The 249,561-nt window shown below is 45.5% G+C and overlaps 1 protein-coding gene across 6 annotated transcripts; it reads right to left on the minus strand.

The window, feature by feature from the left end:
• Window positions 1-50,217: 50,217 nt before the first annotated feature.
• Window positions 50,218-237,657, minus strand: Kank1 (KN motif and ankyrin repeat domains 1). 6 transcript variants are annotated; one of them, XM_052187924.1, is made up of 14 exons: window positions 237,349-237,657; window positions 206,363-206,449; window positions 166,023-166,150; window positions 106,700-106,819; window positions 74,061-76,739; window positions 62,542-62,739; window positions 61,831-61,939; window positions 60,496-60,744; window positions 59,019-59,106; window positions 56,823-57,042; window positions 54,677-54,819; window positions 53,999-54,199; window positions 51,675-51,773; window positions 50,218-51,187 (listed from the first exon to the last, which is right to left on the minus strand). In XM_052187924.1, the coding sequence occupies exons 4-14, from the start codon at window positions 106,734-106,736 to the stop codon at window positions 51,125-51,127; spliced, it is 4,086 nt and encodes a 1,361-aa protein (XP_052043884.1). In that variant the 5' UTR covers window positions 106,737-106,819; window positions 166,023-166,150; window positions 206,363-206,449; window positions 237,349-237,657; the 3' UTR covers window positions 50,218-51,124. The 6 variants fall into 6 exon arrangements, with proteins under 6 accessions (XP_052043884.1, XP_052043916.1, XP_052043876.1 ...); XM_052187956.1 differs by lacking the exons at window positions 106,700-106,819; window positions 166,023-166,150; window positions 206,363-206,449; window positions 237,349-237,657 and adding an exon at window positions 101,370-101,471; XM_052187916.1 differs by lacking the exons at window positions 106,700-106,819; window positions 166,023-166,150; window positions 206,363-206,449; window positions 237,349-237,657 and adding an exon at window positions 78,736-79,056.
• Window positions 237,658-249,561: the final 11,904 nt, after the last annotated feature.

Consider the following 249,561-nt stretch of genomic DNA (forward strand, 5'->3'; position numbering starts at 1 on the left):
AAGTGAGTTCCAGGACAGTCAGGGCTACACAGCGAAACCCTTGTGCATGAGAGGTGCTGGTTATTCTTTTTTTTTTTCCCAAGACAGGGTTTCTCTGTGTAGCCCTGGATGTCCTGGAACTCACTCTGTAGACCAGGCTGGCCTCGAATTCAGAAATCTGCCTGCCTCTGCCTCCCAAGTGCTGGGATTAAAGGTGCATGCCACCACTGCCCAGCAGACAAGCACCTCTCATGCACAAGGGACTTATTAAAATTTGCTGAATCTACAAATGGGTTTGAAATATATATGCATTTTTGGAGACTGCAGAGAAGCCTCAACAGTCAAGAGCACTTGCTGCTCTTGCATAAGACCAGAGTTCTGTTCTATTCCCAGCATCCACATGGGGGTTCACAGCCATCTATAACTCCATTCCAGGGTGTGATAGTTTGTATTTGCTTGGCCCAGGGAGTGGCACTATTTGGAAGTGTGGCCTTGTTGAAGTGGGTGTGTCACTGCGGCTATGGGCTTTAATACCCTAGTCCTAGCTGCCTGGAAGCCAGTATTCAACTAGCAGCCTTTAAATGAAGATGTAGAACTCTCAGCCCTGCCTGCACCATGCCTGCCCAGATACTGCTATGTTCCCGCCTTGATGATGATGGACTGAACCTTTGAATCTGTAATCCAGACTTAATTAAATGTTGTCCTTTATAAGACTTGCCTTGGTCATGGTGTCTGTTCACAGTAATAAATCCCTAACCAAAACACAGGGTATGGTGGTCTAAATAAGAAAGGGCCTGCCGGGCGGTGGTGGTGCATGCCTGTAATCCCAGCACTCTGGGAGGCAGAGGCAGACGGATTTCTGAGTTCGAGGCCAGCCTGGTCTACAGAGTGAGTTCCAGGACAACCAGCACTATACAGAGAAACCCTGTCTCGAAAAAACCAAATCCAAAAAACCCCCCCCCAAAAAAAAAGAAAGAAAGAAAGAAAGAAAAAGAAAAGAAAAGAAAGGGCCTTACAGGACCATAGATAAGAATGCTTAATCATTAGGGAATAGTACCATTTTAGAAAGATTAGTGGGTGTGGCCTTGTCAGAGTGGGTGTGGCCTTGTCGGAATGGGTGTGGCCTTGTTGGAGGAAGTGTTTCACAAGGGGTGAGCTTTGTGGTTTCAAAAGCCCATGCTAGGTACAGTTCTCTCTCTCCCTGCCACCTGTGGATCAGAATATAAAGCTCTCAGCTACTTACTTCTCCAGCACTGTGTCTGCCTGTGTGTACCTACATGTTCATGATAATAGACTAAACCCCTGAAATTGCAAGCAATCCCCCAATTCAATACTTTCTTTTATAATAAGAGTTGCCATGGTCTTGGTGTCTCTTCACAGTCAAAGACCATTGACTAAGACACAAAAGAGCCAATGCCCCCTTCTGACCTCTGCAAGCACCATGCTCTTAGGAGTGCATGCACATACATGCAGGCAAAACACACATAAAATGATCAAATCTAATATAGATACCATATATATCAAATTTCATATACATGTGTGTGTGTTTGTATATACACACACATGTGTATATATATATATATATATATATATATATATATATATATATATATATATATATATATATATATATAAAACCAGGTACTATGTTTACACGGTTCAAAAATTAACATGATACAAAATGCTAGAATGAAATTCTTATCACATCTTGGTCAGCAAGTTCCTCTCTTAAGAGACAAATGGGTTTTATGGTTTTTTTTGAAGTTTTTTTGTTTGTTTGTTTTGTTCTGTTTTCAGAGTATGAGCATGTAGAAGCAAATAATACACGATGTGTGTCAACTCTTTGGGGGAGGGGGTGTTTAGAGACAGGGTTTCTCTGTGTAGCCCTGGCTGTCCTGGAATTTACTCAGTAGACCAGGCTGACCTTGAACTCTGAGATCTGCCTGCCTTTGCTGGGATTAAAGGTGAGCAACACCACCACCCACCACCACCACCATCACTGTCACCATGCCCCATGTGTCAACTCTTAACTCTTCCCATTCCAATACATTTTAACGTAAGTTATAGCATAGTGTGTATATAGTGTTCATTGCATACTGGGAGAGATTCTTTGCTACCCTTTCTATGGATCTTCCTATGTCTAATCAGTTTGCTGTTGTTTGCATTTGGGGCACCCCACAGAGGCTCCTATACTGAAGGCTTGCTCCCCTATTAAAGCAGTAGTTCTCTGGGGGAATGATGGCGTTATGAGAGCTCCAGTCTCACAAGCAGATTAATCCATTGATGGGTGCACAGTTGAATGAGCTATTGTTATTGGGAGGGGAAAGAAAGAGTGGAGAGTGGAACCTAATCGAGGAAGTGGATCACTTCCAGACAGACACCCCAGAAGGGTATGTCTGATTTCTCCCATCTTGGTCGCCTTCCTCTACATCCAAGCACTATAAAGTTCTGCCTTAACTCAAGAGAAAATGGGATCAATGGAGCCAGTTGACCTTGGACCGAAACATCAGAAACAATGAACCAAACCACTTCTTTTAAAAATATTTATTATTTTATCTAAGTACACTGTAGCTGTCTTCAGATGCACCAGAAGAGGGCACCAGATTTCATTATGGATGGTTGTGAGCCACCATGTGGTTGCTGGGACTTGAACTCAGGACCTTCAGAAGACCAGTTAGTGCTCTTAACCGCTGAGCCATCTCTCCAGCCCAAACCACTTCTTTTTAAAGAATTGTTTCTCTCAGGTGTGGTGTCTCTCCGAGACCCTAAGCTGGCATCACGCAGCTGTATCACCACCTTTCAGTCATGGCCCTGTGGGTGTGTTCTTTACTTGGTACCAGAAATTACTACTACCAGAGATTACTACTGTGACATACAGGAGTAGGGTGTGGAAGTGATGGATGAGGAAAGCAAAAGATCAGAAAATCACAGTGAAAAAAAAAAAAAGAAAAGAAAATCACAGTGACGTGATTTTGCTTCTTTCTGTTAGCAAGAAGTCCCCATCGCACATGCCCTGAAACAGTCATTGATGGAGGAGGTGACGCAGTCTAATGAGGGACACTGGGCTTTGGGGTCAGCAAACTTACATTGTTCCTTACAACCTGCTGCTGGGAGTGGCTGTCTTTTGACCCAGGCAACCTCTACCTTGGGGAGTTCAGCTCCGCCCCAAGGATCACCCCAGCTGGGCAGGTGGATTGTTTACAAGCTCTCCAGGAGGAGTGGGGAGAGTCACAAGACTTGAGTATCCAGCCACTCCCCGCCACCTATGGTGCACAGTTCTGCTTTTAATTAAAAGTTCCCTGGGGGCTGGGGCGAGGAACTGGAGTGTCCAGGCCGGTTGAAACTACTGGGGTTCCATCTAGGCGACCCATATTCTTGCTGGTTAAAGGTTTTTCAGGCCCAGCCTCTTGGGGTAAGGGAGCACTCATACCCCAGTAAATAAGCCCGGGGTAGCTCTGAAAGAAAGCCCAGTTCACTCATCGGTTCCCCCCCAGAGGGTACTCTAGCAGAATCCTGCCTCAGTTAGTACCTTAGAAGGGGTAGATGTTTATGGTTTCTGTGGGAAAGAATTTTAGCAATATCTGCATTCCCTTGGACAGCTAAATGCTTCCTCTTGGGCATTTCACTTCTGGGCTAGTCCAGTAGTGATCCGGGACTGTGAAGATTATAATGGGATAATGAATTCTCACACAGACCCAGAAGTGTGCTGGAGAACTCAGGGTAGAGGGCAGGGTATGCCAGGCATTCAGGTGACCACTGAGGGTCACTGGGGAAACCCAGAGGACGGGGCTCCTTTGATATGTTAAATAGACACCTCAGCTGTTTTTCCCAGGTTTGAAACTTAACATCTGCAAAAGCCAGAAGAGGCTGTCATACCCTCCGGAGCTGGAGTTCCAGAGGGTTGGGAGCTGCCGAGTGGGTGCTGGGGGCTCACCAAGAATGATCCTCTGCAACAGCAGAGCCATTAACTGCTGAGCCATCTCTCCAGCCTCCAATCAATTTTTAAAAGTTAAAAAAAAAAAAAAAAGAAAGAGATTTAAAATGGACGCGGTGGCGGCTCAATACGCCGACGCTAACTGAACTGTAGACACTGAACGCGTGAAGTCGACGGTGTGAATTAAACCTCAGGAAAAGCCCCGTACATCAAATGCTGTGATGACAAGGTAAGAAGAGGGGGGCAGGAAGGAGGCCCAGAAAAACCCAGGAGCAGCAGGGGCAAGATCGTGCCGGAAGGGTAGGCGTGGTCCAGCTCCGCTCATCCAAGAGCTTCTTGTCTTAGTCCCGGCTCCAGCCTTCAGCTGACCGAGACCTTGGAAAAGCTCCTTCACATCTGTGTGCTTTCTTTGCTTTGCGATATAAAAGAAAGGAAGGAAGGAAGAGAGATGAAGTGAGAACAGGAATGTACCTCCTGATGACTTGAGTCTACAGTTTGCCTCTGGACTCGACTGGAGGAGGAGCAGAGGAAAGCGAGAGATAGGCAGAGCGCAGATATTTCCCGGGGCCTTTCCCTCCCCTCCCGTTGTCCAGCTCCGCATCCTGCCCTCCCCTTGACCTCTAGGTCTTTGTTCAGCTTCCATCAACCTGGAAGTCCATGCCTGTAGGACAGCCAGTGAGGCTCGGATAAGGTCAAGGTCACCAGGCGGCCCCCGGACAGGAGCCACGTTTTCTGATGTTACTCCATTTCTAGTTAGTTGGTAGACCTTGGGAAAGAAAGCAGCTTGAGAAAAACGAGGAGAAACCCACTGCAACCTCTCCAGGCAGAGAGGGCTTTTTCTGTTACGTTCTAGTATCTACTTATAAAGAGAATATTCCCTCATTAGCGTTCAGTAGCATCTGTAAGCTTCTCTCCGGTAGTAAGCTTCACTCGATTAACTACATACACTTTAATTTTTTTATTGTAGTGAAGCACACTTTTTTTTTCCCCACCGTTGCCATTTTAAGTGAACCATGTTGTGGCCTTAATGGTTGTGCAGCTGTCACTGCCATCCACAGCTATACAATAGAGAACACACAACAAGTGCAGAATCCCAAATGTTCCTGTCCACAGCCCCTTACATCTGCATGTACCGTGGAACTGCTGCTGGCCCCTACTCATCAGTTTTATGTTAGCAGTTTGCTCTTGCTAAATGCAAGCCTTTGCTGGAGGAGATAAGCTAAGAGAACAGAGCATGGTTCATTTGCAGGAGACTTAGGTGATTTTGCAGCTCGCAGGGTCAGTATCTCCATGTTTCATCCCTGCAGGCTTAAATCCCCACAGACTTGGACATGGAAGACACAGTACAGGGACAGGAACACAGTGCTTCCCAGATTTGCTGTCTTCCAGCTCAACAGAATTCCCTTGTCCCACATCCCAGGGCCACATCACAGATCGAAACGTTATCATTAGAGAGTTCTCAAAATTCTCAGCACAGACGGACAGCCAAGGATTCTTCCCAACACAACACCAGGTGACACTCGCTACTCCCTGTCCAGTGATATGTTGAGCAAGACGTCCACATCGGGGCCCTGACAGTGAGGCCAGAGGTCTGCTTGCTTTATATATAGGGCAATTCGAAATGACGTGGGTCCTTTTCTCATTCTGTAGAAGATGAAAACGTGGAATCTGAAAATGTTTAGAATTGCTTTATGTTTTATTTTGTTTTGTTTTTCCTGACATCTAAAGGATGCTTGGAGGTAAAGAGAAAGTACAGGAGTAGAGTACAGTTTATCAAACAAGAGAGACCAGTGAGGGGCAGGAAACGGGGCTCCTGCCACATATTCAAAAAGGCCAAACCCCAGAGAATAGCTTTAGTCCCGCAGACAGGGAGAAATTACATGATTTCCCCCTGAAAGCCAGAAGAGGGCAAAACCAAATAAAATGCAAAACCTTTCCACCCCAAGTATTCTCCCTCCCTCCCTTCCTCCCTCTCTTTCTCCTCCCTCCCTTCCTCCTGTCCCCCCTCCCTCCCTCTCTCCCTCCCTCCCAACTCCAACTTCACTACCTACAAATGTGTTTCTAATGTCCACATGAAGTCCTTGGGCATCATCTCTTGTGTTTCATTCACTCTAGAGCATGCAAGAAATAGTCAAGAACAGAGACACAAGAAGGAACCGGGTACAAAGGCCCAGATTATAACACAGGAAAGTGGTTATGGCAGAAGAGGAGGAGGGGGGGAATCTCTAAAGAGACAGTCACCTCCTTCAGAGAGAAATGTATTCCTTCTGAAGATTTACACTGTAGGTTCCTAAGGAAGGAAGGAAGGAAGGAAGGAAGGAAGGAAGGAAGGAAGGAAGGAAGGAAGGAAGGAAGGAATTAATTCCAGGGAAGATGTAATAAAATTTGGTGGTGATGATGTCACGAGAAACAGTTTCTCTCCCTTTGTAGCCCAGGCTAGCCTGTAACTCACTGTATAGCGTGGGTTGGCCGGCACTTGCTGCAGTCTGTCTGATGCAGCTTCCTGGGTGCTGGGATTATAGGTATAGAAGAAAACAACAAGACAAAATACATTTTTAATGGTAAGAGAAACAAGCCTGAGGAAAAAATTAAAGGGCAAGCAAGAACTGTGCTGAGATTTTAAATTCTGAGCTAGACGTCACTGGGCGATGGATGGCTTGCCTAGCCTGTGAGAGTCAGCATCTATCCAGACATCAGCTTGTCCTCTCCTTGCAGAAACTAGGAGTACATACAACCATACGTACATGTGCTGACATGTTTAGTCAGATCAAACCAAAAGTTAATGCTGTGGACATTCTAACAGCAGAACAAGATTCACAGAATGTTATTCCACCCCTCAAATCTGATATTTAAAATTTATTAATTTTTAATGTGACTTCATCTATGCTCATATTGGAAGCATATTTTATAGCTGTTCAAATGTCTGTGATCTCTGGAAGGGTTAAACTTTTACTTTTACTGTAATTTTGACTTTCCAGCTCTTTTTATTTTCAAATATTCCACATCTTTGCTATATGCGTACTTGATCTGTTGGTTTCTGAGAGATATGTTCCCAGGGATGGAGATTTGTAAGCTTCATTTCTTATGGTAATGAGATTTGCCCCAATTATTCTGAAAGCTTGCTATGGGAGCATGAGGACCGATAGATATTTTATTTTCTCAGTGGATTGTGACTTTTATGACTAGTGAAGTGTGTCTCCTTGACATTTTTGAGTTAAAATATCTTGGACTTTAACATTGTTTTATTTTATGTGTATGAAGATTTGCCTGCATGTATGTATGTGCAGCAAGCACACAGTGCTGAAGGGGGCCAGTAGAGGGCCTCAGATCCCCTGGAACCAGAGTTAGCAGTGAGCTTCTATGTTGGTGCTAGGAATTGAACCAGGGTCCTCTGAAAGAACAGTACTCTTGACCACTGAGCCATCTCTCCAGACCCTCCCTGATATTTTAAATGATTTTTTTCTTATATATTACTTTGTGGAAGGTCAATTTTTTTATTCTTTTATTTCATGTATGAGCACACTGTTGCTGTTTTCAGACACACCAGAAGAGGCCATTGGATCCCATTACAGATGGTCGAGAGCCACCATGTGGGTGTTAGGAATTGAACTCAGTACTCTGGAAGAGCAGTCAGTGCTCTTAACCACGGAGCCATCTCTCCAGCCCCATTTTTTTTTTGTTTATTCTTGATCTTGTTCTCCTTTGTTCTTCACCCAATTTGTTCATCATCATTTTTTTTAAATTGTATTCATTTTTATTTTACATGCGTGAGTATTTGCCTGCATGAGCACCATGTATACCTGGTGCATGAAGAGAACAGGAAGAGGCTGGACCTTAGGTTACAGACAGTTGGACATAACCCTGTATGTGTTGGGAACTGAACCCAGGTTCTCTTCAACAGCTTCCAACGCTCTTAATGACTGAGCCATCTTGACAGCCCCCTTCATTACTACTTTACAATGCATATTGAACCAACAGTAAGAAAAAAACCCTGTAATTAAAAAAATTTTAAAACCTAAACAAAAGTCTCCTAGATCAACAGAACAGACTCTAGTTACAAAAGCAAACAACAACAAAACTTCACAGATGTATAACTTACAAATTATAAAATTCACTTTTCAAGTGTAAAGTTGACTCTGTCTCTATGGTCCATTTGAAAGCATCTTTATTCCTTGCTAAAATAGTAATGGATTCTGCTTCAGGCCTGAGTGTATACGGTCTTTCCCAGCTATAAACCCACAGATGCCTAAGAATCTGAGAAAGGAAAGAAAGGGGGAGAAAAACCAATTATGAGGAGCGCGTGTTATATGCACAGTGGAGAACCTTCCTGCCATGAAGAGAAGATTGAATGAGGCAGGCAGAGCTCTGTGCGCTTGAGGCAAGCCTGGGCTACATGGCAGGTCCAGACAAGCAAAGTGTGCAGCGAGGACCTGCCTCAAAGAAGAAAAACCAGGGCGCTGCATACAACTGAAATAATCATTTCAAAGTGAACCAAGCCAGTCTCAGAAAGATACATGTCATGTTTTCTTTATTACAGTGTCTAGATTTTATATGAACACTTTAAAAATCTTTGTAAATTAGATCAGTATAGATATGGCTGGAAGATAGAAGTGAAGCTGTCATTCATTCATTTATTTATTTATCTATCTATTTATTTATAATTTTCCAACTTGACATACCCTTGAGTCCTATGGGAAGAGGACATTTCAACTAAGGAATTACCCAGATTGCACTGTCCAGCAGCAGCCAGCTCTGTAAGAGATTGACTTGGCAGATGATTGACATAGGATAGCCAGGTCCACTGTGGGCAGCATCTTCCTTAGGCAAATGTGCCTGGTCTAAGAAATCTAGATAACCATGAGCCTGTGAATGAGCCAGAGCTAGCCAGTAATCAGCAGCTACCTCCACGGTTCTTGCTTTAATTCCTGCTTGATCTTGTCCTGACTTCCCTCAAGGATAATTTTACCCCTGGCTGGGTAATCTGAAATACACACACACACACACACACACACACACACACCTCTTCAAATCTTCATTTCTGAAAAGCCATCTGTGGCTTATAGTCCCTAACCATTCCTAACTCAAGGTGGCTGCTTATCTTTCTGGTTTTTTTTTAAGATTTATTTATTATATGTAAGTACACTGTAGCTGTCTTCAGACACATCAGAAGAGGGCGTCAGATCTCTTGTTGTGAGCCACCATGTGGTTGCTGGGATTTGAACTCAGGACCTTTAGAAGAGCAGTCGGTGCTCTTAACCACTGAGCCATCTCTCCAGTCACGCTATCTTTCTGTCTTACAGATTCACCTCTCTTGGACACTTCATGAGATGGAATTACACAGCACCGATGGCTTTTAAACCTTCCTTCTCTTCCTTAATATGCTAGTTTGTAATCCATTCTTGTTGTATAATGCCCTCTCTGTGTGGAATCTGATATTGTAGTTACTGGTGAGCATGTGTGTTCTGCTTCGAGTATTATAAATGATGAGGCAAGACCTCATAAACGAGTCTTTGGTAAAGGCATGTTTTCTTTTCTTGGATAGATCCCTAGAAGTGGAACTGCTAGCTTCTTTGTTAATTCTGCCTCAGTTTCAAGAAACTGCCAAAGTATTTCCCAGAGTTTGCAAGGTAGGGGCCATTTTTACTTTCTGGAGGATGAAGTTATTGACCAGTTATTGACCAGTCTGTGCCTGTGGGCGGTGCCAAACAGGTGGTGTTGTGTTCATGCCCACTAAAGTGCAGAGTCATCCTGGGTCTGCGTTTCTGCTCAGAATGGATTCCAGTACTGTTTGTAGAGCAAGGCACGGACTGCAACCCACACATGTGGAGTCACCTAGAGCATCTCGGCTGCTGGGGCAAAGTCACAGAAACGACTCCATATAGCTATCCCTCCGTGTCCAGGGCCATGGGTTCCAGGACGTTGTTTCCAACCGTAAACATCAAATCCACAGGTGCTCAAGTCTCTTGTTTGAAATGACAAGTATCTCCTATGACTTATGTCTATCCCCATGCCACAGCCCACTATTTATTATAAGTTATCTCTATGGGCTGGAGAGATGGCTCAGTGATTAAGAGTGCCGACTCTTCTTCCGAAGGTCGTGAGTTCAAATCTTAGCAACCACATGATGACTCACTGAAAACAGCTACAGTGAGCTAGCGGGGCTGGAGCCAGAAGAAAAAGTGTCTGAAGACAGCTACAGTGTTCTTACATATAATAAATAAATCCTTTTAAAAAGATTTTTAAAAAGTTATCTCTAAAAGCTTAATTCAATATAAGTGCCACAAAAATAGTTGTGATACTGTATTGTTTCTGGAATAAACTAACTAACTAAGGAAGAAAAGTCTGTCCTTTTTACAGATACTTTATTCCTCTACGTAGAGATCAGATCCAGAGCCTTTCACGGACTAGGCAAGTACTCTACCACTGATCTACTCTTGCTGTCCTGAGATGCATGTTTTAAAAAGGATTTATTTATTTTATTTTATATATATGGGTGTTTGCCTGCATCAATTTACTTATACCATAGGCATGCTTGGTACCTGGGAGGCCAGAAGAGGGCATCAGATCTCCAGAAACTAGACTTTTCTGGTGATTGCGAGGCACCATGTAGCTGCTGAGAACTGAACCTGGGTCCTCTGGAAGAGTAGCCAGCATTCTTAACCACAGAGGCACCGTCTCAGTTCCCCAGATACAACTATTTTGGTGGAATATTTTTATTTTAATCTGTGGTTGTTTCATCTACGGATATAGAACCGAAAGACACAGAAGAACATCTGCATATGGGCGGGGTCAGGAGTGAATGCCCCCAAGAGGCTGTGGCAAAGGAATGGAGGATCAGCTGATGGGGGCGGGATCAGGAAGGACTGAAGGATCTCTCTGAGGAATTAGCCTGTGTAGAGGCCTGAGGGATGAGTCCTGGGTACTCGGGCCTAGACCGCGTAGAAGAAAGCTGAAGAGAGAGACATAAGGGCTGCATGTCCTTGTCAGTCACAAACTTATCCCTAGAAGATCCCGGAGCTGGGTTCCGTTGCTTGTGCACCTGCAGTCAGTGATGATTGGGGCTTTACCTGTGTCTTCTCTGAGTTGGGTAGGCCATCCCCACTCTGAAAATGAAGAGCCACGTCAAAGTTTGCAAAGTGATGAAGGAGGGCTGTCAGGGCGGTTCAGTGGGGCTTACCATATAACCCTAATGCCTTAGTCTCTGTGCTATTGCTCTGAAGAGAAACCATGGCCAAGGCAACTGTTACATGAGAAAGCATTTCACTGGAGGCCTACTGACAGTTTCAGCATTTTACTTCAATATCTCTATGGCAGGAAGAAGGGAGGAGGGAGGCGTATAGGCAGACGCTGCATGCTGCATGAGGAACTGAGAGCTACATCCTGATCTGCAGGCAGAGAGAGAGAGAGAGAGAGAGAGAGAGAGAGAGAGAGAGAGAGCTACCCTCAATGAGGCACTTCCTCCAGCAAGGCCACAAGTCTCTCTAATCCTTTTAAACTGGTCCATTCTCTGGTAACTAAGCATTTAAATAAAATAGCCAATGGGGGCCATTCTTATTCAAACCACCACCTTCCACTTCGGTCCCTTAGACTGGTAGCCACATCATAAAAAGCAAAATGCATCCAGTTCAACTTCAAAAGATCCCATAGTCTATCAAGACCTCAACAGGGTTTGAAAGTCCAAAGTTCAGTCTTTTCTGAGATTCAAGGCACTCTTTTAACTGTAACCCTCTGTAAAATCAAACTAAAGAAGCAGATCACATACTCCCAACATACAATGGCACAGGATGGACATCACCATCCAAAAGGGAGGGGAGGGAGCCTAGGGAGGGAACATTGGACCAAAGCAAGCCGGAAAACCAGCAGGGCAAACTCCAGATTCTGCAACTCCATGACAGATGTTAAAGGCACTCCCTCGAGACCCACATTCTTCAGAATATCTCAAGAATGGTCTCTAGGCCACATACTAACATTCTTCCCCTGCAGCCTCTTGAGTTGGGGAATTATGATCCATTTCACCCTTAGCTCCACTGTCCTCCATGATCCTACTAGGATGGCCCAGTTAGTCGACTTGCTCCATCCACGCCATCTACTTTTCTAGTCCAAAGTCCCAAAGTCTCCAATAAATAACATGGCCAAGCCTGTCGCGTCGATACCCTGCTCCTTGTACTAACTTCTGTGAAGGGACAACATGACAAAGGCAAATATTACAAGAGAAAGTGTTTGATTGGGGGCTTGCTTCAGGTTCAGAGGTTAGACCATTCTCAGCACTGCAGCACGGAGGCTTGCAAGCAGATGCTGGAGTGGGAGCTGAGAGTTACATTTCAATCTAATCTGGCCCAGAGAGAGAGAGAGACAGAGACAGAGACAGACAGATACTCTGGGCTTGGCACGGGCTTTTGAAGCCTCAAAGCCCACCCTCAGTGACAGACTTTCTCCAAAAGGCAGCATTCCCCTAATCCTTTAAACCCTTTCAAATAGTGCCACTTTCCAGTGAGGAGGCGTTCAAATTCATGAGTGTGTGTGTGGGGGGGGAGGCATTCTCATTCAAACCACCACACCTGACAACAAGAAGTCGACTCCACATAAAAGTGGAAACAGACAACTGATTACACAAAGTTGTCCTCTGACCTTCACGTTCACAGGCATTCAAGTGTATGCACACATACACACACATACACATTATTCACACCACACACACACATCACACACATACACATACACACACGTACACACACACACCACACACACATATACACACATACACACCACACATACATATAAATGCATATACACACATACTACACATACACATACATACACACCACACACATATACACCACACACATATATACCACACACATACATCACACACATACACATGTACACACATATACACCACACACACATATACACACATACATACCACACATACATATAAACGCACATACACACATACCACACATACACATACATACATACCACACACATATATATACACACATACACACCACAGACATACATACACACACATACACATACATACCACACACACACATATACACATACACATACCCCACACACACACACCACACATATACACATACACATACCCCACACATACACACCACACATATACCACACATACACACATGCATACCACACATACATACACACACCACACATACATACGCACCATATATACATATACACACACACATACACACACACCACACAAATATCACACATACACACATGCATACCACATACACATACACACACCACACATACACACCACACAAACGTATACATACCATACACACATATACATACACACATACACAAACACCACACATACACCACACATACACACCTGCATACCACACACACATACACACACCACACATACATACCACACACACATACACACCATACACACACATACACACACCACACATACATACCACACACACATACACACCATACACACATATATACACACACCACACATACACATACGTACACACATACCACACATGCATACACACATCACACACACACACACACACACACACACACACACACACACACACACACACGGCACAGAGTTGTTTAAGTCACTCATGTACACAAGGGAACACCAAAATGTCCCAGGCACTAATGCTCTTATTTCAAGCAGCAGTCCGGAGCTCATCGGAGGACCAGGCAAAGAACTGGCTGTTCCAAAATCAATGGCATTTTGAATGGGACAGAGGCTCGCGGAGGAAGCGGTCTTAGCTGGAGACTTAACTGTAAGTCATCATCATAAATAAAACTTGTTTCATTGGAACTGTAATAAGGTTCTTGAGGGTGCAGTGAGCTGAGGTGCTCAGTGCAGTGTGTGGGTTTTGCTGTCAGAATTTGACTAATGCGGAGTTAGTACCATAGCTATTGACAGCAGAACAAATTTCTATGGAAATTACTTTTAATATTGAATTACTACAACTTAATAGCCACATTTTTAAAAAGATTGGTGAAGTCAAAGAACGCTAGCAATTCTCATCTTTCATGAAATTAAAGATAGAACAGCAAACAGGGTGGGCAAACCAACCTATCCATGAAAAACAGTTAATTCATTTTCTCTTGTTGCTAGAAATAGTATAACAAGGCTCCAGGTAACGTTTCTTCTCTGCCTTCATTTATCTCTCTCTGTCTATTCAGATTTTGTAGCAAACCATTCTGAAATGAGTGTTTGGAACAACAGATACATAGCAGCATCCTGGAAGGGGGCGGTCCTAGTCAGGGTGTGGGCATGGCCATGTCTGCCCAGAGCTTGCTCTGGGGCTGCTGGTGCCTGCCTTCCTTCTGTTTGTCACCTGGAACAAGGACAGGAGGAATCTCTAGGATGTCTTTTACCAGGGAACTGATGTCACTAAGAGGGTAAGACTGGGTTTAGTTTCTAGCACCCATGCCTGCATCTCCAGCTCCAAAGGATCCAGATCTTCAGGTACTCGAAACCTGTTTTGTCAGGTAAGGTTTCATTTTTGAGGTCTGCACACAAAAACATCTAAGATTTTGTCTCTTAAGAACAATTTGTTTTTTTTTTATAGCTGGGAAGATGGCTCAGCTGTTAAGAGCACAGAGTGTGTGTACTTGCAGAGGAGTTTGGTTCCCACAAGCCTAGTACCGGCATTAGACAGCCCTACAACTGTCTCTTGGTTCAGATCTATATGATGTGATGCCCTCTTCTGGCCTCCACAGGTACTGCACTAATGCACAAACCACTGTCAGACATACTCATCCATATATATACATAATTAAAAAAAATTTAGCCAGGCGGTGGTGGTGCACTCCTTTAATCCCAGCACTTGGGAGGCAGAGGCATGATGATTTCTGAGTTCGAGGCCAGCCTGGTCTACAAAGTGAGTTCCAGGACAGTCAGGGCTACACAGAGAAACGCTGTCTCGAGAAAACCTTAAAAAAAAAAAATTAAGGTGGGTCCCATACCCAGTAGTAGATGGCTAACACAAAGCAAATTCAAAGGATTTTTGAAGATATTTTTTCTCTCATATTACTTTGTTGGGGCTTCTCCTCCTCTTCCTCTCTTCTTCTTCCTCTTTTTGGCCTTACTGATCTTTGATTTTTGTATATTATGGTTCCTGAATCTGAGGTTCAATGTGTGTGTGTGTGTGTGTATCTTGAGTTTGTGTGGTGTGTGTTTCTCATGCTTTTTCTTAGTGTTTTATTTTTCCTTGTTTGTTTTTTTTTCTTAGTCCCTATTTGTTTGGGTTTTTTTCTTTTTTGCTTGCTTTCTTAGGAGAGAAAGAAGAAGCAGAGTTGGACAGATGGGGAGGAACTGGGTGGAGATGAGAGAGGGGACACTGATCAGAATACATTATATAAAAATAACTTTATTTCTAATAAAAATAAAGTAAAAGAATTTATAAGCTGGAGGAAAAACAAAGAAAACACACCCATGTGTGCACACAAGCACATACACATGCATGATACATGGGCAAACATACACACACACACACATAATGTATGCGTGCACAGGCCACACATATACTGTGAATCGACAACATTTCTGAGTCCTGAGTTGACCGAGTAGATTGCCTTACTCATTTATTATGCTAGATTGCCTTACTCATTTATTATGCTAGATCGCCTTACTCATTTATTATGCTAGGCCATGGCGCTCGGTTGTTTTTTGCTTTTGACCTGGCCTTATGTTATCCCAGCTGGTTTTAAGCTCCAGAGATCAAGCGTCACCCTCAGCCCCTGGCTAGCTACAAGCCATGTGATGTCACGCTGTCCTGCCCGGTTGTTTGATTAAAACACTAGTCAAGTTGTTTCCACAAAATATTTTGAAGATATAATTTACATGATATTGCTAATTTAAGTGGATTTATCATTGATCACGTGCGTGAGGCCTTGCAGTCAGCTGAAGGGAATGCTCTAAAAGCTAAATCAGGCTTTTAGAAGAATGAAAGTCTGCCATGATCCAGGTGTGGTGACCCATGCTGGCAGTCCTCACACGGGAGGCGGAGCAGTGAGGACGGCTCGACCCGAGCCAGCTTGAGCGACATACCAAGACCTGGCATCCAGGAAAGAAAAATCCAGCCAGGCATTATCGCACAGACATTAATCCTAGAGCGCTCGAGAGGCAGAGACAAGCAGATCTCTGTGAGTTCTAGGTCAGCCTGGTCTACGTAAGTTCCAAGATAGCCAGGGTTACATAGAGAGACACTGTCTCCAATGGCTGAACTCCAAAACAAAGAAGAAGAAAGAGAAGGAGGAGGAGGAAGAGGAGGAAGAGAAGGAGGAGGAGGAGATGACAATGACTAGGGTTTAGAACAGCAGAAGGTGATTAAAATACTGAATGGAGGGAAAATTCTTTTGCTTGCAGCTCCTAAAATATTTATAGATTTTTAAATTATTTATTTATTGGTGTATGTGTGTGTGTTTGTGTGTGTGTGTTGGCCTCATGGATGTATGTGTTAAACACATGCCCAGTGCATGAGGTCAGAAGAGGGTGTGGGATTCCTCCAGAATTGGAATTATGGGTAGATAGTTATAAGCTCTCATAAGAGTGCTGGAAATTAAGCCCAGGTCTTCTACAAAAACAAGTGCTCTTAATCACTGAGCCAGTTCTCCAGCCCCTTGCTTCAGCTTCTAAATAACAGAATGGCGACACCAACTCCTCTCTGTCCCCAAGGTTTAGCCTATTGTATCCGCCGCAGAGGATAGTTTATTCTGATAATACCCTTAGTGTCTAACCAAAGCATGTCTTTGGGAATCATCCCCTCCCCCATTCTTTCCAGTCCCTGACCCATTTCTTTCTTTCTTTCTTTCTTTCTTTCTTTCTTTCTTTCTTTCTTTCTTTCTTTCTTTCTTTCTTTCTTTCTTTCTTTCTTTCTTTCTCTTTTCTTCGTATTCAATTTATTTATTTATTTTTGCTTTTTATGTCATATCACCAGTGTGCAGATTCATGGTGTTCACATCTTACAACATTGTCATTGTGCATATTATATAGAAAATTACTAACTCAATAGTTTCCAGCTGGACGGTGGTGGCACATTCCTTTAATCCCAGCACTCGGGAGGCAGAAGCAGGCGGATTTCTGAGTTCGAGGCCAGCCTGGTCTACAGAGTGAGTTCCAGGACAGCCAGAGCTATTCAGAGAAACCCTATCTCCAAAACAAAACAAAACAAAACCAAAAAAAAAAATAGTTTCCAAAATATCTTCAAGGAACTATAAGATATTTCAGGATAAAAGGATATGTGGACATTTTAAATCAGAAAGTATTTCAATATATACATTTGGCAATGCAAACAGTTATAGATCTATTGATCTACAAAAAAAATAAACAGGCTGCTCATGATTTATGATGGCTCGAGAATCCTTTGCAAGTTTTATGATGGGAGAATGTAACTAACATTCAATTGAAACCATTCCAAGCATTTCACATTTTAACTTACTCTGGGGTAGCCATGCCTGGGGTGTCACTGTCTTGGTGTTGGAAGCCAGAGCTGTGAAGCACACAGTGAAGTCTCTGGTTCACCCTGAGGTTACGATCTGGTATTCGGTTTCCATGTGTATGTGGGCTTTCTGTCGTTTTTGTTGTTATTGAAGGCCAGCCTTAGTCCGTGATGATCTGATAGGATGCATGGGATTATTTCAGTCTTCTTGTAATTGTTGAGGGCCTGTTTTGTGACCGATTATATGGTCAGTTCTGGAGAAGGTACCATGAGGTGCTGGGAAGAGGGTATATTCTTTTAGGATGAAATGGTCCGTAGATATCTGTTAAATCCATTTGGTTCATAACTTCTGTTAGTTTCACTGTGTCTCTGTTTAGTTTCTGTTTGCATGATTTCTCCATTGATGAGAGTGGGGTGTTGAGCTCTCCCACTATTATTGTGTGAGGTGAAATGTGTGCTTTGAACTTTAGTAGAGTTTCTCTTAAGAATGTGGATGTCTTTGCATTTGGAGCATAGATGTTCAGAACTGAGAGTTCATCTTGGTAGATTTTTTTCCTTTGATGAGTATGAAGTGTCCTTCCTTATCTTTTTTGATAACTTTTGGTTGAAAGTCAATTTTACTTGATATTAGAATGGCTTCCTACCTTGGCAGCTTTGGCTAGTAAAGTATTGTCTTAGTTTCTGGTCTATTGCCATGAAGAAATGTCATGGCTAAGGTGTCATTTTATTAATACTTTATAAAAGAAGGTATTTGACTGGGGTCTTGCTTACAGTTTTAGAGCGTGAGTCCATGAACATCATGGGAGAGGCTGCATGGCCAGCAGGCAGACAGGCAGGTAGGCAGGCAGCAGCAGGCAGGCAAGCAGGCAGGCAGCAGGCAGGCAGGCAGGCAGGCAGCAGGCAGGCAGGCAGCAGGCAGTAGCAGGCAGGCAAGCAGGCAGGCAGCAGGCAGCAGGCAGCAGGCAGGCAGGCAGACAGACAGACAGGCAGGCAGGCATCATGCTGAAACAGTAGCTAAGAGCTTATATCCACAAGCAGCATGCAGAGAAAGAGTGAGACAGGGTTGGGCAGAGATAGCAAGAGTGAGCCCAGCAGAGGCTTTTGAAACCTCAAAGCCCACCCTCAGTGACACACAAGGCCATGTCTCCTAATCCTTCCTAAAATGGTGGCACCAACTAGGGACCAGGCACTCAAAGACGTGAGCCTATGGGATCCATTCTCACTCAGGCATCTCTTCTGTGCCTTATAGAGAAGCGTCCTTATCTTTTCAATGGGGATGGGAGATCAGTTCATAGCATGGTTTTGAGACAGACAAGAGTGCAGCAGCCACGTGAGTAACAGTGACTGAATCCCCACTAGCCTTATGACCCTCCAGGCACACAGCAGCAGGGACTTGCCATGTGTCCCCAGGTATACACACACTTGGGGAAAGACAGACCCTAGCCATCTCATCACAAACTGGGGTGAGCTATCCACTGAGAAGGGTCCCAGTAGGGAGGCTTACCCTATACCCAGGTGGGAGGAGTGAGGGGTTTCCAAGAGCCTTGAGCAGGGCCTTGCAGAGGCTGATCTACAAAATTATCTTCCATTAATAAAACCAAGATGGTCTCAGTAAACAGTTCCAGACTTTCAGCCACTTGGGAATGAAAAGAACTGAAGGGTTTGTGGGTTATTGGAAGACAAGAGCTGGCCCTTGAAGTCAGGGCCTATGTCATCTGTGCAATAAAGGTCCTGTGGGTGGTATAAATAGACTGTCATTTGGAGGAGACCTTCTGTCCTTTTTTGCCTTTTGATTGATTATTCTTTGTTTTCTTCTTTTCCTTTTCAACTCCTTCTTCTATCCTTTACTTAAGCTGGAAAGTCTTTATAGATTGACTCGCTGAATGGGGTCAGCAAGACAGCTTTGTGCAGCGGTTCTCAACCTGTGGGGTTGTGACCCCTTTTGGGGGGGGTCACATGACCCTTTCACAGGGGTCACCTAAGGCAATCAGAAAACACAGCTGTTTACATTATGATTCATAACAGTAGCAAAATTACAGTTATGAAGTAGCAATGAAAATGATTTTATGGTTGGGGGGTCCCTACAACAACATGAAGAACTGTATAAACCCCCCCATCCCAGCATTAGGAGGGTGGAGAATCACTGGCTTGGTGGGTAAAGACACATGCCATCAAACCGGGCAACCTGAGTTCAAGTCCGTGGACCAACATGTTGGAAAGAGAGCTCTCAAGTTGTTCTCTGACTTCCAGGTGTGCACACTCATAAACATAATAAATACAGTTTAGAAACCCAATTTGCCATTAAATACTATTATTTTCTTATTCCTGAATAGTTTCTAGTGAGAATTCATGGAGTCTACACATTGCCAGAGCTACCTTACTGTCTGCTTTAGCATGTTACCAGGACACCAATTAACAATCTTACTTGGTGTTTTTGTTGGCTGATGCGGCAAATGAGTTTTGCCATAAAGAAGCATCTTCCCTGGAAGAAACATCAGTTCTTAGGTACAAACTCACACATCTCAGTCCATTTGTTTACTGCAAAGTAACTTAGAAACAGCAGCAGTGTCTCAGAGGTCTGGAGCCTCAGAAGCCCAAGACCATTCCAGTGGTCACTTGTATGTCTCCTGTCTTGCTGTGTCCTCTCATGATACGGCAGCAGAAGATATGAACCCCCTTCCCACACCCCTTCCAAAGGACTGAAATCCCATCCTGAGGCTGCTGTCACCTTAGTGACACATAAGTTGGAGGGACATTCAAACCAGAGCTCCGCAGCACTTACAAAGGGTTCACTTCATGTTGAAGTGAACCACGGAAACCCAACCTTTACCATTTCCTTTACCTAAAGATGGGCTGATCCAACAGCTTAAAATGATCAAGTTCTCTTTGAGTTCAATCCAAGATTTCAAACAGTAGACCCAAGAATGTGTTTGGGCAGTTATGGGGCTAATTTCCTATGGGAGCTAATCATCAATTTATTGTAGTTTTGAGCATGTGACAGGACTGTTTCCTCTGCTCTTGCATTCATATGAATGTTTTTTAATGTGTTGCTAGAATTTCTTCCCAGGAGGAGATATAAACAATAAGTATCCCCATCCCAGGGTCCCAATGACAACAGAGGGATTGTACCAACATTTCCCGGGGGAAATCAGTGACTTTATTGAGCTTTCTTACAGAGCATAGGGGCAGGGTCTGGGTGCTCCTCCTTCAAAAGTCCACATCAGAAAGTATTTACTCAGCAGGAATGAGGGATTTCCCATAGCCACATGGACTGTGGCTCAGTCCATTCTTCTCCTACCTAATACCTTGAGTCCTTCCCTGAGACTCTGAGGTCATGTGCAATCAGGCAGAGTTGCATGCAACTGGTTAGGAGGGGTTAGATGGCCGGATACTCAGGTGAGGGTCCCATGGCACTCCCCTGAGGGAACACAGACAGACAAGAAGCCCAGCTGTGATCGATGATCATGGTGATTAGGCCCTGCTGGACTCCTGAAGATACAGTGGCTTGTCTCAGAGGACTGTCCTGAACAACAGAAGGTCAGCAATTTGTTTTGTTTCTTCTTCATTATAAAAGAGAACAATTGTGTGGAGAGCATAAAAACAGAGCGGGGAATCCAGCTTAGCTGCAGAGGGCGGCCTTAGCTTGCAAGAAGTCCTGTGCTTATTGTCAGCAGCACTGAAATCAAGCATGGTAGAATTCCCCTGTAATCCCAGCACTTGAGAGGTGGAGGCAGGACAATCAGTGGTTCAAGGCTTGCCTGCGTAGCAAGGTTGAGGCTGGCCTGGAATATGAGAAACCCTGCTTCAAAACAATAAAAAAAAAAAAAAAACACCAAAAACCACAGCATAACTATATAAAAGGAAGGATAGAAATCTTAGCTCCAATATCTTTCTAGAAAATGCTAGCAGTTTAGTTTATTGCCTGCTCTTTTCTGTTTCCTTGCCACTCACCCCCCCCCCCCCCATTAAATAATTTGTCCTGGCCTTTTAAAAATATTTATTTATTTATTTATTATAAGTACACTGTAGCTGTCTTCAGACACACCAGAAGAGGGCATCAGATCTCATTACAGATGGTTGTAAGCCACCATGTGGTTGCTGGGATTTGAACTCAGGACCTTTGGAAGGGCAGTCAGTGCTCTTAACCACTGAGCCATCTCTCCAGCCCATGTCCCGGACTTAGACTAACTGTTTAGCCTAGTTTTCAAGTTCAAAATCTTCTCTTCTGCCTTGTTCTTGCAAGTAGCCAGGGCTACCCCCCTCTACCCGTGGGACCAGCTGGCTCCTGGGATCTGTCACCGGCTCTTTTTTATGTTTCTCCTGCATGCATGTGATTCCAGTTTTTAAAACAATATTAGATTTATTCATGTTTATGCAAGTATTCTATCTGCATGCGTGTGCGTGTATTGTGTGCACGCTTCATGCCCGGGGAAGTCAGAAGAGGCTATCAGATCCTCTGGAACTGAAGTTACAGATAGTCTTGAGATACTAAGTATATGTTAAATATAAGTTGCAGTATCTGTAGATGCTAAGAACAGAATCCAGGTATTCTGCAAGAGCAACAAGTGCTTTTAACTGCTGAGCCATCTCTCCTGCCCTCCTGGTTAGTCTTATTTAAAAACTAGGACCAGAACTGCTGTTATCGCACGCACGGGCAGGAAGAAAGGAAGAATAACTTCCCAAGAATCAACTTTGATTAGCACTGGGTGTTAACAACTAAGGACAGTGAGCTGCGCTTCATTGCAGCTAGGAGAGAAACGAAGGGCAGTGCTGGGCCCAGGGAGACGGCTGTGGGTGGGGCCCTCATTCCATCCCTCAGGACTGATTTGAATTTTCACAACCTACCTTAAGTTGGATGCAGTATTATTCATCTGCTGTCCCAGCATTCCTATGGGGAGGTAGGCTGTAATGACAGGAGAATCCCTTGAGGCTTGTTGAGCCAGTTAGCCTGGCACGGACACTGGGAAAAGCAAGAAACTGTGTGTCAAATAAAGCAAAGGCAAGGAGGTTATCCACTGACTTCCATACATGTGCCATGGCACATGTGTACCTATATTCTCACATACTAACAGGCATGTGTGTGTGCACATACACACAAAAATATCTAATATGCAAACAACCCCCTGTGAAAGAATTCTTTGACCCCTTCGGTGGTTTGAATACGCTTGTCCCAGGGAGGGGCACTATTAGTAAGTGTGGCCTTGTTAAAGTAGGTGTGGCCTTGTTGTGGGAAGCTTGTTACTGTGGGGGTGGGCTTTGAGACCCCTGCCCCACTCCTAGCTGATTGGAAGTCAGTCTCTCCTGGTTGCTTTTTTGAATCAAGATGCAAAATTCCCAGCTCCTTCTCTAGCATCATGTCTGCCTGCAGGCTGCCATGCTTCCTGCCTTGACGCTACTGGACTGAACCTCTGAAACTGTAAGTCAGCCCCAATTAAATGTCTGCCTTTGTAAGAGTTGTGGTGGTCATGGTGTCTCTTCCTAGCCATGGAAACCTAACAAGGACTGCCAAAGGGATCTCGACCTACAAGTTGAGAACCACTGCATCAGGTGATCACACTAATGCCGCTAGAAGTGCTGGGTTTTGCAGTCCTGTGATTAGGATTGCTCTCCAGAGCAATTTTGATGGGGAACTTAGTTTGTGAGCTATACAAAAGAACACGGTTACATATGTGCATAGATATGGCACCTTGCACGAAAGCTGGTCTCCTGTCTTCAGAATCACCTTGGCACTTGCAGCCAGCTTTGACTTAGTAATTTCTAGCCATGGTCCTTTAACAATATAGCATCTACAAAAGCCATGCCAAAGAACATGGGGGCGGGGAGGACTGTGTCTTCAGGAATCAGAATTTCTTGGGTATTTAAGATTACCCTGAAGAAACATGGAGGATGCAGGAGCAAATTCGTATGTCTCCGTATCTGCCAGTGTCTATTTAAATGTGTGTGTGTGTGTGTGAGATGTGTGTCCCATGTGCCTATGCCATTCTTGTGTGTTGAATGTGCAGTCACAGGCCAGCCATAGCATGTAGAGGTCAGAGGTCAAGTACCAGTCCTTACCTTGTTTGAGATCAGGGTCTCTCTCTCTCTGTTGTATCTGGCAAGCTAGCTGGCCTGTAAGCATCCACGAAGTCTCTACTTCCCATCTCACAAGAGGAGTGCTCACATTGTAGATGCATGGTGTTGTGCCCAGCTGTTACATGGGTTCTGGGGATTTGAACTCAGATCCTGAAGCTTGCATGGCAAGCACTTTATCCACAAAGCCATAGCCACAGCCCTAGAAGCTTGTGTTTTACGGTTTTATATATGCTCTTATTACCTGACTCTAAGCTCATGATAACTTTCGTTTTCATTTTCTTTTTAGTATAAACTACCCTCTGCTCTTTGAGCTTAGATTTTCTTGGCTCTGTTTTGTTCTGTTTTACAAGGCAGGGTTTTTCTTGCCCAGGCTCTTGGACTGTCTTGGAACTTGTTCTAAAGACCAGGTTGATGTCAAACTCTAAAGATCTGCATGCCTTTGTCTCCTGAATGCTGGGATTGAAGGTGTGTGCCACCACAATACCCAGTTCTAGATCCTTCTATATCTATATGGTCTATATCTATAGATACATAAAATAGAATATATCAAATGTTTACTATAGCAAATCAGAAAAACATTTAAAAATAACTTTGGCACACAGCCATGAAGCAGAGAGAGTGTTAACTGGGAATGCCTTGGCCTTTGAAAGCCTCAGAGTGACACATCTTGTCCAACAAGGCCACACCTAGTCTGAAACTGTTCTACCCTCTGGGACCAAGTATTCAAATGTGAGCCTAGGGCGCCATTCTTATTCAAACCATCGCGATTCCTTTTTAGACAGGAATCTGTTGGGCCATTCTTATTCAAACCAGAATAGCAGTTCCTTCAAGAGCAATCATTCTACTTCAGTAACAACACCCGAAGTTGGCTTCTCCAGAGGGCCATAGCCTATGCTATTCTGGAGTCTGAGCCCAGATATGTTGAACAGTGATCACTGGCGTTGTGTGGCACTGTGGCATATTCAGTGCAAAGTGCCGTCTGTGCCCAGAACCAAGGCTGAAGCGAAATGCGTAAAACAACAGGGCCAAGAACCTCCTGAAATGCCTCGGATTTGTTGTATACTTGACTTTGAGTTACTTTGAGGTTGTTTTGCGTTTAGAAACCTGTTGTCAAATTTCTCATGACCCCCACCATTCAGCCATCGAGTACACTGTCTAATAAGCTGTGACCTCATTAGTAGATTAGGACTAATCATGTCTGGTGCTTTTGGAACCTCTGGGAGAATTCCTCACGCATCCCACAGATACACAACAGGTAGAGCAAACCAGTGTTTGCTGTGGACCTGAGTGCCACAGACTGTCAGCGTGCAGATTACAGAGTTATCCTGTAAGACCCCCCAAAATTGAGGGTGCCCCAGCACCCCACGCCTCGGAAGGCAACACCCAAATCACTCGCGAGAAACCGTCTCGATGCAATAACATGAGGATTTCTTTATTCCAGAATTCTGGGTTCCACAGCCATACACTGCGCAGAGTTAGAGGACTGTGGATCCTGAGTGCCAAATTGCGACAGCTTTTATAAGTTTACAACAAACCAATCATTTCTTAGCATGGAGAGCCCGTGAAGTGCAAGCCAATCGATTTGTACCACTCCATAGTTTTTAGGCCACTCAGTTTAAATTATTGGAGCCCACACTCAGTGGACCAATTAGTTTCCTATTTTCTTGGGTGTCTATAGCTGCGTGAACTCCTGGAGGGGTAATGGCGTGAGCAGTTTATAGAAGCAAGATAAGCTTAGCTCATTTCCAGTTACCTTATGGGGCCAGGACCACCTATTCAAGGCCTTTCTGCCTAGCTCTTAAAGGGCAGGCTCTGGGCTGTGACCTTTTACCTAGTTTCTAACAAAGAGCACAAAGAGAGGGCTCTGGAATGTGAAGTGTTTGGGGCTCCTTAGAAGGCCGGCATTAGGCTGTATTTTCTTTTCTTTCAGTCCTAGTTAGAATCACTGTCGGCTGTGAAGAAGCACCCTGACCAATGGCAACCTGCAGAGGAAAGCTTTGTTTGACACATTCAGAGTCCTACAGTCCATTGAGGGAAACTGAGGCCCTCAAACAGGGCCGGAACCTGGAGGCGGGAACTGGAGCAGAGGCCGTGGAGGGGTGCTGTTTTCTGCCTTGCTCCTTATGTCTTGCTCAGCCTGCTTTCTTGTACTGCCAGCACCAGGGGTGGCCCCACCCACCATGGGCTTGCTCCTCCCCCATCAATCACTAATTAAGAAAATGCCCAGCGGGCTTGCCAGCAGCCTGAGCATATGGAGGAATTTTCCCAACTGAAGCTCCCTCCTCTATGCCGCAGGCTGATTAAAGCTTCTGGGTGCGTTCCATGTGTACAACTAGAGCATGTTGAGAGAAACCTTGCTGTGACATGGAATGTCCCTAAGGATCCCACCTCTGTCTGTGTTTGTAGAAGCTATAGCTTTTCCTTTATCAAGCTTCTGTGCTGTATAGTGTATTGCCGTCATTTTGAATTTTGTCTCTTTTCTTCGGTGCCATGCCTTTGAATCTGGGGGAAGGTCACATTCCCAATTTGAGCTGCAAATTGCCCTCTCCAAAGTTGTAGCTTCCTTTTGCTGACCCCACACCCAGCTGCACAGAGACTATGGAGGGAGGTCCGAGGTGGTTGGGACATTCCTGTTTCCTTTGGCTTGCTCACCTGAAGAGAGAGGACAGCGCAGCTTCGAAAGGGAAATAGGGTTGATTTTTGTTAAGTGGGCATAACCAGCCTTTTCTCCCAACAGTACGACAAGGAGGTGACCCTTTGGGGTGACTGACTCTTAGTTTCCCTCAGTGGGGAGAGAACACAATCTCAGCCCGAAATCAAGGCCAGGCTAACCTTTCGGAGCCTTCGTGCTATTAAAGACTATTTACCTGAGGTGGCAGGTGAAATTATGGCCCCGGACCGAAAACACGGAGGGCGGGCAAATGAAAGAATTAGTGCCCTGTTCAAATTAGATTTGCCGTTCAAGCAGAGAAACCTTTGCCTGTTGGGGCTGCTGAGGGCACCTTCAGGGGTCTGTGGCCAAGGACAAGGTTGAGAAGCAGCAAATTCTTACCGTGTTCCAGCAAGGGCTCTTACCTACACCTGTTTCCAAATCTGCCTAAGCCGGAAGCAGCCAGGAAAGCCCAGACTCAGTGGGGCCACTACATTGCAAATGTCTTCTTGTGTGTGTGTGTGTGTGTGTGTGTGTCTGTCTGTGTGTGTGTGTATCTATCTGGTAACTATCTGGTTTGCCAGAAGAAGACCTGCAGTTTTTTGCTTCTGGGATGCTTTTGCTTTTTATTTTATTTAATTTTATCTTATTACTTTATATGTATTTTGGCCTGCATGTATTTCAGGGCACCACATACATGTCTACTGCCTTGGAAGCCAAAAAGAAGGGTCTCTGCTTCCTTAAATAGCAAGGAAATGGGCAAGAATTACCAGATGGGGGGAAAAAAAGGTAAAGCATCTAAAAAACAGCTGTCACTGCTTCCAGTGGCCTTTCAAGGGGGAATAATGGAATCGGTGACTGAGTGCTAAGCCACTCTGCATGACTCATTAAACTGCCATTTCCAGCGCTTTGCCTTGCACTGTACAAATGATAGCATCCTATTACAATCTGTGCTAAGTCTGGGCGCTTTTCTATCGGGAAAGCCTTGTGGTCCCAGTACTCACTGTGTCATGACCATAGATGTCGTCGTCTGAAACATGGGCGGTCATAATGGAGCTAAACTTGACAAGCCACTTGGTATGAGCCAGAGGCCAGGCCCCTTACGTGGGGATGTACCGTTAATTGCTGCTCTTTTATTTATTATCTTTTCTCCCTCATTGGATACAGCTGACTTGCTACTTCCTGTGATGAGACCCGGGGCACAGGGCGGGAATGAATAATTTTTAAATTATGAAGCAATTTCTTTGTTACAGACCTGGGCTCAGATGTAAATGCTAATCATTGCCTTTCCCCAGGACAGTGAGTGCCCTTTGAACTCAAAAAGACATTTATTTTTCTCTCCCTCAGCCAGGGTGAGCAGGTCAGACATGTCTAATCCTTGGCGGTCTCCGGTAGTTTTTCCCCTTCCTAAAGAAGCAGCTTACCCGACCAGGCATGTCTCATGACCCAACATTTTCTTAAAACCTTCCTGATATTAGGAAATCCCACAGCCTGCTCCACTCTGCCAGCTGACATGCTCCTCCGTGCGCCCTTCACCTGGGTCTCATCCAAAGAGTTAAGCACTGTCTGTGGGTTTAAGAGGAGCTGGGCTGAATGAATCAACAGGTTTGGACTTCAGAGCCACCAGGAAGTCATTTCTAATTCATCCTTATTCAACGGGCTCCCTCCATTGTGCAGGTGTTGGGGGAAAAAGTCACTCTTGGGAATTCTGTCTTTTGTCCTGGTGAGGCACATTAAGTTTGTGACCAGCGAAACACTGTCAACTTCTGCAGGAGGTCCTGAGTGACTTCATGGGATCCTGTCCTGAGAAGAGGCTGGGTGAACAGAGGGGGAGGGTTCAGGCTGGAATGACCAGATCAGAGATACTGCTGATGCTGCCTCCACTGGAGAAAGGACTGGGCCAGCGTTTGAACATGCATGCGTCTGAAGATGCCTCTTGATTAAAAAGCAAGCTTCCTAACTATGAAAGCAATTGAACTTCTTGTGGGAAACCTCTTGGAATATGTAAAAATGGGAAGCAAGTTCTAATCCTATGGTTCAGAAATAGCTAATACTTTTCTCTTAGAGGTTGCTCGTGGTTTACATATCAGATCCCTTATCTAACCAGATCTAACCAGTATCCTGGTTTGTTGATGGGGAATGGCATGGTGCCAACTTGAAGACCCAGCTACTTAAGAAGCTGAGGCAGGAGGATCATAAATTCAAGGTACACCTGGGCTATATAATGACATCAAGGCCAATGTAGACAACTTAGGGAGACCCTGTTGTAAAATAAGAATAAAGTGGTAATAAAGGCAGGGAGATAGAGTTGTGTGGTAGAAGTTTCACTTAGCATTTGCAATGCCCTAGGTTTAGCTCCTAGTACAGAAAAAGAAGGAAGGAAGGAGGTAGAAAGGTAGGAAAGAAGAACGGAAAAGAAAAAAGAAGAGAGAAATAACACTAGCTGACAGTTACACAGCCTTCCAGGTCTCCTAAGTACTTGCCAGTTAACTCCTTGGGTCCTGATGGCACCCAAGCCTATAATAGGCAGATGAACTATTCTCATTTTAGTGGTTGGAACTAAGTAGGAACTTAGCCAAAGCCACAGCCAGTTAAGACTGGACGCAGAGTCTTGAGTTCTTCATACTTCTGATAATTTCTCGCACTGTATTGCCTACGATAGCATCTCTGGGGCCAGGGTACCATAGCTTACAAAAGGCAATGAACTCAGGTGTTCCTTGCTTTTTTTTTTTTTAAGATTTATTTATTTTATTTATATGAGGACATTGTAGCTGTCTTCACACACACCAGAAGAAGGCATCGGATCCTATTACAGATGGTTGTGAGCCACCATGTGGTTGCTGGGAAATTGAACTCAGGACCTCTGGAAGAGCAGTCAGTGTTCTTAAAGCACCTGTCTGGGCTGGAACATTTTTGTCTCCCATTTCTGAGCTAGCAGCCAAACAATCCAGCAGGGCAACAGGCTAGTCCACACTGGAGACTGAAATCCTTGACTTACTATGGTGACTTTTAAGAGACCATTTGGATCAGAGGCATTCTGGTCATCTGTGGCGCCACAGGCTCTGTCTTCACAGCATTAGATGGAAGAGGCTCCTGGGAGTGGCAAAGGAACCAGACTGTGGCCTGAGCTAGGAATCCTGTAGATTATTGATTATTTGTGTTGGTGTACATGTGCCACGGCAAGTGTGTGGAGGAAAACTTGAGGGTGTTGGTTTTCTCTTTCCACCATGTTTGTTGGTCCCAGAGATCGAACAGTTGGTGGTCAGTGCCTTTACCCGCTGAGCAACCTATGTGACCCTGCTTGTTTGCTGTTGGTAGGAAAGCTTTTCATTGTCTTCCTAGGAGATTGGTTAACGGAGGCATGGCTATCCCTTCAATGCAACCCTGTAAACAAGGGAGGTTGGCAAATTCGGACCCGGAATGTTCTCTTAAGCAAAAAATATTTCAGAGCTGAGCCATTGTATGACCTGTTCTAGAAGGTATGTAGACATGATTTCCTCTAAAGAATGTGTTGGTGAGGGGTTAGAGCTTTTCACTTTTTGCTCTGTGCATATTTTACCACTTGAAACCATCCACAAACATCTATTCCTGAAAAAAAAAAAATGAACAGAAAACTGCTAGCATTTGACTGCGGTGTTTCCTTTGCCAAAACTCAGGTTGAAGTTTGGTTATCAATGTAAAGATTTTGAATGGCAGTGGGGCTTTTAAGAGGTAACTAGGTCTTTGGGGCCTTCACCCTCAGAAATGCTTTTCAAGGCCACCTGGTACCTCTCACGCTCAACTCTGTCCCACTCATGGCCTTCGGGTGATACTTCTCAGACTACCAGTCATCAAGGCGACACAAGGCTCTTGACTACTGCAGCCACCCAATCTGGAACTTTTCGGCCTTTCAAACCGTAAGCCAAGGATTTATTTTCTTCCTAGTTAAGCACATTTGGATACTGCTTTAGCAACTCAACTCAGACTGTGGTGGTTTAAATGAGATACCCCTAGTAAGTCTTGGGCATTCTAATACTCGTTGGTGACTGTTCAGGAAGGCTTAAAGGAAGTGACCTTGTTAAGGTAGGTGTGTCATTGAGGCCAGCTTAAGGTTTTAAAAACTCCCCACCATCCCCAGAGTGCTCTTTCTACTCCTTGCAGAATTGGTTGAGTGACACCAGCTGCTCCAGCACCATGCCAGAAAGCTAGAATATTCAAGAGTAAAAAAGTCTTAAAATATGTAAAGTGAAACTCTTGTTTACATATGGGGGGAAAGAGAGAAAAACAAATAGAACCTCAAAAGCCAACAGACAGAACCTCAGAGAGTATAGAACACCAGTGACTGATCTGGTATTGGGAGAAGGGAAACCTATTCCCCCTGTATTTTCCGGGTGTTTGGCATTATAACTGTATAACTACTCTACACGATTGCCATATGTACATGTAGATGGACACTACATGGACACTACACTAATATGGCAAAGAGAGCTTGAAGTCATAGTAAAAGAAAGCAGATTTATCCCTCTGTGCTCTTGACCATGGACCCAATATGACCAGCTCCTGCTGGCCCCGCCCCCTCCTGTTGCCCTTCCTAACACACTTTGATGGTCAGCACCCTCAAAGCTCAACAAACCATGGTCTCTGAGCTCAGCTCTAGGAAAGGCCCAACAGGAGAGCAAGAGAGGCAAACTCTCAGGATACAGAATCGGCAACTGTGAGAGCAGGATAGGAGCCATCTCTTATTTAATGTCTGTATTATATGTCTTTAAAGTTTTAATCGGGCCCCCTGTTTCTTATAATATAAAACCCTTTAATACACCTACCTTATAAAAGTTATAACTAATTTAATAATCAGTTTTAAGAGACTATAGTTTTGGGTCATTTCCATTCATTTTTATCTTGCAAGTTTAGACCTTGTAAACAAGTCCAAGAAAGGAGTCCATGGTTACTGGACTGCAGATCTGTGACAGAAAAGACTTTTGTCTTAAAAATATTTGTATAGGCCAGGCAGTGGTGTCGCATGCCTTTAATCCCAGCATTTGGGAGGCAGAGGCAGATGGATTTCTGAGTTCTGGGGCCAGCCTGGTCTACAGAGTGAGTTCTAGGACAACCAGAGCTATACAGAGAAACCCTGTCTCGAATAAAAAGTATATTTGTATAATTTAGTTGCCATAGACTGAAAACTTAAGGTGCTAGAAAGAAGGGAACTCATAAACTGTACCACATCTCCATCTAATGAGACCAACAGAGAAGGCTCAGGTTTATTTTTCTCTGGGCTAAAGATAATTTCCTCCTTGCTGGGAAAGCCTTGAGTAGAGTCATTTGTCTAGACTTCCTCTTCGGTTCCTCTTTGATTGCATTCTTTGAAGGCTTAAAAGCAAAATTGCTGCCCGTCCTCTCCTATAGATTCTCCTATAGATGCAGCGGTGCAGCATCACAGGTGTTAGACATGGTAGGCGCAGGACTCCAGAGTAAACCGTGAGTGAACGCTATGATTGCGTGTGCCATTCAGATGACACCCGTGAGTGTCTAGTGAATCGTCACATCTTCCACCACGCCACAGCCCACCCCACCTCCCCTCCTTTGTTGTTGGGACCTTCCTTGGGTTTGTTCGGCCTTGAAGGAGCTTTGACACAATAGATACTGAAGTGACCGCCCCAAGACCAAGTTCTCTGCACTGAGGAACCGAGGGCAGGGAGCCAGAGACAGAATCAGGAGATAGAAGATGAGAGAGAAGGGGGAGGGGACAAGGGCGAGGGGACAACAGTGTTTGCTCAGAGGGTGGGACAAAGCACAGGCTCTGGATAGAGAGGAAACAGACTTAGCCCATAGACAAATGTCGGTTTATAAAAGGAAAAGGGGGAAACCCCATGTTAGGATGAGGTGTTTAGTTTTAATTGGGTGTTAATTAGGTGAGTCAAAGGGGGCTTTTAATTGCTGGACTTCAGTACTTTGGTAGCAGGGCCTTGGTAGTCAGGCCTACAGGGGGTGGGGGGAGGGGGACAAATAAGGGAGCAGACCTTGGTGGCAGGCTTTTAGCAAGGCTGAAGGAATGGAGGAGAAGGGGAAGGCCTGTCGGAGCCATGTTTGCCATCCTTGGGCTAACTAGAGTCCCTTTGTGCATCACTTAGCTTGGGAAATAAGTAGGCTGGTCCCCGGTTGAAATAATTAGTCATTCTAAGTCCATGGTCTTGAAATAATGGTCTGGACTTTTAGGAAAAGAAAGTTTTGCAAAATGTTCAGGGAAAGGGAAATAGATCGTATTTATATTGTATTTAGCCCCGGGGAAATGTGAGGAAAATTCCTAGGAGAGAGAGGGGGAGAGAGAGGGGGGGAGGGAGGGGGAGAGAGAGAGAAGAACCAGGTGTCATGAAGTACTCCTTTATTCTCATTCAGGAGGCAGAGGCAGGCAAATCTCTATCTTTAAGGCCAGCCTGGTATATATTGTAAATTCTAGGCCAGCCAGGACTACATAGTAAAGCCCTGTCTCAACATTCATTGTCCATGGAAGGAAGGAAGGAAGGAAGGAAGGAAGGAAGGAAGGAAGGAAGGAAGGAAGGAAGGAAAGGAGAGAAGGAAGAAGGGAGGAAGGGAGAAAGGCATCTCCACCCACCCACAGAAGGAATCAATCAATCAATCAATCAGCCATTTCATCTTTAAAGAACGGTCTTGATACCTGGAATTGGAACTCCAGCATCCCGCCCCCCTCCGCCCCCCCAGGCTTTAACTGTGTGAATTGATTTCTCTGTTCATTCAGGGCGGTTCCATCCCAGACCACGTGTGAGGATCACAGGATGAGCTTGTACGTATCACCAATGAGCCAGCCCCACAGATGGAGGGTGGGGGCGGGGCCTGGAACTGTTTCCTCAGAGATTGACTTGTTGGCAGGAGGTTGAAAAGACTGGGCTTGCCTCTCAGACTAAGAGGGGGTGGGAGTGTCCCCTCTTAGTAAGGAGGGAACCCCGCTCTTGGCCCCAGGCCAGCAGCAGTGGTATTATCAAATATGGAAATCGGTCGTTTTTCAAACAGTTCGTAGAGAAGGCAAGCTTTTAGGACGGCTGGACCAAGCCCCCTGCCCCCTGGTTTTGAAAAGTGGTTGTTCTTTGCTTATAATAGGCACTTTCCTTAGGGATTTCCCTGGCATTTGGGTGTAAAGAGTATGCATTTTTAAAGCTGTCCAAATACCTATTTGTGCGACAGACCATACCTCCTCTCCATAGGCCGCCATGCTTTATCAAGTAAATGATACACATCTAAAACCTATCTGGAGAGACGCTTGCCTGAGGGACTGTTGTTGTTGGTGTGTGTGTGTGTGTGTGTGTGTGTGTGTGTGTGTGTGTGTGCTTGTGTGTGTGTGTGTGAATGTGCATGTATGTGCCCTATGGTCCGTCCCATGGCTCAATGGCTGAATAAACTCTTCTAACCATTTTAAATAGACACGTCTGGCAAGATGTCGTCTTGCTAATCTGATACACTGTGAAGTGCCACAGCATAAGACGGGCTCGTTTAGCTGTTTCTATGAAGGTCACGGTTCATTTTATTTGTTTATTTCATTATGAATTTCACGTGCTTTACCCAAAGGAAAAAAACATTTAGGGGCCAGCGAGATAACTCAGTGAGTGGGGGTGCCAAGGCTGCTAACCTGAGTTCCAGCCCCGAAATCCTTAAGGGGCGGGAGCGGTGGCTCTGCAGTTAAGAGCACTGGCTGCTGTTCCAGAGGTCCTGAGTTCAAATCCTAGCAACCACATGATGGCTCACAACCATCTGTAATGGGATCTGATACCTTCCTCTGGTGTGCATGAAGACAGTGTACTCATATATACTCAGGTACATAAAACAAGTAAATAGATAAATCTTTAAAAAAAAAAACTTAAAGAATTGAGACTTGCATCAGTTGATTCTTTGGGTTTTCCTTTGGGTTTTGTTGCTGTTGTTTTGTTTTTAAGACAGAGTTTCTCTGTGTTGTCTTGGGTATCCTCAAACTCTATTATAGACCAGGCTGGCCTCAAACTCAGGGATCCACCTGCCTCTGGCTCCCGTGCACTGGGATTAGAGGTGTGTGTCTCCATACCTGGCTGCACCACGTGACTCTTCAGAGCCAGATGGACAAGAGAATCATCCGAGCTTTCCAGAACTTCAAAGCCCATAGTCCCACAGTCTTCTGAGACCTCACTTTGGATTTCAGGTGGATTCTCCTACCCATCCAAGTTACCATGGCACACTAGTTCAGGGCTATCTGTGGCATAGCGAATGCCCCTAGAACATCAATCACATTCCGAGGACCAAGTCCTCTCAGATACCAGCCCAGGTGTGGCCTGGATCCGGTTGGGCCCATTTCTCATTTTTGTGAATTTGGAGCTGGGTGGCTCCCACTGGGGCAGGCACCTCCTGCGTCTCACCTTCCTGAGCATAGCAGAGGAACAGACCTTGGGAGTGGGAAGCGAGCTAACCTGACTGTCCCCTGCTTCCACATCTGCTCTGCCGGCCGTCTCTCTCTTCCACTGTCCTAAGCACTCACTGGCTTATGATTTGCAAGTATTTTATGATATTTAATATTTACAATGCAGCCATTGGCTGTAGAGAGGATATCTTGTGTATTGTGTGGATGCATCACCTGTCAATTAAAATGCCTATGGCCTATGGCTTAGGCAGCAAATAGAGAAGGGACATCCAGGAGAGAGAAGGGATTCTGGGATAGAGCCAAGGTGGGAAGATTTGCTAGGAAGATGTGAAGAGACAAATGGACACATGGTACCTAAGCACAGGTAACCAGCCATGTGGCCGTATGTACATTAAAATAATTGGGTTATTTTAGTTATGATCTAGTCAAGGAGCCTAGCTATATGGCCAAGGTATTTGTAAATATATTTTGAGTCTGAGTGTTATTTCTGGGAGCATGGGGCTGGGAGGCGGAACCTGGGCTAACTTTTACAATCAGCTTTCCTTCTGGGTATGTGTGTATGTATGCATGTTTATGTATGTTCATGTGCACATGTGTGCCTATGTGTGCAGAATCCAGAGGACAACCTAGGTCATTCTTCAGGCTTTATCCACTTGTTTTGTGAGGTAAGGTTGGACATTGTCCTGGAACTCACTGGTTAAGATAGGCTGACTGGGGCTGGAGAGATGACTCAGTGGTTAAGAGCACTGACTGCTCTTCTGGAGGTCCTGAGTTCAAATCCCAGAAACCACATGGTGGCTCACAACCATCTGTAATGAGATCAGATGCTCTCTTCTGGTGTGTCTGAAGACAGCTACAGTGTACTTACATATAATAAAGGAATAAATCTTTTAAAAAAGGATAGGCTGACTGGCCAGGAGACTCCAATGACTTTCTTGTCTTCTTCCCCACAGTGTGGGGACTACACGTGTGTCCCACTATACCTAGCATTTAAAATGTGAGTTCTGGGATCAAACTTGGATCCCCATGCTTGCCGTGCAGTTATGTAGCTCTCTCCCCACTTGACACAATGGTCACAGTCCTTATTCAACAGGTACAGAAGCTAAAGCTTAACAGTCGTGCCCTTGCTCCAAGTCTCAGGTGGAGAGCGTGGCAAACGTGGTCATTCTGTCCCGTCCAAGAGGCCACGCTTTTCCCCAGTACCATGGTGGCATTTGTTCTTCACGACATTCCTAGGTTCTCTGAAGGATGAGGTGGTAGCCATGAAAGAGAGGATTCCATCCTTGGAAAAGTGTAATATGGAAGAGGCTGCAGTATCCTATGTGGACACTAGGTGGCAGAGGACCACTGGGCTCCACAGGTCCAGCTCTGCCAGTTAGCTGGCCTGTGGGTCCCTTTTCCTGCGAGCTGTATGTTAGACAAAGGTTGTTAGGTCCGGCTGTAAATCATTAACACTAATGAGAAGAAAAGGTGTAGCTATTAACTAGTTACCCTAGTTTTAAAGGTTTCTCACTTGTGTCAGTTTTACAGAGTTGTCACCAAATACATGACAGAAACTACTTAGGAACAAAGATTCATTTTGGCTCAGGGTTTGAGGGCATAGTTCACAATAGCAGGGAAATGTGTGGCAATGTTTATGGTGTTGGTGGTGTCAGGAGCTGGCGCCTGGGACTCCTTACATCTTGGTGGACAGGGAAACAGAGTGACCAAGGTAAATCATAAGGTTGCCCTCTAGTGGCCAGCTTTTCCCCCAAGGCTTCACCCACTACGGGGTTACAACTTCCCAGAACAGCGCCACCCTGGGAACCAAGTGCCCAAACCAGCCCGTGGGAGACTTTCATCCTCCAACCATAACGTTACTCAGGCCACAAAAGAGGAATTAAAAGCTGAAAAACCAGCATGAAAGGAGAAAAGACCCGTGATACGTTGTCAGTACAGCAAAAGGCAAAAATTCCATTTAAATCCCTCTTTTTAAAAAAAAAAGCTTAAAATTAAATCCTTGTGATAGTTCACTTATAAACATTTAATGATAAATGTCATTTATTTCTGACCTCCCACCGCCCCCTCCTTTTTTATTTTAAAGAAATAAGAGCTGTTTAAGTTCTCTTTCTTTGTTTTCCTGGAGGGAAAATGCTTTTCTTCTGATTGTAGAAAGGGAGGCATGTAATCCCATTTCATAGGTGAGAAGCGGAGTTCTGTGGTGTTTGGTGTGACAGTATCTGAGGCATGTTGGCACTAAGACATTACAAACCATGTTGCGTGGTGACAATTATTGGCAGAAGTGGGCTCATCTTGTGAGTTTGCCTGCGGAATGAATGAATGAAGTGAAGGTAGGAGCTGGGTCTGCTTTGTTCCAGAAAGCCCTCTTGTAACCATTATTTCGAGACAAATTAGGGACACGCAGTGGCCTAGAAGGGACTCTGCCTTTTTCAGAGTGGTCTGGAAAACCCCTTAAAAGGCAGTGGGTCCGTACCTTTAATTGCATGAAGTCTAAAGCATCCTTCTTTGACACAATGGATGGCCATTTAGCTTCCTGCTGCAAGGAAATACTCGATGAATTATCCAGTGTTAGCATTTTGGTCTATGAGAAGTGAGAGTGAGTGCCACGACCACAGGACCAGGAAGAAAGACCTCTGGACCAAGTCATGCCTTCCTACCTATGGCTTGGGACCCTGCAGGGACAGCATTCTGATTATTTGGTCCCTGATTAAATTGGATTCAACTTCCAAATGGATGCATATACTAAACTCAATCCTGATCAGTCGTGGCAGTCTACCTGCACTGTGACTAACACATCCAATTGTTGGGACCAGTCCCTTGTTAAAGGTTGTGAGGTAGTTCTTTGCAAAGGAGACTGGTACTCCCATGTTCAAAATGAGAGAACTCAGGGCCCTCCGGTCTCTACTGAACCCTCTGGAAAGGAGTCTGAGCAGTAAATGCCGTAACGCAAGAGGCCTAGGAGAGACCAATATGGACACCTTCCAGGCAACCTGGGAGAGACACTGCAGTGTCCTGAACTGAGGAAGCTGTGGTGGGAGAAAGAAGGAGAAACTGGTGGGTGTCAAGACACCCTCCCTGGCTGAGGCGGTGTGGTGAGGTTAACATGAGACACTTGCGGCCTGTTGGGAGGTACTGTCTGGGTGGCAGGTTAAAAGAACTGTTTCAGAGATGGGGAGGACAAAATACACAGGAATGAGTCCTGGAGGTTCCAGATTGCACCAGAGAGTGGTGAGACAGCAGAGTCGGGGACTGAGGACAGCACAGGTCTGGTGAGGCCCAGCCTGTGCTGCCTACCAGAGCTCTCAGTCCTAGGAGGACAGCTTTCCTCTCTGGACTCCAAGATAGCCTAGAACAGTGTTTCCCTACCTGCAGGGGTTGAATGGCCTTTGCACAGGGGTCACTAAGACCATTGGAAAACTCAGGTCTTTATAATTCATAATAGTAGCAAGATTACAGTTATGAAGTAGCAACAAAATAATTTTATGGTTTACCACAACATGAGGGACTACATTAAAGGGTCGCAGCATCAGGAAGGTTGAGAACAACTGGCCTGTGGTCCTTCAGAAGGGCTTAGTTGCTGGCCAGCAGGTTGTGTTCATTTGCTTGTCCCATCCCACTATAGTAACTTGCTGAGTTCAGTCAACATCACATTAAATGACCCCCTGTGTGTGGTGGCCCAGCCATTATCCCTGTTCATAGGGTACCCAAGAATGATGCTTGCAGGCTGGAGAGATGGCTCAGCAGTTAAGAGCACTGACTGCTCTTCCAGAAGTCCTGAGTTCAAATCTCAGCAACCACATGGTGGCTCACAACCATCGGTAATGAGATCTGATGCTCTCTTCTGCTGTGTCTGGAGATAGCTACAGAGTACTTACATATCATAAATAAATAAATCTTAAAAAAATAAAAAAAGGATGATGCTTGCTTTTATTTGAGCACCTCTGTACTTGTAGAGGGATGGTAGTGAGGAGAGAAAAGCATCCCAAACCAAAGAGAAAAATGACATTCCCCTAAGCAAAACTGCCACCCTTTCCATGGTATTTGTGCAGGTTACAGAGAGCCTCCATCATCACAGACTCCCATGACGTCCCAGCTGTGACAGCCTCAGAGAAAGCAGCTGCAGACTCTCTTTGTCTTTCCATCTAGAAGTTTCTTCCTGGTCAATAAGTAGCCTGCAAGTACTGCTGTCTTCCTATGTGAATGGATTCCTTCTGGTCCTAACTTGCACAAGGTAGAGTGTCAGGCTTCAGGGTCTCAGGATTCTCAACTATGAAGAACTCTGGTCAAGATGAATGTGGGAGTTAGCTTAGTGCATCTGCTTGGGTAAGAATGCCCATCTAGCTGATAAAATATCTCTGGGCATGTCTATGAGGGAGTTTCTGTAAGAGACCAAGAGAAAAAGACAAATGTCACCCAATCTATAGTCTGGCTCCAGAAGAACAAAGACTTGGAAGGCAAGTCAGCTGCCTCCGCCAGGGTCTCTGTCCTCTGCTATGATCTAACACGGGGTCCCTCGGCCACAGGCTTTGGGTTTGGACTAGAACCACACCACTAGCTTTTCTGGACCTCCAACCTAAGTAAAGATGGCGGTTGTAGGGTTTGTTGGCTTTGCGAACCTCACAGGTCAATCCCTCAGCCATCATTTTCTCTGAATCTGTGTGTTCTATTGGTCTGTTTCTCAGGTGATCTATGACTGAATCGTAAGGGTCTCATGGGGCTGTGTGTACAACTGAGTGTGGGAGGAGCTTCGCTGAGAACCAGAGAATAGGCCAGGAACAGTAGGTGCCAGTCTGTGGAAGGAAAAACAGCATTCTGGCCCTGTCTGCTGCCCATTACCACCATCCTTTCCTCCTTCCTTCCTCCCTCCCTTCCCCTCCCTCCCTTCTTCCTTCCCCCTCCCTCTTTCCTTCCTTCCTTCCTTCCTTCCTTCCTTCCTTCCTTCCTTCCTTCCTTCCTTTCTCTCCCTCGTTCTCTTTCTCTCCCTCTCTCTCTCTCTTTCTTTCTTTCTTTCTTTCTTTCTTTCTTTCTCCCTCCCTCCCTCCCTCCCTCCCTCCCTCCCTCCCTCCCTCCCTCCCTCCCTCCCTCCCTTCCTTCCTTCCTTCCTTTCTTTCTTTTTCTTTCTTTCATGTGTGTATGTGTGTGTGCGTGTGTTTGTATGTGTGTTTTCTATGTAGCCTGGCCGATCTGGAACTTACCATGTAGAGCAGGCTATCCTCCAGCTTCTGGTGATTTTCCTGCCCCTACCTCCCATGTGCAGGGATTTGAGACACATGACATCACTGCCAGCTGACCTTGATTTCTGTGACACCATACTTCTGAGGCAGAAGACCTTGGCTAACCCCGGCAGGCAAGAAAGGTTAAAGAGAAAATGTTAGGGCAAGTATGCACGTGAGTTGGCCAGGCATTTGAACCCTGCCTGGAGACAGAACAGCAGGCAAGCTGGGAGCTTGGGAAGGGCACCTTGAGGGACTTATCAGAGCTGCAGCCTGAGGTACAGAGGCAGGTAAACAAGTTCTGTTTACCTGATCAACTGATGTCCTTAGATTTGGTCCCTAAAATTATGACCCAGAAAACTCGACAGCCACACAGCAAGAACACAGAGTCCTCAGGAACACAAACTTTCTAATAATATCTTTGTCCCTAGAGCCGGGAAATTAACTGCCTTGTTTGTCTCCTTTGTCCCTCCGTGGCCAGGGACTGACCATCCTTCTGCTTCCCCACCCACAAATCGTGACCAGAAGAAGTCCAGATGAGCACTTTTAGACGATTCCATTCTTTGTCCGTGAGCAGCTGTGAACGGTTGTGTTTTCTGTATGGCTTTGCAAACATCTTACACTTTTATTCTGTTCACCATGACAACTGCACTTGACTTCATTACCCACAACACACATGCAGCTAAATCTTTAAGTGACACTGTTACTCTATGACGTAAAACCTGAGACTGCAAATACGTTCTGTTTTTATAAAGTCGACGCTCTGTTTGAGAAACTCCTTAGAATGGCCAGCATGTTGGGTGTGTTCATAACGGCCACTAGGGGGAGCCAATGGGCCAGCACTCATTGAGGAACAAATTGGTCTGCTTCAGAAGTATGGTTGTCTCTGAAACTGACTGGAACCTGAGGACACTCAGTTTCTCAGGTCCCCTGACAAGTCCCTTTATGGAGGGACCATGAGTGTCCACTCGGTTTCTCTATTGAACAAAGTCTACTTAGTTGATTTAACTGGGTAAACATTTTCTTGGCTTAATGTCTCCTGGAGGTTGTTTTAATTTAACCTCTTGTTTTATGGTAGTTGTTGACTGAAAAATTGCCTCTCCTTTACTCAGGTAAGGTTGAAATTTGTTCCCCCTCCTCTCGGCTTCTTTATTTCCTACAAAGCCATCCTTCAGAAGTGCGGCCCGCTACCCTGACACTTTCCTTGGGCCTCGTGCAGACTCCCCTTGATGGGCAGGTTCCACACACTATGCTCTGATCCAGGCACCTTCCTATTAACCCACCAAAGAAGGCTGCCTCTGCTTGCTGTTTTGATTCTTCTGTGGGGAGAAGTGTTACTTATTTTTTAAATTATTAAAAATTTTTTTAGCTTATAATGGTTGTTATTTCTCCTTCTCTTTCAACTCCACTGAACTCTCTCATCAGATATGCCCCCTATGCTCTTTCAAACTCATAGCCTCTTTTTCTTTCATTATTGTAGATGGTGTGTGTGTGTATGTGTGTTCCTAAATACAAATACAGCCTGTTTCATCTGTATAATATTATTTGTATATATGTATTTCTGGGGCTGAGCATTTGGTGTTGGACACCAATTGATGTGCTTTTCCCTCGAGGAAGAAGAACACTCTTCCGTTGCTCATAGTTCTTTGTCTAGGGTTAGGCCTCAGTGGCTTTCCCTCTTCCATGCTAGCATCTCTTAGTATCTCTTGTGGTGCATCCCTGTTCAGATCATGTTTAGGCCGCCATGTTGTGAGATATCACGTACATAGCTTTTTTTGACATTTCCAGCAGACATGATCTCACAGCAAACGTCCTGATCCTCTAGTACTTACAATCTTTCTGCCCCCTCTTCTGTAAGGATCCCTGAGCCTCAGATACAGGAATCATGTTGCAGATGTATCAGCTGGGAATGGGCTTCACTACTCTGCATTTCCATAGTTGTGGTTTTCTGAAATAGTCTTTGTCACAAAGAGAAGTTTCCTTGATGAGGGATAAGGACTACACTTTTCTGTGGGTACAGTGACAAATTTTAAAATGTAGTTAGAGACTGTGCTGGTTTAGTAAAGTGGTGGTTGTAGCTTCTCTTCCAAAATCCATGATTTTGTAGCACGCAGTAGCACTGCTTACAACTCCCCTGCCTCCCACCCCAATAGTTGTCTAGGTTTCCAGTACCAGGACTGATTTCCTTCTTGTTGAATGGGCCTGACACCTAATTAGAGAGCCATTGGTTAATGGTAAGTGTGCCACTACTGCACTGTGAGGGTTTTTGAGCCACCCTGTTTATAGGCATCATAGTTGGGTAGGACTACCGATTACTTCCTTCCTTTGAAATCTTGAAAGTTGCTTCTGGCCATGAAAATTTGTCCCTAGCAAGGAGGCTTTCAGATCAGATCTAGTGTGAATCCTATGGGTCCTGTATCCAAAGTGCCTGCTGTCTTCAGCAGTAGGGACTTACTGTCCACCTTTGGAGGGGAACCAAAAGCAACAGAAATAATGCTTTGGGAGTCTCTTGGATAACCCTGATCAACAAACTCCAAAGAAGTCTTCTTATGCCTTCTTTTGGTGTTGGGATTTTTCTTAGGTAAGATATGGCACATGGGGGGAGTATTGTCAGCCCTAGATGGGTGCATTTCACTTGAATTGCATATGGATATTGATATATAGACTCACATGTATCACAGGTATTCTTAGGTAGACAGCCATTTTGAATTTTGAGAAAAGGATGCCCCTAGAAGAGACCCTCTCATAGCCTGGCACAGGGGATGAGGAACCCATTTGGATGTAGACAAAAGAACCTCATGATCAACCTTGCCATCTACACTGAGGACAACTACCCCAGGTGCCTACAGAGCTGCCTGCTCTTCACTTGCTCCCGGAAGCAGCTAGGAGTTATCTCTGCTGGCCCAGGACCACCTCAGAGTCTGTCTTCGGAGACAGACCATAGGCCATGAGCTTTTTCCAGCCTTTGTGTATGAGCACAAAGGGGTCAGATCATGGATTAATTAACTACATCACCTTTAGTACTTCAGAAGTTGAGAGCAATAGAATTCTTATTCTGTTATCTCTACCTATGTCTCTAAGGCTGTTTCTCAAGCTTGACAAATGCCAGTGTGTGTGTGCTGGGACAAGAAGAAGACATCTAAGCATTTTTGAAGACGTTCAGTCGATAGTGTTTCCCTGAGCAAGCCAGACAGTTAAATGAACCTTAAGCAAAAGGAATTCTTTTAACTTTGCTAGTAAGTGGCGAATTCCTTTAACTTTGTAATTAAATCTTCCATGCCAGCTTCTTTCTCTACCTCTACCTCAACAGTCAGGCATGCTAGCATGGCTCCAAACCTTGCAAGACAGGTTAGGCCACTGTTGGCTATCACGGGATAAGGGGGATGCCTGTCTGTCTCCTTCTAGAGACCGAGCCAGCCTTGCTAATTAAGAGCACCTCAAGGAAGTTTCATGGGCAAGAATGCAAGAACCTATTTTGGATCCTTTCCCTATTGCCCCCAGGGAGTAGCAATGGTTTACAATAAGAATGATCCTTAGCCAAGAGCTGAGGGGACTCTGTGGGGACTCGTGCCTCTATGATTCTGTAGTAGAGGCTGTGGTGATATCACTACCCTAAGCTCAAGGTCATCGACTCCTGAATGAGAGCATGATAGAAAAGTCTAGTTTTACCCTCCGTGTTCTCCACCTCAAGGCACCATCTGAACTGGATCCTAATGCTTCTCTCAGTTTGCATTACTACAACAGTGTCTAAGTGGCTGCCTTTCCAATCGTCCATTCACACTCAGGCACAGCTCACCTCTGGCTGGGTTTCCCTGATGGCGAGCGGTAAGCAGTGTGAACTTTATGTCGGACCTCCATGGCCAAAGCTCGCACAGTTTCTTGGTTGATCAGATGTGCTGACTCCACCTTTCCCCACTGGTAGTGGGTTAAGAGAAGTCTCTCTGTCTCTGTCTGTGTTTGTCTCTGTCTCTGTCTCTCTCTAAGACAGGGTTTCTCTGTATAGCCCTAGCTGTCCTGGAATGCACTCTATAGACAAGGCTGGCCTTGGACTCAGAGATCTGCCTGTGTCTGCCTCCGTGTGCTGGGACTGAAGACATGCACCCACCACTGCTTGGCCAGAAGTGTGTCTCTTGAGCTACCTTGTTTCCTGCAGAAGTCACAGTGGAGGATGATCTTGTTAATAGATTTGTTTCATGTATAATTTGTTTTATGTCTAATTAATCCTTTAGAAGATCCTTATTTCTGGCTGTAAACACTGACATATGACCTACAGTTCCTCTCATTAAAGGTTTTGTTCTCCAAGGCTCTATGCTGGTCCTCTGACTCCCTTGGGCTGATACAATGTCACGGAAATGATGGGGTGCCAGATCAAACCTAAGTCTCCAGAATCCTGTCCCTTGATTTCTTGTGTGTTTGGATGGCCATGAAAATATGCATAGGCTAGACACCAGAATCATGAGGACCAAATCAAGTCTTCTCTGATGCCCGACCTGAGTGGCCTGCTGCAGTAAAAAAGATATGGGACTGGCTAAGGCCAGGAGAGCCCCATCACTGACCCTGTGTGAGCAGAGAATGCTTCTGTGATACGACACCCAGGCTTGGGGACTGCTGGTTGGTTATGAAGCACTAACACGGGCAAGGGTACTGGGCCAGCTTGCCAAAGAGTCATCAGGACCAACTTTCTGCTAAGGCAGGCTCCCGTGCACTGCTCATCTCTCGTAGGGCTCTGAGTTGAGTATCTCCCATGGGTTTTTAACTCTATAGAGATGCCTGTTATCACTTGTGACTTGTTGCATTTCCAAAGATCCGGATAACGCTCCTGCTATGCAGATAGGGCAGCTCACTGCTTGGGCCAACATTCATCATGGACAAGAGTTCTTCTCCATTGAGTGGTTGGTGGGTGCACAGAGAGTTGACAGGGTTGCTAACGAGAAGAGGCAGTGTTTTGCTTTCCTAATATTAACATGGGTTAGAAACAAAGATAAAACTGTGACAGAACACATCCCAGAGTCCTAGACCCTGGGCTCTGGCAAATGTAGGACTATTGTTCTCTTTAGTTGAAGTCTCTAAACTCAGCCACATAAAGATAAAGCTAATCTCTACCTTTTAAAACATTTTGCAGACTGGACTCAGTCACACACACCTGTACTCCTAGCATCTGGCAGACTGAAGCAGGCATTATCCAGACTAGCATGAGTTTGAAGCTAGCCTGTAATACATGGTGAATTCTAAGTGGTCATCCCCAGACTATTACACAACTAGTCTATTTCTGAACAAAACCCGCAACCAACCAACCAACCCAAACCAAAACCCAAACCTCAATAGACAAAGCCAGCATGACTGAAACAAACAAAACCCATAAGGACCAGGGTCAAGAGTCTGTGAGACAGACCCTGAGGGTCTGGGTATTTGATTATGTGTCTGGCTTATATCCTGACAGTGATTGAATGACACATGCTTTATTGATGTTCCTTTGGTCATCAAGGCCGTCCATCAGTCTCGGTGATTGTACTTCCTAGAGTTGAGTCTTAGAGATGAATTTATAGACAGGAAGGGTATAACCACATTGGCTCCAGTTTCCCAGGGAAACACTGATTTCTTCTGCCTCTTTCTCGTCTTAACTCTGTCTTTGACTCTAGAGTTCTGACATGCCCTGTGTGCCTTCAGAATAATGGATACCTTCTGTTGGCTCCCAGTCCCAAAGGCTCCTGTGACTTTGCCTCACAGATGTGTCTGTCTCAGCTGCTGGCATGCGCGTCCAGAGAGTGGCCTCTGTCTTGGCTATAGAAGGACCATTGTGTACTTCTGGCTAGCGACAGAATGAGAACAGGAGAGGTTTCAGAGCAGCTGCTGAGAGAGCAGCTGTGTGGTGCACTGGGTCTTCCTCACTGGGACTCCCAGGCTCCAAAGAGGCGTTCATCGAGAGAGAGCCAGAGCACAGGCAGACTGTGGGATGAGCAGCTGGGAGGTGGGGCTGAGTGTCTCAGTGAATATCGTCATTTTCCTTCATTTTACAAGACTGCTATGATTTAAGTCCTGAGTACTGGCAAGGTCTGAAAGCCAATTCTCAAGGAATGCAGGGCTTATAAACACGGGATATGTTGACTGAGCCACAGAAAAAGAAGCTTCTCATAGATAAAGGTGCCTTTTCAGAATTATCTTTCAATTGGGAAACGCAGATTCTACAAGGAACATTGTACTAAGACTACGAAGACTTAGTTTCTGAGACATCCCCAGGGGTCAAATATGGACCCTGAGGAGATCTCTCAGCCCTGCTCCTCCCAGATAGACCCTTGCAGCTGAGGTAAGGGAAGGGTGACTTACAATGAGATTTATACTCACTGTGTGGACTCTGGATCAGCACAGCAGTTGGGAACTTTGTGGAAATGCTGATTCCTGGGCCTTTGCTAGACCTTGTAAATGAAAACCTCAGGGACTGGTTCATGAAGGGTCCATGGAATTCTCTGGGCACGAGAGCTATAAAAGATACAATCTGCCTTCCAGGTTATACAGAAGTGGCCCAGGAATACACTGTACACAGTAGGGATCTTCTCTCCATTCAGCTTGGATGTTCTGGTGTGTGTCATTCTTGGCATTTAGAAAACAGTTACTTAAACTTCTGGTGTTCTGCCTGTCGGGGAGTCCCCCCGCCCCGCCCCCCACTGGTAGTTTCTTTGTTGCCATAACAACTAAGTCTCTTGGTCACAGCAGCATCTCATTCCAGGAACCAGCTTCAAGATGACTCTGGAAATTTTAAATCATGCTATAGGTTCACTCTAGACTCTCAAAGCTTCCGTCTGGAGTTGACACATTACTGGACCAATGTTACATTGGCAGAGCAAATTGCACGGCCAAGGCACTCTGTAGGGCGGTTGTGAACTTGAAGCTCTTCACCCCTACAGAGTGCCTGTAGTATTAGTGCACAGCTCTGCTCACCAGGAGCGCAGAGGGCCACACACCACCCAGGATTCCAGCCAGCAGGGCTGCTCTCCCATGGTCCAGTGCTTTCAGGAGATGGAACAGAGTAAGACGTACTTACTATTCGATTCTGAGGTTAGCCTTGGCCGTGCAATTTGCTCTTTGTGTCGCCTGACCTTTGGATCTAAGCCATCCATTCCCAGATCATCTTTGACCAATCTTTTAACTAAGAACACCCTGATACTAATATCCACGCAGAGTATACACGGCAGGCATCACACGGGTGGGAAGCAGCTATCTGCTCGTAGGAAACCCTGTAGCTCCCTCGTAGTCCCCTAGCCCCATCTCCCAGGCAACTCTCTCCAGACTTTCCACAGCCTTAAATTATTCTTGCACACTCATTCAGTTGGTATTCACCAGCCAGGCACTGGAACACCTCAGTCCTGGTGGATGGTATTAGAAATCCAAACCCAGAAGCGGGTCCTACTGGGCATACTATCTGATGGGATTTCCCCTTTAAGTTATCGAAGCTCTCAAGGATTCAACTTGGTAGATGCTGTCTTTATTGCCTGCTTATTTACACACAGTCGGTATTTCCTAATAAGCCAGAAGTTTTTGCTGCTTGACCCAGGAGGGACAAGAGGCCCTCCCAGAAGGGACTTGGTCTCCTGTGGTGTTAAACGCCACCTGGAGTAGCTGACAATAGAGTAGGCGCCTGTCCACCACCTCAGGCCTTTCCTTTTTGGTTATCCCCCAGCCTCACCCTTCTAGGCAGCTCAAGGACCCACAAACTGGTTCCTTCTGGAAGTGCAGTGAGAAGCACCTGCTGCTTGTTTTAACTTAGACCTTGGCTGGCAGAGCCTCTTTTGCAGGTTCCATGATTTGAAAATGAGGGGCAGACTTCCCTTCCTCTTGCCTGTCAAGTCACCAAAGGACTTACAGTAGAGGCAGAGGGATGACTAAATCTCCCCAAACGCCCTCTGCACCAGTCATTCTATACAAGTGTTCGAAGCCGGTACTTGGCCTTCTACTTTCTATGCCGCATTCTTGCCAGATTCAGAGTGGGTAGATCAGGATACCATCTGGCACCATCACTAACTCTCAGCTCCAAGAGTACCGCTAGGGACCAACCACAGTGACAGTGAGGGGGGGGGGGGTCCTGGGTAGGTCTGGAGCACTGTGGCCAAGGGCTCACCACATCCTTTTGTGGTAACATCTCCAACAAAATGCACTTTGGGTTACATTTTTATAACCTGCTGGCTTCTAAATTACAGCTATGCTGAATAAAGAGTACAGTAAACATGTGATTAGTTATTTCCTTCTGCTGAGTGTAAAATGAACTTGGTTCCCTGGGCCAAGGCTTTGAAACATTGTGCTTCTAGTTAAAAAAAAAAAAAAAAAAAGGAAAAGTATTGTCATTCAAAGCCAAAGCAAAGGTTCATAGCCTTCCTGAATAACCATAATCTAGTGCCATGAGGAAGCGGGAAAGGAAAGATTAAATTGAGAAAACATACCAAGAGCAGCTTGCTTGCCTGCCCAGCCTGTCACATGCTTCGGGTGGACGAAGAATGGAAAAACAGTATGGCGGCAGTCACGGTTCCTGGCTGTGATAGTAAATGACTATTCCAGGAGGATCCGAAATGCCCTGTACATGGACAAGCAACATGGAAACGGCATAGATGGGCTGGCACAGCCCAGGTACATAGAGTTCCTGGTCACGACATAGCTCCACCCAACCTTGCAAAAACATCTGTGTAGAGTAATTGGTGAGGAATTCTCAGGGTAGACCTAACTTGCACTGACAAAATACCTGGGATGCTTGTAGATCTAAGGCACCAGATTCCAAGGGGGAGCGCCAGAATGTACGCTTCCTACTGGCACCCTGAGGAAACCCTTACCTGCTCTGTGAATGGAAAGCTTACACACAAAGATCACTCTACATGTAGCAAGCAGATCTCCTAGGAAAGAGCCACCAGGATTTAAAAAAGGGCTGTGGGGAAAAACAGCAGTTTTCTCTCCATCTCCCATGCCCGCATAGTAGTTTCAGTATTACAAAGCCAGGGATAAGACCTCTCAGAGCACTGACATCTGACAGGAAAGGGCTCAATGCATTTTTGTATTTGGGAACTTGTGTCAGCCATGTGTTCCAGATAGATTTCTCCAGAAGCAAACTACCTCACCATGGTGAGAGGTTTACCACGTGTCCTGACAGTGGTTGGGCACGTTGTCACTGTCACTTTCTTGATATCAGGGTCTCAAAGTTCCCACTGTGCTTGACCTGTTGTCTTAGGGTAAATTCCAGCCTTCGGCCGCTCCATTTCCAGGGTAAAGGTTTCTAGGAAATTGGCATCGCCTAAAGGTTTGGTTTCCTCCTACCGGATCAGAAGCAGTTGTCTGCTTCCTTGGGCTGTCCTTGCCTAGGGACGTGACACACGCTTCCTTTCGGAGTTCCTTCGCAAAGTTGTGCCTCCGTAAACCACACACAGCTTTACCAATGGGAGTACTCGGGCTTATGTATACAGTGTGTGGAGATCCCAAGATAAAAAGCATTCAAGGTGCCCAATATTATGAGAACAAACATAGCCTGGGCCAGCACACTACTCAGAGGTTAGGTACACAGTGTGTAAGACTTTACTCAAAGATAAAATGAGCACTTGTTTTTATCAGAGCACAAGGGCTCGTTTCATTTTTCTCGTTCATTTACAATATTTTTTTAAGCTTTTTTTTTTTTTGGTTAGTGCTGGGGATTGAACTCAGGGCCCTGTGTGTGTTAGGTAAACACTACCAGAAGACTCCATCTGGGTCCACATTTACAGTATTAATGCCTTTTCCTTTTCAGAAAAACAAAATTCCCAGGATCATAAACCTCCTGAGGAATAGCTCTTTGCTCAAAAGGCATTTGGAGCCATTAGGGAGAAACAAAGTCCAGAACCACTTCCCTTCACAGACACCCCGCCCCCAGCCCCAATTAATTTATTTTACCCGTTTCTGGTCCCTGGGATTTTGGCTTTAATAATTTCCTGAGCCAAAATTTATCCTGAAACCCAGAGCTCGCCGATCTGATCTGTCTGGGGAGGGAGAGAGCAGTTTGGGAGTTCCAGTCTCTGTAACCTCATTTTATCAACCTCACAGATGAGGGCAGATTTCTGTCTCAGAAGTTCCAGGCCTCCTGCAGAGAGTGTTCAGGTGGCCCAGGCCAACCTGAATTTATCCCCACAACTTCTCTCATGACTCCTCCAACAGTTTCTCTAGAAGACACAAAACTTTCAAAAAGTCTGTCTGTCTTGCTTTCCTCTTTCAGTCCGACATAGGTAGTCGCATCCCCAAACGAGTTCAGAACCAGCTAACATTCAACTCTGGGGGCGTCCTCAAGGTTACCTGCCTAGTCATGGTGTATAAGGTTTTAAGTTTCAGTATTGTGACATGCAGCCTGGGGTGTGGAACCTGTGTCACAGACTCAAGCACCCTCAGAAGACTATCCCTCTTGGAACCTGAAACCAATAGACCATGCTCTGGTTCTCAGAGCCCAAACCATCCATCAGAGTTTGTGGTCCCTGCCTTCAGTCATCTGAGCTGGGCAGACAGCTGTCAGTCATGAAGCAGGGGCGAGCGACAGAGCTTAATGAAATTTTATTTTGAAAATATGGCAAGAGTCTAAGGCACTTCAAACATTTAAATACATATACAGGGCCAAAAGTAAACGTGGCATATGAGAGAAATACACAGAGAACTATACTCTGCCCCCACAGACGCAAATCTGGAACCCAGTCCTCTAACCTAATTTAAATCTTTATCGCCAGATAGAGACACAGTTGGGCAGTTGCTTAAAATGTAACATTACATGTAGCTCTTTATGACTGTTCTGTGTAATATAAAAGTTGAAAATACTGTTGTCAATTTCATATAGAAGTCTTTTATATAAAAAGCCATAATAATACATCCACCTCGATAAACCAACTGGAAATATTTCTTGTTGTAGGTTTATACATATGGTTTGAGAGTCCCATCTTCTATTTTTAAGCGGGGGAAATCATCAGCCTGGGGGGGGGGCAAGTTGCTGAAGATCAAAGTCCTCTCCCTCAAGGTTCCTTCTTTTAAAAGACAAAAGAGAAGCGAACAGAAGCACCCTGGAACGGAATACTGGAAGGGCTTCCCAAAGGCTCCACATTTAGTAAATTAAAAGTACTTGTGGAAAAGTTCAAAACTACAATGTCATAGAGAATTGTGACATTTGATACATGGTAGAAACGCCTGCCATTTCCTACCACTGCAAATAACGGAGCCAGTTCAGCAACTGCGGAGCTGGGCCTGAGCCCCACCAGAGCAGAGGGCTAGAGGGGCGGCCTGCACCTAGCTTGGCCATTTCCGAACAGCCTGGATGTCCCTGCAGAAGCATCAGCCTTCAGCCGCCCCTCCTTCACTCTTCCATTTGCTGGTCTGCTTGTCATGGTCCATATACATTCAGTATCTGTCACCCCAACAGGAGTAACTAGCAGCTTCGTGGTGGCCACGTTTACATGATCAGTCAAAAGAACCTCGGTGAGTGGGACCAGGAGATGTCTTTCTTCCAAGCCTCGGGGTGCTCTAGAGACCAGGAAAGGGGGCGGGGGGGGGGGGGAATAGAGAGGTTAATGAGTGACTTCAGGCAGATGTGTTTCCCCAGACATTGGTTCATCACAGCTGACAACCATCTGTGTGTCGGAGCCAGGAGATCTCTTCCTGAGAATGTGGGACAGATGTCCACCCTCTGCAGGCATGGCTCTAAAGCCAGCCAGGCTAAGCAGGGATTGTCCAGCTGTCCTAGGACATCAGCCTCCCACTCAGAGTGGATTCTGAGATGATCATCAGCCTGCTGACAGCGTTAGGGACAGTGTCAGGAACACAGTGACATGTAGCTGTGAGCTCAACCTGTGCTGTCCCCCAAGGATGACTGAGACCCAGCCTTTCCTGGCACAGGGTAGAAATGATAAAGACAAGCTTGGGGCTAAAAAATCCCATATTCAGAATCAACCTAAGACCCATGTGGAAGGGGTGGATTCCATCCTGTCAATGCCAAGTGCCTGCTACTGACCGGAGACTGGGCTTTCGAGAAGTTGAGGTGGGCGTACAGAAGAACAGCAATGTCCTTGTGTCCAGCTTCCAGGGCGATGGAGAGAGCGGTGCTGCCGTCCTAAAGAAGAAATGAAAACAACAGGCCAGGCTGAGTCTCTGAGTCTCCATCAGCCGGAAGGGAGCAAGTTGATGAAGTTCCCCAGTCTAGCCGTGTTCAGGCAGCGTTTCTAGATCGTACCTGCTGGCTCCTGAGTGTGGAGGTGAGCGAGGCTAGTTTCTGCTCTTAAGAAGCCAAGGAGAACCAGTCATTCTTGCTTTTGCCTATCAGCACTGGCACGGGGATGGTTACACCAGGGTCCTTAAAGCTGAAGGCTGCCCACAGAGAGCCCCTATCCAACTGCCCCACACGCCAGAGGTAGTAAGAATGGGAGAGGCAGAAACCGTAGTCTCTTTTCTTATAATCACAAATGGGCCAGGTAAGAAATAAGGTGTGCAAGGACTGCTCTAGTCAGTTGCAAACACTTCAGCCTTCCTCTGAACGAGGAAGCTGTGGTCTGTAGCACCTCTGCTGAACACTGGAGGTCATATCCACATGTAAGCACTCCACCCTGGAGGTCTGCCTGCAAACGTGCACCTTCTGGAAATACCAGGCAGAGGCATTGCATATGGGAAACTTTTGGGGGGAGGGTAAGTGTTTGATTTGTATTAAATTGCGGAGTCTGAAATGGATATGAAGCAATTAAGACAAAGGCCAGCACTGCTTATTTCCTGTCTGGTTTTGGAGTTAAGGACTCTCCTTTGGTCACGGCGACAGGAAATGATTCCCATGTGGGTTGAATATTAGCATCCTGCCCTCCCACACTGCAGATCCAGAGAGCAGTTTCTCCTCTGGAGGTCAGGTGAATGTCCTACTTGTGTATGAATAAGGAAATGGGCAATAAGCTGGGTAGCCAGGATTTCTGTTAAGTCCCTGTCACACTACAAGCGCATCGTACAAAGTGACAAATTTTCAGAGAGAAAACAATTGAGCAAAACCTGTTGAGAGTCTTATTGAGGTGCCATGCCACCTGGCAGGAACTTGACATCGACCAAAGTGAAGTTCCTCTCCCAGCCTTTGAGCGGGAACTCCTGTGTCAGCCATAACCCCCTCCACCTAGGGTGGTGGAGTGCTCAGACAAAGGTGAAGCCCATTGTTCTTCAAGGACCTGCAGTTTCCTGAGAAACACTAGCTACCTGTGGAACAACAGAACTGGTTCTGCTGAGAAGCTTCCAGCCTTTGGGGAAGGATTTTCCTCTGCCTCTATATTGGGAGTTCTTCATTAAACTTTGAGACCTTGAACAGCAATGTTGTCTTGGTCTCCGTCTGTTTTGCTGCCTTCCCATACACCCCAAGCTTTCCTTCCAGGTAACTTGTTTGATGTAACTGCGGGCAGTTACAAAAACCTTAAAACACATGCAACAGAGACTGTAGTGGGGTGGGGTAAGCTGTGAACCCATGCTCTCTGAAGAAGTGAATGGAATTGCGTTGTCCCTGGAGGCGGGAGGGGGTTGCCCTTCTACCCAGTGTCACCTCCCCTGCCTTGCTTGTTGGCGTGAGCCCAGGGGGGATCTGAAATGTATGGCAAAGGAGGCTATTTCCCCTCTAACTTTATAGTGTTTTGAAAGGAAGGTTGCTCTAGCTTGAACCAGTGTTTGGCAGAGATAAACTTTCAAGATGAGAACCGGCCTGGTCCGACCTCCATGGCCCGGCATTGTTTCCACAGCTCAAGTGCCAGTCCTGTGTTTTCAGCCCACAAGCCATGCCTTGGAATGTTCTCCTGCAAGGTTTATCTTGGAGTGGGACAGACTGGGAGGGAGTTCAGTGAGGTCAGTTTGGTGACGATGGGGACAGAGCAAGCAGAAGTGGAAGAATGTACTCAGAATGGCCAAAGAACTCGTGGGCTTCCTGGCTTGTGTGTCACAGACTAGTCACACGGATGGACCATTCATTGTTGATCACCATGACATCTAAGTATTCTAATGATTAAGTGTTCCACCCAAGGGAGAAAACCCAAGCTTCTCCTGAGGGACTGCTCATATACTGCCTCCATGAGTTTGATTTTGTAGGGCCAATCTGCTCACCCCCATTAGGAGCGCTGGGCCTCACCTTCTTCCTTTCACGAACTTGAGGGTGTGGTCAGGTCTATTTACTTTTGCTTTTGGCTAACCCAGTATGAGACTATACATGGGAAGCTCTACTGAGCTGGGCTATAAAGGGAAGAGGCCTGGATGCCAACACCAGTCCACAAGGAGCAGGCAAGAGGGGCCACACCGGCTTGTGGCTGGAGGCCCAGTGGCACTCACATTGTCCTCCAGGTGGCCATTGCAGCCTGGCTGGGCCAGCAGCAGCTTCACGATTTCCACATGCCCGTGTTCACTGGCGCACATCAGGGCAGTGGAGCCCTCGTCGTCCTGGATATTCACGTCAGCCCCGCAGGCCAGCAGGCCCTTCACCATGTCTATCCGCCCATGACTGACGGCCAGCATGAGGGCTGTCTGTCCTGCCTATGAGAGGGATGATGGTTAGAGTCAGAAGTGCAGGAGAAGGCTGGGGGTGGGGTAGAGTAGATGTCACACGAAGGCACTAGAGCTATGAGCTGAGGAAGGGCACACAGGAAGGAGGTAGCTTTTCACCAGAACTCTGAGGACATCTCAGTAAAGCAAGGTAGATAGTTCCAAAGAGGTTTAAGGTAAAATTGTGAACAAATTTAGGCTTAGAGCTCTGGCATGAAGCCAAGACAGCAGGACAGCTGGAGTCAGTAGGCAGGGAGTATATGGTGAGGACCCTGTACGGGTAGGGATCCTTGTATGCAACCATGTTTAGTTTCCCTGCAAGCTTCGCAAGAGGCCAGGCAAAGTAGGGAGAGATTTGCAACATGGGACTGTGCCCATGTGTCACCAGTGTGCCACCAGCAAAATGCCCCATCAACATGAGACACTGGCCAGGGTACTGATGGTCAGTGCGGTAAACAAGGCACTAACCTGACTGGCCTTGGCATTCACGTCTCCACAGCTGAAGAGTTCTTCTACAACCTGCATGTCCTTCTCCGCCTCCACGGCGGCGAGGGCTGCCAGCATGATCGGCGTGTACCCTGCCTTGTTCTGGTGGTCTACATTACACACGTCTACAAGAAAGAAATCTCTTTAGGGAGAACCGTCCAGAACCACTTTAGTGTTCACCTGAGGTGTGATGTTTACAAGAGCCCCATGAGAAAAGTGCTCTGAAAACGACCAGAAAGGAAACGAATGTTTTAAAGCCCTATCTCAACCGGCTGGCAGCAGCAGACATGACAGTGAGTTACCACAGGGCTCCGTGCTTGTGATTGGGTGATTATGGTGTGATACCCTGGCGGTGTGGGAGGAGGTTCTTTTCCGTGTACTTGTTCTGAAGAATAAGTGCTAATGAGGGATCTAGACAGGCACATGTTCAGAGGCTCAATCACACGGCTTCCAACCCTACGGCTTGATCAATATTAATGCTACAAGTCCTCTAAGAAACTGCCAAGGACCACCAGACCGCATGGGCTAGATCTCTTCTGTTCCTTAATTCTCAAGAAGTTTCCAGGGCTTTAATATCATGCAGGATGAAGAATAATGGAAAGTAGCTTCTAGCCGAGTAAACACCAGGTTAAACCCTTCAGATGAGACAAGACAAAGACTTGGCTGGGATCCCCCTCTATTACATAATGGGATGTACAGAAGGACTTATGTATAAGAAGCCAAGGCCGTGTGGTGGCAAAGTGGGTACACACATATCAAGGTCCTCAGGATCTGAGCTCCTCAGTCCTTCAATGCTGAAGCACCCAGAGTTACATTTGAATAGAGCCAAAAGTTTACTCAAAATAGTAAGCAATAAAACAAAGTAAATGAAAGGATTCACTAAGACTTTCTAACAGTGGAATCAAGTCAGCTTGTCAAGAGATGCAGTCTAGGGTTCTTAGGACAGAGAAGACACCATCACAAGAACAATTCTGAAGTCTTATTCTGAGTGTCCTTGGGTATACATGTCCCTCGTTTAACAGTATCCCTAGCTGTTTATAGTCTGGAGGGAAGGAGGCCTGTAACTGCTTCCCGTCATCAGATGGAAGTAGTCATTTCCTAACATGGGCACTGAAAGACTACGCTGGCCCGGGAGGCAGCTGGGTGGCAGAGTGCTTGTCCAGCACGCAAAAGGCTCTAGCTCCAACACCCACACCCTCAAGAAAAGGGAATTCAGCAACTGAGAATAGTAACAAGTGATATGTATGCTTGGATTATTTTTTTTTCTGTGCCAACAACTCCAACATGGAGTGATGCATATCAGGCCACTGGGTCAAGAGACAGTAAAGGAAACTAGACAGTTTCATCATATAAATCAGGTGTTGACCTTATGTTCTCACTAGAGTGAATTCCTGTGAATTCTGTGCTAGCTGCATGTCAAAAACACTGTTTTGATGATGAAAGTGATTTGGGGGCTACTCCACCTGAGCATACTGCTGAAGGCTCCCTTCCTCAAGGGGCCCCTTCTGACCTGCTCTCTCGCCTCATGGATGACGTGAGCCACCATTGTATTCTGGGATGGCATGTTCCCACTACTGTCATTAACAAAGTTCAGCAGTAACGGGAGACACTGCCTCTCATTTCTGTGATTCTTCAGGAGACGTGTAGTTTGGGCAGGGATGGCGATGACTCTACTGTGGTTTTACTAGCCTCTGTCCTAACTCCTCACTTCTGTACAGCCACATAGTGGCATACAGTGGCTGCAGAGACAAAAGCTGTGACTCTGGGCCTGTGAGCAATGCTCTGCCTCCCAAACAACCCAGCCAAGCCTGTGTGATTCATCAAGGAACAAGTGTGAGTCACGGCTATTAGCAGGGGTACACACCTCATTTGAAGACAGCTGACCTGCAGGGAGAATATCTTCACAAAGTCCCTTCAAAATAGATCTGGATTCTGTTTCTTTATTGCCCAGGCTTGGTGAACCTCAAGCCTCCCAACATTGACTCAAGAACAACATTCTTGCCATGTCATGTGGAAAAGCAAGGAAAAGACTTGAGGATGGCCAAAGAACTAAGGTATGGGTCACCTAGCTTTATGAAGACAAGTCACCACCTGAGTGCTCTTAGGGGGACAACAGGGCCCTCTGTACCTGCATCCAGAAGCAGCTTGACGATCTGGAAGTTGGAGTGGGACACACTGTAGTGGAGGGCGGTGTTCCCATTGCCGTCCGCCATGTTGATGATGTACCGGAGCACGTCCGTGGAGACAGCCTCAAACGCGGCGATGTAGTCGCCCACCATGGCCGGCACAGCGGACTTCTGACTGGACACGCGGAACCACTCATGCTGGAGGGTGTTCAGACAGATCCTCTGCCAAAACACCAACTTGCTGTTAGTTCTATTAATAGCTCTCTCTTGAGTGCAACTGAAAGCCCGAGAAACCAGGCCTTTTATAGTCAAAGTGTGTACTCTCAGCATCTGCTCTTAAAAGTGGGTGCAACCCAGGCCTCAAGAGCAGCTTTAAACAACAAACTTGAACTCCTCTCCTGGTTTGAAATCCTATCTCTATTGTCACCACTAAGAAAGAGGTCACAACAACATGTAAGTGGTTTTAGAGCCAGATCCCAGAGATTAAATTCCAGACTTTACTACTTATGAAGGCATGACCCTGAGGCTCTTCCTTATTCTGCATCAAGGTCTTAAAACAAAACCAAACCAACCCAAACCACCACCACCACCAAAACCCCTCATTTTTATAGTATCTATAATGAAGGTAACACTTAGGGCTATCTCTACTTTTGAGCCGTCTGTGTCTACTGAACTAACAGGTCTCTCCAGTGATTGTTCATTGGAATTAGAGAGAAATCAGCACACCAGCAACTGTGTTGCTTCCTGACCCAGACTGATTCACTCAAGCTCTTCTACCCCACCAGGCTGAGAGATGAGGCTGGCCTAGGCTACTGCACAGTAAGTTTCCAGGCCAACGTGACCTACAGTGTGAGGTGCTGTCTCACAGAGCAAACTGGCACCACGTAAGTCTAGCACTAGTAGTTTGACATGGTGGCTGCTTAGTAGAAACTTAGAATATTTTCATATATTTATTATTTGTTTATTGGGTGTGGGCAAGGGCATGCAGGTTACAAGCACATGTGGGGATCAGAGGACAACTTGAAGGTGTTGGTTGTTTCCTGCCACAAAATGGGTCCTGGGGGGGAGGGGGTCAAACTCAGGTTGTCAGGTTGACAGCAGACATCTTTACCCACTTCACTGAGCCATCTTGTAGGCCCTGGAGACACATCTCTCAAGGCCTCAGATACTAGGGCTGGGTTTGGCTTGTGAGGTTTCACAGCACATGTCCCTGTATACTCGTTTGTGTTCAAGCCTGTGACAGCCACAGCCAGCTTTTAACAGCCCGGGCCAGGCCGGCCCATGGTATTCCAGCTATATTTCTGGGATTAGATAACTCCTGAGGTCTTATTTGGTTTTTAGAGCTCCCTGGTCTCAAGAGCCTTGTAAGCCACCCGAGCAGCAGCCACGGACTCAGATGATTCAGTCTCAAATGAGCTAAACCTGCTGACACACAAAGACTCAGATCCAGGTTATTATCAAATCACTGCGAGAAGCCATGTTTTCACAATGCCCAGAAGATGGATGGAGCGACCAATCACAGGCCTGGCCAGGTCAGGCAGCTGCAGATCCAACTGTCAGCACAGGAGTGAATCAGCCAGCAGCACACAGGATTAGTCGCCGCCCCAACAGTACCTGCATGCCCTGTGCCATGCTATTCCTGACCAGTTAGACAACCACAACCGCCACACTACCTGCTACTGAATTTACCCAGCTGTGAAATGACAGTGCAGTTATTTTTCTGTTTAAAAATAGTGGCCGTCAGCATTCCACCCCAGAACCCCATATATACTTTCCTAACCAGAAAGGAATGCTGACCTCAGCCTAGATAAGTTTCTTCTAAAAACTACGCCTAACTTTTTAAGAAGTTCAGGGATGACCTCTTGGGGTCAGGAGGTTCTGTAGATAGAAGCAGAACATGGAGAGAGAGGGAGATTGCCTGCAATTAGCCTTCTCTTTCTTTCTGCCAAGTATGTGCCTCCCAGATGGCTCCACCACAAGAAAAGTACAGGGTGGGTAAAGGAGTGGACGCCCGGCCTCAGGGAGACGGCATGTTCCCCGAGCTGGGTGCTTTGAGCTCACGCAGTCGGCTATGCTGGACATGAGCGGCTCAGGCAGAAGCACGCACACCAGCTCAGGGCAGGCTACCATGGTCCTGACCATGCTGCACCGGGTTGATGCTGCAAAGCCTGGCCACTGTTCCGATCACGCAGACTTACCATATCTTTGCTGGCCAACGCTTTGGGGTCATTTATGTTATATTTCAATAAGCTGCAGGCAGACAGCATCTTTTCACTTAATTCATACCTAAAGGGGAAGGAAAAAAAGAATCCCACAAAACTCAGGATATGCCATAAAATAAAAGGGATTTTTTTTTTTTTTTAATCTCAGAGCCCACAACCATTTAATAGGCCAGGGCCATGAGCCAGCCTAGGCAGGTCACAGTGACTGGAGCTGTCTCCAGGCATTGGTGGCTGACATCACCACATAAAGCCAGTACCTCTCTGCAAGGAAGGTCTTTGCATAAGCGTGACTTCCAGATACACCAGTTTGGCCTTTAGGACATTACAAAATAACATTTATTCCTTTTATTCTAAGTGCTTAAAAATATTGTTGTGGCCAGGTGTGATGACGTACATCTTTGATCTGAGTACTTGGGAGGCAGGTGGATCTTTGTGAGTTTGAGGCCAGCGTGGTCTACACAGTGAGTTTCAGTGTAGCCAAGGCTACACAGTAAGACCTTATTTCCAACATAAGTATATGTGTGTGTATACAGACATATGTGCATATATACATATAATACTCTTAAGGAGCTAAAGAGGTCTAAATTACTATATTTCTTTATGGTGAACTCACATCTTGTGACTCAAATGTTTGTCCAACACATATGAAAAGCCAAAAGTCAAATGACATTATAACTACCTCAATGCAGCTGTTTGAAGCTCAGAAGATATCTCAAACCCTGTGGGAACACTTACCTTGTGTTGACAGTGAGCTTCCATTTGACAAATGTAATGGAACAAGTGCTTGCTGAAATGTTCCAATTTATACTTCACAGAATGAAAAACCACGCTGACGTTTCCATATTTCCTCGTTTCATAAGCGATTAGTCCACACTTACTACTCCGTATCTAAGGTGCGTGTTTCAGCCAACCAGAGCATGTAAGATACGGTCCCACGTCTACTGTTGTGTTCCCTATCACTCAAGGAGCACCAAAGCTGAGAGTGTACCTGACACACGTCACCTTTCCAGTTAATCACTTTTGGTTGAGGCTAATCTCCTTTTCCTCCCTGCACAATGGCCCTGCGATAACAATTCTGACATTTGCGTCAAGATTAAAATCTGAAATCTCAAACGGAGTGCTGGTCATTGGAAAGGTCAACTATGTCTTTGTATACACAGGGATGTGTTCGAACAATGGATGCTGTAGTGGACAGCAGTTCCACAAACTAGACAGCAAAGAGTTACCAGCGTCTAGTGAACAGACTAGCCTGAGCTGTTCTCATCAATGTGCTAAGAGATCTGAAAGGCACCATACCCTGCACTTACAATCACCAGTGCTGGGACCAGATGTGTATGCTTCAGAGACACAGATAAATATAAACACACACACATACTTGCAAACTACCTGAACCAGTTAGTTCTATTGCTGAAGCATGGGGGGAATCAGGGAGGGGAGGGGAAATGTACCACACCTCTCTCTGATTTCCTCCTTCTCAGGTTCACATTCTGGGACCTGCACCTCATCTTCCACCCTGGCAGACTTGAAACCTTCAATATTAACTGCGTGGTGCCCTTCCGCCATTCCCCGAGTGTCGTGGTCCTCCTCTTCCTCCTCCTCCTCCTCTTCCTCGGGAGGATACCCAATGGTGTCACACTCGTCATCTGACTCGGAAGAAGAGCTTCCATCCGAGCTGGAATCATCACTTGAAGTTGTCTCATACCTAGGTGGCAATTGGGATTTCAGGAGATGCAGAGTGTCCCCATAAAGACCCGGCGACAAGATGATCCTGGGAAGGGAACGCTGTGGCCTGACCCCAGACCTCTGGCCAGCAGTATAGAGCCTGCACTTAGAAACTCAAAGCAAGGTCTATTTGAAGGCCTGGTGAGTTTACAATGGGCTTTGACTTCAAAGGGATAATTCCCAGCTGAAGACTGGTATCATATCCAATTTGTTTAAAGAAAACAAGAGCCCTGATACCACTGGGTCTGATTGAGAGGAAAGTGACTTTACAGAAACCAGATCTGCAGTTGCTCTGCCTTCTTCTACTTGTTCCACCCATCCTCCCACTGTCAAAGTGGACAGATCACATGAGTAACCAATAGTCCCTTTGACATCGTCTGGACCACATCGGTCAATAAAACTGAAGATTTGTAAAACATGCACCATCATGTTAAATCCCTCTCGGTAGCCTCTCTGCTGTAAATACCCAACGCTGCACTGTTGCTTTCTCATTGAGTAATCAACTAATTGCTTTGCTCTGACTGGAGGAGGACAAACAGGCTCAACCACCTGGGCCAATAACTCCTAGGCATTCTATATAGAAAGCAAGGAACCGGAGCTACAGCCAGGTTACTCTTCAATTGAAACATCTCACAGTTTTGCTCCCGAACACAGAGTGCTAAGTCAAAAGCAATCCATTCCAGAGAAGTGGATGGCCATCACTAGGCCCCGGACCAATGTTGCTAGCCTCTTCCTGCCCTCTCCTGTATTCTAACAGGTATAAGCACAACTATCCAAATGAGAGCGGCAACCCTGATGGCTTTTTGCTGAAGATGTGGGTTTTTTTTTTTTTTCCAGGTCAGAGGTAAGGTGTCACTTTCCCAGCTTCCGTGGGTGTCCTTGAGAAGGACATCCCCTTAAGGACAGCGAAAGGAGAGAAGAAGCCCAGATGCACCTTTCTGAGGAGGGAATCTTCTATCATCAAGATGTGGCAGCATCCCAGAGCAGGCGCCCCGACAGCGACTTTAGAAGGTAGGGGACAAAGGAGACAGGTGCCTTTTGCATCCCAACACCACGCTTGCCTTACCCGCCGTTAATGCCAATGAACTGAAGATTCTTTTTGGCTCCATTCGAATCTTTATTCCCATCGCTTTTCTTCATGATGGACTTCAGTGTATTTTCATTATTTGGACATACTGTAAAAAGAAAAAAAAAGCAAATTGAAGTGATAAGGTGATTCATGTAATTCATGAGTTAAATGAGTGGGCTGGCCAGTCCTCTTTCCTCACATTTGTGAGTGTAGATCTTAGCGTGGTTGTGTGAGAACCTTTCATGAACCCCACTGGGAGAGTATGTGCAAAGAGAGAAAATAATTCATCATTCTATTAATAACGTTCCTTTAAACGGGGTGGGGGGTGGGGGGAATCCATCAGTGTGCCCAGACATTACAAACCTAGAGATAAGGAGCACTGGTACCAGGCTCTAATGTTTATAAAGTGACATCATGTCTCATTTTACCCTTCCTTAGGCACTGAGGTGGGATCCTGGTATTTTTCCTTCAGCTACAATAACCTAGGGGGGCAGAATATGCTTGCTAAGATGTGAAGGAGAGGAAGGCTGCTTATACAGTGCATAATCTGTAGCCAAGGCATCACGGCTTGCTCTCTGTTAAGGCTACTTTAGGCCTAGCTGTCAAAAACCAAAGTATATAACCTTTCTTCCAGGTCAACATGTAAATCATGGGCTGGAATGCTGGCAGTGTTGCCTAGAATCCCACACAAGCTGCAAGGGGACTTACCATAGAGGCCGGTGGCTATCTGGTCATCTGTCAGGTTCACCAGGGGCAGGGCATTTCCCTGCGTGGGGAACTGCTCATGGCCCGGGCTGTGCTGGCCTTCTGCTGTCTCCGCATCCACCTCAGGCTGGGATGTTTGCACATTTGACAGTCCTCCTGACCGAAGGCCTCCACATTTGCAGGTACATTCCAAGTGATTTCCTGTTCAAAAGGAAAAGTGTAGGCATGCAGGGTTAGGTCTGCATAGCATAGACTTAAAAGAGTCAGCCTGTTAAAAACAGTTGCCGGGGTTGGAGAGATGGCTTGGCTTAAGAGCACTGGCTGTTCCTCCAGGACCCGAGTTCAATTCTCAGCACCTACATGGCAGCTCACAACTGTCTGTAACTTCAGTGTCAGGGGAACTGTCACCCTCTCACAGATATCCATGCAGCCAAAACACCAATGCACATAAAAAAGCAAATTATTTCAAATTATTAAAAAAAAAACAAAACAATTCTCTCAACCCATCCTCTTCTCTCCTTTTGTGTTTCTTTTTAATAAATCACACTGCTCATTTACAGAGACTCGAACCCCCCAAGGCCTTCGATGATTGTCAAGCATGGTCCTCGCTGGCACAATGTTGGCCAAGGCTTGTCATCTGAGGAGCGTGGCATCTCCCTTCAGGTGCCCCGGTGCAGAGCCATGTTCCTACCCATCTCCAATACCATCAAGACTTTAGCTGAAACAAATCCTGCTACAATCTATAGAGCAGCACCTCCACCAGGGAAGCTTGGGAAACGGGGTCCCCACAGCCTAGAGAACACGCAGAGACGCCACGGCAAGCACCAGCTTGTTTTCAACCTCATTCTCCCTTACTCCAGGGGTCTTTGTGGGGGAAGAAACTTCAGTTCCACCGTCATGAGGCCGGAATCTCTCCTTTCCTGACAGCTCTTCCATCCTTCTCCGCGTGGCCACACCCCTCTTCCCCTTCCCTCCTCAACCGAAAGCTTCCTCACTGCAGCTGTCACACTTTTGGGGTCTCTGACACAAGGACAGGATTGGTTTTAGAAATACTTTCCTGTCAACTGTCTTCTTGTCATGTTTACTAAATTACTTCTCCATGTGTAAAATGTTCTGTATCTGTTTACTAGCCAAAGCAGACAAATTCGCTCAGAATATATTTGTAATTCAATGTATCACAGAACTCTCAATCTGACTGACACTGAAATGATGTTGACTAAAAAAGCAAATTAATTGCAATACATGCATGTGTATCTATTGGAGATAGGGTCTATATAGCCCCCATGGCCTGGAACTTGCTACCTAGGTCAAGTTGTCCTAGAACTCAGAGATCCTGCCTGCCTTTGCAAGCCATTGTGCCCAACGAAATATAACAATGCATACATAAACATAACTTTATAGAAGATTAACCTTTAAAATTCCACTAAAATGAATGAGTTAGGGTGATTAAAAATTCTCCCATGTTTACTACTTTTCTATACCAAGTATGGATTAACCATATTCAAAATCACTTTGACTTAGTACTTGGATTTCCAAAAATGTTATTCTAAGGATGCCTATGTCATTTTGCCCATTTTTAAGACAGAAAGAAGAAGCTGGCCCCACAGTCTGCCGTAAGAGACTAGTGGGTGAGCTGAGCGACTGTGTACTCATTCAAGAGAATGCTCTGCGGGCCTCTATGGGTTCCATGTGGTGCTGTGACCAGAGTCTCCACTCGGTAGGCTGTTTTCACAGTTAGTTCTATCCACACTCTTTCCCAGACGTAGACTAAACCCAATTTCTTTTAATTCTGTTTTTCTAGGATGTTGTTCCAGGAAGCCCTCTTTTTTCTGTTATTACACTGTAGCACTACTCCTCCCAGCTCCTGTGCGTTTCCTCCCCGGGGACAGCAGGCTCCTTGTAGCCCTTCTTGTTGTGTCTCCATCTGGGATCCTCTGCAGGGCTTAGAATGGCGCCGGGCGCCAGATTTCTTTTGGCAAGGGTTTGTGCAATTCCCCTGGAAATCAGAGTTGCTGTCTGAGGTCAACAGGTAAGGCAAGGTCACCAGGCATTAAACTAGTTCTTGTTAGTCATGTCAGGGAGAACTGCTACTTGTATGGCTGGAAAATCTGTCCTAGGTGGTGTACAAACTGGCTGGGCTTGAATGGCCTGGGGATGATTCCCTGAGCTTAACAAGGCCCTTTCTGTAGGCACGGGCGTCTCATGCACAGGAACGACGATACGTGTCCCAGCAGGAAGCTCTGAAAAGGAATGGCATGCACAAGGAGAATGGAGAGGTGGAGCTGGACATTTAAAACCAGAGTGGCCAGGAAGGTCCAATGAGATAATCTTAACCCCGGCCATGCTTGGAAATCATGTAGATGGAGAGGTGGGGACTTTTAAAAATACAGGTAAGAACTCCTGTGTGCTGGTGGGTCCAGGAATAGTAACAGTAGTAGCAGTAGCATTGTTATTGTTATTATTATTATTATTATTGTTAGTAGTAGTAACAACAACAACAACAACAACAATAAATCACCACCACCACAAACACCATCATCATCATCATCATCATCATCATCATCATTTTGAGATGGGGTCTCAGTACGTAGTCCTTGCTGACCTGGAACTTGCTATGAAGACCCAGCTGGGCCTCAGAAATCAGCCTGCCTCGGCACTTAAGTGCTTGTTTTAAAGTCCTGTGCCACCATACCCCGTGTATCTTTTAACCTTTGCCCATGATTTTGCTCTGCAGCCAGAATTGAGACCTATTAAACTAAGATTAAACAAAAACTCCAACTGGACTGCTGAGAAGTAAGACTTCACACATCCTCAGTCTCGACTTATCAACACGAATGTGTGTGGATTCTTAGAAACAATGGGCAGTTTAACAGGCCTGGACCACCAACGGTAGAAGTCCACAGCGAACATTACATTACCCAGATAATCAAACATGACAGTGGTGTTTATGAACCCTGCCCCCACTGAATTCTGGCCCTGTAGCCTAGATGCTCCACATACCCAGTGGTCATTAACTCATTTAAAATGGTCATCGATACCAACAAAATGTGAGCCTCACTTTAGGACTTGGCCAGGTTAGTGACAACTAAAGGACAGCAAGTGACAGAAATCCTAGTGTTCTGGAAAATAAAACACATTCATTCAATGCATTAATTCTAATTAAGTGTGCTCCACCCAGGGGTTTAATATGTAGACAATCTTAATATCTAAGGCAAACTATATTGAAAGTTAAGTAACGCAAAATGAAAACTTTATTTTATAGTATTTATAGTATTTATAGTATTCTCAACTTTAGGAACATCAGAAACAAAGTATTAAATTAAAAAGGAATGCACCTAGGGCCAGGACTATTTTACAGAGAGCTCCTTTCCTCTAACACCTCTGGGATAGTTCTTCCTGGCTTTTGAAATTTTACTAAAATGATATTTGAAAGTTCTATTCACAGATATCTATACTATTCTGGCAAGCAAATTCTTTTTTTTGGGGGGGGGGCGGTATTCAAGGCAGGGTTTCTGGCTGTTTTAAAACTCACTTTGTAGACCAGGCTGACCTCAAATTCACATAGGTCCACCTGCCTCTGTCTCTGCCTCTGCTTCCTCATTGCTGGGACTAAACGTGTATAGCACTATGCTTGGCTGCAAATTCATATTTTATTATATTTTACAGCTGATTTTAGAAAACACATTTCTAAACAGTACCGCAGGCTAACCAGCTGGCCTGCAATGCCTACAGTTTAGCATTCTGACTGGATTATAAAGACCATTTAGTGTCTCTGTCAAGAAGGAGTAGAGTCATAATTCCTGATTCACAGTGGAGGTCATCCAAGCTTTTAAGGGTATCCCCAAAGTAGAACTCTTTACCTCCTGGCGAACTGACGGGCACAAGCAGAGACCTGCCATTTTGGGTACATACTGGTTTGAGGGAGAGACAGTGGAGATTCTATTTTTGGCAGATGTCCTTTTTGGGAGAAAGTGTGTGGCTTAGATTGAGGAACAGGACCTATCTTCTTGGAATCCTGCCCCCAATAGAGGCATGTAGTCAGAAACATGCAGTCACTTCTAACCAAGAAACCCTGGAACCCTGTGAGACAGGTCTGAGCAACAGTTCGATTGTTGCTAGCACTGTAGTGATACTTCTCTGAGAACAGTTTTAAAAGACTGCTAAGAATGTATCTAAAGTGGACATTCACTCAGAAATGACAATCCCAAAAGAGTGGATTAAGAATCAAACTCTCTTTCACCACAAACCCCACCCACATTTAATTATATACCCTCCCATGACTTGACCCAGAATTCCCAGGCTGGCAGGCTGCATTAACTACAGCTGGGTTAAAGTGTGCCCTGCACATGCTCCTCCCAGAGAAGTTAAGGCCCTAGTACCCTCCCCAGACCTTGGGAGCCTTGACTACAGCTGAACCCTGACCACCTTCTGTTTGCCTAACACGATCTCATGGCTGATCATTCACATTTCTGCCAGGCATATCTTGGCTTCCCAAACAGAGGGAAAGTTCTTCACGGTCCATCTCTATAGCTGTTTGTTGCAGAGCTGCACTTTGTATACAGTTGGCATTTAATGTCCAGCTAGCTATTCATCAACATGCATGCATGGGGGAAGTAGGAACTATAAACATTTTTACAGAAGCATGAATGCCTCTCCTGCTCAGGAAGACACAGTGATAGCTTTCCACATTGTCTCAGCTGCATTTGCCATTCCTGTGGACATCATGATGTCAAGTCATTTGTGTCTCTTGAAAATTGCCAACCGCCAGCCCTTAGCCTGACACTTTTTGCAATTCACTAATAACCATTTGGGAAGATCAGTTCAAGAGAACAGAATGTTCAAGTACGAGTCAACTAAAGGGCTGCTAAAGGAGAAGGCAGAGTTAAATCTTTAAAGATCTTTCCTTTGTAGCTGAAGGTCTTTTCATTAACAAATCATTAACAAATGATCATTAACAAATGATCAAACGACCTCAGGCTACAATTTCAACCTTGAGAGGGGCAGTTATCACTTAAAACAAAATAAAACAGAAAACAAAGGCATATTTTTATTTCATGTGCGTGAGTTTTGCTTACATGTATGCATGTGCACCATGCACCTGCCAGGTACAGAGGGCAGAAGAGGATGTTGGATCCCCGAGAATTGGAGTCACAGATGGTTATGAGCCATCATGTGGGTGCTAGGAACTGAACTCAGGTCCTCTGCAAGAACAGAGGACCACTGAACCATCTCTCTCTCTAGTCCTGTTTTGGTTGTGAGATGTAGTCTTGAATTGTAGAAACATCTCTCCAGCTTAATCAGCTTAAAAAAAAAAGTTTCACTTTTTACTTCTGGTCAGCCTGGAATTCATTATATAAACCAGGGTATCTCAAACTCAGAGACCACTTGTTTCAGCTCCCTGAGTGCTGGGATTAAAGATGTGGACCCAGTAGAACAATATGCCCAGCAGAAATATTTTTCTTTCTTTCTTTTCCAAGACAGAGTCTTATATACACTAGGCTAGTCCATTACTCGTTACATAGCCAAACTTCTGATCCTCTTGGACATCTGCCCAAAGTTGAGCCTCTACTCCCGGGAGAATTGAAATTATAGGCACAAAGGGATCATCATACCTGATTGAGCTATGAATTTTGAGAGTAAGATAAAAATATTGCACTGTTTTCACAAAAAAAACCAATGCATAAAAAAATTCACAAAGTTATGGGTGGACTGCAGATTAAGCTCTGATCGCAGGATTGGAGATGCAGCTCTGTGGCAGAAAGCACCCCTAGCAAGGACTTGGCTTTATCTTAAGCATAGCTACAAACAACACTCCGCTTTAAGTCCATTTATCCCAGTGAGCCCATCTGGAGTGTTTATTTGGTGATGGGGGCATGTAATGGGTGGAGGAAGATAATACATGTTTAAATATATCCAGAGGATGGGCCTCAGCTGCAAAGCCTTTTACATGCAGCTAGTTCCATAGAAAAATTCTGCTGGGAGGGAACCTGGGAGAAGAAGTTTTCTCATTGACACAGACACAGGACTCAGCAGAGACAAAACCAAATTTCTAGGACAGCCAGAGTCAGTCAATTCTCCCAACTCCCAGGCTAGCAGAGCTTCCCTCCCACCCCATCCCCACCCCCCCCAGGCCACTTAACCACTGCAGGGTTCCAGGAACATTCCTTTTGCCTTATTTTGATGCTATTGTAGCATTTTAAAAAGCAATATAAAAAAAGCAAAACAGATACTAAGTGGTTTAGTACAAGGAACAAAGGGACAGCTAACTAGGAACACAATTCTCTAATAGTTTCACTTCCCATTCTTGTTTTGGCTAGATTTCTTCCTGCAAACTTTCACAGATGAGAGAAGGTCTTCAAGTTCATAAACTTTTAAAACAAACCCAAGAGAACCAAGATCGCAACAAGCACAGAGGCTCCTCTGAGAGTAAAGATTTTCTAAGAACCATGTGGCAGGCAGTTAAGTTCTGTTTGTATTTGTGCAGTGATAGCTGGATATTTTTAGGGTATTTATAACTCTGAGTCATTTGTCTAGAATTTTCTTCCCCTTTCCAGAAGGAAAAAAGGAAAGACGGGAAGGACGGAAGGAAGGAAGGAAGAAAGAGAGAGACTGTGAGAGAAAGGAAGGAAGGAAGGAAGGAAGGAAGGAAGGAAGGAAGGAAGAAAGAAAGAAAGAAAGAAAGAAAGAAAGAAAGAAAGAAAGAAAGAAAGAAAGAAAGAAAGGAGAAGATCCACTCTTTTAATCAATATAACCCCACTGCTATAAAGGAAAACAAAACTTACTTTTTACAGTTTTATTGCTAACAACAGGGACTTCCTTCCTCTTAGCCAGGCCCAGTGGACACCTGGACTTGGGAAGGCCGTGCCAGGCGGATCGTTGAAAGGCTGGCCTGATCCACACAGTGAGGGTTTGTCAGAGGAGCAGGGAGTGAACTTATGTCCTTTGGCCATTTTAAGTGTATCGGGGAAGCAATTCTTCTAGTCAGTACCAACTTCTGCTATGTCAAAAGCCACAACACACTGTCCCTCAAATCCTGGGAGAGTACTTATGACCACTTAGGTGAGAAAATACAGAGGGCAATAGCACGATTCAGGATTCACATTTTGTTAGAAAAGAAAGCATGTTTCTAAAGCACACACCAATACTGCACTCTTGTGCATAGCCAGCACGCGCAGGGGCACTATAGGAGAACGTAGTTTCATTTTTCTAAAGGGCTAACTTACAATTACACACTCCCAATGCCATTTTAAGCAAAATGAGAGTATTCTGTGTGATGAAGTGGTTAAAAATAAGTTTGTAGCCAGGCAGTGGTGGCACACACCTTTATTGGAAGTACTTGGGAGGCAGAGGCAGGCAGATCTCTGTGAGTTCTAGCCAGCCTGGTCCACAGAGCTAGTTCCACGACAGCTAGGGTTGGGGAGGGAAGCAGCAATAGTTTGCAAGCAGACCCCTTAACTCTAGAAAGAATGAACTTTCAGACAGGGTACAAGACATTTTATACTGACTCTTATTACTCATTTTTATTTATTTATTTTTAATTTTTGGTTTTTTTGGATTTATTTTTTTCGAGGCAGGGTTTCTCTGTATAGCCCTGGCTGTCCTGGAACTCACTCTGTAAACCAGGCTGCCCTTGAACTCAGAAATCCACCTGCCTCTGCCTCCCAGAGTGCTAGGGTTACAGGTGTGCGCCACCACCGCCCAGCTCTTTACTCATTGTTAACAACCATGTCCTGACAGTTTATCAAACCTCCCCATTTACCTGTAATATTTCTTTATCTTGATAAAAATGTTAGTTGGATAGGCATAATAATTTTTGTGCATGTGAGTGTATGAACACAAGGTAGAATTATGAAGATAAAAATCTGAGATTAACCAGGGTAGTGGTGGTACATGTCTTTAATCCCAGCACTCTGGAGGCAGAGGCAGGCAGGCCTCTGAGCTCTAGGACAAACAGGATTAAACAGAAATCCTGACTCAAAAACAAACAGAGAAAGAGAGAGAGAGAGAGAGAGAGAGAGAGAGAGAGAGAGAGAGAGAGAGAGAGAGAGACAGAGACAGAGACAGAAGGAGAGAAAGGGGGGAGGGAGAGAGAGAGAGAAGGAGAGACAGAGATAGAAAGACAGGGATAGAGAGACAAAGAGAGAGATTGAGATTAAAAGAGTAAGGGCTGATAAAATGGCTTAGTGCATGTTTCCAGCGACACAGGGTTTCTCTATATAGCCCTGGCTGTCCTGGAAATCATTTTGTAGACCAGGCGGCACTCAAACTCAGAGGTCTGCCTGTCTCTGCCTCTGAGTGCCTGGGTTAAAGGCATGCACCACCACCACCACCACCACCACCACCACCACCACCACGATGCTAAAGGACACTTTTGCTCCTGAAGACCTCAGTTGATTCCTAGCGCATGAACATTTATAAGTCTAGGTCCAGGGGGATCTGATGCTCTCTTCTGATCTTTGCAGGAACCAGTCATTCTTGAATGGCATACACCAGCAAAACACACGTACAAAACTTAAACAACAACAACAACACACCCACAAAGGTTACTCGAACTTTCTTGAACAAGTCCATTTCTGGAAGAATGAGGACGGTGGCAGCGGCGGCTTTCATTTAGCACGTGTGCACCACACAGCAGAATTCACCATGTGTCCCTATTATATCCCCTGACTCTTCATTACAACCACACAAAGGCGCAAAGATGACTGTGTGCAGACAAAATCTGACTCAGCCTCCCCAGTGATTACTGATACTCACACTCTGACGGTGCTGCCTTTTTTTTCCGTTTTAAGGATAAGGTTGTATGAATGAATGCCTTTTAGCAATGATATGTATTCTGCACTGTGTTAGCAATTCTCCGGATTTCGAGGTAGATATGGTAAGCCGCACTGTCCTGTGATACTTCCGTGTACACAGCTTACAGATATTAAGACTGCTACTACTTTCCTGTATCAGGCTGGCCTAAATTTCCAGTCCATATGTGCCAACATCCAATGTGGAGTAAATTCTTGACCTAATTCCTGTCTTACACAATACCTATGTGGCACGAGTTATATAAATGGCCTTTAAGGTTGCTCTAGTGTGCTCTGACGGGCATCAAACTAACTGCCTGCTACTGAGAGGATTTTCTCCTTTCATTCCAAGCTGACAGACCTCGTGTATATTAGCTGATTAATTAGGTTCATTGAGGGTCCTGAGGGTCAATACACTCGAGCTGATGTATGGAATGTCAGTGTGACTAGACACAGCCCTAAAACACACTGTGGCATCAAATAAAACTCTCTGGTCTCCATGCTCAGCAGGCCACAGAAATGACTCCAGGATACAGCTGAGCATTCTTGACAAGAATGTAGAATAGTGATGGCATCTGTCTGAGGCACTGAAGATTACTGTGACATTAACATCTGACATCATGATTTTTTTTAAAGGTTGAAGAGGCAGACATGTAAGCCCACATCAGTCTAATCCTGTTTATTCTAAAACGACTCCTCTGTATATTTTCGTATCTAAATTCTAAAAGGCAAAAATCACACAAACATTGGTTGTCATGTGAATTTTTTTTCTCTCTCACAATAAACTCTGTTCTAGCTGGGAGGTGGTGGCGCACACCTATAATCCCAGCACTCTGGGAGGCAGAGGCAGGTGGATTTCTGAGTTCGAGGCCAGCCTGGTCTACAGAGTGAGTTCCAGGACAGCCAGGGCTATACAGAGAAATCCTATCTCGAAAAAACCAAGTAAAAAAAAAAAAAAAACCCAAAAAACCAAAAAAAAAAAAAACAAAAACAAAAACAAAAACAAAAAAAACCCTCTGTCCTATAGCACAATTACCAAAAACTAATGATCATCCAAGTTTGAAAGAATAAACCCAGGAAGACCCAGAAAGGGTTTATGTTAGTTTACTACCGTGGCTGTTCCCTTCCGTAATAAAGGGGCACACTGAGACTTCTGTGGGTGTCCTACTAATATCTATATCCTGCCCCAAAATTAACTTGATGAGCACCCTTCTCCCTAGGTAATATTGGCTCAGGGAGCGAAAGCCCGGGACTGTGCCCAGGCCTAGTCAGGCACTGTGTACTGTCAGAGACTTAGAGCACCAGGTTCCTAGAAGAGGCATTTTGGGGAGCCTCTTGGGGAGATGCTACATCCCCAAACGTTCCAGGGTGATGGCTCGCCCACTAGCTTCAACTTAAAGAGAAACAAGTGGGCAGGATTCTCCGTGAAGATGAAAAGACAAGGGGGTGTGCCTATCAGCAGGAGCAAAGGAGAAACCCCTGCGTCAGTTTTTGCTTATGGGTCGCTTTTCTCACAAGCATGCCTTCCATTTGCCTAAGAATTTCATGAATTCATTGTTTGTTGGTTGGAACTGGAAAATATCCTAAGTGAGGCAACCCAATCACAAAAGAATACACATGGAATGCAATCACTGATAAGTGGATATTAATTAGCCCAGAAGCTCTGAATTCTCAAGACACAGTTAGCATATCAAATGATACCCAAGAAGAGGGAAAGAGGGTCCTGGCTCTGAAAAGAGTTGATCCACCATTGTAGGGGAGTACCAGGACAGGGAAATGGGCAGGAGGTGATTAGGAAATAAGTGAAGGGAAGAGGGCTTATGAGACCGATGGGGAGGGGGAAACCGGAAAGGGGAGAACATTCGGAATGTAAACAAAGAATATAGGAAAAAAAAGCATGGCTTCCACTGCAACGCTCTCTTGCTGTCCCTGTAGCAACCTCTCCATAGCATGCGCTACTTACTGAGCTAACACAGCTCTCTTGTCTACTGCCTGTGGCCTTGCAGCCACAGCACAGAGGCGTTCTATCTGGTTGAACTCCCTAAACTATCCTTAGAGCCTGCGCGGAAACCAAGTGGTAAGTCAAAGGTTATTTGCCACATCAATAAGTCGATGAAGTGCCTACTACCCTCTCATAAAGTGTTAACCAAGAACACTTTCCTCTGGACGTTTTAATTGGTCATATACTGATAATTGTGTGTATAAACAATACAGGAGTTCTAAAAGCAGTTCTGTGTAACATGAGCAAATACATAACTAGAAGACAGACATGAAGCATCACACAATGTCTCAGAGGACATCTCCAGAGGACTTGCTTCCCTAAGGCCAAAGGAGCTAGGAAGATAGCGGGGACCAGAAAGGCTGCTTATATATCTTGGTCTTGGTTTGCAATCACTTCATCATCATCCCAAAGCTTTTGCCATGACTCCAAAAAACCCAAAGCCTTTCTTCCTAAAAAGACATTCTCCCTACCTTTCCTCTTAGGGTTTGAATGTGTTCCCAACAATTCATGGTGGAAAATGTATCCCTCTGCCCTCATGAATAGACCGATGTCACTATCCTGGGAATGGGTACATTCTTGCTCCATCTCACCATATTCTTTGCTATGACAGAGAAAAAGAGACCTTGCTGGAAGTTGCCGCCATGCTTTGGGTTTCCAGCTCTGAGCTACACAAACCCCTATTCCCATGTCTTCATTCTCAGGTCCCTTGCGGGGGTGGAGGTACCACCTACCTGTAATTTTACCCAGACTGGATTTCTGGAAGTCAGGGTTCCTGAGCTCTTCAGTGCTTGCAGACTTCATGACGGAATTGATGGACGACAGGGTGCTGATGAGCTGTGAGTTGAGGGAGCCGATCTGTGAATGCGGCTCCCCAAAAGCCTCCGCCAGCTCACTGTAGTTCTCAGCCAGCAACGTCTGCTGCTCTGCCAGCAGCTTCTGCACGCGCTCAATGTAGTGATCCAAGCCAGTCATCATTCCAGGCGCAACCTGAGGCTGAGGAGGCTCCTCCAGGAGATCCCCTACAGGCTCGTTCCCAACGCCCACGCTCCTCCTGCTGCCCATCAGTCCTGCAGTCAACTGTGGAGGCCCGCACGCTATGGTCCTCATTTTGAGACCAACTAGATAGTTGTCGTGAATATTTATCTGTCCTACACCCGACTCTTTGGTCTTCACAGCACACGGCTTGTCAAACTCAGAACCGCCAGACAGCACTGTCCCGACGCCAACAGACCGAGTCTTAGTGGAGGGGTTGATGTCTCTGACACGGCCTTCTCCGATGGCCACCGTTCGCATCTCCACAGTCTGGGTGCTGGTCTGCTTGTCCAGAGTGCTGAGGAGAGTGTTGGTGCTGGACTCCACGAGGGTGGCGGCCTCTGTGTTCGTGCACTGGTCCACCCGCTCCAGATTGGTGCTGGTGTGCTGGTCTGTAGTGTGGGGCGCCGCCATGACAGCGGCTTCCTCCTGGCCTACAGCCTCCGTGTTTGTGCTTCGGGAGGTGCACTCCTTGGGAAAGCAGACAATCACATCAATGGAACAATCTCCACAGCCAATGGACCGCACGTCTTTGAGGTTCAAGTTTGTCTTAAGGAGTGTCAGGTCGCTCCCAGAAGCCTCTGTGTTGCTGCCTGTTTCACAGACACTCACTTCCACACCCACGCTCCGGTCACAAGTCTCAACAGACCTCCCTACACAGCGGTCATGCATCGCCACCCTCTCCTTCACGACCCACCAATTCATAGGCAGCTCGGGCCCTGCGACTTGGTTCTTGCGGTCGGGATGGCAGGAGGTGCCTACGCTACTGGTTTGCACAGAGGTCCCGACACATGAGTCCCTTGTGTCCACATGACTGCCAACCATTTGATCTCTGGTTGGCACCAGCGCTTCCACCAACTTGCTGAAGACAAGCGGCTGGGCCATTGTGGCCTTGTCAACCTTCTTCCTGGATCCAGCAGCCTGTAGTTCTTGTTTGAGTTTAGTCATCTCCCGGTCATGGGTGGTTTCTTTCAGCTGTACTTCCAGGCGGTAAATCTTCTCTTTTAAGGCCTCGATGGTCTGCTGCTGCAGCTCGATCTCTTTGTCAGCCTCAGTAATAACCCCAAGCATGGCTTCTGTCACACTGATGCCAAAGTTCCTCGTCTCGGTGACCGTCCCCACAGCTGTATCCTTGCAGGGCCTGAAGTCTCTGTGGTATACAACGACGTCGTTCATGTTCTCGTCACTACCCACCGCCACAGACTTGCACTCCCGAGACGGGCACTGCCCATTCTCCCTGAGCTCAGATACTGCCTCGCAGCTGCTATCCTGAATCTTCTGCTCCAGCGCCTGCATGTCGGCTGTGAGCTGCCGGAACTCCTGGATCCTCTGTGTGCTCTGTTGCACACTCTCTATCTCTTCCTCCTCATAGTCGATGTATAATTCCCCGCCTCCCCGTCGGGCTCGGGAAAGCAGTTCCAGCTGGGAGGCATTGCCTGCACTGTAGGATCGCTTCCTCACACCGCACGTTTCGTTCTGGGACGCAGCCCTCTGGCTTTTCAGCTGCGAGGCCAATTGCCTTTTCTCTTCTTGCAAGACAGAGATCTTAACCTGGAGCACGGGGATGGTCCTCACCTGCTCCTCCAGCTCCTTCAGGCGTTTTAAGGCAATGGCCATCTGCTCTCGGATGTGCTGCAGGTGCATGGGGCTCACGTTGGTTACTGGGGTGGAGATCCCTGAACTCAAGGGGCTGTGCCGGACGGAGCTTCCCATGGAAGAAGTCGTAGGAGCGCCTGGGACGTAGCTGTTATAATCTCCATTGCCTTGGTAGCCATTCTGAAGCTGGTGCATTGCAGAACTGTGGTTCCCAGACCCCATGAAGGACGGGAGGGAGCTCGTGGAACCCATGCCTCCAAAACTGGCCAGCCTGGGCCTTCTGAACTCACCCGGTGCCATCTGCATGGTGACTCTCTCCTGTTCGAGTCGTCTCCGGGTCTCCATCAATGTCTTGGTGACATGGAGGTTGTGCCTGGGGAGTTGTGGTGAGGGAGGGGGCAGCAGCTGTCGGTTTTCTGAGAGAGCAAAAGTGAGTGAGGTCTCGAGCGGGGCAGGTGGCCGTGGGATTGGGGTTGACGTAACGTGGCTTCTGGCTAGGAGGAAGCTGGGACACTGCTTGCTGTCATCACTGTTGGAGGATGACAGGGACTCAGTGGAAGTCCACACACCTTGATGGCCGGCTGCGGCCCTGACTTCTGGACATGGCGCAGACGGCTTTCGTCTCTTCTGGATGTTCAATTTCTTGATAGTATTTCCCTTCTGTATGTCATCCACGTATTTGACGAAATCTAAATCGAGTTGAAAACCATAAGGGGTTTCCACAAAATATGGGTCTTTCTTCTCCTTCTTATGGTCTCCATTCAGAACCCCATCTGCTTTTTCTAAGAGAGAGAAGAAAACATGACAACACACGTATTGCAGATTTTAGTAAGAACACTTATTTGTGAGTGTAGCATAAGCCAGTCTGACTTAAGCGTTGTCAGTCCTAGTTTCTGAACCTCACCCCTCTGAATGAAAATGAAGACACTGCCTGTCACAATGACACAACGTCTGTCATCATAGCTACTGCGAAGATCGAGGCCAATCTGGATAATTGAGAGAAATTTTATTTCAACATATAGTAAACATGGCTGGATGAAGCTCAGTAGTAGAGCAATCTACAGTACTAACCACCCCTCTATAAGTAAAAGGACAATTTAAGTATTCATTCCCTAACATTATGAAACAGTGGTCTTGAGAGCCAAACACAAATTATATTGGTATTAAAAGCCTGACAATATGGCCTCGTAGATTCACTTGTCCTCTACGGTTCTTTGAAGGAAAAGAGAGGAGTTATATCCTATCTAACGAAGTGTCTACTAAGTCACAAGATGCACTAAGTCAGCAGACTAAGAGAGTGGGTCACAGCAGCAGCACAGAGGCAGGGATGTCGGTGTGTGCGCGTGTGTTCATTGTTCTGCAGGCTTGGTGGTCTGTCTTGCCAGTGGCCAAGAGCCACCCAGTGTCTAACTAGCTCCACAAGATTCCATCTTGCTCTGACTCCTTCTTGCTTCCATGCTGGGGGTGGGAGTGGGAGTGGGGGTAGGGGTGGAGGGAGGAGGAGACACAGGACAGGAAGTAGATTTTCTAGTACCCTATGTGTAAGAACATAGTCGCAGGACAGACTTTCACCTACTGCTTAGTTTCTCTCCCTACTTAAAACCCTCCCCCAACTGGAGGAAAGTTTGCTCCACTCTGCCCCGGTTTGCTTTTTGATACAACATTTACTAACTCACAGATACCTGGTTTTGAAATCATTAGCGACCCAGACACGACTAATTGGAAGGAAGGGCAAACCAAATTCCAACTTCAGGATCCTGTGGTATTTAGTAAACGCTACTTCTGGCTAAACCAAACATTTCTAAAAAGGAAATGCAGGAACCTTTCAAAGCCCTGAACTTGCTGCTGATCCGAGCCAAGCATTTCAAATTTAAAAGCAAGGTCGTTTTGTTTGTTTAAACGGCAGGATTAGGTCATATGTTTTCCTACAGCCACACTGAGGAGGCTTGCATTTTGGTCCTATGGAAAGGACCAAAAGCTACAAGTGAAAATGAGAGCCATTTGTCCCCTGCCCCAGTCCTGGTTATCCCTCCCTGCCTATATGACTGCCCAGCCCAAGGGTGTGAAGCACACTTAGGCTGCTGCCTGCCTTCCGAGCACCCAACACTGCTCCTGCATACAGCTGGTGCCAAATGCCTGGAATGATCCGCTTTTGCCCCCACATTTTTCTCTTTTACAAACTCTGGAAAGTTTAAAAAGACAATCCAATAGGAATAAAAATGGGCACACATTCAATGTGTCTCAATTTCAAACAATATTGAGATAAGAGTACTTGGCTAGCCTGTGGTGTGAGTCTCAGGATTCAACCATGCCAAACCCAAATAACCCCCAAACCCAAACCACCACAGCCACCACAAAGCAGTATTAAAACCTCTTGGAGTAAAGGTTAAAGAATTCTCTTTTGAAATAAGTGCCCGAGTATGAGCTGATCCAGAGTTCCAGTGACTGGAAATTTGAGCTCATGCTAACAGAATGTATCTTCCCCTCTCTCTCCAACTCCGCAGGACAGTGAACTAGCTCAAAATATGCAGCCGGACCTGTTTCCAGAACTGTCTGAAATTCCAGAGGAAGCAAGGAGAAAAGGACGGAGCCCACCATCTCAGGGTGGAGGGCGGGGGCTGAAGACTCACAGTATGGAGATGGGGGTGGGGGGAAAGCCTCAGGGTCCAGCGTGGAGGGAGCTGAAGCCATCTGCAGGTCGCCTTAGCCCCCTAATCACTCAGTCCAGTTCCCTCAGCTTCCCCAACCCGAAGGCCAGCCCCTCCCCAGCTCACCTACCGCAGGCCCACAACAGGCCAGCCTCCGGCCGCCACACGGCACCCGGCCCGGATTCCGCTCCTCTCCACTTAAGGGAACGCCTGTCAACTGGCGCGCACACCTCCCAGGCCCGCAGGGACACCATAGGCCCAGCCTGCACCAATGAGGGCTCCCCGCGTCCCGCCGCCGTCACCCCGCGGAGCACACTCAGCGGTCCGGCATCCCCCCAACTGGAGTCTTAATGAAAACAGGAAGCCGCCTTCTTCGGAAAACCTGTGCTCTTCGGGGCGACTTTGCCAGAAGCCCAAATAAAGCAGGCAATGTGAGCCTCTCCGCCCAGGGCTCAGGCTGCCCCCGGGGCCAGACACTTCATCAAAGAGTCTGTGTTCTGGAGGCAGGCCCAGCAAACTCAGCCCGGGTCACCTGAGGAAGGGCAGGGCCACAATTGGCCACTGTTCCCGAGGCTGAAGGGCACTTCTCAGCCTAGCTCCCGACAGGTGACCCAGGTGACCGGTAACCAATAGTTTCCCTCCGATGGCTGAGCCCTGGTCATGGATCTTAAAGAAAATGAACGAAGCTGGCCCTTTATCCAATGCAAAGGAAGCAGAGCCGGCTTGCAAGAGGATCACAGAGACTTTACAAAGAAAAAGGCAATTGTGTCTGAGCCGGTGGCAGCTGGTAGGACGCCTCCGTTTTTCCCAACAATATTCCCACTGCATCGTTTTCAGTAGTAAAGGTGGGTGGATTTGGTGGGGTGTCAGTGCCATCCTGCCCCCCCAGCATACTTTTCGGAAAAACCTAACTGTCCTATATTTAGCTGTTTCCCAGGCTCAGCGTGTAGATAACCAAAGGTCCGGGTCATTCTGAATTATCCCCAAGTGACACTTTGGACTTCTCCCCTGGAAATCAGGGACAGTTAGAATTTAACCATGGCAGGCTTCTTTTCGAAGCACCGCTGAATTCTGAGGTTAGAAAGGGACCCTGGAGTCCCTTTTTCTTTCTCTAGCAACAAAAGGGAAAAAAAAAAACCCACAAACCAGATACACAAATACCAGTCCCCACCCCCAAGGAACAAGACTTTGAGACTATTCACAAAGTGTCACCTGTACAATTATCCTGGATACCAAGTATTCTGTTACACTGAAATATTTTTTATTTAATTTTATTAAATAAATTTAATAAATAATTAAAATTAGATAATTAATTGAATTTAATGAATACATTTAATTTTTTATTATTTTTGTATAGTTTTATTTAATATTTTTATTTTAATCTCATGTAAATATTTTTTATTTAATTTAATTACTTCCCCTCCCCCCTCCCCACTTCTATTTAAAGACAGTCTCATTAGATAGTCCTGGCTGCTTTGGAACTAGCTCTGTAGCCCAGGCTAGCCTCCACTTCAGAGATCCCCAGATTCTGCTTCCGGAATGTTTGGAAAAGAGGGGTGGCCACCACATCCGGGACACAATCTCACTTTTTTTTTTAAAAATCTCCTGATCTCCAGTGTATCCTTACACAAGCACCTGTCAACACACCCATGGTTTTTATGGGGCCCATATTTACTTTCAATTTTTTTTGTACAAGTACATCTTACCTGTTTTTAATACTATGAACATCCTCAGAGCAATAGATTAAGATTTCAGAAAATGTCTTCACTGACTCACAGACCAGTTAACAAGATGTTATAAAGAAAGTAGATGTTTTAAAACTCCTTTAACAGTTATTTTTAGGGTGTGGAACTAAAGGGTGATATATATTTTGTGCTGTACAATTTTTTATGCCACATGGATATATATATATTTAAATTACCACAGAAGCCATTGTCCCTATAGGAATGTACTGCAGTAAAAATCTAAGCACACTCAAGCAGGCAGGCACGAAGGTGGCCAGGAAAGACAGTTAATATTCCTCTTCTACTATAGAACCCGCTTATTTTTACATGAGTAACCCAAAAAGCCAGTATTTTCCCCCAATCTCCTTGTACTTTTAGCGTGGCCATAGCAGACAGTTCATGAAACTGCCCCTACTCCCGCTTCGACCCCAACCTGAACCTCTCTCCAGAGACCTAGAAATAATCTTTTGAGTTCTTTTTTTCCTCCTATGCAGATGTGATGCTAGGGGTCGATAGCTGTCAACTTGGGCTTGAATTTACATGAGGGGGCAGAGGAACCTTGTGCTAGAAGGTATCTGGATCTCGAGCCGCTCTGTGGATGAGAGCGAGTATTAAAACACTTACAGAGCCTACATCTCTGTACTTACTTTATAAGAAAAGTCACCTTGAGTTCTGAGAGATGCAGAAATGTCTATCCTGGGCTATTTTCTAACTCCTACCCCCACATTGGGGGCTGTACCATAAAAGGAAGAAAATGCTAAGTAACCAAACTCAGGCTTTTATTAAAATGATAAATTTAAGAGTAATGAAGTATAAAAACAATGGATTTTTAAGGAAAAAAAAAGCATATCTGAGTTATAAGAAGACTTTTGAGCTGTTTCAAAGCCCTTTTAGAATGAAAGAAATATGTCCAATCTCACACAGCCCAAACTCCACTGGCTGTGTGGAATTCAGAAAGTAACAGCTTCCAACCGGTCTGCAACTGGAGAGCTGCCCAGGTGTTTACGAGAACTTTCTGAATGCTTGGGTAGGCAGAGCTGGAGTCTGACTACCCCTAGCAGCCCTCTGTCTTCATTATATAACTTTTAATGAAAAAATTTATTGGGTACAGAAAAAGGATCCTATTCTGTTGAAAGAGCAGGAGGAAAAAATTCATAAGAAGTCAAATGAGGTGGGGAAAAATGAAATGTCCAACACGGCACGGGTTGAAGTTAGTTACAGAGGTATGCACTCAACGGGCCAGAGGATAGTCTGTGGACAAGTGGCCAAAATAGAATGGGGTGCTCAAAAAGACCAGGGAAGTAGTGACAGGGGAAGCAGGGCAGGACTGTGCCGGCAGAGGCAGGGGATGTGGAAGGTGGGGGAGGGCTGTGTCTGTGGGGGCAGGGCAGGTGAGCTGGGATGCTACACAAGAGGCCCTAGTCTTGGGACCAAGAGCTGGGCAATCTACCCCTTGTAGTATTTAGCCACCAACTAGGGGATATTGGCTAACTAAGGCTATAGCAATTACATCCAAAAGGACTGGACTGAGCTTGGCAAAGAGAGACTGAATTCAGAGCACCAATTAAAATGGTTTGGGGGCTTTCTTTTCTTTTCCTTACTTTCTTTTTTTTTTTAAGATTTTTATTTATTTATTTTACGCATATGATGAGTACACCGTAGCTGTCTTCAGACATACCAGAAGAGGGCGTCAGATCCCATTACAGATGGTTATGAACCACCATGTGGTTGCTAGGTGAATTGAACTCAGGACCTTTGGAAGAGCAGTCAGTGCTCTTAACCGCTGAGCCATCTCTCTCCAGCCCCTTTCTTTCTTTTTAAAAATAGTCTTAATGTGTATCTCTCTGGCTGACCTGGAATTGATGGCGCAAGCCAGGCTACCCTTGAACGCAGACAGATCTTTCTTCCTCCCAAGTGCTGGGTTTAAAGGTGTGTGTGTGCTATCATGTGGGACAGCAATGGACAAGTCTTACTAGCCACTGGGAAGTGTAGAACAAAGATGATAGATATTCGTGTGTTCACCTTAGAATCGATATTGAGAATCATTAAAATCTACCCTCCATTTGTCTTTACTGGTTAGCTCTCTCTGTTGTAGGAGTTGGGGGATACAATATAAAGGAAAGAAACAAGATCTCCACTCTCACTTGGCCTAGTGTAGATGGTGCACACAGGAAAAAGAAACAGACCTGGTGCACAGCAGGAGTGAAGGCCTCAACAGCCTTGACAGTTGCTGAATGTGGGCTGCAACAGTGTCTTAGGCCAGCATCTTCCAGAGCTGGCCTCACACCTAGAAATCAAAGGTCACAGAGTCCCTTTTCCTCCTCTCTGTACCCCATCAGTCTGGTCTGAAATTAGGGCTAACCACAAAATTGCGTGACAGCCTCAATTAGAGAAGGCTCCCCAAATCCAGGACAGACTCCCATGAGTTCAGAGGGAAACAGGAATTATCACTCCGATAAGGCTAGCCTTTATGTGTAAATTTACCTCCTGTAAAACTCCAAGCCCCGTGAAGAAGGCCCAACTGCAGCCTCAAAAGCAGTGTAGCATGTCCTGTGGCTCGTCTCCATTCACCAGCGAGATACAGATACACCAGAAATCATTTCATCCAGGCTCGATGTGTTCTTTACTCAGTTTTAACTTTATAAATTAGCAAGTGCCACTTTCTATCAAAATGTTACTCGATTTGGGAAGACCTAAAACTGACTCTGCTGACCAAGTGGTAGCTCAGACAGCAGCGGTTCTCAGTTCAGTTTTGTTCTCCACGACGACATCTGGCAACATCACAAGGCAGTGGAAAGTGTTCCAACAGGTGAGTGGCTTAAGTGGTGGCCCGAGGTGGCACTGCGTGTCTGGCCTGCCCCCTCTCCCAAGACAGCCTTTAGGCCCCAAATGCCAGTAGTGCCAAAGGCAAGAAATCCTTGCTGACGATGCCCAGCAGAGCAAAACATCTGTATACAGCAACATCTGGGCAGTTACCTTTTACCCCTCCATTTCTCAGTAGGCCGGGGACAACGCTGTGCCAGGGACAGGGGGACTTTTTTTTTTTTTTTTTAAGACAGAGTCTGCTTTGTAGGCCTAGGGCATGCAGCTTGCTCTGTAGACCTCAGACTTAGTGATCCTCCTGCCTCCGCCCTGTGAGTGGTGGTGCTACAGACCTGCACCAGCGTGCCTGGCTGTCCATCTTTTCAACCAGTGTATATTCATGGTCTAAAACAATGGGCTTTGTGGTGACATTCTCACACCCGGGCACCATGAACTTCTGTCACACTCCCACACCCCACTCCCTGACTCACTCCTCCTGTCTCCTACTCCCTCCCTTGTGCTCCCTTTTCTAAAGAGTTCCTGTTTTTACTTGATTCAGTACATGACAGAAAGCACACAGTATTTATCTTTCTGAGAAAATGCCACCTTCGAGTAAGAAACACTCATTATTTTCCTAGACTTCCACCATAATGAGCTATTCTTTATTGCGAGCCAGAAAGCATGAGACATTTCCAAACTAATGTGCCTTGGACTTTTAAATGCACAAGGCTCTGATATTATAACTCTATTAGTCAGGGCACAATGGCTTCATTGTTCTGATGCACGCTCTAAGCCCAATTACTGAGCGAGCCACGAAGAATAATTACCTCTGTATGCCACAACCTCACACACGATTAACATGTTTATACCCAACAGACACTGACTGCCGGAGCTAAAGAGTTAATTCCCACTAACACACTCTCCCGGCTCACAGGAAGCACGGGACCTGGCTTAAGAGCTGAATCAGTCCCAAAGATGTGTGGCATTGCCAGATTCCCACAATGACAAGTGGCTGAGTATGGTGTGCCACTGTTGAAGGCATCATGGAAGGCCCACAGCTATGGCTGGGAAGCAGGAAAGAAGGCTGTGAGGAGAAACTGGAGTGTGACGCTCTCGAAGTGAACACTTCGGCATTTGGAGGCATCAGAGTTAGCAAGACAGCTCCTCCAGGAAAGGACAGTGGTACAGAGAAAGCAGGAACTGGAACTGGACCGTGCCCTTCAGAACAGGTCTAGCAGGAAGCGCTCTTGCCGACAGCTGAGCAGTAAACTTTCATATTTAAGCACGTTCCCCCTCCCCAAATACCAATCTACACCATTCATTATATGGAAAACCACCGGAGAGATGCCAGTAGCATTAGTATTCTGTATTCTGCTATAAAAGAGTGTGTGGTGGCAGGTAAGGTACAGTGTCTTGTATTTATCAGTTTCTTTGCTTTACTGACTTACTTATTTTGCTTCTCGAGACAGACTTGATGTGTTGTATTCCAGGTTGGCCTCAAACTCCAGATGTGCCTCAGCTGCCCAAGTTCTAGACAGCGTTAGCTGCTTTCAAACCTGCTCTTTTTTCTGCCCAGCTAAAACCCATTCATTTATTCGGCCACGCAAAAGAGTGCTAGGCTCTGTTTGAAGCAAACTGGCCTTCTATGCCCAGGGAGTATATGCATACTACCCGTCTTCATCTTGCCCCTGCCTCCCTACAGCTATTCCAAATACTGCATGCAAATAAGGAAAGTGAAAGGGTATTTTAAAAGCCTTTAAGTACCAGACTCCCCGACACCATCTATATAGCCTAACAGCAGCCTCACAGTTTGCTTTGTCTGTGTGGTGGCCAGACAGCATGGTGTGCTTCTTTCTTTAAATCTTTGGATTTCATCGCCATGTTAGGAAGCCCTGTCACGGTTGTTAACCTGCACACGATCCTTACACAAGCCTTCCTTCCTATATTAGCTCCACAATGCACTCTATGGGGATTGGGGGTGGGAGGGGCGTTCCTTACTTTAAGAGGAAGGCAGATTTAGCTTTTCACTTAGTAACTATTTATGAAGAAGCCAACATGTGCCAAGTCGCTTGGAACAGTCACAGAGTAAGCCTGCGCAGCTGGAACTTATAATCTACAGGAGACAGACAAGTGCTTGTACAGGTTAGTGACTGCCTCAGTCTAACTAACCTGTGGAGGTGGCCTCACATGGGCAGGGTAGGGAGTGATCTTTGGGATCTGCACTTGAGAGGAAGGCCCACTGGGCAGCCTGTAGGGTGTGTGGGGGAGGGGACTAGAAACAGTGTAGCAGAAGTCAGGTAAAGGGCAAGACCAGTTCTGTATCCTGAAATGCATCTTGAAGCTATTGGGTGTTTTAAAGAAGGGAGTGAAATGGCCCATTCACATTTTAATAAGCTTTCTCTGGCTAGTCGAAGAATTACGTATTAAAATTCCCTTCTATAACTTCTGGTAGGCTTCCAAGGATTGCTATAACAAATTTTCTCTTTGGACTCACAAGTGAGTATTGTCTGCTTACCAAGAGACATGGCAAGTGGCAGGGCATTAAATCACCCAAACGTACACGTTCTGTCTTTGGGCAGTCTCACTGGCTTGCGCCTTGGTGCCCATCTCTCCGCCTCTCCACCCTGTATTTAGGAAGAAACTGGGAAGTCCTGACAAATATCTGCCTCTGAGAGCTGAGCTGGAGACCAGACCTGGGGACCAAGGCCGTGGCAAGCTCTATCTGCTGCCCCATTCTGCCGCTAAAAAGGAAAATATTTTTCTTTAAGCTAGTGACTCACTGTGGAGAAAAATGGTGGGGGAAGGGCTTCCTCTTCTGGAGGTCATTAAACAACAGTCAATCTAATCTGTGAAGGACAGAGGTGGCATGAGTAATGGCAGGAAGCAGGCAGAGGACATTTAGGGAATCCGAGCTCTGATTTAGCACACGGAAAGGAGGAATTCGGACTTGCTCCACACTCGGAGATTCCGGGAGAGAAACGTCAAGGATTTAAAGCGTCAACCACAAGGCTGATCTGGCAGCCAGCCCCAGTTTCTGTACTTTTAACTCTTTCTTAACTTTAATTTCCTACCCACTAGCTGCCTCATGGGGATTGGGGTGGGGAACTTAACAACCTTAAGAGGGTGTAGGTGGACTTAAGCAACCCCCCTCCAAAAAAAAAAAATCCATTTACCCACCAGATGGTCTTGCCTTTTGTCATGAATGCTTCTGTCTGCCTAGCTCTCCCTTTGCATGATGACACTGTATGGGGGAAGCATCTAGAACCCATGGCTAACCCCACTGCCTGTCAATCATCGTTCTCAACTTCCAACACATTAGCTATTTCAATCCAGTGTCAGTGGTCTACTTGGCTCAGAAACTCTTCTGGAATCCTACTGTACTGGACACTTTGAGCTCAAAATAATATAATTAGTGATAATAACCAACTGATAAGTATCTCCGAATCCATAATGCTAGAGTAGAATGCCAGCTAATGACGGCGGTAAGGATTATGGGAACAGAAAATTACCACAGAGCCACCATCACAGCAGCAGTTGAGGGAGTCAGGATTGGATGCGAAGGCTGGTGGATGGAATATTTCCCACTAAAGATGAGGCTAGGGCTGTGTTCTCAGAAAAACATGACAGAACAGACTGTCAGTCATGAAGGGGAAAGGGAGAAGCCAACGGGGATCAAAGCTGGCGTCACGTCCCTGTGAGATGCACTAAGATGGGTGAAGAATCATATTTGCCAAGTGAGGTGTGGCTGGAGTCTACAAGCATCTGTGGATCCTACCTGAAGGTCACACTGCAGTGCAAAGGGACTTTCTTTAAGAATTCTCAAAAGGCACAAAGAAAGGAAGCATACCTGTTTCAAGACTGACAGAGACTGAGTTACTTAAATTTCAAATTTCTTCCCCTTTTTCTTCCGTTCCATTTCTAAGGCACACGAATGCAGCCAGTCAGCCAGTCATCACAGGGCCAGGCCAAGCCCCTGATGATGCTTGCTTTGAAAATTTAGCAGTCAAGTCTGTTCTATGGTGCTTATTTGAGGACTTTCCCCTTTCTTTGAGATCTTTTTTGACAACATATAGCATCTCCCTCAATTCTGCAGATTGACATGTCTGGTGGCCCATTTCAGAAATATCACCTGAAGTTCCTTTCTGTGGCGTTGTCTCCCACAGTGTAGCCTCGAGCTAGCACTTCCCAGTTTCTACCTGCTCACCTTAGCATAGCAAACACCATTCACATCTGTCTGTGTCCTTTTTCTCTGTCTAGCGACACTTCTTCAGTTTCTACCAACGGTTGACATCGGTTGTGCTGCCCTATGCCAAATGTCTGAATTTCCTCAAAGCCCCACTTACAGCCTTCGCCATTCTGTTCTGGGTACCGTAGGTTGCCTTGTTCCTACCATGCCCCTAAAGCCCACGTTGTGGGCTCAATGACCCACGTTGTGGTTAGAAGGCACACGGTTCACCCCTACCCTCAACTGAAAATGTCTTAGGGAGATGGGAACTGATCAGATTAAAGAAGAAAAAAAAATCCTTCAGTGCCTAGCTAGCCTAGCGCTTACCGTACAATGTGCTTAGTATATGTTGGCATCAAAATCTTACGTCTGTGCATCTACTGATGAATAAGGGTGGCAGGGAGCGACATCAAATATTAAAAGCAGGTAAGCCGGGACAGACTGCCCATGCTACTTGCAGGTTATTGGCAAGTTAGATTATCCTCCAACTGTATAATTAGGAAAATGGGTGCCTCTATCACTGCTGTGAGAATCAGCAGGGATGCTGCTGGGGGTCTGTGCTGCTACCACTAGATCAGTAACAGCCCCGATAACCCAAAAGTTACGCAAAGTTCTGCCTCTAAATCTGTTGGGACCCCATGACGTTGGGGTCTGAGGAATATGTGATGCTTGATTAAAATCAAGGGGATCTGGGGACTGGAGAGATGGTTCAGCGGTTAAGAGCACTGTCTGCTCTTCCTAAGGTTCTGAGTTCAATTCCCAGCAGCCACATGGTGGCTCACAACCATCTGTAATGGGATCTGATGCCCTCTTCTGGGATGTCTGAAGACAGCGACAGTGTACATTAAATCATATACATTAAATAAATAAATAATCATCATCATCACCATCAAGGGAATCTTCTAGCCTTTATCTTGCGTCCTGTGTCGGTGAGCCCTGAAGCATGTACATGTATATATTGGAGTGGGGGCTGGGTAGGTAGAGGGGTAATTGTATCCAATTATGCCCAGGAAGACAGTAAAACAAAAATGAACAGACACCTTCACTTTTAAAAACATACTAGGCCAAGGTAAAATATATTCTTCCCCTAGGGATGTGCAGTCATTGAAATGGCGCTCACTCTGCTGTCTCTGGGGACGTCCTCAGAGCAGAGGGCACCTGAACACTGCACAAAGGGTGCCCGAGAACCAGCCAGTACATTTCCATGGTGGTCATTCTAGTAGGGCCTTCCTGAGCTGGGGAGAGGAACAGTTTTCGTTTTGTTGAACAAGAACACGGGCTGTATAGATTCATTCTTCATTCATAGTCAAGCGGCGGACAACAAGAACCCAGACATCAAAAACTGCAGTCATATTTTATGCGTAAAACAGGTCTACTATTATTCTACGATTTCTACGGCCACTGCTTGACTGAATAGCTTGACCGAATTTTTGATACAGAAATTCCCTATCAGGGCATGATGCCAGTGTTTGAATGAAAGTAGGAATTAATTGCTGTGGCTTTCAGAGCAGGGGGAGCTCCAGCAGGGCCTGTGGCTTGCTCTGCAGGGCCTGTTCACCAGCACCGCTCCAGTTGCCTCCAGGCCAGCAAGACTGACCACCCTGCAAACACAGCAACCTATTGCCAGTGTCCTCGGCTGTACCCCGGAGGCCAAGCAATAGCAGTGAGGAGGAAGACATGGAAAGGACCAGCCACTGCTCCTGGGAACAAAATAGCCTATGTCTTATTAGGGGGTATGCTGGACCAGCGAGGTGGGTGCATGGAGGAGGTGGGTACCATGTGGCTGGCACAACCGTCCTTTCATCCAATGTTCAGAGCCAACAACAGATGCTACAACTCTTTATCAAGACTCTACAGAGTTCGCACCAGCCATCCCAAGCTGTTTGCTCTCTAATAGTCACTGTCTGGTTAGCGAGCTGGTGCTGAGTGCAGCCCAGCCTCACCCCTCCCCGTCCCCCCACCCCGGGAGGACAGCTGCTTCCCAACCCTTTTCCGCAGGAATTCCATGCCAGGGCTAGAGAAAGGGCTCACTAGGTAAGAGTACTGGCTGTTTTTGTAGAGGATCCAGGTTCGATTCCCAGAACCCATGTTGTAGCTCGCAGCCACCTGTAACTTCAGTTCTAGGAAATCCTATGCTTTCTTCTGACATCATGAGGCAGCAGATATACACATGGTACAAAGATATACATGCGTGCAAAATACCAATACTCATACAATAAAAAAGAAAAAAGAAAGAGAAACAACACAAAACAACAACAACAACAACAACAACAACAAACCCAAACAAACCACAAGGAAACATTGAAACTGGAGTGATGGGGCACACCTTTAATCCCAGGACTCAGAGGCAAGGGCAGATAGATTTCTCAGTTTGAAGCCATTCCGGTCTAGATATTAAATTCCAGGTCAGCAAGGGCTACATGGTGAAACCCTGCCCTGCCCCCCAAAACACAAAAAGAATTCTGAGCAACTCTAAGCATAAATGGAAAACAGGCCAGGTGACAAGGACAATTCTGTGGAAAGTAGACAAGAGTCTAAGCTCCAACTGATAGAGAGGGCACCAACTACACTTTTGAGAATGTATGGGAGAACTTTTGTGGGAACCCCAGCCCCTACAGAGCTGATACAGGAAACCAGAACTAGGTTTAATATACCTCGGGCAAACAGAAGAAGGGGAGCTAAAGAGGCAGCTCATTGATTTAGAGCACAGTTGTCTTGCAGAGGCCCTGGGTTCAGTTCTCAGCCGGGACAGGGTAGCTCACTGTAACTCTAGTTCCAGGAGATCTGATGCCCTCTTTTGGCCTCTGTGGGCACCGGGCATGCACCTGGTACACAGAGACACACAGTTAAAACACTCATGCACATAAAATAAACAAATCTTTAAAAAAGAAAAGAAAAACACACGGGAACAAATGTCTAAGGAGAGATTGATTAACAACAACATAAGGAAAATCCTGGAATTTAAGTAAACCACGAACTCACAGAGTCACGCTTTAACATCTATATGAATTAGTCAGTCACCAGAGCTACAATGACATCTTTGTGTGAACGCCATGGGCTGAAGGGAAAGTTTTCACTGAACCCAGAGACAAGTGCCGAGTTATTCTTTCCAGCCTGTAATAAAGGCAAATATTTTTCATAACACACAGAGGTCCACTTTATTCCGCAGGGACCCCCACCTACAGGTCACGTTCCCCTGTCTTTTTTTGGGCATTCCTACTTACCCACCCAGGGACACAAAAGCTGTCATTTTCAGTGAGGCAGGAAGCTAAGTCTCAGGAAACTTCCCTCAGCATTAAAGGGACGCCACACACTCCCAGGCACAGGGCCCGGGAGCTGCTGCAGGGCATTTATTTATTTATACCCATTTGGAATTTCCTGACCGATGAACAGCCAGCGGCGTCTGATTCCATGACACCGAGCACTGTGAGACAGCAAAATCACCCATGAATGAAGCCTCGCGCGCACCTCGGATCTTAACTGAAAAACAGGCCGGGGTGGGCCTTTCCCCCTCTCCCTCCCGACTCCTCACATCACCCCCTCCCTGCAACACTGCCCCAGAAATAGAGCTTGTCAGCACTAGGAAGAGAAAAAGGCGGCCAAGGTTCCTCTACTCTCACCTGGTCCCCAACTCCCTAGCCAGAGGGAGAAGGGTTCCTGAGTATAATCTGTGCTGTCACTCAGATTATAACAGCCAGCAGTAGGTGGCTTGGAAGGAAGGGATTTGGTCGGATGTTGCCCCAGCCTGGGCTGGAGACTCCCTGAGGGTATTCTTATTCAATGCAACCTGGACTAAAAACACGTGTAAACCATGGCCCACCTCCCACCTTGTCTGTCCGGAACACACAACTTAGATGGCATGACTTTCAAAGGCTGAGGATGAATTCCAGGACATGTAGGTTTTGTTTGGTGCAGGGGCATCACTGGGCACACTTTTGCTTCTGTTTTTAGAAATGAGTAAACTTGTGTCTCTTTAATGATGAAGCTCATCACTTTGAGGAAGGAGGAGGAAGAAAAAGAAAGGGGGGGAGAGAAGGGGGGAAGGAAGGAAGGAAGGAAGGAAGGAAGGAAGGAAGGAAGGAAGGAAGGAAGGAAGGAAGGAAGGAACAGTTTTAAAAGGTCCTAAGTGCCTTAGTTTCTGCTTTCTGTAGAGAAACTGGCTTCTAGTTTTGGAATAAAATTCTGTACTATAGAATTAAACTAAGGGACTGAGGAGGTGGGTCAGTGGTTAAAAGCACTGACTGTATTCCTCAGGGTTGATTCCCTGCACAATACTGGGGCTCACGACTGTTTGGAGCTTCAGTTCCCAGGAGATCCGACACCCTCTCTGGTCATTTTGGGTATTTCATACACATGGGTGAATGTACATGTAGGCAAACTACCTATAGATACAAAATAAAATAACTAAGGAAAATACCGCAATGAAGTATTTCCTGACCCTGTAAAAGCATTCTGCAACATTTTTACAAACATTATGTTCCTGTAAGAATGTGACTTAGTACATAAAGCAGTGGCTGCTAATTATTTGGCTTTTGTGTCCTGAACCTGATGCTTTACAGAGTCATCTGTGTGCATCTATAAAAGCGAGTTCTGGCAGATCAACAGTTATTGTATGCAAATAAATGTCTAGTCTTTTGTCAGAGGAGGCCAGAAGTTAGGGGGTGAAACGCCTGAAAAGATAACTTCTACTCTCCTGGAAACCATCAGTCACAAAGGCTCCCGCCCAGGCGGGATGAAAGGCCCATTTTCTTCATTCTCTTCAGACAGAGGAGGCAAGAAGGCAGAGAGCTGGGGGAGATGAGGATTCTCTGAGGGGCTGCTTTGACAGGCGGGGAGTGGCCAGAAAAAAATGACTTTCAAGAAGGAGGCTCTGCAGTCTCCAGGCTGCTGTGGTGATCTCACCACAGCAGCAGCATTACACCAGGCCAGGGGCCTCGGAGCTCTGGGACTACAGGCAAACACCTGTGGCCCTAGGCACTGCCATTTGATGGTGTTAGAGCAAGACTGTCCCCTGCAGTCTACCCTTTGCCAAGAGAGACTTGAAAAGCCGAGTGCTTAAGTGTTTCAGAGCCCTCCCAGCCTTCACACACACTAGATGGCCTTCTCACACCAGCCTGCCCGCATGCTTCCCACCTTCCCTGCCCCAGCCCCCACCCCACCCCCGCCTACTGTTCTGCCACTGTCCACCTATAGGATAGCACCAGCACCTTTCCAAGCAAGCACTTTCACCACGAATGATCTCATTTGTCTTCACAGCAACCCTGCAGAGCAGGTGTGACCACCTCTGCATTTCACAGATGCGCTTACATCATGCGCTCACACAACTTCCTTCTACTGCTGCCCTGACAGGCACCCTGCATTGCACAGTCAGACGGGCTCCATCCCACAGCTTCTGCGGAGGCAGCGAGGGTCTGGGGAAGGCAGAGAGGGTCTGGGGAAGGCAGCTGGCATTTCTGAAGCATGGGGAAGGTTGAACACAGGCAGATTTTGGTAAAGAATTTTTCTTCTGACTTCAGGAGAAAAAACTAATCTAATAGTCACATTATTATAGTAAAACTAAATATTAATCCCCCCCCCCAATCTTTGTTCCTAAGAGTTAAATTGAGGGAAAGCATCTAAATGTTGTGTGTTGATTCTGCAAAAACATTCTGCTAAATTTTACTTGTCAATATTGTGTTTTGGTGATGATATTATTGTAGGGTTTTGCATTTATTATTCCTTCCAAGAGTGAGGTTCATAGCTTATTTTTTTCTCTGGAAAAACTCATCTCATTCCCAAGGGCCACCCAAACACCAGCTCTGGGATCTGGAAGTGTAGCCCAGGGATAGTGGTCTTGCCAAAATGCCCAGAGCTCTAGGTTCAATCCCTGGCAATGAAAATAAACCCATCTCCCCCACAACCCCCATGTCACGGCTCGTTTTCACGTCCACTTGACCTAAGCAAGAGTCATCTGAGCGGAGGCAACCTCATCCATTGTGGGTGGGGCCACCCCTGGGATGGGGGTCCTGGGTTCTATAGGAAAGCAGGCTGAGAAAGCCACGGGGAGCAAGCCAGTAAGCAGCACCCCTCCATGGCCTCTGTTATCAGGTCCTATCTTTGGGTTCCTGTCCTTCTTGAGTTCTTGTCCTAAATTCCCTCAGCAATGGAGTATTATCTGGAAGTGGAGGTAAAATGAACCCTTTCTCTCCAAGTTGCTTTTGGTCATGGTGTTTTGTTACAGCAACAGAAACCTAAACAAGACCCCCTCTCTCTGTCTCCCAGTGCTGTCCAAGGCCGCTCCTCACCCTCTTACCTAGCTGCCTGCTAGCTGCCACCATTGTCCTTGGAGCACATTGTACCTGCTCACATCTGAGCACACCCCTTATATCCTCTCTATAAAATCTGAGAGCTCCGTCCACTCCGTCTTGGGCAGGGCCGTCCAGGTCTGAGGCCTCGGGTAAACAGGACAAGTTCAATTCCAGCCCAGCTCAGGGAGCAGGCCTCTTGTATTTGTCTCTTTTCAAGGTACTTGTGAACATGCCAGGGACTCAGCCCGTGCCCTCATTTCACAGCCAGGCAGGACTCTGGGCACAGAGAAGTGCCAGTAACTGACTTTAGCTGTCAGTCAAGGAGAAGCACGAATCTCAGAACCTCCCACAAGTTCTCAGTCCCTGGACACTGGCTCTTGTGAGAAGCTGATCTCCATACCCACCATGAATCAGACCTGGGGCCTGGCCCAACTTGGGCATTGTCAAAAGCTCCTGAAATGATTCTGTCCTGCAGCTGGGAGTGAGAACCATGCAAAGTTCTTTCTGGCTTCTGAATTGGAGCCGAGTTAAGACACCCACAATTAGTTCAAGTATCTTCAGGGTCAAGTACCTGAACTGAAGGGAGAAAAGTGTGAAGAAAACTGGGGGACTCAGGGAACCCCTGTTTCTTTCTCTGGTGACTGTGTCCACTGAGACATCCGTGTTCAATGTTGCCTATTTCCTGATTTATTATTATTGTTGTTGTTGTACTTAAAGAAGCTAAAACAAACAAAAAAAACTAAAGCAATTGTTATCTATATACAAAATGAAACAATTTAAAATATCCTGGCAATGAACTCAAAACATTGCGTTGGAGAAACAGAACATCATCCCTCCCACCCCCGTATGTCCCAGGCAACGACACCTGATACCCCACTGTTCCAATGTCCTCCCCATTTCGATCATTTTCCTTTTCTTGTCCCCTCAGGTTTTACAAGTTCAGGCTGTCCTTGAACTATGTAGCTAAAGGTGACCTTGACCCTCTGACCTCATTCTTGGGCACAGCACCCTGCCTGGCACTGCTGGGCTATACACCCTAGGCAGGCACTCTGCCATCTCACCTACAACCCAAGGCCTCCATTTTCTTTTACGGTGGCTTTCATCTTGCAAACCCTTTGAAGGGAAAAAAAATACATATAACTCAAAATTTAAAAAGATTTAATCTGTTGCATATTAATTGGGTCACCCTTCACTTTTAAATTTAGCTATTTAGCTAAAGAGGGCAGGAAGATGGCTCAGGAGGCAGAGGCAGGGGGATCTCTGAGTTCGAGGCCACCCTGGTCTACAGGGCAAGTTCCAGGAGCCAGGGCTACACAGAGAAACCCTGTCTAGAAAAACCAACACAGTAACAACAAAACCAACGAAATAAACAAAAACCAGAACAACAAGGATAGCAGCCAAAACAATACCCAGCACCCTCCCCACCTGCAGAACCTTTCTACTGACCAATGTGCACCCTTAAAAAGACAGGCCAAGAGAGCTCTCCTAGGGCCGAGGCTGTTTCTAGTGTACTGGAGATTTCCTCCTAATCCTTAAACATCCAAATCCCTTCAGGCTGCTGATGGGGTGTGAGTGTGGATCTCTGGGTGTCTCTGGAGAACCATGGGTACAGTTCCTTCCCATAGCACTAATGCTCCTTTCCCCACTTCTATCACCAACCAAGGGGACCACAGGACGTGCAGAGGCTGTGAGGGCAAGTAACCCAAGCTCTGCATCCCTGGTCCTTCTGTCGTGGCTCCACCCTGGGTGTTGGAAGAGGGCTCTTTGACACGCCTGGATTAGCAAGACCTGTTCATGAGACTTAATAGAAGGGCAAGCTGTCCCAGGAGAGGCCCCCAGCATGCAATGGGAGAAGGGAGTGTCCTAGCATTACAGGGGTGTGGTTCTTCTCAGGAGGGTGTCAGAGGAGGGGACACTATCTCACTGTCCTATCTTAAAAGAATGAGAAGCCTGTTTTTGTTACCGCCTGGAGCTGGAGTCGCTGGCTTTCCTCCCTCCACCATCATTCTCACCAGATTAAAGGAAGAGATTTGGGTACGTCTGGCCAAGATTTAAAACCAACTTTAGTTGTAGCTTTTCTTTTTACTTTGGCAGCACTGGGGATTGAACCTAGGACCTTATAAGCAAACACTCCACCCCAGAGCCTCTTCTCCGGCCATCTGTTTACATTTTGGCCATCTGTTTACATTTTACTTTGACACTGGGTCTCCTAAATTGTCCAGGATGGCCTTAAACTCCATTGGCAGTCTAGACAGGTCTTCAATGTGCAATCCTCTAGCCCTGGTCTCCTTAGTGTCTGGAAGTACAGCCTGTGCCATTAGGTCTGGCTGAAACCAACATTTAAAAAAAAAAATCAAATGGGAAAAATCACCTACAGGGCACAGAAATAAATAAGGGAATTAAAACCTAAAATGATCACAAGGACTATCTTAAAAGCTGTGGTGAACAGAGCGAAGGACGATTTATTTCCTCACATCTTAAAAAAGATGTACAGAGGTTATGCCAAGAAAGCAAAACCTTCTGGGCAGAAATAGGGCGGACCACACTCCCAGAATCCCCAGCTCAGGCTCCACCCACAGGTGGAGTCCAAGGAGTCCACCAAAGCAGACAGACTACGCTTGAACGGAAAGAGTGTGTTGGTTTCTTAACAAGCAGCAAAAAGGGAAAAGGAGGTCACCCAGAGGAGGTGTAAGGAACTTCCAAGTACCCCTAAGTACGCCTCCAAGGGTAGCTACGCTCATTACCCTCTCTCGCTCACTACTCTGCACCGTCTCTGCATCCAGCATCTCACTGATGATGTCACTGAAGTCTGCCTCTGAGCAAAGGATGGAGAGAAAGCAGATCCTGCCCCCTGCACCAGAAGTGGAACAGGAGTTAGCGCATGTGACACGGTCAAACCACCTGCTTGTTTTACCCAAATGAACAGATCAAGTGTGAACTAGCAGAGCAAGCGACTCAGGAGAACAGGCTGGCCGAGAACATGCTAGGGCCGGACCGATGGATGGCAGACTGGCAAGCGGCAGGGCGCACTTCAGTCCCACCATTCTGCCTTCTGCTGTGAAGCATGGGTCCAGTGTTAGAGCAGGCGCACTGCAGGCGCTCTGAAGATGTGATTGAACAGGAAATCTGCTGGTCCACAAAGCAAGGGAGACCAGGTCTACAGAGGCTAGCTGTGTAGCCTCCTGTCTCAGGTGGGTGAGGCACAGGACCCTAACTCCTCATCGAAAGGAGGTGATGCAATCATTTGATAGAGAGGCCAAACACTCTTGGGATTGAGAAGAGGAAAGAGGGAAAGGGCTGGAGATGGCTCAGTGGTCAAGAGCTTTTGCTGCTCTTCCAGAGAACTGGAGTTTTTGTAACTAGCATTCCTATCAGGCATTTTACAACCGCTTGTGACTCCAGCTTCAGGGTATCCAACACCCTCTCCTGGATTTTGGACTCTACCTGTCTGCTGTCACATCTACTTACCTATAGGCATACATAATCAAAACAAACAAACAAACAAACAAACAACAAACAAAGCAAACCAAGAAAAGGGATGATGAGAAATGATTTTAAAAAGGAAAGAGAGAATGGAGCTGGAGAGATGGCTCATCTGTTAAGAGCACTGACTGCTCTTCCGATGGTCCTGAGTTCAAATCCCAGCAACCACATGGTGGCTCCAACCATCTGCGATGAGATCTATCACTCTCTTCTGGGGGTCTGAAGACAGCTACAGTGTACTTACATATAATAATAAATCTTTGGGCTGGAGCTTAAATTCTCAGCAACCACATGAAGGCTCACAACCATCTGCACGGCTACAGTGTACTCATATACATAAAATAAATGAATAAATCTTTAAAAAAAAAAAGGAAAGAGAAATTCCATCGGATCCATTGATGAACATGGATGCAGAGCAAAGAGTCACAGGATGAAGAGCCTGTATTCATAGACACAGGAAACGCTTTCAGGCCCAGAGGACTGTGCCTCAGACAAAGCCTCAGGCCAGGGAAAGGCACTGGGATGGAGCAGGCGCACCTCCCTCTTGCACAGTGGTCTGGCCTTTCACTCCTTCAAGTCCTGGGAAAACCCATGTGGTTTCCTCAGGCGTCAGGTCCAATGGTAACAGAAACAGATGATGGTCTATGTCATATTTGGCCCCAAAGAAAGGTTCAGAGTTTAAAAAAAAAATAGTACTAAAGTTCATGGGGAAAAAGTATTTAAAGAGGCAGAAGAGCAAAAAAATCTTGCTAACCATCCCTCACAGGACAAAACCATAACCTAAGTGAGAAAAGGGAAGACAGGGAGATGTTTTTCCGGGGCCCCGGGCTGGTTCATCACACGAAGCAGGGAAGCAGCAGTGCCCCTGCCAACCGCGATTCTGAGCGGGCATTTTAAAGAGAGCCGCTGAAAGAATGGACCTTCTGAATTCAAGCATTTCTGCAGTTTTCCATCACTCTGCCTACAAGTCCCTAAATGACACCCCAACTTAAACTCACCACCACTGGCAAAGTTTTCTTTCTCAGTGTCACAGTGTCCAGGGAATACCAAAGAATAATTCCACAGAGGAAAGGCCCTGGGTGGGGCCTGAAATCCCTCTTAAGAGAAGGTGGCTATTTTGGGATTCTTTATTTCTCATCGTTACTCTGAGGTGCAGTGGGTTCCAGCTGCTATTTCCTGGTGTCCAGATAAAGTCCTAGTAGTGTCTACACAGGACAAATACCTATGGCTGCTGATGTGGCTGCTGAGGGTGTGGGGGAAGAAACATGGGCTCCCTGTGGCTCCCTTGGGGACTAACAGAGATGTCCAGCTCCTAAAGCTTATGACATACTAGGGACAGCCCTCTCACACTGTCCCTGGGGCAGATCTGGAAGCTACCCAGAGCCTGGTGCTAGTGGAAAAATCTGGGTGGCACGGGGCTTCGTGTTTTGCAACTTTTCCCTGTAAGCTACATTGTTGGAATCGTTTCACAGGCAAAGCATCCCTCCTCCCCCACTGCCTAGACTTCCAGGTCTCCACCCTGCAGTGTTGTAAACACGAGTGTATCATCAGGCTGGTCCAGCCCTGGCAGGCAGAGTACCAGAGAGGGTAAATGCTAAGCAAAGCCAACAGGTGCTCTGGTATCCTCTGTCAGGGCATGGGATGACAAACCAACCTTTATCAGCACAGTTGTCAGGGAGCAGGCAAACAGGCCACGCCCCCAAAGTTTTCCTCAGTTGGAACACAGCCCCCCCAGCCCATCAAAATACTGAAGGGCAGAGAGAGTCAGCTGTACCTTGGTAGGCCGCTGGACTTAGAGGAAGAGGTTGACTGATAATAGAAGGAGAAAATTTAAGAGCTGACAAACATCAGTAGCGTTACAAAGACAGGAAGCACTAGGTTTGTGAGCCACTGGAAATGCCCAGTTTCTCTCCCTCCCCCCATTTCTAGCTTGAAGTGTTTGTCCCTTTCCTTGTAGGAGACGCTAACACACATCGGTGGCAGAGAGACAACATGCCTCGCATTGACGGGCAGTGGATGTGAGAAAGGACTCGGAAGAGAGCAGGGGTGGGAAAAATGAAGGGGATGTGCTTTAGTCAGTGTTTTCACAAAAGTATTTGCAACGCTGATAGGGTTTATCGACTCAACCAAACGTTATGTGAATAAATCTAGAAGCCACGGGATTCACCTTTGGTTCTAAATAACAAGAACAAATAACAAGAACAAATAACAAGAACAAATAACAAGAACATTGGAATTTTTAAAATCCCTTTTTTTTTCTTTTTCTTTTTTTTGGTGTATGTGTGCATGTGAGTGAGTGTGTGTGTGTGTATGTGTGTGTATGTATGTATGTATGTATGTGTGTGTGTGTGTATGTGTGTATATGTATAGGTCAAACAGGTATATTCCTCTCTCATTCTCTCCTCTGTCTCTGTCTCTGTCTCTCTGTATTCACTATGTAGCCGTGGATATTCCGGAACTCACTATGTAGACCAGGCTGGCCTTGAACTCATACATGTCCTCCTGCCTCTCCTCCCAAGTGGCAGAATTAAAGGTTGTACCTCCCTGTCTGGCTCTATTATATCTTTTGACAGGGTCTCTCCCTGAACTCACTGATTGGCTACATGGGCTGGCCAGCACTCTTTGGAATCCACCTGCCTCTGCTCAACCGATGCTAAAGTTAAGGATATCTGCATCCACACCCGGCTTTTACCTGGGTGCTGGGAATCAGAACTTAGGTCTCTACAGCGGGGCGAGAAATGCACTGAGACATTTCTCCAGCCTCAAAAAGCACACTCGAAATGCAAAATGATTACTTGCAGCGAGAAACCTTCTCCAATGATATGAAGCCCCAGAATGCAAGTAAACGCAGCGCTTGTGACTTTTAATAGCAAATCACTTCTCTGAATGCTTAGTTCCAGCCTGGCTCCTTAAATAAAAGGTTGGCATGGTGAAGTAATGAAGTCTACAGCCTCTGATCTGGGAGAAGGAGCTGCCAAGGACCATTCAAGTCTGGCTTCCCACACGAAACAGAGCTGGGGCTTCAGAAGTTTAAATTTCCAGCTAAGCTAAATCTTGCAATGGTCACCCCTAGTTCCTTGGAAAAGCTTTCCTGTCTATAGTCTACTTTCTGTCTCCTGATGAGAGAGGACTGGAGAATACTGCTTGGTTTGAATCCCAGCTGTCACCGGTCCTCAGAATGGCTGGGATGAGGAATCTGGTCACCGTATTTTTAAAAATCCTCAAAATAGAAACATAATTTTTAAGTGGGGCGACCGCTTGTCTAGAAAACTTCCTGCCAGGATCACTCGTGCTTAGACACAAATGGGCAACATATATTTTTAAGATTTCCAGTTTTAGTCTTTCTAATGAACTATAGAGCCTCAAAGCTGAACCCAATCTTGTCTTCTAAATACGAGCATATTTTGCATAAAGAATATGAAAATGAATGGGATAATGAACAGTTCACTCAGAATACAGTTCACAGAGATGCCAAGGGGGGAAGGGAGGGAGGAAGGGAGGGAAGGAGAGAGAGAGGGAGGGAGAGAGAGAGAGAGAGAGAGAGAGAGAGAGAGAGAGAGAGAGAGAAGAAAAAGGAGGAGGAGGAGGAAGAAGAAGAAAAAGGAGGAAGAGGAAGAAAAAGAAGGAGGAGGAGGAAGAGAAGGCAGAAAGAAAGAAAGAAAGAAAGAAAGAAGGAAGGAAAGAAAGAAAGAAAGAAAGAAGGAAAGAAAGAAAGAAAGAAAGAAAGAAAGAAAGAAAGAAAGAAAGAAAGAAAGAAAGAAAGAAAGAAAGAAAGAAAGAAAGAAAGAAAGAAAAGAAGGAAGGAAGGGAATCTTACATTGTTTGGCCTGAGAATGTCTACAGCAGTTTGAATTGATCCTGTAATATCTTATTTTCAGATCCTCAGTCAAGTTTTTATTAGCAAAGTCTACTCAAGGCAATTTTAATAAAAGTTTCCAGAAGAGAAGAATTTCTTGCTTCCATGAATCTAAGACCTATGTTAATATTCTTCATGTCAGATCAACTTAAACAGCTGTTGACAGGCAAGAAGTCCAAAGCAGAGACCCGGAGCTTTGGTCAGCCCTTTCCTTCCCAGCCCATAGAAACCTCTCAGAGACTGCACAAAGGAGATGAACCAAATTCTCTAGAACATAGGAAGAAGGCAAACTCTGGAAAAGGTGAGCTGTCCATGGATGGATGCCTCTAGCCCACTGGAGCCAGTTAAGAGCAGAAGTGCAAACGGTAAATGAATGGCACTACTCACCATGGGAAGTCCCAGAGCACGGAATTTCTGAACCCTGGTGGCAAGGGTTGTGCTGGCTTTGTGCCGGCAATAGAATTGCCGCAGCAGAAATCTGCAGCCCAGGGTTTCTTTGCCTTGCCCCGGAACAGGAGCCCTTCTACTCTCCTTCCTACGCCCAAAGAGGCTGGTACTCACTGGAAAGAATCATCAGTCCCAGCTTAGTTCAGCCCTAATCGCCTGCTTGAAATCTGATGCTTAACCCATTATGACTGGGCAAGCCTTGGAGAAAGAATGCTTGGAAGGTGATGCTGGCTACAGGTTAAGACCAAGCCTTGAGAGTTATTGCAGCAGACAAGCCCTGAGCAGGGAGGCTCTTCCCCAGCCTCTCCAGGGGTGGGGACCCAACTCTGGGGTTTTGCTTAACTACCCTGGCAAGACTCCACAACCCAGGGTCTTCTATTTGTAACTGGTGTTGGCATTTTAACAGTTATAAAACCCAAAACTACACACCTTACAAAACCAAAACAGACAAACAAACAACAGCGCTGTCAAAGACCATTGCTATAAGAAAAATTATTATATTTATGACCTTCGGTGTGGAATGAGCCTTCAATAAAAATTAACATCTAAGTTTTATTAAAAGGTGAATGCACAATCTAGTTAAATCCAATACATGAACACAGCTAATGCTAGGAAGGAAGTGCATGGGACCATAAAAAAATAAAAGGAATTAAAGAGGTTAATTTAACCCAATGAAACAATGCATAGTAATGTGCATTAAAAAAACATAATACAACCTTCATTATGCCCATTAAAAAATTTAACACACGATAAAGAAAAAAACTATTATCATAATTCCTCTCTTAAAGGACATTTTGTTTTTAACTATTTAGCTTTTCAGGCATTAGTAAATTTGCTGAAATAAGTAAATAAATAAATAATATATTTATTACTTATATATAAAATAATAAATACATAATATGTTATATGTACGTATGTGTGTGAGTGTATGTGTGTATGTATGTGTGAGTGCATGTGTGTGCACATGTGTGTTTGTGTGTGTGTGTGTGTGTGTGTGTGCGTGTGTGTGTCACCACATATCGCTTGGTCTGTTTTGTCACGCCATCTTATCAGATAATACATACGCTGTCAGTGTCAACACAAGGCAGTCTTGCCTTAGCCAATGTGAGCTTCACGGTTGTATTTTGCCATCTGAGAGGAGGGATGAGAGGCCAGCAACTGAAATAAAAGGGACCCCCTCCAGCTCCTACCTGTATTTCATGTTAAGAAATTCGGTTTTCCCTCTGCTTTTTCTGACAGCCTGATGACAGTTCTTATGGGGAAATACAAAGCTCAGTAAGAACACGCAGCTAACACCCTATTACAAACAATCAAGAGACCCTGGGAAGTCGCGGAGTGTCAGAGCTCTGCTGAGGGGTCCAGGGTAACCAGTGGCAGGGCTGGGGCTCACCATCATGAACACACTGCAACTCGGCTGTGTCCTTTCTAAAGATGGTCTCGGAAAGCGTCACAGCGATTCCAGGCAGGCTAGTCAACGTGGAGTAGCAATTAAACTTGAAATTCCAGCTGCTAGGCTTGCAATGGGCTCAGAGTCCTGTTTGAGAAATGCGCCTGCCCAGAAAAAATATTTACACAGCCCAGAGTGGGCCATGGGTGCTGTAGCTAACTGTGCCTGCTCTGCGGGAGTCTCGGGCTCTGCCTGCTGGACCTGGTCCTTATCAAGGTACAACCTCATGAGATCAGCATAGAGACAAAATCCACTGCCAAATCACTCAAGCCCTCTGACAGTTACTGAAGCTATTACAAAAGCTGTACACTTTAGCTCCCATTTCTGTGAAATTACTCTCAGGGAACCAAGAAGAGGAGAAAAAAAAATGGCAAAGGAAGTTCTGTGCATCACTATCTGCCACGAGGGAAGGTGTGGCTACTTTCATTGTAAACAAACAACAAAAAAAGGAAGAGTAACCAAGCTGTTAGAAATATGGCAAGTGGGGGGGGGGGATCGGGAAGGTGCCATAAAGATAAATTTGAAAGCTATTTCCCATGAAGGCTGGGCAGAATGCAGAAAGCATTAAAGCTTTCTGGTATACCAAAAATGCATGAAAACTTACTGACACCCTAGGCTTGTCTGATAAGGAAGGGAAAATGCAAAAATAAGACCCACTGTGTATAGGGGTGGGGTGGGGGGCAGTAGCCAGAAGATGGTGGTACATGCCTTTAATCCCAGCACTCAGGTGACAGCTCACAACTGGCTCTAACGCCAGTGCCAGGGGATCTGACTGATGCCCTCTTCAAGCCTTCATGGGCATTGGGCACACAAGTGGTGCATGGGTATTTGTGCCAGCAAACACGTCTACACGTAAAATAACTGTAGCTTTTAATTCCACTTTTAAAAACTAATTTGATAATATTCATAAATTTGGTGAGAAAATAGAAGTGGGGGTACTCACAGGTTTTTGGTGTTTAGGGGTTTTTTGGTTATTGTTTGTTTGGGTATTTATTTATTTATTTATTTATTTATTTATTTATTGGTTTCTTTGTTTTTCAAGACTAGGATTTTCTGCATCCCTGGCTGTCCTGGAACTTGCTTTGTAGACCAGGCTGGCCTCAAACTCCAGATCTGCCCATCTCTGCCTCCCAGGTCCTCTGCAGGAGCAGCAAATCCTCTTCACCCTCTGATTATCTCTCCAGCCACAACCATTTCTAGTTTTTAATGCAGTCAGTCAGTGAGTGAGCAGACATCATAAGTAAGCAGACATCTGAAGAAAGATACACTCATCTTCAAGTGAGAGTAGCCAGAAAGGAGGGGGGGAAACTACTAGCCAACAAGAAGATGGTAGCTGACCAGAAAAGCCACTTAACCGTCCTTATCCATCCGCTCCATTTAACTGTTAGGAGGGCAAGCTCGCTCTAATGTCTCAGTACCTGGCAGGGTTCCTTCCACAGGGCACCAAAGCAGGGGCTCATGACAGGGACAACAACTGGCCTGTCCTCTGATGTCTGATTTGCACTGTGTCTTAATAAACGGTCTTCTTAACCACATGTTTAAGGGCACATGCCTATAATCCCAGCATTCAGGAAGAGGAAACAGGACCGAGGTCAAGGCCAGCCTGAGAGGGAGACCCTGTCTCAAAAGAACCAGGAAACAACACAGGACAAAGTTCCCAGCTCGGCTTATTGTCCTGACACCTGTCTTGTGAAGAGGAGAGGACACGTGTTATTATCCTCCATCTGACAAATCGGCCACTTGTTAGTGACTTCTGAAGGAGTCCTAAGCTCTAATTAAAGTTTCACAATATTAATTAGTGTTTAGAGAGGTATCAATCAGTGTAGCTAGTTTGCAACACGACTTGGGAATTTGGGCGAAGAGCAGGCGGTCCCCGAACTGAGACCCTGAAGACATCCAGTTACTGTTGTCACTGTGATCCTTGCTTACTGCCTGGCTAGTTACAGAAGAGTCAAGAGCAATCAATCTGGGATGAAGCAAGCTCCCGAGAGCAGATTCCAGGCACTGGGCACATTCTGAATGAATGCATGCAAACTGGGCCAGCGGACCAAGCGGTAGAGCTGAAACTCTGCTAAGAAGAGACAGTCATGGCGAGGACTGATGGCAAGAAGGGCGCTGCAGGTGCAAGGGGTATGGGTGGGCCAGGCTTGCCCAGTTCAGCGAGCAGAAGATCACCAATTCAATGTGAACCTCAGACACCAAATACTTGTGTGGTGTAAACATATGCTCTATTATAGCATTCCCTGACCACACAGCAGACCCAGTCTTCCACTGTATACAATCCCAGAGAGCAGAGATTCATGCCTGTCTTGTTCACGGCTATATCTCCAGTATAAAAAAACCATGCCCAGCACGTAGTAGGTACTCAGTAATTGCTGTGTTCTAGTACAAACCAGTGCCCGGCACATAGTAGGTACTCAGTAATTGCTGCATTCTGGCACAGTTTATTTCTTAAGCCGGGTAGTGTAGATAAATTTGCACACTCCTTACATAAGCTTTACCCCTGTGCCAGAACTGTATCCTGAGAATTTACAAATCACAGCATCAACACGCTCATTTTAGAGTCAGCACCCTCTGTCCATTCTATCTCAAGAACTCCATGGAGAAGATGGAGTACGGAAGGACTCAGGACCACCCCTCTCCCAGCTAGAACCCTTAGTAGTATTAGCGTGTAGTCAACCTTTGTGATGGCGAATGACTGTTGTTTGGTCTTGTAATCCTTTTTATTGGCTGTTTCTCCTTGACTCATAAAAACATGAGAGGTGTTTGTTGCCTATTTGTGTTCTATGAAGCCCAAACAGTTATTTTTAGGGAAAGGGTTGGATGAGCACATTTAAGGGAAGGTCTCTTTCTATACAACCATCCTGTAGCCTATGTATCTCTGTGGTATGTGTAATGTGTGTACTGAGTTAATATCTAAGATGGGAGTAAAAGAACCTTAGCCTGCTTACTGCCACCCCACCTGGTAAAGACAAGATCGCTCAGTGATGGGGCTGGAGAGATGGCTCAACAGTTCAGCGCACTGGCTGCTCTTGCAAAGGACCTGTGCTCAATTCCCAGCACCCAGATGGCAGCTCACAACTGTCTGTAACTTCAGATCTGACACCCTCACAAAGACAAACATGCAGGCAATTATATAGTGGTGCATATAAAATAAAAATTATAAGATCACTCAGTGAATTAAGTTACTCAGAAAAAAAAACACTAACCTTGGAGAAATAAAATGTGCCTGGACTCTGTTCGCTGCACCACCTCCCCCCCCTTCCGTGGCCCCATCAATCGAACCTCCTAGGAATTGGCTTTCAGCATCTAGCCTGGTTGCTGTCCATCACTCAGAGAGAGGTCTATGTACGTTGAGTGAATATGCCTTCTGCTTATGTCAGCATTTAAGAGCTTTATATTTCTGTCTCAAAACATCAGTGGACTTTGAGGTTAAGAATTGTCATTATTAAAGAGAAAGGCAAAGGCGGTCAACCAGATGGCTCGGCTCAGTGGGGCAAAGGCACTTACTGCCAAGCTGGCCTTCGGAGCTCAGTCCCTGGAACTGCATGATGGTTGGTGGACACTGACAAAGACGCCCTCTGACAGCCCCTGCCACTAAATGTGTGTGTGTGTGTGTGTGTGTGTGTGTGTGTGTGTGTATTTTAGGGCGAATTTCCTAACAGATTAAAAAAGAAACAACTTCAACCACATAGAAAACTGCCGTGAAATTCTACTTCTCTAGGCTACTTATTATGATCTCTCCATTATTAAGAGACAAATAAGAAAGCAGTGTGAACTCAGACATGTCCTGCCTCCTCTTCCTCCCCCTGAGCACACTCACCTGCAGTGCAGCCGTTAACTTTTGTGGTATAAGCCATGCTGGCTCAAATCGAAGGCTGGACACAGCAGACAGAAACGACTTGTGTGAATGTCATGCAGCACTTTCCCAAAGACTCTCTACCTGAAACAGCAAAGAGAGCCCCGTCAGACGGCGTGAGCAAACCTTGGTGTCTGCGGGTGGGGGTGCCCGCTAATGGAGAAAACAGATTAGAAAGGAGAGAGACAGACTGTGTGACTGATGATGCCTGGTCTTAAAGCATCCAGAGAAGCGATGGGCCCACGGGCCCACCAGTGCCCAGGCCTTGAGAACTCTTCAGCACTTTTATGTTTTTAAATTATATGTAATAGATACATTATACATACGTACATGAATGCACACACACACACACACACACTTTGAAGCTCATCTGCTTTCTTAAAAGCTGGTCCAATAATTTCATGTACCCAACTAAAATTTCAAAGCAGTTCTTGCACCAGATGCCCTATCCCTTAAAGGTAAACATTGTACAAATTCTTAAATGTCAAATCTTTTCCTCAGTCCCACTTTTTCCCTATGCAGTCACTTTGCTAAAATACTAATACCGGTGCAATCAATTCTTTCTTAAAACAAATGACCCAAACCTTCAGCATCTCTCACTGTTCTGTTAGGCAAACTTCAAATGACAGCGTGACAGTATTCGGAGACACTGGACACAATATGGCACAGCACATTTCTGATTTTACAAGTTACCTCGGGTTACTGCACAGAGACATACAAGTTACAAACTCTGAAACAAACATGAAATAAGCTAGGTCCAGAAAAGAAATATTGTTCTAACCATTGCTTTTGCAAAATGCTTCTAAAAAACACAAATAAATACACCCAGAAACACTCACTGCCTTCCCATCGTTAACACCAGACCTATAAAGCCAGAAGAAACACACCTTACAGGGAGCCGGGTGTCAGCCAAGAAATCAAATGACTTCCCAGAAACAGGCAGGACAGCAGAAACACGTGTCACCCCGGCGCGGCCACTGCAGTCGCGTAGATTTGTTGAGAATATGGTAAAATACTCAGCGTAAGTTGGTTTTTAAGAACCAAGACAGGGCGAGTGAGATGATTCAGAAAGTAAAAAAACGTTCGCTGCTAGCAAGCCCAAGGACCCGAGTTCAGTCCCAGGAGCCCACAGCAAAAGCCGGATGTGGTGGCTCAAGTTATAACAGACCCAGTAACCCCTTCTGTGAGGTAGGAGGCGGAGACAGGAGAATGGGTAGAAGTTCGTGGACCAGGTAGCCTGGAGCACACAGGCTAGCAGCAGTCACGAAAGAGGGAGGCCCTGTCTCTATAGTGTGGAAGGAGAGAAGTGACCCCCGAGATGGGTCTTCTGACCCCCACACGTGTGCTCACACAACACGAATAAATGAAACCTTAAAATTAACAGTAAGTGTTCTGTGTCTGTGTACACAGCCACCCACACAAATCAACGTGATATTAACACGTACAATGCAGAGAACAGCCAACATCCATTAACCTCCAATGCTGATAAAATCTAAATAAGTCGCAAGCTTCGGCACAGCATGACTTTAAGATTAAAAAAGATGCTACCAATTACATCCTAAACCTGAATTTGTTTTTTCTTTTTTTCTTTTTTTTAAAGTGCATTTGTGCAGATCTGGAGAGATGGCTCAGCAGTTAAGAGCACTGACTGCTCTTCCAAAGTTCCTGAGTTCAAATCCCAGCCACCACATGGTGGCTCACAACCATCCGTAATGAGATCTGACGCCCTTTTCTGGAGTGTCTGGAGACAGCTACAGTGTACTTATGTATAATAATAAATAAATCTTTAGAACAGAGAGAGCAGGGATGACTGGAGCGAGCAGAGGTCCTGAATTCAAATTCCCAACAACCACATGAAGGCTCACAACCAACAGTACAGCTACAGTGTACTCATAGATACATAAAATAAATAAATATGTTTTTTAAAAAAAGTTCATTTGTGCATTTAATTATTAAACAGAATAAACCAGGATGTCCACAGAATAAACCAGGATGTCCACAACCACCAGTGATCATCCCAGGCTGGTGATGTGCTGCTGCAGCTGGCCTTTGTTTATTCCTTCTTCATCATCATCAACAACATCATCATCATCATCATCAGGTTATTTCTGCTGGTGAAATGAGCCAATTCAAGCCAGATTAGACTATATTAAAGGCAGGTTTATTGGGATACTGCTCTCAGGCCAGCAAGTTCTCTGGAAGGAGGCCAGGGAAGTCATCAGCATGGGAGAAGGGGGTGGGGGAGAGAGAAAGGGTGCTCGCACAGAGACAAGGGAAGGAGGAGAGGGCAGGAGACCCGAAATGTCTAAATTATACAGGGAGGAGCCTTTGGGGGAAGGGCAGCTCAGACCCTGGGCTGGCAAGTTCAGGGGTGGGGGCAGGGTATGCCAGGTAAGGACTGAGGGATGCTGGGAGAACTGGGAGGCCAGGTCTGCCTTTTTTTTTTTTTAAAGTAGAGAACAGAGTTTATTCAGGGAGGAGAGAGAGAGAGAGAGAGAGAGAGAGAGAGAGAGAGAGAGAGAGTAAGTAGAGGCCAGCCATGAGCACTGGAGGAGGGGTGGACGGAGAGGGGGATGGGGAGAGAGGAGGAACAGGAGGGAGAGGCCAGAGCTAGAGAAGGAAATGAAGAAAGCGCCCAGGTCTGTTTTGCTATGTAAAGTATACAACTCAGTCCCTTGTCGGGGCCTGAAACCAAACAATCACCCTTCTCCTTCTCCTCTTCCTCCTCCTCGTTATCATCCTCATCAATAATAAACCAGTGTCTGGAATCACCTTGTCCTTTGGGCTTTATTTGCTTTGAAAGTGGAGATGCAAGAATACCTCAGGCTACCTTCTGAAGACCCAGGATGTCCCTCATTCTTGTAAGAATGAAGATCAGACAGCGATCACGCAGGGCGAAAACCTTTCTCCTTAGCGAGTGACATTTCTTCACTGTTCACAGCTCTAACTCATAAGGCATTGTGTTGTGGAAGGCTGTTTCTGTGGGGCCCGCAGCCCTTCTTCCCATTACAGCAGAGTGCTGTGCTCAGAGAGCCCTGATCCTGAGCCTTCCCTCCCGCCCTCCCTCCCTGAAGGCTCCAATCTCTCAGATGAAGCAATCATCTGCTGCTTCCTGGGAAACGGGAGCACTGCGCTTGCGAGGCGGTGAACTGTGCACAGTGAGCGCTGGCTGGGCGAGATGGCAGGCTTCAGGGAACATTAGCCTTCCAGAACAGAAGTGACGATGGACGCCTGCCAGGTCCGGCTTTATGAAAAAGAATGTAGGGGCCTGGGAAGACCTGGAGGGAGGAGAGGGGAGGGAGGAGTCAGGAGGAAGCCAGGCTTCTGGACTCAGGGTCAGCATGGCACACTTTTAAAAGGCCACTGCACAAAAACCAACCAAAGAAACACAGCTCAGCCCCAAGCCTGTTTTCTGGCCACTCAGTGGCTTCCAAGGTTTGGACTCTTGTGTCAATTCAGAGTGGCTCGTAAACACCGCCATTTAACCTGTTGAGGGCAAACAGGAGACAAGAAGAGACAAGCTGCGGGTGTTAGGAGTGAATGAAGTATGTGTCAAGGTATTTGGATGGAGAGGAGCCCAGAATCTTCCTAGCCAAGCTTCATAATCTTTGGCCCAACACTCATATCCTCTCTCTCTCTCTCTCTCTCTCTCTCTCTCTCTCTTTCTCTCTCTCACCTGGAAGATCTTTATCTCAGATCCAAATTGGTCTCTCCCACCCTCTCCTAAAACAAAACAATACAATAAAAAGAAGGAAGCCTAAAATTAGGCCCTACAAGCACGTCCCAGATTAAATAACAAGGCCCCCAGCACGGGAGCCGGGCAGGGCCTGCGCTGGGAGAAGCTGTAAACTGTGGTGTTACCCCATCTGACAGGCGGCCCTCCCATTGTAAGGACTTGCTCTTCCTAATGAAATGCTGAGTCTTAGGTCAGCCCACTGAAGAAAGCAGAGAACATGGCTATGACCCACTCATTTGTTACATACAGATCAATAAAACATTTCTTTTCTCTCTAGAGGAAAGTGCCAACCACTAACTCTTAGGAGGTGCAACTGTGGCTCAATTCTGCTTCCTACAAAAAAAGCAGTTCTTTTGGTTGGGGGAAATGCTTCAATAGAGAAAATAAAGACTGCACCTTCTCTCCTTGTTTCCAGAGACTCGAGTGGCCCAAGTGTAGTTTAGTAAAGAAGATAAACACTGCCTGGTTGATCTCACAAATATTTTACATCAGCTCAAGTGAAACAGATTATGAAAGCCAACATAGCAGAGTCCTGCAAAAAGCACACCAACAAAAACGGCAGGAAGAGAAGTTGAAGCACACACACACACACACCATATATACCACATATACTACATACACACACACCACTTACACACTCACACATACCACATTCACATATACCAAACACACTACATACTCACATACCACATACACACATACCACATACACACCACACACATACCCACACAACATATATACACTAACATATGCATACCACATACACACACTACTCATACACACCAAACACATACATACTACATATACACACACCCCACTCACACATATCAAACACATACACAGCAATTACACACCCGCCAATAAACAAAACACACACACATACACGAGCGCACGCGCCCCCCCCCCCCCCCCCCCCCGGCAAGATTAGCTCCGTAAACGATCAATGTCACCATGTTGCTTGGTACTATGATGGATGGATGCAGCTAACCTGGTTTTACCTCTTGCTAGGACTTCTTGAGGTTGAAATCAGAGATGTCACCTACTGTAAGACATGCTATTAAATTGCTGATCTGAAACCATATTTACTAATTAATTGATGATAAAATGATAAACAGGGCTGGAGAGATGACTCAGAGGTTAAGATTACTGGATATTCTTCCAGAGGGCACAGGTTTGATTCCCAGTACCAACACAATGGCTCCCAATCATCCGTAATTCTAGTCCTAGGGGATCTAACGCCCTCTTCTGGCCTCTGTGGGCACTGCATGCATGTGGTGCACAGACATCCATGCAGGCGAAACATCCACACATAAAAATAAACAAAAAGTTAAAAGATAAAATGCTTACTACAGGGGCTTGTGATGGTAACACTTGTGGTACAGCAGTGTTTAGCAAGCTAAGGGCCTGCGCTTGATGCTCAGCACCATAAGAAAAAGAAGAGGAGGAGGGAGAGGCAGAGGGAGGAGAGGAAAAGGGGGAGGAGGAAGAGAGAGTGCAGGAGGGAAAGGAGGAGGGAAAGGAGGAAGGAGAGGAGGAAGAGGGAGGGCAGGAGGGAAAGGAGGAGGGAGAGGAGGAGGGAGGAAGAGGGAGAGGAGGAGGAGGGAAAGGAGGAAGGAGAGGAGGAAGAGGGAGGGCAGGAAGGAAAGGAGGAGGGAGAGGAGGAGGGAGGGGAAAAAGGGAGAGGAGGAGGGAGGGGAGGTGGATGGCAAATCACATTTACTCTAAGACATATCCTTGTTTTGAGTGTTAAAATTTGAAAGAAACTGATGACATCATGCTCCGTTCTGGGAAGTTTTATTTAAAATACACTTCTCTCTTTGTTTACCCCTCCTAAGAACCTGCAAAACACTAAGAATCTTTACAAGTAGCAAAGGCTTGGAATGTACCCAGGTCACATAGTTACAGGACTGATCAGGTACAGCTGAGCTTGCCTCTCCCTTATGTGATTAGCAGAAAGAGCATAGGCTTTCCCACAAGGGCCCGTGCATGCAACAACACGTGACGTTCTTTTCAAACCCTGCACACGGACGCATGGGCTCAGTGCATGGATGCCCTGACTCATTCTGCTTTTAGACAGAAAGGAGTGTAAATGAAGTAGGATAGCGAGCCAGCCTAAGGAGACTCAGTGAGGAAGTGGACTCAAGGACGCACAAAGGCCTCTGCTCTAATGCTAAAAAGTGCACAGCTCAATTATTCCTTCAAGTAGGTTTTCAACCAAGCCTGAAAACCTAAGGTACGACCTACATTATACTACTGCCTGCAGATACCTGCAGAGTGTGCAAAGGCCGCCAACAATCTTAATAGCAGTGATTAAGAGTATGTCAGAGTGTGTAACTGTTCAGGATCAGACTCTTTCCCAGTGATTTCCTGTCCTTACTGGCTGCCCTGCATCTGGGAGGAGGCGTATGTACCAGTCCTTCCTGTTTCCAGTACTGTCCAACCTCATGTGGCCCCTTCAACTAGAGCAGACAATTTTCTTTGTGTGGTACAGGGAGGGAGGGAGGGAAAGAAGGTGTGTGTGTGTGGGGGGGGAGAGACCTTTACTATGGATCAAGATATAAATCTAGAATTTTACCTAGATTTCATTTCTAAAGTAGAAAGAAGGCTGGGGTTTGATTTTTGGGGTATTTTATGCTATGTTTGTCGACACAGCTATGTTTTTATCACAGAAACCAATTAAAATACAGATACTAAGGAGGAAACAAAATAAGCACCAGTGAACAAGTTTATCCATCCATTCACCCATCCATCTATACATCCACCCAGCCATTTGCCCACCATCCACCCGCCCACCCACCCATCCATCTACTCGTTCCATGTTTGAGCATCATAAGCCACTTTGATTTTGAACCTTGAAGTACAGAACTGAGCGAAGAAGACACACACCCATCTTCTCTGAGGTAAGCTAACTGGAGATCTGTGCTTTGGGAACAGAGCTTCCTAGTGTACTTAGTGATGCACCGCACCAAAAGCTCACCTTTCTTTCTGCCTTACTTGGAAAGTTCCCACGATAACATTCGCTTCCTTGTGTACTTACTTTGTCCCAAAGTGGCTGTGGGTGTGCCGAGCCCGCTCACAGAACCCCATTGCCACCCAACATCACAAAAGGACACCAGTATCTTTCTCAGTGTGTGTAGGAGCAGCGGGCAGGTCAACACCACCTGGAACCCTCCAGATGTTTTCAGAACCCCGCCCTGGCTGCACTCCAGCTGGGTTGCTGGGCAGACATGGCTTCCCAGTACCCATAATAAGAAGAGCTAATGCTTGTGAAGTTTCTTTCCAGGAAACTTTCTGGTGAAAGTTCACCAGATAGGGATGACCAACTACTCTCCTGTCTCCATAAGTAAAGCTATGGAAACCAGCCAGGCGGGAGTCAGGAGCGCGAAGCTCCATGAGCCTTCATTAACACCTCTCTACTTCCTGTTGACTTTGGAGGAAACCCTCCTCAAAACTCAGGTAAAGCCCAGTGACATGGCATGTTCTGACCTGCTTTGGTCCCTCTGCAGTTGTCTTGGAGGAAACAATTCTAACGGAAACTAAACTTTGATTTCACAAGTATGGCCAGATTACTGGTGCCTCGCTCCTGCTGAGAAAGAATCCAGTCTGACAGTAGTTCATGAGTTAAAGTATTAGTACTGTTTCCTCTTCAGATGGTAAGATCAAGACTACCAGCACAGATGTAAGAGAACCCAGTCTCTCTCTCTCTCTCTCTCTCTCTCTCCTGTTTAAATTATGTAAAATGCTCTTATTTACTGCTCTGAGAGAAAAGTTCCTCTTTATTTCCTTTGGTATTTCCTTTCATTATTTTTTTCTTTGGGGGGAAAAAAAAGACAAGTTCTAATGTAGAGCGGGCTAGCTTCTAACTCACTATGTAGCTGTGGGTGTCCAATTTCTCATCCTCCTGCCTCCACCTCCTGCTGGGATCATAGGTACACCACCAGGCTTGGTTTACAGAGTGCTGGGACTGAACTCAGGGTTCCATGCACACCAGGTAAGACCACTGGTGTACTCCCTCAGCCCTGCACGCATATTTTTCTATATAGCAGGATGATCTATAATCAAAGATAAATGAGATAAAGAAGTTACTGTATTACATGATGATCTACAATCAAAGATAAAAGAGATAAAGAAATTAATGCAGCTAACATCATAAAAGGAGAACGACACCCAAGCAAGTAGCCTTGTACCTTCAGTCGGTGGTACAACATAATCTGGACCAAGCAGAGCCTTTACTCTTCTAGTGATTTATTGGACTGTGAGAGCATCTCTATGAAAATCACTCCCCGTATTACCTACTGGGTTGACCATGGATGGGAGCTGATGCTTCTCGTCTCGACTATGGGTCCCCGAGGGACAGGAGAAGAACGGAGTTGCTCAGTTCTCAGTGTTTATGGCTCTGAGGGAATTAGGAGGAAACTCTTAGCTTCAGCACGCCATGCTTCAGACACGGACGACACAACTGTCTCCGGACTGTTCCCCTCAAGGCCTCTCGGGAGGCAAGCTACACTATGCTGTAGCTTCATTTAGAAAGAATTAAAGCTGTATTTTCAAAATGAAAATGGGCGGACACTAACCAAAAGAACTGGTTTTCTACAGTTTTCACCAGTTTGAGACCTGAATGGTGCCAAAGATAAGAACGGTAGTAGCCTGTCTGCGTTTCGTGGAAAAGCGGAGAAAGAACCCAAAGAGGTCTAATGTGACAGTAGTTTTTAACTTAAATTTCTGTTTCTTATTGACTCCTCATCTTGTTACCTCACATGGAGAAGCCTATGAATGCCAGGAAACTCCCTAAGACACCGTTATACAATGAGAGCACCATTACCCAGAGCTTAGCCTGACCGTCACAATGTTTGGAAGACTAATGTAAACACATAGTCAGATTAAGTGTCTAAGTCATCGTCCCGTTGCTGTGAAGAGACACCAAGATGCAATGCTTATAAAATAAAGCATTTACTTGAGGCCTTGCTTTTAGTTTCTTAGGGTTAGTCCAGGATCATAATGGCAAGAAGCAAGATGGCAACCAGGCAGACATGGGGGTTGAGAGCTCTGCAATCTGATTGGTCAGCTCCAGGCAGAAAGGCAGATACTCAGGCTGCCATAGGCCTTTGAAACCTCAAAGCCCACCCCCAATGAGACCTCACCTCTAACAAGGCCACACCTCCCAATCCTTCTCAAACAGTTCCACTCTCACTGGGGACCAAGCATTTAAATATACGAGCCTCTGGGGGCTATTCTCATTCAATCTTCCACAAGATAAAATACTCGTCCATTTAGTTTATAAGAAAGACTTACACCCACTGCAGAAGTAGAGAAGGCTCTGTTAACAAGGCTATCTTCGCTCTCCCCACCCACCACCTATATCAGATCACATGCTGGGGATGCCACTGGAACATGGCAACCAAAGGCAAATCTCAATAGCAAACGTGATGCTGAAATGGAAGTGTTGGGGAAAAGAGTCTCCAGGTCCTCGTCACTATTATAGCACAAAAGGATAGTTATTACTGGGATGACGACCCTCACTCAATAAGGAAGGTCAACTGTGTTTAATAACAGCCTGCTTAAGAAAGTCTACAAGTACAAAATGAAATTTCAAAAGCTTTCAAAAGAAAATTATAGTGAGATGAAAAATGGATAAGAACGAGAAGTTAGAGAGGCAGCACATGTGCTGTGTGGAAGGCTGGGATCACTGAGAATAACTTATTCTAGCGCAGAAATCGAAACAGCGATGCTCTACAATAATTTCTTCTTAAATAATTTCTTTTGTTAGATCTGCTTGTGGTGTTTGGTGATACCTATATTTCCCAAGAGTCTGAATGATTCTCAATCCTCTCACTATTTTTTTTTTTAGGATTTATTTCTATGTTTTATTTATGTGTATCTGTGTATGTGTAGGCGTCTGGTGCTGGAACTGAACTTTGTTCCTCTGTAAGAACAGGATGCACCCTTAACTGCCTAGCCATCTCTCCAGTCTCTCAAGCCAGTATCTTAAACTTACAAAACATCAGGAAAGTAAAGCTAGGGGTGATGAGGTCAAGTCCTTTGCAGGCTGAGCTCTGTGGGTCAGCTGGTGTTCCTTCGGTCTCCCGTTACTCCAGAATATAGCCGGACTACAGCTTAAGACACAATAAGCATTCAACAAACCTTTGTTGAAACAGGTCTTTGAGTTTCATAGCTAAACCACACCTAAGTTAATAATGTTTTACTTTATTTTTTTTTGTACAGAGTAAGCATATATATTAATTTTCCTCATTTAAGTTTTTTTTTTTTATGTGTATGGGTTCTTCGCTTTCATTACGTGCCCACCGAGGCCAGAAAAGGGTGTTGGATCCCCTGGAACTGAAGGTGCAGTTGTGAGCTGCCACATGGGTACTTGGAACCCGAGCTCTTAACCACTGAGCCATCTCTCCAGCTCTGATGTTCATTTTAAACACTGGAGGTTTCATTTTGTATAATATGACTGCTGTCTGGTTATCTTAAAGATATGTTTGGGTTTTTTATTTTTATGTATATGAGTGTTTACTTGCATGTATAGCTGTGTTTCATGTTTATGCCTCGTTCCCTGCAGAGGACAGAAAAGAGCATCAGATCTTAGAACTGGAGTTACAGATGGTTGTGAACTGCCGTGTGGGTGCTGAGAATCAAACCCTTGTCCTCTGCAAGAGCCCGATTTCCTTTTCAAACTGCTAATTATTTTAAACATTTATTAAGCACCAAGTGTATGCTATATTAAAAAAAAACAATATGACCCTATTTCTGAGCTTATAATCTAAAATGAAATATGAGAATTCTATATGCCAACCTGAAATGTTTCTCAACTTAGGAAAGGCTGTTATTTCAGGTACAAGGCTTGGAATGTGAGCCAAGAATCTTACTTGTCCATTTCTGCTATTAGATTAGGCTTGGGGGAGAAAGAGACAGGGAGAGGGAGAGGGAGAGGGAGAGGGAGAGGGAGAGGGAGAGGGAGAGGGAGAGGGGAAGAGGGAGAGGGAGAGGGAGAGGGAGAGGGAGAGGGAGAGGGAGAGGGAGAGGAAGAGAGAGAGAGAGAGAGAGAGAGAGAGAGAGAGAGAGAGAGAGAGAGAGAGAGGAGAGAGGGAGAGAGGGAGAGAGAGAGAGAGAGAGAGAGTAAGTTAAGTACTTAGGGATTTGGTAAAAACAATGAGTAGCTGCCCTGCAGAGCTATAAACAGAGATGCCCATGGGCAGGGCAGCAGGGATGTCTAAGACTACACCAGGATTGTCTTCTCCTCCACTTAAGTGCAACCTTGTCCTCCTTTTCCACCATGGCTCTGACCACCCCCATCAAGGAATAAAGTTGTGTGCCTACATAAATGACCCATGGAGTGTGAAACCTAATAAGAGCAACTTCTGGGAAAAATTAACTCATATTTTAAGAGAGAACTGTGCAAAGTCAGCTTCAGGAGACACATCGCCATGTAAGATACACCAAGATGGTGCAGCTCGGGATTCTTCCAAAGTGATTAAGCTCTTATCTAATGCCTGCTCTTCTGTTATCAGTGTCTGCCGTAAGAATGCAGAAGAGCTTTAGCATCAAGGTGCTACAGTGCCCAGCGTCCTATTTCAGACAGGGCTTTCTTTGTTGATGTTACTTTATTTTGTGTTGGTTTGGTTTCTGATTTGAGACTATAAGACCACAGCTGACCTTGAACTCACTGTTTGGCTAGACAGGCCCTGAATTTGTGATCCTCTGGTGTCAGTCTCTCAAGTGCAAGGAATGCAGGTGTGTGCCACTCTACCTAGCTTAAGGGCTTAGTTTTGAAATTCTTAAATGTTTCAGAAAAGGCCCAAATTCTTTTTACCCAGGATAATAGGAATTGATTCTTCTGACAAAAGGCCTGGAACTTTATCACAAACCATAGTACCATCATGGTGACTGAACCAGAGTGGCCACACTGGTTCCAAAACTAGTGCTTGGCATAACCACTTCCCCAGGAAACGACATAGGTTATCTTCAGGCCCACGAGGCCAGAGTCCCCTCTACTCCACTTCCCTGTTGTTGAGGCTGAGGGCTATTACCACAGACTGACCATGGGGAATAAGCAGGGAGCTGGTGAAAGGACATATGTGCTACACAGTGCTAAACACATCCCACACCAGCAGCTACCTGGTCTCACAGGCAAAGCCAATCAAAGCTAAGCTAGTGCATCAATGGACGAAGATTCTTTGTGGGCTGGATAGATGGCTGAGAAGCTGAGTACTGGATGCTCTTCCTGAAGACTTGAGATGGAGTCCTAGCATCTGCATGGTGGCTCACAATTGTCTGTATCTCCTTCTGACCTCTTAAGGCACCAGAAACTCATGCAGCACACAAACATATACACAGATAAAACACACATGCACACACACAAAATAAAAGTAATAACGATTTTTCAAAATCATTTGCTTTCACTCAAATTCTAAAGGAAGAGTCTTAAAGTTTGAACCAATATTTTAGGAGGACAATCAAACAAACAAGACCATACAAATTAAAAACAAAACAGAGTAGCAAAATCCAATCTTTTTTACAGAAGCAGCATTGAGTTAATTAACCCAGAAAGTCATAATATAGCAAAGGATAGATGACAAGTCATTAAAATGGTATTAGAAGGCAGTATCAGAAAGGGTATATTATAACCTTATCAGAAAATACACACACACACACACACACACACACACACACACACCAGAAACATCTGAATGAGATTTCAATGAGAGATGGAAGAGACAGAAGTACCACCCATATCCAACTCCTTACCACATTCTTGGATCAAAACTTTCATCTTGAAATATATAAACTATCATTGTCAATACCTAATTCATTTCTAATTTTTCCCCTTGTCAAACCATAAGATCTTTACAAATCATAACCTAACCCAGCACTTGGAAATTACCTTCCTTGTGTTATCTATACGTTTGCAAAAAAAAAAAAAAGTTACTTTGCTACAAAAACATGTTGATATATTTAACACATAAAACTACAAAATAGGAGGGGAAAAGATAGAGTCAAGTCATAAACAGGCATTAACAAAACACTTCCAAGTTTCCAAAGATACTCACCCTCCCGTCACCTCGGCAAGAGCTTTGCAGACAGGAGAGCCTGTCGGGAGGCATAAAAATAAAACTCCCAAAATACCAAAAGGAGGCACCAACTTTTTTCCATCTATAGAAGCTCAGAGATGGGGCAAGCAAGGGGATGGGCACCTGTTTCCTGTGGAGGCCGCGGAAGGAGGGATCTCGATGCTAGGAATTCAAATATCTCAAGAATTACCTGCTACAATCCTCACGTAGCTGGTGCCGTTGGAACTCAATGATGGAGAATTTGGTCAGTAATTTAGAGAAATGCCAACCACCCCTCAGTGCTGGTGGCTGAGTTCAACCAGGGGTTTTGGGTCCATCCACGAGGATTAGCAGAATCAACAACTGGCTTAAAACCGGACCTGACCTGTGGTAAAATTCCACTCTTTTGCTTCCAAGTAGGGGACTATTGCATAGATGATGCCTCTTTCTAAGGTGGGGGAGAGAAAAGGAAAGGGTTCTCTGCATGGGAACGTTCAGAATGCTGTCTCCCCTCCCCCCACTGACTTAGTAAAATAGACAGTGACTTAACCTATCAGGCTGCAGAAGCCAAGAGTCAGGAGACACTTAGGGTTGGTTGAGAAGTTGAAACCCAGGGGCTGATTTATCAGAGCACACTGGTTATACTTGCTGAGAAATCCAAGCTAGCAGCTAGCAGAGTTCCACCTCCCAGTCTATGGAAATCAAATCCCCAAAAGCAAAGCAAATCAGACTCAGATAGAAAGCAGATTCATGTTTCCTAGATCTGGCATGTGGTGGCAAGATCGGAAGGAAATGGCTCACGACTGCCAATCAGTTTTCTTTTTGGAATGATAGAAACATTCAAATATTGCTTATGATGATGGTGGCTGTGTGATTAGGAATCATGTACTTGCACACATTAATAATTGGATGGACTTCCTATGTGGTAAATTATACTTCAATTAAACGTCAATAAAATTATCAAAATGAAAATGCAGGGAAGGCGTGGGAGATAGCTCCCTGGAGGAAAGCACTTGCCAAGCAAGTGTGAGGACTTGCGTTCAAATGCTCAAAACCCACATAAAGCCAGGAGCACTCACACTCTTGTGAAGACGGGGTGGGGGTGGGGGGGGTCTCATGTTCCTAGAGTGAGATGGGACTGGGAGACAGGAGAATCTGGGCAGCAGCTGGCCTGGGATGTATGAATGAAATGTACTTAGCAGTGAGCAACAATGAAAACAACAGGGGTGGGGGTGGGGCAACACCCGAGGCTCTCCTCTGCCCGCCACCAGAGTGCCATGGTAGCGAATGTGCCCATATTCACGATCAGAGACTTTAAAAAACAATGGATCAAATGACAGAACCTAAAATATCTAACAGGTGGGAAAAGTTATGAATCCTTGTGAGGGTCCAAGAAGAACAATGCAAGGCAAGAAGCTGTAAGAGGAGTTGAGAAAGTACCAGCAGCGGCTGCTGTGGGTGGCCCTGGCGCTGTTTGTGTCCTGATGCTAATTCTGCTTCCTCAGGAGGGGCTGCCCTGTGAGGAATGGATCCTGTACAGGGAGAAGGTTTCATGAGAACCTTCTCCCCATTTTAACTGGTCAAATAAAGGCTAGAACCTGTGATTGGGCAGTGGAAAGGTGGGGCTGGGGGTTTTAGAGAATGGGGAAAGAGAGGGAGGAGGAGGAGGAGGATGGAGCAGAACCACAAGTAGCGAGGGATCTCATGGCTGGGGAATAGAGTAGTGCAGTGGTAAATCTGACCAATTTAGGGGTTATAAATCTTGTAACTGAGTTGTGTGCTTTTCACACGGGCTTATTAGGTGTGGAGAGTTATTGCAAGAGGCTGTCCTCATAGAATCATCTCTCCAAGCAATGGCAGGCTCAGCCTCCCCGAGGTTAGGAGATAGCTCTGATGCAAGGTCCTTAACTGTAGAGGTCATGCCTAGAAAGTCTTTGGACTCCCAATGCTTTGCTTTTGCAGGCTGCTCCATCTATGTGCTGTCCACAGTGGCGGAAAGGGCCTCATTAACCATCACACAGAGGCTTCAGACAGCCCTCCGAGACAGGGCAAGATGTTCCCCTTGCTTCTAAGGCTACATCTGATAAGGATTACCACACAGGAAACAATTACAAAAAAGACTTTCATTTGTTTATCTGATAAAACTCGAGAGTGCATGCACACCACACACACACACACACACACACAGATGGCTCTTAAATATGTTGTATGCAGCTGTGCACATCTCCTTGCATTAATTAGCACTTCCACAGGGATTCTGCTTTTCCTTGGCTGACATTTTCACCATCGCTGAGGCTAATTTTTCAGGCTGCAAGAATCACTCCTTGGTGGTGAAAGAAAACTGGTTTGGGCTCTTGCCAACAACTGCTAGAAACTGACATCAAAAGTCGGCACTCCTTTTTACTAATTCGTTCACACTCAGATGGATAGATGGAGTTTCTTTTCAGATGGACAGACAGACAGGATGAGAGTGAGAGCTGAGAATCCTCAACTTTATAAAAGCACAGGGTCTAGGAGGAAGGCTTTTGGGTACCTCGATCAGAGGTGGGGTTTATTCTAAAAGGGAACCATGAGTACTGATATTGGGAGGCTGCTGGGCTCTGAACACCTCCGCCTACCCCCATCCCAAAGTCAAGTGATGAAACTTAACTTCCAAGACTGAGAGCTCAGGCTGGGAGACAGGAGACAGCTCAGTGAGGAGGAGCACTTGCTTGCACACGGGTGAGGATTGGGGTTCAGATCTCCACTATGCATATAAAAAGCCAGGCATGCCCAGTGCACTTTTAACTGGGAAGGGGCAAATCAGTGGGGCTTACAGGCCCACCAGCCTAACTGAAAACCAGCAAGCTGCCATGCTCACCGAGAGACCCCTGCCTCAAGTGACTGAAGCTCCAGCAGGGGCGTGGTGGCGCACACCTTTAACCCCAGCATTTGCGAGGCAAAGACAGGTGGATCTCTGTGAGTTCAAGGCCAGCTTGGTCTACAAATTGAGCTCCGGGACAGCCAGCGACTTGTTACATGGAAAAACCCTGTCCCGGAAAAACCCACACAAATGAGAGAGGGCGGAGATAGAGCGGGCAGGGGAAAGGAATAGGGAGGAAAGAAGGGAAAGAGAGAGGGAGGAAGAGAGGGAGAGAGGAAAGAATAAATCTCTGAGAGTGATAGAACACGGGCCTCTGCATAGGAATGCTTGCACAAGTGCTCCTGGGAGATTAATTTATGAGGGCTATGTGTTAATGACTAGGACCAGTGCCCTTTAAAAAAGGCTTGAGGGTTTAAGTGGGCACATTTGGTTTTCCAATCTGTGAGGACACAGATAGCCCCAAGAGGAACAGGTCTTTACCATCACTATACACTGAACTTCTGACATCCTGATCTTCGATACCCATGCCTCCAAACATGAGCTTAGGGTTCATTAAAGACCCCACCCATAGCATCCTGTAACCACTTCCCTGGCTAAGATAGGTACACCTCATGTGGAACTGAAGCACCTACAGGAGGCGAGGCACACGGCGGCTGCTGCACTGTTCAGGGAGACATCCAATCCAACATCAAATCTACAAAAGGAAGGAAGTGGGCTCTTGACAATGATTACTGCCAGTCATATGGAAGAGAACTTCAAGGGATATTTAAGTGAAGCAGGGCAGCATACAACCCCAGCCAGAGTATTTAAAAAAAAAAAAGAAGCAGCTTTGAACAAAAGCTTAGCAAAGCAAAATGTTCAGCATCCAATTTGAGGGGAGGGTATGCTTTAGGAGTGTTTTTAGGGGTGTGCTGCAGGGATGAAAGACGTACATGGTATCTGTTCCCCCCATGTACTCCATGTATTACACACACCCATTCCAAGCCATTAATGTTTTAAAAGGCAAATGTCTTAAAATGCATTTAAGATAAATATGCGAAAATCAACGTTTGCTCAGGTTGCAGTTAAAAAGTGTGAACTGCTTCCAAGTGGGGAGGTACTGTTGGGTATCCTTTCTGGGAGAGTCAAAAGAGGCAGTTTCAATACTCACAATGATTTGCGGATCAGAGGAATAGACAGAAGAAAATTAGGAAGACGAGAGTGCTTCTTCAACAGAAGTCAAATTTAACAAGATTATGAAAGAAAGCATTAAGCTACTTCAAAGGGAAGGTAAGCTGGCCTCGGCCCAGGACCAGGGCATAAAGGACCAACACAGTCCTCGCCAAGTCCCCAGCCTCTGACAGACAGGACACACCAGGATGCCTCGCACACATGGTGCCAAAATGTAATTTTAGCCTCCATGCCCAGGAGGCAACCTTCACCAGAAGTCTTCTCCACATGCTTCCATTGAAGAAAACCGGATTTCCCCTGATCCAGATATCTTCTTCAAGGGCAAGATGGTGAGCACGCAAGCAAAGGGGAGGGAGAAAAGGTGGAAGGGGCTGGTTCAGAGGAGCCTTCAGCTGAGCAGGCTGACACCCTGGCTAAGGCAGGAAGACAGTGTGACATCAGTCTGCGGGAAGCGCACTGTCCTTGTGAAAAACCTGTTTGCAAAGTCTCTGGTCCAGGAGGTGGGTCTATCCGTAATTTTATACTGCCATGCTGGATTGGCCACAGAATTCCAAATGAGGATGGTATCATTTTGTTGTTGTTGTTGTTGTTGTTTGTTTGTTTTTTGTTTTACTAGGTCAACAACAAAGTCCTTGGATCTCGAAGATCCTACAGAGTGATGTACCCTGAATGTATGAAGATTGGTAAGAAATGGATGCAAAACTTCTGTTATTAAGGAGTAGGTTGAGAAAGAACCACACAGTACATTAAGTGAGCCAAGTCTTCGTTCTTCCACACCAGCCAACCTGCCTCTCTCTGGCTGCTCTGCTTACATCTTGATGATCACCATTGCTAAAAATCTACATTTCGATTTCAGTATCTCCAATAGCTCCCGATAGCGTTTAAAGGATAGGACGCTGGATGGGGTGCACCTGAACACGACAGGAACTCTTCTACAACTGAGCTATCATCAAGGAGAACCCGGCTGAGGATCCAGGAGCCTGAGGAGCCGTGGAGATTGCTAAGGGAAGGTAACAATGTCAGCCCAAGCCTCTCACATCAACAGTGAACAAAAAGTATTCACTTTCTTAATACTTAAGACAACTTCCTCTATGTCTCAACTTAAGAATTCCTTTTTAAATCTATGAGACACTGGCTATCCTGCATGACTATCTACTGTTAGGGCAGATATCTTGAAAGGTACCTGACTAAAATGTTCCAAATATATTTGTGTGTGTGTGTGTGTGTGTGTGTGTGTGTATGTGTATGTGTTTTAGAACTGGGACTTCTTGCAAGTTAAGGAGGCATCTTAATCTCCACTATGAGTTATATACCATCCTTAATTAAAAATGTTTGTTTTAAGACAGGATCTCTATGTTGCTAGGGCTGGCCTTGAACCCCAGTTCTGACCCTTGCCTTAACCCTATCCCTAACCCTCCCTGTAGACCAGAAAGGCTTGAAGTTCTCTCTCTCAGCTTCCTAGCTGAGATTCTAGTCCTGTACCAACAGGCCTGGCTAAGATCAAACGCTTAACCTAAAGAAATGTACTCATTCCTGGGCTGTTTCTTCACAGAGCTTTTCAAGTGTGGTCTCCAGATAAAGCTATACTTTCGTGACCGGAGAGCCTACTACTGCAAGTTCCCAGGCCTCACCCCAGACTTGGTGACTCAGAAATCCTTGGGTGTAGGGACCAGCAATCTGTTTGAATAAGTACACTGGTGGTTTGGATGCATGCTGAAATTTAAGAAGCCCTGCAGCTTAAGACACCAGGTGTACTCACCATTAGTCACAGGCAAATAAAGGTCGAACCCCGCACGATGGGCTACATAAGGGCCTCCCTGGCCTCCGGTCCCTAAGCAAAGCATTGTCACAGATCAGAGGCCAGCGAAAGAACAAACATCTGACAAGTGCCTGCACAAAAGGTCTCCCATCGGTGCCCCGAGTGGACAATGAGGCTATCAGGGAGTGTCTGAAGGAAGAAAAAAAACTGGAAAGAATGACCTGGAAAAAGATAGAAAGTTCTTCTGATATCAGGGAGCTGATGGAAAAGGGACACAAAGTGTAGTAATTGTCAAAATCATGTGTGTGTGTGTGTACATTTAAGAATTCCTTTTAAAAATCTATGAGATACTGGGTATCCCACATGAGTATTTAATACTAAGACAAGTACCTCAAAAGCACATAGCTAAAATGTTCCAGATATATTAATCTGTGTACACATATGTCTGTGTCATGTATGAGTGCACATTGCTGTGTACACATATGTCTGTGTCATGTATGAGTGCGCATTGCTGTGTACACATATGTCTGTGTCATATATGAGTACACATTGCCATTTCAGAGGACCCAGAACCTATCACTAGGTGGTTCACAGCTGCCTATAACTCCAGCTATAGGAGGTCTGACACCTCTGGCCTTAACAAGCAAAATTCTCTCTCTCTCTCTCTCTCTCTCTCTCTCTCTCTCTCTCTTGCTTTCTCTCTCTCTCTCTCTCTTGCTTTCTCTCTGTCTCTCTGTCTCTCTGTCTCTCTGTCTCTCTCTCTCTCTCCATTGGCAACGTGCACTCAGCAGATGGGACCTGAGCCTCCCTGATTGCGGAAATGTTATCATGGATTCTGGAGAGAAGTAGAGAAATGAGCTGTTTATTGTGCAGTCAGCGAAGAAGGTAGATATTTAGCCATCCAAGGTCACACAATCTGATGTGCTTACCTGAAGCAGTCCTAGCACAACTATTGGAAATTTTGAAATTATCCCGCTAATCCTGCAGAAGAAGGGTTTGCTACGGAGCACTAAGCAGCATTCCCAGAATACCCATCATTCCTAGGGAAGAGAAGGATCCTTCTCCAGACCAACGGAGAGCTAGTTTTCAAATGTGTGGGCTATGTTTTTAAATTGTTAGCTATCTAATGTACAATGAGCAGTCTGATACACATCCATTTGTCAGAAATAAACAGCTAAACCATGAGTGATATCACGGGGCATAAATATCCTGTGCCTCCCCCCGCCCCAGTTAAGGGCTGGAGTCAGTAGTTAAAGGGCTAGCTGCCCAAGCATAAGGATTATTTTAGATCCCAGAACCTATGTAAAACGCTGGGTGGGCATGGCGGCCTGCCGGTAATCCCTGTCTCAGAAGGCAGAGATGGCAGCCCCGCAGTAAGCTGGGCAGAGTGGCTGGCCTTATGCGCAGGCTCTGGGTTGGATCAAGAGAATGAAGAAGGTGAAAAAGTGATGGAGAATTATTCCTGCAGAGACCTTGGACCTCCACCACATGTATACATGTGTGCTTATATACATGCAAACACACATATGCACATACATGTATATGGGAAAGGGGGAGAAAGGAAAGGAGTGCTAACTTTTTCTTGGTTCACTAATAAGGAATTCTTACTGCTTTGATAACAGAACAGGCCCACAAACATTCTATTTTAAGCACTAGTCTAATCTCCAAGGGGCCTAGACTAGGATGCAAGAACATTGCCTTCTCAGGGTTATAGTAGTCTTAATGTTTCAGAGAAGAGGTTGCACAAATAAAGTCAAGGTTTGTGGTTCTCCTGAAAGTACACAAGAGAATAGAAAGATTTCCAGGGATGTCCTGAAGGACCTTAAAATATGCCTGGAGAGGCTGAAGAAATGCCTCAGTGGTTAAGAGGACCACCAGCTGCTCTTCCAGAGGACCCAGATTCAATTCCCAGCACCTCACAACTGTCTGTAACTCCAGGTCCAGGGGATCTGATTCACTCTTCTGTTCTCTGTGGAAACCAGACACACTTGTGGTGTACAGACATACATGAAGCTAAAACATTCAAACATACAAAAATTAAAAAAAATAAAGTAAAATGTCAGGGGTGGGTAGAGTGCAGTGGAACAGGCCCTGAAGGCCTTGTTTTGTACCTTTATTCCACAGAAGATGGAGGCTATTCTCAACCTGTCAGTCAGGACCTCTTTGGGGGTTGAATTCTTTACAGGGATCGCTTAAGGCCATCAGAAAGCACAAATATTTATAATTCATAACAGTAGTAAAATTACAGTTATGAGAAGCCAGGGAAATAATTCTGGTTGGAGGGTCACCACAACATGAGGAACTGTATTAAGGGGTCGCAGCATCTCCAAGGTTGAGAGCCCCTGCTCTAACCTCATTATCATTGCCAGTGATTGGTTGAGGAAAGGACACGTGACTCGGTTCTAGTCCGAACTGCTCCCTGGGGTGTTTCTGTGGGGAAAATTTCCCTAGTTCTGAAGGGAACAGACAATGCTAGGTCAGGATGTGATGACTGGAGCTCCTGCAGCCACTTTGTTTCTGTGCAACCTGAGGCTACTCTGGCGTGAGGAGGGTGGGGGGTCTGCAACAACCAGGCTGCTGCTGGCAAAAGCTGCACCAACATGTCCATGAACCCTAAAGCTGCTCTTCTTGGATTTAAGTTATGAAACAGACCACTGGAGTCAAGATTGTTCTCGGACTTTTACCTGCACCTAGAACACATTTAAGCAAGACGATAAGTCAGAATGGATTCTTGAGAGCCTGTGCTGCCAGGCTCCGTATATAGATTGTTTGCGATGGGGAGAGACTGCACTATAAGGGTACTCTTGTGCTAAAAAGAGTGGCACTGTGGGTAGAAACCGGGATGGAATGAAGAAGGGTATTACCCAAAGTCCAGGAAATGTTTTATCCCAGAATGTTTTTAGAGTTCCAGAGCCGACGGGTGGAGATCCAGAATGGAGGATACGATGAGGGCTACACTGCCTCAGCCTTTAGCTCTGCTTAAAACCTGCTTCCATGCACTCCCTTTGAAGAGGAGGTCGCTGGTGAGGCCCAGTTAGAGACCAGTGAGTGGCTCAGACCCATTCACAGAGAGGCAGTCAAAAGGCAACTATGGAATTACTTTCCAAAACCCATCCCAGAGGAAGGCTTTGCCCTATGCCTGGGGCTGCTAAACCCACAGGAGAAGCAGCTCTGAAATAAGCTATAAGCTGCTGTATTCTGCACAGAGCACCCATCTGCACTGTTACAGTAAATGAACTAAGTAATTATCCCCTCCGTGCTCCCAGTAATTACCTTCTCCAGCCAGTTTTTAAAATAGTTTCTATTTAACTTTCCTTTTAAGAAGAACAATACAATTACTAAGCCATCCACTCCTTTAACCTCATCTCCCAGAGCCCCAAGGTACAGGCTAATTATCAAGACAAATAATTACATACCCAGTGTATCATCCCAGAGATCAAAATCTCAGAGCATGGCATTTCAGTAAGACTTTTGAGTAAGAAAGCCTGAAAAGGCTGGTGGTTGCTAACACCAAAACACAAATCCTGCTAGGCACTCCGCTGTGACTGTCTACAGCAGGGGCTCTCAGCCTTCCTAACGCTGCGACCCTTTATTACAGTTCCTCATGGGGTGGTGACCCCCAACCATAAAACTGTTTTCGATGCTAGTTCATGACTGTAATTTTGCTACTGTTAGGAATTGTAATGAAGATATTTGTGCTTTCTTATGGTTTTGGGTAACCCCTATGAAAGGGTTGTTTGACACCCCTCCCCCCAATGGGTTGAGAGCTGCTGGTCTATAGCTTGACCTCTTTATGCACTAAGGGTCAAAGGTCAACTCCATAATTCAGGCTTTTATTAACTGGTTATACAGGCTATGACTTCTCCCATTATACAGGTTATGGCACTTCTCCCATTAGGGAGTCCAGGGCTCCAGAGATGCTGAAATACAGAAGATGATCCAAATAAGGATGTAGACAGATGTAGGGAGAGAATGCCTGGCCTTCATGGAGTCTTAGAGATGAGTAAGTTGGCCCCAGAGGGGAGGAAGCAGGCTCTTCCAGGAGGGCAGGGGCAGAGCCCACAGGATGGGGCGTGTATGGAGATGTGGGGAATAAGATATCGAAGCATGGATGACTAAGGCTGTGTGTGCCAATCTAAGGCATCTGCCTCGTATTTTGAAAGCAATGGGGGTCAGTGACAGACATCTGAGCTCAGAGCTGGGTGAGCAGGACTGGGTTCATCTTCTGGAATTGCTGTTCTGGTTGAAACAAAGGACATGGCTTGACTAGAGGGAGGGGAAACAAGGAATCCCCCAGTTGTTCAAATGGAGGAGTTGGGGGGAGGTAAATGTACAAGGGAAATTGGGGCTGGATAACAGTGCAGATAACTGAGCCCCAGAGTGTAGATGCTGGCCCTTAAGAATCTGGGGTGGCATCACAGGGAGAGCATAAAACTCCTTGGCCAAGGGCTGGAGAGACAGCTCAGTGGTTAAGAGCACGGACTGCTCTTCCGAAGGTCCTGAGTTCAAATCCCAGCAACTACATGGTGGCTCACAACCATCTATAACGAGATCTGATGCCCTCTTCTGGAGTGTCTGAAGACAGCTACAGTATACTTGCAAATGATAATAAATAAATCTTAAAAAACAAACAAACAACAACAACAACAACAAAACCCAAAAAACAAAAACAAAAACAAATCCCCAACTCCTTGGCCAAGCTACCTACCCAGAACTGAAGTCTCACAAATGCTAGGGTGCCGGCTCCACAAACCACTCATTTCTTTGTGAGTTTCAGAACTTGTAGAGATAATTCTGTTTGCTGGGTACATACCGTACTGTGTATTTGATCCATTACCAACTCACAAATTCATGGTCTTTATCTCAAAGGCAATGAAATAGACAGAACCTGTGGGTGAATTTGAAGCAAAGCATTCTAACGCGGAGCAGAAATAACAGTGAGATATCTACGCTGCTCCAAATGCCTATACGGTGATGTTCCCCTCCCAGCCAGCAATGGCCTCACGGCGCCATTTTTGTGGGCCTTCAAACAAGCCAAGTTTGACTAAGCTTTCTGCAGCCCCTCTCACCTAGGACCTGACTGATCCATGATTTGGATTGTTCTTTTATTCTTATTAGTCTCTTTCTTTTCTTTTAAACATGCAAAGAACTTGGTCAAGCATGGGACATTTAGAGGCCCTCAGTCCTGCTGCCATGTGAAATTCTTTACCCCACCCTCAGCCACTCACTGGGAATTCCATTCATCTCGGCCCTTCTTGCTCCTGCTCCCCATAGGCACGGGGCTGTCCCTGACATGTTTGTACTGCAGACTATAACCTAGAGCATGGTCTCCAGGGGTTAGAGGGAATCGGGTATCATTTGTTATTTATATTTGCTTCCGAGACCGATACCTTTCTCCCAAGACATGTGTCTGGATATTTATAATCTGTTTATACAGGAGGCGCGAGACTAGTTAAGTTACTGAATCAGAAAATGTCATGGTTTTCCCGAGGCTCCGCTGAGCAGATGGCAAATGACTGTTTTTACGGCTTGTTTCTCCATTACATGTAGAAATATTTATTAACATTGTATTTCTGTTGCGTGTGTGCAACCAGCAGGAAGGCACGACAGGCAGCTGGTGCAGAAATGGGGGAAGGGTGCGGGAGTGGGAGCAAGCTGGTGTTCATCTCAAGCAAGCCAAGCCTCGGCTTGTGGGAGGGGAGCCCCAGGTATCTATCTGCTCATCCCTGTGACAAAAAAAATAAAAAAAATAAAAATAAAATAAAAAGTGCCACGTCAGCAAAACTCATCAGCAGGGCTAGGAGCAGACATCCCTGTAACACCATTAAATCTGAGGCATTATTTTATGTGTTAATTGAGAAAGGAAAAATCATTCAAGATGTGGAGTTAAGCAAAGGATGCCCTCCACTGAGCCACCAAGGGCCACCAAGAAATCCTCCACAGAAACAAGGGTGACAAGAAGATCTATCTCAGTGTGGGAACTGGAAACTGGGTGAGTCAAGGGAACCCTTCTCTGAGGGCCTGTCCCAGGGTGGCCAGACGGTCCTAAGGCAGGGAGTCTAAACTTTCGCTCTGGTTTCTCAGGACCCCGAGTAACCATCAGAGTCAACGAGTGCAGAGACAGATCTGCGACACGTGTGCAAATGTGCCTCTAGGGACAGAACAGAGAGGCAGCCGTGGCCACCGCAAGGCCCGCCTTGAGAGTTATTCAGGGTCCAGTTATTCAGGAAGAGGGCAACCAAGCTCCAAAACAGGGTGGGAACCAAAGATGACCCCCTGCAGGGGGCGGGGCTGGGAGGGCCTTCCGCTTTCTGCCCTCTTCTCTGATTTTCACTTTCAAGTCAGGAGACAAACTCTCTGCTTTAGCCTTTTCCTAGTAATACAGAAAAAAATACAACAACCAAACAAACAAAAAGACCCACTGTCTAGGGTCAGGGAAGAAATGAGACAAACAGCTGCTTCAAAATACTTTGTCTATTTAAACAATACCGCGTCAGAAAAACTGCAAGAGGTGCGAATGTTCCTACAGATTTTGTTTTCTTTATTTTTATTAAGCATAGGGCTGTAAATAAACAAGTAAATAAACCCTTATTAAGTAACTAAATATATACTACTAGCAATGGCCCCAACCGGATTTGGACACAAATTTCTCAGGAGGCTTAGTTATTACCTATTACTAAAGCTAGAGGAGAGAAAACAAACTCCAAATCCATCAACCCAGGACAGGATATATCTGTACTTAAACAAATGGACTCAGTCTCCACACATCTACTCCTGGCCACACCACCACCACCACCACCACCACCACCACCATCACCACCACCATCAAAATACAAATGATGGATCTGTCTTAGTGAGGGTTTCTATTCCTGCACAAACATCATGATCAAGAAGCAAGTTGTGGAGGAAAGGGTTTATTCAGCTTACACCTTCCACATTGCTGTTCATCACTAAAGGAAGTCAGGATTGAAGCTCAAGCAGGTCAGGAAGCAGGAGCTGAGGCAGAGGCCATGGAGGGATGTTACTTACTGGCTTGCTTCCCCTGGCTTGCTCAGCTTGCTTTTTTATAGAACCCAAGACTACCAGCCCAGGAATGGTACCACTCACAAAGGGCCCTCCCCCCTTGATCACTAATTGAGAAAATGCCCCACAGCTGGATCTCATGGAGGCACTTCCCCAACTGAAGCTCCTTTCTCAGTGATAGCTCCAGCCTGTGTCAAGTGGACACAGAAAACCAGCCAGTACAGCGTCTCTTTCTCTAATAGCTAGACTTCAGCAGGTGACCCACACTGGGAACTGGCAGGAAGGCAGAACACCCCCAAACCAGGACCATGCCATAGCGGGAAAGACCCTCAGCAGAGAAAAAAAAGGCATGAAGCCAGGAGAAGGAAACTTCGAGGCCCAGCCCAAAGTGAAGGCTTCCATGTCAAACAGGGTGGCTCTACTCAAACAAGAAAATTAAAGGAACAAGGGTCGGGGAAGGGCACCGCAGGGCATGCCTGTGATGTCAGCCTTCAGAGGCTGAGGAAGAGAGATGGGGAGGTCAGCGCCAGCCTGGGGGAGAGAAGGAAATAAAATGAGTGCATGTTGAGATCAGGTGATGCGATGGATCTGTCTCTCTGTCCCTGTCTGTGTCTGTTTGTTTGTGTGTTTGTGTGTGTGTGCGTGTGTGTGTCTTTGCCTCTCCCTCTCTTCATCCCCCTTCTCTGTCTATATCTATATCTATATCTATATCTATATCTATATCTATATCTATATCTATATCATCTATCTCTATCTCTATCTCTATATCTATATCATCTATATCTATATCTGCTGGGACTGAACTCTTGTCTTCTCTACTCTGAGCCACGGAACTGTCTTTCCAGACCCCCAGTATTGTCTAAAACAGTGGTTATTCAGGCTGGGCCTTGTCTCCAGAGACTCGATTCTAGGAGAGAGAGAGAGATTTGGCTCCATTTTAAAGGCAAACACAGGTTAACTGTGTACCCTGGCGGACACAGCAACAGCTCTGTCTACCTGGCACCATGCGCAAGGCCCAGACTAACTGAGAATTACTCCCAAAAGAAAACAGGAAAAGAAAATATTCTCTAAATTTAGCCAAGAAAAATTAGGATTACATCAGGAGAGCCAGATCCTGAGAATGTGCTGACGAACCAGGAGGGAACAATACAGTGTCCTCACCTGGATGGTCACCGTGTGTGTGTGTGTGTGTGTGTGTGTGTGTGTGTGTTAATGAACAACAGGCAGAGAATCACAACTCTCTGAAGCTTCCTGAGGCTTAGGCTGGTCCCTGCTGTTGATGAGGCCGGTTTGGACAGTCCATCCATCTGTCTGTGTATCTGTCTGGACCTGCTGCCCATCTACTCATCTGACCCAGCCCTGCCCTTCATCTCCACAGCCCCACAGTCCTGCACCTCCCTTCTGCAGCTCCACTCTAATGGGGTGGCCTGACTTTAAAGCAGCATTTTCTCCAGACACACTCTCTTTGCAATACACTCTAATACAGTCGTTCTTAACCTTCCTAATCCTGCCACCCTTTAATACAGCCCCTCACGACGTGGTGACACCCCTAAACCTTACTATCATTTTCTTGGCTCCTTTGTAACTGTAATTTTGCTACTGTTATGAACTGTAATGTAAATATCCGATATGCAGGATATCTGATATGATATGCAACCGTTGTGAAAGGATGGGATTGCAACCCACAGGTTGACAACCACTGTTCTAATGGACCATTTTAGCCTTTCAAAAAAGAGATTTATTTCTATTTTATGTGTATGAGTGTTTGCCTGTGTCTGTGTGTGGTACCCATGGCAGCCAGAAGAATGTCAGATCCCCTGGAACCGGAGTTAATAAAAGGCTGGTGAATCGCTATGCCAGTGCTGGGATTCAAACCCTGGTCCTCTGGGTCACCTTAAGCCAGTGCCCTTAACCACGGAGCCATCTCTCCAGCCCATTTTAAAGCACGGGTGACTTGAGGCTTGAAGCTCCTTTCTGTTCACTGTATTTCTGGTGGAGGGGAAGTGACCTTGGGTTTGGGGGTTTTCCAAACATCCCCTTGCAAAAGAAGGAAAGTAGAACTGTAAAACTTTCAACAATGGGTAACTATCAGAAGAGCCAACCCACAAGTTTCCAGTAGATTCAAAAGGAAAAACCAAAAAACAAAGGCATTGAGGCCAGGTCGGTTCAGGCCCACATGGATTTCTGGGAAACCAGGAAACCAGGTTTGCTTCACCCTGAGAGGGCTGACAGCCAGCGTTTTTGTTGGACTTGAGTTCTTGAAGATGTAATGTTTCCTACTCCCAGCCTTTGGCTTGCAGCTCAACTACCAGTCCTTATCAGGAGCCTGCTTGATAAGGACTTAGGAAATGCACAAAAAGCTTAATTTCAACAAATCTTTCCAGTGGATCTTTTCCAGGAAGCAGGAGTGTAGTGTAGGTGTTGGGGCTGATCTGCAGGAATCAAGAGAGCCCAAGAGAGGCGCTGGGGTGGGGTAGGGGAGGGAGTGTCTGCTTTACTGCTTCCTCATGAGAAACTGGGCAGTGTTTGTCTTTCTGGGACTGGCTTGTGTCATGTGCTGCAGCATCTTCCAGGTTCAAACATACTGTCCCAAATGTGTCATTTGACGGGTACCTTAGTTGAGCCAATATCTTAGGAATTATGAATATTTATCTACTTATCATAGGGATACAGACATGCCTTCCATCTTTAGATATACAGGTAAAAGGAGAATTGCTGTATCCCATGACTGTTCTAAATGAGAGGAAATTCATACTGTTGCCATACTGACTGTATTAACTTTCAAAGCCCCTAATAGCATGTGAGAGTCTTATCCCCACACACACCTTCACCAACACCTTTTTTTAGGCATTTAGATAGGGTGAAATTTCAAGGTGGATTTGATCTGCATTTCTCTGAGGCCAAATGCTGTTGACCATGTTTCTATTTACCTGTCACTCTGAGTCCTGTAAGGTCCCCTGTAAAGTGACTTCTTTGAGGAATGGTAAGTCTTTCACCCATGCAAGACTGGTGCAAGATCGGTGTGGAGGATAATTTCCTATCAACTTGACACGAGCTATAGTCATCAGAGGAAAAAGGAACCTCAATGAAGAAAATGCCTTCATAAGATTAGGCTGCAGGCCGGCCTGTAGAGCATTTTCTTAATTAATGATTGATGGGGGGAGGGGCCCAGCCCGTTGTGCTGTCTCCTGGGTTCTATAAGAAAGCAGGCCGAGCAAACCACGAAGAAGCCAATGAGCAGCACTCCTCCATGACCTCTGCTTCAGCTCCCGCCCTGTCCTGGCTTCCTTCAGTGATGAACTGTAACATGGAAGTGTAAGCCAGATAAACTCTTTCCTTCCCAATTCGCTTGTCAGTCATGGTGTTTCATCCCGGGTCTAGTTTCCCTCTCTAGCCATGCCTTCCTAGCACCACAGACTGAAAGGCTCTCCTTTCACCATTTTGAGTCCTTGGCATCCTCGCCAGGAAGTTCTCCGTTGCCTTCCAGGACCACGGGAAGAGTCACCTGACGTTAGAGGAGTTCTTCACACATTTATCATGTGCTCCAATCAACTTTCAGCTTCTTTCAGGGCAGTTGGGCCACAGCTATCACCCCCCACCCCACCCCCAACAGAATCCCATCACAGAGCCTGAGGAGAGCGGGGAGCCATGGGACACACGCCACTGGCTTCTTAACCTCTAAAGGAGGTTATCTTGGAGACAAAAACCTCTAGTCATTGGTTCTAGATAAATCTGATGGGATTCAGGTATTCCTTGGCTGACCAAAAGGTCATTTTCTTTATCTTCTCTCCATCACTTCTAAGTTCCCATGACACAATGCTATAAAATCTCTCTATGATGTGAAAGCTATAAAGTTTAAAAGTTGGAAAAAGATTACTATAAGCATCTCCCACACCCGTGCCTCCTTCCTTCCTAAGAGGCGTGAGTGGTTTTTGAGATTCCCAGGACAAAGCAAAGCCACTGACAGAGCATCTAGATCTCCTCATGCCCCCAGTTAGGGGTTCGCCCCTCCCACTGGGTGATCATCAGAAAGATGCCACAGTCAGTGGGGTGATGATGCGCTGATGCTGCAGTGGGCTTTGCTCTAGCACACAAGAGCAGCCCACAGCAAATGCCAGCAAAGAGACGCTGACTCCAGCTGGCAAGGAAAGGGTTATCAGAGAGCGGCTTGTTTCTCCACTAATTCTGAGAGTCGTTCTTGAGGATTCTAGAACAGTCTCAAATGACTTCATTCTAAGGTCCTGCATGAAGTCACAAATGTTTCCCCAGGAACTGGCCACCTGTCAGAAACCCCTGTGTGGACATGGACTTCTCTGTAACAATGGCTTGAGAATTTCTACACTTACCATGCCCATGTGACACTGAATCTGAATGTGACTCAAGGTCACCCAGACGCCTTGCTCACACTGATTTTACTGTTATAAGCAATAATAAGCTTCACAGAGCTCACATTCACTGACACACTTCTGACAGAGCTAACACACACACAACCAGAGCATTAATCTCTCGTTGACTACCGTCACCAACCTCTAAGGTGCTAACCTTACCCTAGGACTGTGAGATGCTCTGCTACCTGTATAAGACGAGGCTCCAAAGTAAAAGGTTTCATTCACTACATAGCGCAGGACCTGCCTCTTGTCACGCTCCCTGCTGTGGTGAGCCTGTCCCTCAGGGACCATATACCCAAATAAACTCGGCCTTCTGTAAGTGGCTTGGACAAGACTGGTTTTGTTTTGTGGTATTTTGTTTTGTCACAGCAATAGAAAAGTAATTGCTATACCGACCAAGGAAGAGTTGGCCTTGTGTATCTTAAAATTATATTAAATTCTTAACATTCTAATGTTTCAACATTTAAATATAGGAGGGTTTTTTTTTTTTGTTTTTTTTGAAATTCCTTAGAAGTGACTGCAAGGCTGACAGAGAAATCTGTCCAGGCATCCACAAATTGAAGGTAAAATTACTTACAGATCATCACGTGCTTTTATCCCTTGCTAAAAGCTGGGAAGCTGCCAGGATTATCTGGTGGCTTGTTTCATTCTAAAAAGAATCAAAGATTCTGGAACTGATGTCAGCTCTTTGTGCAAACATTTAAACAGTCTCAAAATGTAAAGCAATCTTTACTTAAAAATAATTTCATCCTGATAGATAGTTTGACTGGGGTGGGGGTGGGGGTGGGGTAACAGACCTGGAATGGAGAACACAGTTCATTTCTTCCTCAATGGATGTAACTTTACACTGCATGCCATCTAAACCGTGCACGCTACTCTTGGTAAAGCTGTGGTTTGTCCAAAGGAAGTGAGATTGCGTGGGCAGTACTGCGAGTGACCTTCAGGTGTGCAGGGTGCGTTACATCAGGAGTGGGTGGGCCACACTTACTTCTCTGGCCACTGCCCACATTCAGCTTGGCACCCAGGGTGGCTCCCTAAGTGCGTTGAGTGACAACAGCCAAGAGTTCAGTTCATCCTCCCCTCCGCCCACACGCTCCTTCTAGAAGACGTTCCGTTCTATAAACACGTGTTTTCATCTTTATGAAGGCGGCAAGTCTAAGTAACGCCCGCTCCTGTGAGAAACACGAACCGGAACGCGGACAGCTGAAGAATGCTTCCAAGCGAGACTGGGTACCCCGCCAGGACCCAGAGGGCTGATCTGAGTCTGCGCCAACCGTGAAGGCGCAGGCGGCTGCACCTCTTTGCCCTGACTTTCGGTGGGAAAAACAGAAGCTCTGCGGGTAGTTTTTCCTACCAGCCCATTTTTGCATGCCACCCCCTCCCCCATCTCCCATAGCCAGACGAAGCAAGAGCGGCTGGCTCCTTATCGCCACGCCACCGCCACCGAGTAGCTGGTAAGGGTGGTGCTGGCTCTGCCTGCCAGGCTGGCTTCCAGAATAAACAGAGCTTAGCTTCAAGGTCCCCCCACTTCTTTGGACAGAAAGATAAGATAATTATTTCTCAGATAAAGCAGAGAAACCCATGGGAATAAGATAGGGCATTTTTGAGAAAATAAAGGAAATGAAAACCAGGACACTAGATGCTGTCCATGCCCCTCCCCCCACCTTAGCTTTGGGTTCCATTTATCTTCTGGGGACAAAAGAAATGTCTGGATTGGAATAGTTAATGCCAAGTGTCAGCTGTAGAATATAAACTTGATAAGAGAATGGGCATAGTCCTTAAAGATGACTTATATACCGCAGACTTTTCATTATGAAGCGTTAGGAGGGCCACGCGCCAATCCCAGCAGGAAGGTCTAAGACCGAGCCTGGAGCCCACCTTGGTCATCTACTCCCTGCCTGACTAGAGGCAAATCGATGTAAATCAAAAACGCCCTGCAACAGACTGGGCCATCCAGCAGTGGAACTGCAGGCTCGCTAGGGAAGGCACTGAACTTGTGGTGCATATGGTATAATTACTATCTCAATTAATAGTAGATGTTTCCAACACAGGGAACCTGATAAACTGGGATGGATGGATGGATAGATGGGTAGGTAGGTAAGTAAATGGATGGATAGGAATTCAAAAATGCCCATGGTGACATTTGGTATCTAGAAAACATAAATAAGAGTATTCCTTTATAGAACATGAAGCTAAATCACACTTAGATTAAAAGCCAGCTCTGAGAAGTGACAAAGGCTTTGCAAATTAGAGATCTGAGTTACATAGCCTGATAGTAACTTAACTTTTAAGTGTTAAAACTTAACTTTTAACAGTCAGCAAAAGATCCACCACGGTTAATTCAAGCTGCTCCAGAAATGACTTAGACATTCACTACATCCAAAAAAATCACTGGCCCATTATCAGAGGCTTGCCTGAGTCCTCGTGGATTTACCTGACAATGAGAGCATTCTGGGGATTAAATTTAAAAAAATTAAAAAGTCTAGTAGTTCCCATAGCTGGGCATGTGGGCTCCTGCCTATAATCCCACTTAGATAGATCAGAGACTTCAAGTCCAGCCTTGGCTACACACTGAGACTGAGCCAATCTGAGCTGTGTGAGTGAGACCCTGGCACAATTCGGGGGAGAAAGGCATTATTAATCCGAACAAGTTCTAAATTTACCCAGACCTAAGAAAGTCTTCCTTATTGCCCAATATATGGTAGCATTAAACAACATTTCTTTGAGCGTCAGTCAGGGTGTGGTGCTGTGCTGTTGCTGGGTGGGGAGGCAACTCTGGAGTCAGGCGTACAAAGGAGCTCCTGCTGGTCTCCAACGGGAGCCTCTCGGGGCTGTTCTGCCTGACCAGGCTTGCCTAGACATCCACTCACAGGGCAGTCTGGCTCCCCTTCCAACCTTGGGCATACAGGCTCCTGCCTATAATACCAGCTCTCGGGAGGTGGATGCAAGAGTCTTAGGGGTTCGAGTCCAGCCTTGGCTACATACTGCTATCCAAGCAATAGCATGGGCCAATTTTTCCTAGAACTTGAGTCTGAGTTCCCTATTTTCTCTTCCCTTCCTTGTGTGTGTATTTAGTTAGTCACGCCCCAGATGGTGTCTCCCCTGTCACTGTTCTCTGTCTTTAGACCTCATTACATAGGTAATGTTCCAGTGGCATAAGCCTAATGTAGTATGCTGACCTACCCCGTATCCAGAGGCTGGTATTACAACTGACCAATGCAAAGATCAGCCAGAGAAGTAAAGAGACAAATGGCCAAATTAACCAACTGTTTCCCTAGAGCGAAGCTTCTTAAATATTTTTCCTCTAGCAACAACTTCTGCCTGAGAAATTTTCACACAAGCCCATGGATATAAAACTATCAAACCTACTGAACCACCTCACCATACACACACACACACACACACACACACAGTGACACTACTGAGTCATGTCTGAAGACATGCTAGGTGTTTAGTAGATGCAGAATAACCAGCCACCCATAGGACAACCCCATGCAACAAGGAGCTGGCCCATGGGGAGGGCCTCAAGGCTAAGACAAAGGGCAGGTTTTCTAGGACTTTCTAAATGCTAACCAAGACACACAATACAATTCTAAAACCAAATCACTGTTAGTTTAATACTAGTATAATGCTATTAAAATGTCATTAAAAACAGGTAGGTATGTAATCTGTCCTCAAAGACAGAAGTGGGGGAATCAACCTTACCAAAAAATAGAGTAAAGCACCTCATTTCCTAAGATCTAAAAATATTTCCACTCATAAAGGAATTTTCACATCTTATTGATGCACCGTTAATTATAATAACATTGGTGTTATTCTAAATGGCTGTCGATCACTGCTACCTTGGTCTAAACGTTTAAAGAGAAAGCAGCAAGGGACATGACTGGGAACAGGGGTAGCCTTAGCTCTGAACTAGCAGAACACACTGCAGTTCGTAGCTCCTAGTAAACCCACTCCCAAACCCCAGTGCCATCCAGAGGTGCCCACAGCTGCCTGCCCCAGGCTCCTGTGAAAGGAAGGAGGAAGAGCGCGCGCGAAAGGGCTCTTTTTTTTTTTTTTTTTTTTTTTTTTTGTCTTTTTTTTTTATTTGATATAATTTATTTACATTTCAAATGATTTCCCCTTTTCTAGCCCCCCCCCACTCCCCGAAAGTCCCGTAAGCCCCCTTCTCTTCCCCTGTCCTCCCTCCCACCCCTTCCCAGTTCCCCGTTCTGGTTTTGCCAAATACTGTTTCACTGAGTCTTTCCAGAACCAGGGACCACTCCTGCTTTCTTCTTGTATCTCATTTGATGTGTGGATTATGTTTTGGGTATTCCAGTTTTCTAGGTTAATAACCACTTATTAGTGAGTGCATACCATGATTCACCTTTTGAGTCTGGGTTACCTCACTTAGTATGATGTTCTCTAGCTCCATCCATTTGCCTAAGAATTTCATGAATTCATTGTTTCTAATGGCTGAATAGTACTCCATTGTGTAGATATACCACATTTTTTGTATCCACTCTTCTGTTGAGGGATACCTGGGTTCTTTCCAGCATCTGGCAATTATAAATAGGGCTGCTATGAACATAGTAGAGCATGTATCCTTATTACATGGTGGGGAATCCTCTGGGTATATGCCCAGGAGTGGTATAGCAGGATCTTCTGGAAGTGAGGTGCCCAGTTTTTGGAGGAACCGCCAGACTGCTTTCCAGAGTGGTTGTACCAATTTGCAACCCCACCAGCAGTGGAGGAGTGTTCCTCTTTCTCCGCACCCTCTCCAACACCTGCTGTCTCCTGAATTTTTAATCTTAGCCATTCTGACTGGTGTAAGATGAAATCTTAGGGTTGTTTTGATTTGCATTTCCCTAATGACTAATGAAGTGGAGCATTTTTTAAGATGCTTCTCCGCCATCCGAAGTTCTTCAGGTGAGAATTCTTTGTTTAACTCTGTACCCCATTTTTTAATAGGGTTGTTCGGTTTTCTGGAGTCTAACTTCTTGAGTTCTTTATATATATTGGATATTAGCCCTCTATCTGATGTAGGATTGGTGAAGATCTTTTCCCAATTTGTTGGTTGCCGATCTGTCCTCTTGACGGTGTCCTTTGCCTTACAGAAACTCTGTAACCTTATGAGGTCCCATTTGTCAATTCTTGCTCTTAGAGCATACGCTATTGGTGTTCTGTTCAGAAACTTTCTCCCTGTACCGATGTCCTCAAGGGTCTTCCCCAGTTTCTTTTCTATTAGCTTCAGAGTGTCTGGCTTTATGTGGAGGTCCTTGATCCATTTGGATTTGAGCTTAGTACAAGGAGACAAGGATGGATCAATTCGCATTCTTCTGCATGCTGACCTCCAGTTGAACCAGCACCATTTGTTGAAAAGGCTATCTTTTTTCCATTGGATGTTTTCAGCCTCTTTGTCGAGGATCAAGTGGCCATAGGTGTGTGGGTTCATTTCTGGATCTTCAATCCTGTTCCATTGATCCTCCTGCCTGTCACTGTACCAATACCATGCAGTTTTTAACACTATTGCTCTGTAGTATTGCTTGAGGTCAGGGATACTGATTCCCCCAGATTTTCTTTTGTTGCTGAGAATAGTTTTAGCTATCCTGGGTTTTTTGTTGTTCCAGATGAATTTGATAATTGCTCTTTCTAACTCTGTGAAGAATTGAGTTGGGATTTTGATGGGTATTGCATTGAATCTGTATAGTGCTTTAGGCAAAATGGCCATTTTAACTATATAAGCAAGGGCTTTTAAGAGGCTTTCCTGCCTTAAAAAAAAAAAAAAAAAAATCAGTCATGATGCAATTGAACTCCCCAAAAGGCTGCTAATACTGCCACCTAGTGAACAGCAGTGGCAGAAGCAATAGAGAGTCCCAGACGCAGAGAATATCTCTAAAGCAAGTCCCGGAGGCTAAACCCCATCTCAAACTCCTTTGAGGCATTCCATGCAGAACACTGAGGAGAGGCGACAGTAGAAAGCCGTTGGAATGTGGATTGCTCCATGTAAGAATTAGCCAAACTTCAGACATGAGCACAGTGAGGTGCACAAATTCTATTTTCCCACTGGACATGTCTGTCCATCTCCAGCAGTGACTGTCACCAGCTGTCCTCACAGAGTTTGCTGCTGTGGCATGGCTCCCGTGCGCGCACGCGCAAACTTTCTGTGGTTTTCTTGAGTTGATGCCCAATTAACCTCAAGGGCCCTGCTAACTGAGTATCAGGTCCCACGGTTCCTGGTTTCCCTAGGCTGTGAGGGGAGCAGCAAGCAGAGTAGATGCCTATTCCAGCACGGCCCCAAGTCCTCACACAATACAAGCTGCCCCGCCTTCCCACTTCCCCTTCCTGCAGTCCGAGTATCTTCATCCACTGATTTCATGGTTTATTTTATATGTTCTTCTAAGCTACCACAAAATTTTCCCAAATCAAGATTGATTCGTACAAGTAAAAGCCATCAGGAATGCTTGTGTATATATTGTGTTCTTGATAGGGTGCTGGTGGTGCAAACACCCATGGGGTCTCTTCCAACTCTCACTAGGAGACCTGCTGATACACAAACCAGACCTGTGACCAGTGTCCTCATCAAAGCGATGACCCACCTTCTACTCATCCCAGAATGGCTTCTGGCTTGTCTGCCTTCAGTCCCCGCAGCTTGCTTAGCTGACGGGACGTCATCACTTATCACCCTACAGATCCAGTCTTAGTCAGCACTTTGCCCATTCCTCTCCACAGGTACCCATGTATTCCCAAGAATGGGACACCAAGTGCTGTATGAGAGGTTCCTGTTTTGCTATAAAGACTTATCTAAAGGCACAGAGTAAATGACTACAGAAGCAGGCATGAAGATGACAACATTGAAACCCCTTATTGAAAACACCCAGGCTGGCACGGGATGGCTTTTCACCACATCTGTGTGTACACCCACTGAACTGCCTGCAACCTGTGTTTAGGTAATGACTAACATCCAGGTGGGGTCCATCACCTAAGTCCTTCGCACTAGTAATGAGATATTAGAAACTATAGAGGTCTCAAAAATGACCTTCTTAATCCTACGCCCAAGAGCCACAACACTGGGTTCTGTTTGTTTTCTTCAGAACTGTCTGGAGCATAAAATGGCTGGAGGATTCCTATCAGCAAAGGATGGGACAGGAGATGCGGGTGGGTCGAGAACGCAGGTATTCAGGATAGCAGGTGTGTTCCTTACGAAAATGGAAGCTGCTTTTTATTTCAGAACGCTGTGTTTTATAGGCTTAGGCATGCATGCACTGAAGAGTCACGTGCTCCTGGAGCTGAATAGAACTGAAACATTCCTAGGAAGATGAGTGATCAAAAACCCTGGGAAAATGAGAACAGTATCATCCGAAGGCCAGGGCATCAGCCTCCAAGCTTCTGACGCCATCCTATACAAGATAGGACGCTGTATCCAAAAGTGACAGGAAACCTAGCTTGTCTGGAATTGGCCTCCATGCAGGGGACACAAATCTAGATACCCAGGTGTTTGGTGAGGACACATCAGAAAGTGTGACAGACAGAGGGTCTTGTGACTTTTATTCCAATTGAACCATCAAGTGAGGCCTCTGCTTCTTCCCACCTTATTATGTTTTGGATGGAATCCAGAGTCTGACAGGAAACAGAGTCATGCAATTTTAGAAATTAGGAGCTAAGGCTCAGAGAGAGTGAAGAATTTGGTCCAGAGAGCAGGGCTTACTTCAGTGTTGGTGTCTGCACTCTGCAACTTAGTGAAATTCCTTGGTCTGCTGTTCTGTTTGTTTGTTTGAGACAGGGTTGCCCTGTATAGCCCTGGCTGTCCTGGAAATCACTCTGTAGACTAGGCTGGCCTTGAACTCAGAAATCTGCCTGCCTCTGCCTCCCAAGTGCTGGGATTAAAGACATGCACCACCACTGCCCAGCTGAAGCCAATGTTCTTAGTAGAAAGTTGTGGTCTAGGCCAGTGCTAGTCAATAGAACTTTGGGGGCCAGTAACAGACCTCTTTAAAGACTAAACCCCAATGCTCATGTCAATGCTCATGTCATCTTCTCTTGGAGCATGGGGACGGAGACACACTGGCATGCAGAGTGACTTTCACCTGTTGTCAGTCAGGCCTGAGTAATGGAGGAAGTAAGCACAGTGCAGAGTTTGAAACAATCCAACAAAACAATTGCAAGCTCACCATCGCCGCCTTCCTCAGGCTCCTAAACGGCACGGGCTCGGTTACCAGCAGCACTACATACTAGTCTCTTGCCCGTGGCCATTCCCAGATGGACAGCAAGACCACAAAAACTGATTTCTACCTGCGGATCTCGACCATGGAGACAAATCCCAAGACAGCCAGTTCACAGACATGAAGACCGACCAACCGTCTCAACCCACCCTCCCTGTACTGCAGGGTGAGTCAGCTATCCCTTCAGGGCCCCCCAAAAACCATTCTTCACTGATCCGTAAGGAGTTAGGTGACTTTTGGCCCACAAGAAGCTGAGGCTGCCGATTCCAGCCGTAGCTCACAGAGCGAGGACACCACACAGGAGTCCGCCGTTCGCCATCCAGCCATGACATCACGCCAAACTGGACGCACAACAGCTTGCTGGGAGACAGAACTGCATTCCATTAAAGAGGACACCACACAGCCAAACCTGTACTTTGCTTTACTGTTTAACTACATAGGACATCATTTCTATCGGAGCCTGTTCCCACCAGGGTCCTCTTTCTTGTTCTGTGTATCACCAGCTTAAGGACATAGTTTTCATATGCCGCAGCCCACTTTATAGAGCGCTAAAGTCAGGTAGACAATTACTTTTTTTTAACCTTATAGATGTCTAAATTGTTCCACTTTGTAAAGATAAATAGAAAGTGTTCAAAAATATTAAAATATAAGTATCCTCAAGATCTAATTATGCTTTATGAATGTATCCCAAGGAAATAAATGACTATGGCATGAAGACTTCATTTGATGATATCTGATGTGGCAACAGAAATAAGCTGAAAACCTCAAGAAAATTCCATGCTCCAAAAATTATACCACATCAAAATATATACTAAATATATAAATGAGGACGCTTGTTACATTAGAATGGCAAAATTTATAGGTCACTTGAAAACACTTTGCTTTCTTAAACAAATAGACATAAACTAGCCGCTAACCACTGGCCTGTGGAAAATTAATTTTGCTGCAGTTCCAAACTAAGCTATTGATCAGGCTAGCTCACCTTTACTCGGAGTTGACGCCACTAGAATTTACAGGCTTGAGTTGTAATGAAAAAGCCACTAAAGGAGACGAGAGAGAGGTACCATGGATTAAAAGGCAAAATGTACGTTAGTAGATCAATGGCTGCCGGATGTATTTACAATGGTTCTGTGGTATCTGCCAATTAAAGCTAAAGAATCCCCAAAGAATTCACAAACAAATCCATTTAACTTAGAAGCAGTGGGCTTACAGATGCTCTCTCAATTAAAATTCTGTAGCGCCATCACAAAACTGATGGTGCACTCACAGGTTTAACAACAAGGTAGACTTTACTCGTTGAGGGAAACGGACACTTGCTCTTTTTCTCCCTCCCTTTATGTAGCCGAAGGGTCAGGAGTCAAATTTTCATCCCTTTGGTTCTCAGTACATGAGGATTTCAATGTCCTTCAGGAGCTCCAGCCCCAATGGGCAGCCAGGAAGGAGAGTAGGAGGCTGGCAGTGACCCGAGCGCCGAGAGGAGCCGTGAGTACACGCCTGTGTGTCATTTCCCAAGCTCCCATCCAAGAACAGGCTGTACAGAGGCAGCGTGGATGAATGCATCCATTATTTTGCCTATCGCCCTTGTCTATCCCACTCAAGGTCTAGCCCTGGCTTAGGTCACCTCCCTTGGATACAATCTGTACCATCAACTGGGGTGTCGGCTGCTCCACTCTGAGTAGTTGGCTTCGTCTGGGTAGCTCCTCAGGTGTGGCTCACCAGGCACACCCTAAGAACTGACAATTCGTTCTCTTTAAGAACAAGTTTTAGGTTCTGCTTATTCCGAGGGCTTGAAGAGAGACCTCGGGTGACGGCATCTGCCTGACCGACGGCTGCCCTCTGCCCATGTAAGAGGCTGTATATCTCTGTAGAGCCAGTCCGCCCCTTTACACTTCAACCACTTGAAAGGTCTCCATCAAAACGCTTTCTGGTACACTCTTCCTCTTTATGTGGTCTGAAACAACTGCATTGTCCCATAGATAACACTGGCCAAGAGAGATGAAAGGGGGTCTGTTGCTCATGCTCGGACACGTGTTCTTCCTTTGTATCCAGGCTGATCTTGCACTCACTGGCTGGCGTGGGCTGGCCTCTAATTCATAATTCTTCTCCCTCCCCAAGTGCTGGAACAACAGCTCCGAGGCACCACACCCAACTCCCATAGAATGTTTTTAAAAATCTCTTAGGTCTTTAAGAGCATATACAAGCACTGGTTGGGCTGGAGAAATGGCTCCGTGGTTAGGAGCACTGGGTGCTCCTCTAGATGACCGGGGTTCAGTTCCCAGCACCCACATGGCAGCTCACAACTGCCCGAAACTCCAGTTCCAGGGGATCCCGTCTCACCAGGATCACACGTGGTGCACACATAGATGCACGCAGGCAAAATACTCCAACACATAAACTAAAATCAGTCATCTTAAAAAAAAAAATTGGTCTATCATCAAAAACATGACATAAAGTTTCTCTGTGAGCCGGGCAGTGGTGGCGCACGCCTATAATCCCACCACTCTGGGAGGCAGAGGCAGGCGGGATTTCTGAGTTTGAGGCTAGCCTGGTCTACAGAGTGAGTTCCGGGACAGCCAGGGCTACACAGAGAAACCCTGTCTCAAAAAAAAAAACAAATCCAAAAAACCAAAAAAAAAAAAAAAAAAAAAAAGTTTCTCTGTGTGTGCACGAGTGCATACAGTGAAAGTGTGTGTGTGTGTGTGTGTGTGTGTGTGTGTGTGTGCTTTGATTATCTGCAATACCACCCTGGCCAAATATGCACAACCATGCCTGGCTTTTTTTTTTAAACAACAACAACAACAACAACATGGTGTTGTAGATTGGAACTCAGGCCTTCATGCCTGGATGGCAGGCACTTTACCAACTCCCCAGCTCCCCAGAACGTCATAGTTGCTATAATTACCTCATCCTTCTTTTAAGAGTCCACAGTACTGGATAATTGCACAGAGAAATTTCTATATGAAAAACCCCCAGTGTGATGCTTCAGACGGCCAAGGGCAACAGGCGCAGGACGAAGAAGGTTTTGTTGTCGTTGGTTGGTTGTTTATTTTAGGGTGCTTCTAGATCCACAGTTCTCAACCTGTGGGTCACAACCCCCTGGGAAATCAACCTCCTGGGAAACCCTTTCATAGGTGTGGCATAATAGATGTCCTGTATAGTAAATATTTATAATTCATAACATTAGTAAAATTACAGTTTTGAAGTAGCAACAAAGGTGATTTTATGGCTGGGGGTCACTGCAAAAGAACTAACTGCATTAAAGGGCCACAGCATTAGGAAGGTTGAGAACCACTGCTCTAGACCAACTGAGCTTCACACATCCCCTTGGCTCTCTCCTGGCAGCCATCTTTGCCATTGCTCTGTGACTTCAGCCCTCACAGATCTGAGAGAAAATCTTTCTGGAACCTCACCTCTGGGCTGGGTGAGCTGACAGTCCGGCTCCGCTAGCTTGGGGAAGAGCACACAGCATACACGTGCAGCCCGTGTTGGGTCAGTATGGAAAGCAAGACTCTTCACAAGAGTCAACACGCCGGGACAGGAGAGGACCAGCGGAGTCTGTGCTGTGCAGGCAGTCACCTGTTCAGGAGTGGCTGAGGAGATGCAAAGGTAACCAACCTCAAGGCTATCCTAAACCACCCACCAGCATGCGAAGAAAACGGTGTGTGTGTGTGTGTGTGTGTGTGTGTGCGCGCGCGCGTGCATTCATGCTCATTACACTCAGATCATGCATTAAAGGATGGCCCACAAAAACTAATAAAACGCAAAGTTGACTGCCAGCCATTTTCCCTGGGCATAAACCACTTAAAGATCAGAGTGAGCTACCTTACCCAGCACCTCCTAGCTTTTACACCAGTTCTACAGCCAGCATCATCTCATCCAAACCTTACCGAACACAATCTCCTTGAGAGCAGGGTGAATGTTGGTAATTCTCCCAACCGCTCCCTCTTTCTCTCAATTTCTTTTCCCTTCCCCCTCTGTCTACTATCTCCACAGAGGAACAGCGTCAGGCACTAGCAGGTCCCTAACACAGCCCTGATGAGGGTATGAACAAGCAGCGAGACGCCTGCTAACTCAACTCCCATTAGCTGCAGTGGATATATAAGGACACTGGCTTCTACCTTAAAAAAAAAAAAATCACATCTTTGAAAGGACTCAGAACACAGCAACGCATGTCAGCACAAGCCCAGAGTCCCCCTCCACCATGGTGCATGTAGCTCCCAAGTCCCTCTCCCTCCCATGCTGTCATTACTCATCCCAAGAGAAGAGCTCTCTCCAGACATCTGTCCCCTCACACATTTTCATGCCATTCTAGACACAGCGGCTTTCCGGACGAAGCTGCTTGGTCTCCCATATCACTAAGGATTTAGTGTCCTCAGTCCATAGGAAAGGGGAGAGGGACTCTTCCCTACCCCATTTTTCTCTTGATCCTCTCTTCCTCCGGTACTACTACCATATACTGTTTTGTTTTTTAATCCTGATTAGGATGCTTTTCAAAACAATTTAAGTTTTTAGTTGTGTCTATGTGGGTTTGTACATATGACTGCAGTATCCACAGCGGCCACAAGAGGGCATCTATCCCCCTGGAACTGGCTTTCCAGGCAGTTAGTTGTGAGCTGGGTGAGAAGTGCCGGGACCCCCCAGAAGAGGCGTTCCTAACCGCTTAGCCATCTCTCCCGTCCTTATGCTGCTGCTTTTAGACCCTCGGTTTTACCATGGTGTGGATCATGCTGGTTCTCCTCAGTTGGAGGGCTGAGGAGAAGGGCTGGTGGGGTCAGTACGCACATCTGCCGTTCTCTTCCTCCTCACTCGGAATTCAATCAAGCATCCCTCATAGAACCGGTCTATAGAAACAATGTCAGGGGAAAACCAAGTCCTCAGCAAGCAAGAAAAGCCTCCGGTGATGTGCTTTATTTTACTGATGATTTTCAGTACTGATGATTCGCCTGCCTGTCTATGTGCCTCGTGTTACAGGAGGCCAGAAGGGGGCGCTGGAACCCCAGAACTGAGAGAGTTGTATGCTACAACATGCGCTGGGAACTGAATGGGGATCCTCTGCGGGGGCAGAAGGGCTCTTAAGCCTTGCACCATCTCTCTAGCCTCTGAAATCTTTCTCACCACAGTATTTTGTTGTACACACGTAATGCATATACTCCCCAGAACATAGAACACTTGTTTACACCACTGGATAATTCCTGACGAAGTCCGCGAGACTTTTCAGCAGCTGGACCTTGTGTCTTGCGCACTCCAATCACAGACCCTGGGATCACTCACTTCTCGGTGTGAAGTTCAGTCCTCGCACATCTGCCCTCCTTCCGGCTGCTTGTGCTTTATGCTCAGAAGGAACCAAGCCACTGGCCCCGAAGCCTCCGTGACAGCAGTTTTCCTGCTCCTCCCATCACCTGAAGTATTTCTTTTTTGTGTCACCCCCACCACACAGATGTCATGCATGGCTCATATGTGGTACAAGCTCACAGACTGACATGTAAAGATGATTCCCTCTACCAGCTGCTAAGTATCTATTGATGACGATAACCTAGGAGCTGCTAATTATCTATGATGAGGATAACCTAGGATCTGCTAAGTCTACGATGGGGATAACCTAGGATCTGCTAAGTCTATGATGGGGATAACCTAGGATCTGCTAAGTATGAGGAGGATAACCTAGGATCTGCTGAGTATCTATGATGGGGCTAACCTAGAATCTGCTAAGTATCTTTGAGCAGGATAACCTAGGATCTGCTAAGTATCTATGAGCAGGATAACCTAGGATCTGCTAAGTATCTATGAGCAGGATAACCTAGGATCTGCTAAGTATCTATGAGCAGGATAACCTAGGATCTGCTGAGTATCTAGGAGCAGGACACACCCTGAGCCATGTCTCCATCCCTCAAAACAAACTTTTGGCAGACCAAGAGGAGAACAAGCACAGTTCTTCTTCTTCCTCTCTTCCTCTTGGCTTCCTTCTTAGGGCACTGTACAAAAGTATCTTCCTGAGCTTATTTTGGTTAATCAAGGAAAGGCGAACTAAGGTTTAAGACCTGAGCTTCACACACATCACAGAGGTCCTCCTGAAGGGAAAGGATGGTCTGGCTTCCTGCCAGTTAGCACCTGTTGTGAGGGCTAGCTGTCCTTGTCAACCTGACACAACTTAGCATCACCTGGGAAGAGTTTCAAGGAAGGATTGTCTACAGTGGCTCATCCTGTGGAGGATTGTCTTAATTTTTGTGGGAAAGTCCAGTCCCGTGTGGGTAGCGTCATTCCCTACGAAGGGAGTTCCGCACTGTGCAAGGGCACAGGCAAGCACACATGCATTCATTCTTCCCCAGCTGGGTGTGACTAGCTATTAGAAGTTCCTGCCTACACTTCTCCACAACGGTGGACTGCAACCTTGAATGGCTCACTGAAATAAGTCCATTTGGCCCTGAGTTTCTTTCTCTTCAGCATATGTTATCAAGAGAACAGACATGAATGTAAAAGAACACTGAATTAAATCCAAGTTTTAACTTCAGAGCAAGTAAGCAAACGGCTAGCCTGAAGAGATGGGACCTCATAAAACTTGCAACAGAAGAAACAACAGCTATCTCTGGGCATAAGACCTGAAGCTCTTTAAGAGCAATGGGCAGAAATGAGTGGAGGGATAATAAATGTGCGTTGCGAGTGGGGTGGGGCGTGGGAAGGGCTGGGAAAGAGGAACACATAGAATCAGGTATGTGCCCCAGCCGCTTCCTCACCTGACAACAGTAAGCTGAGACACAAAGCAGTAAAACCACCATGTTTACATAGCTCAGCTCCATGCCTGAGAGGTTCTACTCTTCTCTACCTCAGTACATATGTCGCCACACCGTATGGGGAAAAAAGGGCTAGGATATACTTATCACCTTTCTCTCACACTTAATTAACTCAAGGGATCGGGTAACTTTATTTTTAAAGGAAGTGGAGTTTCTTACTGCCCATCAAAGGGCAGAGCACCTTACAGTGAAGTAGGATTCAGTCTTAAAATGTTATCGGGTCCTCATGACAACACGGATGGAACTCAAGGATACTAGGCTAAAATGTAAAATAAGGAAAGCATTTGAAGGGCGAAGAGTGTATGACTGTGCCTACAGGGGATCTGGAAACAGCCAGACTTACAGACACAAAAGAAAAATGGCTGCCGGAGGACGCAGGGAAGGAGTGGTTTGATGAGTTCTTGTCACAGATGATGAAAAAGAATTCTGAGATTCTGTGCGCAACCATGTGAATGCGTTTAGCATTACAGAACTATACACTGAAAAGCGCTTTAAAAGGGTCACATATATTTCTGGGGACAGAAAGTCAGGGCCTCTTGCACCCTCAACCTGAAAAGTTTTCAAAATAAGATGTGTACTCTTTTCTCTCCTCAGCAATTCTTTTGACCTTAGACATAGCCAAGGAGTTATAAACTGACAGCACATGATTGCTAACTGTTACACTGTTTGCAACAGAAAAAAAAAACTTGGGAAAAAAGTAAGAGCTCATTAAAACATAACTCTTATAGAAGATATCTCTGTCCAATAGACCGCTCTCCCCATTAAAGGAGAGAAAGCCTAGACATACAGAGGAAGGAATCCCCCAAAATCTGCAGGCAGACACAAGATCAAACAGGCAGACCACATTCTGCGCGAACCCGTAGGAAGAACTGCACTGGCATGTATGTACGCAGAGAAATTGTAGCAGAGCGCACAGCAAATGCATCCCAGCGGGGGCTCTAAAAACAATCTGATGAATCATGAGGTTCCTACTCAGATCTCTAATGTAACCTATAGACGTTATTATCATATCATTGTTGTTTTGGGTGGTGCTTAGAATCGAACCTGAGACCTCACACACAGGGCAGGCACATATTGAGTCACACCTCCAGTCCCAGCAATTAGTTTCTTAAAAAATAAAGATTAGAGGCTGTTCTATTTCTCCTCACAGGAATGAACAGTCCAAAAAGAAACCAAGAAAATAATTCAGGGATCTGAAGAGATGGCTCACAGGTCAGGTCTGAGTTTGTTTGCGAGCATCCATGGTGAGTGACTGGACAGCACCTCTAGGGATCAATCAGATAGACATAAAAATACAGTAAAGCAAATGATTCCGTTGGCTGTGGTAGTAGCAGATACCTGAAGCCACAGTACCTGGGAGGCAGGAAAATGGGGGGTTCAAGGTCATCCTCAGCTATATGACAAGTCTGAAGCTACCCCGAGTGAGCCCCTGTGTCTGGAGAAGAGACAAAAGGGAAAGGAGGGGAGAAGAGGGGACAGCTAGTTCTTTTTACAAGAGAAAAATACTTGTTAAAGGTAGTGGGCTCAAAGCACATCTGTGACATAAAGACTATGTAAAATTGTGCTATAAATTAAGAAAAACTCAAAATATAAACAGAAAGAGACTCTAAGTATCCAGGTATGGTGGAAGAGGCCTGATTTCTCAGTATTTGGGAGGCTCAGGCAGAAAGATTGTAAGTTCAGGACTAGTCTGGGCTACATGGAGGACTGTGTCTGAGAGAAAAAGAAAAAACCCACCCATATTCACAGATTACAAAATCTTAATGTTTTAAGATGTCACTACTACCATGCATCACCAATGCATTCAATATACTTACTACAAATAACCCCAGAAGAGAGAGATGAAGACATGGGGCCTTTCACCCACACAGGGCTACAAGGTAAGAATTCCAAACAATATCGGACACCACAGCACGGGCACCCACGTTCCCAACTTATGACAGAGTTGTAGTGGTGAGGCAGCATGGCCTTGATAAGGTTAGACAGACAGAGCAGAGGTCACTGAATGAGCAAAGACAGTTCTGTCAGACAACGCTGGGAAACAGTTTGTGAAAGGGTGGTGTTGGGTTCAATCCCACAGAACACAAAAAATCAACTCCAAACATGTTAAAGATTTCAGTGTCAAAGGTAAAAGCACAAAACTCTTTAAAAAACAAAACAACAACAACATCGATTTAATATGCACAGCTTTCAGCAATGGATTCTCAGATACATGGACGCCACCAAAATCCAAACTTTCTTCACAACAAAGCAATTATGAAGAAAGTAAAAAGAGAGAGAAATATATCTGGCAAGCATCATCTAAATGGGGTTAATATCCAGAATATGCAAGGAATCCCACAACTCAACAATCATAAGACAAATCCTCCAACTTAAAAAACAAACAAACAAACGGGCAAGGACTTGAATAGACTCCCCTCCAAAGAAAATATACAAATAACCAATAAGCACATGGAAAAAAATCATCATTACCACAGATTGTGCAGAAATGCAACTCCTCGCTGAACTACTATGGATAGTCCCAATAGTAGTTAGGATGGTTTTAAAGAGTCACAAGCTAGTAGGATTTGAAAGGGAAACCCCTCTACGAGTGAGGATGAAGCTGTTGAGTTACTATGGAAACCACTTTTGTTAGTTTCTCAAACAAGTCAATAGAATTTGTGTATGACAGAGCCCACTTCTAGATACACAGACCACATGAGACACAGTAATGCACGCCCTTGAACACCTGCGTGGTGATAGACAGAAAAGTCCAGGGGACTGATGGATAAACATAACAGTATATGTGTACCTTATACAATGGAGTACCATTCAGCCCCAAGCATGGCTGGTACAAACTGTCATCTGCCCAACTCTGTTTGAACACACCGAGTGAAAGAAGCAAGATACAAAGATCACACTAGCGTCTAATAGCTTTTATTCGAAACGTTCAGAATTAGTGAGTTCACAGAGACTGGGGCAGATTAATGGTTTGTCGGATGCTGGGGAGGCGGGGAATAGCGAGGGCTGCTTCTGCACTCAGGGCATTCTTTTGTGATGGTGAAAGGCTTTGAAAACAGAGATGGCAGTGGTACATGAATTTATGTTTGTGCTATGAACATTTGATCTTATTAAAAATAAAGTTTGAGAAACAGCACTTTGTTGGCGCTGGAGGGGTGGCCTATTATTAACTACTAATAATTAATATTATTAATTATTAAGAATACATTAAGAACTATTAAGAACACATGCCGCTCCTTCGGAAAGACCAGAACTTGGTTCCCAGCACCCATATGGCAGCTCACAACCACCTGTAAATCAGATTCAAGGGATTTAACTCCCTCTTTATGGCCTCCTCGCACACCTGCATACACATGTCAGGCACACAGACAAATTAAAATGAAATAAACATACATGAGTCAAAAGTCGTTTTAAAAAAGAGCCTGAATCACCAATTCTCTGTTGATGCTTTAGCACGGAGAAGCTAACTTTAGGGCAGGGGGACCAGCATACATAGGATCTATTGCATCTAGCTGCTACTCCAAGCGATATCCTGCATGAAGGATTGTGGTAAGGAGGGGAGAAACGCGCTCCAAATCCGGAGTCTTGTGTAATCCTGGGTCCCATGCAGTGGGGACACGTGCCTGGGAAATAAGTGAGTTCGCTCAGTTGGGTTGAGAGGCCATGTTCTGGCTGTTCTTACCCATGTCTTTCCAAACACGATCTATACATGTGCTATCAAAGAGGCTCCAGGTCCTTCCTCCTTTCTGGTAAGAAACTGAACTGAAGCTGCTGCTTCCAAAGACCATGCACAGGACCTTGGTTAGGACATCAAGTTACCAAGATTTGCTAGAAAAGCTGCCCGGTCCCCCTTCACCAGGTTCTGTAAGTAAACCTGGTCTCTGGTTTAAATCCTCATGATCGTCCTCTGCAGGAGCACACCAGAAAGAGCAGGAGGAGAAGGACAAGGTTTATTCCTGGGGTTCTTATCCTGCTGATTGAGGTGATCCTGGATCTCAGACCTCCAGTCTCCCCAGGACAGATGCACACCAGAACACTTATTTTCTGAGAGGTCAGGTAAATTAATTCCTAGTTAATCCTTTGTCAACAGGTACCAACTATTAAAACTTGAGACATATTTCTTGGTGTCATTTCAATGTGATTATTAAAATGGGCGATAGGAAGATAGGGGAGGAAAGGAGAAAACTTCGACTAAGAGCCCTCGTTTTAAAAGCATCTTGAAATCTCTTAACTTGGGCTGGAGAGATGGCTCAGTAGCTAAGGGCACTGATTGCTCTTCCAGAGTCCTGAGTTCAATTCCCAGCAACCACATGGTCACTTATAACCATCTGTAATGGGATCTGATGCCCTCTTGTGGTGTATCTGAAGACGGGGACAGTGTTCTCACATATATAAATAAAGAAATCTGTTTTAAAAAAAATCAACTTTGTTTCATTTTAAGTGTCATTAAAAATTCCTAATGCTGAAAGTTATGTGGCGAAGGAAATGAGAGGTGGGGACATTTCTTCCCCTTCCAGTCTCCGCGCAGACACACACACACACACACACACACACACACACACACACAGAGTTTCCATCAGTGTCATGTTGGATCCGGGGTTCACTATGTCCCTGGTCCCCGACAGCCACCGTGAGGTGGGGGCCTAGGGAGAATTTCTCCTAGTTCCTTGAAAAACAAGCAGCAGTTAGTGCTATGATCACTGCACACCATAGATCTGACTTTCTGCACCCTCATAGTAAGGCACCAAAGAAGGATGTTGTAATTCATTGCTTTATTAGATACGAAAATGAGAGAAGGGGGAAATGAACCAAGCTCTCGAGTTATTATATTAGATATAATTGTAAATACGTTAACAGCATGAAAAATTACTTGTGTCATCTTGAAACATTCTAGAAACTACAGAAACCTCGCCCGATGTTGTTGAATATTTTAGGAGTTATGGCCCTGACCTCAGGGAGCGGAAAGCAAACCCCTGGGTTCTCTCCCTCACTTCATCTTTTCTTAAGACACCCCACAAAATACAAACAATCTCAGCTAATTAACAATGTAATCGTGCCTTGGGTGCGCTTTAATCCCGGGCACACTGCCTCACACTTTGAAATGAAAGCTCCGTGTTATGGCGGAGGATTTAGAGACTTACAGAGTCAAAACGGAATCATAACTCCTGCATTTTTAATCCTCCATCCTCCCAGTCCATGATTTACCCCACAATTCTCACCAGAAAGAAATGAAGAAAAGTTTTGAGGAACGAGTTATTCTCAAAGTAAATCTCCTACCAGGCTCTGTCAATCATGTTAGCCTTTTCCCCCTAGTTAGCCCTTTCCCACTTCCTGCCTGAAAACTACATTACTATTTAATTGCTTGGCGACTTCCCATTTTATTAAGAGGCAGAAAAACATAAAGAGCCAAAACACGGAGATGAGGCCCTAGCCGTAAATTGTTCTCTTAAGCAATGAAACTCGCTTCTCCAGTGTGATGCGGTGGGCACTGTGGAAAAGCCCTACAAGTGCAATTCTGCCTAAGCCCAGAGCCCCCATCACTTACAGCCAGCCCTACAGCTCTCAGGGGCGAGAGCTATCCATCAGAGTCGGGCATGCTCTCTAGCGCCAATGTGAAGGGCATAGCCAGGAGTCGACTTTGTGCACCACCCTCGCCCACCCCAAACTTCTCTTCTTTTCTTACGGGGCGAGAAAGCAGAAGACACGGGTGGGATGAGGCAGTGCTAGGGTATGTATGATGTGACGTAAGGAAGGCACTAGGTTCCACCTCCCAGTACCAAAGGATCTGTAAGAAGCACAGTCATGAAAAACTGTATATTGGGACTGTGCCCCATCTACCACGCTGTTTCTTAGGGAATCAAACTATTCTGTCACAATCCAATGAAAACTGTAGCTAAATCGTCAGCCTCATGAACTCAGAAGCAACCACGTCTCTCCCGTTCATACAACGCCCCAATCTTCACTTCTTCCTCTGTACCGAGACAGAAATCATTATCAGATGATGGCACATCCTGGAATGTGCCGGCACGCCTGGCCTCTGCAGGCTGCTTCCAGTGGGTCCCACAGACTAAGTGGGGTCTGGTGTCTCGAAGCCTGGGAAAGCATCTGCGGGTGACTTCTCTAGAAGGCTGCCAGCCAAGAAACAAAGGCGGCTAGTGTTATTAAAGCCACCCATTGATGGGTGCAAGAAAGTCGACTTTTGATGCTGTTCAGAAAGTCTGTTCAGAAAGTATAGCTAAGAGAGAGACAGAGAGAGACAGAGAGAGGGGGGGCACATAAGAAACCCGCAGGGTTACTGCAAAGGGAGATCAGGAGGTAGGCGTATTTTCTTTTTTAAAGATATTTAGATTTATTTGTGTGGATATTTTGCCTGCATATATGTAGATACACCACAGAAGAGAGAATTCAATTCCCTAGAACTAGCGGTCCAGACGGTTTGTGAGCCACTATGTGGAGGCTGGGAATTCAACCTAGGACCTTCACATGACTCTCAAACCTTCTACTTGGTTTCTGTACATGTTTTGCTGAGTGCATGAACATGCAATACTTTTGCCATTAATTTTAAAAGAGTTCAAATATGGAAGAGAATTATGACTAATACTTTTCTGAACTACCAAGTCCTACTACTAGGGCTAATACCAAGCCTTAACAAGAGAGTAATTGGGTCCTACTTCTAGAGCCAAGATTGGGTTTGGAAAAGGCCTTTAGATACTAGAGTTCTGAAGTTTTCCAGGTCCAATGATTTCCAAGAAAGTAGACGGAATTTCCTGAAACAAGATTGCCTAAAACTTAGAAGCATTATCTATGGAGCTGATGATATCATTTCCCCAAGACAATACCACTTCCTCTCTCCTTCTTAGAAGCAGGGCCCTGAGGATGACCCCAGGATCATCTTGCTTGGCACCCGGCCAGCACACTCACCAGGAATTTGGCTCAAGTCTAGGAACAGCCTCTGCATTTACTTTCCATACAGAGGACGATCCCATAGAGAAAAAGAAACAAAATGACTCCAAGTCCCCAAGGACATACAGTTTGAGTTGGAGGCTATTAAAAGAATTATATTTGGCTACTCGTTTGGGGGATGGGAGCGGGGGAAATGCTGATCTCAAATAGTATTTCAAGCTAAAGTTCAAGTGGATATATTTAAAATGTCAAGGTCATAAAACAACAATAAGGAAAATGTAAGTAAATTTCCATGCAGTCTGGTGGTTGAGATACTGTTCCGATTCATGTCTTCTAAATGCAGTCAATGAAGTATTCGACACCCTGTTATAGACACAACCCCTACCCCACAAGGCTTACAGGGAAAAGTAAATCAAAAAGTAATTGCACACTGGTGAGTGCTCAAAGGGGAAAAAGGCAAGACTGTGCAGTAAGAGTTTTGCAGGGAATGATCTGCCTGTTAGACAGGAGGACACTCTCAGGAGAAATTTAAGCTGGAGCCTACAAGAATTGATAAGGGTGAGGCTGGGAACACTTCTGTGCTGGGACAGATTTCTGAGAGTTTTGCATAAATTGACCTACTGAATCTTCAGTATGCACTATTATGAAGATAAGTCCAGAGTCACAAGCCAGGAAGTTTGAGAAGCTCATGAACAAGAAGCCCAGTGATCCCCAAACACCAGGATCTAGAGTCTTCATTCTAGAACTGCCTCTCTGAGCATCGGCTGCAAGGGGCATGTATGTTCATCTGTGTGTGTGTGTGTGTGTGTGTGTGTGTGTGTCTGTCTGTCTGTCTGTCTGCCTCCATATGTGTGTCTCCATGCTGTGTATATTTCTGAGTCTGTCTATGTGAGAGTGTGTATGTGAGTATGTGTGTATGTGTGTCTGTGTGAGAGTGTGTGTATGTCTCTGAGTGTGTGTGTTTGATATATGTGAACATTCCAGCCAAATGAACAGCACCCATAGAACCCTAGAGGCAGAGAAAGAGGTTGGCATGTTCCCCCACACCAAGAGGCAGCCAAGCACCGGAACACGGTGTGCACAGTGACAAGAGGTGGGGATGAAGAACAGGAGTAGCCAGATCAGGCCCCGCCTTGCAGGGTCTTGATGAAGGGACTGTCAGGATGGGCTCAGGCAGGGGCATGCCACGTGGGACCACACCTGAAAGAATTATAGACATCAGTGCAAGGACTACAGCATTCTTGCTTCCAAATGAGTCTATGCAGAAACGATAAAGGAAAATAAATACTGTCTACATGTTTACATACAGGCATTAGCACCAAGGATAATTCAAGACCCTCCCCCCTCCCAAAAAAAAGAATGACTACTTCTACAGGAAGAATTTTAGAATTCTGGTAAAATAGAAACAAAAAGAGCCATTTCTCTAGCGAGAGGAGCAAAGTGCCTGAATAGAAAAAATCTACAAAAGAATAAGCATGAATGCACAAGAAAAAAAGTTCCTATGTCCATAAAGAGCCCTGTGCATTTTTTTGTTATTGCTTTAATTTCATGCATTTCTTGGGAGCGGTGTATGTGTGGTATGGTACATGTGTGGATAGCAGAGCCTGTGTGGTGGTCAGAATGTGCAGGAGATGGCTCTCTTCTCCCATTTGTGGTTCCGGGGAGGGGACACAGACCATCAGGCCTGGCAGCAGATGCCACCTGCTGAGCCACGTCAACTCCCTCATTTGTGAAACATTCATTTATTTCTTGTGAGGATGGAGGTGGTATTTGCAGGCACCGTGTTGCACACATGACTGTCAGAGGACACCTTGGGAGTCAGTTCTCTCCTTCCACCACTCGGGGACAGAACTCGAGTCATATGCCTTTACACACTTGCGCCATCTCTCCTGCCCTCTTATTATATTTTAAATATGTCTTTTTCCCCCGTGTTAAGACAGTTATGGGAACTGAGACCTCTTACACAGTGTCAGAAGGACTATAAACTGGCTTAGCCTTCCAGGTAACATTGAGTGAAAAGGGCCCTTTCTTGGTTTTACAGTAAGGAAACACTTAGAATGGTCTCGAATGTACAGTTAGAAGGATGGATGTTAACAAACACACCCAAAGAGACTTGATCAGTAGAGTACATTTCTAAAATCAACTTCTCAATCACCTTTGATAAAACTACAAAGTCACTTTCTCAACTGATAAAAGCAGGGGTATTCTTGTCTTTAAACTCCGCTCCAACACACACGGCCCAACACCAGAGTCCAGTGATCTGACAGTTATGGTCACACCGCCTTCTTCTGTGGCACTGGAGATGGAACCCAGGCCAGCAAGCATGCTCGTGAGTGCTGTCCCCAGCACAGATGAGGCATGTACACATCTACCTTTCTCCATCCAGTACCCAATATTCTTAATAACAGACAAAGTCGTACTCTTGAAATGACTTCAATTTTGAGGCTACCTGGGCTACAGTGAGACTCTCTTGCAAACGAACAAATGAACAAAACCAAAAAAGTCAAATCTTCAAGAAAAGAAAAAAAATCAACTATCAGGAAATAAGACATGGTATACTATTACAGTGACTCTCAACCTATGGGTTAAGACCTCAGGGGTCACATATTACAATTCATAACAGTAGCAATGTTACAGTTATGGAGTAGCAACTAGTTAACTTTACAGTTGTGGGGGTCACCATGCCATTAAGAACTGCACTACAGGATAGCAGCGTTAGAAAGGTTGAGAACCACTGGTCTGTTAAAAGTGCCTTGGAGAGGGGGCTAGGTGTAGGCTGAAGATGAACTATGGCAACGGGAAGAAGGATTCTGGGAGCACCCGCTGAGTCCAACATCGTTTCCATGTTTTAGAAAGTATCACAGAGCACAGCCCTGAGCGAAAGATTTTCAAAGCAAACCCTGAACAGTTCTCCCTGCTTCTTCTCCATCAGTCAAGGGTCCGTGTGTCCACTGAGCAGCTATCAAAACTGTCACCGATGCCAGCAAGCCAGGAGCACAGCTTGATGGCCACTTTGACACTAGCGACCCTGTCACGGTAGGTGGGGTCTTTTCACTGCATGGGCAACTAAGGAACTTCACTTTCCTGATAGAGTGTGCCTGTCTCTGGCTGAGCATAGAGCCATCTCCATCTTTCCCCATGGCTCCAGAGGCGGGCAAGTCTGCCTCAGCACCCTCAAGTGGAGCTGTGTGGTGGGTACACTGCCAGGTCTAGCGTCCTGCACAGCAGAGCCCTCGAGAGTTCAACTGTTGCTGTTCCCCTTCCTCTGAGCTAAAGCCCACACCCTGTTCTCTCGCTCTTCACTAACATGTATCTTCCTTTTGTGAGGAGCCTTGGCATGAGATGTGGAGGTGCAGCTCCAAAGTCCCAGCTCAGGGAAGTTAAGGCAGGGAGATCCCAGTTTGAGGTCCGCCTGGGCTACACAGGAGTTTTAAGTATCCATTCCTCATGAACGTTCCTTTTTACTTCAGAGTTCCTAAGTCTGTGTGCTAGGCTTGGAGAAGGCACACTTTCTGTCTCAATGACACAATGTGGGGTACAGGGGTGGGGTGGGGTGACTCAATTGGTAAAGTGTTCTCTGTGCAAACCCAAGGAACTAAGTTTGTATCCCTATCACGCACATTAAAAACTGACGCGCATGCTTCTGATTCCAGTGCTGAGCGGACAAAGACAGGGGAGCTCTGTGGCGCGCCAGCCAGCTAGCTTAGCCTAACCAGAAAGGCCCGGGCTAGTGAAAGACTGTGTCTCAAAAACGGGGTAGATAGGTCCCGAGGAGTAACATCTGAGATGGACAGCTGGCCTTTACACACAGGGTGCATGTACATGCATCTGAACACACACACATTTTTAAAAGAGTGAACTTTTAGTATTCCCAATATCTAACAAGCGATTGAAAAAGTATTGCCAATCTGCCATCTGATCGTTATCATATCTCTCTATATGTACTATAGCTCTACACTAGACTGCATAAATATATACATTATGTCTCAACCTTAAAAGAAGGGCACAGGGATTGAGGTGGTTTGAACAAGAATGGCCCCCATCTTCGGCTCATATAGCTGTAGCCTTATTGAGTAGGCGTGGCCTTGTTGGAGGAGGTGTGTCATTGGCCATGGGCTCTGAGGTTTCAAACACCCACGCCAGGCCCAGTCTTTTATAGATTAGGATACAGTTCTCAGCTTCTGCTCCAACATGCTGCCGTGCTTCTCGCCATGATGATAACAGCCCAAACCTCTGAAGCTGTACACAAGCCCCCAGTTAAATGCCATCTCTTAAACGAATTGTCTTGGTCATGGTATCGCCTCACAGCAACGGAACAGTGACAAAGACAGGGATTCAGCAGCGTCAGTAGAGCACTTTTGTCACATGCGTGAAAACGCATGAAGCCCTGGGTCTGAGCCCCAGCGTTAATACACTGGCTGAGATACGCAACGGTCATCCCGGCACTAGGAGGTGAAGCTAGGGGGATCAGAGGTTCAAAGTCGCACATAAGGATGGCTCAGAAGGCAAAAGCACTTTCTGAACAAGGCTGGCAACCTGAAAACAACCCAGAGAAGCCATATTAAGGAAAAAAGAGAGAGTCAACTTGACAAGTTATACTCTGACCCTCTGACATCTCAACATATGCTGAGGTGTTCTCACCCCTCTACACACAATACACAACCTGGGTGATTGCGCACACATGCATACAAGAACTCACACACATGTGCCCTCACACTATTAACACTAATACTACTACTAATAGTTTTGCTTTGTTTTCTTTATTGATATATTTTTTTATTTACATTTCAAATGATTTCCCCTTTTCTGGGTCCCTACTCCCCGCAAGTCCCATAAGCCCTCTTCCCTCCCCCTGTTCCTCCATCTACTCCTTCCCACTTCCCTGTTCTGGTATTCCCCTATACTGTTGCATTGAGTCTTTCCAGAACCAGGGGCCACTCCTCTTAAAGAAGCTCAGGGTTATCCTGGGCTGCAGTGGGAGGTCGAGGACTGGGATACAAGAGATCCTGACACAAACGGCAAAGGAGGGTGGCAAAGGAGGTACTCCTCTTCCTTTGATTCCATTCAGCCCCTTGGGCACTGAGGTCCTAGCCTCAGTTTCCCCATCTATGCACTTGTGATCCCCCACATGGTTCCCCATCATACATCATACTTCTAACACACCCAAGCTTCCTCCTCCCAACTCTACCGCCCTTCCCTTCTCCCCCCAAAACGTCCCTCCCCAGGGAGTGTCCCTCCCCCCCTCCCCAGGGAGCGTCCCTCTCTCCCTCCTCCCCAGGGAGCTTCAGCTTTGCTCTTCCTTTCCCAGGACATCTCTGGCCCTGGCTGTCCCCACCCAGCACTCTGTGACTTATCCTTGTGCGTGGAACATCAAAACTGAGGATTAAGGAGCCAAAGACAGACATCTGGAGCACACACCAGCTAAGTCATGGACCAGTCCATCATATGCAGTGAGCAAAACACTGAATCTCCAAGTCAGTTTCCTCCCCTGTAAAATCCAGGTTAATAACGGCTGCTCACCTCCCTCACAGGTATGCAGCGAGGATCAAACGTGTGTGTGTGTGTGTGTATGTGTTCATGTGTATGTGCTTGGGTGTGTATGGGGTGCGCATGTGCACCCACACTCGTGCCTGTATGTCTCTAACAGCCTGGCTATCCCTGTTTCTGCTCTGCCATCACACTTAAACATTCTGCACCAACTGAGGCAGGGATGGTTGTGGGAGAGCTTCAGCTCATCACAGCCAATGCTAACAGTATGACAATGTCAGCTGTCTACTGTGAATTACTAATTTGGTAACAATCACGCATCACTCAAAACAAGCAGAACATTTTTTTTTAATAATGTGAGCATGTACTTCCATGTACTTCTAGAAGACAGCTGTAGTGGACAACAATTGTTGAACACGGATCAAGTAAGGCACCATCCTAAAGTGCTTTACAAGGGAGGTCTTACTGTCATTTATTTACATTGTACAGACAGGGAAACTGAGGCAGATTAACCTTGCTGTGATCTAAACCCAGGCATCTTACTCCAGAGCCTGTTCCCTTCACCCTTATGCACAGTTCTACAACTCCATTAGTGATGACACAAAGGGAGAGCGCAGAGGTGACAGTCTCTAGAATGCTCGGTGGGAGGGGATAGACACACAAGAACCATTGCGATCTCTAAAAATAGACAATGCCGCTCAAATTGCAATCCTCAGGCACTGCTGGGCACCATCAGTAACTTCTCTATCCTGAATCCAAGGAGTTCATCCTAAAGAAATGACCATATATGTGTTCAACAAATAACCCAGAAATGAAGCTTCTAAAATTACAGAAAGAAGTGATGTGTACAGTCAAGAGAAGCCTCGGGCCGAGAGGCTGAGTATTAAACGCAGCCATGTAAAATGGTATGGGAAAGGGATTAATTAGCATGTTGTCGAAGTGTGTGGAACAGCCTAGTTAGTGGTGGGGTTTATTATCTCAGTAGCCCAGGTTTACAAGCTTGGACTCGTCAGTCACTTAATTTCTCAGAGCCTTGGTTTTCTTAGCGGCAAATGATGATGGTGGTACCGATCTCACGGCACCATTCAGTTAATAAACTGGCAGGGCGGGAAGATGACTCTGCAGGTAAAATGCTTGCCAGGCAAACCTGATGGCCTGAGATCAGTGCCCACAATCCACAGCGGAAGGAGAGGACCCAGCCCTGAACGTTGTCCTCTGACCTTTGTGCACACGCATGCGTGCACACAGACAGACAGACAGACAGACAGACAGACAGACAGTAATAAAGGAAAAAGAAATAATCTTTAAAGGAGACAATAATTTAATGCCTACAAAGTGGATGGTGCTGAGTCTGGCAAAAGGGCAAGAATGCGGTAAGTGTCAATCATTTCTAGACCAATCTAGCAACTGAACCACACACACACACACAACATAAACTGGGAAAATAACTCAGGGAAGTGTTAGCATCTCTGGAAGAGGGATAATAGTTTTCTCTTAAATTCCCTGTATTTTTACTTTTGTCGTTTGAATTTTTAAATCAGCAATATATTAATATCTAAACATTTCCATTTATTTCAAGTAGTCTTAATAATGCTCCTCTTGACCTAATAAATTCTTTCCGGTATAAGCCAGTCTATGCAGACTGTGTTTATGGAAATGGAGTAGTTTATTGATTTAATCTGTGGAATAATACATTCCACCTCCATTCTTCAGTCAAGCAGCCTGCTCATATTTCATCCTATAAAAATATTTTCTGCACTCTTATACATTTTCAGATTAAGAGAGTTCTGAATGGAATATTAGAACATAAAAAAGCCAGTGGAGGGGGAATGGATTAATGTCTGTAGAAAGTAAAGTTATAGAAGACAAACATGACAACTTTGTGATGGTTATAAGATAAGAAAGTATAACCTTACCTTAAATCACGTAAGGTCAGAGGTTACTGCAATAAACATCTCAACTCCACTGACAACTTTTGTAGTGTGGCCGGAAGATGGATGTAATTCAGTAGCTCTGCAGTCCGTCCAGGATGGCAACGATCATTCTGAGAGGAAAAAGATCTCACTGAGGGAAGTGTGGCAGAGCAATCTCCTTTCTCAGTTCAGACAGACAGGCCGGGGAGTCAACGATCAGGGTCAGTCCTGTTTCAGAAACCAAACCTCGACCTCTTTCCTGCTGGGGGCAGGAGCAGGAAAGAACTGAGAAACTGCAAAAACCAGTCTCTCTGCTCCAGGTAAAAGCTAGCCACCATGATGCTTATGGTGAATTACCTTCACTCTTTCAAAGAAAAGGGCTTGGTTCCTGGCTGTCTTTCATCCTCAGTTATCATATCATATCATATCATATCATATCATCATATCATTTATCATACCATACCATCTCATACCATACCATATCATATATGTGATCTATCTTACATATATATGATATATAAGAGATAAGAACTTCTTTTTCATTGCCTCTTTCTAAATCCACCAGTATAATGTCTATGACTTCTTAACAACCAGTAGCCTGGATTCCCCCTGTAGATTGCCACCAGTCAGCTCTCTCGCATTGGTCCTATTACCTGCACAACCTTAAACAGATCGATCGCCCTTGTCCCTGAGTTCTTGCTTTTCTCGACTATGCAATCAAGATCCGATGCCAGCTTTCACACCTCCGTGGTGCCATGAAATCAGAGGCTCCCCGGGTATGACTAGCGCCTGCTCCACCTCGCAGAGTGTAACCAGGTTATCTGTTCTGCCTGCCATAAAGCTCAGCTTCGCTATAACTGAGGTGAGAGCGTACAACCTGGAGGCTGCTGTGAAATCCGTTAAGTAAGAACAGCGCGTCCTTGGGTCTTGCAGATCCCCGCCACGGGTACTCAACAGCACCAGCCACACCCATCCCACCCTACAGACCACTACCAACCCCAGGGCTCTCTGGCCTTAAAACTTCTCAAGTCCTCCTTTACTCAGACCCTTGGTGTTAAAGATTTTGTCTTCTGTTCAATATAAACTCCTCTGCTGGCTTTTAGTTCCCCCATGGTGTTTTACCATCGCACTAACTAGGTACTATCGGCTTCCAGTTCCTTTCGTTCCAGTGAGACTAGTCTGACAAGACAAAGCCAAGGGTTCTTACACCTTTCTATGTAACTCTCAAGTCCCCTTGTAGGGTACAGGCTTGGGTCCCCCAGTCCTAGCAACATCCATTATCTTCATATCTTAACACTCACACACCAACTAACACACCTGTCCGATGTGGCCTTATGAATCCAGTTTAACTGTCCACCTGTGAAGAGATGATTTGGAATTAAGTTTTCCTTCCGTGTGGACAGCACTAGAGTTTTTGTAAGTCAGTTCTCCTCTGAGTCATCTCTGTCAGTATTCTTTGAGTTCAACAGGCCTTTACTAAAGGCTTCCTTTATTAAAAGGATTTTGAAAGGTTTCACCATAAAGAAACGATAAACACTTGAGTAGATAGGCTTACCTGTGTTTGATTCATTCACAATATATGTGCACTTTAAAATATAGAGTTACCCAGTTGTGTATAATTTTTGTTTGTCAGGTTCAATCACCGTTGAGTACTGGGCACATCTAACCTGCTGGGTCACATAGGTCCCAGGATACATTATAAACATGGCTCAGCACGTTTGTAGAAATCACCGGGAAGCAAATGTCAAAAGGCTGGGGACTGCTCACTGACCACTCAGTCTAAGGGTCTCCTCATGGAGCTAGGAGATGAGTTCTGAGCATGTCTGTTAGGTCTCACACCAAAGTGAACATTTCAAACTCATAACCAGGCTCTCTGCAGCGCGGACAATAACTTGCCATGGGAAAAAGGCGATGGGTTTCTACAATTTTATCCCAAACATGATGGATAAAGAACTAAAGGAAGGTCTTGGCAGGGGGTGGGGTGAGTGGGAGATGCAGGGCGCGTCAAGGAATGCAGGAGAGAGTATCTGATGGAGGAGAAGCGGAGCCACTACAGAGCCGACAGAACCACACCAACAGCAGGGGCGCACAAGGACAAAGAGATGAGCATGGGGTCTTGTGAAAATTCACAGGAGGCTTCAGCCTCAGCCTGGAGAAACAGGAAATGGTAGGTGCCCCCCCCCCCCAGGTGCAATTTTCAATATGGCTGACACGGGGTACCTGTGGCAGGGTTGTAAGGAGAAACCAGGAGGGCAAATGGAAACAGTAGACTTGCCTGTCAAGAACTCTGAGGTTGACTGCCGGTCACTTTCAAAGACTCTGCCTGACCTAACATTCTGATAAAAACACCAGAATTCTTTAGTTTCATTCCTGTCTCTGTGAGAAATACTAATGGAGAGGAAGGCCTTGTTTGGATGGACAGTTTCAGAGGGTAGGTTTATATCATGGTGGGCCAGGAAACAGAGCTAGCAGGATGTGGTATGGTGCGTGATGACCTTACCCAGGAACATGCTCCCGAAGTTTCCACCATCAGCTCCCAACATAATACCAGCAGCAGCTGGAGACACCTCAGTCCTAAGCTGTGGCAGCACCTATACTCCCTCGGCTCTCCTCTCAGGGTCTGACTGGGATGGTTGCCTGCTCTACCAACACCACCCTGCTTGCCTGGTTTTGTCTCCCTAAGGAACCTTACAGAACCATTCAACACTTTACGCTGTCAACCCTGGGAAGCTGGCATTCCGCCTGCGGCCTCAGGAACACGCTGGTTACTCACGCAGATAAAAGAAAGTAGATCACAAACCAGCAGCACGAGGTTGGGGAATTTATATAGTTAATGCTCAATTATTTTAAAAGTAACATGTTTCATCTTTTTAAATAACTGTTTGTTCTCAACTATAGGTTTAGAAAATTCAAGACTGAAGCTTTTAAGTGCTAGTAGCAAGCATCTTAATGACTCCTCTTCTACTCTGGCATATCTGCAGGGCCAATGTACAAACTAATATCCAAACAGGAATGATCTGCTATTACTGTAACTGGCTTTTCCCACTTATTTTAATGGAAGCACTGTGTCGTTTAATAGTTTACTACACATTTATTTTAATGACTTCATGAGATTTCATTTTTTAAACCCCTTTTAATGCACTGACATAATTTCTAAGTTTTGTAAAACAATGCCATCTGAGATATCCTTTCAAATATTCTTAGTTATTTTTCTAGAAAAGGTGATAGGCCAGTCATATAAAACATACAGAGCTGATATTGTGAAGAGTTGCCCATGAGGATGTCACATCCACTCTCCCATACCTTTCTAATACTAGGGTAGTATTTATTTCTCAGCATTATATTCTAGCCACACATGATGGCACACACCTTTTATCCCAAGACTCAGGAGGCAGAGACAGGCAGATCTGAGTTCAAGGACAGCCTGATTTACAATAAGAGTTCCAGGGCTGGTCAGGGCTACTACACACACACACACACACACACACACACACACACACACACACACAGGTGAGCTAGAGACAGGTGGATCCCTCAGACTCTCTGCTCCGGGTTCAATAAAAGAGTATGTTGGAGGAAGAGGAGGAGGAAGAGGAGGAGTAAGGAGAAAAAGGAAGAAGAAGAGGAGGAAGAAGAGGAGGAGGAAGATGGAGGAAGAGGGGGAACAGGAGGGGGAAGAAGAAAGGAGAAGAAGAGGAGGAGGAGAAGAAGAAGAAGAGGTGGAGGAAGAGGAGGAAGAGGAGGAGGAGAAAGATGAGGAGGAGGAGGAGGAAGACACCAGACACTCACCTCTAGCCTTGATTGTCTTTATTGTATGTGCACTCACAGTCATGCACACACACACCAACACCAAGCCATATACCTACTGGTTCTTAGGACTTCTTGGCTGTGTTTTTGCTTTCTCAGCTGTAATCCCAGAGGCTAAGCACATTCCTTCCAACCAGCTTCCAACAGCTCCTAGCTCTCTCTGTTCATTCTGTTGAGCGTCTCTAGTAAACACGGTCTCCAATAAACCCACTTCCCTCCCTTTATGTTTCTTGATTCTTGAGGATCACTGTGCTCTACGAAAGTTAAACTATTTTTGGCAGGAAACCAAGGCTGCTCTATCAGCAAACACTTTCCTTTCTTCCAAAGGTCCTTGAGTGGCTTGGCCGTTAGCGATGTCCGTGGTGACAGTGCATACCCGAGCCCTTTTGTCAAAGGGGAAGCATGCTGTGATCTATAAATATTTTATGTGCAGCCTGTGCTGCAACTCTAGATGCCAAGGGCTTCGCAGAACCCTCTGGCAAACACTGTTCTATCAATACTAGGTATAGGCTTTGGCATCCTACGTGTCCTTCCCATTTAGTCCTAATTACCAACCCAAATGTCTATTTTGCACTGCGCTGGCTGTGCTGTGGGCAAGGGAGGGTCTGAACTCAGAACAGAAGCAAGCAGCTGATAGTTAAACCTGACGGCACTCACAGCGCTTCGCTGAAGTCTAAGAGCAAGAGGACATGACTGTGCGACCCTGGAAGACAGGTTTTTTTTTTTTTTTTATCAAAGAATATTAGTGGAACCAAATGACTCGTTGCCAGGAAGGGGAAACACATGCTTTGATTAATTTAAAGATTAGTGCTAGAAATTTGAAAACTAACACATGCGCAGTAGAAAAGTTTGCAAATTGGCTTCAGAAAGTCAAGCAAATGTCTCAGATCCCCCCACTCACCCACCCATCCAATAGCAGGGGTGAGGCCACGCATCTCAGCAAGTCCAGCTGGCATCCCCAAAGTGTGGATGTAGCCACAGAAGCTTTAGAAAATTGGCTAGGTGACCAGAGGAAACTCGGCCTATAGACCACCTGGCAGCACCCAGCACTTAAGTATCTCCTCACAGGACTGGTGCTGACAGCCATGGGACAGGACGCTTGCTCAGTGCTTTTCTCTTTTAACTCTTAGTTACATATGACTCTGGCTTCCTGCCTTCGGGCAGGGCCACATCTGCCCTCTGCCTGCACCCACTGAAGAGTGGGAGTCCCAAGAGAAAGCCCTGATGTTGAAAGTATACTCATGTGGCCAAGCATGACCTCAAGAGTGGCCCCAAAGTGACAGGACCCAAAGGCCTTACTTGACATTGTGACATGCAATCAGGTCTGGAAGCTTGATGCAACCCCAAGAGGGAGGTGTCCACCCCAGGAAGCAAGAATCTCAGGAACAACTAAGGTGAATCTTGTAACTCAGAGTGAATAATCAGTCACTTAAGAAAAATGCAATAATCCCCGAGCCTCTAGACTGTGAACTAAGATTCATCCCTAATTCAAATCAACTACTGACTGAACAAACAAGAGGGAAGGAGCCCAATACCCAGAGTCTGTGTTTTCTTAGTTCCGTGTCATTGGCTTTCAACATTCTTAATAAAGGAGGCTTTTAAAGCAGACACCCATGAGAAGGCTTGGACCATGACGGCTTTTACTAAAACCTCAGTCTCACTTATCATCACTGCCGGGTAAGACGTCTGCACTAACAGAGTCAGGCACCACTGAAAGCATCAGGTGCTGACAGCTATGGAGCCTTGGGAGCAGAACAACTAGAACGTGAACCACGCTCCCTCTGAGTCAACATCAGCCTAGAGCCCAAAGCCGTCGCTCCCCTAGGGTAAGGTTAATGGCTAAATCCACAATAGCCAGCTAATGGCATGTGCAGAGAACGCCTCTGTCCTTTCATGCAATCTGTGGCCTCTTTGGGGTTTTCTGAAGAGGTCACTGTGTCAAAGAAAAGCCACTTTCCCACCTCCCAACACACTCCCCGTGTCCTGGTTCCATGTCTGCTCCTGTAATCAATAGCCAGGCAAAAGGCAACAGAGGGAGTGAATGGCTTCTTTCTGCAGAGCTAGTCTGCAGGGAGCTGAGAAAAGTAGGGACAATGGGTCCACACACACACACACACACACACACACACACACACACACCCGCCCCCTACGCTCTTAGGAGTACTTCAGGGTCCTGATAAATTCATTCCTAAGTCAGTTTTGTTCCTTGCAGCGAAAGATTGCCGATGAATCTCTTTCATGTGCTGTGTTTGCTGGGCATGCTGGGAGCTCTAAAGCAGAGCAGAGGGGTACCTGATGGTGGGAAGGGATGCCTGGTGGACTAGAGCTTGCAGCTGCTAACACCAGAGGTGGCTAGACCTCCCCTCCCTCCAAACACTGGCACCTCCCCTCTCAGACTTCACTCATCAAACTATTTGAAGCTAGAGACTGAAAACCCCAGCACACGTCTAACCCCGGCATGCGGTCAGCTCCGATTTTCAACTATCTGCATTTTTCTTTATTTTAGATCCAATAGATGTGAGACTTCTCCAATAGATAGCTGACTGGAAACAGTCACCATGAGACCTAGTTAAAGGAGGAAAGTGCATATACAAACAGCAGCTGGGCATGGTGGCACACGCCTTTAACCCTAGCACAAGAGGCAGAGGCAGATGCATCTCTGTGAGTTCTAGGCCAGCCAGGGCTACATAGAGAAAAAGTATGTCCTGTACAGAAAAGAGAAAGTGCTCTGGACACCCACAGAAGGTGGCAGGGGCAGAGGAGCTGCTGGTGTCAATGAAGGGGCAGGTGACACACTAGGAAGAGGCCAGAATGAACACGGTTCCAGCTTCCTGGGTCCCCACAGAAGAGGGGAAGCAGACGCCCCATGCCAAGCAAGCCGGCTTTCCTCTCTGTGAGAGGAGGGGCGGGGTATTAGGGGCGGAGTCCTCAAGAACAGACTGCTCAGTAAGAAAGAGCCACAAATTAAAGTGGAAGAGACACTAAACTAACAGTTAAACAAATACATCACAGGAAATTATATTCAACACACACACACACACACACACACACACAGAGAGAGAGAGAGAGAGAGAGAGAGAGAGAGAGAGAGAGAGAGAGAGAGACTTATCCCTTATACACATACACTGAAAAAGGTAACCTGATTCCACCAAAAGCCACCAGGCACAGTGTCAAATACTGGAGAATATGAGGAGAATATGAAACATTCTAAGGGAAAGTACTAAATCACCCCACACGTATCAAAACACATCAAATAGCTCATTGGCAGCCTAAGAGCACGGAACACATGGAATATGTGGACGGCATTTTTCATGTCCTAATGTAAATAACTGCCAGTCCAGACGTCTATAGCCAGCCAGGAAACTGTCGTTCAAAATAGAGAGATAAGGGCACTTGACCACAGACTAAGGCAGCACTGCCCGGGGATGAAGAAAGACAGTGTCAATCTTAAGACTGACACAGAAGAAAAGAATAACGTTCACGAGAGAAACACCACACACCCCCAATAATGGGGAAGAGACAGAAGAAGAAACAATAACCCAACAACGAAATTATAAGAATTCGTAAACATCTTTCAAAGAACAACCTCAAATCGCCAATTATAACTCAAGGACCAACTGACTTAAAAAAACACAATCCAATTATCTGTGGTTTCCAAGAAACTAGCGAGCTAGAGGAGAGGATGGAAACCAAGCAAACCAAACCACACCAAAATTAGAGATTTAAAAGGCCACTATTAGTAAATGGGAAAATTCATTGAGAAGATACAAGTGTAAACATACACAAGCTAAACACTGGAACATCCAATCTCATACTAACAGCCACAAAATCAATTTGGTTCCGATAGAATAACAGTCTGTCTTTAGATACGACATTGAAACTAAAAATCACCAAAGAAACTTCAGAGGTGAAGTCACACCACTGATCAAACAGGACTTAAATAAGGTTATCTACAGAGTATCCCACATACCAGGTAACAAAATACATTCTTCTCTGTGGCCCAAGGGACCGCCTCTAAAACAGGCTACATTCCAGGCCAAAGACAGTCTTAACAAATACAAACCCAACCCAAATAATTCCTGTATCTTATCAGACCAGAGTAAGCCAAAAAGCAGAAGCCGATAGCAAGAGAAAGTTCAAAAACTGCACACATGTAAATCCCCATGACTTCTGTATCACAATTACTTTTTTAAGGTTAGGTTTAAAAATAGCACTTCTCAATATCAGCAGGCTTCGAAATCACCCATGGGGTTTGTCAGACCTGACTGTTCGCCACCCGCCTCAGAACTTCTGATTTAAGAGGTTTGGGACAGAGCCTGTGAGCTGGATTCCTAAGGAGTCCCCAGGTAACGCTTGGAGTTCACAAAGAACATTTAGAGGCAGAAGCTGCCAGCTCTCCATGAGACATGCTAACTAGAGATTCCTTCAAACACTGCAACCCAAAACCCTCGCCTCAGGAAAGTCAAGGGGTGTTAACAGCTTACAAGATAAGGTCCCTGGTCTAAAGTAAAATCAGTCTCAGGAGAAGCGCCAAGCTTATCTCTTGCTTCCTATATCTCTGAGGCAAACCGGCAAGCACAGCCTCCAAGTCAAACATTATTGTTGCCTGTGACCCTCAGCAAAGAGCCCCACAGACATCTGAGGCTGGACATGAAAAGGGCAGACAGCTCCACAAAGTGCCACAGGGCAGTGGACGCAGAGAGAGGGAACTCAGCTTGCTGCTCGCACGCCATGGCTTCCCGCCGCACCTCTTTTTTTTTTTTTTTTAAGTCTTTTTTTTAATTCGATGTATTTTTTATTTAGATTTCAAATGATTTCCCCTTTTCTAGCCCCCCACTCCCCGAAAGTCCCATAAGTCCCCTTCCCTACCCCTGTTCTCCCACCCACTCCTTCCCACTTCCCTGTTCTGGTTTTGCCCTATACTGATTCACTGAGTCTTTCCAGAACCAGGGGCCACTCCTCCTTTCTTCTTGTACCTCATTTGATGTGTGGATTATGTTTTGGGTATTCCTGTTTTCTAAGTTAATATCCACTTATTAAAGTGCATACCATGATTGATCTTTTGAGACTGGGTTACCTCACTTAGTATGATGTTCTCTAGCTCCATCCATTTGCCTAAGAATTTCATGAATTCATTGTTTCTAATGGCTGAATAGTAAGTACTCCATTGTGTATATATACCACATTTTTTGCATCCACTCTTCTGTTGAGGGATACCTGGGTTCTTTCCAGCTTCTGGCTATTATACATAGGGCTGTTATGAACATAGTGGAGCATATATCCTTATTACATGGTGGGGAATCCTCTGGGTATATGCCCAGGAGACCAGCCTTGGTGGTCCTTGTAAGGCCAGCCGCCTACACCAGTCCTCAAAGGAGGCTGCTCCCCCTGCTGCCACCATGGAGAACCGTGGGAAGTCTATCCCCACTGCAGGCCTGCGATGGTAAAGACGGTGCATCTAGCCTGCTGCTCTCAAACCTGACCCTATCAGAAGTATATGGAGAAGGGTATTTTTTATTTGTTTGTTTTTTCAAAGCCATCTCTGGAGCAGTGGTTCTCAACCTGTGGGTCTCGACCTTTTGGGAGTTGGGGGGGGGGGTCGTAGATCAGATATTTACATTACAACTCATAATGGTAGCAACATGATGGTTATGAAATAATTTTGTGGTAAATAGTCTGATCTCGAGACCACACCAGAGAACCACATGGCAAGGGCTACTGTCAACTGCCTGTTACCTCAGCAGCACCAGTTCTCTTAATGACCTTATACAGACCTACTGTGTGACCGACCTCAGGCACGCACTGCGCAGACTGTGTGCTTTACCTTCCTATCCATTAGTAGACACTTCTTATCCCCAGACGGTTATCAGTCCCTAGTTACTGTGTAATTTTAAAGTTGTTACATCAGTGATGGTGGCACATGCCTTTGATCTCACAGGAGGCAAGAGCAGGTGCAACTCTCTGAGTTCAAAGGCAGTCTTGTCCACAGAGCCAGGTCCAGGACACCCAGAGTAACACAGAGAAACTCTGACTTGAATTTTTTTTTTATAACAGAAACTGTTTCTTCTCTTCGAATATTTTACCTTGTTTAATTAAAATAAGTTAGGATACTTATTTTATCCTATCCTATCCTAATAATAAATAATATTATTTATTATTTATTAAAATAATAAATCAGAGCTCCCTATTGAAAAAAATAACACATGGAAGAAAGATGCTGGATCCCCTGGACCCCCGCCTTAAGCTAAAACTTCCCAAATGTGAGCCTTCTAAAAGAAGAAGAAGAAGAAGAAGAAACTATATTTCAATGTTTTTATTTTTCCCTCATAATACAGGTTTCAATAAAAATACATGCCCACATGCTCAAATGAACACATACATACACACACACACACACACACACACACACAGAGTCTTCAATAGAGCATAGAGCATTATAAAGCTAAGGGTTCTCCCATGTTCCTCATTTCAATCTTGGGAATGTAAGCATGTCCCACTGCAATCCAGGGAAGAGAGTAGGGGGTCAGGCATGGGGGTCCCACTGCGGCTCAGCACCCAGGGTCTGCAGAACTGACAGAGCTCAGATGCTGAGCTCGGACGCTCGACTTCAGCAGACACCTCTCTCGACATACCCGCATCCAAGCCCACTCTCACACTTCTTAGTCTCTGGGGAAGGTCATGAGTGTCAAGCTTCTGCTTTTCCCAAGAGAAGAGGGCTGTGGGGTGAACCTTTTAAGTCTCTGTAGCCAGAGAACAAACACCATGTGATGGGCAGGCCATATCTGTGATTTTGTGGGATAATAAGACTCCTTCCACACAAAAGGCAAATTCAGGTTGCCCTGGCACGCACCCTGGAAGCACCGGGCTGTGGTGGATGGGCTAGCCTACTAATCTCCTCCCTGGCTCCTCCACACACCTTACTCTCTTCTCTCAGCCTCTAATTAAAGTTAGCTGCAGTTACAAAAAAAAACAAAACAAAACAAAACAAGAAGCACATTGTTCCGGTAAGTCAACCATCCTAACAGAAAACCTTTCACAACTGTGATTTCATCTTGTAAGACGGGAAGACTGGCCTTCCAACTGCAGCCGCTCTATAATTTTTCTTAATTAAATGTGTGTGTGTGTGTGCGCGTGCGCGCGCAACAGCATGTACAAGTGTGCAAACACATGTACAAGTGTGCAAACACATGTACAAAGTGTGCAAACACATGTACAAAGTGTGCGACACATATGTGCCTGGTGCTCATGGAAGTGAGAAGACTCCATCAGACTCCCTGGAACGGGCCTTACAGGTAGTTATGCACTGGAAACTGAAGCCAGGTCCTCTGCAAGCCGAGCAACTGCCCTTAAGCACCGAGCCATCTCTCCAGCCACTTCTACTACAGTGAAATCATTTCTCCATCTATTGGCTCCAGGTTTGGAACACAGGTGTTCATCACCAGGGATGTGGAGAGCCGAGCTGAAGAAGGCTTTGAACATTGCAGTCACTTTAAACACTTACGCATCTGCTGAGCTCACCAGGGGCTTTTCCTCGTAGTTCAAAGCCTCTGCTGCTTCTGGTTTAAAGAAGATAATCATAATCCTAAATTTTATTTATTAAAACAAATTAATTTTTATTTTATTTATTAAATTTATTAATAAATAAATGTACTATTCTAGGTTCTTCATACTGACAAAGTATTGTTTTAAATATTGATTTAGTTTAACTTAATACTTATGGGTGTTTTGCGTGCATGCCTGAGTACCATGTGCATGCAGTGCCCCTAGAGGCCAGAAGAGGGCATCAGATTCCCCCAGAGACTGGAGTTACACAGGCTTGTGTGCCACCAAGTGGGTACTGGGAATGGAAGCCAGGCTCTCCACAAGTGCTTTTAACCACTGAGCCATCTCTCCAGCCGCTTGTCGCATTATTCTTTATTTTTCTGTGAAGACTGCTCTGTGGTGGTGATCGTCACACAGGAGGCACTCTAATAACCAAGGCATCAGTGCCACACATTCCAGAACCCCGACAGCCAGCTTTCTGCCTCTTCAGGAAGTAACTAAAATCCACACCAGTTCAAACGTTATTCATAAGGCATGCTAGGAAAAAAGGGAACTTCCTCTTAAAACCAAACTCCCCTGGATTATCACATACACCATAATAAGGTTTGAAGAGACTACCAAGAACGTAAAAGCCAGTCCTACCGAGAGCAACCCTTCCACCCAACCGCCCCATCCTAGTCCAATAGAAGACTGTATCTCTGGAATTGCTGGCTATAAAACTGGAAAACACAAAGTCTTGCCAGAAATAGCTTTCGTCTCTTCCTCAGTTAAAACAGGTACTGATGCAGCGAACACATTAACATCTTAAGCTTTTTGGCTAAAATGAACACACCTCAAAAACATACAAACATGTAGTTTAGTCACGATTACACACACAAGCCTCAGATGTATAAGTGGAAGGAAAACATCAATTTCTTGGTTTCAACTTGTTTTAAACCGAACTATTCCACTGGGTGTGGCTACGCCCACCTGTAATCTCAGTACTCAGGAGGCAAAAAACAGACAGCCATGAGTTTGGGGCCAGCCTAGACCACATAGGTGATGAGCTATTTCAAAACAAAATTAACCAACCAAACAACCAACCAAACAACCAAACCAGAAACAGGTGTCTCCCCAAGAATGCCCGCCCCCAGGTGCCCTCACCCCCCAGGGAACCTGAGCAGACTGTAGTAAATAAACAAGACTTGATTTATGAAGCCTGAAACTAAGGAGCCAAGTTCTATTTACCAAATACTTAAATTTTCCCTATAAACCAATATGTCTCTATAGATAATTTTCCTACTGCTTTAGAATAAAATATGTTGGTTTTTGCTTTTCTAATAAACTAAGGATACCATTCACTCCGTGCGTGTAAGGTTTTCAGGTGAGACCCTGTAATGCCAATTGTATTTCTGGTAGTCATTCAAAAGTCAAATTGGGGCTGAAGAGTTGACTTGGAGATTAAAGTTATCTGCTGCTCTTGCAAAGAGGCTGGGTTCAGTTCCCAGCACCCACAAAGTGGCTCACAGCCATCCATAACTCTAGTTCCAATGGACACACCGCCCTTTTCTGACCTCAGAGAGCTATACATGTACTTGATATACATGTATACATAAATACTTACATACATATATACATACATACATTGATATAGGCAAAACACTCATACACATAAAATAAGTAAATTTATTAGTTTAATACTTAATTATTATTTATTTATCAACTATTAATATTTAATTAACATTAATTAAATTAATCAATATAATTTTGAACAAATCAATATATTTAATTAAATTATAGTTATTATTAAGTATTAATTATTATTAATAATAATTATTTAATATTAGTACATGTGTCATTTTAATAAAATACTTGAAAGCAAAATTAGGAGAGTATCAGACTGTAACTTATGTAAGATTATAGATGCCCAGAAACCAAACAGTAGGCTGTGGTCATTCTTATCTTTTTTGTTTCATACTGTGTTTAATTTTACAGTCAGTGCATGATGACTGGACCCATGGCCTCGACTACGAGGCAGGGGCTCTACCACTGGTTACATTCCCAGCACAAAGTTGCTCACTTAAAAGAAAGGAACCGGGGTTGGGGATTTAGCTCAGTGGTAGAGCGCTTGCCTAGCAAGCGCAAGGCCCTGGGTTCGGTCCTCAGCTCTGTTAAAAAAAAAAAAAAAAAAAAAGAAAGGAAGCGTGGGGAGCAACCCCTGAAAGTTTTCCTCTGCCCCCACACAGTCAGGGCACCCAGGCTTTTATTTTAGAGTCTCATTTTTATAAATGAAAGCATGGCCACATCCTTGCCTATTAAATACAAAAGAACCCACTGGGCACTATAACATGATCTCGTTCGGTGGTAAGTCCTAACAAGCAACACGCAGGCACGGCCCTGACTCTGGCTGTTTATCACCATGTTTTCTCAGGTTAGATGCTAAGGCTCTCATCTAAGCAAAGCACCAGCAGGAGAACGATGGGCACTGCCAGAGAAACAGTAACTTCTGCTCCAGGCCAACCTCCCCACACAAGGTTTGCTCTGTCATTGATAGGACTGTATTATGTATCAGTGTTTGCCTGGAGAACAAGTCCCGTTCTTGCAAGGAACACACACTGTTGATCACTAGACAAGTCTCCATAGGGCTGGTTCTGGATGGAGCCCTCCCCCTCCTGCCCCCTCCCCCTCCTCCCCCTCCTCCTCCTCACCTGGACCAGGTCCATGGGGACAGGTACCATGGAACCCTTTTTTGTTGTTGTTGTTTTGCTTTGCTTGTTTTGTTTTGCTTGTGGAGGCGCAAATTGGTGTCATTGAGAATTAATTGATTTGGCAAGACACACCCACCATCTTTGGTAGTAATAGTTTTTTCCTTACTGTTTGTAACTTCTGTTTTGTTTGGGGGGGGGGGTTGCTGCTGCTGTCTTTGTTTTTAAGACAGGGTGTATCAGCAGGTGGCCTGGAACCTGGGATCCTCTTGTCTCTGCCTCCAGAGAGCTGCTATTGCAGGCAGGGACCCACCGCATCCAGCTGTGGGATTTGAACCTTCTGAAACCTACTTTTTTCCCCTCTAAAAACAGAGTCAGGAAATAATGTCTGTCCAAAAAAAATGTAGAAAAAAAGCATTTGAGGCTTACTTCATTGTGGTAACAAAAAGTCAGAAATTTAAATTATTACAGGAGCATTTAAAACGTTGATGAAACCTGACAACAAACTATGCAAATGGGGTTTAAAGTTAATAAATTCACATTTAAAATCAATATAATTTTCTACCTAGCATGTGTGTGTGTGTTGTGCCTAAAGCAATATAAAGTTAATAGAGCCAGATGATTTTACAAAGGAAAATGGAAGCCCTCAATTTCCATAATAAGTGGTGTTAAACAGACAGACACATCAAGATTTTATCAGCAGTATTAAGATCGCCCCTGCCTTTCAAGATGATGAAAGTACTTTAACAGATTGACCTCCTACTAACGAGCGTCCAGTCCAGGTCACAGGTTAGGTTTCAGGGGACTGGGTCTTGATTGCTTCCCCCCGCCCCCATTGTGCAGGCTGTCCACCAGCTGGGCCCGCTGGACGGCCAGGAGCTTAACTCAGCCTCAAAGCTGTACCACCAGGAAGTCACAGTCAAGGCTTCATTCATGGTTAGACTGCACTGGGGACATTTTTTCACAGTTATGAAAATGTAATTTTTGATTGGAAAAAAATCCAAGTCATCTTTAATATTGATAACTTTTTTCAAATGTACACAAACACAAATCATCCTAGAACATAGGATAGTTCCATAAACTCTTGCAGGCAAGCACAAAATAAGACAAAACATTATAGAAATGACAGGCATTTGCACATATGCGTCCCAACACGTGAAAAGCAAATTCTCCTAAATAATTACTGATTTAAAAAAAAACCCACAAATCCAGTTACAGGATTATTGTGAAAATACAGAAAGGCAGAGAAAGCACAGAATTAAAGAACATGTCCTATGTTCAGTGACCAGGAGAACAAAGATAGATAGAAGCCTTAAGGGATTACAGAGAACCACCTGTCTAAAATAGAATAGCCCATTTGTTTGGAAAAGGTAACAACGAATGCATTGAAAAATTACAACAAAACAAGAAACAGAAATAACAACTCTAACAGCCTCTCAGAAATCCCACTCTCCGTAAATAGTTACAGTGAGTCAGAATGCAGTGAGAAAGCTCAGGGCTATCCTGGGCTCATTGCTGGGAAGGGACACTCTGAATCACGGCTGACATCGAGAAGGGGAGATCTTGGAGGAAGGGCAGGGAGTCAGGTTAAGAGACTCGGGAAGCCACATCCAAAGAAAGAGACACTGCACCCAGGGTGTCCCCACACAGAGGGGCTGTCCAGATGAAGGGGGCCAGTTGGGAGAGGCAGGCTGGCCATCCATCCCCACCCACTGGAGGCAGTGGAGCAGACACATTGAGCAGTGGGAGTGGAAAAACTGACTTGAAAGGAAACAGAGTAAAAAGTATCAAGAGGTTAATGCAGTTACCATTTTATTTTGGTGAGATAATGTCTCGCTCTGTAGCCCAGGCTGACCCTGAACATCCAGCCAGCCTCTTGCTTCAGCCTCCCAAGTGCTGAGATTATAGGCAGGAGCCACCACAGCTGGCCTACGGCTTATTTTAATGTTATTTCTGACACGGTAATGTTTGCATTTATTAACCCATAGTAAGGAAATAATAAAATAACGTTTTAAAGTAAATCCGGCTGCAAAGATGCCTGCTCTGTAAGTAAAGCGCTGGCCACACAAGTGTGAGGACCTGAATTTAATCCCCCAGAGCCAATATAAAACGGTGGAACATCCTGCCTCACGCCTGCAACCCTGGTGTTGAGAATGCAGAGCCCTTCTTGGGGTTTCCTGGCCAGTCTAGTCTAGCAGCTGAGCTCCAGGTTCAGTGAGGGACTGTGTCTCAAAAAAGTAAGGTAGAGTGAGGGAGAACGATGCCAAGACAGAGCCCCCTCCTCATGTATGTGCGTACACACACACACACACACACACACACGAGAGAGAGAGAGAGAGAGAGAGAGAGAGAGAGAGGGGGGGGGGGAGGGAGAGAGAGGAGGGAGGGAGGGAGGGAGGGAGGGAGGGAGGGAGGGAGAGAGGGAGGAAGGGAGGGAGGGAGGGAGAGAAGAAAGGGAGAGCCAGTACTGGTTGGTTTTGTGTGTCAACTTGACACAGGCTAGAGTTATCACAGAGAAAGGAGCATCAGTTGGGGAAGTGCCTCCATGAGATCCAACTGTGGGGCATTTTCTCAATTAGTGATCAAACAGGAATGGCCCCTTGTGGGTGGTGCCCTCCCTGGGCTGGTGTTCTTGGGTTCTATAAGAGAGCAGGCTGAGCAAGCCAGGGGAAGCAAGCCAGTAAGAAACATCCCTCCATGGCCTCTGCATCAGCTCCTGCTTCCTGACCTGCTTGAGTTCCAGTCCTGACTTCCTTTGGTGATGAACAGCAATTTGGAAGTGTAAGCTCAATAAACCCTTTCCTCCCCAACTTGCTTCTTGGTCATGATGTTTGTGCAGGAATAGAAACCCTGACTAAGACAGAGGGAGAGAGAATAAAACCACAGACACAAGTGCAAATATGCTCACTGGATGACCATTACAATGACAAATTTTTCACAAACTTGAATTTTCAACAACCATGGAGACATTCCATATGTTTATGAAGAATCAAAGACAGAGAGAGAAGTTCCCAAGTTAAGCAGAAAAGTAGATATGATGCTCAAGAGATTTAAAACAAAACAAAACACACAGAAATGACCAGAAGGAAAACCACCAGAACTTAAGTGGTTCTGCCTTTCATCTTAAGTTTATCTGGGGACGTAAACTTTTTTCCTTTATATTGACTTATTTACATTGGGAGTCAGGAGGCAGTGCCTGCCGTAGCACGCCTGTGAAGGTCAGAAGACAAACTGTGCGAGTCCAGCCACGTGGATTCTGTACAGCAACTCAGGGCGTGAGGCTTGGCCCGGGGGTGGGGGGGGGGGAGGTGAGGGGGGGTGGGTAAGCACCTTTCTTTGCCAGTGAAATGCTAAGATTAAATAAAAACGCACGATTTTTCTCATTCAGAATCCAATCCTTTTCATGCCAGACTAGTCTGCAGCTGAAGACAAATACTACTTAATTTTGTGAGGTGAGGAACAGTTAGATTGAGACAGAGCCTAAGGCTGCGGAGGTTCTGCAGTCCAGGCTGACCCTGAATGCTGGTCTATCTCCCTGCTTCTGACTCAGTGCTGGGATTATGGGCAGGCTGGCTGTGCTCGAATAACTTAACTTTTGAACCTTTTTCTTCCTCCCTAACATCGAAAGCAAAGCCATTCAAGCTAGCTTCAGATTGAATACCATCGAACAATCCAAATTTGCACGTTTCTATGGTATTGGGAAGTCTGACAAGCAGGCTCAGACATTTCTCCAGCTAGCGTGAAGTTTCAGCAGGAACCAGTGCAATACCAAAGCCCCATGAAGGAGGCTCACAGTAGAGCCACCTTCAGAAGAAAACATCTCCATAGCTAAACAGGCAGGTTTCGTGCGCTTAACCATGGGTTATTTTGATGGTGCTTCCTAGCTAATGGCTGCCGAGAAAGCATCTATCTCCAGGTCTCATCCTCACAGGAGATACTTAAACTTTGCAGAGAAATCTTTCAAGGCCTCTCTGCAAACTGGCCTAGAAAAGAGCAACTATAGGTTATTGTTCAATACTGGCTTCCCCATTGCCAGGGCTCCTGGCTAAGTCCAAAAGTTAGGATGCTACCATGTTCTCGCCAGTAGTCATAAGCCATAGAAGGTGGCTTTTTGACAGCTCTGTATAGAATGAGTAGTCTCCAGTTCTCTGGTTAACTAAGTTTACAAAAGAGTTGCCTAGCCCCTCTTCCTGTTCTTCACAAGGGTCATAGGTAACAGAGAAGAAGGCGGGCTTTGTCACCTTTTCTCATCATTATTTGTGTGACCGGGAGGTCAGTCACTGCCTAGTTTCACCAGATTCCTCCACAGTGGAGGGTCCCACACACTCAAGCCAATGTCCCATTTGTACCAAATGTCTATCCCCCGTTTACCAGACAGCCACCTGTGTGGACCAGAACAGACTCATCAGAAGCCAAAAGTAATGGTGTCGATGAGATCACATGAGGTGAGCTTACCCGACACTGTAAGGTGGCTGAGTCCATCGGATCTCAACTCCCAGGAGCGTAGGTGAGAAAGCACGTCGAAGCGGCGGACACTGGGGACATCTGCTGAAAGGTGTTGATTAGGAGATGGAAGAGGAGCCTCAAAGAGGCAGAGTTGGGTGCAAACTCAGATTACAAGGGCGGCCAAATTGTGGGAGTGAGCCGAAGGTGGAACACTGTGTGCCTCTTTGGAAGAATCTAGCCAACACCGCTGCCAGTATACTCACAACACCGCCTTCCCAGATCCTTGTGTTAGCCGTGTGTGCTGGGTTGATTTCTGCTGCCGGGATAAACATTCTGAGCAAAAGCAACTCAGGTGGGGAAGAGATTTATTACCTTACAGTTCTAGGTCACAGTCCATCACAGAGGGAGGCTGGGACACAAACTCAAAACAGGAACCATGCTCTGTGGCCCGTGCTATCTGGCTTGCACCTGCATAGGAATGGCACCGCCCACGATGGGCGAGGCCCGCCTACATCAATTAACTAGAGATTCCCCTCCCCCCCACCGGCTCAGACTTGCCCACAGGCTGATCTGATCCAGAACATTTTGCAATCAAGGCTTTTCTCTCAGATGACAGTATGTTGTGCTAAGTTGACAATTAAAGCTAATTAGAGCAGAGCACAACTACATGTACTCTGCTCTAATTCATGTAATAACTTCATGTTATTAACATGAAACAATCAGATCATGTGTCCTCTATACAGATAGGCATGTATGGATCATTTATAATTTGTCTATATTAAGGGTGTGGCTCAGGTGTTTTTGTTGAAAGCGAAGGTATAATAAAATTATTTTTTTTAGTAAATTTATTCATCCTCTACCCCCTACCCTACCCCATACGCCATGTGCATGTGTCTCTGTGTGTCTGTGACAACCATAGCAGTGTGTGTCAGGGGAAGAGCCATGACAGCTAATTCTTTCCTTCCATATGTGAGCCCCAGGAATTGAACTCAGGTCATCAGGCATAGGGACATACATCTTTGCCTGCTGAGCCACCTCTATTTTTTATCCTAGGTTTTCTAGACAGTGTTTCTCTGTGTAGCCCTGGCCATCCTGGAACTAGCTAGCCTCTGTAGACCAGGCTAGCCTCCTCAGTAGACCAGGCTAGCCTCCTCAGTGATTTGCCTGCTTCTGCCTCCCAAGTGCTGGGATTAAAGGCATGTGCCACCATCACCTGGCTTCAAAATATTTTTATACTTAGACCTGACACAGAACGTGCACTTTCAGGGCTGGAGAGATGGCTCAGCAGTTAAGAGCACTGACTGCTCTTCAGAAGGTCCCAAGTTCAAATCCCAGCAACCACATGGTGGCTCACAACCATCTGGAATGAGATCGGATGCCCTTTTCTGGAATGTCTGAAGACAGCTACAGTGTAGTTGCATATAATAAATAAATAAATCTTAAACAAACAAACAAACAAACAGAAAACCAAGAAAGTGCACTTTTGACAGGCAGTGGTGGCGCACGCCTTTAATCCCAGCACTTGGGAAGCAGAGGCAGGTGAATTTCGGAGTTCGAGGACAGCCTGGTCTACAGAGTGACCAGGGACAGCCAGGGCTACACAGAGAAACCCTGTCCGGGGGAGGGGGGAGAGTGCACTTACTATCACTGAGTGACAGAGGTTAGGACACTTGCCGAGGATCACAACAATGACCCTGACCTCAAGGAGCTCCCCAGCCAAAATGTGTAACAAAGAAGAAAAAAGCCACATGGGAGACTTTTACTGGAGTCCAGCAAATGTTCTTTTAGCACCGCATGAGCCCTGTAACAGTGTAGGCTCTTACATCATTTTCCAGCAACAAAGTTACCACTGATCAAGCATATTGCTGGGCCAGTGGTCCCTAAGCATCTCTGGACCACACTGCACTTCGAGATCCCTTTAAAAAAAAAAAAGACCATTTTCTAGGAAAGCATGCACAAATGTGACTGCATTGAGGTTCATAGATTTCTTTTTGAAACATAAACATATAAATACACATAATAAGCAGACTGTCCTAGACCTAGAGAGTACTTACTTGGGAGGCATATTCCCAGAATCCCTCTTCGACAGCACCCTCTGAGTGGCAGTCAGAGAAGACTCTCCAGAGAGAACTCGCCACTTTATTCTCAAGCACAATCCATAGAACGGACACAATGTCACTCAGTTACACAATGGCCCTTCAGACTTCCCAGTGAGAGGAGTACTCGTTCTTCGAGCCCAAGCACAATGCACAAAGGACAGAGACACAGATAGAGCTGCCCTATCAGGATGTGGGGACGCTGACTTTCAGTCACAGAGCGTGACAGATGAAGCAAAAATTACTCCTGATAAGGTTAAGGAACTAAAGTCTGATACAAGACTGCACCATTGGATGATTTTACACAACAGAGTCACAGGTCCATCTCTTTTTTTTAAAAAAGCACAGATAAACAGGTAAACACCCCCTGGGAACGCCAGCGTGCATCGGCTGGAATCAGCTGAGATCAAATGGCTCCAGCTTAGCCATTTTTAGGTAGGAAAGCAGGGTCAATGCCATAAAGAAGACATCTTTTGAACGCTGGGGAGGGGGTTGTGCAGATTTACTGTTCCACGCCAAGTCAGGCTATATAGCGCACATATAATCTTGCATTCATTCATCAAACGTGTAGTGAGATGTAGCTAAGAGCCAAACATTAAAGCATCAAAATCCAGGAAGATTAGACTACGTCTTCTTAATGATACTTACTCCATAGGAAGACGGAAAGCTAGCCGTTCTAGCGGCGGCTAATGACAGCCAATATCCGTGTGGTGGGTTATAGATTCTAATGTACAATGTAGTCCTCCCAGTAACTCTGAGACATGTAGTAACTGGTAGTCTGTCTCATTCCACAATAAGGATTCAAGGCATGGGTAAAGAAAGGTCCAGTGCTCACCCAGGCAGTATGGCCAAATGGACTGCGTGGAAAAGCCCTGCAGTCCACACCATCTACACCAGCTGAGACTGGGGGCTGCCAAGATTAAATATGTGCAAAATGATTCTGAATTTTTGCCTGACTCCAATCTCCCCAGAAGCGAACTTTACCCCATTCTGTGATTGTATAGAAATACAATTGATTGATTTCACACAAGGCTGACATACACTCCTTTAATCTCAGCACTTGAGAGGCAGAAGCTGGTGGATCTCTGACTTCAACACCAGCCTGGTGTACACAGCAAGTTCCAAACAGACAGGACTACACACACACACACACACACACACACACACACACACCACAAAATTTGTGTAGGAAGAAGGATAGGAAGAAACAAAGAAAAGAAAATAAAAAAATGAGCAAAGAAACAAAGAAAGAGAAAAGAAAATAAACAAACCCAACTTACATCAATAACACAGCAGTTAAATAGCCAGATGAGGCTGATGGCCCTTGTCTCTAATCCTAGCGGCTGGAAAGTAGAGAGAAGACTTATTCATTTAAGGTCATCCTTTTCAGCTGCATAGCAAGTTGAAGGACAGCCTGAGCTACAGTCTCACCTAAAACCAAACATCGGTTAACTAATTAAATAAGACAGAATGGTTAATCCACTGTGTGATATCTTAACCTGAAGCATAAATGGAAGTCACCCTGGCCACCCTGGCTTGGTGATTTCCACAGAGCTCTCTGGATACACTCTCTGCATTATTTTTCCAGAGACATGATTGTGTTTTTTATGCAAATGAGCGTTTCGCCTGTCTGTGCACCACATACATGCAATACCAGTACAGGCCAAAAGATGGCGATGGAGTCCTTAAAACTGTTTACAGACTGTTGTGAACAGCTATATGGGTGCTGGGATCCAAACCTCTGGAAGAAAGGCTATCTGTCCAGCTTCTACTACCAGGTCTACTGACAATTAGATACAAATCCCTCTTACTGCATCTCTGATTTGGGCTTGCATGACTGCTTTAGCAAGTCCTTTCAGACCTCTGGTAAGGCAGTTCAGTATCATACCCTGAGCCATGAAGTTTACTGGCTTCAACATGCATTCCATTTCTGGGAAGCTGACCCACTTTCTTCATCAAAGGTCACATTTCCCAAAGATCCCACAACCAGCATTACAGATGGCTGTGAGCCACCATGTGGGTACTAGCAACCAGTTCTCTTAACCACTGAGTTATCTCTTCATCCCCTGTTGAGTCCTCCTAATTAAGGTTGAAGGCTACCATTGTCTAGATAACCTTCTGAGCTTGGTGCAAGATGGGGGGGCTCCCTTTACCAGCAGGGCTTCTCTTGCCCTGACCTTGTATGGGGAGCTTGAAACCCCCATACCCTCTACCTGCAGGAACATCACAGAGCCTTGGTGAGATTTCATGTTCAGCTTCCTTTCTCCTGGGAAGAACCTGTTCAGAAAGCACCTGAGATTCCTGCAAATGTCTCCCCATGCTAATGAGGAATCTCTGTACTTTAGCCTTCAGCCAATGACCTTTGCCCACTCTGGATATTTCTACCTCCTTCCCCAAAACTATATAACCCTTGATTCATCTCAATAGAGTTGATCTGTCTCCCCAAAGCTGATTCCAGAGCATCGTCATCTGTCATACTCATGGGCCAGTAGCCAAAGACCCCATGGAGCAGGGAAGGCCACAATCCCCTAAGACAGTTTTAGTAAGAGCAAATTCATATACATATAAGTGTCATTAAAGAGATTTGTAAACGTGAAAAGATATATAGGCTCAATCTAATGAAAAATGCAACTGCTAATATTAATAATATATACATGTATGTGCATATGAATGTGTGTATATGTATGTATATATGAACCTGTATTAGGTAGGTAGGTAGGTATGGGAAAAACTTTCCATTAATGAAATGAGAGTTCTCTTTATATGTATCTAAATGCCCAATTTTGAGCTCTGAAGCTGGGAATCATACTTATTTTCTTCTCATTGCTTTTTAGTTCTTCCTGATACTGCAGTCTCCTCCAGCCCATGCAGTCTCCCGTCCATTCTCTCCCGGCTCCCTGATTTTCTCTCTTTACGGATCTCATATGAAAACCCTTGGAGGCCGCCAAACCACTACAGGACACATGAGGGCAATCCCTCCTCGCTTCTGGGCCATCAGTGGCTGGAGATGGCCAGCAACTTAAACCTCTTCAGAGCTCTTAATAACCTAGGTGCCCCCACTTCAGCAACATGTACTTTTCCCCTCGCTCTAGAAAGTTCTGTCCAGCTGTTAATTATATATTTATTTCAAAGTCTTCTTCACGCATCATTTCTGACATCCAGTTGGTCAGCTTCTCTCTCCCAGAGAGAGAGTTCAAATCTGATCCACCTTTATTGAAGGTCTCCTTTCCCAAACTAGGATTTTTTTTTTTTTAACTGCTTGGTAAGAGCTACTCTACCCATTTTACTGAGCAATCATTTAAAATTATTTTATAGTATAATACATAGATGTTTAAAATAGTGGATTCACTAGATATGAAAAAAGATTTCAAAGAACTTGACATACTCTTAAAGTCTCCCTCCACTTCCCTACAGCCCATAGTTGAACCTTTCCATTCCCACACTCTCCCAAAATACCTTCCCCTCTCCTCTTCCATCATAATGGTACCTTGATGGAAAATAACCAGAGCAACCCAAGAAGGTAGTGGACGTACAGCACCAAGTCCAAGGGTCACACAATTAAAGTGATGACATCACTCACGACAGCGTCACATCTCACCTACAAAGAATCTTGAGAAACTCAGCTTTATCCTAGTATTCCCTAGCAGTGCCATTCCTTATCCAAATGTTCTTTGCAGAGGGGAACTCTTTTCCAAAGGAGCCCAGGTTCGCTTAGCTGGGGGTGGAGGTGGGGTGGGGTGGGGGTGGGAGCAGGGCGAGCTCTTGGGGGAACTCATGAGAACTTCCTTCCCAGCTAACCTTGAAGCACCTATTCCTCCCTCCACTTTCTTTGCTTGAAGATCGATTTACCTCCTCTTTTCAGAGCATGCATCTAGAAAACACTACAGAGATAGGAAAGTTCCTGTGCTAGTGGGGAGAGTCTGACATATACACAAACAATTGCAGAGGGCTGACAAAAGGCCAAGGAAGGTTCCAGAAGGGAGGCACGAATGTGCAAAAACGAATGTGCATGGAACACAGGCATGAAGGAGGCAAAGAGCAGCCTGGTGGTGGGACGTCTCTGTATTTAAGGATGCAACTGAGACTTTACTTGGGTCCAGCCAAAGCCTTCTGGGTCACATTTAGGAAAACGGAGGCACTTTCTATTTCAGGAAATTCCCAGGTCCTTATGCTCGCCTGGCAAGCATTTTCTTTTTTTCTTTTTTCTTTTTTTTAAAGATTTATTTATTATTATATGTAAGTACACAGTTGCTGTCTTCAGACACACTAGAAGAGGGCATCAGATCTCATTACGGATGGCTGTGAGCCACCATGTGGTTGCTGGGATTTGAACTCAGGACCTTCCGGAGAGCAGTCAGTGACCTTAACCGCTGAGCCATCTCACCAACTAGGCATTTTCTTAATTGAGCCATCTCCCTAGCTCCTGTTTGCTTTGCTAGAACTGGCAATACAGCTGAGGATAAACTACGATTTCTGTCCCACTCCACCTCCACCTCCCAAGTGCTGGATTACAGGCATGTGCCACCACACCCAGGTTTATAGAGAGCAAACCTAAGGCCAGGTTAACACTTTACTCAACTGAGCCACACGCCCTAGCCTCCCTTTCTCCAATTTGACATTTATTATCAAAGGTAATTTCAGATTCCCTCTCATCTATAAAACACAAACTTTGAAAATGCTTTGGTATTCGGTAATATTATCTTCCCACTAAGCTCAACCCGAAATAGAATCTAGAAAAACTGTCGAATTATAACCTACCTCCCCCCACCAACTTCACAGTAACATTTTAATTAGAGTACTATGATTTAGAAACTAGTCGTCTTAAGAACAGCTCTTAAAAAAAAAAAAATCTAATGATCACTTTACACATGGCCGGGGTGATATTTGTGTACACACAATTAATGATGGTATTGTAGCGCTGGGAACGTTAAAAGTTATTTTAATTCTAAAGTAGAAGAGGCCTTTGGTATCATTATCACCACCCAAGGGTAACTTCAACATTTCAAAGGAATTTTTCTCTAATTGTATTTTGAGAAGCATGTTTTTTTTTTTTTTAAACTACTTATGCACTGGAAATCCACAGGTCTTGTCAAATCCAGCACTTCATAGCCCTGGTACAAGTCTGGACACAATACATCTAAAGGAATTTCTTAAGGCTTGTACTAGGCTCTAATTCTAACTACTCAGATACTTCTCAGTCACTCCAAAGGAAGGACAGCCCACACTACCCCTCTATCTCAGTACAGGCTGAATAGAGGTTATGCCTAATTGGTATTTATCATGCCTACTCTGAACTTGGACGGAAGCTGATGTGAAGTCATTTGGTTAATTCAAAGAGTGTGCGTCCCCGTGCCTCCTGTCTAGTAGAAGGGAAGACTGCACTCATCCTAGATGCACAGGAGTGGGCTGCATGCTTGTGTCCAGTGCCATCACATGTAAGGGCGTGGGGTGGACTCTCCCCTCACCTACAGTGGTGCTGGCTCCCTGGAGACCCGGCCATACCCAGGCCCTAGTGAGCATCAGATTGACCTTGCTAAGGGTTACAAATGTAGCTACAATTGGGAAATGGCTTTCTCTGGGACTCAGGACTGGGTCCTTTGATTCCATTAGTACTAATTCTATCCAGGAGCTCTGTCTCCCAACTCAGAGGTGCTCAGAGTGTGTGCACGGAGGACACCACCAGCACCTTCATCTACTGTGGCAGTTCAGTCAAGCTGGCACGCAGAGTTAACTGAGCAAGCCTGTGAGTCTGTTTCTGCAAAAGATTTGTGCGAACTTGGAGAACTTACGGAGAAGACCTCTCCCAGCAATGCAGATAGGCATCCAAATCGCAACAGAGACGGAGGAAAGGCAAAATCAGCCCTTAGCCCGAACCTTGTGCTTGTTTTACGTCAATGAAGCACAAGATAGTCATTTGCTGAAGAGGAATCTCAATTGAGAAAATGCTTCAGTCAGATTGCCTGTAGGCAAGTCTGTGGGGCATTTTCTTGATTAATGATTGACAGGGGAAGGCCCAGCCCATAGTGTAGGAGGTGGGGTGCGGGGCAGGTGGTGCTGGGTTCTATAAGAAAGCTGTCTGAGCACTCTGTGGAGAACAGGTTAGTGAAGGAGCACTCTTCCAGGGCCTCTAATTCAGCTCCTGACTTGAGTTCCTGCCTGAGTTCTCTTCATGATAAACTGCTATATGGAAGTATAAGCAAAAGAAACCCTTGTTCTTCCCAAGTTGTTTTGGGTTTAATTAGAAACATAATTAAGGCACTTCATTCTTCCTGCCTTCAGACATCAGGCGCATGTCCAGACCTCAGACTGGAGTCAAAACACACACCAGAGGTCCCCACAGGGTTTAGGGACATTCCATGCTCTCTATGCACACTTGGTAGATCTTGGGACTCCCTGGTCCCCTCAGCTACCTAAGCCAACTCCTCCTTGCATATCTGTAGGTAGACAGACCAAGACCCATGACCTAGGAATCTGTCAGAAATACCAGATCTCCAGCCAGTCACAGAAAATGGCTAGACTAGACTCAGAAAACCCCAAACTTTATATATCTCACCCTCCAGGGAACTAACCTGGGCAAGGAAATCTGAGGGTCCCCGATAGGAGTAATATATTCAAAGGGATCATTCCCTCAGATTGCTATGGTATTTGGGCTAAATTTCCCACTAAATCCATTAGGTATAGTTTATTGATTTTTTTTCCCCTAATATACCTTTGAAAGTAAAGTCAAATAAAAGGAAGGTTTGAATTCATCAAAAGTGGCAACGAATAATGTCAAATTTAGCAACTGACTTTCATTTTTCCCTCACTTGGGCTGTGCATTTAGTTCTTCCTAGAGTTTGGAAGAGCATATCTCTGCTTGTATTTACAGCTTGCATTTACCACACAAGGTCTGAGCATCAGAGGCACTATCCCGGACTGGCCTAAAAGCAGCAGAGGTCCCTGCTTCATCGTGGCCCACCTAGGAACTCCTGGGAAACTCAAGTCTCTGTGACCTCGATTTCAAAACATGTAAGTGAGACTTTGCCACGCAGCCCTCATCAAGAAGAAGTCATGAGGATCGAGGGTTCTGAAGTTATTGCCACCTGTGACCCAAGGACTCAGAGACTGGGAATTGGGGGATAACAACTCACAGAAGGAAGGGGAAAGGGGAAAGAAAGGGAAAGGGGAAGGAAGGGGAGAGGGAATGGGATGGAAAAAAATGAAGTTTTGAAGGAACAAAACTAAGCAAAACAAAACAAAAAGAACTTGCCATCCTACGGCAAGCCGGCCTCGTATCAAAAAATAATGTTGTTGTTATTATTAGCTAACTAAACTGTTGAGTTTGAAATGCTTCTGAACATGCCTGAGTCCATAGAAGGCAAGGGATACAAACATCCAAACGGCTTTTTACGAGAAGCAACAGTAAGTGATTATCTAAAAGGACAGGGAGCAGAACAAAACCAGCTACAAATAGCTCATTCCGAGCTGGAGCCTAAAAAAGAAACAGTACAGACAGACAGAGAGACAGATGACAGACACAAACAACACAACCCACAAAAAAAAAAAAAAAAACCAGTGTGTGAGACATCCAACTGCAAATACCGTGACCTAAGAGTTTCCTTAAAGACCCTTTAACTGACGATGAGGGAGAAAACAGGGCAAGATACGGATTTGACAGATGGAACTGGAAGATTTTTTTAAATGAGATTTTGGCTGACGTAGGAGGCCGCAGCATCCCAAGTTTCTTTGAGTTCATTCAGGGAGCCTTTCCCTTCCTTCTCGTGGCTCACATTATAATGCTTAATATTATAACTAAAAGATCAAAACACCGTGTACAAAGAAGTTACTTCAGGATCTGGGTGGCTGGCAGTGGTGGCCCATGCCTTTAACGCCAACACCCAGGAGGCAGAAGCAAGCAGATCTCTTGGAGTTTAAGGCTCTCCTGGTCTACATACTGAGACCCTGTGTCCAAAAAAATAAAAAGTAAAAAAGCTTAAATATACACTGGGTTGATATCAGCACCATGGTCGAATGTTCCTCTCAACGCTGAGGATGGTGCCCTGACCAGGCCTGGTCTGTTCATTCACCTGAGCCCAGACCCTTGGCTTCCTAATGGCCCACCCTCCTTTCCCTCCCTCCTGTCCATTCTCCCATAGCAACCACATAACCCCAATCTGTTCCTCAAACAGGAAGAGCCCTCTTCCTACCTCAGGGTCTTTGCAAATGTCCCACCGCTATGCCTCAGAGCACCTATCCCAGCCTTCACACAGCAGATGCTCTTAACGCTCAGGTGTCAGTTCTCTCTCAGGGACGCTTGTATGGTCCAGGCTAAGCCGGGGCTCCCATCTCAGGCTCTCTTTCCCTATTGCCCATTAGTCACGCTGTCTAGTGTCCTTGTCACCACATAGCAACCTGCAAGCTGCACAGGGGCTGGCACCACGCCTGTCCTTGGCCATGCTTCTAACAGGGCCTGGTGCACAGAAGAGAGTGAATTTTTAACAGTTCTGTGCACTGCCTTCCCAACCCAGAGTGGTCGGCTAACTTTAAAGTGAAACTTCAATTCTGGCCTGTCAGATTCTCAGATACGCCACAGTGTCAGAGCGAAGCCTGCCAACGATGTCCTGATTTCCAGAAGAAGAAACGAGAAAAAGACAAGCAAGTGTGAGCCTTTTCATGGAAACCGCCACCTGGCTTGAGGTGAAAGAGTCTAAGGGGCCAGGGTGGAGAGGTGACTCAGCAACAGAGTCTGGGGACCGTCCCCAGCACTCACTAACAACCTTCTAAATCCAGTTCCCGGGATTTGACACTCTGGGGCCCCAGGCCCCAGGAACACAGACATATACACATGTGAATACTCATAAACATAAAATAAAAATGAGTATCTTGCAGGGCCATGGTGGCACAGGCCTTTAATCCCAGCATTCAGGAGGCAGAGGCAGGTGGAGCTCTGTGAGTTCGAGGCCAGCCTGGTCTACAAAGTGAGTTCCAGGGCAGCCAAGACTGCTGCTCAGAGAAACTCTGTCTCCAAAACAAAACAAAACAAAACATCACAATAACCTATTATATAGAATCTGGTCCTACACCTCATTGTGGAAACTGCTGTAGCTCCCAGATGGACAGCCTCATGGGGGGGAGGGGTGTCACACTATGTAGCCCTGGCTGTTAGCATTCTGTCTAAACTCCATCCCACAGTTACCTGGCAACAGCAAGGTGGGCCTGGTCCACTATAAAGGGGCTGCTTGCCCCTCCTCTCTCTCTTGCTCTCTTGCTTTTCTTACTTTTCTCTTGCTCTCTCCTTCCCTTCCCCCTCTCTCCACATGCTCATGGCCATGGCGGCCTCCACTTCTCTGCTCTCCCTCTTTTTGCCTTTCTCTACCTCTATACCTTTTTTTTTTTTTTTTGAGACAGGGTTTCTCTGTGTAGCCCTGGCTGTTCTGGAACTCACTCTGTAGACCAGGCTGGCGTTGAACTCAGAAATCCGCCTGTCTGCCTGTCTCTGCCTCCCAAGTGCTGGGATTACAGGCGTGCGCCACCACCACCCAGCTGTCTACTACCCTCTTAACTCCCCTTCCCATACACTGAATAAACTCTATTCTATGCTATACTATTGTGTGGCTGGGACCCCTCAGAGGGAAGGCAGGCCTTGGCATGGGCCGGCTGAGGCACTCCCCCCATACCTGACTGCCCTCCACAGAACATATCCCCTTTCTCTTTCTCTTTTTAAAAACACATCACTGGCTAGTCTGGAAGTCAATATGGATACCAGGATGGCCTATTCCCCTGCATGGCCTCCCCTGTATTGGATTATTCCATACTTCCATACTTCCCAAGGAGTGACGTAGCTTCCCCCATGGTCATATATCTCTGTCCCACTTTTCCCTTATAAGGAGACTTGATGGGCATGGACTCCTAAAGCCAAGACTCCAGAAGATTTCACTCCAGAGTCAGGGGGAAAGAAGAAGGAAAGTTAAAAAAAAAAAAAGTACAAGCAGCCCAGGGAAGGAATGCAAACAAAATTAGGTAGAAAATGAAGTAAGGTGTCAGGCAGTGGTAGTTCCTGCTTTTAATCCCAGCACTCTGGAGGCAAGAGAATCTGAGTTTGAGATCAGTCAGGCTTACAGAGTGAGTTCCAGGACAGCCAGAGCTACACAGAGAAATACTGTCTCCAACAAACAAACGAAACAAGGAAAAAGAACAGATCAGAACAGAACAAGGGTTCAAGGGAGGGAAGGCCACAGAGCTTCCTACCCCTAATCCACCAGCTCTCCTGAGTCCAGGCCACTTCCCTGGCCTTTTGGAGAAAGTGGGTTATTTGTTCCTGGGCTTAAGCTCAAAGATGATACTGCTTAAGAGCTGCAATTAGGCTCAGGTACAGTTGTGGGGAGAAGGGAGGGGCTGGAAACATGGTTAAATGGCAGGTTCCAGGCTTTTGTTTTGTTTTGTTTTTTGTTTTGTAATAAACATTTTAACAACTTGCATAAAAAAACAGTTAAAGATGAAAGCTTCTGTTTAGAATTATTAATATCTAATCTAAAACCCATGCTGAAAATTACAGCTGTCACTAACGAAGGCTGTTTATCCCAACTGCTGTGTGTGTGTGTGTGTGTGTGTGTGTGTGCCTGCACTCGTGCGTTATCACCCACATGTTTTCCAATAGGCTTGCAACTCTGTCTTGAGTCCTATTTGATGGTATCAAGACTCTAACATTCCACACGCTCCCACACAAGAAAGCCAAGTCCTTGAAGTCAACAACTTCAGAGAAAAGACTAACCCCAAGTAAGTTTTCTCCCATCTATTTTTTGTTGTTGTTGTTTTGTTTTCCTGGGGACCTTTTTGACCCCACCACTTTGTGTATGCCACCCCCAGCCCCAAATTAAGCATCACTATACCCTCTGGAGGCTGTGAGGAGATGAAAGCGGCCCCAGGAAGAATTAGGCTGGCTTCCTCCACACAATAGCCAGCCACCTGCACAGGGATTTAGTCCCCCACTTCCTAGTTCCTATGTCCTGGAGTCACTGCTGCCCAGAGTCCAGAGAACAAGAAGAAAGAACAAAGGGGCCAGGTGGCTGGGACAGAGGGAGGAGAGGGACGCTTCCGTTGTCACACACCCCCTCACGCAGCCTGTGGTATGAGAAAGTCAGGTTGCTTGCACCTCATGCTGTGTGTTGAGACAGCTGTGAGAACCAGAATGGGGGGTGGGTCATTTTTAAAGACTCCCCAGACATTCACTTTACAGGAAGAGAAACTTCTCACCATGAGATAGAGCCTGTCTTGGAACATTGTGGCCTTTTCTTCTGGCATAAAAAACTCATTTTTCAATGATGATGGCCTCCTGAAACATCCCGCGCCCCTCCCCCCCACTCAGGAGGCTTAGGCAGGAGGATAGAAAATGCTAAAGGCTAGCTATAAGAAAGGGCAAGGGAAAAACATAAGTGCAAACTGAAGAAAGTTTAAAAGACCTAAGTCACCAACAGGCATGAGGCTCCGCCACTTGGGGCTAAGCACTCTGCCCAAGGGCAGAGTCTGGACGCTGGGACGCTGGGTGGGTGGGCAGCTGGCATACACTCATGTCAAGTCCACGTAGTTGAGATCTTACAAAGGGTTCTGACCAGCTAGAATACTTCACGATACTACACCAGGAAGAAATATCAAAGTAGCACAAAAGAAGAAATGAAACCAGAGACCAGTTAAATTGAAAATTTTACAGATATACATACATACATACATACATACATACATACATACATACATATATTTCCAGTGGAAATAATAACAAAGAAAGGAAAACATTTCCTTGGATTTTTTTTTGATGGAATCAAAGGGATATTAAGTACAGTATCACATCTATAATGTAATGCAGTGCATCCTTCACCTAGATCATAAAGCTCTGCCCACTTACATTCCTTACATTTATTTTCCCCTTGTATTGTATCTTTATTACATAAAAGTAATCTGATCAATAAAAACGTTTAAAAACCTGATTAGAAAAAAAATTCAACAGCACAGTAAAATATTCTATATTTGGTTTCCTTCCAAAGGTGCCTCAAGATACATTTAAAAAAGCAAGGTAAGGTAATAAGGCCCATAATAGGCTCAGGGACAGAAATCACAGTCATCAGCTCAAAAGCAGAAAAGGCCTCTGACAAAATGCAACACCCCTTCGTGAGTAAAGCCCGAGGGAACCTGGAATAGAAGGGGCATAGCTAAATACAGTAAAGCCTCTACAGGACAAACCTACAGGCAGCATTGGAACCGCACATTAAAACTGAAAACCAGTTACTCTAAAATCAGGACGTGAACCAGGGTGACCATACTCTGTTCTAATTCAGTGTAATGCTAGAGGTCCCAGCGATGACAGTCAGACAAGATAAAAATAAAAGGGGTACATTCAGGAAATTAGAAAGTCAAACAATCCCTATTTGGAGACAATGGTCTTTATACTTAAAGACCCTAAAGACTTTACCAGAAAACTTTCAGCTCTAACAAACATGTTCAAAAAAGTAGCAAAATACAAAAACAGTAGTTTTTTTTCCTATACCTCAATAATGAACGAACCATGAAATCAATCAGAAAAACAATTCCTTTCACAATGGTTTCAAGAAACAAAATACCTAAAAATAAATGCATTGAAGGGACTTAAACACTGCAACATAAACACTGAAGAAGCTAAAGACACTTAAGATAGACCATACGACCAGATAAAAGTGATTGATGATGTAAAAATGGCTTTACCACCGAAGATAGCAAATTCCCCATCAGTATTTCAATGGCATTTTTCATATAAATGGGAGGGGAAGGGGTAGTGTGTTCTAAAATTCACATGGAAACACAAAAGGCCCCAAATAGTCAAATCAACCCTGGACCAAAAAAGAAAAAAAAGAAAGATGCTGATTATGTTGTCTCAATACCAGAGTAAAATGGCAAAAGACTAGACATGTAGAACAAGGGGGAAGAAGACTCAAAAATAAGCTCAGGCAGATCCAACCAGCTCATTTTTGTTTCCTTTTTTCCTGACAGAGTTTCGCTTTGTGGCCCTGGCTATCCTGGAACTCTCTCTTGTAGACCAGGCTAGCCTCAAACTCAGGGATATGCCTGCCTCTGCCTCCCAAGTGCTAGGATTAAAGGTGTGTGCCATCATCACCACCACCACCACCACCACCACCACCATCACCACCACCACCACCACCACCACCACCACCACCACCACCACCACCACCGTGCTTTAGCCATCTCATTTTTAACAAGGTATCAAAACAGACCTTGGAGAAAAGACAAGACAAAGCAGGTGGCTTTTGGTTTGTTTCAGTTTTTGATTTTGTACAACAAAGTAACTAATGAGGAGATAGCATATACAACATGGGAAAAAATGTTTGCCAGACATTCATTTGACAGGAGATTAATACATAGAATATATGAAGAACTTAAAAATTAAACATAAACAAAAATAATCTAACCAATAAGTGGACAAGTGGATTAAATGGAGGTTCTTTAAATAAGTACATGTAGGCAATCAATATATCAATATATGTCAATATCCTTAGCCTTGGAAGACATGCATATCAATAGTGCATTGCAGGCCAGTAGGTAACGGTGCCTTCCACCCAACCTGATGATGCCAGGTCTATCCCTGAACCCATGCAGTGGAAGGAGAGAACAGACTCAAGTTGCCCTGCCCTCCCTACTGGTGCGTGTGGAACACACAAAAACACATGGTCATACACCAAAAATAAATTAAAAATAAATTAAAACTGTTTACAAACCCAATCAGAACGGCCAGCACAGAAACGAGCAAGCAAGCAAACAAACAAAATCAAAACAAAGTGCTGAAATGGGTCAGAGAGGAAAGGGAGCAATCCTTTCTTTATCTAAGTCAGGCGAGAACTTAAATTTGTGCAGCCGCTACGGAAATTAGCATGTATATTCTACTGAAGAAAATAGCTATGGTATCCAGACTGGCCAAGCCTATCTTGAATCAAAGCAGCTGTAATCAACCACCTCACGTTAAGTAGCAGTCCTTTGGAAAGCCCTTCTAGCAAAATAACTCTCAGGAGACCTGGCCTATTAACAATCCTGTGGTAGAAGGAAAAAAAAAAAAAAAAAAAAAAAAACTACTCACAAGATCCTCACGTGGTCCAGCTCTCCCAAGGTTATAGAAGCAGAAAAGTATTTCTTGGTGGGGTGAGGGTAGAGGGCGTGACTGGACACTTGTCAGTCATGAAGGGGCCCAAGGGACTCTGTGGTGCAGTTATTAGTGTGGGTTAGCCAAGCTACGGGTGGAACTCATCAGTGATGCAGCTTCCCAAACGTAATCCAAGTTTCTGGTGCTAGAGCCCATTCTTCTGGAACTAACTTTCGAATCCCATTCATTCACCACTTGACCGAAATCCCTTCTTCCTCTGTCAATGCCCTCCCACTGGGGAGATGGGTGAGAAATAATAGCCTTTTTTCAGTTTTCCTTTGTTCATGAAAAGTCACGTAACAACTACCAGTTACATGAACATTAGCATTTTGAGACTCCTAGGTATATACACAAAAAATTCTAAGTCAGCATACCACAGAAATACCTGCTCACCTGCATTCATATATATTTATGTAAATATCTATTTGCATAGAAAATACAAATGTATAGGAGAGAAAAGGGACGGAGAAAGTGGGGTCAAGAAAGGGAGGGAATCACAAAAGTATGTGATACAAACCCTAGAAAATATATGAAATCCATTATTTTGTACAATGAATATACACTAATAAATGTAAGTGCTCAAATTACTAGAGAAATTTGCCACTATCAGTGTTTTTTTTTTAAAATTACATCCTTTCTTATTTTTCCTATGTAATCACTAACATGTAACCACACGACACGTTCACCTTTTACATGTTAAGCAAGCATAGAACCACTGAGTTCTATTCAGGCACTTTGTATAGTTTTATTTTGAGGCAGTGTCCTAATAAGTTACCCAGGCAGGCCTTGAATTGACAATCCTCCTGCCTCAACCTTCTAAGTACTGGGAACTACAGGCCTGTGCCAGTGGGCACATCTGATGGATTTTGTCACACAACTCAAGAGTGCCACTTTGTAAGTATTTGTATTCTCTTGTCAAGTTCTTGGCAAATAACCCTGTTGTTTACTGTTAAAAATAGACCTGGGAGGTACCCAGAGACATCTATACCAGCCTCTGAGGGCTGAAAAGGAGGGTCAGTATCAAGTTCACCTGTATCAAGTTAAACAAAGCAGGATTCTCGCGTTAAGTAGCAGTCCTTTGGAAAGCCATTCTAGCAAAATAACAAAACAGAAAATCTTCTGCTGGTTGCCAGGCATGAGAAAACCCTCCCTGGCCACTTTCACTAGTTATTCATAATATAGTTGGCCATGGACTACTGGCATTATTTGTGTCTGTAATATTATAACTATAAAGGGTTTTAATACTTGTAAGAAGATTTAGTCAAATTAAAAAGCATGATAAATGGTTTTCTTAAACACAGAAAAAACATATTCTAACACAGATACAAACTTCACCTTATGGAAAATGGGGGTTGAAAGAATGGAGAGGTATTTATCAACAGTCCTGACTAAATGAACACACACACACACAAAGTGCTTGAGTGCACACACACTGATCTGGATTTGTTTGTTTAAATAGATAACCAAAAGCACATACTTGGCTAATGTATGTGCATGGGTCACACCCATCTAATTAACAAGCATCTGACCTCACATAGCTGTCATATTTATGGTGCAGGCAACAAACCATCCACTTTACTTTGCTTCCCTTGTTACACACGAGATCTCTTGACATTTAAGCCTCCTATCTCACAGCAATTAGCTCCCTTCCAGAATTGGAACATGACTAGCCACTGCTGGAAATAAGACTGCATCAATATATTCTGCCCCAAACCTGCTCTCCACCATGTTTTCCTTAATCAGTGAAAGATGCCACGGATGTCTTCTGGAGTTATAGAGCAAGACTATCATTTGTTTAGTGGTGTTCACCACTTGGGAAGAGATGATGGGCACCAGTCCTACTTTTAAGCTACACAGAAAACAATTTAATAGAAAAAGACCTAAATACATCTATAGACAGAAATTAGAAGGAGTGAACCCACATCTAATACCTAATCTTCAGCCAGTATGGCCCGTAATTATTTAAATCAGCTCTCTAGCACCAGGATCGAATTGAACGCACTGTTCTTCATCACCCATTCTCGCTGTCTCATATACTAAGCCAATGCTAACATTTAAACTTGTTTACTTTCTTTCAATGGATTTAGATTTATACATTGTTGCACTAGAAGATATTCCTGAGCACAGAATCAGCACCCAGCAGACTCACCCAGGATTTTCTTAGTGGGTTTTGCAAATTCAACTCCTTCCCCATTGGCGTTGTGTCTCTAGGTATTGCTTGACCATTGAAACCAAGACACTGTTAGCCTCAGCTTGGAGGGGCTCACAAAATTAAACCATCAATCGTTCGTATCAAATGGAACAGTATCGTCAAATGAGCAGCCAGGGCATTTGGACTGCCATTTGAGAAGGCTGAAAAAGGACACCAGGAGAGTCGCTAATTAACTCTTCTCCGCCCCATCAGCCCCAAATGTTTCAAACGGTAACAGAGCTGGGAAGGCAGTTTTTACATTGTTGAGATAATGACTTGATTTGCTCCCAAAATTCTGGGAAAGCTGTTGCCAGGCTATCTGGTGAGAACCATTCATACCCTGTTCTCAGGGCCAGACGCAAGGCAGCTTGCAAGTCGGAGAACACTTCCTGTCACTTCCCAAGACTGGCAGTCAAGGGGGGGCCACACACTAAGGCCTTGTCAACCTCTCACTGAATTATCGGCTGCTTTTCATTAACCAGAGCGATGTCTCTGGGTTGCCAAGATAGAATGTGCTGAGCCATATTATTAAAACGCAGATTGCCTGACAAAGTGCCTGGAGACAGAAATGCAGCCGCGCAGAGTATCTCCCATTTTGTACATGTGGGGTATGAATGGCTACAGGAGACTGAACAGGGAGGAACTCCTACCTGGTAACAAAGACCCAGAGGTTGGGAACGATGGTGACAACTGCCACAATCCGCAAAGGCGTGGGACACTGTTCCCAAGTGTGCCTCCAGACCCACCTTCCTCACAACTAAAACCTTAAAAGGTCTGTCTGTCCACACAGCCTTGCTCTAGACCTTTGCACAAGTGTCATTTGGGGCTGTACTGTTGGGTGTTTAAGAGCAGCGGTTTGCAGACTGAACAAGAGCACCCTGCTATGGTGGCATATAGGGGCTGAAGTTCCATCCATGGTGTCCACTCACCAAGCTATGTACCCAGGAACTGTGCCCATCTAGAAGGGGCACATTCCTCCTGGTCCCCAGAAGCCCCTCTCCAGGCCAGAGGAAGTACTATGTTTGTGCAATGCACCCTGACTCTTCATTGGGGCCAACCAGGCAATCACCCAATTTCTTACATGGTTCTTGTTGCCAAATCCAGCAGAAATTATTCAATTCTCACTGCTCCGCACAATCTGACACTAGCCATTGCTCCCTCCTGGAAATGGTCCTCTCAGCTGCGTGATCCTCCCCACTATCAGCCTCCACCTCCCTTGCATGCTGTTCCTGGGGCTTCTGCCTCAGCTTTTTCTATAACCAGGTGATAATACTACCTCACAAATGCACTACCGTCTAGGGAAAGACGCATAGAGCTCAATTCCTTCTCCTTTCCAACCAGCAGTCTCCTTTAACAACGCCCTCCTAACCCTATCCATCATTTAAATGAGCTAGCTCACTGTCTCCAACCAACATCCCAGGATTTCTTAGCCGTCCCAAGAAACCTGGGCCAGCACTGACCTAGATTCTTCCCTTTGCATTCCATCAACCCAGACAGTCTACTCCTAAACTCTAATGGGCTCACTTTCCTCCAGCCACGCCTTAGGCCGGGCTAGCCTTCCACTCACTTGGGTATCCTCCTGGGGCTCTGCTGCTCTCAGACCTTTCTCACACACTCACACTGCAAACATTTCCTCCAGCCTGCTATCTCCTATTACAATGCTCGCCAAACTAAAACTCCCCGAGATTTCCCACTACCCTCCAAAAACAGCTCAAGATTTCTTAACTCAGCGTACCTCTATGGTCTACACCCACCCCCCCCCACCCACCCAATGCACAGCCAACCCTACTCTCCAGTGCCAGGTCTCAAACTTCGCTCCCTCTGGTCTGACACCGCATGTTCCCCCTCCTTTCAGAGCACATGCCTCTGCCTCACCGATTAGCTCCACCTCTCCCAGAAGGTTTCTTCTCTGGCTTTCTGGATGATTCCCACTGTTAAGTGTCTATACAGGCTTGTGCTTCTCCTACCAGAACCCTGGCTCTGCGCTCTGGCCTATTTCTCCAGCTACACAAACTCCATTTCTTTTAGCTACAAACCAGTCTCAACCTGAGTTATGCTACACACGATATTGACTTGTCTCTCCATGAACTGCTGTGTGCTAGGACTCATTATTACCAGTGAACACAGTAAGTACCAAGCCTATGACCACCCTCTCTGTGCCAGAGCCATAGTTGTGTCTATGTATCGAGAAATATGCCAAGGAAGGTAGGCGCTTGCCACCAAATTTGACAACCTCGAGTTCAATCCCTGGGACCCATGTGGTAGAAAGTTGAAACTGACTCTATATTCATCACGTGTGCATGCACGCTCACATACACACTATTCCAGGCCAGAATAGTACACTTACAAGTTGACTATAGTCTCAAACTACGTGTCATTCTGCATCCAAACTCTATACTCAATAATCTTGACTCCATTCATATGCAATATAACACATTAAATTCTTCAGCTGTTGCTTCAAAAAAAAAAGGTGACTACACACAATTATCAGTGAAACTTATGCCGGGGAAGCAAACAGGGTTCAGCATATATGCAAATCAATATGTATGATACACCACATTAACAAAATCAAAAGCTAAAATTTCATAATCGTCTTAATAGGCACAGAAAAAGCATCCAGCAAAATTTTATATACCTTCATGATTTAAAAAAAAAAAGCCCCCTCAAAGAGGTATGAAAGAAATGTACTTCAAAATAATAAAGTCTATATATAACAATCTTACCATCACCACTAGACTCAGTAGTAGAAAGTCAAGAGCTTTTCCTTTAAATCAGAACAACACAAGAATACCCACTCCTGTCAGTTCTAGACAGTATAGGATCAGACCTGAGCAAGAAGACAAGAAAAAAAAAATCCATCCAACTCACAGAGGACGTTAGATTGTCTGTTTGCAGGACAATATAATCTTAAATATCAAAAACCATAACAATTCCACCAGAAATTTGTTAAAATTAAAATGTGAATTACTGTTTTCTATATAGCCATTTCCTTGGAGAGAAAATCTCCCATCTTGGAGACACAGGTGAAATATTCCACCCAGCAGGGAAGTGCTTAAACTCAGGATATGAACAATCCAAAGGCTTCAGGAAGTCCCTGAAGCTGACCAGATTCACTAGGCTCCTCCCTCCCCAAAAATATATATACAATAACAACTGCTGGGAGGCACTGTCACACAAGCTGAGTTGCCTAAAAGAGGCTCAAACCAACAAAGCCATCAATCAGCTGAGCTGTCTGGGAGAAGCTGAAACTGAACCTCAAGGAAAGAACCATCTCCAATCCTTTGAGCCGCCCAGGTGGAGCTCGTGCACTGCACTCCAGGTTGCCAGGGTGGATTTGGTGGTGCAACTGTCTTTGAGTCCTATCTGCTCCTGATAATAACCCCAGAAATCTCATTGGCTCACCCAGCTGAACTCCTCACCTTGGTCTGTCAGTAGTTCCCTTTCTGGGATAAATAGATGTTTGTTCTTGTCTCTCGAGGAATAGTGTCACACAGAAACATTCCAGGCTGTAAAAACACCATGAAATACATTATGAACTACCCAAAGTAGAAAAAATCATCTCATTTACAATAGTATCAAAGAATAAAAATGATAGAAACAAATTAAACCAAGAAGAGAAAGCTACAAGATATTTACAAAAGACATTGAAAAAGATACTAATAAATAGAAAGATAGCTTGTGTACATGGATCAGAATATAGCTAAAATGACTGCATTACCTAAGCTATCTATAGATTCAACGCAATCCCTAACAAACTGCCAGAGACACAGCTGGTCACAGTGGCACACACCTTTAATCCTAGCACTAGGGAGGCAAAGGCAGGTGAATTTTAAGGCCAGTTCCATCTTCCAGAGTGAATTCCAGGACAGCCAGGGCTACAGAGAGATACCTTGTCTCAAAAAATCTTTACCCAAAAAAAAAAAAAAAAAAGCCAGTAACAATTTTCAAAGAAACAGAAAAAATTAGTAACAATAACAAAACCCTACATGGACCTGATACTTTAAAAGGATATTTTTAACCAATAATGCTTATAAGTACCTTTTTTTTTTTTACATATTTACTGTTCCAGAGGTGGTACAAATATATCCTAATTAGATTCTTTTAATAACCATTTATGAGACCGTTATTGTTTTACAAACGGAAACAGTGGACCCGATATCATCAACCATAGGACTCTAATGTAAATCTGATCCCTAGACTCATACTTTAAGCCAGTCTCAAACAGTGCGCTTCACCTGGTACCCAGCCCATAACCCTAGTAACTTAGGACGGTGAGACAGGAGAGTTGCAAGTATAAGGTTGGTCTTTGTAACTAAGTGAAGTGCTCGGAATTCAAATTTTAAAGTGTGTGGGTGTGTGTGTGTTGTGTGGGTGTAGATGCTATTGAGTAGAACAGAGCCTGCCTATAACTGTACCAGGCCCTCGGATTAATTGCCAGCAGGAGGGGGAAAAGGAGGAGGAGGAGGGGGGAGGGAGAAGGAACAGGAATCTAGACAAATGAGCCCTCTAGCTTTTGTCAGATCTAAGAAACCCTGAAACCCACCTGTGTGAAGGACCTGTTGGGCTCTGTAATTAAGTCAGGAATGTTACAACTTGAACTAGCTGCTGTCAGTGCAGTGTTAAAAATAGCTCTGGCCTGAGGCCACGTGCTTAGGAGGCACTGGGGATTGCTTTGTCCATCGTGAAGTAACCTTTACTGAAGAGTTAGAAGCTGCCTTTCTCTTCCAGAGAGAGTGGAGAACAAACCCAGGATGTCTAAGACCTCTTTATGAAAATGTTAACGTATTAAACACTTCTAGGTCCCTTGTACAAGGTGCCTGGGAAAGGGGCACTTACATTTACATGGTCCACAACTGGCGTTTATGTGCTTTTATTCTGTGACAGACGCTTTGCAGGTGCATCTGTCTTAAATGTCCATACTAAGTCACTCGCGTTAGCAGCTATTTTTTAGGTGAGAAGCAGACGCTCAGAGCATCCGAAACCTGTAATGTTCTTTCTACCTTTGCCCAGCTGATTCCACCACAGTTACCAGTTGCTTCTCACTCCTGCCCTGAATAACTCTGACCCAAGAAAAAAAGAAAAAGGCCTTGGCCACCATGGTGCAGGCCACAAGCAACAACAAAGAAGTATGTGTGCCCAGGGCAAGTGGCTTCATTTATTGAGAAACCAAGTGGACCTGCATCCTTATCACCTAGGAAACTCAATACAGTAATAGGGTTAAGACATCAACGAGGTATGTATGATAATCTGTGCCTTTAATCCCAGCACTGGAGAGTCAGGTAGATGTGAGATTAAGGCCAGCTTGGTCTACATAGTGAGTTCCAGGGTATCCAGGCCCACAGTAGTGAGACACTATGTGGTGGCCTCTACAGACTCATAAATTTGGATGCTTGGTCCTCACTTGGTATAACTGTTTGGGAAAGGTTAAGGGGTGTGTCATGGTTGAAGGAGCTGTGTCAGCAGGGCAGGCCTTGGCAATCAAAGTCCCACACCATTTCCAGCTAGCTCTCTGCCTCCTGGTTGTGTCTCAAAATGTCAGTAAGCTCCTGGCTACCGTTCCTGCACCAACCTACCTGCCTGTGGCCATGGTCCCCACAGTGAGGGTCACATGCTCTTAATTCTGAAACTGCAAGGACCCAACACGGTCTTTTGTCTACAAGTTGCCTTGAAGGAAATAAGTTACCCTGTCTCACAACAAAGGAAGGGTGGGAAGAAAGGAGTGGGTAGAGGAATGAAGGGAGGAAGGGTGGGAGGGAAAAAAGAAAGGAAGGAGGGGAAAGGGAGGGGAAAGAAAGGAAGGAAGGGATGGTAGGAGGGAGAGAGAGAAGAGGAGAGAAAGGAGGAATAAAGTGGGAAGGACAAAAGGAAGGGAGAGAGGAAAAAAGAGAGGAAGGGTGGGAAGGAGACAAAGAAGATAGAGAAGGAGGGAGGAGGAAGGAAGAGAGGGAGGGAGAAGGAAGAGGGGAAGGGAGGGAGGATAAAGGAAAGGAAGGGGAACTAAAGAGTTGGATAAGAGAAACACCCAATAACTGAAAAACAGAAAGTGTCTACACTCTTCCACCTCAGGCCTTGCTGATCCTGGGGTAATACAGCTCTCAGTTGTGGGGCCGCAGTGGGCACCACAGGGGATCCAGAGCATCTCCACTCATGTTCTGTAGACATTAGTGACACCTCCCAAGTCACAGTGACCAGAAATGCCTCTGCACAGCTGAATGACCATGGAGAATTCTCACTCCCCACCCCCATCCTGTGAGAACCAGTGCTCTATGAAAGATGACAGGCAAAGGGCTAAAGGTAAAAGGTGAAAGGTGGCAGGCGAAAGGCAAAAGGCAGGAGCTGCAATCACACAGGGAGGACAATTGCATCAGGTCATTTACTGCAGGGCTTCCTTCAAATCTTACATAGGCTGGTTCAAGTTTTCAGAGTTTTTTTTAGCATATTGAAACACATCAATCAAACACAGACATCTTAAAAGAAAAAAAAAAAAAAACAAAGAGACTCAAAAATTCCTCGCTTATCAAGGACTTGAAAGTATTCAGAGCCGGTAGAGGTTTACATTCTTCTAAACCAGGAGTTTGTTGAAAAATTAATTTAGCCCATCCATGCTTTGATCTTCTTGCAAATTATTTCCTCAGACAAGACCTTGCTTGTAAGGACCAAGGCTAGCCAGCTGTCGGATGGAAGCTGGCATCAAATTCCAGGTGTCTTGAGGAGAGGGAGGGGCTTCTGCCCCCCACAAAGGGACCTCTCTGGGTAGCATGCCAAAATGGCACAGAAGGGCCCAATGTTCCAACAAAGAACACAGGATCAAACAATACAGCTTAGCTTCACCTTCAAAGAAGACCGAGCCCGGTGGAGACACCTCAGTTTTATAAACTGGCGCTCGTATTTCAGTTATGAATGGGTGTCTTGTGGACGGCAGGCTTATTTCTTCAGTTCACTCTAATGAGGATAGTCAGTCACTAGGAGGATAGTCCCTCCTCACTGGGAGGAGGGACTTCTACTCTTCAGCTCATCTGATACAGCAGTTCTCAACCTCCCTAATGCTGCAAACGTTTAATATAATTCCTGGCTAATACAGTTACGGTGACCCCCACCGCCAACCATAACATTATTTTCGTTGTTACTTCATAACTGTAATTTTGCTACTGTTATGAATTATAATGTAAATCTCTGTGTTTTCTTGGGGTTGCCTAAGGGTTCTTCAACCCCCCCACCCTAACCCCCACCCCCACCCCTACCCCTACCCCACCCCTACCCCCACCCCCGCCAAAGGAGCTGTGACCCAAAGGTTGAATGTTTGACTTAATTACTAACCGCAAGGTGCATGGCTCCTGGTTCAGTGCGAGAGACGCACCTTGGAGAAAATGCTTCTAATTCCACCTATGCAAGTAACATCTGTAAGCTGAGACCAGACAGTTGACTGTATTATGGGTGTGCATGCTACTTTGTAAAACAGGCAGGAAATTGTACCTCTTGAAACTGCTTTACTCCTAATTCCCAAACTTGTGAACACATAAGGTACAAAGCAAAGATGATTCTACTGGCTGGATGCTGTCATGGGGACCTTATCTTGGATTACCCAAATGGGTCAGGTCTAGTCATGAATCCCAAATAGCAGGAAGAAATGGAGAGGACATTTGAAATATAAATAGGGCTTACCCCTTGAAAATGGATAGGGGTGGGGGGGTGTCATGAGCTAGGAAATCCATGCAGCCTCTATAAACCAGGACCAGGAAAAAGGCCTGGTCCTGTGGTGGTCTGAATGAGAATGCCCCCACAGACTCGTATATTTGAATGTTTGGGCCTCATTTGGTGGAACAGCTTGGGAAGGACTAGAGGCGTGGCAGGGTTGGAGGTGTGTCACTACGGTGGGCTTTACAGTTTCAAAACCCCATGCATTTCCAGCTCTCTACCTCCTGATTGTGTCTCAAATGTAAGGTCTCAGCTACTGTTCCAGCACAATGCCTGCCTATGCCTGCCTGTCTGCTGCCATGCTCCCTACCATGATGGCCATGGAGTCTAACCTCTGGAACTGTAAACTCTTTCTTTTCAAGTTGCCTTGGTTACAGAGTCTTAGCACAGAGATAGAGAAATAATTAAGTCAAGTTCTTCCGGGGGAGCCAGCTTTGCCAGACTCTGGATTTTATCCTAGAGAGATCCACATTGGACTTCTGACCCACATACTGTAATAAAAGGATTTGCATTCTCAGCATTAATATTGTGATTTATGCTACCACAGAGATGAGGAAGGGGGTCTGGCAGTAGGTGATGCTAAGAAAGAAAGGTTAAACAATGTGGAAGAGGCTTTGAATTATGCATTGAGTGGAGTTTGCAAGAATTGAGGGAGGGGAACACAGTAGAAAATATTTGGAATGGCTTGAATGGACTTCTTAACAACTGCGAGGGCTCGGAGGAAACATGGCAGACAGCATAAATGACCTTAGAAAATACTCAGATTGCCAAGAACAGAAAATAACGAAAATACCAGCCCGTTTGCTGCCTGTGCGCACTAGGGAGATGAGACCCAGTCCTCACAGCTGCTTCCCATCTGTCTCTCTCAAACTACACAAGGTAGTCCTCCTTAGAACATTTCCATATCGCAGCCACTAGACCAAGGTCAGTGTCTTGGAGTCTTTCTCCAAGGCTCGCTCAGCAATCAGGGTCACACATGGGAAAGCTCTCAGTTCTAGGGCTTAACTGAGAGAGCACTCAGAACGGTTACGTGAGTTATTTTCTGCTTGGAGAAGAAAATGACCATCAGGCCGCCATCTTCCTTTTTCCCACAAGAAAGCACATGATATGATCTCTCCTAGGAAGGACTTGAGGACCCGGCACGGGGAAGGAACCAGGCAAATAGAGGCCATCCAGAAAGCCAGAGCTTCACAAAGGCAGGGTCTGGGGACTCAATGGGACTCTTCCAAGCTGCAGAGGGCAGAGGTACCAAAGTGCGGGGATGCTGCCCAAGGCTGCAGAAAGCAAAGTAGCAGGAAGCTAAGTTGATTCTCGGAGCGACCGTATGTGGCTGGCCACCCGCCAAGTGTGGTCGGAAAACACTGGGCAGAGTCACTGCGCCACTCTCGGTGCCAACTTGGACAGGAAGTGATGTGCCAGGTCCCACGGTTGTTCGGCCAGCAGGAAGGGGTGATGGGGTAGCCTCAAAGAAACACATCATGCTTAATTCTCTAAGCCTGGCTTCTCCCCTCAGCCTCCACCAGTCTCCACCCACATAATTAAAACAGAGAACTATCAAGCTAAAAGAAAAAAAATCAAAATCAAAAACAAAACCATTCAACACTCCATGGGCAAGGTGAAGCAGATTTTACAGAAAAATATACAATGTTCTATGGCAGAAGAATGACTTTTTCCCTTCCTAATGCAAAAACAGTTTTAATGTTTATGCTCTTCATACAATTTACACGAAGAAGACATCACCGGAAGAAGAAACATACTACACACATGTGGCCTTTTTGCCTGTTTGTATCCATAGCCTTAACTGTAACTTAACTGTAACATTTCCCCACGATGATGTCATCCAGGGGACTACCTTGTAACCCAGGGGGAAATCACCCTAGGAATTCTTCCCATCAAGCCAAGTAGGAGTCAGGGAGAGGGCTCAGCTACAGAGTTCAGTCTCTGGGACCTACCTGGTAGAAGGAGAGAACTGAATCCCACGCGGTACCCGCTGACATCCACACGTGCACAGAAAAGCTTACTTGTGCGGGTACACACCCACCCACGAGCAACTGCGCGAAACATAATTTTTATTAAAAAGCCAAGCAGAGAATGATAACATCCGGCACCTTAGTTGGCACAGTCTACTCCAGAGCAGCCCTGCCTCTTCCATTTAGTCTTTCCAGATCCAGTTCCTGCTGCGAAGACCTCCCACCCAAGAGCTCCCCAGCTGGGCGCAGGGACACAGACTTCTGTGAGGGTACACACTGAGCACAAAATGGCTTTCAAAACAGAACTGACTTCAGAAGTTCTCCCAACAGTCCCTTTGTTGCGGTCACAGAAGCTGCGAGGACCCACATTTCTGTATTACATTTTCCGAATTTCCCTGTCAGGCTGCTTGCTCTAAGGACTCCATTCTTCACACGCCCACGATGCGTTATTGCTCAATGCCCTTTCCAAGTGAAGCAAGGCAGGCAGCAAAACTCCAGCGCAGGAGATAGGGGACTGTTCCTGCTCTCCCTGACCCCCATCCTGCAAACCTCCCTTAGGGCCTGTGCAGAAGAAAGCCAAGGAAGGAAAAGTGCTGGGTGACACAGTCTTCTCTCTCCCTCCTGTGGAATCTGGGCATGTCAGCTGGTAAGCTTCCAGAGCCTCCCAAACTGAACTGATTTTGTTTTGCTGTTCATAAGCAGGAGAAAGGGAAGGCTTGACTCACAGTTATATAATGAACCTAGCTACAGACAGCGAATTCCAACCTAGTGCTCAAAGGAAAGCGGGTAACATGTAGAAACAGCTCAGGAGCCCTGACTCTCACAGCTTTCTTATTCTATCTGCCCACTCCAGCTGCAGGGGGCCTCTGGAGTCCTTCACTGCTTACCAATCACGGCCACCTTCAACAGGGACAATCTGAACAGGAGAATGACAAGATTTATGCACGCACGCACGCGCATGCACGCACACACCCACTCACATTCACACATCTACATGTATATATACACTTATCTATCCTATGTACACATGTAATTATAGATGTATACTATATGCTAAAACCATCATTTTTCACTTCATCTTTCCTGCCCAGGCACACAGGAAGCCTTATATAGAAGTGCTAAGATCTTCAGTGTGCTATGCATGTCTTATCTGTATGACCTTACAAAGAGTGGCGATCTCTATGTCCACTCTTCAGATGAGGAAACTTAACTTTAAACAACTTATCCTTAAGTCACAAGCAGGTAGCTCTCAAGCCTGGGCCGAACTCATGTGCCGAGCCCAGGGGATTAACTCCTATGGCACACTCTCAATAGATGTGAAATTCAACTATGACTCCTTCAAACTGCCCTCCGGCTTTGACAAATTTTACTGGCAAACTAAAGGATCATTACAACCCTCTCTCTCTTTTCTCCTAGCAATCTTTGTCCCTACATAAGAAACCTTCACAAGACCAACCCTGCTGCTGACCTGCAGAGTCACTGATCTCTCCACAGTGAGGACTCCAAGGAAATGCAAACATTGGGAAGACCTCCCCCTTCAGAGAGGACCATCCCTGCAGGACAAAATCCAGCTCCAAAACTGTTCTGCCCAGCAAGGACGTGGTGGTGCAGGTGATGGATCACCTTCTACAAGCCACACTGCCTGTGAGCACAGCCACCTTCCTGGTCCCTGCAGCAGCTGTGCACACATGCTTTATCAGAACTCGAGGGCCACTTTGGCTCTGCGGCCAAAAAAAAAAAAAAAAAAAAAAGAAAAGAAAAGAAAAGAAAAGAAAAGAAGAAAGACCAGGTTGACTGAGATGCTAGTCTAAGAAAACTTTTGATCCACACTCCAGGTCTGAAAGCGCAACACTCCTGTAGCGAGAGTTTCACGCCCTCCCAAGATGCTCAAAAAAAACCAAAAAACAAAACAAAAAAAAAACAAAAAACAAAAAACAAAATCAAAAACAAAAAACCCAAAAATCAACAAAAACAAAGGTCTTGCTGGCTTCAGTGGAACTGGGTGCCTGGGCCAAACAGCGTGGTGAAGACTTGACACAGAGGTTAGAGTATTCTTCTATTACTTCTGAGTATTAATTCTGTGTCTAAATAAACCAATTACTGGGAAGCAGCAGAAGAGCTTTTGCCTAGGCAAGACTTTGAGTAAGAGTTGGGTGGTGCGCAGCTCCTGTCTAGGAAGATGAAGAGGATGTTGAATGCTGGCCGTATAATAATATGACCGAGCCAAACATCATGGCACTACACTTAAAAATGCTAAAAAATGGGTTAATGTGTGGTGGCATATGCCTTTAATCCCAACACTCTGGAAGCAAAGATGGCAGATCTCTGGGAGTCTGAGGTCAGCCTAGTCTATGAAGCAAGTTCCAGAACAGCCAGGACTGTTAGATAGAAAAACCCTGTCTCAAGAAACAAAGAAAGAAACAAAAATGCTTATAAACAGAGCTAGGAGCATAGCTCATGATAGTGCCTAACATGTGTGAAGTCCTGGGTTCTATACCCAGTACCAGGGGAAGGAAGGAAGGAAGGAAGGAAAGAAGGAAGGAAGTTAAAATAGAAAAATAAAAGATCCCATCTCCTTGGGAGGCAGAGGCAGGCGGATTTCTGAGTTCGAGGCCAGCCTGGTCTACAGAGTGAGTTCCAGGACAGCCAGGGCTATACAGAGAAAGCCTGTCTTGAAAACAAACAAACAAACAAACAAAAAAACAAAAACAAATATCCCATATCAATACATCAATACGTAGATGCCCACCCCACCTATACCCTCCAGTCTGCATACACATAAGCACACATATACCTATTACAGTAAATATACCTATACACATGCTTGCATACCACACAGATACATGCACAAAGAGGAGAAATGAATGCTATTGAGCCACTAAACACACACACACACACACACACACACACACACACGGCAGGGGGACACAAACACATAGCACATGTCTAAGTAGAGGCTGAGCTTCGCTGAGCTTAGCATAACCCATCAACTACTTCAAAGACCATTTCTTAATTGGTCCACATTTGTGTTCATAGTCAACCATTAGGATTTTCTTATTCTTTTGCCTTTGTTTTGTTGAGATGGAATGTCACCATGTACCTCAGGATGACCTCAAGCCTGGGATTCTCCTGCCTCAACAGGTCCCAAATTCTGGGATTGCAGACCTGTATCACAATGTCCAGATGAATGAGTCTTTAAAATTAACTAATACCCAGAGAAAGGCTTTAAAATACCTTCCTCAGCACATCAGATATGCTGTCTGGTCTTCAGGTGTGCACCTCAACCACGGCCTTTCCCTAGTGTCAGGGAAGATACAGCAGAGAGCTCCCTCTGACTCTGCTGGCAGTGATTCTGCATCTTTATGGGTTACTTCAGCACGCCACGGGCCAAGATGACTAAGATTGAGTCGGTCTTTGGCTCTCGGCAACCTCTTTTCATCTCATATAAAGGAGGCTGAATCTGAGACTGCTGTTCCCCTGGTCACCACTGACCCTGGCATTCATCACCTGAGTTCTGGAAAGACAGAGTTGCCCCAACTTGTCCCTGCATCTAAAGCTTTATGCTTTGCAATTAGTTTTTTTACCCATTCCTCTAAAGCTGAATGTTCTGATATGTAAACCAACCTTGATCCCAAAAGTGAGTAATTAAGTAATCTGTCTTTCCTGTGCTGTAATACTATACTTCCCTCACACTGAGAGAGAGAGAGAGAGAGAGAGAGAGAGAGAGATCCTGTCTCGATTCATGGAATGATCAAGATGCCAACCTCTGGCCTCTGGCCTGCATACACATAAGCACACATATACCTATTTACAGTAAATATCACTATATACATGTCAACATACCACATAGATACATGCAAAATGGGGAGAAATTAGACAGACAGACAGACAGACAGACAGATGCAAATCTTGGGTTAAAATCCTGACCTCTGTCGGCCTAGGTCAGCTAACTCCCAAGTTACATGAGCTCCGATTGGTTTCCAAGTTACATAAGCTCGGATTGGTACATGGTTTGGGTTTAAATGCCAATATAAAACTGATGGTTAATATCAAATACCTAAAAGTAAACTCCATCTTCCCTAATACAAAAAATATCCTTAACAATGTTGGAAAACTGCTAAAATTAAAACAGAACCATTCAGGCAAACCAATATAGAAAATTGATGACTGAGGGACTGGCATATGAAAACCACTGGACATGTTATAAAGATGTAGGGCTGGAGAGATGGCTCAGTGGTTAAGAGCACTGACTGCTCTTCCAGAGGTCCTGAGTTCAAATCCCAGCAACCACATGGTGGCTTATAACCATCTATAATAGGATTTGATGCCCTCTTCTGGTGTGTATAGACAGCTATAATGTACTCATGTAAGTAAAATAAATAAATCTTTTTTAAAAAGCAGATGTCACCACTAGACATGGTAGGAAATGGATTATTAAATTGCCATGAAACCTGGGCAATAGTGGTAGTAGCACCTAGCACTTAATGCTAGCACTTGGAAAGTAGAGAGAGGCAGGAGGATCTTTGATGAGTTCAAGGCCAGCCTAGACTACAGAGTGAGTTCCAGGACAGCCAGGACTATTAACCCAGTCTTGAAAAAAGGTAAAAGTGATGGTTTGTATATGCTTGCCCCAGGGAGTGGCACTATTAGAGGGCCCTGTTGAAATAGGTATGGCCTTGTTGGAGTAGGTGTGTCACTGTGGGTGTGGGCTTTAAGACCCTCATCCTAGCTCCCTGGAAGTCAGTATTGCTAACAGCTTTTAGATGAAGATGTAGAACTCTCAGCTCTTCCTGCACCAACCATGTCTACCTGGATGCTGCCACATTCCCACTTCGATGATAATGAACTGGACCTCTGAACCTGTAAGCCAGCCCTAATTTAATGGTTGTTCTTATACGCTGCCTTGGTTATGGTACCTGTTCACAGCAGGAAAACTCTACAACAGTGAAGAACCCAATAATTATTTGGAAAGCAAAAGAAGTAAACTCGGATCCTACCCACCTTATCAAGCTCAAGAAGGAGCAACATTTTGTTATCAAAACTAAAAACTGGGGCTGGAGGCCGGGCAGGGGAGTCAAGAATTTATTTACTTTGTACAAAGCCTGGGCTCCATCCTGGCCACCAAAACACGAGGCAAAATAGCAAACAAAAGCCTCTGAAACCATAGGGATAGCAGAGGAAACACTGGATAACAGAAAAACAAAACAAAAACCTGGCCAGATGTGGTGCTTCACATCTTTAACCCCTAAACGAGGGAGGCGGGACCAGTAGAGTCCTGTAAGTGTAAGGCTAGCCTGATCTACACAGCAAGCTCCAGGGCAGCTGGGATCACATATTGAGATCCTCCTGCCTTAAAGAAGAAAAAAAGATTTTTTTTAATGACATTCAGTCTAAAAAAATACAAGTAAGCAGCTGATAAATTCATCTTCATGACAAAGGACAATGTAACCCAAGTTAAAAGATGAAGGATACACTGAAAACAACTCCATTGTTTTCAAGGGGGATTTGCTTCCTGTGCATACAAAGTGATACAACGGGACACCTAACAACAGCCCAATAATGAAAAACCTGAGCAGTTCAAAGACAGACACAAATGCAATGATGGCTCATGAAAAGATACTCAACTTCCGAAAAGAAATACAAATTAAAAACACCTGAGATACCATTTAAAAAAAAAAATGTAAACACCCAGAGAAGTGGAGGCTTCTGCATTTACTGGTTGGGGACTAGCCCTGCCTTAGCAGGGAATAGCAGAGTGACCTCTCCAAGAACTGATGCAACCCGTCACCTGGCAACACCACGTGATGTCATCACGTGAGCAGAATGCTACACCAGCAAAGCTGTCTCCTTCAGCATCATAGGACAGCCCAAGATTAACGGGAAGCAGATTAAATAGGACATGGGGGTGTGACCAACATTGTCAAGTGGGCAGGGTCTCTGAGGATGGATTACGGGAGCCTCTTCATTACACTTACAACTCTTATATATTTGAGCTATGTATTAGCCAGTTGTAAATTATTTTTGGAATTCAACCAAATGGTCAAGGGAAGCTGAAGCAATTCACAAACAAATGCAAACCAAAAAAAATGGATTTTAAAAACCAGGACAAAAAATCAGGAAGGGAGGAAATGGTAAAAAAATTCAGAGAACTGCTCTAATATTTGAAAATGGATGAAGACTGGTAGTACTGGTCCACACCTTTAATCCCAGCACTAGGGAGGCAGAGGCTGGCAGATCTCTGTGAGCTAGAGGCTAGCCTGGTTTATAGAGTGAGTTCCAGGACAGCTAAGGCTACAGAGAAACCCTGTCTCTGAAAAAAAAAAAGAAAGAGAGCGAAAGAAAGGAATCTGATAAAAAAGAATAAGACATAAGGGGGACTGTGAAAAAAATAAATATTGCAGAAACTAATTTGTTTCCATATTTTAAAGGCTTCCATATTCCCAGAAAAATGAATAAAAGGGGCCACTCACAATTCTTGGGACAAAGAGTTTTAAAACATTCACCAAGAGAATGGAAAAAAAAATCCCACTTTCTTTATCATGACACACAGGTGCACATCTTCACAGTTCTGAGCGCACACACAAGTGGGAGTGACAGAGGAGGAGGCAGGGACTCTCCCTCTAACACTCTTCCCCTTACTGACCTTGAGGCAGGGTCCCACCATTCAGCGAGTCAGGCTGGCCTGCCAGCCCTCAGGATCCTCCAGTCTCTCTTCCCTAGGTTCTGGCTTTGAACCCAGGTCCTCACGTTTGCACAGTTAATGCTCTTACTGAGCTACTGCTCCACCACCCCATAAAGTTACAAGCTATCCACAGGATAAATAGCATCCAAAGGTATTAAAAAAGGGGGAGGTAGGGAAGGCTGGAGAGATGGCTTATCAGTGAAGAGCATTGACTGTTCTCCCAGAGGTCCTGAGTTCAAGTTGCAGCAACCACATGGTGACTCACAACCATCTGTAATGGGATCTGATGCCTTCTTCTGGTCTGTCCGAAGGTAGCAACAATGTACTCTCACATACATGAAATATGTATATATGCTCAGTCAATAGTCTGCCACATGAGCATGAAGACCAGAGATCGGAGCCCTGGTACGCATGTTAAAAATCCAACATGGTGGTGCAGCTATAACCCCAGCTCTGGAAAGGGAGAGAGAAGAGAGGAGCCCTGGAGCTTGCGGAACAGTTTTGTCAAATCAGTGCGAGACCCTGTCACAAAAAAATAGACTGGGGCTGGAGAGATAGCTCATTGGTTAAGAGCATTTATTCCTCCTGCAGAGGACATGGGAATTCTCAGCACCCACAAGATGACTCATAACCAACCACGACTCCCAATCCGGGATATCTAACACCATCTTCTGACCTCCTGAGGTCACCAGGCATACAGGTGGTGCACATAAATGCATGCAAACACTTTCACTAAAAAGTAAATACATAGACAAGGCTCAAGTATTGGCCTCTGCCCCCCCCACAAGTACAGATACACACACACACATGCACACACATACAGACATGCACACATATAGACAGACACACACATTCACACACAAACTTGCACACACATACAGACATGCACACATATAGACAGACACACACATTCACACACAAACTTGCACACACATACAGACATGCACACAAGCACACACTTTCACACACATACAAACATGCATACACATACAAAAACACACAGGGACATGAGCACATACCCACACAAACACATATGCACACTCAGATGCCACACAAATACACTCAGAAAAAGAAATATGAACATCTTCATGAGTCTAAGCCAGCATTTTCTGTGGTTTAGTGACAAAGGAAGAAAGACAAGAGATTTGAAAGCAGTTCCACAAAGAAGAAGGAACTGGGAGTGACAAAGGAGCAGACAGCTTCTGCTTTTAGGTCAAGCCTTTGTAGAAGTGTCTTCTCCAAGTATATAAACATGGGCTGGAGATGGAGGTCAGTTGGTAGAGTGCTTGCCAAGGATACATGAAGCCCTGGGTTCCATCTTCAACACTGCATGAACATACATGGGCATGGTGGTACTTGATTATAACTGTAGCTCTTGGAAGGTTGAAGCAGGTAGACCACAAGTTCTAGGTCACCCTCAGCTACATAGCAAGTTCAAGGGCAGCCTGGGTTACAGTGACATCATGCCTCAATAAATAAATAAATAAATAAGTAAATAAATAAATTATGTAAGCATTCATGAATAACCTATTGCAAAAACCTTTCATAGATCTGATAGTCCAGGGTTTGTTTGTTTGTTTGTTTGTTTGTTTTGGTGGGGATATCTTTTCAACAAATGAGAACCAACCAATGGCTTTACCTATTGCCCCAATAACAACAGCTGCCTTTCAAGTAGTGGCTAAGAATAGCCGGTGGTTTCTGGGTCACTGCTGCTGGTGCCGCCTACCAACTCCTACTTGTGGGTCAGGATGCAGTCATCGCCTTGGAGTCTCTTCACTGGGAGGAGTATTTGGAGACAGTGCCAGTGAACTCCTTAAAGGTTCAGCATTTCTCATTAACACCATAATTTTTATCATTTTGAAATGACTAAGATCACAAAATAAACCAGAATCCTCAATACTTCATTTTATCCAGACCTCATTCCTGAGAGGTGGAATTAGGAATAGGCGCCAGTTTGCATGCAGAATTATATTATAAGCATCTTAAACAGAAAACAAATAATTTGTACTAGCCCAATGGCTATAAGTGAATATAATTTAAAATAGAGAGAGTACTAATCCTGTGGGTAAAATCTGATGTGGTAAAATACTAGGTGTATACTTTGCTTAAGAGCTGACTTAAATCCCCAGTTCCATTTCTAACAGAAATGCAGTCACTAGGGCTGCAGGGACACTCCCTCAATCCCTGCAGTTCCCTGTCAATCACAGCACCAACATCAGCACCTTTAAGTAGACTGTACAGTGCACTAGCCAGTAGCCAGCCCCAACTTGGCTAATTCAGGAATGTGAATCACTATCAGTTTTTGTGCGCAGTTATGCATCGGAACTTTCGAGGATTACCAAAATTCACAGGGATCCCTCCAAAGACTTCAAGGAAAAACCTCAAGTTCTGGGAAGATGTTTGTTTACTCTACAGCTCTGAGTTCCTCCCACACTGCCCACATGTGAAGCACCTATGAGAATTTCTTACCTGCCAAGGATGCGCATGTGTATGTATGTGTACCACATGTGTGTGTTTGGTGCCTTCAGGTCAGAACAGTGCCTCAGACCTCCTGGAACGGAAGTTCATGGATGGTTGTGAGCCAACATGTGGGTCCTAGGAATCAAACCCAGGTCCTCTATAAGAGCAACAAGTGCTGGAAAAACTTCTCCAGCCCTGAAACTTCATCAGTCTTAATGAAAACAGAAATTACATAAAATTCAGAACAATGGGGATGCATTGGAATAGTTTCCGTGTTTTATATCATTCAATCAATCAATTCTTTTCCCAAGGAAGGTTCTAGCATTTCCCAATAGCACTTTCCCCATCTCTCTGAAAAAGGGGGTTTTCTGGGTGATGGGTGAGGGACAGTAGCATGTGAAGGCTTCCTGTGACTTTTTCTAACTATAATGTAAGTTGGAGGCCGCGTCCGCGCTGTCAAGAAGCAGAGAGAAAGCAAGCGCGCTACTCAACACTCCCAGGGCCGATGGACGGAGTCCTTCAGAATTCCGCAAATGATTGCTAGTTCACAGAAAACAAGCTTTCATTGAGTTTAGCCAGGTCAGCTGTTCAGGAAGCACTCAGAGTTGAGCATCCTGGTACCGGTGATAGGCCCAAGCACTTTGGAAGTCACAACTCCAGATTCTCAAGAAACTAAAGAGCTGACTCTAGACTCTTCCCTAAGTAGATGGTCTCCACTTAGACTAAGGTCTGGGTGACAGAATGGCCAATCTGCTCCCCACAAGAGTTCTCAGTCACTGCCCCACCCACCCACAGATGACAGTAACCAATTGGCTCACTCAAGTTCTGAGCCTCCCACTGGATGGGTTTGTGCGTCAACATTCTCCCTGATGTGAAGAACTGCCCGTTTGGCTGTGTGCCGTCTTCCAGCTCAGCCCACTTCTAGTCCCTGGCCTGAGGGCAGATCTTGGAGCACACTGGGCTCCCCCTTGTTCATTCATCTAAAGGTTTGCTCCGAGCGGAAGTACTGGGACAGGTACCCCGGGGTGCCCCAAGCACATTCCCACTAACAGGAGCGTAAATGAGGAGTTCCTGAATTGCAAAAATGATTTCATATAAAAGCCATCAAACTTCTTGCTCATTTGTTTTTGCTTTTTGAGATTAGGGTCCCACAGTACAGCCTTAGCTACTTAGAACTTGTTATGCTTAACAAGATGGTCTTGAATTTACAATATTCCGCTCCCATGCTCATCTCTGTCTCCAGAGTGCAACAGTTACATCCATGTACCACAAAGCAGGGCAGACTCCTCACTTCTAGAGTCGTAAGGGAGGAAGCCCCTAGTAAAGACTGTTTGGGCAAATCCATCTTTTTCTTACTTTTTTCTTCGTGCTCATAAACTTAACTCTGGGCTCCAGTCAGACTTGGAGTTAGGAAAATACAGACCCAAAAGGGCACAAAGATTACAGGGTGCTGGCAGCAGGTGGGATGGAGGGGCACCCTCCTGAGCAGAGGGGGGAATGGCCTCATGCAGACAAGTCTAAAGTATGAGAGTCAGCGTAGTCAGAAGCAGCGGTGACCTCTCTGGTCTCACCATGCGTCGGAGATGCTCACACCACGTTTCCCTTTCCTAAGTTGCATGCTCGCCCTCCAACCACTCAGTGGCGAAATGAGCACCTGGGGAGAGTTTATTCTTATCCTGCCCTTGCTGGGGACAAGTTACCAACAGCCGAGTGCTTTAGGATGAAGTTCCCATCCACACATTTCTCCCCATACAGGGACCTGCCGCAGTCTCAGTATGCCATGCGCAGTCACCACCCTAACACATGAATCCTGGACTAATTCTGTAAAAGCAAGACCCTGTAAAACCAACCCTCCTCTCTCTGGTGCTCAGAAAGGTTTTTTGCAGACCTTGGTACTCCTTCTGCCAACAGCACAGAAGGAGACACAGCCCAAGGACTGGCTATCAACAGTGACCAAAGAATATGGTAGGGCTCACCACCATGGGTCAAGCAACCACAGGGGATAGAGGTTCTGTTAGTAATCTTGTTTTTTAAAGAAAACTGTCAGGGCAAATTTATTAGGCCCTAAGAAATGCTATTTTCCTCATAAGGCACCATCATCTATGTATGACGTACGTACGTATGTATGTACATGTATGTGCGTGTGTGTGTGTGTGTGGTGTATAAGCATTTGCCTATGATGTTGTGCACGCATGTGGAGACCAGAGGTTAATGTTGAATGTACCCTTCAATCACTCTTCACTTCTTTGTCCTTGCTTTTTGTTTTTTTTTTTTGTTTTGTTTTTTTTGTTTGGGGGGGGGAACAGTCTCTTATTGAATACAGACCTCACACACTTGGCTAGACTCAATAGTTAGCAGACCCCAGAGCCCCATCTGCACGTCCCCAATACTTGGATTATAGCCATCCACTGCCACACCTGGTGTTCAAGTGTGTGCTCTGGATCAAATTTATAGGCTATTGGTCTGGAGGAACAAGCAGTCCCTCCATTTCTAGTCTCTCGGTAGCACTAGCCATCTCTAGCTAGCTAGTGGCATATGCATATCAATATAGGTAATTAAACAAGATTGCTTGACTCATAAGATGGAGCATGTGAAAATTCCAGACACGAGAGACAAGAGCGTAGCAAATATAATTATGGTTGGTTGGTTTTTCTTTTTGAGGGGGCAGAGGGGTGATGAGTGAACACGGAGACTTGCACAGGCTAAGTCAGAACGCCACTGCATCCTAGCCCTAAGAAATAGGATTTCTTTCTGGACTCTTCATAACAATGAATGGAAAGTTACCAAGCTGTGGGTACAGCTCTCCAGCTCATGAAAGATTAATCAGCTCTGTCCAAAGAGTGGACCTTGTTTTCCAAATCTAGGCAGATTTCTGAGGCCTAACCTTTTCAAAATGAAACTCCGGAATGCACTCTAATCAATTCTAAAAATGACTTCGGCACTGGCACAGAAGTCATTAAACCTTTCTGAATTAAATATAGCTTTCTATTATGGGAGATTACTCTGTTTTGCAATTATTCGCTCCCCTTCTGGAAGATGACACCCCTCCCATGTTTATGTGACGTACAATATTCCCAGATGGAAGAATTAATTTAATTATACCCCACCTCCTCCTGCCGGCCAGCTTGTCCTTGTGGCTGGCTCCCACCCACTGAAGAATGGAATGGATCCACAAAGAGGCATGGAGAGTCATTTCCTTCTCCCTACCATCAGACTATATCTCAGAGTGGGTAGAGTGACCTGTTCAGTCTGGACCCAAAGCAAAGAAAGTCTCTGCATCAGAGTTCTTGTTGTCATGTAATAGAAAAAGTCGTTGGTTTAAGCCACTGTCTAAGGCAAGGAATAAAACCACTCTACTCTTAAACCAAAATATCAACTAGGGGAGGAATTACTACTGTGGTCTGAAGAAGTGGGTGGGTATACAGGTCTTACAGTTAAGGAACGTTCAGCTAGCCAATGACAAAACAAACAGGAAATAACTTCTACCTTTTTCCATTTAAATTTTTTACCTTCTGCATAGCTGCTTTGGGGAGCATGGGGACAAGAACAGAGCTATTAGTTTGGCTGACCTTTGGAAGACCCCAGGAAGAACAAGAGTCAGTTCAAAGAAAACAAGGTCTGTCTTCGCACAGGCGTGTAATTAATGTCTAACCGATGGGGATAAAACAAGAATCGAGGTTATAAACTTAACTGGCAGACCCAGGCTCCTGGCAAAACCAGGAAATGGAATTGTCTGCCAGTTTTACAGGAAGTGAAAAAAAAAAATCTTTGTTAAGTCCCTGGTATGGGACTTCTTAGTCTTAGTGACTGCCTGGAAACCTGACCTGAAGATTTGAATCATTTTTCAAACACCAATTAAAAAGAACTTGATACAGTGATTGATCTCTTAAGGTTACTATTGCTATGATGAAACACCAGGACCAAAAACAGCTTAGTGGGAAAAGGGTTTATTTGGCTGACATTCCCACAGCACTGTCTACCACTGAAGGAAGTCAGAAGAGGAATTCAAACAGGGCAGGAACCTGAGGACAGGAGCTGAAACAGAGGGGCTGCTTACTGGCTTGCTCCCCATGACTTGCTCAGCCTGCTTTCTTATAGACCCCAAGACCACCAGTCTTGGATGGCCTCACCCACCATGCGCTGGGCCCTTCCCCATCAACCACTAATTATGAAAATACCTTACAGCATTTTCTCAATTGAGGTTGCCTCATATCCGCTGACTCTAGCTTGTGGTAAGTTGACATAAAACTTACCAATGCAATCTCACAAATGTTGTTTTGTTTTGTTTTCTCCCTTAAACGCTAGTCTATTCGAACTGGTTAATTTTTCTTTTTATACAAAACATCTTTAAAAATAAATCAAAATGATTTTTACTTTTTAAAAAATTGATCTGGCCGAGCGGTGGTGGTGCATGCCTGTAATCCCAGCACTCTGGGAGGCAGAGGCAGAGGCAGGCAGATTTCTGAGTTCAAGGCCAGCCTGGTCTACAGAGTGAGTTCCAGGACAACCAGGGCTACACAGAGAAACCCTGTCTTGAAATAACCAAATCAAAAAAAAATTGATCTGTATGCTTTAAACTCGGAATAATTAGTACATAAAGACTCTAACAGTTAAATGTTTATCTTGATGAATTCTTACAAATGAAAAGAGCTGTCAACACCTAGGTCAGAGGCAGTACCAGGGTTGGGCGTTCCTCCTGTTCCTCCCTCGGCACTTCCTTACCCGGGTCTGCTCTGTCTTGGCTTCTAGGAGCTGAACTAGTTCTGTGTAGATCTAAGCTTTGTAGAAGTGAAGTATAATCTGGAGTTGTAGCTGACTTGATTCTCTCGTTATAGCATCTCTACATGTTTATCTCATTCTGGACAGCAGCCAATTTTTCTTTTTTTCCAAATCTGAGCAGCCATACTCCATTATAGGCATCACAGCCACCTTTGACCCATTTGGATAGTTTCTAATCAGCCTTATTTATGAAGTCTCCCAAATGTTTCTGATGAATGTATATTTTTATCTTGTTGAGGACATGTATCTTTTCAGGGAAATGAGTACAGTTGCCAAGTCAGAGTGTGTGTTCCGCCTTAACTGATACTTCCAAACAGCTTTTGGACAGGGGGAAGACCACCCACTTAAGAGTTTCTTCAGCAGTATACAATAAAGTTTACTGTTTGTACCTCTCTGCTACTATTTATCAGGGGTTGTTGTGACTTGTACATTTCAACCATTAGTTTGCAATAATCTTAACAGGCACTTTTCTAATGACTAAGAATGCCATCTTGTCCAGTTTTAAAACTGAGGTTTCTGTTGTTCTTACTCCCCCAGTAACTGTCTTCTCGTAATTCAGACAAATCTATGATATATGCACAAATGTCTTCTTCGTGACCTGTCCTGACTCACTGACCTTGTACTGATGAGAGAAAAGTTTGTTTGAATGCATGTGAGAACAGACAACACGACTCTCGCTGGCCCTGGAAAGTACCAGGGATTCCTCGGAAGAACACTGCTATCCCAGAATTCCTCATCGGAATACTGCTACAGATGTAACAAATGTTACAAATCACTATCCTCCGCTGCTACTTCAGACACAACCTCAGGTAAACAGGAGAGCCAAATTTATCTCTTGCGTTGATACAGATTCTCCCCCAGACGCTGTCGTCAACCATGAACAGCCTATCCCACAGACCTGGAAACACCACAGAAGCTTCCAACCCAACCCCACTCAACCTATAGTCCCAGCCCACAAGTCTCAGAAAAGATGTTTCAAGCACCAATACAGATATGCATAGAAAAGATCTCATCTTTCTTCCACCCAGGGCCCCCAGGAACCAGTGCCCCAACCGCAACAGCAACTCACCAACTCTCTTAATTCCTGATAACCAGAGGGCTCTCTCCCTGTGACTCCGAGGGTCATAATCCACTACCTCACTCATCTCCTTAAGTCCGCTATGAGACAGTCTCCTTCCACACACCCAGGTTGATGACAGAAAAGGCCAAGGCAGGAACAGAGATAGGGGAAACAGTATATCTTAATAGAGGCGGCCTGCGGGGTCCCTGGAAACCAGCCGGGTCCACTCGTCACTTCTAAGAGAGTTCTACCACCCTGTCCATGTGGGCTGGCGAGTGTGGTGGCCCCTTTCTCTGCTCCTTTGACAAGCAGTAAACAAAACAGCCCTTCCAACTTTTCTAGGGCGTTTTGGTCAGGAATGGGTGTCCCTTCCTGATTGTTCTTCCTGTGTACTCCCAGCATTCAATCCAAATTTACCAAAATGTACTTAACACCCTTCGGCGCGATGCTTTCGAGTTTCTCGTCAAACACAAGAAAAGCAAAGGAGCCATGTCCAGCAGGAAAGAGTGGAGTTGAGACTCCTGGGCCCCAAGTGCCTAAGCCCTGCCTTATATACCCAACCCGAGCTTCTCAACCAAGAGCTAGGCAACAGTAAGGAGACCCAGGAGAGGAAACACTGTTCTAGAAAACCAAGAGTCAAGGAGAGAAAAGGGAGCCCTGGCCGAAACGCTATTAATACAGATTTGATGCCACAGGCCTCATCTGAACTGCAATCAACAACACAACAGTGGCTGAGTGAGGGCCCATCAGATGGGCACCCTTCAAGCTGGCTCAGCTATCTGGGCAACCCCCCAAGTTCCCATGAAAAATGATTGCTACACTGTATAAAGTCCACAGCCCCAGAACTTTATGACCTCCTTTGTTACTAAATGCAGAAGCAGGTGTGACAGTTTTTCCCACAGAAGCTACTTTATGGCATCATCTGGGGCCACCAGAGTCTTCAAGGTCCTAGTGCCCTTTTTGGGGGGGGAGGAGAGGACAGTGTCTCAATATGTAGCTCTGCGTGGCATTGCTATATACATCAGACTGGCCTTGAACTCATAGAGACAAGCCTACCTCTGCCTCAGGAAGGATGGGATTAAAAAGGCATGTGCCTAGCAGGGCCCTCAGGGTGGGCATGTGACACAAGGCCTTCCCATTTCTTCAGTGTTTTCGGTGGTGGTGGTGGTGGTGGTAGTGGTGGTGGTTTGTTTTCTAACTGGCTACTTTTTACCTTGAGAGGTGAATTGCTGGCAGAGCATTCCCTCCATCAGGGAAACACTGTGTGTCTCAGTAAGACTCTTGAATCCTCCAGCAGGTAAAAGGAGCTAAGGGACCGGAGTCCAGGCCACAGAGGCCTTGCACTGGCTTTTCATGTTTCCTGGAGAACACACACAGGACGTGTGTTTCTTGAGGATGGCTACATGAAACCCAAAATAAATCATGTCTGATTCTCTTTTCCCAAAAAAGAGATCCAGACCTGAAGTGGGAAAACTAAAAGTTTCTTTGGAAAGTTAGTCATGTCAAATGATGTTTTGCTGGGGTCCACAGGTGAGAAGATGTCTTGTTAAAGCAAACACTAGAAAGACTATTTTCCTGAAGCAGACACAGGTGAAAGGATGCTTGATGAAGGAGTACAAATATAACCCCACAGACTGTGGGGAAAGAGCACTGAGCCTTGATTTAGTTTGCTCCACTACATTATTCATCGATAATGACATCTATGCGTTGGATCGCCTTACATAGCGTTTGTTGAGCTCAACTTGTAATACCACCGCCATCAAGAGAAACTCACCCAAGAACTGTTCATGAGGTTCCTGCCGCAGCTTGCTGCTTCTACAGCCTTGCCTCAGGCTGGCTGGCAAGCCTAGCAGTTTCTTCAGGATTGAACTACAGTTGCCTGGTGTCTACTTGCTGAGAGGACTGGACTGTAACTGCTGGTTCGTGTGTGGTGTCTGCCTGCCAAGAGGACTGGTATGAGGCTGCTGCGTCGTGTTTGGTGTTTGCCATGGGACTGAACTGCTGCCACAGAAGATTGAGTTTGCATCAAAGAACTATTGCTGAATAGGTAATATTCACTTCCCCCATATCCTAATAACTTTTCTCTTCCACTGCCTCTGCTGGGTGGTGGGCTAGAGGAGAGCTTGAACCCTTATTAAAATTAGATTGCAAAAGATGCATGCCTACACAGACCCTTTTGAATAGGAAGCACATAATACATTACTCCCTCATGCTCCAAATTGAAAAGGGGGGTGAGGGGACAGGAATGAGGGAACAACAAAAAAAAGCAGGTTCAAAACACACGGGTGGCTGGGATCAAACTTTACTAGGACAACTTTAAATCTTTTTTTTTTTTTTTTTTTTTTTTGGTTTCTGAAGACTGGGTTTCTCTGTATAGCCCTGGCTATCCTGGAACTCACTCTGTAAACCAGGCTGGCCTCGAACTCAGAAATCCACCTGCCTCTGCCTCCCAAGTGCTGCATGCACCACCATGCCCGGCTAACTTTAGATCTTAAATGATAAGTGCTAGCTGATGGAAACAAGAGACTCTTCAACAAAGGGACGGGCACCACCCCGTGCCTAAACCACCGCAGTGGTGATCAGTGAAAGAGAACCTTCCGGTGTTTCTGCTACTGACAAGATAGCTCAGATGTGCTTTAACAAATATTTTTGAACGTCTATTAAGGGCAGTCTAGCTTCTCCCTCCCTGCAGAGCCATGAGCCAGGGGCTCCGCCCTGCACCTCACTATATCTGTGTCATTCCCAGCACCCCACCAAGAACTCTCAGACCCAACTCTGGAGCCCCCTACATTCTCTTTCTCTCTCTCTCTCTCTCTCTCTCTCTCTCTCTCTCTCTCTCTCTCTCTCTCTCTCATACACACACACACACACATACACACACACACACATACACACACACACACACATATACCATCCCCACTGCCTCCCAAAAGATGCAGCCCAGTTCACACCATCTCACAGAGGAACCAGCAAAAACAGTGTACAGAAAGGTCCATCCCCAGCGGGCTATCTAAATGTCTTCTCCTGATGTTTCCAGATAGGCTGCCAGCACTGAAATGTTTCCTTCACCCATGTCTCTCCCACTTCCAAATTTAGGCTCTAAAGGAAATTAAAGGTGATGTTGCTAGAGGCAAAAAATCTGATTCTGCACCCCAGGTTGAAGCCCAGACTCCCTCTTCCATAACCCAGGAGTCAAACTCTTCAAGCAACAGGAAAGTCCTCACAGGTGTGCCACAGGTGTGCCACAGGTGTGTCACTGGTATTTCAGATCACAGGCACCCATCTCTTGCTCATACTAATATCAAGGGCCAAGGGAAGAAACTGACAAAGAAGCACCAGTTGGATGCTAGCTGTGCATGGCACTTTTAAAAGAGGCTAATTCCTTAAAAAGAATCAACCGAGAAGACTAAACAGGAGCCCTGAAGTTGAAGGAAAAATTTCAAAACAGCCTTCAGGAAATCAAGCACACCCAAACATTCTACCCCACAGGCTACATTCCTAAGACAATGTTCTCTCAGCATCCAAAATTTACATTCAAGCCTTGGATTCTTCCCAGGATCACCTGACTCTGGGTTGGCAGGCCCCGCCCTCTGTGAGGATCTCTGCTTCTTCACTCCCCCTCCCCCCTCTCTCTTCCTGACCAATTCCACAGCATGACTCAGACACTGTCCCCTGCAAAAAATATTACCTCAGGAGGCAAAAATCAATGAACTAATTTAGCACAATATAAAAGCTGAAATAGCAGGAGCGTCACGGCTTTTAATCATATCTGACAACATCCTGAATATCAAATTCTTAGAGGTTATCTCATACAATTCTATTCTTTCCAGTTTGATTAGACATAAATCCTTTGTAGAAATGAAAAAAGTGTGAATTTTATAGTATGGAGAAACAGATAGAAATAACAGACACAAAGTTCCCTGGTGGTTTCAGGGGCTCAGAACTCAAGATCCTGCCAAAGAATGGGTGTGTGGGCACCCTTGCCATGCCCAGCTCTCCACAAACTCTTTAACTGCTTTGGTTCCTGATTTATTATGCTAAATAAGCAAAAAGAATGTGAACCTTTTGGGGTTGCTGTCTTCACTAGCCATCTGGGAAGTTCAATAACATGCACTTACACAAACAACTGCAAACACTGGCAAGACAGGCGAGGATTCTGCAGCTCGCACACCAATGCCCAGAGTAGACACTGGCAAAGTCACTTTGGCAGTACCTGTCCCAGCTCAACTCCAGATCCAGCCATTCTACTCCTAGACATATCTCCAAAATAGATCCCCATGTATGTCCAACCACAAGAGAGATGGCCCATGACAGGTGTCCTAACTTCTTTTCTATTGCCGTGATAACACACTGGGATGGGAAGAGTTTGTTTCATCTTACACTTCCAGGTTAACAGCCCACCAATGAGAGAAGTCGGAGCAGGAACCTGAAGGTAAGAACTGAAGTAGAAACCATGATGCTAGCTACCGGTTCATTCCTCTCCTTTGCCCAGCTACCTTATCTTAAACAACCCAGGACCACCCACCTAGGAATAGTGCTGCTCACAGGGGGCTGGGCCCTCCTCCATCAATTACTAATCAAGCAAATCCCCAGAGATGTGTCTACAGGTCAACATGATGGAGGCAATTCCTTAGCAATTCCTTGGTTGGTTCACGGGAACAACCAAGCTTGGCCATGACAATACCACTATTTACATTAGAAACAAAAGGGCAACCACCCAGTGCCATCCACACGAAGATGATAAAGAGTCGGATATTCAAAACACAGAACCCTAGACATCAAGAAACATGAACAACCCACAACCCCATACATCGGAGGCGATTAATCTTAGGAACAGAACACAAAGGGAGAAAAACCAGGCACGGAAGGTCATACCCTGTGTGGCACCACAACAATTATGCCATTTATGTCTTCTTGATGTGAATAAGAGACTTGGTGGCAGAATACCATTTTGAAGATTGTTTCTTAGGACATCACTCCTGTCACCAGCTATTGTATTAAAATGAGCCTCGGCAAGGAGCAGCATCTACACTGAGTGGTGCAGAGAAAGACCTCTTCATTTCAAAACTGACAAAATTAATCTAAATATCAGAAATAATAGTAAGAGGTTGCCAAACAAAGAGAGTGGCCTTGATCTGTGGGTCCTAGGTGGGGAAAGGAAAAAGAAGAGGTTGGTACAACATGTGATAAGGGAGAGGCAATCTCCGCCCCCAATGGCTGCCCCTAGGCTGCTACCTTTACAAGGAAGGGGGTCTCCATTCTAAGGGGAGGAGGTGGGAGGAAAACTGCTGCTCTTACTCGGTTTGTTTGTTTGTTTTCATATTTTTCATATTTTTCCTTAAACCAAAGCCAGGCGTGAGCTGAGGTGACAGGATTTCCAGTTTGCTGTCAGTCTGGGCTACAGAGAGACCCTGTAAATGGGGAAGGGGGTGGCATAGAGAGTGAAACAAAGAGAGACAGAGACAGAAAGACTATTGCCAAGAGACCAAAACTGTGATGCAAATATCAACAATACAAGTTTACATTCTTGTCTCAAATCAAACCAACGTTTGTATTTCAAGAAACATTGAAAGTGGTTTTATCTGCAGTGTGTTGGAAAAATGGTTTTATCTGCAGTGGTTTTAACTGCAAGCCAACGGGAGTAGCAGTTCTGTGCTCCTCAGGGTTCAGCTTATACAAACAGGGATTAGTGTGTCTTCTGAGACTTAAGAGTAAGCTCCACTGACCAATTCCATTAACTAAATGATGTTTTTTAAAGTTACCTTCTTCTGAGCTCTAGGGCTCCTGACACTCCACTGTAATTGTTTCCAATTAACTGATTGCTTCTGTAATGAAATTAGAACGAGTTTCTTACTCTACCAAGCCAGGCTGTGAGCACATCCACAGACAATGCTGGAAGCTCTACCCGTCCCTAGAGTCTTCAGACAGAGGACGTCAGTTGCTTCCAGCATTCACCATTTAAATACAAAGTGCAAGATGAGAAAAAGGAAGCGGGTCTAAGCTTAAAAGCCTAAGGGTGAAATAAAAACCACCTAGTGATACGGCTGGTTGTGGTCTGGACCCCACCTGTCCTGGGAAAGACCACATCTCTAGTGCCTAGGGTGGTGTGGTGTTGGAGAGGGGAACATTTACAAAAAAACATCAGGGTCAGCTCTCTCCCACCCAAGCCAATTAATTTCATTGTTCTCTTTCCTTGTCCCTCCCAAATGCACAGGTGTCTCTCCCAGGTTGGTCTCGAACACACGACCAGTCGAACACCCCCAAGTGTCTGGGATTACAGATTTATGCCGCACAGTCAGCTTATTAAAGCCATTTCACAGCAGGGAGAGTGAGGCATAGGGCAGTTCAGTAACTCACCAAAATTCACAGAGCAAGCTACAGATGTGGCAGCTGGCACTCGCAGTCACAAGTCTATGAAGAAAGGGGACAATCTCCAACTGCCACTCACATATCCCATGCCCAGCACTGCTGGTGTCTAACTTCAATGGCCCTGCCTACTTGAGTTTCTGGTTCTCAAGGTATAGTCAACCCTCCTGGCCTGTCACCCAGATCCCTGCCACCTACCCCTAGTTCAGTGACATCCTCTGAGAATGAGACACCGGGGCCTACCGCAGGTAGGTTTAACCCCTGCTTTCTATTCTGGCCCAGTACCTCTCAGTTCCTTCTCCCCTGCTATGAGCTCAATGCTCCTCCACCGGTACCCAGCCAGTCATAGAAAGAAATATAATTATTATTTACCAAAGTTAAAGGACATCACCTTACTCACAAGCTTTCCCATTTGGGAAATTTCCACTGAATTCCAAGGGGGAAAGAAAAGATGTTGCAAGCTCCAGCTACACAAAGCAGCCACACATGGATCCCAGCCCAAGTCTTCCAAAGGAGCCCCCACGGTGCTGACATGCAGGTACAAAACAGATCTTTTCCTATAAAGCCAAGTGTCAGTCCTGCCTTTCTGTTGGCTCTGTTACTTAGAATCTTCCCTGAGGAAGAACAAGGACTCTCATACCCCTTCTACTGTCCCGGAAGCCAACAGTACCTCCCTGTCCACCCTGAGGCTCCCTAAGAGAGGCTCGGTGGCCCTCATTTCTCCTGAGATCCCTTGAAGATCAGCCCAAGACTGACAGCTCTCAGGAACCGCTCTTAAACATCTGCAGAACCTGATTCAGAACTCAAACATAAACAGATAAAACAACCTTCAGTCCTGAGCTGGAATCTTTCCAAACTCTTGCATACTCTTTCTGGACAAAGCAAACAACCCAAGAAAACCGGACTTTAGAGTAAGATACTTCTTTGTATCGCCTAAGGCCCCTGGCTCAGAGCCTCTGCTACAAAGTATCACACAAAGAAAAACTGAACGTGACTGCTCAATGAAATCGCCACTTACTCTATTTAGAAAGAAGACATTAGGGTCACCCTCCCCTGCCTGCCGTTATCTTGAGAAATAGCATCTCAACCCACAGGAGACCCTGTCACTGTTACCAACTTAAAGATGTCTTTACTCAGTTCCATACTTGGTTCAGAGGTTCCTCAGCTTTGCAGGGGACACTGTAACAACAAGGATTCAGAGACACGCAGAGAAGTCCCAGCTGCTAAGCAACCAGGTATGAGAGGAAAGCTACACACAAAGATGATTTCTGCAGCATCACACACCAATCCAAAGAATGGATAAATGTTCCCAGTGACAGGATGACTACTGTCCCATGAAGGTACACCCACCATCATCCAGTGCCTGCACTAACCACGGTGGCACGGCTCTGCCACCCCAGCACTTGGAAGTTCAAGACTCTCCTCTGCTAGACAGTGAGTTTGAGGCTAGCCTGGGCTATATGAGATCCTATATCAACACACACATACACACACAACACAGGTTTGATGGTATTTTAATAACATTTTTCAAAATGATTAAAATATGTTTAAGAAACACTATAAAAGTATTAGAATTGTGATCTCATATGAGCAGAGGGCACCACTGTTAAATCTATTGTAGTTTAAAACTCATACACACTGCTGATAGCAGTATAATCTAAAAAGAAAAAAACTACTTTGGAAATCTATTTGATAGTATCACCTAATCTAAACACTAGCTCAGAACTCAGAACTCCTAACTTTATTCCTATTCCCAATAGGCGTGAATGTATACATACAAACTCAAAGTCCCATCCTGAAATGGATTAAGTGTGGTACAGTCTCACAAAGAAATACTACACAGCCATTAAGAAACCTTGGCTTTCTCCCCATCTAGACCCTTCTTCTCCCACTCTCTCTTGAAGGGAATGTCTCCTGAGCGCCAGTACTCACAGGATTATCAACCTAGTTTTTGATGTAGCAATGCCTGTAGTTTCTTCCCAGTCAGTTTGGGCAACATTTAAAAAAAAATACTTTCAGGCAGTGGGAGTGGAGCCCAATGGGAAAATACTTATTTACCATGGTTGAGGCCTTGAGTTGGAACCCCAGTACTAAAAACAAATCTTGCTTTTAAACTTGAAGGGTTTTTTTTTTCCCTTTAATCTCTGTCCTTTGTGCACCTGTATACTCTGATTTCTGTCCTCTTTCCTTGTTGCCCTTCACTCCCCACAATCCCACCCCCTCCTCCCAACCCCAACTCCCAACCCACAACCCATTCCCACCCTCACCTCCAGAACTCACCTTTGCCATAGTAACTTAGTCAACTAGTGCGACCCATGGAGGAGGCAACCCTCAGAAAGATCACCAAAGGCCCCCGTGGGAGCTAAATGAATTCCCCTTCCTATTGCACAGACAGACACTCCTCCGTCCTCACCCTCTAATCTCCCCAATCAACTGACACACTTTCCCACAGCAGCCCAGCACCTTTCCCAAAATTTAACTGTAAGACAAGCAAAGGTCGATTGTTTGTCTTCTCACTATCTATCCCTCTTACCCTAAGGGAAGAGGAAGAAATAGCAGTCGCTCGGTAGAGGAGGTGATTGTTGTGGGGAGGTGGGAGCAATGAAACCTTCTGCTTAGCGTTGATGATGGCATAATTTTATGAATATATTAAAAGCCAATGACTCATGAATTTTAAGATATATTGATGTGTATTACATCTCAACTTTTAAAATAAAACTTAAATAGATTAAGCGTGGAAGGCCCAACAACTTACTGGAGAGCGATGTACGAAATGAGAAACCCGTATAAAAGCCAACTCGAACAAACTCGCCATTAACTATAAATAAGCAAGGAGGCTTTGGTTCCCAAGTAGCCCAGGTGACGACCAAGGTCACTGATCCGGGGGATCGGCATTCCAGATTAGTCTTGGGCTCTCGGTCTGATTCCATACTTTAATAAGACGAATGGAGAAGCACCTCAGGAAGAGAAGTGCAGAAAACAAGCGCTGGGGGACGCCACAGAACATTGCCAACGCGAACAACAAGGCCTGCGCTAAGTCAGCCGCGCGCAGTCCGCTCCAGCCGGACCGCCCGCGAAAAGTTGCCTTTGAAAGTTGCATCCCGGTGAGGGGACGAGACTCACCAGCTCCGCGGCTCCGGAGCGCGGGGTTTCCCACGTGCCCGAGCGACCAAGTGTGCCTCGGGACGCTACCACCCACCCTGCTGGACCTGACACCGCAGGTCCTCAGGAACTCAAGCAGGTCCCGGAGCCTAGGGCGGTCCCTAAAGGCCGCACCCACCCCTCCCCCATGCCCAGACCCTGCCACACCAGCTCGGGCCACCTGCCGCTCCGGGACCAGGATAAAGGGGTACTAATCGCCGCTCCCTCTTCCAGAGGATACACCGATCTTACCCTGGGACTCCTCGGAAAAGTGCACAGCACTCCGGCTCCGAAAGGGCTGCTTGGTATCAAAGGACCAGCGCGCCCCACTCCAGGTCGGGAGGCGCCGCCCCCTCGAGCGCCAGCAGTGATCCCAGGCGACTGCTAGACCAGGCAACCCCACGGACCTTCCCAGGGCAATGCTAGGGCCAGTGTCTCCGCGCGTCCGAGCTTGGGCCAAGAGTGTGAGGCTGGACACCTTGTTGGCTCAGGGTAGAGTCGGAGCCCAGGAGCCCCAAATCGTCCCTGCAAGGGACAGGAGCGCAGCGTTTACTACTCACCTCCAGCGCGGCGAGTGTGGAGCTGGCGCAGGGCGGGCGGCTAGCGGGGCGGGACCGAGAAGCGCTGGGCGGGGCCTCGGGCAGCGCCAGAATCAAACCCGAGTTGTTATAGATCGCGGAGCAGAATCCTGCAGTGCTGCGTAAGAGTGGCCTGCGGCTGCCGGGAGCCACTGAGTGCAGGGTCACAAACTGGTTGCGGCTCTGAACCAGAAATCCGCAAAGCACCGCGCGCTCTTTGTACCCGGGAGCCGGCCGTGGGGAGCCCAGTGCGCCTGCGCGCCGCCGCGACTCTCCTAGGCGCACCTCCACACCACCGGTTCCTACCCGCCAGTGCGACCCTCCCGTTCGCCCTGGAGAGTGTTCAGTGTGAGCTAGTTATCGACCAGGGGAGCTGAGCGCGCCGGGAGCAGATTAGCACCCAATAGCGCCTGTATGAGGCACCGCTAAGAAGTTGGTTTGGGAACCTGAATGGAGTTGGGGACTGGAGTTTGCAAGTCCGCTCTGGAGCCGCTGGAAACTTCCAGCCAACTAGGACATTGCAGGGGCCAAGACGCATTCCTTCCAGCACACCTCTCAGAGTGGGGAGTCTGAAGTCCTGGGTGACAAGGCCTGGCTACAGGGCGTGGAGCCCAAGAAAGAAGTCACTTCCCCCTAAAAGCTTCGTCTGAAACAAGGGCAGTAGATTCACGAGAGATGAGTTGGGGACTGAGGCGCAAGTCCTTTTTCAAGAAGGTGACCAGAGACCGGAAAGTCGAGTGATCTAAAACAATGTAACTGTTGGGACGACAAAAGTCTGGAGCCAGGAAGATCGGGGGGGGGGGGGGGGGGGGACTTTAATTCATCCTTTGCTAAACAGCAAGTTCCAGGCCAGGCTGGGCTACGCGAAAAGCGGGTATTTCCAAAACAACCATAAAGCCAGTTTGGAAGACTCTGATAGTCTCAATTGTTTTGTGCCCCTTACACACACACACACACACACACACAGCACCAGTGCACCAAATGAATCTTACCCACGCCCCATCATCTGTCTATAACTGCTAGAGAAACGCCTCAAGTTAGTTATGAGGAGAAAGGCTCGCCCTGAGAGAAGCTGCAAATCAAAGCTTTCTTGGTTCACCAGGAAGCTGTCAGAGAATTCCTCAAACTGCTGCCCCTCCCCCTAGACCAGACTGTTAGAATAAGCAAAAGGCAGCCCAGAATGCTCATTTTTCTCAGCATTTTGCTGCTCTCTGGATGACAGAGCAAAACGTCTCCTCCTGGGGAACTCAGTTTCTATATGGGTTAAGAGAGTTCTTGGATTCAGTAGAAGGTGTGGGAGACACCACTCCTATAGGATAATTCCTGAGAAACTGCTAAGAGGCAGAGAACCAGAACCACAGGGTTCCTACGTTTTCCAAATGTCCTCAGCCGGCTAGCTAAGCGTGGGCTGTGAGTTCAGAACGACTGGCTGCCCTGGTAAAGGAGATGAGAAGCTGTCTAGGAAGACACCTGACTTCAGGTTCTGTTCTACATGCATACACAAGTATATGTGTTCACCTGCCTGCACACACTAATGTGCCTACACATGAACACACACACACACACACACACACACACTTCAGAATCCCAAGTCTTGACCTTCCCTTCATTTCTCCCTCTTTACATTTTCTCAGCAAGCATAAACGTAGGGGATCTCAAAGAGTGGGCAAATGTGATCGATAAGAAACACAGCAGGTCCAGGGTGGCAGTGCAAGTCTTTGTGGCAGCACTTGGGATACGGAGGCAGGTGGATCTCTGGGGGTTCAAGGCCAGCCTGGTCCATGAACAGGTGCCAGATTACCCAGTGCTACATAGTGAGACCTTGTCTCAGGGATTAAAAAATAGATTCAGATTTTCAGATTTATATTTGAAATTTTATTTTTGATGTATTCATTCTTTTAAAGTAAAGCCAATTGGCACATCATATAACTCACCCTCGCTGTGCACAGTTTGGGGGAGTGTTTGAGTGTGCTTAGAAAGTTAGGGACAGGGGCTGGAGAGATGGTTCAGTGGTTAAGAGCACTCACTGACTGTTCTTCCGGAGGTTCTGAGTTTAAATCCCAGCATCCACATGGTGGCTCACAACCTTCTATAATGAGATCCGATGTCCTCTTCTGGTGTGTCTCTGAAGACAGCTATAGTGTATTCACATATAATAGTAAATAAATAAATCTTTAAAAAAAAAAAAAGAAAGAAAGAAAGTTAGGGACAGACCATGCCATCAGCACCCCCTCCCCTCCTCTCCCTTCCCTTCTCCTCCCCTCCCCTTCCCTCTCCCCCCCTCCTCTAGCTCCTGGCAACCACTAAACTGTTTACTTTTGGTCTCTAAGGTCTGCCTGGGTTTTGTTTCTTACGAATGAAAACATAGCAATATGAAGGCTTTGAAAACTGGGGCCTCTTTCCCTTGGAATAATACTTGAAGGTCCATCCAGCCGTAGTATACAGCAGTACCTCATGCCCCACCCCAGCTCACTGCAGTGAGACAGTACTGGGATTGATCACAAGAGAACATCTTGTTCTCTTTAGAATGCAATGGTTTGCAGAGGGAGGCAATTCTTAGAAGTACAACATGAAAAAAAAATCATCAGACATGTCAATGTATAGAGAATTTATTTTAAAAAAAAATACAAACACTGATGTGCTGCTCTTCCAGAGAAATTCTAGCCCCATCAAAGAAGTCTTCTGTGCATGCGCAGGTCTTAATACTGCTATGTAAGAAGGCTGAAGCACAGACGGCATGTCTAGGGATAGGTTTGATCCAGCTGAGATGTATGAAGGAAAAAGAGTCCTGTGGGCCAGCGAGTGAGTCGCATCCTCAGCTATAGGGGAGGTCCACACACAGCCTCTGAGTACACCACAGTCTCTTCTATTTGTATCCGTTCAGCACACTCTCCTTTGAGTCCAAGTGCCTTGATATTAGCCCTCTGGTTTCAGGGAAGGACGCTGGGGTACAGGTGAAACTGAGATTGGGGATTGGAAAGAGACAGTTGAGCCGTTCAGCCAGACATTGGGTGATTTAGGCAGAAATAGGCTTAGCCAAGAGTTTTTGGCAAAGATTTCAAATGGACTGTTGGGGTGATTTTTCTTTGAGATTAAATTTTTATTTTAAAGGTGTGTGTGTGTGTGTGTGTGTATGTGTGTGTGTGTGTGAGAGAGAGAGAGAGAGAGAGAGAGAGAGAGAGAGAGAGAGAGGTTCAGGTGTTCAAGGAGGCTAGAGATGCTAGATTCCCCATGCAGCCAGAAATACAAATAGTTGACTTGGTTCCCAAGTTGCTGGGAACCAGCCCTGAGTCCTCTGGAAGAGCACCAGGTGCTGTTAACCTAACCTGCCAGCCCAAGAACTTTACTCATAGGGATCTTAAACTCATAAGGGTTTCTGTTGGCTTTGTGGTAGGTGATGTTTTCTGCGATGACCTAAAATTCCTTTGTCTTCTGCCAGCATTGCTTCAAGTCTGTGTTTGGATGTTTATTCGTTGGCTTGCTTATTTTGCTTTCTGAGACAGCTCTTGCTCTGTAGCCCAGGGTAAGCTGGAGCTCTGAGCGGTCTTCCTGAATCAACACCCAGGGTGGTGGGATTTCGAGTGTGAGCCACCACACCTGGCTCCTCTTCATGCTGTTTTGAAGCCTTTTATTTAAGCTTGCGAGAATGAGGAGTACTCTGCCTCTTCCTTTGCCTCCTACGTTTCCGTATACATGGTGTCTGAATAATCAACGCGGTAGTAAGTTTCAGCTGACTGTTTTGATATGGCTTGTAAAAAGTGGGTCTACACAGCATGCCCAGATGTGTCCCAAGTAGTACATTTGGTTCATGGTGGAATCACCTGTTCTTGTTCTTTCATGTAGGGCTGAGGATATCCATAGCCAATACTGTGGGACATTTATTGTGACCCAAGGTTGATACCCTGTGTATCAGATATCCCGCACATTGCAAATCTACATTATGATTCATAACAGTAGCAAAACTACAGTTATGAAGTCGCGGCAAAAATAAGTTTATGTTTGGGAGTCACCCAACATGAGAAACTGTATTAAGGGTTGCAACATTAGGAAGACTGAGAACCACTAACCTAGAAGTCCAACTCTACAGGAAATTGTATGTTGTAAAGAAAAGTGACCTTCCAGCCACTCCTTGTGGTCCACATGGTCCCAGCACTGAGACAGAAGGATCACAGGTCAGAGGCTAGCCTAGGCTACATAGTGAGACCTTGCTTCCAAAACCAAATGCTCTCTGGGCTTTTCATATACCTTCTCTATCTAAAATGTGTGTGTAATATACAGAATATAGTTCATAGACCTTCTGTTAGTAACTTCAAGTCAACAGCTGGCTGTGTAGCTAATTTAAAATTACACAGAGATTTTCTACCTCGCAGTGGGCAGACTCTCTAACTGCTACGCTTTTCACGGGTGAACTGTACCTCATAGAGCAGCCTGTGAACGAGTCTTCCATGTTTCTTATTTCTGGCTTGAAGTTCAGATCTGTCTTTGAAAAATGGCTAAGTTAAAGTATCAGTTTTGTTTCTCAATTTTGTCTCCGCACTGTGGTTTCCATATTTCATCCATGGTGTGTGTGTGTGTGTGTGTGTGTGCATAATTGTGCAGAGGTCAGAGGTTGGTACTGGGGGTCTTCCTCATTCATCTTCCACCTTATTTTTCAAGGAAGGCTCTTTCACTGAACCTGACACTCACCAGTTCAAATGGATTGGCTGAACAAGCCCCAGGAACCCTCTTGCCTGCACCTCCCCGGCAGTGGGATTACAGATGGCCACCAGCACGCCCTGCTCCTGTGCATGTGTGCTAGGGCACAAACTCCAAGCCTAAGGCTTATATAGCATGCCATCTACTGACTAAACTCTTTCTCCAGCCCCTCAAGTACCAGCTTTGAACACATAAAAGGTCATTATTGTTGTTTTCTATACCTTAGTTTTATCCTTAAAATCCCATCAGGCTGGGTGTGGTGGTGCATGCCTTAATCTCAGCAAACAGGAGGCAAAGGGAGGCAGATCTTTGTGAGTTTGAAGGTAGCCTGGTCTACATATAGAATTCTAGGACAGCCAAGGATACATAGAGAAACCCTGTCTAAAAGGAAAAACAAAAAACAAATCTCTCCATCAACAGCCAGGACTCAGCCCCATAATGGTACTTGCCACCGCCTGTGGTTCCGAGTTCAGTCCCTGAGACTTAAAGCTGAAAGAGAGAATTCACTATAGGATGTCCCCCTCCATATGTGGGACATGGCATATGCACATACAATATATATATATATATATATATATATATATATATATATAGAGAGAGAGAGAGAGAGAGAGAGAGAGAGAGATGGATGGATGCAAAGCATTTTCAGCACGAGGCTGGAAGAGCTCCTCAGCCTTGCCTGTCCTGTAGTTGGGAAGCCAGGGTCCTAAGGGTCCCACACAGATCCAAGAGGAAAGTACGTGGAAAGGGAGTGAAGGGAACACCCAATGGCAGCCACCAGAGGCAAACCAGGACAGGTAGGATTGGCACAAGCCCTGGCAATGTTTTTCTTCTTTATATCCTTTTTCAGTTCATTTCTTTTTCTTTCTTCTTTCTTTTTCTTTCTTTCTTTCTCTTTCCTTTTTCTTTCCTCCTCCTCCCCCTCTTCTTCTTTCTTCTTCATGGGGTGGCCTTGTGCTGTGCAGACTGGCCTTGGCCTCTTGAGTGCTAAGATTACAAATGTAGTGGTCTGGTTCTCATTCCACTTACAAATAGATAAAATAGGCTGGGCAGTGGTGGCTCAGGCCTTCAGGCCCAGCACTCAGAGACAGGCTGCCTTTGACAAGGATCCAGGTTTGCTTCCCTGCACCTACGTAGCAGCTTACAACTGTGTGTGACTCCAGTTTCAGTAAATCCAACACCTTCTTCTGGTCCCCTCTGTCACCAGGCACTCATGTGCCTGGTGACTGTCAAACTGTCAAACACATTTGAAAAAAATTACAAAATTCGACTCTGTAAGTCTCAGCATGGGAGACTCACCTCTGCTTGGGGCCCTGTGCTCTCTTCTCCCAGAATGCTGCTGGGCTACCTCTTCTGAAGAAGAAAGCTGTAATGGAGGGAGCAGACAGGGGTGGCCCACCTGGCTGCCTCGGTTCTCTCCTGTGTGCCCACGTGCTCACCTCGCATGGCACAGGCTGCCTTGCCTTTTCCTCATAAACATCAAAAAGCCCAAATGGCTGCAAAAGAGTCCAGATGCTGACAGTTCAAAAACAAGGTGATGATTACCTAAGTGTGGAAAGAAAAGTGGGGCCAGCACACTGCACCCTAGAGTGTGGCAGCCCCGGTGCCTGTCCCTGGAAACGAGTGTGTGAAACACTGAAGAACACACTCATCTCTTTACTCTAGTTTTCCTTAAAAAAAAAAAAAAAAAAAAAGGTTAAAACTTATTTGCATTGCATCCCATGTAAGTTTTATATGTTGCGAATGGACAGAGCCCTAGTTCAGGAATATTGTGCTAAGTGTAATCTTTAGACATAATTATAGTCATTATATTATTGTGGCTGTTATCAAATATTTATAGAACATCAAAAGGTGTATGATAATACTGGGATCCTAAGTAGAGGGATTATGTGTACAAGCCTGTCCTGACACATTTGTTTCATTTAGAAATGTCATTTACCAAGTACTCACTTAGGGCCTGTTCTGCCTAAAGTGCTAGCAAGGCTCGACACAGGAAACTTTACATCTTTAGGGGCATTGTATGTGTATATGTGTGTACATGCATGCATATCTACAATACAGAGTCTATCTTAGAAGTCGTGAAATGTTATCAATAAAACAAGAATCTAGCTGGGCTGTAGTGGCATACAACTTTAATTCCAGCACTTGGGAAGCTCCAGCACAGCAAAGGGAGGTAGGTCGGTCTTCTGGTTCATGGCCAGACTGGTCTACACAGTGAGTTCCAGGACAACCAGGGCTACATGGAGAAACCTTGTCTCAAAAAAACAAAAAAAACAAAACAAAACAATAATATATATATTTGTTAATATATTATATGTATGTATATATATAATAATAGAAATACTAAGACCCTGAACATGGTGTTTGTAAGCCTTGCATTACTGTGATAAAATATCTAAGAAAGGATATAAAATATCTGTATCTATATCTATATCTATATGGATAAGGATAAGTTATGGATAAAATGTATGAGAATTGATATAAGAGCATTCCCTGAGCCAGCTAACCTCTCCTGGGAGGAAGTCCTGGACATTATCTACAGCTTGTGGAAAAGACAATGGGGGCTCCAGCTCTGCAGAAAGCCAGGAAACAGGTGGCAGGGGCAGGACTGGAACCCGTGCTGCTGCAGTAGAGTCAGAAGTCTGGTCACTTTCGGCTGGTCCGCGTGTGCAGTGGATCAGCGCTGTAGTTCCGGACTGCTGTTTTCATTTGGTGGGTGATAATGTGTACTAAGTACTGTCACCAGAACTACCTTCCCCTTGGCAAGGCAACGCTGACCCAGGGATCCTTTGGTCTTGACCTCACAGCACTGTTCTCAAATCCAGAGCTTTGGAACAACTAAGCCTTCCTTTGAGACTCAGAGCCTTTCCGGTGTAGTGCAGTGTGGTGCGGCTGAGCAGGGAGTGGGGAGGAGCGATCTTCCTTCCAAGGGAGGAGGGTCCTGGGACTCAGTGGGGTGGGGATGAGGGTCGCTACCACACATTCAGTTGAGGATAATCACTACTAAAGCCTAATAAGAAATGCTGCTGCGAAAGAAACCTGACTGTCACTGAGGGGACACAAAGTTCTTCATTCTGTTTCTACAGTGATGGGAAGGGCCCTAAACGATGTTTTAGCATCAATCATGGCGCCTTACTGTGTCTTGTGTAGCTCTCTTCAATCAGGTTGTGTTGTCCTTTTGTTTTCCTCTTCCTTTTTTTGCAGTGCTGAGGGTCAAATGTTGGATAAGTACTCTTCTGCAGAGCTACAGCCTCAGCCCAGCGCACAGCTGAGAGAGAAGTCACAGCCAAGAATAGCAAGGTGCCTGCCAGATAGTCCTGAACCTGTCAGGAAGGTGGATGGTGCTGAAGGTGAGTCTGCACAACCGAGGAATCTAAGGAAAGCCAGTTGGATGAACAATGGTGCTCTCTCTCTCTCTCTCTCTCTCTCTCTCTCTCTCTCTCTCTCTCTCTCTCTCAATTTAATTTGTTTGTTTGCTTTGGTTTGCTTGTTTTTCAAGACAGGGTTTCTCTTTGTACCCCTGGGCTGTCCCAGAACCCACTCTGTAGACCAGGTTGGCCTCGAACCCAGAGATCTGCCCGTGTGCTGGGATTAACGGTGCAGACCACCAACAGCTGGCTTCTTAAGAGGCTTTTCATGGGAGCTGTGCTCAGAAGAGACCTGGTATGTATAACACATTGCTGAGTTTGAACAAAGAAAGCCCAAGTCATCTTTTCTCTTCAGGCCACAATTGTCAGCTCTGACAAAGCCCAGGCAGGGGAGGGGCAGAGATTCATTGGCTGGGTACAATGGCTTGAGTTCAGGGGTACCCTCACTGAAATTCTGACACTCAGTGTTCTTTGACACTCACAGTCAAGGCAGTTATTTATAGGCCTCTTCCAAGGCCCTATTGTCTGCTGTGGTTTCTGTATTTCTCTAGGAAACACACAATTCTATGAAGCCATTATTACTGTCTAAACAAACAAGTTCACTCAGCCTCCTTCACAGCCATAGGTCCCCTGAAAGGTCACCCACTTATCTAACCTTTGTGTGTATTCAATATTTGCTCATAGCTGTGTAGCTTTAGGAGTTCTCTGTGTTGCCTTCTCTGTATCTAAGAGACCTGGTCTGCTGAACTCTTAGTATGGTAGCCAGCTAATTTGCAACACTTTTAAGTGTGACAGTTACTATTTTGAAAAGCTGGAAATAATCCAGAGAGCCTGCCATCGAGAATGTTTGCCTTAGTATAACGCAGCAAACGGGCAGAACAATATACAGTCAACAGAAATGCTAAGAACCGCCCATGGTGTTTGTCAGCTTTGCATAACTGTGGTAAAATACCTAAGAGGGGAGGGGAGGTGGCTCAGCAGTTAAGAGCATCCGCTGCTCTTCCAGGGGCTCACAGTCGATTCCCAGCCGCTCACAGTCATCTGTAAATTCTTATCTAGAGGATCCAATGGCGTCTTCTGGCTTCCATAGGGACCAGGCACACACTGGTACACAGACAAACATGCAGGTAAAACACTCATACACATTAAATTAAATTTAAAGATACATAAAATGCCCATAAAAAGTCAGTTTAAGCGCTGGGTATGCAGCTCAGTCAATCACACACATTTCATAAGCACGAAGATCTGAGCTTGGATATCAAGCATCCATTTAGAAACTTAGGTGGAGCAGTGCAGACCTGTGGTCCTAGCATTGAGGAGACAGAGACTTGGAGCTCACTGGCTAGCCAGTCTAGTTGAATGGTATCTGCATTTATGTTCAGTTTATAGGCACTATCTTCCTCATTCTCCACCTTACATAAAAAATTTTTAATTATTATTTTATTTCAGAGGACCTAGGTTCAATTTCAAGCACCTACATTGTGGCTCAAAACTATTCCAGTTCTAAAGGGCCCGAGACCTACCTCTTCTGCACTCCTCAGGCGGCAAGCATGCACATGGTGCACAGACATACCAGCAGTCAAAATACCCACCCACATGGGCTGGAGAGATGGCTCAGTGGTTAAGAGCACTGACTGCTCTTCCAGAGGTCCTCAGTTCAATTCCCAGCAACCACATGGTGGCTACAACCATTTGTGATGGGATTTGATACCTTCTTTCTGGTATGTCTGAAGACAGAGACAGTGTACTCATACACATAAAATAAATATAAAAGAATACCCATACACATATAACTTCACAAATTAATTTAATTTTATTATTTAATTTACTTTTCTTTTGGTTTTCCAAACAGGGTTTCTCTGTGTAGCCCTGACTGTCCTGGAACTCACTCTGTAAACCAGGCTGGCATTAAACTCACAGAGATCCATCTGCCTCTGCATCCTGAGTACTGGGATTAACAGTATGCACTACCACCTCTTGAAAAAATATATATAATGTTATATATAATTAACATATATATCTTAAATATATTAAATATAACATATAATGTGTGTATATATATATATGTATATACAAATCTATTAGTCTAGCCACAAATTATTTCAGCCCCCCCACAGTTTCAGACAGACACCATTCCCAGGTTCTCAGGCGCAGAACCCTCAGCCTCATGCTGAAGGGTTCTTCTTCAGGGTGCTCAGGAAACTGCATTTGTAGCTTTTGTCATCTGGAGGCTTGACAAAAGAGTTCGGAAAAAAAGGCTCTGACTCATACAATTGTTAGGGGGCTTAGCAATGGGATTCCCTAGAGCTGGCCTGGAGAAAGGCTGGGACAAAATATTTCTGTGACCAGTATGGTAGCTGTAATGCCTTCTGTCTCCTGCGACCCACTTCAGAAGTAGTACACTACCACAGCTGTCACATCCTATGGTCACCTGGAAAGATCACGGCATGATGCGGTGTGAGACTACTTGAAGACAAAGGTCATTGGGGGATACATTAAAGTCTGAGTTTCCAGAGTTCTACAACCTTTTTGCTTAAAAGCATGCTTTCACCACACGTGTACATTTGCAAAATAACTGTTTGAAAATACCTGATCCTTCTCATTACAATTTTCAAGCAACAATGATATTTACTTAGTGCGTTTTACGTGCCCAGCACTGTCTTCTGCATGCACCTGTTAAGAATGTTTTCACAGCCTAGAACTTGAGGCACAAGCAGGGGACGTAACCCATCCATGGATTCCTATCCCATAGGGTAGGACATCAAGACAGAAACAGGGCTATTTCCTTACCTGCACAGGTCATCATCACCAAGTGTACCTACCGATAGATAACCTGTATGCACAGAATTTGAAATAACGTGTTAGCCTATCCACACCTTGAAACCTAGAACCACCATTCCAGGTGAGTAGTTTTGGGTTTCTTCACAATTCCAGAATAAATAAACTAAGACTCAATTGCAAGTTAGACTCACAGTCATGGGGTCTTTTACCAATGAGTACAGTAGTTCTAAATGCCTGGCTTTTCTTGCCCCTCTTCTCCCTAGCCACATTGCCACCCCTGATTGTTCCTGGAATCTTCCAGACATGCTCAGGACATGTTCTTGCCTCCCGTCATCTGTGTCTGGCATTTCCTTCCCTTACTCCAGATCAGCACGTTCTTCCTGTCCTTAAGTGCCACCGTCACAAACAGGCCCACTGTCATTCGCTATTGATAATTGCCATTTTAGGGACTGAAGAAATGGCTCTGAGGTTGAGAACATGGGCTGCTCTGCTAGAGGACCCAAGTTCAATTCCCAGCATCCACATGGCAGCTCACAACTGTCTGTAACTCCACTTCCAGGAGATCCAGCACCCTCACAAAGAGACACATGTAGGCAAAATGCACAAGTGCATAAAATAACAATGAATAAATCATTAAAAGAGAGAGAAAGAAAATTATTGCCACACCAGCTCTTTGCATAGTTTTTCTTCTCTTTTTCTGTCTCTATAGTAATTATCACCATGCAGATAATAATTCTCTTAGGATGTTTATATCTGTCTATACCCGCATGGGCCAACCACACAGGCTTGGGTCAGTTTTGACGGTGTTGCTCAGTTGAAAATGTAATTGTCAATCTCTATGCCTGTTGCACCTTCCTAACTCTAACAGTGGAGCCACCTAATTTGATATACTAACTGTCATGTCTGTCTGTGTTTGTTCTGTAATTGTTTTTTTAACTAGAGGACATGTACTAAGAGTGTCTAGAAACTACCCAAGACCTGGAAACAGAAGACCCTTTGCCTAGAACAGAGATAAACCAGATCCAAAGTGAATTATTTCCTCT

Source organism: Apodemus sylvaticus, chromosome 1 (genome assembly GCF_947179515.1).
Source record: "Apodemus sylvaticus chromosome 1, mApoSyl1.1, whole genome shotgun sequence".
Lineage (NCBI taxonomy): Eukaryota > Metazoa > Chordata > Mammalia > Rodentia > Muridae > Apodemus > Apodemus sylvaticus.

Bases quoted from the DNA above. Each gene is read 5' to 3' on its own strand.
- Kank1 (XM_052187916.1), bottom strand. From the start codon at position 78,859: ATGGTGTCCCTGCGGGCCTGGGAGGTGTGCGCGCCAGTTGACAGGCGT. The intron at 59,107-60,495 runs GTGTGGTACATT...CTTCCCCTTTAG, and splicing joins AAGGAGGAAATCAGAGAGAG to GTATGAATTAAGTGAAAAGA. The intron at 57,043-59,018 runs GTAAGTCTGCGT...GTGTTTTGGCAG, and splicing joins CGTTGGCCAGCAAAGATATG to AGGATCTGTCTGAACACCCT.